This window comes from Mesocricetus auratus, unplaced genomic scaffold (genome assembly GCF_017639785.1).
Source record: "Mesocricetus auratus isolate SY011 unplaced genomic scaffold, BCM_Maur_2.0 Super-Scaffold_100054, whole genome shotgun sequence".
Taxonomy (NCBI): Eukaryota; Metazoa; Chordata; class Mammalia; order Rodentia; family Cricetidae; genus Mesocricetus; species Mesocricetus auratus.
The window spans coordinates 551501-832726 of record NW_024429231.1 but is presented as its reverse complement, the minus strand read 5'-3'; the positions used below and the strand labels follow the sequence as shown (position 1 = coordinate 832726).

General features: G+C 47.1%; 16 protein-coding genes and 3 long non-coding RNA genes across 40 annotated transcripts in view; 8 read left to right on the top strand and 11 right to left on the bottom strand.

The window, feature by feature from the left end:
* LOC101841931 (sialic acid-binding Ig-like lectin 12) overlaps positions 1 to 12132 on the top strand; it is a 14156-nt gene extending 2024 nt beyond the window's left edge. Inside the window, exons 1-7 of the mRNA XM_005084803.4 lie at positions 1 to 502; positions 684 to 953; positions 1138 to 1185; positions 2345 to 2602; positions 3514 to 3607; positions 3946 to 4027; positions 11241 to 12132. The exon at positions 1 to 502 is cut by the window's left edge and continues 2024 nt beyond it. Coding sequence (XP_005084860.3) covers positions 1 to 502; positions 684 to 953; positions 1138 to 1185; positions 2345 to 2602; positions 3514 to 3607; positions 3946 to 4027; positions 11241 to 11426 — 1440 coding nt within the window. The 3' untranslated portion in view covers positions 11427 to 12132. The remainder of the gene's footprint in view (positions 503 to 683; positions 954 to 1137; positions 1186 to 2344; positions 2603 to 3513; positions 3608 to 3945; positions 4028 to 11240) is intronic.
* Positions 12133 to 19015: 6883 nt separating this feature from the next.
* Positions 19016 to 26341, bottom strand: Ceacam18 (CEA cell adhesion molecule 18). The gene is made up of 3 exons (XM_040736229.1): positions 25310 to 26341; positions 22826 to 23101; positions 19016 to 19437 (listed from the first exon to the last, which is right to left on the bottom strand). Exons 1-3 carry the CDS (start codon positions 25755 to 25757, stop codon positions 19298 to 19300), a joined length of 864 nt encoding a protein of 287 aa, XP_040592163.1. The 5' UTR covers positions 25758 to 26341; the 3' UTR covers positions 19016 to 19297.
* A 23233-nt stretch (positions 26342 to 49574) lies between these two features.
* Positions 49575 to 61640, bottom strand: LOC101842198 (zinc finger protein 175). The gene is given in 7 exon segments (XM_040736228.1): positions 49575 to 50867; positions 50869 to 51426; positions 51428 to 52194; positions 56934 to 57005; positions 57243 to 57369; positions 58519 to 58721; positions 61467 to 61640. Coding segments are annotated over 6 exon segments (1779 nt in total). The 5' UTR covers positions 58591 to 58721; positions 61467 to 61640; the 3' UTR covers positions 49575 to 50684.
* Positions 61641 to 76971: 15331 nt separating this feature from the next.
* Positions 76972 to 99920, bottom strand: LOC101831443 (zinc finger protein 260). 3 transcript variants are annotated; one of them, XM_021235709.2, is made up of 4 exons: positions 99823 to 99920; positions 83085 to 83265; positions 80963 to 81089; positions 76972 to 79756 (listed from the first exon to the last, which is right to left on the bottom strand). In XM_021235709.2, exons 2-4 carry the CDS (start codon positions 83154 to 83156, stop codon positions 77790 to 77792), a joined length of 2166 nt encoding a protein of 721 aa, XP_021091368.1. In that variant the 5' UTR covers positions 83157 to 83265; positions 99823 to 99920; the 3' UTR covers positions 76972 to 77789. The 3 variants fall into 3 exon arrangements, with proteins under 3 accessions (XP_021091368.1, XP_021091370.1, XP_021091371.1); XM_021235711.2 differs by lacking the exon at positions 99823 to 99920 and adding an exon at positions 87756 to 87995; XM_021235712.2 differs by lacking the exon at positions 99823 to 99920 and adding an exon at positions 87348 to 87747.
* Positions 91618 to 104430, bottom strand: LOC101836342 (zinc finger protein 585A). Of its 3 annotated transcripts, none has more exons than XM_040736216.1 (5): positions 104322 to 104430; positions 101897 to 102044; positions 100183 to 100309; positions 99823 to 99924; positions 91618 to 94968 (listed from the first exon to the last, which is right to left on the bottom strand). In XM_040736216.1, exons 2-5 carry the CDS (start codon positions 101966 to 101968, stop codon positions 92594 to 92596), a joined length of 2676 nt encoding a protein of 891 aa, XP_040592150.1. In that variant the 5' UTR covers positions 101969 to 102044; positions 104322 to 104430; the 3' UTR covers positions 91618 to 92593. The 3 variants fall into 3 exon arrangements, with proteins under 3 accessions (XP_040592150.1, XP_040592149.1, XP_040592151.1); XM_040736215.1 differs by having other exon boundaries at positions 104278 to 104373; XM_040736217.1 differs by lacking the exon at positions 104322 to 104430 and having other exon boundaries at positions 91618 to 94857; positions 101897 to 104119.
* Positions 104431 to 104489: 59 nt separating this feature from the next.
* Positions 104490 to 121258, top strand: LOC101831711 (sialic acid-binding Ig-like lectin 12). 10 transcript variants are annotated; one of them, XM_040736224.1, is made up of 10 exons: positions 104490 to 104603; positions 104890 to 104947; positions 108486 to 108763; positions 108945 to 109214; positions 109433 to 109480; positions 112134 to 112391; positions 112762 to 112832; positions 113057 to 113136; positions 118062 to 118818; positions 119795 to 121258. In XM_040736224.1, the coding sequence occupies exons 1-7, from the start codon at positions 104504 to 104506 to the stop codon at positions 112776 to 112778; spliced, it is 1029 nt and encodes a 342-aa protein (XP_040592158.1). In that variant the 5' UTR covers positions 104490 to 104503; the 3' UTR covers positions 112779 to 112832; positions 113057 to 113136; positions 118062 to 118818; positions 119795 to 121258. The 10 variants fall into 10 exon arrangements, with proteins under 10 accessions (XP_040592158.1, XP_040592157.1, XP_040592152.1 ...); XM_040736223.1 differs by having other exon boundaries at positions 112933 to 113136; XM_040736218.1 differs by lacking the exon at positions 112762 to 112832 and adding an exon at positions 112668 to 112761.
* Positions 121259 to 130013: 8755 nt separating this feature from the next.
* LOC110343662 lies at positions 130014 to 135768 on the top strand. The gene is made up of 3 exons (XR_002385969.2): positions 130014 to 130226; positions 130510 to 130736; positions 135393 to 135768. It is a non-coding gene; the product is annotated as an uncharacterized LOC110343662 (long non-coding RNA).
* A 1568-nt stretch (positions 135769 to 137336) lies between these two features.
* Siglecl1 (SIGLEC family like 1) lies at positions 137337 to 150877 on the top strand. 2 transcript variants are annotated; one of them, XM_040736124.1, is made up of 5 exons: positions 137337 to 137495; positions 140216 to 140497; positions 141276 to 141381; positions 148583 to 148721; positions 150552 to 150877. In XM_040736124.1, exons 1-5 carry the CDS (start codon positions 137492 to 137494, stop codon positions 150666 to 150668), a joined length of 648 nt encoding a protein of 215 aa, XP_040592058.1. In that variant the 5' UTR covers positions 137337 to 137491; the 3' UTR covers positions 150669 to 150877. The 2 variants fall into 2 exon arrangements, with proteins under 2 accessions (XP_040592058.1, XP_040592057.1); XM_040736123.1 differs by lacking the exon at positions 137337 to 137495 and adding an exon at positions 139764 to 139842 and having other exon boundaries at positions 150552 to 150875.
* Positions 150878 to 152731: 1854 nt separating this feature from the next.
* Positions 152732 to 175519, top strand: LOC101831981 (sialic acid-binding Ig-like lectin 11). Of its 3 annotated transcripts, none has more exons than XM_040736110.1 (8): positions 152732 to 152981; positions 157434 to 157536; positions 168091 to 168417; positions 170730 to 170981; positions 171826 to 172107; positions 172225 to 172327; positions 174186 to 174334; positions 175265 to 175519. In XM_040736110.1, the coding sequence occupies exons 2-7, from the start codon at positions 157497 to 157499 to the stop codon at positions 174304 to 174306; spliced, it is 1125 nt and encodes a 374-aa protein (XP_040592044.1). In that variant the 5' UTR covers positions 152732 to 152981; positions 157434 to 157496; the 3' UTR covers positions 174307 to 174334; positions 175265 to 175519. The 3 variants fall into 3 exon arrangements, with proteins under 3 accessions (XP_040592044.1, XP_040592046.1, XP_040592043.1); XM_040736112.1 differs by having other exon boundaries at positions 152732 to 153235; positions 174201 to 174334; XM_040736109.1 differs by having other exon boundaries at positions 152732 to 153235.
* Positions 175520 to 178258: 2739 nt separating this feature from the next.
* On the top strand, positions 178259 to 194123 carry Iglon5 (IgLON family member 5). Its single transcript, XM_005084844.4, has 8 exons — positions 178259 to 178337; positions 187068 to 187146; positions 187963 to 188195; positions 188983 to 189102; positions 190201 to 190335; positions 190500 to 190620; positions 191111 to 191265; positions 192549 to 194123. The coding sequence occupies exons 1-8, from the start codon at positions 178259 to 178261 to the stop codon at positions 192635 to 192637; spliced, it is 1011 nt and encodes a 336-aa protein (XP_005084901.2). The 3' UTR covers positions 192638 to 194123.
* On the bottom strand, positions 190816 to 203908 carry Vsig10l (V-set and immunoglobulin domain containing 10 like). Its single transcript, XM_040736037.1, is given in 12 exon segments — positions 190816 to 191018; positions 196591 to 196656; positions 198214 to 198306; positions 198308 to 198369; positions 198544 to 198657; positions 199069 to 199365; positions 199563 to 199841; positions 200412 to 200666; positions 201546 to 201830; positions 201953 to 202246; positions 202773 to 203585; positions 203671 to 203908. Coding segments are annotated over 12 exon segments (2691 nt in total). The 5' UTR covers positions 203711 to 203908; the 3' UTR covers positions 190816 to 190925.
* Positions 202728 to 204755, top strand: LOC110339780. The gene is made up of 2 exons (XR_002381767.2): positions 202728 to 202867; positions 203904 to 204755. It is a non-coding gene; the product is annotated as an uncharacterized LOC110339780 (long non-coding RNA).
* A 7226-nt stretch (positions 204756 to 211981) lies between these two features.
* Positions 211982 to 224437, bottom strand: Etfb (electron transfer flavoprotein subunit beta). The gene is made up of 6 exons (XM_005084805.4): positions 224297 to 224437; positions 217391 to 217549; positions 216858 to 217016; positions 215089 to 215151; positions 213029 to 213187; positions 211982 to 212195 (listed from the first exon to the last, which is right to left on the bottom strand). Exons 1-6 carry the CDS (start codon positions 224351 to 224353, stop codon positions 212025 to 212027), a joined length of 768 nt encoding a protein of 255 aa, XP_005084862.1. The 5' UTR covers positions 224354 to 224437; the 3' UTR covers positions 211982 to 212024.
* A 578-nt stretch (positions 224438 to 225015) lies between these two features.
* Positions 225016 to 227526, bottom strand: Cldnd2 (claudin domain containing 2). 6 transcript variants are annotated; one of them, XM_040736212.1, is made up of 5 exons: positions 227475 to 227526; positions 226507 to 226688; positions 226090 to 226230; positions 225367 to 225486; positions 225016 to 225160 (listed from the first exon to the last, which is right to left on the bottom strand). In XM_040736212.1, the coding sequence occupies exons 2-5, from the start codon at positions 226673 to 226675 to the stop codon at positions 225102 to 225104; spliced, it is 489 nt and encodes a 162-aa protein (XP_040592146.1). In that variant the 5' UTR covers positions 226676 to 226688; positions 227475 to 227526; the 3' UTR covers positions 225016 to 225101. The 6 variants fall into 6 exon arrangements, with proteins under 6 accessions (XP_040592146.1, XP_012979650.1, XP_040592142.1 ...); XM_013124196.3 differs by having other exon boundaries at positions 225016 to 225128; XM_040736208.1 differs by having other exon boundaries at positions 225016 to 225486.
* Positions 227527 to 230357: 2831 nt separating this feature from the next.
* On the bottom strand, positions 230358 to 231701 carry Nkg7 (natural killer cell granule protein 7). The gene is made up of 4 exons (XM_005084807.4): positions 231330 to 231701; positions 231108 to 231254; positions 230885 to 231019; positions 230358 to 230557 (listed from the first exon to the last, which is right to left on the bottom strand). Exons 1-4 carry the CDS (start codon positions 231484 to 231486, stop codon positions 230499 to 230501), a joined length of 498 nt encoding a protein of 165 aa, XP_005084864.1. The 5' UTR covers positions 231487 to 231701; the 3' UTR covers positions 230358 to 230498.
* Positions 231702 to 232742: 1041 nt separating this feature from the next.
* On the bottom strand, positions 232743 to 239026 carry Lim2 (lens intrinsic membrane protein 2). Its single transcript, XM_013124198.3, has 5 exons — positions 238790 to 239026; positions 238245 to 238425; positions 235225 to 235374; positions 233244 to 233378; positions 232743 to 233042 (listed from the first exon to the last, which is right to left on the bottom strand). The coding sequence occupies exons 2-5, from the start codon at positions 238417 to 238419 to the stop codon at positions 232981 to 232983; spliced, it is 522 nt and encodes a 173-aa protein (XP_012979652.1). The 5' UTR covers positions 238420 to 238425; positions 238790 to 239026; the 3' UTR covers positions 232743 to 232980.
* An 83-nt stretch (positions 239027 to 239109) lies between these two features.
* On the bottom strand, positions 239110 to 249371 carry CUNH19orf84 (chromosome unknown C19orf84 homolog). Its single transcript, XM_013124180.3, has 4 exons — positions 249095 to 249371; positions 244286 to 244454; positions 241226 to 241304; positions 239110 to 240624 (listed from the first exon to the last, which is right to left on the bottom strand). Exons 1-4 carry the CDS (start codon positions 249146 to 249148, stop codon positions 240081 to 240083), a joined length of 846 nt encoding a protein of 281 aa, XP_012979634.2. The 5' UTR covers positions 249149 to 249371; the 3' UTR covers positions 239110 to 240080.
* A 2533-nt stretch (positions 249372 to 251904) lies between these two features.
* On the bottom strand, positions 251905 to 260659 carry LOC101832761 (sialic acid-binding Ig-like lectin 10). The gene is given in 12 exon segments (XM_005084846.4): positions 251905 to 252439; positions 256706 to 256817; positions 256897 to 256984; positions 257248 to 257532; positions 257606 to 257863; positions 257963 to 258010; positions 258234 to 258414; positions 258416 to 258492; positions 258843 to 258890; positions 259672 to 259950; positions 260084 to 260461; positions 260545 to 260659. Coding segments are annotated over 12 exon segments (2058 nt in total). The 5' UTR covers positions 260585 to 260659; the 3' UTR covers positions 251905 to 252175.
* Positions 255792 to 262422, top strand: LOC121136201. The gene is made up of 2 exons (XR_005873341.1): positions 255792 to 255852; positions 262199 to 262422. It is a non-coding gene; the product is annotated as an uncharacterized LOC121136201 (long non-coding RNA).
* Positions 262423 to 281226: the final 18804 nt, after the last annotated feature.

The window sequence follows — 281226 nt, the reverse complement described above, 5'->3', positions numbered from 1 at the left end:
CCAGGCCTTGCAGCTCCTAGTTCCTCAGAGAAGAGCCCAGACAGACAGACTTCTGGTGGCCCTGTGTGTCAGCTTGACATGCTGCTGCTGCTGCTGCTCTGGGGGGTGAAGGGGGTACAGGGTGGGAATGAGGCCAAGGAGGGTTTCACCCTGAGTGTGGAAAGGGAGATAGTGGTTCAAGAGGGCCTGTGTGTCTTTGTACCCTGTGAGTTCTCCTACGCCAGGGAGAAGTGGACTGACTCAGACCCGGTTCGTGGATACTGGTTCCGGGATGGAGACAAGACAGATCGTGATCCCCCAGTGGCCACAAATAACCCACATCGGTCAGTACTGAAGAGGACCAAGAACCGGTTCTTCCTGATCGGAGACCCACAGAAGAATAACTGCTCCCTGAACATCAGAGAGACCAGGAAGAAGGACGCCGGGTCATACTTCTTTCGCCTGGAGAGAGGACAAACGAAGTTTAATTATCTTTGGAACATGATAACTCTGCATGTGACAGGTCAGGCATGGCTCGCAGAGAAGCCACTAGGGAAAGTCATAGGTGTCACAGGGCAGGGTTGGCACAGGACTGGGAGTCTGAGCATCAGGGCTCAGGGGAGGGGCTGGATCAGAGCCGGGGCTTCCCCTGAAGCTGCACCTCACCCCCTCCTGATCCTCCAATTCTCCCCTCTCCCCACCAGCCCTCACTGACACCCCCTACGTGCTTATCCCGGAGACCCTGGAGGCTGGCCGTCCCAGCAACCTGACCTGCTCTGCGCCTTGGGCCTGTGGGTCCCCCACCTTCTCCTGGGCCGGTACCTCTGTGTCACTCTCCAGTACCAACACCAATGGCTCCTCAGTGCTGACTGTCACCCCCCAGCCCTGGGACCATGGCACCAACCTCACTTGTCAGGTGACCCTGCCTGGATCTGGTGTGACCACAAGAACGACCATCATTCTCAACGTGTCATGTGAGGCTGGGCTGAGTTGCTCTTTTTTATAAGAGTGGTCCCCAGGGTGGACTCAGGGTCCTGACACTGGGTCCTAAAATCCTGATAAGGGGGTTTATCAGAATGATAGCCCCTGCTGTACCCACCTAGACAGCTGCTGGGGTCAGAGGGTGGTTGATGAGTCCACTGTGTCATTCTCTCTTAGATGCTCCAAGGAATCTGACTGTGATCATCTATCAAGGAGCTGGCCCAGGTAGGAGATACCACACCTCCTCAGCTCAGGGCAGGAATTATTCTTCCTCACACTGGACTCACCTGGAGATGGAGGCTCCTTGTCCGGGAACCACTGGACCAACCCCTCTGAAGCCCCTAGGTGTTTGCAGCCCTCAGTCCCCCAGATCTGCGCAAGTCCCTGGACCACCACAGGCACAGGGTGACAGCACACAGCAGAACCGCACTCTCCAGGACCTTCTCCCCATGTACGGATCTGCCTGTGTGTCCCCAATAGTTATGCTCTGGGTTTTTGTGCAAAGAGACCTGGTTAGGCACTCGGAAGACACACAGTGCTCCGTTCTCAGAAGCTCAGTCTCCAAACTGTAAGTGACCAGTATTCTGCCCACATAGACTGGCTGAGCCTGGGCTTGTCCACCTGAGGTTCTGAGAGGAACAAGGTATCAGTAGCAGAGATTATCTTTGGTCTCCATGACTGCAGTAACCAACACAGATGGATCCAATTCTGCAGGTTTCTAATGTCAATGGTCAGCAAAGACAGGGAGTGCATTCTGCCGCCAGCAATGGGCAGAGAATAGGTATTGTATCTGTGGCCACAAGTGTAAACTAAGTGCAGGACATGTGGCTTGATTGATCGGAAAAACAAACAAACAAACAAACAAACAACCTTGTCAAGCATGCCTAAACTCCTGGCTGGGTCCCATCCCCAGCACCACATAAGCTGGGTATAGTGGTGCACACCTGCACTTGGGAAGTGGAGGCAGGAGGATCAGATGTTCAAAGTCATTCTTGCTATATCATGAGTTTGAGGCCAGCCTGAGACACTGTCTTCAATTCTCTCTTTGTCTCTCTCTCTCTGTCTCTGTCTCTCTCTCTGTCTCTGTCTCTCTCTCTGTCTCTGCCTCTCTGTCTCTCTCTCTCTGTCTCTCTGTCTCTGTCTCTCTCTCTGTCTCTGTCTCTCTCTCATCAACTGCAAATATATGCCTGGATCACATGTTCTCTCTAACTTTAAGGCCTACAGTCAAGTAGCTCACACTACTTGACTGATTGTTGCTGTGGTGTTAGTTGAAAGCCTGGGTTTTCCTATCCTTTGCTCCCTATCGGGGCGTCAGTCACCCTCTCTGGGTTCCAGTGTCCCTTCTCTTAATCTCGTCACACTGTCTCTGTCTCTTTCTCTACAGAATACATAGCCGTGGAGAACTGCTCATCTCTTCCCATCTCTGAGGGCCAGTCTCTACGCCTCTTCTGTAGTACCGACAGCAATCCCCCTGCGAACCTGAGTTGGACCTGGGATAACCTGAGTCTGTGCCCCTCGAAGCTGTCCAAACCTGGGCTCCTGGAGCTTTCCCCAGTACATCTTAAGCATGGAGGAATGTACACCTGCCAAGCTCAGCATGCTCTAGGCTCCCAACACATTTCCCTGAGCCTGTATCTGCAGCGTGAGTGACCTGTGGGCCAGAGGCAGGCGGCAGGCGGCCAACACCTGGTCCATGCTTGCTGCGTTCCCATTAGTCCCCGTAGAGTCACAAGGGAGCGTGGCTCCAGGTTGTGCTGAGCTGTGAGGCCTGTAAATACCCAGAGTCCCACCATCTAATTCCTGCCACAAGGAGGGCATGCGGGTCGGGGAGGGGGTCACCCCAAGAAGCAGCAAAGCTTGAGAGGAGGGGCTAGGATTTAGATGGGTGAGCTCAGCACACAAGGTCCTTGCCTCTGCAGGCCAGGAGGAAGGGGGATTTGCCAAGAACATAAAATCCAAGAGAAAAGTGAACCAAACAAAACAGCATAAAAACAAATGGACAACTCAGTAGTCAAGCCTGTGTGGTGGTCCATGCTCCAGCCTCTTACTGGGGGGATTCTAGGCAGGTATTCAACAGCTGACCTATATCCCCAACCCTCTTTTTAATTTTTATTTTGAGATAGGATGTCACCAAGTTGCCCAGGTAGTCACTGAACTCAGTCTATAGCCCAGACATCCCTTGAACTTGAGGTCCTTCTGTCTCAGCCTCAGAGACAGCTGAAATGACAGGCATTCTTCATTACATCTGTCTGTGGTGAATCTGGAGTTGGAACCCAGGCCCTAACACATACTCAGATACATTTAATGATCCCATTAAAAATGCAAAATTCATCCCATGCTGAATAAGACACCAAACTAAACAAAGCAAACTGCTGCCTAGCTTTGTAATGTCCCCTCTGACTCCTCGGGTCCTTCCATCTGTCCCTTCTGCTCAGGTTTCTGTTCTGGTTATCCGAGCCAGGGGTGAGAAAGGCAGAAGACCCAGCCTCCTGCAGGGCCTCGGGTAGACTGGAGAGGAGGGGAGTTTTCTTAGTGTTCTCTATCTATCTGCAGGCAGCGCAACTTTATCTGAAATGACTATGGGGGCCTTTGTGGGTGCAGGCGCCACAGTCCTCCTCTTCCTGTTTTGCTGCATCGTCGTGCTGGCGTGAGTACCAGTGTCGGTGGGGATGAGAACCCGGGATGATGAGGGACAAGCCTAGTACCTGACCCTGAGCCCAGGCCTGGAGGAGGGAGCTGGGGAGGTGGGGCGCCTGAAGTCGGAGGAGAGTCGTCCAGGTATATGGTCAGTGTGTGGGACTTTGGAGTGTTGCAACCCTCGGGCACCACTGTCCCAGATGGTGGGAGCCACCTTCAACACACGAGCCTCTGGGGCAGGACCACCAGCCTTGACCATCTTCAGAGGCTTAACTGCAAGTGTGGGGGGATGCCAGCCCTGCCTCCACCTGCCCACACTGAAATGCCCCCTGGTGTCCTTGTACCCAGGCTAAGATCCTGTAGGAGGAGACCAGCCAGGCCAGCTACGGGAACTCCGGGTTCAAATGCCCTCAAGGGCTCAGTTTCTCAGGTGAGTGACCAGTGTGAATGTGTTCAAACCCAGAGTCCCCCTGCCTGGACATCACCACTGAGACGAAGCTCAGATTGTTTTGCTTAGTGTGGTCTAAGTTGGGTATCCTACAAGCAGACCTCTCTAATCCATTCCCCGACTTGATACCTGCAGACAGTGTCCTCCATGCTACAAGCAGACCTCTCTAATCCATTCCCCGACTTGATAACTGCAGACAGTGTCCTCCATGCTACTTGCAGACCTCTCTAATCCATTCCCCGACTTGATACCTGCAGACAGTGTCCTCCATGCTACTTGCAGACCTCTCTAATCCATTCCCCGACTTGATACCTGCAGACAGTGTCCTCCATGCTACTTGCAGACCTCTCTAATCCATTCCCCGACTTGATACCTGCAGACAGTGTCCTCCATGCTACTTGCAGACCTCTCTAATCCATTCCCCGACTTGATACCTGCAGACAGTGTCCTCCATGCTACTTGCAGACCTCTCTAATCCATTCCCCGACTTGATACCTGCAGACAGTGTCCTCCATGCTACTTGCAGACCTCTCTAATCCATTCCCCGACTTGATAACTGCAGACAGTGTCCTCCATGCTACTTGCTCTCTGGCTGGGCAGGGAGTAAGACTCTGCTCATCTTTCTCCCTTTCTTCTGTTCTTCCTCAAGTTCATGGGTTCTCATCCAGTCTCCTTTGTCAAGACACCAAGCTGCAGGACACTCTCTGCCTTTTGGCTCCTGCCATCCATGACACTCTCTCTCTCTCTCTCTCTCTCTCTCTCTCTCTCTCTCTCTCTCTCTCTCACACACACACACACACACAGAGAGAGAGAGAGAGAGAGAGAGAGAGAGAGAGAGAGAGAGAGAGAATACTTGGGAGGGCATATCTGTCTGCCCATCTGTCTCTCTGCCACTCCCTCTTCCTCCCTCTCTCTCCCTCTTCTTCTTTGTTTCTTTGCCTCTATTCTACTGTCTTTGTTTTTCTCTCTCTTCCTCTCTCTCTTTCCCTTTCCTTCCCTATCCTCCATCTCCCATATCCCGTCTCTTACACTTTCCCTCTTTCTCTTTCTTTCACCTCCTTCCATCTGTTTCTTTCCTTTTCTGTGTCTCTCTCTCTCTGTGTCTCTCTCTTCCTCTTCTTCCTTATCTCCTTTCCTCCCTCTCCCACGTCATCTCTCTCCTCTCTCTCCTCCTCTTCCCTTCTCTATCGGCTAATTCTCCCTGTGTCTGTTTGTCTGTGTTTCTCTGTCTCTGTCTGTCTGTCGCTGTCTGTCTGTCTCTGTCTGTCTCTCTGTCTCTGTCTCTGTCTCTGTCTCTCTCTCTCTCTCAGTGTGTCCCCTTTCCTCTTCCTCTTCCTCCTCCCTCTTCCCTGGTCCTTGGCCTCCTTTCTCTGCCACCATGAACAAGTTATTAGCTTTACCCACTTTCTGTGCATTTGAATATCAGCTCCCTGACCCCACTGTGAAAGCAGGGGTTTAAATGAGTTCGTTCACCAGACCCAAGATAAATGATAAATAGGTGTTTATTAGGGAAGGACTTACACAGATAGGGGTAAATAACCTCCACAGTCTTCCTGCTCCAGAAGATGCAGTCTCTGCTCTCTGCAACCCAAGAGAGGCGAGCCAGCTCCTCCTCTACCTCATGTCTGCACCTGAAATTACGCCCAAAAGGTGTGGCCACCACTACAAATTCATTGGCAAGACAAGATGCCACTACAGCACTGAGTACTGTAACACCTCCCAAAGTTCTTATGAAGGATGGGCTGACTCTGTAGCTGTTCAGCTTTGCTGCTGTTAACACAAAAAACACCACAGGCCATATGTAACTGATGAGCATGGCTGTGTGCTAATAAAGCTTTATTCGTAAACATGAACAGTGGGCTGGATTTGTCTCAAGGGCTGATTTAGAACATAAAAGTCGGGCCGGGCGGTGGTGCCGCACGCCTTTAATCCCAGCACTCGGGAGGCAGAGGCAGGCGGATCTCTGTGAGTTCGAGACCAGCCTGGACTACCAAGCGAGTTCCAGGACAACCTCCAAAGCCACAGAGAAACCCTGTCTCGAAACAAACAAACAAACAAAAAAAACATAAAAGTCCAAACTCCTCAGCCCCACATGGTGAGATGGGAAGCTTGCCTCATATGCAAATTTTAAGATGCTAATTTTAAGATGGTGCTGAAGCATCAGTCATTGAGATGGGGGGGGCGTGCATGCATATGGATGCACATACACGAGGAGGCTTGAGGCTTGAGGCTGACGTTAGGAATCATCCTCACTGGCTCTTCCACCTTGTCATTGAGGCAATGTCACTCAGCCAAAGCCAGCGATCGCTGATATGGCTAGTCTGCGGGCCAGCTTGCTGTAGGGAGCCTCTGCCTCTTAAAGTCATAATTGCAGGTGGGCCACCACACCCACTTGGCATTTGTGTCCTTTCTGGGGATCCAAGCTCTGGCCCTCATGTTTACTCAGCAGCATTTTACCTCTGAGCTATTGCTCTGGGTCCCAGAAACCCATCTCTGTAGATCCTTAGAGAACTTTGGGCTCAGTCATGTTTTATTCTATACAGGTGGTTATCAAACCACTCAAACAACAAAGGCCATTATGTGAATATGATGTAAAAGATAGAGACATTTATTGCTGGGAAGATAGGCTGTGTGATTAATTTGTTTACTATCTATCATCTTTCTTTCTCTGTTTTCTATCTATCCATCTATCATCTATTTATTTATCTATCATCTATCTGTCTATCATCTGTCCGTCTATCATCTGTGCTCTAGAGTCTGGTAACACCTTGTAATATGAAATTCACCATTGTTGCCCTTTACACATCTACAGTTGTGTAACAGATGCCTAGGACTTTTTCATCTTGAAAAACTAAGACTATGTATTGAGCAACATCTCCCACTGCCTCCCTCCCCAAGATCCTGGCATCCCGCAGTGCCTCTCTCTCTCTCTCTCTCTCTCTCTCTCTCTCTCTCTCTCTCTCTCTCTCTCTCTCTGTGTGTATTTGACTTCTGCAGACACCTCCTATGTGGGACCACACTGTATTCATCTTCTGTGACTGGCTCTCTTAATTTAGCACGTCCTCAGGATCCATCATGTTGTAGACTATTACAAGTTTCCTTGCCTTTCTAGAAGGTTGGTAATGTTCCACTGTATGTGTATGTAACAGTTTCTTCTACCTGTTTACTGTTGCTATGTGCGAGTTAACAAGTGTGAGAGGTCAACTGTATTCTCCGTACAGTTGAACCACAAGTGCACAAGGGATCCCATCTCTCCATGTGCTCATCAACACTGGCTATATTCTGTTTTCTCTTGTATTGTTTTAATAGTGGATATCCTAATAAATGTGGGGTGTTATTTCTTTGTGGTTTAAATGTGTGTTTTCTAATAATAATAGTGGGTATCTCTTTTCTGTATATCTTTCTGGAGAAATAAATGCCCATTGCAGGTCTTTGTCTATTTTTCTGGTTGAGTTGCTTGTTGTTGAGGAGTTACAGGTATTGTTTATCTGCTCTGGCTCTTGGTCCCTCACCTGATGCATATTTTCTGTAAGTTGAATGTGGTTTTGGTTAGTGATGAGGGAGACTGGATTCTTCCATTCAGTTATTCCAGGTAGAGGGAGGAGCAGACACCAATTCTCAGAAACCAGAGGCAGTCAGAAAGTGGAAAAGCAGCTATGAGAGCTGTGTAAAGAGACAAGGGAAGCATGGGCCACCACAGGAAGTACGTTTGGAGAAGTTGAGTGTGTAAATCATTTCTGAGTCAACAAACAACCGCTAGGGAGTACAAGAAGGAACAATCAAGCTGCAACCTCCGTGGAGAAAGAACAATGTAACTAACTTCTAGAAGCAACAATCTAACTTCTGTGGGCACCTTTGGGTAGAACGGGCAGGAAAACATTTTGGCAAGGGAAACAGAGGCAGAGGCGTTAGGAAGGAGGCTGGAGACGATGTGGAAGATATCTGGAATGGATGCTGGGTTGCCGAAATGAAGGGAGTAAGTGTGGTCTGAGGGTGGGGTTTAAGTAACAGGAGATGGAGGATGCTGGGGGAAAGAGGTTGGAAGCTGACACAGATGTTTGCCTTGATCAGACAGGAGGAGACAGGTGCCAGTCTCTGAGGTGAAGAGACTACAGGAAACAGTCTAGGGCAAGACAGATGACTGAAAACAAAAACAAACAAGCAAGAAAACAACAACAACAACAAAAACTAGTTACAAAGCTGGGAGGTGGTGGCACATGCCTTTAATCCTAGCACTTGGGAGACCGAGGCAGTGAGTTCAAGGCTAGCCTGGCCTACAAATCAAGTTCCAGGACAGCTAGGACTGTTACACAGAGAAACCCTGTTTTGAAAAACCAAAACCAAACCAAACCAAAAATAGTTACAAAAGAACAAATATCCTTCCTCCCTCCCTCCCTCCTTCCTTCCCTCCCTTCTTCCTTTTTTATTACTATTACTATTTAATTACACGTGTGAATACACACACTTGAGTTCAGTACCCATGGAAGGCAGGAGAGGGAATCAGATCCCCTGGAGCTGGAGTTACAAAATCTGGTCCTCTGGCAGAGCAGTGTGTTCTCTTAACCTCTGAGCCATTTCTCCAATTCTGTGTGTACTGTTTTCCTGATTGACCGGGTTGAGGGTTCAGGTACAAATCTCCAGGCTCACGATGTTTCCACTTATGAAGTTTTAGATTTATGAGTTTTCTTTTTAAGAAATTTATTACATGTATTTATTCATTTGTTTACAGTGTGTGTGTGTGTGTGTGTGTGTGTGTGTGTGTCTGCAAGCCAGAGTGTGCATGTGGCAGTCAGATGACAACTGTCAGGAGTTGCTTCTCTCCCTTCTCTTCCTCCACCACGTGGGTCCCAGGGATTGAACTCAGGTCATCAGGCTTAGCAGCAAGCACCTTCATCCCCTGAGCCATCTTACCAGCCCAGCTTAGAAGTTTTTAGCTTTAACATCACATCAAGGCAAAGCTCATTCAGTGAAACCCATTCCTCAAAGTTTGCGTTTTGACTATTTACTGGGACCATACTCTCCTGTGATTGTGGGCAGTAGGCATGGCCACAGCCCCCAGGCCATGGCCCCAAGGCCATGAGGTGTGTGGCCCATGGCTTTTCTTTTCTTTTTCCTTTTTTTTTCAAGACAGGGTTTCTCTGTGTAACAGCCCTGGCTGCCCTGTAACTTGCTTTGTAGATCTCACAGAGCTCTACCTGTTTCTGCCTCCCAAGTGCTGGGATTAAAGGTGTGCACCACCATTGTTGGGCTTTTTTTTAATGTGGCTATTCAATATGCTCAAGCTATTCAACACTTTATTATAAAATTGACTTTGTGTTCAATGATTTTGCCCTACTCTAGGCAACGGTTAGTTCCCTGGGTACATTTAAAGTAGGCAAGAGAGTTGGAGAGATAGCTCACAGTTTGAAAGTGCTCTCTGCTCCTGCAGAAGACCTGAGTTCAGTTTCAGCACCCATATCAAGCAGCTTGCATCTGCCTGTATCTCTAGCTCCATGGGATCCAACACACTCTTTTGGCCTCCATGGACACCACACTTACTTGCTTGTGTGTGCGCGCGCGTGCATACACACACACACACACACACACACACACACACACACACACACACACGGAAAAATAGTTTTCCCAACAGGAAATGTGGGCAGGGTTAAACTGGGATACCCTTTGGGTTATACGTATTAAAAGCATTCAGGCTAGTGTATGTTTCAGTACACGCTCGCGTAGCTTCCATTTAGTCTGGCTTTTAGCTCAGTACCACCATGCAGCTCCTCCTAGTTACATGTTTACAGGGTCTAGGTGTTCTGGGTTGGAGCTTCTGAAGGGGCATTACTCTTCCCATCAGGTATCAAATATTTGCCTGACTGGTCTTACCCTGCTCTACTACCCTGTGCGCTTCTGGAAGGCGGGCACCATGCCTGAATCAAGACACTGCTCCTCTGTCACTGACCCTTCCCTACCTGTATCACAAGTCACAATGAGACATCTGCTGACTCATTTGTTTTCTTGTGAGATGTGTCTTGCTATTTACTCCTGTCAGAGCCAGTAACCATGGTGTAGTTCAGACTGGCCTCACAGGAGTCCCTTTGCCACAGCCTCCCAAGGGCAGGGATTACAGAAGCACCCTGCTGAGAGTTAAAATGGACCCTGCCATGCCCACCCTCAGTTAATGAAGTGCAGAAGGCTGAGGCCCAGGAGATGACTCAGTGCTTGGTAATGTGCTTGCAAGGACGAGGAGTTGAGTTTGGATCACCAGCACACACCCAGAGCCAGGCGCAGTGGCACGGACCTACAACCATAGTGCCGGGCTGGGGGTAGAGACAACTGGGCCTGGCCAAAATGGTGAGCTCCAGGTTTAGTGAGAGATTGCGTCTTGAAAATAAGGCAGAGCGCCATAAAGGAAGACACACGATACAGACTTCTTGCCTCTGTATTCACACATATACCCACACCACACACAGATGGAACACACACATATCAAGAAAAAAACATAGGCCATGGTCCTATGTCTAGCACATCCATTCCACCTTGGAGTATCAAACCACCATCTATGACTCTCACACAGGTGTTCCTAGTACAATGCTAGGTGTTGGGGTCAGAAGAACTGGATTATGGTTTTGACTGGGATTTTGGTTTGGATTTCTCTTTATGGCCTGTTATGATAGTTCAGGCCGATCTTGAACTAACTTGAGTCTCCTGCCTATGCCTCCTGAGTCTAGGATGGTGTCTGTGCACCAGCTTTTCCGGGGAGTCTGGACAAGTTGCTTGCCTATTTCCATCTCAGCTTCAGACCTATAAAATAGAGAAAAAATAGTATCTTGCTGGTAGAGCTAGGAAGACTGGGTGCTCATTAAGTATTAAAAGTTTGGAGAAAGTAGGAATGAAAGATTTCAACAAAAATATCAGCACATGGGAGGCTGGAGAGCTGGCTCAGTGATTAAGAGTGTTGCTCTTGCAGAAGGCATTAAGTTCAGTTCCCAGCACCCACACCTGGCAGCTGACAACCTCCTTTAACTCCAGCTCTAAGGAGTCACATGCCCTCTTCTGGACTCCATGGGCACTGCACCATGTGTGCATATACCCCTACACAACATACATGCAATTCAAAATTTTAAATGTATGTGTGATAGTGGAGGGGGGGTCTCAAGGGTCCCTGCTGTCCTACCCTGACCCTCTCTCTCTTCCTCTCTTTATACAGAGTCCCCTGGTTGAACACCAGGCAGGTGGCAGCTCTGAACTCCTGCCTCCCACAGCTGAGGCGGCCCCCTCATCCACAGAGGAAGAGGTACATTATGCTTCCCTCAACTTTCATGAGATGCAGCCCAGGAATCCACAGGGGACACAGGACGCCACTGAGTACTCGGAGATAAAGTTCCACAAGTGACCTGCATAGCCGTGACCATGGCTGGAGGGAGCACAGCTGTCACAAGGTGACCGTGACACCAGATCCCGGCTGACTCTGGAGAAGCACTGAGTCCGCTGGGTCAATGCCCTGCACAGGACTTCAGAGCCGTTCGTTCCTCTTATCACACGGGAGCTCTGCTAATGCTCGTGCCCTGCACCCCCGTCTACCCAATCCTCAGGCTCTGGCAACCACTATTGTGCCCAGGAAACCATAAGCTTGACTTTCTTTTAATTGTATATGTGTGGATGTTCAGCGTGCTTGTATATCTGTGTACCACTTACATGCCTGGTGCCTGCAGAGGTCATCAGATCTCATGGACTGGAGTTACAGAGGGTTGCAAGCTGTCGCATGTGCACTGGGAAATAAATCCATGTCCTCTGCAAGAGTAGCCAGTGCTCTTAACCAGTGAGCCATCTCTCCAATCCCAAGATTGGTTTTTAGATTTAACTTTTATTTAAAAATTCGCATGTATTGTTTACAGTGTGCTGTGTTTTGTGACAATATTTTCTTCCAAGAGTATCATGTACTTTGACTTGTACATCCCTGTTACTTTCTCCTGTCTGTCTTCTGTTAGTTGCTAGTCCCCTTTCTCTATCCAAACAACCCCCTTTCTAGTTTCATGCTGTATGTATTAGTCTCCTTTCTTATTTTTGTTGACAGAAACATGAAGGGTGGAGAGGCTTTATTATTATGGTTTCTGTCTTTCATGGTGAGGTGCTTGAGACAATGGGTCCATGTGGCAGAAGCTCCACATATCTTGGTGGATCAGGAAACAGGGGGCTCAGGCCAGAACCAGAAGTAGATATCCCCTCTTCCAGGTCCAGACACATGTCTACAAGTTAGGACACATGTCTTAAAGATTCTGCAGCTTTAGAAAATATTGCCAACATCTGGGTACCAAGTGTCCAAATATATAAGCCTGTGTGAACCATATACATTCAAACCCAAACTGGATGATAAATAGAAGACAGATATGATAGAAAGGGAGATGGTAGACAGATGATAGAAGACAGATGATGTATAAAAGATAAAAGATAGATATTAGATATGAGAGAGAGAGAGAGAAAGAGAGAGAGAGAGAGAGAGAGAGAGAGAGAGAGAGAGAGAGAGAGAGAGAGAGAGAGAGAGAGAGAGAGAGAGAGAGAGAGAATTTGACAGAGATGCTGCTCAACTCTGCCTTGCTATTTGGGACATACTGATGAACACAGCTCAGAGAAAGTCAGACAAGAGTACTGCGGGATACTGAGGAGCTATCCAAAGTGTCTTAACTTGGCTACCATTTCCTGATTTTGAAAACCAGTGCATGTCTTTTGTGAGGGAAAAGCACTTTAGAATACAAAGCATAAAGAAAGAAACGAACATAAGAGGGAACACTGGTGACACTTAACATTTTTTTTGTAATTTTCTCACTTTTATGTGAACATAAAGCTGCACTGAACCTGTATTTGTACTGTACATATTACACCTATCGCTGCTGATTAATCTGTACTTCTTGATTTGTTTTTGAGACAGTATGATGGTTTGAATGAAAATGGCTCCTATAGACTCAAGAAGTGGCTATAGGAGGTGGAGCCTTGTTGGAGTAGGTGTGGCCTTTTTGGAGGCAGTATGTCACAGGGTGTAGGCTTTGAGGTTTCAGAAGCTCAACCCAGGCCCAGTGTCACTCTCTCCTGATGTCTGCCAATCCAGATATCGAGCTCTCAGCTCCTCTCCAGCACCAGGTCTGCCTACTCGCCACCATGCTTCCCGCCATGGTAATAATGGACTGAACCTCTGAACAGCCCCAATTAAATGTTATCCTTTATAAGAGTTGTCATGGTCATTAGGACTCTTCACAGAAATACAACACTGACTAAGACAGACAGGGTCACATGTATCCCAGGCTTTCTAGAACTTGCTGTGTAGCTGAGGGTGACCTTGAACTCCTGAGCCTCCTACTTCCAGCTTCTGAATCCTGGGATCACAGCTATATGTCACATGCTTTCATAAATATTCATTGTGTGTGTGAGAGAGAGAGAGAGAAAGAGAGAGAGACAGAGAGGGATGGAGGGAGAGAGAGAGAGAGGGAGGGAGAGAGAGGGAGGGAGGGAGAGAGAGAGAGACAGAGAGAGAGAGTTACAGGTGACAGTGAACCGCCCAACACAGGTGGTGGGAACCCAGCTCAGGTCCTCTGAAGGAGCAATATGCATGCTTCCTCCAGCCCCTGATCTGTTCTTTCTGTCTCTGACGTCATCTCTGTGACTCTGTGGCCCTGTCAGATGTAGCTGTGCTTATTCATCTATAACTTAGAAGACACTGGCCTTCCTCGTTGGGAAGTCCCTCTGCCAGTGTGCTTCCTAAACCTGTGTGTGTGGGAACCCATGTAAGCAAATGACACCAGTTGTCTGAGCTCAAAATCGCTTAATTTCTCTGCCAGTGGCAACACTGAACCTAGCATCTTTGAGGCTTTTTCAAGATTCCCTGGTATCAGGGAAAGGACGTGGAGTTGGAACCCCAGAGGAGAGAGGTTCTGGAATTGGAGCCTGTAGCTCTCACATGACCTCGTCCCAGCCTTGCCAGCTCTGATTGGCGATGGTGCTGCTAATGGCCAGGCTGCCTGTGGTGTCACCCCTCACCCAGATCCCACATGCAGTCTTCCAATTCATCTGGAAGCCTTGGTTTCTTCAGTTTCTTCACCTCACTGAGACTGGGATGGTTCCCTCCCCCAGAATATTCCTCCAGAGACACCCTGTGCTGGTCCTGTTCAGCTGGTACCCATGCGAGACTCCCTTGTCTCTCCCTCAACTCCTTGCCTGGCTGGGCTGTCCTCAAGATCTGCCATGGACTCTTATGTTTGGTTTCTCCTGTGGGAAGGAATGAGGGGAGAAGTCACATCTTGTATCCCTAAAGTCCTGGGAAAGAAATCGATAAAGGGACCCGCGTCTTCCCCTACGCGTGCTGTGGAAGAGATGAATCTGGGGCTTAACCTCCATGCCCATACTTTTTAAATATTAATTTATAACAATGTCAGAAAAATAATTAGCCTAACCCACCCTTCAAGCTTCACTTCTGTTGCTGTGATAAAACACTCAGCCCAAAACAATGTGGGAGGAGGGGGCTCGTCTCAGGTAACGGTTGCAGTTCATCACTGAGGGGATCGGGGCTGGGACCTGAAGCAGGCCTTACTGCTCCACACAATCTGACACCCAACTCAGAAACTCACTTGCACCCAAAGGAGGACAGCAGAAGGCATGGAGGATGCTGCTTGGTGCTTCCACAGACTGGCTTACCCTCAGCCAGCTTTCTTAAGTATTGTCACCATCCCCATGTCGCCATCGTCATTAGCAGTGCCAACTTTATCACTGCAATTTCCGTCACATATTGGATCTAGAACGTTCGCTATGGGACAACATATTAGATAGGGGTTTCATCCCCACGGTATGAAGAGTTGTGAAACCCTTAAGAGGTAGCGCCTAGAGAAAGTAACACAGGCTACTGGAGGGGCGACCACTGAGGGAGGGTTGGAAGCCTGGCTCCTTCCCCTCCCTTTGCTTTCCGCTTGTCACAAGGTGAGACGCCAGAATGCATTGCTTTGGCACTGGCCCAGTACCAACTGACCATGAACTGAAAATTGTAACACTGCGATCCAAGATATATCTTCATTTTTATATGTTAACAGAAAGCTGACTGATAGCATCACCATTGCCTTCCCTATCACCATCACCACCATCCACTACCACTATAACACCATCTCTCATTATGTCATTACCACTATAACACCTCATCACCACCATAACACCATCTCTCATTATGTCATTACCACTGTAACACCTCATCACCACCATAACACCATCTCTCATTATGTCATTACCACTGTAACACCTCATCACCACCATAACACCATCTCTCATTATGTCATTACCACTGTAACACCTCATCACCACCATAACACCATCTCTCATTATGTCATTACCACTGTAACACCTCATCACCACCATAACACCATCTCTCATTATGTCATTACCACTGTAATACCTCATCACCACCATAACACCATCTCTCATTATGTCATTACCACTGTAACACCTCATCACCACCATAACACCATCTCTCATTATGTCATTACCACTGTAACACCTCATCACCACCATAACACCATCTCTCATTATGTCATTACCACTGTAACACCTCATCACCACCATAACACCATCTCTCATTATGTGTCTCCTAGCTATCCTAGAACTCACGGTTTTGACCAGGCCACCCTAGAACCCATGGAGACCCACCTGTCCTACACCTCCCAAGTGCTGAGATAAATGGTGTGTGGCCGCATGTCCAGGAGTCTCTCACTGACCCTAGAGCTTACCATTTCAGGTAGACTGGTGGTTGGTCAGCAAGACACTAGAACACACCTGTCATCACATCCTCTGATGCTGGGCTTACAGCCACACACGGCCAAGAGTGGTTTTCACATTGGTGTAGGATATGAATTTAAATCTCCATTCTTCCATAGCAAGACCACGTGCCATCTCTCCAGCCCCATCACTATTACTAATACTGAACTCCATGCCAGGGCAATTGTGTGCTCCCAACCTGACCTTTGGAGTACTTGGAGATATTTTGAGGTATCTAAACTAGAGTGGCAGTGGATGTTACTACTATCATCTTGAGGCAGGTGCCAGGGGCAGTGCTCAACACCCTACCATGCACAGGAAATCCTTACTCTCCGTGTCTCCCATGACCAAGGCTCCCTAAGTACAGGCAGCACTGAAGCTGAGATGTGGTCTCCTCTGCTGAGAGCAGGACTAACCCTCCATCTCCAGCATCTGTCTGGAGCCCTGTTAAGGGAAGCTTTTTCTTTGAGAGGAGCCTTCCCGCCCGCCTGGTTCTAGATCCGCATGAGTCCCAAATAAACACACAGGAGGCTATATTAATTATGAAGCTGTTGGCCTTGCTTGTCTCTTACTGGCTAGCTCTGCCTTAAGTAATTACCCCATAATTGTTAATCTAAGTATGTCTCTTACCGGAGAATAGTTCCAGGCTTCCTACCCCCAATGGCGTTACATGTTGACTCTCTTGTGTTTCACCTTCCCAGAATCCTCCTCGACTCCTAGTCCCTCCTATCTAGGTTTTCTATAGGCTCAACAGTACTTTATTGACAAATAACAGGACTTCCCCAACATCTCCTCTTTTCTGTTTAAACAAAAGAAAGGTCTTAATTTTAACATAGTCAAATTGTATATAACAGAACAGTTATCAAATAAGAACATAGTTACAATATTTTTGCAAGATTTAAAGAAAATATACATCCCATCTTTGTGAGTCCAAAGTCCTATATGTAGCTTATCTTTTATCATAACTAAGGAAAACTATAATTATAAGTATCTGTCTTCAACTCCATCAAAGACCACAGAAGGATAATATATAAACACTAGGATTGACAGAGACATCTTACTGCCTGGACAGTCACCCGAAGTTCCTCTGTAACGTTGGGGCATCCATCTTCAGCCCATAGGCCACAATGTGTCTGGAACACTTCTCAGCAAAGCAGGAAATTTCAAACTGTCCATCTGCATTGGCAGTCTGTCAGTCATTTTTCTTTGTCCTGCAGACAGTCTCGTAGACTCTTCATGAAGCAGGAACCCTGTAAGACTGAGTTCAGTAGTCACTTTCCTGTGGGTCCTGCATGTCCAGTTTATACAACAGCAGTCAAACAGTCTAGGCAAGAGCAGTTTCTTGCCCAAATGGCTAATCTTGCCATGTTGAAAGCAAACTCCATGACAAGTTTCTTCGATGCCCATCTTCCTCTCAGATATAATTGGTGCTGCCAGGAGCAGACATTTCTCATTGTCAAAAAAAACCCTAGACCATTTTAAATGCCATGTTCTGAAGGTCTTTCAGAGGTTTGAAGACTGTCTATCTGTCTCAAATATATTTCTGTATATCTAGAAAACCTAACTTACCTAACTATAAATTCTAACTATTATAAGTAACTATCTATTGTCTGTATTTAATTATGCATTACATTTTAAAAGAACAGTATAAGTACAATACTTAGTCAAGAGGAGAAATATACTTATCACAAAATTGACTTTGAATTTGTATCAATAAATGAAAAACAATACCCATGCCCTAATTCCCTTTTTTACCATTAAAAAAGATTGGCTGTGATCATTAGCCAATTATAAACAATCCCATTTAAATGAAAACAAAGATTTATAAACAAGATGGGAATTGGGACGTCGCTCATTCCAAACTGCTTCCTGCTGGAAGGGGGCGCTGTTTATACCATGGGGACAATGACAAAACTCAGAAACCTGTATAAGTCCGTATTTTCGGGGTCTGTAAAGCTGTATCATCTTAGCTGTCTCAGTCGTTGGAACACCTGGTCCACTGCTTCCGGGGGTCTTGGTTCGTGAAACCACAGAAGCCTGGAAGGAATTCTCAGCTTTTCATTTTCTGTAGAAACATAAATAAAATCTCCTTTTCCGAGTAACATATCCTTATACTTAAATTTTGAAGTCAAGGCATTTTCAAAAGATATAAGTTGAATTAATTTAGCAGCATTTATAATCAAGTGTACTTTAGCAGCTGTTCCTTCCTGAGCAATTATAAAACTGAAAAACACAATAGTGTACAGTATCCAGACTCTCTGTGTATTTTCCATCTTTGTGTGGCTTATTTATTTATCTATTATTATTATTACTCTATTTCTTTCACTTTTGTTTCTTTTTCTCTGAGACAGGGTTTCTCTTCGGAATCCTGCCTGCCTCTGCCTCTGGGGCAATTCCTACCGGCGTGCGCCACCACAGCCGGCTTTTGCATTTATTTACCACTTTGCCGTTTCATTTTCTCTCTCAGTCTCACGTATATTTTTAAACACACTGTAAACCTTTAGAGGTTTTGTTCATCCAAGTCTGACTTTACTGTAAATCTTTATGTTTTTCTGGCCACGTGTCTTATCTGTAAAACCGTGGCTGTTTTAAACTGCCGTTTCAAGATGGCGGGCGTAAGCGTGACTCCAGCTTACCGCCTCAGTCCATGCTGACATCCAGCAAAAGCTGCCACTTCCAGCTGTACGTACACCCCTTTCAATCGGTAGCAGAGTCTCTTAAAACAACCTTGCTGTTTTTTTTTTCTTTTTATGCTGAGTCAGGAAGACTCTGGTAAACGAGCCATGTGAATCTTGGCTTGTCGATAGCAAAACAGAGCACACCTGAGAAAAATGCTGCTACCAAAATCTGTGCTTCTCTCTGTTCTTCTGTTTTTAAAATTCCTTTAAAGCTTTTGTTATTTTGTGTGGAAATTCATGATCCCACTCCTGATCACCATTCTGTTAAGAGAAGCTTTTTCCTTGCTAGCCGCTTTGGTTTATCCCCCGCCAGTCGCCTGGGCTCTGCCGCGCCAGCCTGGTTCTAGAGCCGCATTAGTCCCAAATAAACACACAGGAGGCTATATTAATTATGAAGCTGTTGGCCTTGCTTGTCTCTTACTGGCTAGCTCTGCCTTAAGTAATTACCCCATAATTGTTAATCTAAGTATGTTTCTTACCGGGGAGGTTCCAGGCTTCCTACCCCAATGGCGGTTACATCTCGAACTCTCTTGTGTATCTCCTTCCCAGAATCCTCCTGGACTCCTAGCCCCACCTATCTAGATTCCTATTGGCCAGACAGTCTTTATTGACAAATGCACAGGACTTCCCCCAACAGAGCCCCACATCACGAGTCCTCTCTCCACTAGCTACTGGTACTGAGAGTCTATTTGTCTGCCTCCTGTGAAGCCTGGTGCCCAGTTTCTGACTTGTTTCTCCATCTGGCCATGTCTCCTGAGTCATGAAGCCCAGCCCTGACCCGGTGATGTAAAACAGTGCTTTACCTGATGGAGCAAAATATAATCAGGGTGTATACCAGGATTCCACAGATGTAGGCACTGCCCAGGGATGCGAATATGATGAGAAATACTACCAAGGACCCTGAGATGTAGAACTCTCTGTGGACAGCAGGCAGTGGCCCTGGATGGAGAGGACAACAGGACATCAGGACACCACACTCATTCAACTCATCCCTCTACCCACTGCCATAGTCAGAGTTTCTTTGGATGTGATAAGATGCCACGACAAGATGCAACTTGAAGAGGAAAGGGTTTACTTCATCTTACAGTCTATCATGAAGGGAAGTCAGGACAGGAACTCGAGCAGAAACCCAGAGACCGGAACTGAAACTCAGGCCGTGAGGATGCTGCTTACTGACTTGCTCTCCATGATTTGCTCAGCTTGCTTTCTTATAGAACCCAGGACCACCAGTTGCCCAGGGGTAGCACCACGGTGGACTGGACCCTCTCACATCAATCATTAATCAAGAAAATGCCCCACACGTTTGTCTACAGGCCAATCTTATGGAGGCGTTTTCCTCAGTTAAGATGCCCTCTTTCCAGATACGTCTAGGCTTGTGGAAGTTGACAAAACCAACAGCACACAATGATTTATCAGCACCCACTATGTACAAAGCACTACTCAGGTATCCGGGATTCATCAATAACCAAAGTCAATTCCTTGGGTCTGGTGAGATAGGCCAGCTTGTAAAGCGCTTGCTTGTCAAGCAGGCCCGATGACCTGCACTCAGTGCCTGGAACCCATGCAAAGGGCGAAGGTAAGCCGACTCCACAAAGTCGGCCTCCCACCTCCAGGTGCTCCGTAGTGAGTGGGCACCTCTACACGCACACAGCATGGACACAGCAAAAGTAGTGAGTGGGCACCTCTACACGCACACACCAGGGACACAGCAAAAGTAGTGAGTGGGCACCTCTACACGCACACACCAGGGACACAGCAAAAGTAGTGAGTGGGCACCTCTACACGCACACAGCATGGACACAGCAAAAGTAGTGAGTGGGCACCTCTACACGCACACACCAGGGACACAGCAAAAGTAGTGAGTGGGCACCTCTACACGCACACAGCATGGACACAGCAAAAGTAGTGAGTGGGCACCTCTACACGCACACACCAGGGACACAGCAAAAGTAGTGAGTGGGCACCTCTACACGCACACAGCATGGACACAGCAAAAGTAGTGAGTGGGCACCTCTACACGCACACACCAGGGACACAGCAAAAGTAGTGAGTGGGCACCTCTACACGCACACACCAGGGACACAGCAAAAGTAGTGAGTGGGCACCTCTACACGCACACACCAGGGACACAGCAAAAGTAAAGTAAACCGGGTGGGAGGACGGGATGCTTGGTGTCGCCAACTTGGCTGATGTGGAGTCACCAACACATGCGGCATGACCGGGAGGGCGCTTGAGGGGTTTGGTGGAGGAGGGAGAACCATCCCAGGGCTGAGACCCTGGCCTAGATCACAAGTTAGTCGAGTATTAACTGCAGGTGCAGTGTGCCCTCACACTCCTGACGCCCTGACACCATGCACCATCATCTCGCTGATTTTGCTAGGTATTTGTCACAGCGGTGAGAAGTGACTAATACAGATGCTGATAGTGGACCATGGGCAGAGACGGCTGGCATACTAGCTCCTGAGGATAGGGAGTTACGAGGGGAGAAGTTACGCAGGCTCACTGATTCCAAAGCACTAGCGACATGCCAGACACTGTGTTAAGGGACAAGCAATGAGCTAATGCAAGCCGGCCCTTCCTTCCTGAAGCTGAGAGGCTTGTGGAGTGGGGAACTGAGCCGCGGAGTCTCAGAAATATGCCATGCTGAATCAGCTCAGCTTCTCCGGGATGCACAGGCAGGCTGGCCACCCTTGGGGCCGTTTTCTGCAATGTTCTGATTGCCACAGCACTCTACAGTAGAGGGGCTTGTCCTGGAACTGCACGTGGGAAAACAGTCTGGAAATGGTGAAATTCTTGCTCCTGGTTCACATTAGTAGCAGGGGTAGAATTTGAATCTGAATCCTTTGAGTCTGGAACATTGCGTGTGTGTGTGTGTGTGTGTGTGTGTGTGTGTGTGTGTGTGTGTGTGTGTGTGTGTGTTTGAGACAGGATCCCACTGTATATCCCTGCCTGTCCTAAAATTCTCTATATAGACCAGGCTGGTCTCTAACCCTGCTTCTGCCTCCCACATGCCATAGTATCCCACCCTATCTCTGCTTTCAAGACCAGTTTCCCACTGGTCTGGAGCTCTTGAAGTGGGCTGGGCTGGCTGGCCTGAGGGTCCCAGGGATCCTCCTGTCTCTGCCCACCCCAGTGCTGGGATCACAAGCACACCACCACACAAGCACACCACCACACAAGCACGCCACCACACAAGCACGCCACCACACAAGCACGCCACCACACAAGCACACCACCACGGCGGACTCTTTCACCTGGGTTCTGGACTCAGGTCCTCATGCTCACACAGCAGGCACTTTACGGAGTCAAACTCTGGCAGAGTCCCACTGCTTACCGCCCCTTTCCTTGGCTCGTTCCCTAATTATGTTCATTTCTCTCTTTCTAGCAAATGGCTGAACTGTGTGGCTGCTGGAGAGAAAGAGGTGTTTTCCTTATTTTCAAAGTCGCCCCAAGTTCCTGATTTTCAAACCACAAGCAGTATCTATTTCTGCAGTGTCTGGACTTCCGCCCGTCTTCCTGCTTTCTCCCCTGGGAGGTACTGTATGGACGCTTGGAGGACAACGAGTCTGTCCACTTTCCCATCAGCAGTGGGGTCAGGTAATCAGCTCCCTGGGGCGGGCTTCCTCACTTGTGAGTCACTCACTGTGCCAGGAGACCAGGACAGGCACACAGGCCAGAGCTGTAGCTGGCACACAGAAAGTAAAAGCTGGCCAGTCTTGTTTCTGGTGGAATTTGCTCTGACTCCAGATTTGGACAGGTTCTTAGAGGATGTCACGGAAGGGCTGTAGCAAGCCTGAGCATGACAAACACGGCTCTGGTCTTGCCCTTCCCCCATTCTCTCTGCCTTGCTAAACTGTTAGGTCATATTCCCAAAGCTGTCACCAAGGTCTGTCCCCTTATTTGGCCATTTCCTCCTCCTGAAGCTGACTGCTTTGGCTACCCTACTTAACATGGCCAATTAAAACTAAACACCTCATCCTCACACAGGGTTTCCCTTTCCCCTTTATAAACTGCCATTTGCCCATGGGCCACATCTGTGGGCTCTCTATCCAGACAGTCCTTTGTCCCCCAGGACAAACATCCCTGCCCCCTTTCCCTTGTCCCTCACCCTCTATCTCCTGTCTTTGTCTCCTATTCCCTGCCCTCTGGGGCAAACAAACCTCTTTGTGCTGAGCTTGGTCTTGGTGTGTCCTGTGCTGACACAGTCCTTTCAAGTCACCAGAAGCTGTGAATGGGGTCTAGCAAGAGAAGGGCCTCCTGACACAGGCACTGCCTAAACAAAACCGTGTGGGCAGGAAAGTCTGGAGAGCATGGTGGGTGCACTCACCAGGTGACCGGATGGTGACATCCCTGTAGAAGGCCAGATGGGTCTCCAGGTTCTTCACAACGCACCGGTAGCTGCCCATTTGCTCCCAGGACAGACTGGGAAGGGCCATGCTCTCCTCTGAGACACTTAGGAGGGAGCCATTGTGGATCCAGTGGAACTTGGGCTCTGGCCTGGAGAAACAGGCACATTCCAGCTGCACACTGGAGCCAGTAACAGCAGTCAGCACACCATCGAAGACATCTGGCTGCGTCCACAGTGATACACAGTCTGGCCCATCTGTAGAGACAGGGCAGGAGACCACAGTTACACTTCCGATCCCTCTTGGGATGGCATCCTGTCCTCCAGACACAAGGTGTCCCACTATGTGCAATGAGCCTTCCCCAGGTGACAACTGAAACACAGCAATGGTAGCTTCCACTCCAAGTTCTTGTACCTACTGTGGGATAAACTTTGGTAGCCCTAAACACCATAGTAAGAGGCATATAGCAAAGCAGAAAAACTTCACACTGTGTGGAAGGAACCAAGCTATATTTCACAAGCATGTAATTCACAAAACTCATGCCAGTTGGTTCCAGAAATGGTCCATCTTACAGATGCAAATCTCAGAGGAGAGGGAGAGAGTTCAAGCTCCCTGTCCACACAATGGCAGCAAGTAGCTGGGGCTTAGCTACAGTCTAGGGAGGCCAGTCTTGGTTCCAACCTGAAACCCATAAATGGTAGCATGGAGGTCAGAGGTTGTCTGTCCATCTGTGAATTAGTTTTCTCCAGATGGTGCCACAGCCTTCACCTTCAGGAACATGAGGACCACTGAGCCGTTCCTAACTAAAATGTGAAAATCATTTGAGATGTCTGATTATGATTTTCAGTTGAGAATAAACTTTGCCTGTATATGTCTTTGTGAAGGTGTCAGATCCTTGAAACTAGAGCTACAGGCAGTTATGAACTGCCATGTGGATACTGGGAATTGAACTTGAGTCCTGTAGAAGAGGAGTCAGTGCTCTTAACCACTGAGCCATCTCTGCAGCCCCAAGACAGTTCTGAGTCGAAAGATTCTGAGTGGGTGTTTAGTTGTTCCTCATATTTGTTGTTGCTGCTGTGCTTGGGATCACATGGCTTCAAGCATTCTAGACAGGCACTCCACTACTGAGCTGTACCTAGCCCTGCCCTGGGGGCAGGGATTCTGTTCTGGGACTCTATCACTCAACTCTCCCACACCAGGATTAAATCTGTAAATCCAGCTTGTTGCTGAGGGGAGTATAATCCACACAACTGGAGCAAGAATAAAAAGTGAAGGAGACTTTCCTAAGTTCAGAAGAAAAGAATAAAGTCAGTGAACAGAGCTGAAGGTTTCAGAGAGTTAATAACTAAATATTAATCTAAACACAACTGGGGATGAGGAGATGACTCAGCTGCCAAGAGTGCTTGTTGTTCTTATAAGGGAACTGAGTTTGATTCCCAGCACACACACCAGGCAGTTCATAACTGCCTGTAATTCCATCTCCAAGAGATCTAACACCCTATTTGGCCTCTGTTCACGCACACACACACACACACACTATATATATATATATATATATATATATATATATATATATATATGTATATATACTCACACAGATATATATATATACATAAACAAAAGCAAACAAAAAATGTAAAATTGTTATTTGAAATAAAAGTAAGATTAAAGATTGGTTGTAATCTGCTCCCCCCTCTCTGTGTGTATGTGTGTGTGTGTATGTGAATTGTGTGGTATGTGGTGGATTCACACACATGTACATGAAGTTGTGGGTGCATACATGACTTGCATGTGCAGGTCAGAGGTCAACATCACATGCATTCTTCAACCACTCTAGTCATCTTTATTTTTTTAATTGAAAAACTTGTTTTCATACAATATATTCTGATGATGATTTTCTATTCTTCCAACTCCCCCCCAGATTCTCCCCACCTCCCTACACACCCAAATCCAGGTCTTTCTCTCTCTCTCTTTAAAAAACAAATAAAGAACAAAACAATCTAGATAGGATTCATGTGTTCTGGCCAGGATGGCTGCCAGTGAGCCCCAGCGTTCCACCTGTATCCACCTCCCCAGCCCCGGACTTCCAGGCATGCACCACCACACTCAGCATTTATGCCAACGGTGGGGATCCCAATGCACGTCCTCCTGCTGGTTCAAGGACAGCACTTTCCCAGCCCCACATGCCTCTCCTAAAAAACAAGCAACCAAAGAAAGCGGGTCTCGGTAAATTCATACTGGCCATTTCTAATCTCAGAATGCGGGTCTCAGTAAACTCATACTGGCCATTTCTAATCTCAGAATTCGGGTTACATCTCTCTCCTGAAGTCCAACACCCCATGTGGAGGGCAGTTGTGAACACACAGAGCTAAATGGATAGAGTGGGCTGCAGGCTGGCTCAGCCTTTCTCCTCAGTACATACTACACCTACCCCTGGTATCCCTTCCCCTCCCCTGGGCACTCACAGCCCACACTCAGAGGGATCTCCTCACTTCTCTGAAGCATTTCCGGGAAATCTTCTATGGCACACTGAAGATTTCGGTCAGAGCGACTGACCCTGTGGATGACCAGAGTCTTGCCATCTGGGGAAATCGTCATGCGGTTATTGCCTAAAGTTGGTACAGAATTCACATACCACTTGATGTTGGAGGTTGGTAAGACATTTAGCAACCACAGAATCCATGCCTTCCACCAGGACACTGGCATTGGCTGAGCTGCCCGGAATGTTTCCCAACCCTGTGTGGAGCAGGAGGAACAGGTAAGGCATAGATCCAGCTTTTTCAATTGGGGAATGCTGAAGATTCGGCGTGGTGGAGAGACGTCAGGAGCTCTAAGATAAGGCGAAAGAGAAGCCCCAGAGCTGACAAGGGGGTGGGCAATGCACTGCACAGACCCAGGCAGGGCCTGAGCCATTCTGTACCTCAGCTTCAATGACAGCAATTCTTGGTCATGAACAGGTGGCCTAATGGTTTTCTCTCTGTGTGCCTGTGTATACAGGACATGTGTTTATGGATGAGAGTAACAAAATTACAGTTGCGGGGTAGCGATGAAATAAATTTATGGTTGGGGGTCAACACAACATGAGGAACTGTATTAAAGAGTCACAGCATACAAGGCTGAGAACCACTGCTCTAAAGTGGGGATGTTACACAAAGGTGGGAAATAAAATCTTCACACTTCAAGAGTGTTGAAAGTGTTGAGTGTCCCATCTGTGCAGCAAAAGTTAGAGAGTCACTGTCAGGCACCTGAGACTGTACAATATGCCCTCCAAGGAATCTCCCTACCAGAGCCCGTAGGACTACTTCCCCTTTTTGTTGGGAAATTAGTTGCCAACTCACTTAGAATCTCCAGCCAGCCAGTCGCTCTTTGGGTCCCATTGCCATATCCACCTCAACAGTATAGTAACCTGTGTCATTTAACGCCAACCTCCTGATCCCCAGGCTACCTGCATGGGTCACATTCTCACGACCAGTGTACAATGGTCCAGGGTGTCGGGGATTTGGGGGTTTTTAGCTGAAAATCATTTTTCCTGTACTGTTGTCCATACCCTGGTACCAGCTGTACTCCAGGACATCTTCTGGGACATTTTCTAGGGTCAGAATGGTCCGGTAACTCTCCACCCCAGTGAGTGAGTCTGGGCTGATTAAGATCTGGCCAGAAGCTTGGCAAATCCCACGTGTCAGCAAACTGGCTGAGGAAACCAAAGAGTAGGGAGGGGAAGGGGAGGAGAGGGGAGAAGGAAAGGGAAAGGGAGAGGATTAGGGGGAGGGGAAGGAGGAAAGGAGGGGGAGAGAGATCCAGGTAATTATTTTTACAATTCTGTAACTCAGAATTTGAATCTGCAATGTCTCCCATAGGCAGAGTTTGAACCCTTGGTTCCCAGCTGGTGGCGCTAGCTTGGGAGGCTGTGGCGTTTTGGGGGTGAGGTCTTAGTGGTGGAAGTAGTAAGTCTTTAGAGCTCATTGGCAGCCCCTGGCTCTGCCCTGCTCTGTGCTCCTGGTGTGAGCACGGTGTGATGAGCCTCCACCACACTCTGCTGCTGCCATGAGCTGAACTGCTTCACCATGCCCCACCCCCAGTACACTGGACTAAAACAAGAGCCAATAAGCTTTCCCTTCCTTGTTCCTGTCAGGAATTGTCACAGTGACTCCAAAACAACTAATACTATAAATTGAGTTCCCAGTACAGCTGGTTTAGAATTGGCTTATCTTGTAGAGGCCCTGACTCTGGCTCCCAACACCCACAGTGGGTTGTTTACAACTACTGTAACTCCATCTCCAGGGTCTCTGATGCCCTTTTGTGGCCTCCATGGATACATATGGTGACATACATACACCTGAGCACACACATACACACATCACCTAGAAAGATAAATCTCTGAGGGTTTCCGGTTCAGGAATGACCCCATTTCCTCAGTCCTGTGGTATCCATTTTCCTTATCTTCTCCCATCCATTCTTCCCAGGACAGCCATGTGGATCTTAATGAAACCCAAGTTGTGGCCTGCTCTCCTCTGTTCAGTAACCTTCCCCGTATGCTGCTCCCCGTCCCTGACAGAGATCTTGCTCCACTCTCCCCGTTTGCAGCCTCCCTGTGGACTCTCCTTCATCCTTATATCTGATGGCTCCTGACCAGCCCGGGACACGTGACCCTTCTGGGTTTCCTGGCATCCTGAGATCCCGTACTCCAGCCTCGGCCACTGAGATTTTTAGTTTGAGGTCAGACCTGTGAGCTCCAGGCAGACAGCCCTGGGTACACAGCTTTCCAACTGATGTATGGGGCAGCTCCTAGCAAGACTATGGGGTGGGGGAGGGGTAAATTCAGGGAAGTCTCTGAGACTGTCTGACACAATTTTGACAGAAGAGAGTGTGGATGGGGTGGACTGCTACCCCCTTGGACACAAATTGGTGTCCCCTACTCTGTAATGACTGAGGTTTGGCTATGGGGAAAGTAAAGGTGCCAGAGACCCCACTCACCACTGCAGGGTGAACACTGACATATTCAAAGCCAGTATCTGTATGTGTTAGGGAGCCTAGAGGGTCCTGGGGAAGGAGGGGGGTTAGAGAGGGACCTAGGCTGGGTGGGAAGGGAATCCAGACAGATAGGGGAACCCCAGGGAACAAGGAGTAACTGCAGGGAGGAGGGGTCCAAGTTCATCAGTCACATGGCAGGTGGATTCTCTCTCTCTCTTCCTCTCTCCCTCTGTCCTTCCCCCCCCCCTCTCTCCCTCCCTCCCTCTCTCTCTCCCTCCCTCTCTCTCTCTCCCTCCCTCCCTTCCTCTCTCTCTCCCTCCCTCCCTCTCCCTTCCTCTCTCTCTCTCCCTCCTTCCCTCTCTCTCTCCCTCCCTCCCTCCCTCCCTCTCTCTCTCTCTCCCCCTCCCTCCCCTCTCCCTCCCTCCCTCCCTCTCCTCCTCCCTCTCTCTGCACATCCTTGCCATGGCTGTGTGTATGCATATGTCTGAGCCTGTGTCTCATCTGTCTGTGTCTCCTATGGGTGAGATATACCCAGTTGTGCGTGCTCTCCAAAGTCCCGGTGGGGGCCTGTCTCTGACCTTCTTCCTGCTGCTTGCATCTTCAGACTTCCGGGTTATGCCTCGGGTAGGTCTGTTTCCTACCCCTTCCCAGCTGAGTTCTTGGCTGCCCTCGCCTCAGCCTCGGGAGATTCTTCTCCCCCTTACCTATAAGGGTGAGCCACCTCCAGGGACTGCAGCTCGACCTGGAAAAGTCATGAGCTTCTTCGGTACTTGGATGGTGCCCTGGCCTCCCCACTCCAATGTGGATTCTAAGATGGACTCTGCCCAGCGGGGAGGGTGGACCTGAAGCAGCCACCTCTTACCTTTATGGTTTTATATTGTCTTTCAGCATTAACTTATCTTACATTTATACCTATTAATATTTTTTCCTAGCTATGACACCAACAATGTCAGCTTCTTGCTAGTTTTCCAAAACTGGGAAATACAGAAAAGCAGTTACAAAGGCAAGAGCATCATGTATCTGTTGGGTGTGTCATTTTTTTGTTCCAGCACTGGGGAATGAACACAGGACGTAGTGTGCTAGGCAAATGCTCTACCACCAAGCTATATTCCCAACCACAAACAGTCCTTTGTGTGTGTGCTAGGGATTGAACCCAGGACCTTCCCTATCTTTATGTTTTCTTGAACGTATTATTTATTTATTGAGAGAGAGAAAATGCCATTGTGTGTAGCTGGAGAACACACAGGAGTATGTAATCAGGCTTGGTGACAAGCACTTTTACCTTCCAAGTCCTCTTTTCAGCCCAAGGCCATTACATTTTAATGTTACGACTCCTTTCCATTTTATCTGGTATTCCTGTGATCAGCCTTTTGATGGCTTTGACTTGGGTTATGACTATGTTCTTCCTCTCCACATCATAATTCCCCATGTCACACTCCCCCATGTTCTTCGTCAGGCCATTTTTATTAAGTTATTTATTAATTTTACATCGCAACGGCAGCCTCCCCTCCCTCCTCTCCTCCCATTCCATTCCCCACCTCCTATCCACCCCAACTCACACTCCCTCCACATTCGCTCAGAAGGGCGCAGGTTTCCCGTGGGCATCAGCAAAGCATGGCATATCAAGCTGCCATAAGAGCAAGTGCCTCCCTCTATTCAGGCTGGGCAAGGCGCTCCAGCATGAGGAATAGGTTCGCAGGAGCCAGCCAAAGCACCAGGGACAGCCCTGCTCCCTGTGTTGTCAGGCCATTTTTAAAGGCCTGTACTAGCTCCGCTCAATGGAAGGTTTGTGATGTCACACACCCAGAGGACAACAAACCACGTATATGGTGGCAGCCCCTTGGTATTAAAACAGAGGAGAAAATTGCTACCACCTAGGGTAGCCACGGGAACAGTACGGGTCATGGTGCTCATGTAAACAGACAATAGCTAACGTGCTTTTTCTACTGTAGTGATAAAACACTATGACCAAAAGTACCTCGGGGAGGAAAGGGTTGTTTCAGAGCACAGCTCCACACTCCATCACTGAGAGAAGTCAGGGCAGAGACTGGAGGCAGAGACCATGCAGGATGCTGTTTACATGCCTGCCTCTCATTCCTTACTCAGTCTGCTTCCTTAGACAACCCAGGATCTCTGCCCCGAGGTGGCACCACCCACGGAGAGCTGAGACTTCCCACAACAATCACTTCAAGAAAGGCCATCCAGGGGAAGCATTTTCTCAATTGAGGTTCTTCTTCCCAAATATGTCTTGGTTTGTGCCAAACTGATTAACAAAACAAAACAGAACAAACAAACAAAAAACCCAGCCAGCACACAGACCTACTGTGCTCCAGCTAGGACCTACTTACTGCCCTTAACAACCTTCTTGCAATAGGGTGAGCCCATTGGTTACATCAGAGCTCTCATGACCTAACTACCTGGACACACCCTCTGAGACATTCTCCTAGGCATTTCCAGAACACTAAGTAGACATCATTAGGCATCACAGGGCTGGAAAGATGGCTCTGCAGTTAAAAGCACTTGCTGCTGTTGCGCAGGACCCAGATTTGGTTCCCAACACCAACATGGTAGAAGATAACTGCCTGTAATTCCAGCTCCAGGAGAATCAATACCCTTTTCTGACCCCCATGGGCTTCTGCATGCATACAGGGCACATAAACTCATAAACATACATACACACACATAAACCAACAAAACCTCAAAATGTATGTGTGTGGGGAGGTGCTGGAGAAATGGCTAAGCAGTTAAGAGAGAGTACTGCTCTTGTAGAGTTTTGGTTCCCAGAATGTACTTCAGGCAGCTGACAAATCCAGCACCAGGGACCTGATGCCCTCTTCTGGACTACATGAGTATCTACACATACATGCATATTATTCACCCCCCACCCATACCCACACAAACACAAAATTATTGAAAATAATCTTACAAATCACTCATTAAGAAAAATTAAGTGCCACTGTAGTGCCACCAGCCCCAAATAATGGCATGGAGACTTATTATTAATTATGAAAGCTCAGCCTTAGCTTCGGCTTTTCCTAACTAGTTCTTTTAACTTAAACTAGCCCTTGTTTTTTAATCCACATTCTGTTACATAGCTCCTTGCCTCATCTCTCCATATTGCCTATCCTGCTTCTTCTTCCACGTCTGGCTGGTTACTCTGCCTTGCTTCTTCCCAAAGTTCTCTCTCTGCCTAGAAGTCCCTCCCACCTATGCCTCCTGCCTAGCTATTGGCTGTTCACCTTTTTATTAGGCCAATCACAGCAATACACCTCCACACAGCATAAAACATCACACATTTCCCTCCTTTTCTCTAAATAAAAGGGGAAGATTTTAACTCTAACACAGTAAAATAATATACAATATGAACAATTATCAGGTAAGATTTACATTTAAAATGTCCAATCTATCTGTATTTGGCAAATTTAGAGAAACTATTCCATTAATTATCCTATCTTGGTGAATCAAAAGTTTTGCACCTAATTTACTTTTTTTTTTTGTTTTTTTTTTGTTTTGTTTTTGTTTTTTCGAGACAGGGTTTCTCTGTGGCTTTGGAGGCTGTCCTGGAACTCCCTTGGTAGTCCAGGCTGGCCTCAAACTTACAGAGATCCACCTGCCTCTGCCTCCTGAGTGCTGGGATTAAAGGCGTGCGCCACCAACGCCCAGCCTCTAATTTACTTTTTAACCTAACTTATATTACAAATCCAAAACTATTTTTTTAGAACTCACAACATTTTCTTAGGTAAACAATTTAAGCTTTTATGTCTCTCAACCTTATATACTTTACACCTCTTTTGTGAGCTTTTTTCCTGAATTTGGCAACAAGGAAAAATGTAACTATAACCATTGAGTCTTTAGCCCCATCAGAGACCTGAGAAGGATATAATATTACCTGAGTAAACAGGAAATGCAGAGCAAACATCTTCCAAAACTATAGAAATGACAAGAACAGCTGGCTTCCTGGACGGTCAAACCAAGTTCCTCTGCAACGTTGGGGCTATAATATCTGACAGACTCTCCTGTGAAGCAGAAATTCTGAAGGACTGTCCTGCCTTGTCTTGGTAAGGTTTGGCAGTCACTTTCTTTTGTATCCTGCTTATCCAGTTGGGACAGCAGACTGTCAGCACTCAAGGCAAGGGCAGTTTCTTGCCCAGTGGCTAACTTCGCCACACGAAAGGCAAACTCCACATGGAGGTTTCTCTAAGTCCACCATCCTCTTTTGAAGCAAACTAGTGCTGCCAGGAGCATGTGTGTCTCACTGTCATGAAAAGCTGTCTTAAATGCCATATTCTATAGGTTTCTGAAGGGTTTGAAGACCACCTATCTATCTATCTATCTATCTATCTATCTATCTATCTATCTATCTATCTATCTATCTATCTAAAATATATCTCTGCTGTCTTAGGGTTTCTATTGCTACAACCAAGCACCATGACCAAAAAGCAAGGTGGGGAGGAAAGGGTTGACTTGACTTACACTTCAGCATTGCCGGTCATTACTGAAGTGTTGAGGCATGGGTTGGGTTCAGTAGGGTCCATGGAAGAAGACTCACAGACACCTCAAGAATGAATTTAGCCTTTTGAAGCTGCAGGGGGATCCAGCCTCTAAGGACTGAAGTGCTTTCCCTTCGCCCAGGGCATTTTTATTTTTCTCCATGTTTACATTTTAGCCAGTTGATTTCCATGTGCTCAAAACCTGAAAGAAGCTTCAAAAATGACAATGTCAAGTGTGAATTCTCTATTCATGAGGTACCACAGTTTTTTGTGTTTCCCAGAAACAAGTTTTGTATCCTTGGGAAACTCTCTGTAGCATGAAAAATAAAAGACCTAGAGACTGATATTGGGGTTCAAGCTTCAAGTTGAAGATCAGAAAAACAAAGCAGTGGGCAACTAGCTCTTACCTCTACCTCATCTCAGACCAAAGGGGCAATCCCCAAACTGCTCCTGCCTTCACTGCTCCTCAGATTCACTTAGACTGCTATGCTGTCCTCAGTGTGGCTAGAGACTAATTCTCAGACTGAATGCCTCTACATTTTATACCTCTCAAATACTGGGATTAAAGGTGTGAGCTCTGATTCACTTCATGATACTCCAGGGTGCTCTTGGACTCAGATATCTGTCTACCACTTAATCCTGAGTCCTGGGGTTAAAGGTGTGTATCAGCACTGCCTGATCTCTATAGCTTGAGGCTGGCTTTGCTTTCTGAATCCTCAGGCAAGCTTCAATAAACATAAATATCATCACACTCTCAGACAAGATCCACATAGGGCAGACAAGAGAAACAAAAGGTATCTGCTAAACAAAAGATGGATTAGGGCTAGCACTCTACAGTGAGACCAAGTGTAGCCCGGCGAGCATGCTACCACACTGAAGGAGATCAGCACAGGAACTCAAACAGGGCAGGATCCTGAAGGCAGGAGCTGATGCAGAGGCCGTGGAGGGGAGGTGCTTACTGACTTGCTTCCCTTGGCTTGCTTAGCCCACCTTCTTATAGAACCCAGGACCCATTGATCACTAATAGAGAAAATGCCTTACAGCTGGATCTCATCAAGACATTTCCTCAACTGAGGCTCCTTCCTCTGATGACTCTAACTTGTGTCAAGTTGACACAAAATCAGCCAGCACATTTGCTTAACCTTGAAAATATACCTCACATGACTAAAAATGTGATTATTATAGATGACTAACTACTAACCTGTATTTCTTAATTATACATTACATTTTAAAAAGAGCTGCATAGGTAAAATACCTTAAACAAGAGTAGAAGCACACACACACATACATATTTGTGTTTAAAAAAATAAGGTTATAGCCGGGCGTTGGTGGCGCACGCCTTTAATCCCAGCACTTGGGAGGCAGAGGCAGGTGGATCTCTGTGAGTTCGAGGCCAGCCTGGTCTACAAAGCGAGTTCCAGGACAGCCTCCAAAACAATACAGAGAAACCCTGTCTCGAAAACCCCCCCCCAAAAAATAAGGTTATTTTTGTTATAATATATATCATATATATATATATATATATATATACCTTAAATTTGTATCAATATACAAAAATCCATACCAATGTAAAATATTTGAGATTAATAGTTGCTTTTTAGTTTAAAGTAGATTTAAAGCATATTTTATCCTATCCTTCCCACATCCCCCTTTTCTTTTCAAAAAGAGATCCTTGAATCTAACATCTCTTACTTAGTTTCCTCCCTGACCATGACTTATAAACTTCTATCCATACTGTATGAAAGGATGGCATGTCATAATAAGTCATGAGGACTCTATAGCTAACAAGATTTATCATGCCTCATCTAGTATCAGAGCTGTTCCCATTTGGAGGGATCAGTTTATACATCACCTGTCCTATAGTCTTTCTTTTGTTACTTTCTTTATTTATGTCTGTAGCCAAGATTTTCAAGAAGTCTCTCCCAGTCAAATCCGATCTCTATTAACTTTACCAACCATAACATTTTGTTTCCTGTGGAAACAAAAGCATAACCTTTCTCCTAATGCAAGATATTTTCTGACTTCCATTTTGAAGTTAAGTCATTCTTAAAAATATATTGGTTGAGCCGGGCGTTGGTGGCGCACACCTTTAATCCCAGCACTCGGGAGGCAGAGGCAGGTGGATCTCTGTGAGTTCGAGACCAGCCTGGACTACCAAGCGAGTTCCAGGACAGTCTCCAAAGCCACAGAGAAACCCTGTCTCGAAAAACCAAAAAAAAAAAAAAAAAAAAAAAAAAGAAATATATATATATATATATATATATATATATTGGTTTAATCTAGCAGTTTCTATGATCCAATGTATCTCAGCAACTATTGTTTTTCTATGTTAGCATTTTAAAAAATTCAAAGTCAACAAAAGCAAATTCCACATACCCTGTGTATTTTCCATCTTTACATTGCTTATTTTTTATTACTTTACTCTCTCTTTAAAGATTTTATTATTTTAAACTATTTATTCTTTCTATGACTGTCTATGCCCATTTTCTTTCCTTTCTTCAGCATCTAAGCACATTTTAAACCACACTGTACGTATTTGGAGGTTTTACGTGTCCGAGCCTGGCTTTACTAAGCACCTGTAGCATTCTCTGACTGTGTGGGGCAAATCTTGAACTGCCATGTCCGCCACTGTACAGCTCAGCTCAGCACGTGCACCAGCGGTTGGCTCTACCCTGCAGGCAGCAGCCAGTAGCCAGGCCTGCGAAGGCCACCCAGTACTGTCTGAAACAGCAGCCATTCAGTACCTTGAGCACCACTGATTATCCTATACCATGTCTCTGTGTTGTTCTGTGTCTGTCTCTGGCAACTGATTCATACAAGGATTGATAGGATAAGACCAGTGGCTACAATTACACTGACCCGGGGCAAACTCCACCTCTGCTCCATGGCTTATCAGTTTCACAGGAGATAATGGTCTTTCAGGCAGGAAAAAAAAAAACTTGAAATGGAATGACTATAGCAGCACTCAGGCTTGTAGCAGGATGAGTCACCAGCGACCTGCACTATCAGGCTGTCCTGGGACTGCTAAGGGCAGAAGTGCTATAGCAGCACTCAGGCTTGTACTATCAGGCTGTCCTGGGACTGCTAAGGGCAGAAGTGCTATAGCAGCACTCAGGCTTGTAGCAGGATGAGTCACCAGCGACCTGCACTATCAGGCTGTCCTGGGACTGCTAAGGGCAGAAGTGCTATAGCAGCACTCAGGCTTGTAGCAGGATGAGTCACCAGCGACCTGCACTATCAGGCTGTCCTGGGACTGCTAAGGGCAGAAGTGCAGGGCTTACTGCACCTGGTTGCATTCCCGACCCTGCATGTGGCCCTCTCAGTAGCCCTCATCCACATCCCAGAAACCCTGGATTCTGGCTGTGTCGATCACCTAATACACTCTGTGCCTGAGTCTTAGAGCAGGGGATGCCTGCTCTCTACCGGATGTCAGCTGTCCTCATGACTCCAAGATTACAACCAATCTCGCCTTTCAAGAAAGCTTTCTTAGAGTCAGTATAACCATGGAGAAAAGAATCCAGACAAATGTGTCCCTTTGGTTGCTGGGCCAGGGTTGGGGACCTGGGGTGCCTGTCTGAGGATGCCAGGACAGGGCTGAGTACCTGTAGCTGACAGGGGAGGGGCAGGTGTCAAAGTCCTGCTTCTCAGGTCCTGCCTTCTCTTCCTTGGTTAAGCACACAGTCCCTGCAACACGGAGGATGTGAGGCTCAGGTACCCAATGCTGGATCCCTAGTCCTAAGGGGCACAACAGAGGAGTTGAGCCCTGCTCTGCTCAAACCAGTGAGGTTTTACAGACAGGCACATAAGGACAGGTTATTCAGGAGACCACTGGTATGGAAACCACTAAGGTTTCCCAGCATTCAGTGGTAGGGGAAGAACATGCAGAGAACATACAAGTGGTGTGGGAACTAGAGCTGTGAGAATATGGTCTAGTCTTAGCACCAAACGCTGAGCTTGGCATACCCTTGTCTATACACACTGTTCTAGTACAAGTCAAGGCTGATCTAAACATTAGCCCCACTCTGCAGACCACAACAGAGACTTATAAATGCTGACTTGTTCCCTGGAGCAGAACAGCTCATGTCTAGTATTACTTGTGGGCTTGGAGGGTCTAAGGCAGACGTAGCTAGACATCTGTGCAAGGCAGCTACTCCCTTCACAAATGCAGCATGGCACTGAATGGCTTTGGACTGGCCTCTCCTTTGTGGCATCTCCAACAGAAAAGGCTGCATGTGAAGGACTGGACTGGGCTCTGTAGCACTGTGCGTAAAAGAGAGAGGGCTTCAATGGAAGGACCTTGTGTTTTAAGAATGGGACATCCAGGGCCTGTGGTCATTTCTGGGGATCAAGCATGCCGGTTGTGGGAGCATTCCTATCACCCATCCAGACTCCATCTCACTTTTCTGCACCTCTTAACACAGGATAGCTCACAGGTGAGAGAAGAGATGCCCTTGTTGGTCCAGGTCTCTTGTCCAGGAATTACAAATGAGGGAATCTACTCCAACCCCAGCCAGATCAGCTCTGTGGATGTCAGTGAGGAGGATCAGCCCAAATGTCCTGACATCTGAGGGTGAGCTGACTACAACACCTAAAATCATTTTGGGTTCAGGGAACTGGAGCAAGAATTGCTCTTGGTATGAGTTGTTTGGTGTCTACTGCAATCTGACCTGTTGTCAAAGGCAACACTCAGTACATACGGTATTGACTGATATAAAACCATGCGCAGTTGGGACACATCACTTAAGAATTTCCCAGTCATGGCAATGAAAAGAATTATCTTCCTTGTAAATTCTCTGATGTGTTTTTGCTAAGTGTTGACTTCTGATGGAAGGCCTTCCCACAATCAGTGCACACAAAGGATTTCTTAAGAGAACTCAGTGATGCATAACTGGAGAAACTTAGAGCCACTGTATTTTGAGGTTTCTCTGCTGTATGAAATCTGATGGGAAATCTCTCCAAATTGAAACTGCAGCATTTACGTGTAAGGAATTTGGCGATGCACCTTTTGTTGGGATGGATGTTAAATAGCTGGCTGCAGTCGCTGTGATGGCAACAATTCTCCTCACACTTTTGCATTGTGGAAGAGTTCCCCACACTAATGGTATTCCTAAGGCTTCTCTCCAGTGTGGCTGCTGATGGTGACAATGCTGACTTCTAGAGGAAGGGTTTTCTTCATTTGTGACAAACGGCCTCTCTCTAGTATGTCAAGTAATGGCTCTGCAAAGATGACCTGCTACTAAAAGCCTTCCAATGTTCAGAACACACATACAGTTTCTCGCCTGTGTGAACTCATTGGTGATCTTGTGTAAAGAGAAGCCTTCCCGCCAGCCTGGTTCCAGAGCCGCATCAGTCCCAAATAACACACAGGAGGCTATATTAGTTATGAAGCTGTTGGCCTTGCTTGTTTCTTACTGGCTAGCTCTGACTTAAGTATTTACCCCATAATTGTTAATCTAAATATTTCTCTTACCGGAGAACTTTCCGGGCTTCCTACCCCATGGCGGTTACATCTTGACTTCCTGTGTTTCTCCTATCCAGAGTCCTCCTGGATTCCTAGTCCCACCTATCTTGGTTCCCTATTGGCCAACAGTGCTTTATTGACAAATGCACAGGACTTCCCCCATCAATCTTGGAGTTGGCTCTGAGAAGTCAAGGCTTTCCCACGGTCACTTGTAAGGCTTCTCCCCAGGATGAATTCTCTGATGCATTCTGAGTACTGACTTCTGATTAAAGGCTTTTCCACACTCACTACATATGTGGTTTTTTCCCAGTATGGATTTACTGGTATCGACTGGGAGACAATCTCCAGCAGGTCTTCCCACACTCAGAACATGTGTAAGGTCTCTGCCGTGTGAATATGATGATGCACCTTCAGCTGGGATGTTTTACTGAATGGTTTTCCACAGTCCTGACAGTCATAAGGCTCTTCCCCAATGTGAGTTTGACGATGGGATATCAACTCTGATTTCTGGAGAAAGGACTTCCCCATTTCTGACTTACAAAAGGTTTATCTTTAGTGAGTGCCATCTTCAGTGCATGGAAACCTGACCTGGCACGGAAGGCCTCCCCACATTCTGTGTACACATAGGTTTTCTTTCCTGTGTGAATTCTTTCATGTACTTGGAGCTGGGCTTTAGCAGAGAAAGCCTTCCCACAGTCACTACCGTTATAATGTGAATTCTCTGGTGATAGACCTTGATAATAGAACCCATTTGAAGATAGACAGTAGAATTCATACTGGTGAGAGGCCTTATGTGAGTTCTGGATGTGGAAAGGCCTTCTATTATCAAATGATTTGCCACAGTCATGACATTCACAGGTTTCTCCCCAGTGTCAAGTCAATGACGGACCTGCAGGTGGGATTTGTGAGGAAGAATCTCCACAGTCTGGACACCCATGAGGCTTCTCCCCAGGGTGACTCAGATCATGCACCTGCAGGTGGGATCTAAGAGTGAAACAGCTCCCACAACCAGGACATCTGTGAGGCTCTTCCCAAACTGATTAGTTTTGTATGATTTCTCCCAATCCCACATTTAGCATTACAGGAGCCTTGTGTGAAAAATGAAGCAGACACAACCGTGTCATTAAGCTGTTTTGTCATACTGCTTTGATTCTGACCATTTGTTTTGAGGTTAGGGCTAAAACCTTTTGAAAATGGACATTTTGGAAGTCCTTGTGTAGAAACACAAATGTTCACCAAAGCAATGGTTTCTCCAGACTCTGTAAAATTCACAGAGACTGTCTCTGCTCAGTATTTTCTTATTGAGGAGGGTATCAGGACTCAAGGGTGGCATCTGATTTTGCTGATCTCTCTTTGTAGGGCTAACACTTTGTCACAACTCTTGTAAAACAGAATACCTTGGACCACTTCTTGTGACTCCACTTGCTCTGTTAGTTTGAACTGAAACTTTCTCAGAAATTTCTTGGGATGAAGTGTCAAGCCCACACCCCCCTTCTAGGAAGAGAAAGAAATTAAGGAATAGGTACAATAACAAGATGGAGAAGGAATCCCATGGCGTGAATACAGAGAAGTCTGTGCCTGACACTAATGCTGATGCTGATGTCAACAATGAGTAGAACACCCCAGTCTGTATGGTATGTCAACACGCGTCCTTACAGCACCCAAGCATCGGGCAGCTACGCTATGGACATACCAACTGTGGCAACTATACCTACTCTCACATTTTAAGGGATTAAAAAACTGAAAAAAAAAGATTAAAAAACTGAACAATAGACTATTTCAGGAAGTGACCTTTCACCTTGCTGCTCTGCAAAGAAGATTGAGTTTGGAGAAAGGTAACCATGTCAACTTTATACAGAGTACACAGATTCTTAGATGTGGTAGGGAAAGCAAGGTAGAAAAAAACAAGTCCAGGTACTCTGAGAACAGAATCAAGGATGAAGGAGTGGATCAGAGCTGAGAATTTCATAAGCTGTGGAGAGGAGCATATTAGTGTCCTTTACCCATTTCATGTGTTTTGATTTTGTCCTTTTTGTCCTATGTTGTTGGAATGATCTTACTTATGCTACAGCTACTCTACCCCTGAGCTAGGATCCAGACCCTTAAGTTTTCATTATTTTGTTTGCACTTCTAGATAAGGACTCATGTAGCATAGCTTAGTTTTAAATTAACTATGTGGCTGAGAGTAACTTTGAACTTCTGGTCCTCCTGCCTCCACCTCCAAAGTGATGCAAGTATAGCAGTAATTGCATGCCAATATACATCTTTACTTTTAAACAGGAAATTTACACACATATTGGCTTTGCTTACATTATATAGCCCAAGACATATGCTTAGAGGATCTCTAACTTTTCATGTTGTAGAGATCATATAAATGTAAAGATATTAGTTTACTACTAACTGTCGAATGTAGCCTATCAGAGCCATGCTGAAAAGCTTTCCTATAACTCTCAGATATATCTTACTCATATGGACATGGAAATACCCAATTTACTCTAAAGCTTCCTCATATCCTCTATTGACAATGACATTTGTTTGTCTGCTCCTTTATTCCAGTTCAAAACTGCTTCCTGGAGCAGCACCTATAACTGTGAGTCAAAAACTAACTTCCAGTGTCACCCGTCATCTAGGGTAAGATCACTGTGTCTAAATTTCAAAAGCAATTACTCTCCAGACTTCATGTTGGCTTGCATTTCAGGCAGCCCTGCTTAAACAGAACAACGGTGCCAGGGGTAATGCTCTTCCCATCTCATGACACCATTAGTCGGATTAGAATTTATTCCTTTGAGTTTCCATAAACAGATATAGAAAAGCTCCTTCTAAATTTGATGAAAAGAACACCTTCTGCCTATCTTTGGAAATTTAATTCTTTCTTTCTATCCATCCATCCATCCATCCATCCATCCATCCATCCATCCATCCATCATCCGTCCAAAAAACAGTATCCTCAGGCTTAACCTTGATGTGACAAAAGTTGAAGTTCAACGGGAGCGGAGCCTGTCTTAGAAAGTAAGGGAGAAGGATGGTGAGGCAGCTCAACAGGCAATGGTACTTGCTGTCAAGCCTGACAACCTGAGTTTGATCCCCAGGACCCAAGTGGTGGAAGGACAGAACCAACTTTTATAAGTTGCCCTCTGACTTCTACACATGAGCCTTTGGCATTCTTGGATCTATACACACACACACAGATACACACACACACAGATACACACACACACACACACACACACACACACACACACACACACACACACACACACACACACACAAGAACCCTAAAGAAGGAGACTGTCTTGTGGGAATGGTTCTCCAAGCAGCTAAATATGGTAGCAGATACAGTTTCAGCACCAGGACTACAGAAATGAACACAGGAGTCATCACAACACAATTGTGATGTTCAGTGTGACTGGGTCCTTTGAAGCAATTCCCGTAGGAACGCATAACCATAGGAATATTCGGGGAAATAAAATATCCAGTAGAAAAAAGAGCATCAATGAATGTAAGAAAAATGAACAAAGCAAAACTACATGACCACAAAATGATAAAATAAAACAAAAGCAAGGCACAAATAGGAAATTAAGTCAGTTGACATAAAATGAGGTGCTCTATTTGAAAAACAAAATTAGAAAAGCAAGGCCTATTTATATGTTATATGAATGATACATAAACCAATGTGCCTGCTGTCCAAGTTGACTGACAAGATGTGCAAACATAAGTCCTTCTGTGTTTGTGCATGAGGCTGTGCATGGACCATAAGGAGGATGAAGCTGAGTTAACCAACTAAGGCACCCTGATCTCCACAAAGAAGCTGGGCAGTTTCTAATGTCCACTTCTGACTGAGTCTTACAGTGGCCCCACATCTGTATTTATAATGTAATGCATCTGGCACTGATTATAGATATTGGAAATAGGAAACAACATACATGACTACTGGGCAAGAAAGTAGTCTGATAATGGCCCTAGAACACTAATTCACCTCTGCGTGGGTAATGTCCACTCACTTTGACACCTCTGGTATGTGAACTCAGTCTTCCCCATCTGTGCCTCCTTTCCTTCTTTGATCCTGAAGATGACCTTTACACTGGGAATGGTACACTCTCTGAATTGGAAGGATGGTAGATTAAAAAATGACTTCTTTACCAGTAGCTTCTTGGGTTCTAGCTCATCCAGTAAAGCTTTGTACTGTCTTGTCACAAAAGCCAACATTTCCCACTGAACCTAATATAATATTTAGGGATCCAAAAGGAATTAAACTGCAGAACTTCCAAGGCAAAAACCATTAAATACTTTTTATGTTCCACCATGTCTGGCAAAGGGAAGGAAGGAAATCCTCAATAGAGCTCATCCTGGATGCCCAGGCCAGCTGTGCTCACCCACTGCCAAGAGGTGGCTGTAGATCTCCAGCATCACGTCCTGGTACAGGCGTCTCTGGGCAGAGTCCAGTTGCTGCCACTCCTCCTGGCTGAAGGTCACAGTCACATCCTCAAATGAAACCAATCTCTGTAACATGAATGATGGGGACATCATTGAGGACTAGGACATGACATGCATGGCTAAGCTGGTAGTGACTTCACCAGGATGTATCATTAGGCTTCTTATAAACACACATTTCATGTTCCATTCTAGGGATGAAGGAAGCTTACTTTAAAAAAAAATCTTGCTATTGTATATTCAAGTAGTTTTCCTTTTCAAGGGTGCCAGACACAAGTCTCTCTAAACATTTGTTAAGCAACATTACATAGGCTATGTTTGTATCTGGTCATTGGGGTTCAATGTTAGATGAGCTTCTATTCTCATAGAAACTCAGTAACTTGCAAAAATAGGATCTGCAAGGGCTGGAGAGATGGCTCAATGAATGCATAGCTGTTGGGTAGCTGCTATTTGTAGAGAGAAGCCTTTTCCTTGCCAGTCGCTTTGGTTTTTCCCCACCAGTCGCCTGGGCTCTGCCACATTGTTGTCCCCAAATAACACACAAGATGCTGTATTAATTATGAAGCTGTTGGCTGTTTGCTTGATTTCTTACCGGCTGTCTTTGACTTAAGTATTTACCCCATAATTGTTATTCTAAGTATTTCTCTTACCGGAGAAAAGGTCTGGACTTCTTACCCCTATGTGGCTACATGGTGACTCCCTGTGTTTCTCCTACCCAGAGTCCTCATGGACTCCTAGTCCCACCTATCTTGCTTCCCTATTGGTCAACAGTGCTTTATTGACATATACACAGGACTTTCCCATCATCTCCTCTTTTCTGTCTAAATAGAAAAAAAAAAGGTCTTAACTTTAACATAGTCAAATTATATATGACAGAACAGTTATCAAGAACACAGTTAGAATATTTTGTCCATCAACATTCAGCAAGATTTAAAGAAAGTATCATCTATCCCATTCTTGAGTCCAAGTATCTTTTATCATAACTAAGGAAAACTATGATGATAACTATCTGCCTTCAACTCCATCAAAGACCACAGAAGGATAATATATAAACACTAGAATTGACAAGACATCTTGCTACCTGAACAGTCACCCGAAGTTCCTCTGTAATGTTGGGGCATCCATTTTGTTCATTGACACAAGTTAGTTGTTTTAAGTTTAAATATCCTTTTTAGACTAAAAGAGGAGTTGTGGGAGGAAACAGTGCTCCGCTATTAGCCATGTGACTTATTAGAGGCGCATACAGATGAGGTAATAAAAGGGCGGTTTACCGCACTGCTAACCACACCCACTTTAGGCATGACTAAAGACGTATATGGACGTAGTCGGTGAACTACATCACTAGCCAGGCCCACTTTTGGGCATGGCTAGGGGTATGTACGGAGGAAGGAATAAAAGACTGAACAGAGTCGGGCGGTGGTGGCGCACACCTTTAATCCCAGCACTCGGGAGACAGAGGCAGGTGGATCACTGTGAGTTCGAGGCTGGGCTGGACCGACAGCCTCGAAAACAATACAGAGAAACCCTGTCTCGTAAAAACAAAACAAAACAAAAAACAAAACAAAACAAAAAAAAAAGACTGAACAGCAGAAGTCTCGCCCTCTTTTCGGCTTCCAGTTTGGCGGCGGAAAAATACTTGGCTCATCTGAGTTACTTGTTTGTCTCTTGTGAGTAATTTCTACAATAAATACTTACTTATACTTTCAGTAAGTGTGCCGTTTGTTGTTGCAGCATCAGCTATTTCTCTCGACTGAAATATCCAGTTGGGGAGTGAGCATGAGGAAAGGGGGCTCTTCAGTCACGCAGCTACACGGGAAACTCTGGGGTCTTTTTAGCAGCCTCTTCCCCCATGCTGAGATGGGGCTTTTCAGTGAAACAGCTGCCCAGGTTACTAATGCCACTTAAGTAACCACAATAACCTCATTGGTTTACCAAGCTGCACTTGGGGAAAATTCTCTTGGTCTGTAGTTGCCTTTTTCAAGCTGGGGTGCAAAAAAAAAAAAAATGGACTCTACAGGAAGTCACTGGGCACGGACAAATCTAAATGAAGACCCTAAGAGGTAGCACAATCAGCATGTCATGAAAAGATAAGATGGGGGGACATCTGACTCCTGTACTCCACTAAACTACTTCAGAAACTGGGAGCCCAGGACCTGCTGCCTCCATGTCTGTCTACAGCCCTGCAGATCTGAACCCAGGGAAGGTCCTGCTTACCCCACATGACCTAATCCGGCTCCTGTGCTCCCAGTCTTTGGGGTTCCTGGGATTGCACATCAGCAGACATGTCTTCATTGGTTTCTACTCTTTGTAAACTCTTGCTAGGAGATCTGATTTCCACAAGAGTTAGAAGCAGGGTGTGCGACAAGAGGTTCTACGCAGAGCTGCTGGGCGGATGCAGTTGTGGCATCATCTGAGTACTGCAGTCTGGATGTGGCATGTCCGTGGATCTGCAGGGACACTGGGAAGTTCCAGGAAGCCAATGGCCGAGTGACCACTGATCCAGCATTGAACTCTCCAGGCTCCAAGTGAAGGTTGCCTTGCAGACTTGGCAGAGCAGGCTCAGGAGAGTCCTACTCTTGTCATCAGAGTCTAACTTGGTTATTACTGATGCAGGTGGTGCTCCCTAGCACAGGGCAGGGGTCTGACGAAGGATAAGGCTCAAGACCAGGCACCTGCTCGGCACATGGCAAATACACATGAAACCCAGCAAGCTGCCTACTTCATTTTTATTTAAATTCCACACACCATTTCAGTCATATACAATAACCTTTACTATTGAGGCTGGATTCCAGTCCTGAATTACCCTGTGGTCACTGGGTAGATGAGCAGGCAGGGATCAGTCTCACATGACACGCTGTTCCCACTGTCCTGACTTAGAAGCTCAGGGGGGCAATGACCATTTCTGGTTCTTATTCTGCTTCTAGACTAGTTCTGTATCCATCCATGACATGCCACACAGCCTATTCTTTTCTGACAATTCACTTAAATTCTCAGACCCAATCTCTTGTGTGGTTTGGAAAACCTGTACGCGTGTGCACCAGGGCCTCTATTCATAGACCACTTCATGTCTGTCGACAAGGAGTGGCCTCTACTGCACCAGAGTATGGCACTGACACCAATAATGTTCAGGATCGTCTGATCACCACAAAACTGTAGATTTACTCTCCAGTCACTGAGGTATCTTAGGCTTCTAGAAATGTCACAACTTTGAAAGTGAGCAGACATTTCCCAAAGAAATCTAATTTATTGGTTCCCTGAGACTCAATTCCAAACACAGCTCAAACAACATGACCCAATATGCAAGCAGTATCATTTCTGTCCATCACAGACACCATGTCCATAGGTCAGAAGACAGCACTGGCCCATATACATGTCCTAAGGATACAATTAGGGTCTAGGGTTTATTTATTTAATTTTAAATCTAATCTTTTGAGCTCCAGCACCCTACAGGAAATAGTATTCTGGGATTGGAAAGCCCTGCCCCTTGCACCAAGGCACCATGTCCAGCTCTGATTGGAGTCCAGGGGCAAATGTACACGTGCTTTTGTTCTATCCCTCTGGAATAGTTTTGCCTCTGGAATGGAAAAAAAGCAGAAACAAAAAATTGAGACTGGTGGTCTTCTCAGTTTTGGCTCAAACTGAATAAATTAGCTTTCCCATTTTTATCTTTATGCTATTTTTCTCTTCCTGTGGGCCAGTGTTTGTCCCAGAGCCAGGACTCACAGCCGGGTCTCCAATCATACTTCCAGGTTACAAAGCACTGAGGTTGCTCCATTGCAGTCCACAGCAGCCCTGCTCTCCTGTAGCTCGCTCAGAGATCAGAGAATTTGCACGCGGCATGGGGGTGGGGCACGGACAGGGACACTTCCGCCCAAGAACGCTAGGTGAAACTTGAAGGCATTGAAAAGGGAAGTTAAAGAAGATATTAGAAGATGGAAAGATCACCCATGTTCATGGGTCAGTAAGAGTAATATTGTGAAAATGGCCATCCTACCTAAAGGAATCTACAGATTCAATTTTTCACAAAAATTGAAAGAAAAATAATCTTCAACTTAATATGGTAACAGAGGGGGTAAAACAAACCAAAAAACAGGAATGCTGGAGATATCACCGCGCCATATTTCAGGTTGAACTACAGAAATACTGTAATAAAAGCAGCATGGTATTGGTTGGCATGGAAACAGACAGGTGGATCAATGGATATAGAATATACAAACAACAAAAATGAAGAAAAGAACCCATTTTAAAATTTTGGGTGATTAGGGAAACTTGACGCTCTTGCAGAGAACCCAAGTTTGGTTCCTATTATCCACATGGTGGCTCTCAACTGTAATTCCAGGTTCAGATCTGATGCCCTCTTCTGGCCTTTGTGCATACATACATACATGCAGATAAGCACTTATCCAACATAAACAAGTCATGGCACTGATCTCCAGTGAAATGCTGGGCTGTTTTGACTTCCTGAGATGTGAACAATGTCTATTTATCCTAGATAAGGCACTGACAACGGGCCAAAGTAGTGATTTCACAAAAGTCCAATCAGTGAACCAATGAGTTAATGGGCTTATTGGAGCATGAATGAGAGGTTCTTTTGAATGATCAACAGAAGTCCATCGAGCACGGGTGATGACTGCATCCCTGGAGCTCCTTGTACAACTTGCAGGCAGCTTTGCGATCAGAGACTCTCTCCTGCCCAGCAGTAATTACTACTTTATAACCTTAAGAGGCTTTTATGAATCTTAAATTTTGGTACCTTCCTGAGACTTGTAAGTTGCTTGTTTCTGGCATCTTTTACATTTTTATTACTTTGAATCGTATGCACTGGTGTGGGTATGCACATGAGTGCAGACGCCCACAGAAGCCAGATATGGGTCCTTCTCAACTTGACTTGCAGGCACCTGATACCGAGTTCTGGGAACCAAACTCAAGTTCTCTGTAACCAGTAAGCCTCCCTCCAGGACAGAATTACACAGGAGACCCAAATTCTGTGGACAACTGATTTCATTCTGTCAAAAGAAATGTGTCTTGGGCTGGGCGTTGGTGGCGCACGCCTTTAATCCCAGCACTCAGGAGGCAGAGGCAGGCGGATCTCTGTGAGTTCGAGGCCAGCCTGGTCTACAAGAGCTAGTTCCAGGACAGCCTCCAAAGCCATAGAGAAACCCTGTCTCGAAAAACCAAAAAAAAAAAAAGAAATGTGTCTTGGACCTATGTCCACAAGTGTGTCATTGACATCAACTATCCAAAATGTAGCCGGATCACATCTTTTTAAATTTTGACAGTTCTAGACAATGGTCAATTCAACAGCATTTTTACCTACCCATGTAGAACAAACTCCTTGTCTTACTTTTACAGTCCCTGCAGACTCTTTAGATCTTTGTATCATATGAAAACTATAGTTCTGTAATTTGTGGTTATATATACATACTTTCATTTGAGACAAATTTCACGTGGTAAATTCAGCAGTGACCACCACCATGTAACAATGGTCACTATGCAACTCTAGAATACTTATGCCCTAGAATGAAACCCTGCACCCACACCCATGATGCTGTCCCTCTCTGTTCTCCTGTAACAACCAACGAAACTGCCGTATCTGTGTATTTGCCTCTTTTGGGACTCTGCATGGAAATGAAGCAGGGGGCTCTTTTGGCTGTCTCTTCTCAACTACTATTGTTGTCACAATTTGGCCTCACCTGAAAATGCACCACAGAGATCCTGGTCTGTCACTTCCCTGTTACCAACCATGTCTTATTCTTAACTGCCCTTCCAGGTCTCCCTTAAGAGCTGTTGGCCAGATGCCTCATTCACCACCTAAGGATTGTTGGTTTCTCCAGTGAGTACTGGGGCTGGGACAAGGATAACGGCATTGCTGCCACATATTCTATTCTTAAGAGCCTAAAGGATGCTGGTGATGACAAAGGTGTGTGGAATTGGGAGAAGATATCTAAACATAGATACATATTTAAATATACACTCATACAAATGAAATGTGCAAACATATTTAGGCATTACAGCTACATGTGTGTCATTTTCTTTCTGGCACTTAAAAACTTTTGTGTCTTACAAGATGGTTGCTACATTTCCCACAAACTTTAAGGTTTGGTAAATATATGCTTAAACCATTAACTACAGAGAGACTTATCTCAAATCATTATTCAAGATTTCTTTCTGTGTCAAAATAGTCCTTTAACAGTCTAACACAGGGCCAGGGAGATGGCTCAGATAGTAAAGTCTATGTCTCACAAGTGTGAGGACATGAGTTTGGCTCTGGGAATAATGACGCATTTGTAATTCCAGTAATGTTAAGATGGGAGTTGAAAACAAGTGGGTCTTTGGGTCTTTAGAGCTCACTGGCCACCTAGGGTAGACAACTTGGGGAGGGACCTGACCAATAAGAACTGTCAATCAGAAGAGGGAAGGTGTCTAAGAAATGACAACTGAGGTAGCCTCTAGACATCCTCACTTGCATGGACACACATCACCTTAGCAAAACAGCCATCATCTTCATCAGAGCAACTAGGATCACTTTTTTTCCCCCAGACAGGGTTTCTCTGTATTGTTTTGAAGCCTGTCCTGTCGCTCGGTAGACCAGGCTGGCCTTGAACTCACAGAGATCTGCCTGCCTCTGCCTCTTGAGTGCTGGGATTAAAGGTGTGTGCAACCAACGCCCGGCACAGGATCACATTTAAGAGACCCTTGAGGTTGGGTGTGTTGTCTCATAAGGAGAGGTATGGAGGGGTATACCTCACCTGGTATCTCAACTACTCCCCTGTCGATTCAAGTCTGTAGCCTCATGATCTTGGGAGATGCTGAAGTATAGATTATGGTAGCTTATTTGAAGGGATGTCATCCATGCAGTTATGGGGAAGTTGTCTTATATGCAGGGGTGAGACTTTTTTTTTGGTTTTTTGAGACAGGGTTTCTCCGTATTATTTTGGAGGCTGTCCTGGAACTCACTCTGTAGACCAGGATGGCCTTGAACTCACAGAGATCCGCCTGCCTCTGCCTTCCCAGTGCTGGGATTAAAGGTGTGCGCCACCAACGCTCGGCTTGCAGGGGTGAGACTTTTAAGGAGTGTGGCTGCTTTGGGGTCACCAAGGCTCCTGAAAGTATCCCTCATGTTCTTTAAGTATGCCCAATAAACTCACTGATTCCTTAAGTTGGGCTTCAGTAGAATACATGGGAGTAGATAGATATTTGTCTTCTCAAGAAAAGACTTCTCATTATACACAAGAACATCCACAAAGAAGTGCGCCCAGAGGAATGCACACACATAAACAGCAATGTATGAACATGGATTATTTGTACTTCTCCTTACAGATTCTTTATTCTTTTCCTCAGGTATCATTGGTATATTTAAAATAAGCAATGCATAGCTATAATTAGGTCTCTTTATTTAATAACATGGATAAGACCCAAAGTTGTAGATCTCTATGACACAGGGCAACAGGATATCCAAGAATCCCTGTGAGGGGCCAGCATTGATAGTGCAGCAGAAACCAGAGGCCTCCAACCTGACCACTGGACTCCTTGCAATGAACGATTTCAAGTAAAACTACATGGACAAAAGGGTTTACTGCACAACTCACTGTGTCGCACTACAGCTTCCATGACAAGATTGGCTTTCCTTTCTTTTTATTTTATTTGGGGTAGGGGGTGGTTGCAAGGGCAGAGGGTGGATACAAAGGGATAGGAAATGAACAGGATCAAGATGCATGATGTGAGAGACACAAAACTGTTGTGGAATATTCCTTTACACTGTGACTGGTTTAATGAACAGCTGAATGGCCAGTAGCTAGACAGGATTTCCAGGCACAGGGGCGGCTGGGAAGGGCAGGCAGAGCTAGCAGGATAGACATTATGAGATGAGGTAAAAGCCACAAGGCAGAAAGCAAATTATAAAAATGGGTTGATTTAAGTTATAAGAGCCAATTATTAGAAACAAGACTAAGCTATCAGCTGAGTTTCCATATTAATGATAAGTCTGTGTCATTCTTTATGAGCTGTTGGTCTCAAAGAAAAACTGTCTACAAAAATTAAAAAGTTAACATGCCTTTAATCCCAGAACTAGGGAGGCAGAGGCAGGCAGATCTCTGTGAGTTTGAGGCCAGCCTAGTCTACAGAGTGAGTTACAGGACAGCCTCCAAAGCCACAGAGAAACCCTGTCTTGGAAACCCCACCCCCAAAAAAGGAAAGTTAAAAAAATATTGACAAGGAATTGACTGTGGTAAAGCCTTCCATATGCTCACAGTATCTGTAAGTAAGAACAGTGTGAGGTAGGAGTCCCTGCGTCTACTGAAACCTGACTTGTGTCTGAAGGACTTTCTGCATTCAAAACCCACCTCAGGTCTCTCCACACAGAACGAACCAGGCGAGCCTTCAGTTGTTGAAAACTTTCCTAGTCAAGTACCCGCAACATCTTCTTCCATTTCAACTTGGTTCACCTTCAGCTGATATGTATGAGGCAAACTGCACACACATACAGCACTAAGGGTTCTCAGCAGCGTGAGTTTGTTGGTGAGATGACAACTGTGACTTGCGCAGAAAGCCTTTCCCACATCTGTCACAGAGGAAAGGTTTCTCACTGCTGTGAGTTCTACGGTGCACCTGCAAAGAAGACCTGCCACTGAACGCTTTCCCACATTCGATACACACAAACGGTTTCTCCCCCCGTGTGGGTTCTTTGGTGCTCATTCAGTTGGGCTTTAGACGACATGGCTTTCCCACAGTCACCGCACGTGTAAGGCCTCTCCCCAGTGTGAATCCTCTGATGTGTGCTGAGAACTGAACTGTGGCTGAAGGTCTTCCCACAGTCCGAGCACATGTACGGTCTCTCACCAGTGTGTACTCGGCTGTGTATCTTAAGGTGACATTTCCTTCTGAACGACCTCCCACAGTCACAGCATTTGTAGGGTCTCTCACCAGTGTGAATTCGATGATGCACGGGCAGGTGGGATTTATTGCTGAACAACTTCCCACAGTCAGGACATTCATAGGGCTTCTCCCCTGTGTGAAACCGACTATGCTTCTTCAGGTCTGACGCATAAACAAACATTTTCCCACAGTGGCTACACGTGTAAGGCTTCTCCCCAGTGTGAGTTCTCTGATGTGTGGTGAGGACTGACTTCTGGCTGAAGGCCTTCCCACAGTCAGAACAGGCATAAGGTCTCTCCCCTGTGTGTACTCGAAGATGCACCTTCAGGTGAGATGCATAGCTGAAGGGCTTCCCCACACACATGGCACTTGTAGGGCTTCTCCTTTGTGTGGACTGTGGGATGCAGCCGCAGGCTGGATGGAGGACTTGTCAGTGATTCCACACAGTCAGGGCATTCAGCCGTCTCTCCTCCATTTGTCCCTGGATGAGAACTCAACCGAGACTTCTGAAGGAAGGATTTTCCACACATGTGACAAATAAAAGGTGTCTCTATAGCGCTGGTGATTTGCTCCTGACACAAAGCAATGTGTTTGGTATATTCAGCTGGCTGGTCCTGAGAAAGAATTTCATGCTGCAGAAGTGGTTGCTTAGGGCTGAGAATTTTTTCAAACTCTTCACCTTTAAATGCTTTCTCTTCCCTGTTAGGAACTGTGCACACAGCATTAGAAGGGTCTTGTGTGAAGAGCTGGCAGCGTTCAACAGTGCCATTAGGTTGCTTTGTGGAACTGCTCTGGTGTTCACTGTTTGCTTGCGGGTTAGAGTTGGGCTGCACAGTTTTTTCTACTGAGCAGCATTTTGGAAATCTCTTCTGGGTAGAAATGAGGAGGCGGTCTACAGGAATGGATCTCCCAGTTCCTTCACACTCACAACTATAGTCACTTCTCAGTGTTTTCGGGTTGAGGAGTGGGACCTGGTTTTGCTGATCTGCTTTTGTAGGGTCACCATCTTGCCCCGGTTCCTCTATAATGGAACAGTATGAATCACATTTAGTGATTTCTTTTGACACATCATTTGGAAACGCAGCTTTCCAAACTTGATGTGCTGCGTCACGCTGTGATTCCCCTGTTAGGAAGAGATGAAGAGACAGACACAGTGAGCATGGTGGAGGAGGAGCCAGAGTCTGAACAAAGAAATCAGTGTCAGACGTAGTGATGCTGTCAATGGTGAGAAATGCTATCATGGCTCTTATAATATGCCAACGCTTACATAATATAGCACCCATATGTGCCAGGCGACTTTCTATGCTGTTGTACGACTCTACCAGAGTTACTGTATCCAGGGTAAACATCAGAGTGAACAGTTGTTTTCTAGGAGTACTTTGACCTTGTGGAAAACAGTGATTGTTTTCCATGATTTGTAGAACTGTATTTCTGAGGGGCGTTACAGCCTTTGCATGACTTTGGTCACAAGATGCCTCCGGTACACCTGAGGCTCTTAGATTACTGGGTACTGTAAATGGTACACAGTGAAGGACTGAAGTCACCAGGGATGTGATGCTTTCCTTTAGAGGGACACATGGGTTAGAGTAGGGACCTTGGCCTGAGGAAATACTTTATCCGGAAAAAACAACAACTTTGTGTAACAATCAATCAATATGATTCTAAGGGTGGTTAGAGGTTCAGTTCAGTCTGTCAGAGGCTGGACCTTCCTGCTGCCACACAGGTCTTAAAATTTCATGTTGCAGTGACCGCTTTCTTTGACTGACTCTCGTAACATAGAACACCTAACACTATGAAGTGAATACATGAGCTCATCTAATCCTCACAACCATCCCACATGAACCTATGCCCAGGGTCCTTATTTTCCTCATGAGGAAACAGATGCATCAGTCAGTAGACAAGATGACTTAGATAATTTATTTGGAAGACCTGGTTTGGTGAAAGACAACTAACTTATGCAAGAGGCCTGTGATACAGAATGATACGTAAGTATGGGAGAAAACGGACATGGCCATTACTTACATCAGAAGAAAGGGATGTAAGCAAAGTACTTCATTAGCTCCAGAGAAAGCCTATGACCATTTTCTCACCTGGTAAAGTTTTCTTTTTGTTACATTTTTTCTTTCCCTCTGTTTGTAAGGATTAGCTACATACTTCACACATGCTTGCAAGCCCTTCCTCCTGAACTTTACATGCCCAAATTATTATTTTTGTGTCTTATGTATCTGTTTAATGTTTCACAGTTGTACATTTGTTCACTCATGCATGCGGAGGCCAAAGGTTCAGTGTCTTCTTCAGTCACTTTCAACCTTATTTCTCAAGACAAGGTTCACCAGTGAATCTGGAAATCTCCATTCAGCTGGACTGGATGCTAGGAAGCCTCAGGGGTCCTCTTGTCTCTGCCAACCCAGCCTTGGAATTAGAAGAGTAAGCCACTGTGCCCAGTTTTTATGGGACTGTTAGGAATTGAACCTGGGTCCTCATACTTGCATAGCCACCTGCCTAGACTGCCCAGTTTTTGTTCTGCTGCTGTGTGTGCAGTTTCCTATGTGACTGTATATGGGTGTGTTAGCCTGTATGCACACTTGTGGAGGCAGAAGCAGACTTTAAGTATCTTTCTTTTATGGTTCTGTAACTTACTGTGTGCGGTGTTTGTGTGCTCACTATTGTATGCACATGTGGAAGCCAGAGACCTACTTTGGATATCTTTCTCTATTGCTCTCCATTTATTTACTTAGTTATTTTTGAGACAGGGTGTCTCATTGAATTGAGAGCTCACTATCTCAGCTGGACTGTCTACCAGGCCCGATATCCTACCACCAGTGCTAGAGTTACAGGCATACAGGCTTTTCTACGGGAGCTAGAACCCAAACGCAGGTCCTTACCGCCGCACAGCAATCATGCTACTCACTGAGACATCTCACAAGCTACAACCACCTCAGTTTCTTTGAGACATGTTCACTGAACGTGCAAGATGCTGTTTTGGCTAGACTGGCTGGTAGATCTAGAAAACGACTACTGTCCTCCTGTTTTCATCCCCTAGCATGGGAGGAACAAACTCTTAAATACCACTTGACACACTACTGCCATCACTTTTCCTTTTGATGCTGCGTTGCCAATCCTTCAGCACCCATATGGGATAGTATAAACTTTGCACCACAGGGATTCTGAAAAGCTTATTCATAAATTGCCAATATTGAGCTGAAAAGATGGCTTAGTCGTTTAAGAGCACTTGCTACTCTTGCAGAAGACCCAAGTTTGGCTCCCAGCACCCACAGCATTCATATCCATCTGTAACTCCAGTTCCAGAGGAGTCAACACTCTCTTATGACTTTGCAAGAACCAGGCCACACACATGGTACACAGGCATACACGCAGGCAAAGCACTCATAAAATAAAAATAAACACATCTTTAAAATACATTTTGTTTCTCCACTATATCTCAACAACCTCAACATAAAAATGGTCAGTTACTCCTAAGCACTTAGTCATATCCTGTAACACAGTGGTTCTCACCGTGGGTCATGACCTGAATGACGCTTCCACAGGGGTCATAGATCAGATATCCTACATATCAGATATTTACATTATGATTCATTTAATAGCAAAATTACAGTTATGAGGTAGCAACATAAATAATTTTACGGTTTGGGGTCACCATAACATGAAGAACTGTATTAAAGGGTCTCAGCATTCGGAAGGTTGAAAAACACTACTCTAACTCAACTAAGTTTGCTTCATCTGGTTCTTTATTCCAATTCAAAATTACTTTATGAATAACCATTCCTCATGCCCCCAAAATCAACTCCCATGTCATGGTCTACAAGAGCTAGTTCCAGGACAGCCTCCAAAATCACAAACCCTGTCTTGAAAAACAAACAAAAAAAAGTGTATACTAGAAAACAGAGCAGGAGCTGTGAAGTAATAAACTCAAGGACAAAAGCAAGAAACTAAAATTCCTCCTATGGAAGCACTTTCTAAGTTGGATGAGGATGACCCCAGTTTCCCATGTCTCAAAAATAAGGAAGGGGACCATTCACAGGACTAGTCCTCTAAGTAGCTAGATACGGCAGGAGGTTTACCACACACAGAGAGACTGTAAAGGCTAACATAGACATCACCACAATTCAAATGTGAGGCCTGTCCTGGTTTCATTCTGTTGCTGGGATAAAACACCCCAACAAAAAGCAATTTTGGGAAAAAAAAGACATATTTTACCTTACTATTCTAGGTTATACTCCATCATTTCAAGAAACCCAAGGTGGTGGGAAACTGAAGTTGGTGGGAACATCACAGGCACGTGAATAGACGAGAAAGACTGAACACATGCACACTATTACTCCTCCCACTGCCTCACTTCAGTCTATGACCTGACTCCAGGCAACAGTGCTGCCCAGAGCTGGGTCTTCCCATGTCAGTTAAGAGAACTCCCCAGAGACATGCCCACAGGCCAACCTAGGAGACAGTTTCTCATAAGAATTTTTCCAGGTGGTTCTATGCTGTATCAGCTTGACAAAACTGGCCGCAAGAGGACCAAGAGATCAGCATAGACTGGTTCTAAAAGGCGGTTCCTATAAGAAAGTATGATGGGCCCACAAGATAGCTCGGTGGGTAAAGGTGCGTGCCAGCAAGCCTGATGATCTGAGCTTGATCTCTAGGAGAGAACTGACTCCCTGCAAGTTGTCCACAGAGCTCCACAGGGGTGAGTGACAGGTGCACACCTAAGAACATAAATATAAACATATTGTGTGCACACACACACATAGTAAGGAGTGATTGCATGGGAACACACAAAATAGGAATATGGTGTGCCATAATTAAGGGACACAAAAGATCCAGGATGAAAAAGAACATTGATGAAGGGATAAATAAATGGGATGAAAGAATTAGAAGACCAAAGAAAGATAAAACATACAAAAAAAATAAACATAGAAAATGTATTTACATAACAGATAAGACAAGATGCTCTAAATAATTATAAAAAGACATTACAAAAGGGCCTGGAGAGGGCCGGGCGTTGGTGGCTCACGCCTTTAATCCCAGCACTCGGGAGGCAGAGGCAGGTGGATCTCTGTGAGTTCGAGGCCAGCCTGGTCTACAGAGCGAGTTCCAGGACAGCCTCCAAAGCCACAGAGAAACCCTGTCTCGAAAAACCAAAAAAAAAAAAAAAAAAAAAAAAAGGACCTGGAGAGATGGCTCAGTGGTTAAGAGTGCCTGCTGCTCCTCCAGAGGTCCTGAGTTCAGTTCCCAGCACCCTCATGGGTGCCCATAACCATCTATAACTCTAACACTCTTTGGGCCTCTTCTAATACACACACACACACACACTCTCTCTAGAATACAAAAACAAGGAAACTTTTTTTTGGTCCAAGGCAGGGTTTCTCTGTGGCTTTGGAGCCTGTCCTGGAACTGCTCTATAGACCAGGCTGGCTTCGAACTCATAGAGGTCCACCTACCTCTGCCTCCCGAGTGCTGGGATTAAAGGTGTGCACCACCACCAACACCTGGCTAGGAAACATTTCTTTTACTCATTACACAAGCAATATATTAACCGCATCTATAATGTCAATTCTTGACAACTAAGATGCACAAACACAAACACAAATCCATGTGTGACTTCTTGTTTCATGATTTCCAAACATGAACTGAGAATTTGTACAGATCATTAGAAGGAAACTTAAGCAAATATCCAGTAACCATCTTTCTGTCCCTATTACAGGCTCATAATAAAATGTCGTACAGTGTTTACTAGGAAAACTGGGAGTAAGGGGCAATCTAGGTGCCCATTACAGAGAGGATGAGTCAGTCAGTAGGCTGATTATACCTCTCAACTACCTACCTCACCTGGTAATAGTCACTCACCTTGACAAAGACACCTCTGGTGTGAGAAATCAACTTTCTTCATCTTGAAGTTGGCCCTTGGCCTGGGATACCCTGTGAATTGCAAGGATACTGAATTTGTTGCATCTTCTTAGGCTTTAAAGGGTACCCAATAAACTTTGTACTGGCTAACTGCAAAAGTCAACATTAAGTAACACATAAGAGGTGCCCAATGGAGTGAAGAAGGCACAAAACAACTAAGAAATCATGACAGATTTCTGATATTCCACCAAGTTTTGCTAAGAGAAAAATATAAGACCCATCCTGGATCCCCAGGCCAGCTGTGCTCACCCACTGCCAAGAGGTGACTGTAGACCTCCAGCATCACGTCCTGGTACAGGCGTCTCTGGGCAGGGTTCAGGTACTGCCACTCTTCCTGGCTGAAGTTCATAGTCACATCCTCAAAGGATACCAATCTCTGTAACAACAGAAAAACAAAATGAGTAACCATATGTTTTTAGTGATTCCCCCCCAGTAAGTACCATTAAACTTTCCACAAAAATATTGATTTCACATTTTATGTTCAGGCATAAAATGTGAAATCAACATATATTGTGAAAGACAGTTTAAATACCCTGTCGCCGGGCGTTGGTGGCGCACGCCTTTAATCCCAGCACTCGGGAGGCAGAGGCAGGTAGATCTCTGTGAGTTCGAGACCAGCCTGGACTACCAACTGAGTTCCAGGACAGGCTCCAAAGCCACAGAGAAACCCTGTCTCGAAAAACCAAAAAAAAAAAAAAAAAAAAAAAAAAACCCTGTCATGTATTGTATACTATGTCTCACCCACCCCCATTGAGGACAGAATTTCTCCACCAAATTTAAGCAGGAAGACAGCTATTAAGCCATATTATACCTGTCTAGAATTGTGTGGGGTTCCTGGAGTTCAATGCTACAGTATGAACTTCTACTCTTAGAAAAAAACCCAGACTGGTAAAACAGCAAACGTGAAGACTCAGCATGGGCTACAAGGGAGCATTTTACAATTATACACGGAGAAAATGTTGGGGGGGACAAAGTAAGGAGTAGCTGTTATGCTCTGTAGAGCATAGCAGCTTAAACTGTAAAGGAGATGCTTCAAGTAGGATAGATCACCACTTTCCCAAGAGAGAATGAGAGTGTGGAGGTAGGAAAACGCACAGGTCCAGAAGTAATAAAAACTCATCAGCTAGACACAACTGGGCGGGGGATGATTTGGAGATACAGGTCTCACAAACCATCATCGATGCTGGAGGCCAATAACACAACTGCTCAAATTGCTCATGCCTCTGGAGGCCACTCCTCATCTGTGATCCCATAATTAAACCAAAAAAAATCTCTGTATCACCAAGCTGGACTTGGATGTTCTCTGTCCTGCCAGTCCCCTCTATCTGGGCTGAATAGAAACAGAACTCCCCAGAAAGTCACAGAGGAGCAGACAAACCCAAACCCAAGAAGTAGCACAATGAGCATGTCATGACAAGATGAGGAAATGTCCTCTTAGCCTGAGAATTGAGGTTGCCTCAGAAACAGAGCTTACAATCTGGTACTTCCAATGTCTACACTCTAGTTGTGGAGAACAGAACCTCACCGCACATGCCCCATCCTGCTCCTCTGCTTCCAGTCTCTGGGGCTTCTGGCAGAAATTCACATCAGTAGACATGTCCTCTGTGGTGTCTACTCAAGGTCTTGGACTTCCGCAGGATACGAGTGAGCATGTGGAGCCTCTGAGTAGAGCTGACTAGCAGAACTCAGCTTGGTTGTGCTATGAATGACTTGGCGCGACCCAGGAATCTACAAAGATACAGAAAGTCCTGAAAAGTCATTGACTGTGGGGCACAAGTCCAACATTTGCATATGAAGTTTTAGCCCTACCTGACAGGCATCATATAGACACTGCAGAGTAGTGGATAAGGCTAAGAAAAGTCCAACTCTTTCTCTCTCTCTCTCTCTCTCTCTCTCTCTCTCTCTCTCTCTCTCTCTCTCTCTCTCTCTCTCTCTCTCCCTCCCTCCCTCCCTCCCTCCCTCCCTCCCTCCCTCCCTCCCTACAGTCTGTGTTACCTGGCTGTCCATCTGCCTGCCTCTGCCTCCTGAGTGCTGGGATTAAAGGTGTGCGCCGCCACCGCCCAGCTGACCAACATGTTCTCAAAAGGTACCCAGGCAAAGACAGCACCCAAGTTTCGCTTACTTAAGGGCCAAAGGACACATTCCTAAAGACACCTCCTAAGAAAGTAACTCTAATGGTTCATCTTCAAAATCAAAGCACCCTGAACCAGCTTAGCTCCAAGGTGGACAGAAAACATTAGACTCCTGCTAGTGTCTGCTACCTACCCCACCTCCAGAAACAACTTTAAATATTCAGAGTAGAAAATTACTTAAGCCAAGTTCGCCTAACAGCAACCAGCACTTATGACAAGGTCACATATCTGATAGCTTTAAAATAAACAGGAAGTGAAACGCAGGGATGAAACCACAGGGGGTCCTTTTTGAGAAACAGAAGAGAAAGTGGCAGCAGGAGGGGTAAGATCTCACACAACGGTGTCTTCCTGATTTCTTAGCCAATGAGGGAAAAGAAACTTCTTTTTTAATTTTCTGGGACCTTCAATTTACATGATACACTCCTGTAACCCAGCACTCAGGAGGCAGAAGCAGGAGAATCGCTGCCAAGTTTAAGGCCAGCAGGGTCTACTTAAATATACCTTCACTCTGGCTTACTTTTGCTTGGCTGTCTCTACCCAACTCCCACCACCTGGGGAACCTGCCTGACCCCGTCTGTTGTACTGTTAAAAATAAGTTTCTGACTCTGTTTCCCCGGAACCTGACCTGCCCCAACTCATGAACTTGACTTGTTATGGGGAACACTCAGCCCCGTACCCCTCCTTGATCACATGACGGCTATTGGCCATTGCTTCTTTGAGATTTTTCTGTACTTTGTTACTGCTCCATTGTCTTAGGTGAATCTGCTTTGCAAATCGGGCTGTGGCAGTGTATGCCTTTAATCCCAGGACACCGGAAGCAGAAGAAGTCAGATCTCTGAGAGTTTGAGGCCAGCCTGGTCTACAGAGCGAGTTCTAGGATAGCCAGGGCTACACAGAAAAACCCTGTCTTGAAAAAGAAACAAACAAATAACAACCAGCCAGACAAATGAAATAAATCTGCTGTGCAACTACTCACAATTTTACCCCTTAAAGGGGCCCTAAGAAATGGACTCAGGATTGCTCTCTTCAACCTGACTTTGGAGTCAGTCATTGGTCAGCTCTTGGGAGCACCCCAATATAAATCAAGCTTGCTTCAAATTTGGCCGAAATTGTAAGAGTGGTCTTATTCTTGCCTGGCGGAATTAACACATCCCCTTCAAGGCCCAAAGACAAGCCATTGTCCTAAATTCAGTCATCGTTAATTCCAGAAACTAAAGCCTCCCGAGAACACCCAGAGGAGCACAATTAGGCTTGAGGGCGAGGCTTCATTGTACAGCAGAAATAAACACCATGGAGGAAACAGATTGGTCCCCTTGGGCCTAGGACAAGGAACAGATTAACAAGGTAAGGGACACTCTGCAGGACTGGGCTAACAAGAAGATAGGCAGAACACATACACACCATGACCCGGACTTCCTAAACATCTATGTACACGTGCAAAAACCAAGGGGAGGATGCTTACTATGCTAAGCAGCCTCCGCTTTCAGAGATCCCGCCGGGACTCCTGTAAACGGTGGGTACCACCTCGTAAGGGAGCCACCACACCCCGCCAGATAACGTTTATTATACAAACCCCTTGACCAGCAATCCCAAACCAATGACACAGGTGGGTCACTGGGTTCTCTTCTAATTTGAAGAAACACCCCTCCTCTTTCCGCTTTTCACCAAGACTAACTGGTCTTTTCTACCTGTTGGGGCTGCAGGAGGCCAAACACCTGTCTACAGCACCATGCTGCTCAACTGCGGATCACAGAAGCTTGCCAGTTCATAAGGATCCCAAAGACAGGCCAGCACGGACCCACCCACACACCTTCAAGGACCCCAATACTCAAAACTGGCCACGGGAATTAGTAAATTTTAATTTTTTTCTTTCTCAGCACCAGCTGCCTGTGGGAAATACAACGCGATTGGGGAAATGGCCCGAAGCCCCGCTTCCCCGGCACCCCAAAGCTACGAGCTCGCACAGTCCCATTCCTCCTAGCAATTCTGACACTGCTTAGGCTTGGGCAGACCGAGGATGCTGCGGCCCCGGAGTAAGTCAAAACCGTGCATAAACTCATTTTCCATTTTCATCTACTGCTTCTCCTCTGGCAGGCGGACTCAAGCCAGGCACGGGCTACGCAAACATTCCCAGTCCGGAAGGCGGCGCGGTCGCCCTCACAGACACCAGCCCAGGCTCACAACAGCAGGCTCCATCGCCTCCCTCAGCAGCCTTGCTCTCCCAGCTCGCACAGGGCCAGCCCAGCTCACCCACCGCACCTCTCTGCAGCCGCCTCAGCGGTCGCTCGGCACAAGCCAGCGCTCGGCAGCACAGCGTCCGCCCCGCGCCGCCGCCGCTCACCTCGCCCTGCACCGCAGAGAGCGCTGCGCACAGCTCGCCCGGACGCGACTTCCGCCCACGGACGCGCAGAATTCCCCAAGTTCAGAACCCAAACTCTCACGGCGTCCTGGTAACGATAACAACAGCTAACCACGTGAAGATCTAAGCGGAAATGGGTACTTCTGGCCACACCTCAGCCTTTCGCCCATTCCCGGCGGAAGTCGGTATTGCGCATGGCCACTACTGCTTGCAGTTACAGAAGTAGTAGTGCGCATGCCCATCACCACTTGGGACCTTATGCTTTGCCAATAGTTATAATGGTGTACATTCTGATTCCGTTTTCCTCCCCGAGGCATTGTCACGGCCACGTCCATGTTCCATTATGGGGAACTCACCGTCAGAATTCTCATTTCCGTACACCCATGAGTCATGTGGAATGTCACAGACTATAAGTCTGAAGCTGTCTCACGACAGGGGATTTATTTTCTATGTGGGCGTACGTGTAACTGAGAGACAGTGATATTTCATATTCCTAGAATTTCTCCATATTTGCACACGGACTTAATACCTTCTTTTTTTCTTCTGATTTTCTAAAATTTAAAAACTAAGAAAAGTTGTTGGCAAAGGGGAAGTGAAGCCATGGGAAGCATTGAGGCCTGAAATGAACCTTCTTGTACACCATCCTGGGAACAAGACATGGTTCCCTAAGGGAAACATCTACCCTCACTTAGAAGTAGAATTTAAAACAAACAAAAACTGCATAATAGAAACAACGCAGGAGAGGCTGGTGAGGAGAAAAAAGCGGAGAGACCAGTCACGACAGAATGATATGCTGGAAGTCTCTCCAGGGCTAACCCATTCTTGAAGGTCCCCACACATCAAGGGCTTTCTCCCAGACCCTGGATTAGGCACAAACCAGAAATCCTTTATTAAGCAAGGAAGAAAAGCTAAAGTGGTTTCTTTCTGACTCTGGCAGAAAAACAGCAGCACATTGTAGGGAAGAGGGGCCAGTCAAACACACCCTGAGCAGAGCCAAAGAAACACACTTTGGCCCTGCAACCAGAACTAAAGAAATGTACCCTGACCCTGAAACCAGTGCCAAAGAAACACACTTTGTCCCTGGAATCAGAGTCAGTGAAAGAAATGCACCCTGGCCCTAAAATTAGAGCCAAAAGGCTAAAAAGGACCAGAGAAAGAAACACACTTTGGCCCTGAAACCAGAGCCAAATCTGACCCTAACCCTGTGCAGAAAACTAACCAATCCTTGAGCAGAGCTCTAGCCAGTCTGAGCTCAGCATTAAAATCTGACCAATCCCCACCCTGGAAGCCCTATATAAACCCGTGACTGTTAATCTTGTGGCTGTTCCTGCTGCCCAGTTGTCCTCTCCCACTGTGGCAGAGGGCAGTCATGCTCCTGGATTCTTCCCTCCCAATAAACCCCTTCGATGAGCTTTGGGTAAAAACCTTCTCCTGCAGAGCTGATACACTGCGAAGCCTTTCCCTGAGGCAGGGCTGAAAAACGCTACGCTTACTGGGCCTGTAGTAGTCCTTGGCTCCCGAGCTCCAGGATACCTTTCCATCTGAGCTGTGTAACACTCAGTATTCTTTGACTCCCGAGTGCCAGAATACCTGTCCTACCTGATCGGCCAGAAATGCCTACACACATGACCTTGAAGGTGTAATTTTAAGGGTTGAGAGAGAAGAGAAGTCTGTGTTAGAATAGGCTAGGATTCTGTGGTAGAGGAGATAGGGGATCAGGGAGAAAGGGAAGGGAACAAAGGGAAGGGAGCAGGAGTACTTGTCTGGTGGAGGTGGGGGGAGACTGTCTTTGGATAGAGAGGAGACAGTCATGGCCCATAGGCAAATGGCAGTTTATAAAGGTGAAGGGGGAAATCCCGTGTTAGAATGAGGTGTTTAATTTTAAATGGGCATGTTAATTAGGTAAGCCAATGGGGACTTCTAATCCCTGGACTTCAATACTTTGATAGCTGGACCTTGGTAGTAAGTCTTGGGAGGAGGGGCTGGTCAACTAGGGAATAGTCTTTGGTGGCTAACTTTAGGAATGTAATCTAATGGTTTTAAGCAAGTCAGAGGGAATGAGAGAAGGACAAGGCCTGCCAGAGTCACATGTTCATGAGGCTAGTATCCCCTCAACCCCAGCACTGACTGACCTGGACTATTTAGTTGGATCTTCTGTCCCTGTGCCCCAAGTGTTGGAATTATAGGCATGTGCCACAATGCCCAACTCCACAGATGGTCTACCCTCTGAGAACAGACTACAGGAGTGTGAGCTAGGGCCAATGGGCAGCTCCTTAGTCCTTGGACCTAAGTCTGTCCAAGCCAAAGCAGTGTCAGGATTGCTAGAAGGAATGGGACCCTGAGGTATGTGTATGTAAATGTAGCTGTGGCTTCCAGGCACCCACACCCAGTCATTTGTATTCGATTTGTTCTTACTTGCATATGGATGGGAGTGGGGTGAGGGGTATTTGTCCCCTAGTGCTTATAGGGAAGGGGTTAACTGAAGAGACAACTCTATTGAATAAAGGGGACCAATCACTCATGCTGGGTGAACACTCCAAAATGACTGCTTTAGGTCCCAGTGCTCCTGTAGCCCCTTGCTCATGCTTATGCCCAATAAACTCATTGGTTCTGGTTGAACACTGGTGGAACTGTGCTTTGTTTGCTGTTGGGACCCTATAAGAATGGGGTAGACATTGTTTACACCTCCCCAGGGAAAGGATTCTGGATGTCCTATGCATGCTAGACATCCTATGTGTTATGATTCTGCATGAGAGAGACCTTGTTGGATTAGGCTCAAACCACAGAGACAGACAGCCATTTAGACAGAGCTCATGTGAAGAGTTTATGGGGGGAGGGAGAGAAGGGAGAGAGAAAGAGAACACCGAGCGGCCTCCTGGGGGAGGGGGGAGGAGGAAGAGGAAGAAGCAACAGGGGTTCTGCCCTTTTAAAGAGGGTATCGCTGTATCGGCTTAGCTGAAGACATTGCCAGGACCCTGAGCAGTTCAGAGTACTACCTGAGTACTGGAAGGCCCGTAGGGGTGAAGCAGTTTGTCAGGTATCACGGGGTGGGCCAGGTGTGCCTGGATGCTAACACCATGCATATTGGACGTCCTAACATACACCTCAGCAAAGCTGGCAGTCATGATCCCCACTTCATGGACAAGAACTCAAATCAAGTTGCTCACTAAGGAAAATGATCAGCTCATGTCTAGCATTACCAGAACGGTTGGAGATTAGGCTGAAAGGCAAGAGGCCAGACACCTGAAGACAACTACCAGTTTCACAAAGGTAGCATGGCATAGAGCTGCTTTTCACAGTGTCCTCACCTCTCCGATGTTTTCATAAGCCAGTCAGACCAGGCTGGGTGCAGGAGGAAGGAAGGGAGGAAGGAAGGAGTCCCGTGGACAAAATTGAGATGTTTGCAATGGAAAGGAGTGGTTCTGGTGTCATTTCTTGGTGTAATGCTGTTTATATATTCATTTCTCTACCAAAATATCACCACTGATTCTTGCTTTCTTTTGTGCTCCTAAAAATACAGGTAGGAGGTGAGAGAAGGACTCCCCTTGCTGGGCCAGTTCTCCAGCCCAAGAGAGCCTCACGAGGGTGTATGAACCAACCTGAGCAGCTTCAGCTGTGAGTGGCTTTGGAGCCTGTCCTGGAACTTGCTCTGCAGACCAAGTTGGCCTTGAACTCACAGAGATCTGCCTGTCTCTGCCTCCCAAGTGCTGGTATTAAAGGTGTGCGCCACCAACGCCCGGCTTGAAGGGACCATTGATGAGTTATTCCCATTATTAGGGAAAACAAAAAAAAAACTTTTCCCACAAAGGAACCTTTAATGTTGAGTTACTCCCACTCTGAGGGCTAAACATTTTTATCAAAATTAAGCAGACAAACAACAAGGCAATCAAAGGTCTGGGCCGGCTGCGCTTGCTCAGGCTGCAGCATAGAGGCCCTGCCTGTCATGCTTGGCAGTTCACATGTGTGCACTCTGCTGCAGGCCAGTCCCTGAAAGAGCTGACAGGCAGAGTGCAGCCAAAGAGATTTTTTTAACCTTTATTTTTCATTTATGGAGCCTTTTAAATTTTAGGCCTTGATTCATCATCCCCCGACTCCTTTTTTTTTTAACCAGGAAAATCCTTTTGTCTTGATAAACATTTCTCCTTTTGTCAAGAAATTTCTTTTCCTTCCCTCTTCTCTACTGAGAAAAGCCTTTTTCCTCGGCTGATTCTTTGTTCCATGAGCCATTTTGTTTGTTGCTGCTCCAATCCTGAGATAGGGAATTTAAATCCCCCATGTTCCAGCCCTATCCTGGAGCCTCCCCTACTACTATGAGTGTGCCTTACCTCCCGTCTTGGGGTGTCCAGACCCTTCTTTCCTTGTACCCATGTTTCTGATCACCAAATATCAAGGTGTTCTGTATAGTGCAGGTCAGCTGAAGACAGAAGACATGCCAAGATGAAATTCTAAGGTCTATGGGGCAGCAGGAAGGTCCAAACTTGCTGATGGACTGAACCCTGAATAGCCACACTAGGGTGTATTTATTGATCGTTACACAAAGTATTCCCTCATACAAGGGTCCCTTATCTAATTTACATGTCCACCTAAAGGAGAGAATCACTTGCCTCCATTACTTCAGTCCTTTATTATGTATTGTTTGCAATACACAATAATCCAAGAGCCTCAGGTGTGCCTGAGGTGTCTTGTGACCAAAATCATGGGATGGCTGCAATGCCCCTTCAGCAAAAGATTTCTACAAATCACTGAAAACAAGCTCTGTTCTTCCCAAGGATTCTTACTGATTATCACAATGGTTCTTCAAGGTCAAAATACTTCTAGAAGACAGGTGTTCACTCTAATGTCTACTCTGCTAAATTCCTACAACACACATTTTTGACAGACAGTTTCTCCCTAGCATGGATTCTACCGTGTCTATGGTAGAGAGACCTGCCACTGAACCTTTCCCACATTCGGTGCAGACATGTGGCTCATTACCTGTCTGAATTCACTTACACTCTTTGAGATGAGCTTTAGAAGTGTGAATTCCGTGGTGGGTACTGAGAACTGACTTATCACTGAAGGCCTCCCACACTCAGAACACACTTAAGGTTTCTCACCACTGTTTATTTGATGACGCACCTTCAGGCGGAATGTTCTCCTGAGTGACTTCCCTCAGGCACAACACTCGCAAGGTTTCTACTGGGATGGGTGTGATGATACACAGGCAGGTGGGATTTAGTACTGAACAACTTCTCACAGAAATGGCGTTTGTAAGACTTCTTTGCTGTGTGATACCAGCTGTGCTTCTCCAGTTCTGATGCTCCAATAGATGATTTTCCACAACACTTGCATCACGAAGGCTCCTCCCCAGCGTGAATTCTCTCATGTGTGCTGAGGAATGACTTAATGGCTGAAGTACTTCTCACAGTCGGAATGCACGTAAGGTCTCCCGCCTGTGTGTATTCACTGATCACCTTCAGGTGGGATGCACAGCTGAACGGCTTCCCACATTCTGGGCATCTTTAGGGCGTCTCCTTGGTGTGAATGCCATCATATACCTGATGTACAGCATCTAGCATCCAGGATATTCACAAAGCTTTTCTCCTATGTAAGTTACCGGATAGTATGGTTCAGGAGGAAGGCTTTCCCACAAGCCTTCAGGTGAGGTGCCCCCCCACGTGTCAGGTGTTTGTGTTGCAGGGGACATTCAAAGTCACCCCAGAAGGTAATTTTAGGCTCTCTGGCAGCGGGGAGGAGCACTTTCTTTGAAATGAACCTCAAATTTCTATTCAGTAGCATATTTATTGATTGTACACAAAGGTTGTGTTTGGGGTACAACAAGCTCCTCATACAAAGGCCCCTTTAATCTGTTCTATGTGTTCTCAGAAGGAAATGATCACACCACCATAACTTTTAGTCCTTATTGTGTACTGTTTGCCGTACCTGATAATACAATACCTCCATGCGTGCTTGGATGGTCTTGTGACTAAAGTCATGTAAATGGATGAAAAACCCCTTCAGAAAAACAACTCTTTAAATCATAGAAAGCAATCTCTGTTCTCTACTATGATCTCTTCAAGGTCTAGGTGTTGTGGTGTTCTGTTTGTGTTTTGTGGGTTGGTTGAAGACAGAATTCTTCCAAGATGAAATTTAAGATCTGTGTGGCAACAGGAAGGTCCAGTCCCCTATGGACTGAGCCACCAACAGCCATACAGTGGCATATTTATTGATTGTTACATAAAGTTGGTTTTTGGATAAAGCATTTTCTCAAACCAAGGTCCCTAATCTAATCTATATGTCTCTCTAAAGGAGAGCATTATGTGCCCTCAGGACTTTAGTCCTTTATTATGTGTCATTTGCAGTGCACAATAATCCAAGAGTCTCAGGTGTGCCAGAGGTGTTTTCTAACCAAAGTCATGCCAAGGCTGCAATGCCCCTTCAGAAAAACAATTCTACAAATTACGGAAACAATCACTGTTTTCCACAGAGATTCTTTTCTGGTTTCCACAATGATTCTTCAAGGCCACAGTACTTCTAGAAAACAATTATTCTCTAATATTTACCTTAGATGCTATTAAAACTACTCATTCTAATGTCTACCCCAGATATGCTAAATCCCTACATCTAGGTACCTTTAGCAAACACTAATGCATTCTACTGTGACCCTAGACATACACCGGGAAACAATTGTCACATCCTAGACACAATGATTCCATTAGGTTCCCAATACACCCAAGTGCTGGTTATCTGACACTGCCATACTGACCTACCAAGGAAGACCTTCCCATGTTTTGATATATTAAACTGGCTTGTCATGAGAGAGAATTTCATACTACATAAGTGGTTGCTTAGAGCTGAGTACGTTACCAGACTGGGTATCATTGTATGATTTCTCTCCTCTGTTAGGAATTGTGAACATCTTCCTATGTGTAAAGAACCAACGAGATCCAACAACATCATTAGTCTGTTTTGTGGCATCGCTTTGATTGTCACCACTAGCTTCAGGGTTAGAATTCAAACATTTTGCAAACAAGAAGCTCATTGGTTGTCCCTTTTGTGCAGAAATGAGGTGAGATCCCAAAGGAATAGATTCTCCAGTCTCTTCACATGTACAGCCACTGTTTGTGGTCAGTGTTTTCTGATTGAGGAAAGTCCCAGAACTCAAGGGTGGGATATTGCTTTGCCTATCTGTCTTTGTAGTATCAACATCCTGCAACAGTACTTCTAAAATGAAACACCATGAATCATATCTTATGACTTCACTCTGTAGGGTCCAAGAAAATTCTGAAGAAAGACCCCAGACTCAAATAGTATGCCAAGACAAAGAGTGTTTATTCCACTATGCAGGGTCAGTCATTTATGCAAAATGACAACCTGGGACAAAAGCTTGTAGGCCCTTTTAAGCATAGCTAGGGAAATTTCAGCTATAGTTAGGTCATCTCAAACATAATTGGTTAAGCAGGTAGACAGTTATATTAGTATATTTTTTGATAGGCCGAGGTTCTAGTGTCTTATCTTTGGGCGTATTTTGGCAAGTCCAGGCTTGTTTCAGGAGGTTACAGGAACTGTTCTTTTTTGGTCACTGTCTTGCAATACTGCAGAGTTGATTCAAGCCTTGTAATGTGCTCCCCCCCTTTCTCCCTTGCTCCCTTTGTTTAAGAAACTGAAACTTGTTTGCTCTTAAAAACTGAAACCTAGATCCAGTTGTAAAAGTGGGGAAATTTAGACTTCTCAACTCTTCACATCATTTGGAAATGAAACTGTCACAGAAATTTGTTGATACGGTGTGTCAGTCTCCAGTTCCACTGTTGAGAGGAGAAAGACATGAAGAAATAGACCTGAAGAACAGGAGGAAGGAGGAATTGCACAGAGGTATGTCTGAACACAGAGAAATCTGAGTCAGATCATATAATGGTATTTCAATTGTGAACCTGGCAGCATTTGGAGTCTCAATGAGGGACTATGTACATTAAGTTGGCCTGTGTGAGCCTCCAGAAATATTTTCATCCTGGTGTCTTCCTTCAGGCAAGTAAGAGGGTTGTGGCCAGTTCAGGGTGCTATTGCTGCTATTAGACATGGTGCATCTTACTAATATTCCAGTGTCTCTTCTGGCATACCACTTCCCTTGCCTCCTGGATTAGAAATGCTGCACACAAGCACCAGGACCTTTATTCTGTGAGCCACCCCACCCTTCCCTTCTGTTGTTGTTTTGTCCTTGAGCCATTCTGTAGCACAAGATGATCAAAACTCTCTGTGTACCACACAAAGGCCTTGAGTCCACAGTGGCTCTCCTGCGTTAGCCTATCAAGGGTAGAGATTACAGGAATGAACAACCCCAGCTGGCTATTTACATCTCAGGGTCTTTGTTCAGTCTTCCCTGAGTCTTGGGACTGCTGTGCCCGCTGCGCAGCCTGTGTCCGAGAATGTGCGGAGGGTGTCAGGGATTGACAACACAGAGACTCGTTCGATGGTGTAAAGAAAACTTTAGGCAGGCCCCAAATAGGCTCAAGAAAACTTCCCAAGAAATGCCTCCCTCCAGAAAGGCTTCTGCTCTCTCTCTACCCCTGGCTGGTTCTGCTCTGACACCAAAAACTGATTTGGGTGTGTCAGAAGAGGCGGTTAGTCTTTGGACAAGCTCCAGGTCAGGGCGGTTCCTGTGGGCCAGCCTTTCTCAGGAACTTATTGCCCCGGGCATTGTATTGTTTTTAGTAAACATGTTTTTAGTAAACATTGTCTTACAGCTGCTTACTCCCAGGCTGATGGGGAAGTGGGTCTCTGAACAAGGTCTGGTGTCCCCACATTCCTTGAGTCTTGGGACACTCTTGACTACAGGCTGCTGCAGCCATCCCCAGTCCCCCTTCTCAGTCATGGGTATAGTGTCATCCATACCCTCACATTCTCCTTGGGATGCCTTTTAGAAAACATCCATCTTCTCTACCTGGCACCAGACCTGATGTGTTCTCTCTCTCTCTCTCTCTCTCTCTCTCTCTCTCTCTCTCTCTCTCTCTCTCTCTCTCTCTCTCTCCCTCTCTCTCTCTCCATCTTGTTGCCCTTTTTGAATTTGAAAACTAGACAGGGTCATTGGGAAATGGGAAGTGAAGCCCTAAGGAACACTGAAGTGAGGTTCTGAAAGGAACCTTCTAGTATGTGCTATTTACTGAGAACACTTCAAGGTTTCCTGATAACACGATGTCAGAATTTTCTAAAGGAATTTTGAATGCATAGAAACTGCATAGAGGCGCAAGGTGTGTGTGTGTATGTGTGTTGTTGTTGTCAAAGGGTGAAGACAGCCAGCACTGCAGGAATATCAATAGACCTGTCAGAGAACGCGTAATTAAAGTGAAGGATTGGGTGAACACTCTCTAGCCGTGACTGCTTTGGAGTTTACATTTGCAGTTCCTTCCCACCTCCGCCACCTGGGATCACAAGCATGTCTCATCATTCCCTGTTTAACTGATGGTCTTGATATTCTCACTGAGAGAAGGCTACAGGAATATTGCTCTAGTGAGAAGTTTTAGGGTCCAAGGCATAGCTCCAGGGTTCCTAAAAGGCTAGGCTCAGACATTTGTCTCTGTTCATCAAAAATTATAATAAAACTACATCAAAGCTAATGTAATGCAAAACCAATTTCTGCTCGTTTGTCTGCATCTCCTCGGCTTATTGTTATCCACAACCACTTACTGCATCAAGTCACCCCTTGGTTTTCCAGAGTCAAACACTTTCCACATCCTTACCTTCCCAGCAACAGCCCTGCAGCCAGTCACCATGCCACACAGTCCATCAAGACTACAGAATGTTCTAGTTTTCTAGATGATAAGTGCCATGACCAAAAACAACTTGGGGAGCGAATGGGTTTAATTCAGCTTACAGGCTAAAGTTTATTTATTGAGAAGTCAGACCAGGAACACAATACTAAGCTAGCTTTCTTATACTTTCGAAGTCCATCTGTCTAGGGAATTGTGCTACCCACAATGGGCTGGGCCTTCTACATCAATAACAAAGCTCTCCTCTCCCTTCCTCCCCAGACAATCTGATCCAGCCAATTCCCCAGTTGAGACTCCCTTTTCAGGTGACTCTTGACTGTCAGGTTGACAATTAAAGATAACTAGATGGATCAGTTGGCCCCTTGAGTGGATAAACCACAGCCAGAAGGTAAAACAGCGTGTTTCCTTCCTCTTTGTTCTCTGTGTAATTGAGGTAAGAAGAGTTGCAGAAGCTGGCATATGAATTTGAATCAAGTTTTCATTTCCTAGTGGCCTATGTTGACCACATGTATGGGTTCACATCCCATCTTGCGAAACTGTTCACTAGTTCTCTTGACAAATCATACTTACACACACCTTCTGACCCTTTCCTCCTTAATTACAGTTTCCCTTTACTGTCCTACCAGTGTACAGTGTGAGGAGATTGTTGATGTATTTTTCTCTGGTCCTTACTTTATGATCTCTGACTTTGACTCAGCGTGGAGGCCTGGAGTGTCTTCACCTCTCCGCTCATCTCTCCTTTCTGAAGGCCTATCCTAATGCCTGCAGGAATCCTACGACTCCACTCTGGCTTAGCTTGGAGTTCACCAGGGTGAGCCTGTACCTACTGTGTGTGCCCTTCTAGAAGTTTTACTATCTCTTCCTTGTCCGAAAAAAAACAAAACAAAACTATGCTTTGCGCATGGACCTGCCTAGATGGACAGTAGCTGAATGTGGTCTTACCACAGTTCTTTTTGGAAAGTGGTAGTGTTTATTCTTCAAGAGCCTTGACACTCTTGGCAGGATGAGGGTGAGAAATGCCTTCTCCATGGTAACTGGAATTTCTGATGTCATTTCTGACTTCTAGGATTTGAGTCCAGTGAAAAAAGAGTCTGGAACCCAGGAACCTGTCACTTCAGTGATGCTGTGACTGCCCTTGCTAAGGGCAAGTGGGTGGGCAAAGGGACAAGGCCTGGAGGAGGGCAGATGAGCTGCCCATATCTACCTAGAGGGCTCCACAGTCAGGATTCCAGACCGCAGCTGGCAGTGCCACCCTCAGAGACTATACTGTGTCTCTTCACGCCATGCAGTTTACTCTGTCCTACCCTTCACTCCTTCCATGATTCGTCTGTGGCTAATGGACGCAGGATAGGTCCCAGACCACAGCACTCCTGGGGTTACAACCAACAAAGATCAATCAGTGGAAGGCCAATTCTACCTCTTTAGGGAACTGAAAACAAAACCCTGCTACCATCCAATGAAAGATGGAGAAGGTACAGAGGAGAAAGACCCTTGTATGACACATGTAAGAGGGCCAGCACTCTGTATCATGTACCACGAATAAGGTTATAAGTGGGATCCTGAGATTGCCAGGGCAGAGCTAGAGGGGGTTGTGGGGACAGGGTATTACCCACCTGGCAGGAGACAGTCGGCTTGAGACACACACTGGATTTTAGGGCACATTTGTTACATACGAGGGCTTCTGCCACCTTTGTCTCTCTTCCTTGGTTGGACACAGAATCCTGATAGCCACATCGTGGAGAAGCTAATTGCCCAGCCTAACCTCCCTGTGCTGTATCTGTGAGCCAGGGGCAACCTGACCTCCTGTCTGGCAGCTAGCTTACCTCTCTGGGCCCTAAAAAGTCATCTCATGATGATGTTTACCACATACTGGAACCATGACCTCTCGTGGAACCAGTGTAACTGCAGACAGAATTGTCAGACACTCTGGTGTGAGGTCATGACACTGAGTGCCTGAGGTTGTGAGGGAAAGGGGAAGCAGTGCTGGGAACTGAGGGTGTCCCCTGGAGGTGCAGCTGAGGGGACAGAAAAGGGTCCATGTCCTGTCCCTCTGTATTTGTGCACTGAGGGGTAGTATACCCACTTCTCATCTTTGCCTAAAGATGGGAATTCTCTATTCTCCAAGATGCTGTATAGAATCCCAAGTCCATGTCTCAAGGGGAGCAGGCCCAGGTAGCAGGGAGCCCTTCTGAGCTAAGGAGCAGGGTCTCTTCCCCTCAGCCCAGGTGGTCACATCTCACCCACCACTAGCCCTGGGGACACAGTAATAACCAGTGTCCTCATTTGTAGACGTGTGAGCTGCCAGGTCACTTGTCTCCACCTGTTTGTCACTCCCCTGGATGACTACCTCCAGAGGCACAGGGCAACACTCACACATAAGGGCTACATGTTCCAGCCCCCATCTGAGTCAGTCCTCAGTCTCAGATCTTTGTTTACCCAATAGCTTAAGGGATTCCTCTGGGGGTATTCAGAAGATGCATTCCAGTACTTTGCTCAGTTCTTTCCCAAAGCGACCTGTTTCTATACAGTTCATATTGATTCTGGGTTTGTCTGCCGGAGTGTCAAAGGTGAGACTGGATGTTAGACATACACACCAAGAAACCCCAATTTTGTAGCAATCTTGCACTAATAGACAGTTATAGCTACTTTCTGCTAAAAGAAATGTGCAGCTAATTATCTTGCATTTGTATTATATGTGTGTATCTTTTCGATCAATTCCTAAATGCAAAATGTAGCTGGATTATGTGTCATTCTGAGAATCATGGCCATGTTGTTCATGATGCCTGAACAATTTTTGATGGATATCAGAGAGGTGTATTTCCACCTATTGCATGCAGGGCAAAACACTTTGGTTTTATTATTTTGATTATTTAAAAAATTTATTTTATGTCTATGAGTGCTCTATCTGCATGTACTCTTATGCCAGAAGAGGGCATCAGATCCCTGTATAGATGGTTGTGAGTCACCATGTGGTTGCTGGGAATTGAACTCAGGACCTCTGGAAGGGCAGCCAGTGTTCTTAACCACTGGGCCACCTCTCCAGTCCTGTTGTTTTGTTTTTTTGTACTGGGGATGAACTATGAGACATAAGTGTTAAGTATAAAATGTGAGACATTCTGGGAAGTGGTGGCACACACCTTTAACCCAGCACTTGGAAGGCAGAGACAGGCGTATCTCTGTGAGTTCGAGGCCAGCCTGGCCTACAAAGTTACACAGAGAAGCACTGTCTCAAAAATTAAAAAAAAGAAAAAAGAAAAAAGTGACATTCCTATTTCTGTGTTTGTGTAGTAGTTGGACTTGAGGTTGGGTGACACTTGAGCTGGCCAGATAAAAGGTCTGGAGAAATATATATATTCAAACTCTGATGTTACGAGGAAGGATCCAGGTTACAGGTAGTTGAGCAGCCTTATCTACATTTCTAAAGGGAAACCAGACCCCTACAGACATTGTGGTGGCCATCAAGATCTGCTTCTTGAGCTCTGCCTTGTCTTCCACACTGAATGCTGTTCTAAGATGAAGAGCTGGTTTGGTTCTCACCCAGATACAAGTGAGTCTTCAGCCCTGCCCTCAGCAAGTGGTTATTCTGATGGGGAGGTTGTAGACAGAGGCATCCATGATGGATTATCGCCGGCCTGGGGGATAGCTGAGCAAAAGAACCACCATGAGCTTCTTGTTACTGGGTGGGATGGGTGGGCCTTCATATTCAGCACAAGTGTTATGGGATGCTTTCATCCCATGTTCTGGAGACATAAGAACCAGACTCAGCCGTAGTACAATGCTGAACTGGTGTCACAGCCTAGCCTATGCATGACGGGTGTTGTAGTACTACAATCCACCATGGCTGATAGCCATAATTCCCGCTTTATGCATCAGAACTCATGTTGAGTTCCTCGCTAGGGAAGGTAATTCCTGAAGGTCTGGAGAGGGCGAGGGTGGAAAACAACATGCTGGACGTACTGAGAGGCAATTCAGGGTTGCACTGCGTGCTGTGGCTGCCTCTCACTCTGGCCTCCCCTCTGTGATGTCTTTAAGGCGAGTGAGGCAGGGCTGGTGCGGGTCTCACAGGGCAGTGGACTACACTGAGCAACATGCAACAGGAAAACAGGAACTTCTGTGTCCATTTCCAGGGTGTAGCAGCACAGGTATCCTGGCGTCATTCCTGGGTGTACATGGTATTTGCCTACACATCCTTCTAACAAAAGAATCACCAACTGAGCCTTTATCTCCTTTATGTACCTAACAGAAGGCAGGCCAAGGACCAGAGAAATGCCCTTGCCGGGCAGGGATTCCTCCCTGGAATGCTTAACCCAATCTTAGCTAGACCTAACCTGTGGAGATCAGTGAGGATTTGCCCAACTGCCCCATCGCCTCACCCTAAGGCACTAAACTTGCAGGTTCCAGGAGTTTAGGGACTTGGCAAAATCCGTGAGGCATACAACGCAGAGGAGGAGGCATAGTTGAGGGAGAGCTCTGCGGCTACTAGTCAGCCTCAAACACCATGTTACTCTGTTATTATTTCACCCATTGGAACTAGGATACAATCCCATTGAACTTGGAGTTGGTGGGGACACAGACTCACCTTTTAAGAGTCAGGTTTACATTGTGTACATGATGGGTGGGAGACATTATTATGATAGTCTTTTGTAAAAATACCATCTGGCCAAAGCAGTGGCATACCCTGTAATTCCAGTACTTGGAAAGCGGAAGCAAAAGACTCAAGATTTCACGGCCATCCTCTGCTATACAGCAAATCAGAATTTAGCCTGGACTGCAAGATGCCCAGCATCAAAGAAACAAGAAGACAGCGCTGAAATAAACAGAAATACATGGTCTGTCAAACTGGAATATCCAGGTCTAGAGGGTCTCCGTGAAAGGAAAATGAGAGACATAGGTGGCTTGAGGACCACAAAGATTAGACACTGGTAGGCTAAGGCCCACAGTTCCATAGGAAGAACAGCAGTATGGGATAAGCGTTGTGAAAGGAGTTAGAAGCATGGGAGCCAGAGTGAGGCACAGGAAGTCCAGGAATAGTGGATGACAGAAGAATGACTAAAGGTACTAAAATGTAAAAGAACCAGGAAGGCAGACCTTGAGTACACATGGGTGTCGCAGAGCCCTCTATACTACATTTGTTTTCCTAGATTGCTTTACAACAGTTGGCCAAGCAATAGGAACTGATTTTCTCACCATGTTTGAGACCGGAATTTGGAAATCAAGGTACTGGTCAAGGGATGGTTAACTTTGGAAACTCCCAAGAAGAAGCTTTTCTATCTCCTGTTGCTGACATTCCGTGGCTTGGGGATGTGTCACTAAAATCCCTGCCACCCTGGTCCTGCCCATCAAAAATTTTGAGTCATCATACGGCTTTCTCTTAAGAATGCCACTCATTAGATTTAGGACCAACACTGGTCAAGTGTGTCTGCATTCTAAGTTGCTTTTACAAAGAAGTCATTTCCACAAGGCTGCACTCTGAGGTTCTGGAAGAACATACATTATGGAGGAGCATTACTCACACCAGCACCGGGGAGGCACTAACATGGGTTCATGAACATTCTGAGTTTCTGTCTCTCTCAAATGGCACCCGAGACTGGACACGGTGGTGAGGGATCCATTGAAAGACCTGGGAAGCCAAAAGGGGGTCACTTTGTCTGCCGGCGACCATGTTATGGATAAGCCCAGGGCTTTCGTAGACAGGGATGAGGAATGTTTTGTGACATTTAAAAGTATTAGCATCCATCCAGGCATAGTGGCATACACTTTTAATCCCAGTCTTGGGTGGCAGAGGTAGGCAGATCCCTGGGAGTTAAAGGCCAGCCTGATCTATATAGTGGGTTCCAGAACAACCTGAAATACATAGTGAGTCCTTGTCTCATAAAAACAAGATAGGCTCCCACATACACAGAGAAACCATTGATGTAATTTCCAACAAACTTTCCTATAAATGTCTAGACACTTTGTACCATTAATTATAGAAGGTTTACCTCAAATCATTAATCAACATTTCGTCATGCAAGGAAACAACATTTATGCTTCTTCCTACCAGTTCATTAATATTTCCCTCATATATAATTATTTATATGTTTAAACAAGCAATGCATAGCTGTACCCTTTTTAAACTATGAACTATGGCTTGTATAGTTAGGTTTATGTATCTATTGTGTGTAGATACCTGTGGCATGTACGTACATGTGTGCCTGTGATATCCCAAAGACACAGAATTTACCAACTGAGTATGATATCTCTGTAGTCCTACTTAGGTCTGTGGTAAAATATTCTTTTTTCATGAGAACCAAGAATATTTTGATGAGAGATATGGATGAGGAACTGAATCTACAATAAATTCTTTTATATGATCAGGTGGTATGAGCTCTCAAGTCTTCTGAAATGACATGATTTTGAAAGACTTTCTGCATTCACAACACAAATAATGTCTCTTCCCAGTATGGTGTGGATGGTATACCAACAGTATCCCACAGCTTCAGTAATGGCAATATGTGTGACCTTGATGATACACCTTCAGATGATACACAGCAATGACAGATTTCCCATAGACAGAGCATTACTATAGTTTCCCTGTGCTGTGAGTTTGCTCATAGGATGTCACTTGTGAATTCTGCAGGAAGCCCTTTTCACCTTTGCTATGGACAAAAGATCTCTCCTTACTGTGAATTTTACAATGTCTATAGAAAGAAGACTTATCACTGAAGGCCCGCCCACATTCAGCACACACATATGGCTTCTCGCCTGTGTGAATTCGCTGATGCTCTTTGAGATTGGCTTTAGAAGACATGGCTTTTCCACAGTCGCTGCATATGTACGGCTTCTCTCCGGTGTGAATCCTCTGGTGTGTGCTGAGGACTGACCTGTCATTGAAGGCCTTCCCACAGTCCGAGCACACAAAGGGTTTCTCCCCGGTGTGAATGCGGCGGTGCACCTTCAGGTGGGACGCTCTGCGGAAGGACTTGCCACAGTCAGGGCACCTGTGCGGCTTCTCACCAGTGTGAGTCTGCTGGTGCATCTGCAGGTGAGAGTTCCTTCTGAATGACTTCCCACAGTCGTCACACTTGTAAGGCCTCTCGCCAGTGTGAATCCGATGATGCACATGTAGGTGTGATTTCACACTGTAGGACTTCCCACAGTCATGGCACTTGTAAGGCTTCTCCCCTGTGTGAACTCGGCAATGCTTCTTCAGATCCGAAGCATACAGAAACAGCTTTCCACAGTCGCTACATGGGTAACACTTCTCCCCAGTGTGAATTCTCTGATGTGTGGCAAGGACTGACTTTTGGCTGAAGGCCATTCCACAGTCAGAGCACACAAAAGATCTACCGTCGGTGTGAATTTGATGATGTACCTTCAGTTGGGATATTTTCCTGAATGACTCCCCACACTCAAAGCATTTGTAAGGTCCCTCACTGGTGTGGATTCGATGGTGCGCGAGGAGGTTAGACTTAATACTGAAAGATTTCCCACAGTCAGGGCACTCATAGGGCTTCTCCCCTGTGTGGAACCGACAATGCTTTGTCAGGTCTGATGCACAAACAAACATTTTCCCACAGTCGCTGCACGTGTAAGGCTTCTCCCCAGTGTGAATTCTCTGATGGATGGTGAGGACTGACTTTTGGCTGAAGGCCTTCCCACAGTCAGAACACGCATAAGGCTTCTCACCAGTGTGTGTCCGAAGGTGCACCTTTAGGTGGGATGTATAGCTGAATGACTTCCCACACACATGGCATTCATAACGTTTCTCCTTTGTGTGGATTTCACGGTGCACTTGCAGGTTGGACATGCCCTTAAGTGATTTCGCACAGTCAGGACATTCATAAGGTGTCTCTTCTCTATGAGTCTCTGGATGGGAGGTCAATTTAGACTTGTGGACAAAGGTTTTCCCACATGTGTGACAGATAAAAGATGTGTCCATATTGTTAGTTATTTGTTGTTGACAGAAAGCAGACTCGCTGGTGAAGACTTTCTCACAACCAGTATATTCAGCTGCTTTGTCTTGAAAATTGATTTCATGCTCCATAAGTGGTGGATTGGGGGAAAGAATATCTCCAAACTGACCTTCGTGGTATGATTTTTCTCTTTGATGAGAAATTGTACACACACCATTAGAAGAGCTTTGTGTAAAAACCTGGTGAGATCCAATGATGTCACTAACCTGCTTTGTGGCATTGCTTTGATTGTCACTATCTGCTTCAAGGTTAGGCTTCAAACATTTTGCAGATGAGAAACATCTTGGAGGTCCATATTGTGTAGAAAGGAGGTGGCCGCCCAGAAGAAGAGATTCCCCGCTTTCTTCGTGGTCACAGCCACTGTCTGTGTGCAGTGTTTCCTGAGTTTGGAAAGCACCAGGACTTACGGGTGGCATCTGGCTTTGCTGATCTGTCTTTGTGGTAGTGTTGCCACCCTGCCACAGTTTCTCTAAGATGGAGTATGAACCATGTCCTGTGACGTCACTGGATGCATCATTTAGAAATGAAGCTTTCACAAAAATCTGTTGCTGTGGTGTGTCAAGCCGCAGGTCACCTGCAGAGGAGAGAAAGACATGAAGGAACAGACACAATGAACAGGATGGAGGAGGGACCACATGGAACTGAATCTGAACTTTGAGAAATCGGAGTCAGGAAGTAGTCACGCTCATCACGTGATGATAATGGTAAGGACACCACCATGGTCCTTATTACATACCACACATCACACATACAGCACCCACATGTGCTAGGCATCTTCCTATGCACTGGGCACATGAACTAACAATAACCCACAAATAGCCACATCTACTCTCCTTGTTTTATATGTGAGAAATTGGGAGCTATCGTTAGTGGCCAGAATCACTTAGCTGACTTGTGGGAAGATATGGTTTGGGCAAAGGCAACCAGCTCAACAAATAAGAGGCCACACAGATACAGTAAATAGGAAGGGCTCAGACAAGGCTGTTACACTGCATTGTTGGTGGACAGCTAAGATCTAAAGACTGCCAAGAAGACTGCATTGGCTCTGAAGAAATGCAGATTCATGTCCTTTGCCCTTTTTCTCATCTTTTTTTTTGTTGTTGTTAAGTTTCTTTTTCTTTATTGTGGCAGTGAGGATTAAAATTGAGGCCCACCCATGCTAAGCAAGCATTCCACCTGAGCAATAAACCTATGCTCTCAAATTGTTACTCTTTATGTTACACTGTTACACACATAGATGTATATGCAGGAGAGGTGGGCTGGAGAGATGGTTCAGTGGTTAGCAACACTTGTTGCTCTTGCTGATTCCTAGCACCTGCATGGCAACTAAATACAACTACAGTTCCAAGGAATCTGACGCCCTCTTCTGGCTTTCACAGGCACTGCACAACACACGGTGCATGGACACACAGGAAGGCAAAACACCCATACACATAAAATAAAAATAAATTCTTAATACACACCCACATTCGGCCCCCTGTCCGTCCATCCATCTGTGTGTGTGTGTGTGTGTGTGTATGTGTGTGTGTGTGTATGTATTTGTGTATTCACTTGAACGTGCTGCACATGCCATGGCATGTGTGTGGAATTCAAAGGACAACCTCGCCTTTTACCATGCACACTTCATGAATCAAACTCACAAAACAACACATGGAAATATCCAAAAAGGAACCAAGTTTAAAGAGGGAAAATTCATAAAAGACTTGATATTCCACCATGTTTGACAAAGAAAAATAAGGAAAGGAGGACCATCCTGGATGCCCAGGCCAGCTGTGCTCACCCACTGCCAAGAGGTGGCTGTAGATCTCCAGCATCACGTCCTGGTACAGGCATCTCTGGGCAGAGTCCAGTTGCTGCCACTCCTCCTGGCTGAAGGTCACAGTCACATCCTCAAAGGACACCAATCTCTGTAACAATATATGCCCTGTGAATTAGTGCTGACAAACAGGACATGTGTTTTCAGTGACTCCTTCCCCCCAGGTAAAGCTTTCCACAGAATACCTATTTCCCACTGAATTTTGGAGCATAAAGAAAAAAACCAAAAACGGCCACATATTAAATAGTGTTATCCCCTCCCCAGGAGGCCAGAAATGGATTCTTTTAATTCTCTATCAAAGATTACACAGCATACCAATTGCTAAGCCACATTGTACCTGTCTTTAGCTGTGTTGGGTCCCTGGGATTCAACACTATATGAGTTTGTATTCTCAGAGAGACTCAGACTTGCAAAATAGCAACTATAAAGACACAAGTATGGAATTATAAGGGAACACTTTTAGAAATTTACAAAAGCAAATTGTTGGGAAGGGCAAATTAGGCACATAGCTGGAAATGGCTATCATGCTAATCAGAGTACAGCAACTTAAACTGGAAGAGAGAAGTTTGAATTGGAATGTGGAAAATGCCATATTCTAGAAGAGAACTAGAACAAAGGTGGAATGGTAGGAAAAGCCAGCTTCAGGGAGTGGCAGAGAGCCCTGTGGAGGAGGAGACAGTAACATCCATAATGACTGAAAAGTGGTAGTTATCCAAGTCACAAAGAGGTACGCTGGGGTGGGTCTGAGGTGGGTGAAAAGGGTATGGACGTTTCAATTCTGAGTCATGGATTGCCACTTAACTAATTAACTGCAGGACAATGAGGATCTTCACATTTAAAGGCTGCTCTTTCTTATGCATCCGATTTGCACCATTCTAAGGTGAGACAGTGGAAGCATCTGCCTCCAGCAGCCCTGAAGACACAGGTGCAGCCAGAGGGCAGTCACGACTGCAGCACTTTTCCTCCTTGACAATGCTGCCAACCCACACAAGAGAAGCACTGGCGGACAGAGTTACACGAGGTAGGATTTGGGGGTGATTTTAGCATGATGTGAACCTGGCAGGATATAATAGTGCAGGCATGCTACCACTGTGAAGTGTTCTTACAAGAATAAAATAAAATAGGAGTCTGATCGTTTCCCAAAGCAGAAATCTCCAATGCAGATACAATGGTAGCCATGAGTCATCTCAAAATTTCCAGCAGCCATATTAATTATAAACAGATGGAATCAATTTAATAGTATACTTAATTTAGCCGAATATATCCAAATTATTGTTTTAAAATACTTAGCTTCAGGCTAAAGAGAGGGCCCAGCAGTTAAGAGTGCTGGCTTCCAGAGATCTGGGTTCAATTCCCAACACCCACATGGTAGCTCAGAACTGGCCATAACCCCAGCTCTAGGATCCGATGCTCTCTTCTGGCCGTTGTGGGTACTTACTGTATGCATATGGTACACAGATAGACAAACATCCATATACACAAAATAATATAATTAAAAAAAAATTAGGTACTGAGCTTTGAGGAGCCAGTGTGTAGCTATGAACCAGGAGGGGACCTGTACACTTGTGGGGTAAAAACTGTGCTAGGTGGGTGTTGCTTTGGCCTTGAAACATTTCCTCCTAGAAGAAGGGAGAGATTCAAGAGAGCACTCCTTCATGACATATAAATGTGCAAGCTGGATACACTGCGGGGGAAGGAGGAGCAGGTGTTGATGGTGCAGTTGCCTGAGGTGCCCCGTGCCCCTGAAGGCTGCACTTCATACACGCTGCCACAATTAGTAAGCACACACGAAACTCTCTGGTTTACCAAGCTAAGGTAGACTTGGATGGACTCTTGGATGTCTCTGTCCTGCCTATCCTCTGGGTTGAATAGAAATAGGACTCCCCAGGAAGTCATAGATGGGTAGGGTAGGTAAACCTAAACCCAAGAAGCAGCGCAATGAACATGCCATGACAAGATGAGGAAATGGAGAGGTTTCAGCCCTCTGAGTGTCACTCTTGGCTGGAGAATCAAGGTTGTCCAATCTGCTGCTTCCAACTTCTGCAATCCAGCTGTGAAAGACAGAACCCGGGGCATCTCTCCTCACCTCCCATGATCCGCTCTGCTCTTCTGCTCCTACTCTCTGGGGCATCTGGCAGAGATTCATGTCAGTGGGCATGTCCTTTGTGGTTTCTACTCTTGGTTTGTTTCTGATTTGCTCAAGACCCTGAGGATACTTGAGCACGTGGAGGATCCTGGCAGAGTTGTGGTGCAGAGGTCAGTCTCACCTAGAGGTTTGCAAAGACATCAGAAAACCCAGGAAAGTCAATGACCATATTATCACTCACCCAACATTTGCCCACGAAGAGTTGACAGCCCTACCCGAAGGTCATCATGTAGACACCGCAGAGCAAACAAAGCCCAGAAATGTCCACCTCTTCCTCCCACCTCTTGACCGTGACAACAGAGAGCTATTAAGAAAGGTAATGGCCGGGCGTTGGTGGCGCACCCTTTAATCCCAGCACTCGGGAGGCAGAGGCAGGTGGATCTCTGTGAGTTCGAGACCAGCCTGGTCTACAAGAGCTAGTTCCAGGACAACCTCCAAAGCCACAGAGAAACCCTGTCTCAAAACCTTCCCACTCCCCCCAAGAAAGAAAGGTAATGTAAAGCAAGGACGAGGTGTTGGTCACTGGTACTGGCAGTTGGATGTAGGTGAGGCTCATCAACCTGACAGGTCATGAGTCTGACTGAAAATCAACTAGTTATCGGCTCATTTTCCACACGGTCTTTTGGCTGTATGCCAGAGGCATTACTCTACTGGTGTTTTAAGAGGAGGCAAATGAGGCTGAGTTATATTCCTTAATATGACTCAAGGTCACCAAATAGAAGAGAAGGGGACCAGTATATATGTGACTTATACAAAATGACACAATGCCCCAGTGTATTCATTTCTTATTTCTACACTAGTCAAACTTACTGATGTACCCCACAGCCTATTCTCTTCTGACTCCTGTAGCTTACTGTCACAATTCTTCCTATATCCAAAAAGCATGCAGCCACATACAAGGACCAGGACCTCTATTTTGAAAGCCTACCCTTCCTTCTTTTATTTTATTGGGCCAGTGTTACTGTGTAGCACAGGCTGATGGAGAGCTCATAATCTCCAGGATGGCCTTGAGGTCAGTGATGCTGCTCCCTCAGCCCACCACACTCAGGTGTCACAGGGATCAACACCCTCCAGATGATTATGCAGTCACTCAGACCAATGCCTTTCAGTGACCCCTAAGGATTGGACTTAGGACGGCTTCCCAGTCACTGACATGCCCCAGGACACTGAAAATATGGCTACCTTGATAGCCAATAATTTTTCCCCTGAGTGTTATCTCTTTGTTTCCACATAACCCCAAATGACTCACAATACAGGGGTCCAAATAACAGACCCCAGCATGGAAGCAACCCTGATGTTGCTTTCTCCTTTTTCTGTGGTAGGGTCTACATGACGCCTGGCTGACCTTGAACTCGTTATATAACAGAGGTTGGTTTTGACATCCTGCCTCATCCTCCAGTGCAGGGAATGCATGTGTGCTCCATCAAGTCTGGGTTATAAGCAGCACTGAAATAAGCTTCTAGAAGCTACTTTTGTCAGTCACCCCTGGTGGCTGATTACACAAAAACACAGCTCTCACTTTGAAGGGTATAGAAACAGTTTATTCTAGAGCCAAATAAGTGTTACCAAATACCATGTTCCATAAAATTTTTGTAGTAAGAGAACAAGATGAAGCCATATATAGAAACCCTTAAAGTACTGGTGTGAGGCAAAAGATGCCTTAGGGCAATGATTCTCAATATGTGGGTCACGACCCCTCTGGGGTTGCATATCAGACGTTTACATTACGATTCATAACAGTAACAAAATTAGAGTTATGAAGTAGCAATGAAATAATTATATGGTTGGGGTCACCATACATGAGGAACTGTATTAAAGGGTTGCAGCATTAGGAAGGTTGAGAACCACTGCCTTAGAGGGTAAAGGTGCTTGTCAACAAGCCTGACAACAGGAGTTTGATACCTGGGACACACACACACACACACACACACACACACACACACACACAGAGAGAGAGAGAGAGAGAGAGAGAGAGAGAGAGAGAGAGAGAGAGAGAGAGAGTCTGTATCAAAAAGTAAGGTAGAGAGGACTTGAGGAAAAGACTGGATATTATCTTCTAGCTTCAATGTTCAATTGTACACATACATGTAACCACAGCCAAATAAGCACGAACACAACATACACACCAAAACAATAACAACAAAAAGCCAACACTAGTGGAACCATCGGGGGGCAGGTTACATTGTGGGGGGATCTCTATTACAGGCCTCACACGCTCTCCAATGGCATTCGTAGCCTTTCAGTTGTTGAAAGCTAGAGGGTTGTTCAGGTAAAATACATAGGTGGATACTGACTAGGCATTGAGGGGACAGAAGACAGCTGCACTATACGAACGCTCCATCACCACTTTTCAGTTCATCAGTCTTGAAGAGTCTTTGACATAGGTGCAGCTTTTAAACCAAGCTTCAGCCGCAGACCAACCACCTCAGCACTCCAGAGGCAGGGACATCACAGCCACATGTGAGGTGAGACTAATCTACAAGCCGAGTTGCAGGCTAGCCAGCGGTACATAGGAATACCCCATCGGTAGGAAGGATGAGAAACAGGGACTAGAGAGATAGATGGTTCAACGGTTAGAGCGATCACTGCTCTTGCAGATCTCTCCAGTTCAGCAACCACATGTGACTCACAAGCTCCTGTAAGTCTAATTCCAGAGGAATCCTGACTCCTCTGGGTGCCAGGAACAGACTTGGCATATCTATATACAAGCAGTCACACACACACACACACACACACACACACACACACACACACACACACACACAGCTGCTTTTACTCAGAAGGCACGGTTTGTGTCTTCTTCACTTTGACTCTCTGTCCCAGTTCCTAACCTATTTCATTCCCAGCCTGGTTTTCAACTTGCAGTGATCCTGCAGCCTCTGCCTCCAAAGTGCTAAGATTACAGAACAGTAGTGTGCCACCACAACCTGCGTGGCTGCTTTAATAGGCAACTTTTGATTTTTAAACCTAGACTTCAAATCAGTACACCAGGGATTGACATGGGGTCAGTAGATCATTTTAACTATTCTCCTGCCTAATGTAATTCATTTATGGAATCTCATCCTCTGCTTTTTTGTTTTTTCCTTAAAATTTTTTTTCAAGAGGTGAGAAGTCTTAGTTAGGGTTTTTATTGCCGTGAAGAGACACCATGATAATGGCAACTCTTATAAAGGGAAACATTTAATGGAAGTGGCAGCTTACAGTTTCAGAGGTTTAGTTGTTATCATAATGCAGGGAGCATGGCCGTGTGCAGGCAGACATGGTGCTGGCTGCATCTTGATCAGAAGGCAACAGGAAGTGGTCGTGGTGTCACACTGAGGGAAGCTTGAGCAAAAAAAGACCTCAGAGCCTGACCCCACAGTGATGTCCTTCCTCCAACAACACCATACCTACTCCAACAAAGCCACACCTCCTAATAGTGTCACTCCCTTTCCGGTCATTTTCTTTTAAAGCACCGCACGGGGCTTAGATGGAAAAAGTAGTTCACTGGTTAGAGGGGAAAAAAATAAAGATTTACTTTTAACATTCAAAAAAATTTGAAATGTTATGTGTGTGCTGCCTGTCTGTGTCTCTGTGCACCAAGCAATGCCCCAAGGCCAGAAGGGTGCAACAGAGCCCCTGGAACTGTTCCAAGCAGTTCAAAGCCACCATGTGAGTGTGGGTGCCGGGAATGCACCACCGCGGAGCCGTCTCTCCAGCCCACCCGCCCTCTGCTTTTCGTCCTCACCGGTCTCTTCAATAGGCATACTCGATGAGGCTGGTCCTGGCCTGTCTGGCCCAAACCTCTTTGAAGCACCAATCTGCTTAACTGCCAATCACCTGTCTACCATATCCATAGGTCTCAGGGAGAGGCCAAACCTCCCATCAGGCCTCACATCTGCAAAAGATCCCAACAGTTACCTAAATTGGCAATAGGAATTGAATTAGGATTAGTTTTTTAAAAAAATCCTTTTTCTGTTTTCCGCTCCACCTCCAAACAGGGAATATGAGCAACGGAAATGACCGGAACACCTGGTCTCTGGGGCCAGCACCAAGGCTTATGTCTCAGCTCAGGTGACTGAGCCCACATTAAATATACCTATCTGTATCTCCTGGCTTCCAAGCAGTTCCTTCTATTGGTAATACTGCTTACGCTGACACAGATGGAGAACACTGTCCCCAGTTTGGGCCAAAACGTAAATTCATTTTCCCGTTTTCACTTACTCTCTGGAGTTTTCCCCTCTCGCAGGCCAGTGTTAGACCAGGATCCAGGGATCCAGTTACTCAAACACTACCGGATCATCGCTGCCGCCAGGCAATCGCGGCAATCAAGGCAATCCTAGGGCAATCGCGGCATCAAGGTCCTCGTCCTGCAGCTCCCGGCTCCCACCCGGGACGGGCTCCCGCAGCGCCCGCTCTCTGAGTCCTGCCCCGAACGTCCTGACTGGACAACCTTCACAGAGGAGCACGCTGGGAAGTGACAACACACAAAAGACGCGGAAACCCCGCAAGAACGGAAAGCCAAGGGCTCGAGCGACCCCCGCCTTATCCACGGCATCCCCCTGCAGTCGCTCGCTCGGCGCAAACCAGCGCTCGGCAGCACAGCGTCCGCCCGGCGCCGCCGCCACTCACCTCGCCCTGCACCTCAGAGAGCGCTGCGCACGGCTCGCCCGGACGCGACTTCCGCCCGCAGACACCCACAGTGCCAAAAGTTCGGACTCCAAACACCCCACGCTGTCCTGGCAACGATAGCCGAAGCCAGCTACCTAAAAATCTGAGCCGATGTGACCACTCTAGGCCACTTCCGATTTGAATAATGGTTCCTTCAGCCCATTACCACATCCCCCCTCGTGGATGACGCGCATGCGCACCACTGGCGGAGGCAATTCTGCCAACACTTACTATGGTTCGTGTGGTGGTTTCTGTTCTTTCAGAAAGTGTCATGGCCGCACCCACACTCCGATGTCAGGGAAGCCACCATCAAAGTGCAGCAGTTCCATACAGCCAGGCAAGATCCGTGTGTGGATTGTGATACAGTGAAAACCCAAGACTGTCTTACATTGTCAGAGGATTTATTTACTACTTGTTCATGTATCTCTTTCAAGAGACTGTGACACTACGTGTTACTAAAAGTACCCTTTCTCTGCATTTGATTTATGCATTTTTGCCTGCACGTTGAGTTCTCAACACCCAGGATATCTGCAAGAGCAACAAGTTCCCTTTGAGCACTGAGCCGCCTCTCCTTCACCTTTCATTTCACCAGAACTCAAAAGAGTTCTTATGTTTGAGATGGTCTCATTATGTTGACCTGACTGGCTTCGAATGGACCATGTAGATCATTCTGGCCTTGAGCGCGCAGACATTCCGTACCTCTGTTTCCTGAGTGCTAGGATTAAAGGTGTGTACCACCACACTAGTGCTTCCTGAATTTCAGTGATTGAAAACTATGTGGGGTTGTTAGGAACAGGAAGTGAAGTCATATGGAGCATTAAAGGTGAGAATCGAGATGAACCATCATGTATTACGTACTGGGGAGTATTTCATACTGGGAGTATCTCATGGTTCCCAGAGGATAGAAACCTGTTCTTACTTAGAAGTAAACTTTTCAAAGTTGCAAAATAGAAACAATGTACAAGTAGGTGGCCAGTGGAAATAATGGTAAATGGAGAGAGACCAGCCAAATGGAGAAAACACCAGCACTGTAATGAATAAATCATAGACCTAATGTAGAGTCATGAGAATAAAGTCAAAGATTGTGTGAATTATCTCCAGGGTTAACATTCTAGTCCTGGATGGTCTAGAACAGTGGTTCTCAACCTGTGGGCACAACCCCTTTGGCAAATCTGTATTTCCAAAAAAATTTACAACTCATAACAGTAGCAAAACTACAGTTATGAAGTAGCAACAAAAATAATTTTATTGTTGGGGGTCACCAAAACATGAGGAATTAATTGTATTTCATGAGGAACTGTATTAAAGGGTCACAGCATTAGGACAGTTGAGAGCCACTGGTCTAGAACTATGTGGACCAGGCTGGCCTTGAACTTACTCTGATCTTGTCTATGCCATTCAAGTGCTAGGATTGCAACAACATGCTATCATACCCAGCTCACAGATGATCTAGATTTTTCCACTGAAAAGAGATTACAGGAGTGATGATTTAGAAAACACAGTTTCATCCTCAAAGATACAGCTCCAGGAGTACCCAAAGAATAGGCTCAGCCACCCATCACCACAGGGCAAAATTATAGTAAACTACATGAACGTTAGTGTTGTGCAAATGTCAGTTTCTGCTCTTCACTTATTGCTACTTCTAAACTCATCATTATTGTTAGCTATATCCATTCATTTCATCTCAGGCACAATCTTGTCCTTCCAGAAGTTTTCCTTTCAGAAGTGACTTTTTTAGTCAATAAACCTGGCACTATGCCCATCCATCTTGCAGCCCAAACCACATTTAGTTCACCAAGATGAAGCACTTGCCTCATGGAGGTGAGGAGCCATTAGAGACTCTCAGAAGCTGAAGCTGCAATACGTAAAATCAGAAGTTAGTATCTGCATATAAGAGAGAACATGTCATTGTCTTCCTGAATTACCTTACCTATATTTTCCAATTCATTGTCCTGTAAATTTCATTTTCATGATCCACAAGATTCCATTGTATTTATACTACAGTTTCATTGTACATCCATCTAGATTGATGGAAATATAGACTGATTCCATTTCTTTGCTGTTGTGAAAAGATTTGCTATTGTGTAAACATGAGTGTGTCAGTATCTCTGTGGTATGGTACAAATTCCCAGGGTGTTTATCCAGAAGTGGTTAGCTGGGTCATGGGGTAGTTCCAGTTTTAGTAATTTTGGAATTCACCACTGAGGTTGCATAGTGAGATCCTGTCTCAAAATCAAATAAAATCAAACACAACAACAAAACCCCAGACTGATTTCATTAGGGTTACAACAATCTACATTCCCTCCAACAGTCAAAAAAGGCTCTCTTTTCTCCACATTCTCAGATTTGTTAACTGACAATAGCTGTTCCAGCCAGGGTAAAATGTTAGCTAAGAAGGTTAAACACTTTAAAAGAGTTGATTGTATGTCTTCTTCAGAGAATTCTGTTCAGTTCCTTATCCCATGTTTTCTTGTTTACTCTTCGTGTACAGTCTATGTCTTTTCTTTTTAACACTAAACCATGATTCATAGGGAACGGGCTACAGCAGCTTAGGCTCTTTTCTGTTAGTGTTCACAAAGTGTATTTCTTTGGGTGGAACAGGCTGCTGCTTCAGGTGAACCCAGTTATCCTCCTCTTTGACTCCCCCTTTTCTGATTACTTCCACTCACCCTGATTTTCAGGAAGTTATTTGAACTTTTTTTGTTGTTGTTGAGACAGGGTCTTCCATTATTGCCCTGGCTGTTCTGGGACTCATTGTGTAGACTACACTGGCTGCCTCTGCCTCCTGAGTGCTGGGATTAAAGACACGAGCCGCCACACCCGGCTCTGGATTGTGGTACTCCAACTTCATAGAATGCTGCTGCCAATGAAGGTACATATTTTAGAGCAGAAAAACAATATACATACAGATGTGGTTTGGTTTCTATAAAACAAAGAAAAGGAAGTTTATACAGAGATATGATTATTTGGATAGTGATGTATGTGTTACGCATTGGCAAATATATTCTGTGAAGAGCCAGAGAGTAAACATTTGTAGTTTAGAGACTACATGGTTTCTCCTACAACTACCCAATTGTACTAGTGGAAAAACAAAGCATCCCCAGAATGTGTACAAATGAATGTGGCTATGCTGCATAAAACTTTATTTAAAAATGAAAGCAAGCATGGTGGTGCATGTCTTTGTCCCAGCATTTGGAGACAGTGGCAGGTGGGTCTCTGTGAGTTCAAGACCAGCCTGGTGAGCTCCAGGCCTGCCAAGGCTAAATAGTGAGACTCTGTCTCAAAAAAAAAATCATAGGTGAGTATAAGTTATCCCAGTGGTTAATGGCACATATTGCTATACCTGATGACCTACCCAAGTTCAATTCCTAGGATCTGCATGTTGTTAGTAAAGAACTCCCACAAAATTGTTTTCTGACTTTCACACATGTGCCTTGGTGCATGCATTCATACAGACACACACACACACTCACACACACACACACACTCACACACCATTTACTGTCTCCTGTGTGCATTAGCAGCCTGCATGACACTATGAAGACGTCTTTAATGAGTCTATAATGAATAGTTAATTCTGTCTATGTAGCTCACTACAGATGGGTCACATGGAAAAGAGGTAAGCTGAGCTAATCATGAAAGAGAAAAGTTACAATACAAGGTAGTTTCAGCTTTAGAATTATGGATTTATCTCAAAAGGTACTTTCATATGATGAAAAGATTAATAATTATTGATAGTGAAGCCTCAAGATGGTACGAATAAGGGATAGACTGTCAATACACATTAAATTCTTGAAAAAAGAAACTCCTGTTAGGCAATGAATTTTGTGTCAGACCCCCACTAGTCTGAGGCAATATATTTGTAAACATTGATGTCATATAAACAAATAAATTCCAATCATACATATACACTTAGACATACTTTTGACAGACAACATCATCTTGTTATTTCCTTTCTTGCATTATAGAAATATTATTATCCCACAATAAACAGGAATATTGTTGATATAAAATCCCCAAAACTTTTCTAAGGTCTGGTAACAATATGTCTTTTGCAATTTTCTATAGAGAAACTTTTCTCAGCCCATTGCTTTAGGGTTTCCTCCTAAGATGAAATCCATAATCATATTACAAATGTCTCTCATGAATAATGTGTATAAACAAGCAGTGTATATCTAGATCTTTTAACATACAGAAGCTATAATGTACAATAAGTTCTTTTAAAACATTTTCTTCAAGCAATTTAAGGATTATACCTCACCTGGAAATATGTTTATGGACTATGAACTGATTTCTCTGAAAGGTATTTCACACAAAAACTGAGTCTGTAAGAACTGCGTCTGGTATGAGTTGCTTGGTATTTACTGTGACCTGACATGCTGTTGAAGGCCTTTCCACACTCAGAGCACAGCGGGGTCTTTCCCCAGTGTGAATGCGGTTGGGATGCACTGCTGGATGACTCCCCGCCCTCTCTGCATTTCTATGTGAGTGTGATGCTGGGCCTTCAGTGAGTATGATGCTGGGCCTTCAGTGGGTGTGATGCTGGGCCTTCAGTGAGTGTGATGCTGGGCCTTCAGTGAGTGTGATGCTGGGCCTTCAATGAGTGTGATGCTGGGCCTTCAGTGTGATGCTGGGCTGGGCCTTCAGTGAGTGTGATGCTGGGCCTTCAGTGAGTGTGGGCCTTCAGTGTGATGCTGGGCCTTCAGTGTGATGCTGGGCCTTCTGTGGGATGCTGGGCCTTCTGTGGGATGCTGGGCCTTCTGTGGGATGTATTACGAAACATATTTCCCACGGCATTCTTACGGTTTCTTGCAAGCGTGAGTCCGCTGATGGCATTTCAACACAGACTTCTGGAGGAATGCCTTCCCACATTTTTGACAGATAAAAGATCTCCCCCTAGTGTGAGTCATCTGATGCCTAGGCAAAGATGACTTATTGTAGAAGCCCTTCCCACATTCAGGGCACACATAGGGTTTCTCGCCTGTATGAATTTGCTGATGTGATGTCAATGCTGACTTCTGGACGAAGGTTTTCCCACATTTTTGACAGATAAAAGGTCTCTCCTTAGTGTGAGTTATCTGATGTCTATGCAAAGATGACCTGCCAAAGAAACCCTTCCCACATTCAGTGCAAACATAGGGTTTCTCGCCTGTGTGAATTCTCTGGTGATCTCGGAGTTGGCCCTTGGAAGCCAAGGCTTTCCCACAGTCACTGCATTCGTAAGGCTTCTCCCCAGTGTGTATTCGCTGATGTGTTCGAAGTACTGACTTCTGACTAAAGGCTTTCCCACACTCGCTACAAACATGGTGTTTTTCTCCAGTGTGAATTTTTGTGTGAAGATTGAGGGATGATCTTCGGCTGAAGGCCTTCCCACATTCAGAACATGCGTAAGGTGTCTCCCCAGTATGAATTCGGAGATGCTCTTTCAGTTGGGAGGAATTACTGAATGACTTTCCACAGTAGTTGCATTTGTAAGGTCTCTCCCCTGTGTGGATTCGATGATGTACTGTCAGTTGGGATGTATGACTGAATGATTTCCCACAGTAACGGCATTGATAAGGCTTCTCTCCGGTGTGAGTTTGCTGGTGAGATGTCAACTGTGACCGCTGAAAGAAGGCCTTCCCACATTTGTGACAGACAAAAGGTTTATCCCTAGTGTGAGTTATCTGGTGTCTCAGGAACCCTGACCTACCATGGAAGCCCTTGCCACATTCAGTGCACACATACGGCTTCTCTCCTGTGTGAATTCGCGCATGCTCTTCAAGTTGATACTTAGAAGCCAAGGCTTTCCCACAGACACTGCACTTGTGAGGCTTGTCCACTTTGTGAATTCGACGATGCACATTCAGCGTGAATGAGTAAGTAAATGATTTCCCACAGTCCCGGCACTTGTAAGGCTTCTCCCCCGTGTGAACTCGATGGTGCATCTTCAGTTGGGATGCATAAGTAAATGACTTCCCACAGTCGCTGCATCTGTGAGTACTCTTTCCCAGGTGAAGTCTCTGGTGCATGCTGAGTTCTGACTTCTGATTGAAAGCCTTCCCGCACTCGCCGCATACGTGGTGTATTTGTCTACTATGTATTTTCTGGTGAACCGTGAGACTTGACTTTCGCTTGAAGGCTTTTCCACAGTCAGCACACTCATACGGCTTCTCCTTCATGTGAGTCTGATAGTGCACTTTCAGTCGGGATGCACAACTAAATAGTTTCCCACAAGCAGTGCATTTGTAAGGCTTCTCCCCAGTATGAATCGTCTCGTGAGTGCTGAGGATTGACTTCTGCTTGAAGGCTTTTCCACACACAGGACACACATATGGTCTCTCCCCTGTATGAGTTCGATAATGTACCTTCAGTTGGGATGTGTTATTGAAGGATTTCCCACAGTCACGGCATTCGTAAGGTTTCTCTCCAGTGTGAATTCGATGATGGACCTGCAGGTTGGATGTACGACTAAATGATTTCCCACAGTCGGGACACTCATAAGGTTTCCCTGTGTGAGCTTCTTGATGGGCGGTCAACTCTGACTTCTGGAGGAAGGCCTTCCCACACTTGTGACAGACAAAAGGTCTTTCTCCAGGGTGAGTTGCCTGATGTTCACGGAAAGCAGACATGTCATAGAAGACCTTCCCACATTCACTGCATTCGTCTGCTTTCTCCTGAGAATGAACTTCCTGCTGTCGACGCGTTTGTTTATGGATGAGCATTTTTCTGCACCAGTTACCTCTGCATGAATTCTGTCCTTCATGAGGAATTGTACGGTTAACATTAGAAGAGTCTTGCCTGAGGCCCTGACCATACGTAACTTCATTAAGCTGTTTTGTGATATTGCTTTGATCTTCACCATTTGCTTCAAGGTTATGCTCCAAACCTTTTGTCAGTAACTTTGGAGCTCCCTTTTGTGTAGAAATAAGGTTGGACACCAAAGGAATGGTTTCTCCGGGCTCTTCACACTCATAATCTCTGCCTGTGCTCTGCCTTTTCTTGAGGAAAGCCCTGGGGCTCCAGGGTGGGGTCTGGTTTTGCTGTTCTCTTTTTGTGGTCTCAGGATCTTGCCACCGGTTTTCTAAAATAGAGCACCACAAACCATGTCTTGTGATTTCACGTGCCTTACTAGTTTGACATGCTGCGTTTTCAGAAACTTTCTGTCGAGCTGTGTAAAACTCTGATTCTGCTTCTGGGAGGAGAGATGAAAGAACATGCACAGTGAGCAGAGCTAACAGATGATGAGCACAGAGTATCTGTGAAGTATGGCAAACGAGTAGGACATTCCTACATCCCTTATGACATGCCAAACAGTAGGTGTAGGACACTTATCATACAGGGTGTATTCCTTATGATGGAAACACTCATTTTTACCCCCCAAACCATCCTATAAAGAATTATAACTACTCTTTCTGGGTTTTTTTTTTTTTCGAGACAGGGTTTCTCTGTGGCTTTGGAGGCTGTCCTGGAACTAGCTCTTGTAGACCAGGCTGGCCTCGAACTCACAGAGATCCGCCTGCCTCTGCCTCCCAAGTGCTGGGATTAAAGGCGTGCGCCACCAACGCCCGGCTACTCTTTCTGTTTTACAGATGAAGAAATACTAATATGAATACTTAGGTCAGTGGTAAAGATGGCTTCAATAATTTGTGGGGAAGACTGAACAAAAACAACACATTTGATTTATATAGGAGACCTAGACCCCCAAACCTTATAGGGTAAGATGTAGGGGAGGAAACTGATAAGGCTGTTTTAAGGTAGTCTCAGTGGACAGCAAAATGTTGAAAGAGAAAAGAGAACACTAGATCAGAGGACTTCATCAGTTCTAGAGAAAATTATACTTGTTCCTTTTGCCCATATTTATTCAGTTATGTGTTCATACACTCATGTGCCCAGCTCTCTATTGCTAGGAATGGAAGTCTAACTACATCTAGGAAGTCACTCTATACTTGAGCTACAACCTAAGATGAGCAAACTTTTCTTTTTTAAACATCAATTTACATATATTGTAGCCTTTCCTTACTTTTCCAATCTCTTACTGTAATATAAGAGTGGTTAAAAGCACTTGCTGCTTTTTCAAAGGACTAGAGTTTAGTTCCTAGTTGCTACATCAGTCAGCTTATAAACTGTTAACTCCAGCTCCAGGGGATCCAAATCCTCTTCTGCGCTCTGTGGAAACCCCCACAGATTCCGCATATACTTACACAGATACACACACATGCACACAAAAATAAATCTAAGTAAGAAAATCCTACAACCCTGATCAAATACATCTAAGGGGTATCTACAGAATATTCCATTCAACAGAAATGGAATACATTCTTCTCAGCAGCCTATGGAAGTTTCTCAAAAAACAGACCTTATGCTAGGTTACAAAGCAAATCTGAACAATACAAAAAAACTGAAATAACTCCTGGTATCTTAAAAGACCATAACGGAATAAAACTAGAAACCAACAGTAAGAGAAACCACAGATTGCTAAATGAGGTTGGGGCTCAAAAGGTGGCTCAGTTGTAAGAGTGCTGACTTCTTTTCCAGAGAACCCAGGTTCAGTTCCTAGCACCCACATGGCAACTCACAACTCTCTGTAACATAGTCCTATGAGATTAGATGCCCTCTTCTGGTCTCTGTGGGCATTGCATACAGATAGTGCAAGTACATATGTATGGGCAAGACACATAAAAAAAAATGAGATTGAAAACTAGCTAGCTGGGCTGGAGAGATGGCTCAGAGGTTAAGAGCACTGGCTGCTCTTCCAGAGGTCCTGAGTTCAATTCCCAGCAACCACATGGTGGCTCACAGCCATCTGTAATGAGATCTGGTGCCCTCTTCTGGCCTGGAGGCATATATGCAGACAGAACACTGTATACATAATAAATAAATAAAATAAATCTTTAAAAAAAAAGAAAACCAGCTAGCTAAACTGACAGAAAGAAGGCTCAAATTAATAAAATTAGAAATGAACAAGAAGCTATTACAACTAATTCCAAAGAAATACAGCAGATTACTGGAGAGTAAGTACTTGAAAATCTTGCATTAAAAAACTGGAAAATTTAGAATAAGTGGTTAAAATTGTAGTCACATATGACCTATGAAAATTAAAATCATGCTGGATGTAGTGACACATGCCTTTAATCCTAGCATTTGGGAGGCAGAGGCAGGTGGATCTCTAGTTCAAGACAAGCCTGGTCTACATAGTGAGTTCCAGGCCAGTCAGAGCTGTATATAGTGAGATCCTGTCTTGGAAAAAACAAACAAACAAACAAAAAACCAAGAAAATGAAATCAAGAAGATATAAATAAAACATTCATAAAAAGCAGTGATAAAAGCCCAAGACAGATTCATCCTGCCAAACCTTTAAAGAACCAAACATCAATACTCCTTAAAAGGAAGACAACTGTATGAAGCCAGTATTACCCTAATACCAAGACTGGGTAAGAACACAACAGAAAAAAAAGCGGGGGACACACAAAACATCTTAAGAAAAAATTTTCAAAATACAAACACATATTCAAGCACATACTAAGAAATGTCTTTGACAAACTGTGCAGGGACAACTGGATATTCAACGGAAAAAAATGAAACTATATCCTCGTCTTTCCTCCCTTCCTCCCTCTCTTCCTTCCTTCTCTTCTTGTTTGTCTTCTTCTCGTTTTCTTTTCTTTTCTTGTTTTTTTTTTTTTTTGAGACAGGGTTTCTCTGTGTACCCCTGGTTGTCCTGGAACTCATTCTATAGACCAGGCTGGTCTTGAACTCACAGAGATCCGCCTGCCTCTGTCTCAGGAGTGCTGGGATTAAAGGTGTGCGCCACCACTGCCTGGCATTCTTTTTTCCCCCCTCTTTCTTTCTTTCCTCCCTCCTTCCTTTCTTTCTGCCCTTTCTTTCCCTCCTTCCTCCTCCCTCCCTTCCTTCCTTTCCTTCCCTCCCTCCCTCCCTTTCTTCCTTTCCCTTTTTTGAAAGGTATCCTGACAGTCAGGAGTCATGGAAATACCACAAAGTCATACCACACAACAAACCTCACACAACAGATTTATTGGGAGAGATGCAAAAGGGTGACTGCCTCCATTTGGGAGCAAAGTAGCCTCTTTCCTTTTCTTAAAAAAATTTTATTTTATGTGTATGTTGTTTCACCTATAGCGCCTAAGGGGACCAAAACAGGAAGTGAAATACCCTAGAACTGGAATTATAGTTAGTTGTGAGGTGCCATATGGTACTGGGAACTGAACTCAGGTCCTCTGGAAGAGCAGCAAGTGCTCTTAACCCCTGATGAACAACATTAAACAGACTGAAGATTTTAGTGTAATGTATGAAATTTTGGAACTATTTTAAAGACAGATGCAGAACTCATAAAGATATAGGCATGGTTTAGGACTTCTAGGAAAAGACTGTAATAGCACAGGAAAAAAAAATCCCATGAATTGATAGGTGTGATTATACAAAATTAAAAACCTGCACAGCAGAAGAAACAAATCACCAAAATAGACAGTCTGTGTAATGGAAAAAAAACTATAGATTAATATGTAGACTATATGAAGAACTATAAAAGAATTAACACCCAAACATTAAATTCTCCAAGTAAGAAATAGCTAGTATATTTAATGAATACTTCTCAAAAGGCATACAAATGGCCAATAAGTATTTGAAAAAGTATTTAATAGTCACAGTGACCAGGGAAATGCAAATTAAAACTTCTTTCATATTCTAGCTCACTAGTCAGAATGACTATTACCAAAGGAACAAACAACAAATACACTTAACAAAGCCACTAAAGATGCCGGCGAAAGGTCCTCAAAGAACTACAAACAACTAGTATGACCCAGCCAGACCAACCTGCCTACATGCCTGAACACCAGCAATCATGCTTGCACAGCCATTATTTATTGCTGCACTAAGAAATGGAACCAGATGTCTCTCAACAGATGAATGTATTAAGAAAATGTAGAACATACACACAATGGGATTTTAGTTAGCCATAAAGAAAAAATGAAATCATGAAAACTGTAGCAAAATGGATGGAACTTGAGATCATTATGTTAGATGAATTAAGTAAGACTCAGACAAATACCACATTTTTCTTGCATGTAGACTCCAGATTTTAATTTCTGTATGTGTATATAAAGGTATGTCTGCATGTGTCGTGTGTAAATACTAAAGTAGAAAAAGGACTGGGAAAGGAGAAGGGGTCTTAAGGAAGAGGGAAAAAACGAGCAGCTGAACACATGTACCGTGCAGGCAGAAAGGAGACAGTCTGTGGCAAGGAAAGAGACCAGAAAGAGGGGACTGGAGACGGTCAGTGGGGAAAAGACCAGGAGATGAAAAAAACATAATGACAGACATTATAAGAACATGACAATGAAACTAATTTTAAAAATAGCCAATGTAAACAATCATCAACTGTGCAAAAAGCTGTGTACCTCACTAATGTATCTTATCAGTGTTGACACATCTGTCTGTCTGCTATCTATACTTATATCACACTGGGGAATGAATCACTCTACTACTGATATATCATATATATATACATATATCACATACATACACACATCCCCAGCTCTAACCATGATTAACATAAAAAAGGCCAGTTTCCTCCCTAATCAACACATTTATCCACCAACACATTTATCCACCATGCATTTATGTATTTCATCAACCACCACTAAGTTTCCCTCATATGCTTTTTGTTGTTGTTTGTAGACAAGGTGTACAAATACGAATCTATGTGTAGACTTTCCGGAGAATAAGGCTGAGTTAGTCAAGTTAGGTAACCTCCATGATGACGCAGTCTATACCCACGGTTCACCTCCGAGAGCCTTATCCGTACTCCTAGTTCATATTTACAAAGCTATAACATTAGTTGTAGGGAGCTGGGGTAGGAGGCAAGCTTGGTACCTACTGCTGTGGTCCATATTCGCAATGTACTGCAATGTAAGTTGTGGAGAATGACAGCAGGAAGCAAACTAGGTGCCCACCACTAGGGAATGGATACATGAAGATGAATGACCATGGCCCTCTAATGGCATCGACCTCCATCCAGGTCATAATCACTAACCTTGACACCAACATGGCGGATATGGGAACGTAGCCTCTCCCATCCATGTCTCCTTTCTTTTCTTTATCCTGAAGATGGTCCCAGAGCTGGGAATGGGGTACCCTGTAAATTGGAAGGATATTTGCTCAATGTGTAGTTTTTAGGTGTCAGAAGTCACCCAATGGGCTTTGCCACTGACTGATTGGAAAAATCAACATTTTGTAGTGGGCACAGAATAATTAATTTAGCATGCCAAAAAGTAATGAATTATCAGGACAACCCATGGAGAAAAGTCACATTTTTAAAAAATATCCCATCATGTTGTACAAAAAGAAGGGCGAAATATTTTCAATCCTGGATCCCCAGGCCAGCTGTGCTCACCCACTGCCAAGAGGTGGCTGTAGATCTCCAGCATCACGTCCTGGTACAGGCGTCTCTGGGCAGAGTCCAGGCGCCTCCACTCCTCCTGGCTGAAGTTCACAGTCACATCCTCAAAGGACACCAATCTCTGTAACAACGAAGCCAAGTCCATTGTGAGTTAGTCATCACATTACACACAGAAGTCTGGTTCAGTGATCCCTTTCTGTGACATATCTTTAGGCTTTCCAGAATATCTATTTCATATCATATGAATAATATATAAATATTTCAGAAGACAAGAAAGTTTATAAAAGTATCCTTCCATCTCTTGTACACTCAGATTTCTCTTCCCCACAGCAGCCAGAAATGGGTTGTCATACATGCTTCAAAAGGAATAAGCAGCGTGACACTTAGAGCCAACAGTAGTCCAGGCTTCAGGGAAGGCAGCTCATGGAGTGACGGACTGTCATGAAAGGTTGAGAACCACACAAAGGAGCACTCAGAGACTGAAGACTTTGCAAAACTGAGATGTTCTGCCCAAACTTTAAAACAGAGAATCGGATTGGAGGAGACAGCTCAGCAGGTAAAATGCTTGCTGCCCTGCCTGGCGATGACTTCAGTGCCCGGGATACATATGGGGAAAGGAGAGAGGGAAGAGTTGTCCTCTGCCTTCCAAACAATGCCCGGGCATGCACAAACCACTCCCATGGTAAATAAAAACAAAACCTAAAAAAAATTAATACTGAAAAAGTACAATGGAGGATCCGACCTGAATGACAAGATTTCCAGGAGGGGGAGCACACAGAAACTAAGCTTCTGATGTGAGTGATGTCCAGGAAGATAAGAAAGTGAATCCCAACGTACAAACTGAATCCAGCCAAAGATAAATGTAGCTAAAGATATGGCATTTCAAAGGCATTTCTCAAATGTGTGCATATACTTTGATGAATTATTTCATGCATAAATAATGAAATATGTACTATATTGTCAGAATATGGTCCAACAGGGGAGTCACGTGAAGCTAACTCTCAGTCCTTATGGGGAAACCCCAAGAAAACAAGACAAGAGCCTTGCGACCTCAATTTCTTCAAAAAACATGAAATTATGCTTGGAAAGTGTTTTCATGCTGCTCCTAGTGTAGCGGATAGGAGTGTGTCTGCTTCAGATTACTCATCCCAGCTCCCTACTGGGATTTGTTTATGTGTCTCTATGGAAAAGCATGGTTTTGCTGTGTGCAGCTTTGCTTGCCACGGGAGGCTTGCCCTTGTGACTGTCCTCTTTACTCATGTGACTCCACTTAACCCTCAGTATGAATCGTCTGATGCTCTGAATAAAGTTCAGTCTGTCTTGTTTATCAGCCACATTCTCCCAGGTCCCACCACCTGTAGAATGATAAACAGTTACATTTTGATTTTTGGCAAGGCATCATCAGACGTTCATAGTCTCCAAGATTTACCTGTCATGCATCCACATTAAACGAGCTCCTTCAAGATACTCACAAAATGACAGTGGCTATGAAATGGGACTAGAAAATACAGGATTGAGGGCTACGTGTAAACCTAAGCACCAAGAGGCAGGACAATGAGGGACATGAAAGACTAGGAGGTACAGGGACACTGGCCCTGTCTCAGCTGGAGGAGCAAGTCTGCCTCTAGACGGGGGAGCCCAGGACCTGCTACTTCCTGTGTGTGCCCTGCAGCTTTGCAGAACTGGACCTCAGAGAGTGACTGCTTACCTCACAGGACCCATCCTGCACCTGTGGGCTCAGTGTCGGGGACTCCTGGGACAAAGCCACGTCAGCAGGCATGTTCCCTCCCTTGGCCTCTTTGCTGGCAGATCCAATTTTCTCCGGAACTGGATGCTGGGTGAGTGTCTAGAGGTCCCTAGGAGAGCAGAGAGTCCAGCTGTGGTGAGGCAGAAGAATCCCACAGGCAGGATGACGTGGCCTGACTCAGGGGTACAGAGATAGTAGAAAGCCCCAGAGAGGGAATGACGCTGTGTCCTCAGTGAACATTTGCCACACATGAGATTCTGAGGGCGCAAGACAGTCAGTGTAGACACGATAGAACAGACACAACTCAGAAAAGCCTTCCTCTGGCATTGACCAGGGCATGAGAAAGAAAACCCAAACACCATAGTCTGGGGAGATGGTGCAGTGGGTAAGAAAGCTTGAGGACCTGAGTTCAAATCCCCAGCAACCTGAAAAGGGCAGGCTTGGCCTCAAACGCCATTAACTCCAGCTGTGTGTGGGACCAAGAAAGGAGTATCTTTGTGCTCACTGGCTATCAGCCTCGCTCCAGCTTCAGTGAATAAGGGACTAAGGGCTGGCAGTGATGGAGCAGGATGCCAATAGCTTACTCTGGCCTCAGTGCATGCGCACTGACAGACACATGTACTTATACCCACACCACGTAAAAACACCGCACACATCACACACATACCAGAAACCTACACAACTCCATCCTCTGAAATAAACACTAAACACCACAGTTAGGACTAAAGTTAAGCGAGGATTCACTGCAGCTCCAAAGTTCCAACGGTGAGTGGAGGCGGTATTAACCTAGTTGTTTCCAAAGTGAGGGTGCAGATGCACACTGTGAGCACTGGGTACCTGGAGTGATAGGAAGCTTGGCACACACTCGACACGTGCCTATACACACACAAAAACGAGCAAGCTGCCGCGTTGTTCCTTTGTCTGAGATTAGTCAGGTTGTCCACAAACATGCCACCCCAACCCCCAGTGTTTTGAGACACTCCTCTTGCAGGTCTGGAGCTTTCTATGCAGACCAGGCTGGCCTTAGACTCACAGAGTTCCACCTACCTCTGCCCCCTGAGCACTAGGACTAAAGGTGTGTGCCACCATGCCCAGGCCTCATGGAACTCTTTTAAGCGTGTCCTATGTATTAGTATAACCGTTTCCCCCAGGCACGACAAATAAGGCTATGTGCTGTTCCATAATGCGCCCTAAAAGGGAGAGTGGGGGTCAGTCTCATCTCTTCCCTACTCTAAGCCACACACGGCCCCCACTATCTCACGCAGTTCCTTGTGTGTTCAGCACCCAGAAACCTTTCTGGTTCTTCTTGCCTTCTCTATGTGGTACAGTGTGGTATGGTAATGGCCACTCCTGGTTCTTTCTGAATTTCTAGACATTTTGGTGTCCATGTACAGATATACCAACATGCTGGTTTTTTCTTAAATTCAGTGGTCCAATCCCTTCCCTGACTTGGAAACCCTCCACACAGTCACCAGGCCACAGAAACGCTCGTGGAGGCACACACAGCATTTCTTCCCTGTTCAGTGTCTTCATGGTAGACAGGATGTACTCACTGACATCCTGGCCTCTCAGTGACCTCCAATAAATATGTGGACCACAGGACCACCAAATTAAACATGGGCATGCCCAGTTCCGTAGAACATTACTACTTTGACAGCCAAGAAGTAGCCAGAGAAGCTATTTACAGGTTTCTAGAGAACCTTCAGTAAACTCAACAGGGAGGCCCAAAGAACACCCCTAACAGCAACATTCTGCTCAAATGTCAATCACCTTGCTGTGGCAGCATGGTCCCCAGCAGAGGCCAGCACTGACCCACCTCATCTTCGAAGAACTGCAGCCCTCGAATAACATGGACTCAGGGATTAGGATTTACTTTGCATCTCAAGCTCCTACAGGAGGTGGCATGCCGGGAATGATACAGTCCTGTCCTGGAAGTCCTGCTGTCTGCACAAAGGCTCCTCATCTCCCAGCTCTGGTGACTGAGCTCACGGCTAAGTGTGCCTAAGCGTACCACCTGGCTTTTGTTCCATGTATTCTTAGTATTAGCTAGACCTGCGGAGAAGCCACAGGCTGACTGGGAATGGTTGGTCCTCCCGAATCGAGCCCAAACCACGAACAAACTCATTTTCCATTTTAATTCTACTTTTCCCCGCCCCTTCTCGCAGGCCACTGCTCGGCGCGAAAGCAGCGCGATCGCCCTCACAGACACCAGCGCTAGACTCGTGGTGGGCTCCACCGCCTCGCTCAGCAACCCTGCTTTCCCGACTCCCACGGGACGCCCTCCCCAGCTCCACTGCGGCATCCCCCTGCGGCCGGCCGCGTCAGCGTCACTCAGCACAAACCAGCGCTCGGCAGCACAGCGTCCGCCCTGCGTCGCTGCCTTCACCTCGCCCCGCACCGCAGAGAGCGCTGCGCACGGCTCGCCGGTGCCCCGCGACTTCCGCCCGCTGAAGCTCAGTGTCGAGAATCCAAACTCCGGTGTTGTCCGGGCAACAGTAACAGAGCCGAGAAGCGTCAAGATTTAAGCGGATATGACCGCTCCAGACCACTTCCGTCTACTGTGAATCTATGGTGCTAGACCCCCCAACCCCCTCAGGAGGATGGCGCAGCGCATGCGCACCACCGCTTGTGAGGGTACATCCTGCTAACACTCATCTTGGATCATCAGGTAGTTTCTTTTCCGTCAGTAGTTGTCATGGCCACTTCCATAGTACAGTGAGACTGCCATCAGTTCCACACAGCCAGGCAGGGTTTGTGGAATGTGATACAGTGAACGTCCAAGGCTGTCTCACATGGTCAGGGACTTTATTTCCTACCTGTTCGTGTGTGTGTCATCTATTTCTAAGACACTGTGACATTACATATTACTAAAATGTACTAAATATTACTAAAAATACCATCTCTCTGTATTTTCTGAAGGACTTAACATTTTCTTTTTTTCCCCTGAATTAAAGAGAAAACTGGGCAGGGTTGTTGGGAGATGGAAATGGCAGCCACATGGACTCTTAAAAGGTAAGGGTGTGAAATGAATGTGATACCAGGGCATTCAGTGGTCACCACAGGTGGGGAGATCTGTTGTCAAGAGGTAGCTTTCATTGTCTATTGTCTACTTATTGTGTGCTTTGCATCTATAGAAAAGTGTAGTGTTAGTGTTACGATAACTCTTCCTGCCAGCCTTGTCCCAGTGCTGTGCCAGCCCCAAGTAACACACAGAGACTCTAATAGTTATAATGCTGTTGGCCAATAGCTCTGTCTTAACTACTAATATACGTATTTTTATAAGGCCTTATCTTACTGAGAATGCCAGAGTCATGTGTCCTCTTTTCCCTGGCGACTTCTTTAACACATAGAGTGACTAGATGTTGTAAATAGGACTCCTTTGTCCTTTACATATACTATGTACACAGCAAAACAAAACAGGACAGTGGTTTCTTTTCCACCCATGGAGCACAATGACTTAGAGCTCTATATTTTCTTCTCCTGGAAGCCAGGGGACAAACACAATGTGGTCAGCTCAGGAGGGCTTTGTGGAGAGAAAAAGCTAATGCTCTTACACTTCAAGGCTTAAAGAAAGGTTATAAAGCTCCCCAAGGTAAGATTCTTGGTTGAGGGTCTTGATGCTGATACAGAGACTCAAGCTACATATGACAAACACATCTTGTCTCTATGACATACAACAGTTTTGAATGCTTGGGAGAGAGAATTGAACCATATACCAAGGTGTAACAGAATTGGAGGGAAAGTTATGCTACATTTTTACAAAGATTGTCTAGAGCAGTACAAATAGGGTTAGCAGATCCAGAAGCTAGGCAAAGACTCATAGAATCTTAAGCTTATGAGAATGCGAGGATCCACAATGCAAAAAGGTGATTTGGCCCTTAAAGATCAGATCAATACCATTGGACGAATGAATCCTACACACAACCAACATTGAGTATAATGATTATGACACTGAAGCATGGGTAGAAGAAATAATCTCCAAAGGTTTGAAAAGACACCAAAATACCAGATGTCTTAATTGGGTCACAGAGGACAGTCTGGGTGGATCCTTAGAGCTGGAACCTACAGTGGTCACCTGCCTCTTTTGTAAGTATATTCTCCCTGAATAAACTTCACTTAACCTGTACTAAGTCTAGTGAATCTTGATTCCCACACAATAGTGTAGAGCTGGTTGGAAGGGGGGAATTATGGTGAATGGGGAGAGACCAGTTGATAGTGAAAGTGTCCAGTACAGCAGAGTGACTGAATCAATGGGCCAAAGTAGAATATTGGGATAAAATGAAAGATCATTGCAGCATCTTCAGGTTAACATCTTTTAGCTCTGTGTAGACCAGGCTGGCCTTGAACTTGCTGTGGTCCTCCTGCCTCTGCCTCCCAAGGGTTGGGAGGGATGCCTGCCTTCCCAGATGACTGTAGAAGTGGTGCTCTTGTCACCAGATCTTATGCCCAAAGAATAGGCTCAGCCACCTATCACCACATGTCAAAAGTATAATAAAGCATATAAAAGGTAATATCATCAAATATCAATTTCTGCTCATTTGTCTGCTACATTTCAGCATATCATTGATAGCCACAACTACTTATTGCAGTCCAGGCACTACCTTACTCCCCCCTTTCTTTTTGCTTTTAAATTTAATTTAGAAACAAGCTTGTTTTACATGTCAGTCCCAATTCTCTCCCTTCCCTCCTCCTCTGCCCCTCACCGACATGGCTTTGAATCTGTGCATACTGCTTCAGTCCCTACAAATTCATATGGGTGCCAGTCCTGCTTTGTTTGGAAGGCCTTCCTTAGTGTCATCTATCCCCTCTGGCTCTTCCAATCCTTCTCATTTTTGCATAGATCCCTGAGGGGAGGGGCTTTGATGATGGCATCTGATTTAGTACTGAGTTTTCCAGGGTCTCAAAGTGAGGAAAATTTTTGAAGGGTAAAAAACAGCTTTATGAACCTAAGAGAAATTGCTGAAATGGAGGAATTCAAGGAAACCAATACGTATTCCATTGTAATACCAAAATGAAAGACATAATATAATCAAGACACGAATTATCCAAAAATTGATTTATTAATTCCCAGAAATTGTAGACAAAATTTCAGTGAAAATTTCAGATGGCTAGTGGTGCACGCCTTTAATCCCAGCACTTGGGAGGCAGAGGCAGGTGGATCTCCGTGAGTTCAAGACCAGTTCAAGGTCAGCATGGTCTACAAAGCAAATTCCAGGACAGCCAGGGTTGTAATACAAAGATACCCTGTCTCAAAAAACCAAGAAAGGAAGGAAGGAAGAGAGAAAGAAAGAAGAAAGAAAAATTTCAGACACACAGATACAGAGACAGCTACAAATTGAGAAACTAAATGTAATGTTTATGGAGTATAAGCAGGAAAAAAGTCTAGAGAATTTTGAACATCGTGGAGAATTTGCAATGAAGCCACTGAAGTAGAGGCCTAGGGCTGCTAACCCATTCTCAGTGGCCCACAGTCATTGTCTACACAGTTGGGAAGTGTTTCCCCCAATAGCAGCAGGAGACAGCTCTGGTGTCTGCCAGCATTGACGTTCCCAGCTGGGGAGTCTCCACTCCAGGTCGTCTGAGAACAAAGCACCAGAGGTATCTGTTTCTGTTCCTATCTTGTCCAGCATGGCGTCTTCAGAGTCTTGGACTTCCTCCTCTGAGCACTCAGAAAGCTCCAGGCACTCCTCCCCACTGTTTGTCTCCTTCCCACCCCCTCCAATATCACTGCCTCAAGAAAGGCTCTTGGGTGTGGTCAAAGGGGACCCATTTTTCACTATGCAGAAAATAGCACCCGGTGGGAAGGATGATGACAGGGGTGAGGGAAGAAGGGTAGTAGAGTTATTTATGGTGCATGCTGTAAAGAGAAGCCTTCCCGCCAGCCTGGTTCCAGAGCCACATCAGTCCCAAATAACACACTATATTAATTATCAAGCTGTTGGTCTTGCTTGTTTCTTACTGGCTAACTCTGACTTGATTATCTATCCCATAATTGTTAACCTAAGTATTTCTCTTACCGGAGAAGTTTCCAGGCTTCTTATCCCTATGGCAGTTACATCTTGACTTCCTGTGTTTCTCCTACCCAGAGTCCTCCTGGACTCCTAGTCCCACTTATCTTGGTTCCCAATTGGTCAACAGTGCTTTATTGACATATACACAGGACTTCCCCATCAGCATGCTGTTCTTCAGGTTCCAGAAGTGGACCTCAGTGGTGGGTGGCTGGTCTTCAAGAAGCAAGGGTCCTGGCAGTGGCTGGGACTGAAGCTCCTCCTCCCAAGGCAGCCACTGTCCTGGCCTCACCCCTGCTTCGGGTGGGGCTTCCTCCAGGCCTTGCAGCTCTTAGTTCCTCAGAGAAGAGCCCAGACAGACAGACTTCTGGTGGCCCTGTGCGTCAGCTTGACATGCTGCTGCTGCTGCTGCTGCTCTGGGGGGTGAAGGGGGTACAGGGTGGGAATGAGGCCAAGGAGGGTTTCACCCTGAGTGTGGAAAGGGAGATAGTGGTTCAAGAGGGCCTGTGTGTCTTTGTACCCTGTGAGTTCTCCTACGCCAGGGAGAAGTGGACTGACTCAGACCCGGTTCGTGGATACTGGTTCCGGGATGGAGACAAGACAGATCGTGATCCCCCAGTGGCCACAAATAACCCACATCGGTCAGTACTGAAGAGGACCAAGAACCGGTTCTTCCTGATCGGAGACCCACAGAAGAATAACTGCTCCCTGAACATCAGAGAGACCAGGAAGAAGGACGCCGGGTCATACTTCTTTCACCTGGAGAGAGGACAAACGAAGTTTAATTATCTTTGGAACATGATAACTCTGCATGTGACAGGTCAGGCATGGCTCGCAGAGAAGCCACTAGGGAAAGTCATAGGTGTCACAGGGCAGGGTTGGCACAGGACTGGGAGTCTGAGCATCAGGGCTCAAGGGAGGGGCTGGATCAGAGCCGGGGCTTCCCCTGAAGCTGCACCTCACCCCCTCCTGATCCTCCAATTCTCCCCTCTCCCCACCAGCCCTCACTGACACCCCCTACGTGCTTTTCCCGGAGACCCTGGAAGCTGGCTATCCCAGCAACCTGATCTGCTTTGCGCCTTGGGCCTGTGGGTCCCCCACCTTCTCCTGGGCCGGTACCTCTGTGTCACTCTCCAGTACCAACACCAATGGTTCCTCAGTGCTGACTGTCACCCCCCAGCCCTGGGACCATGGCACCAACCTCACTTGTCAGGTGACCCTGCCTGGATCTGGTGTGACCACAAGAACGACCATCATTCTCAATGTGTCATGTGAGTCTGGGGTTGGGACACTGTGTCTTTGATGGATAGAAGTCCAACGGGACAATGGGGATGAAATTAAGGTCTTACACTGAGTCATTGAATATGAATATGGGCAGATCAGAACCTGATGGAACCACACCATCCTCACCTAGGAAGTTACTGGGGCCAGAGGAAGGGTGTCCACCTTGACTTTTCACTAATGAGTCTATTGTGTCATCCTTTCTCAGATGCCCCAAAGAATCTAACCTTGACTATCTACAAAGGGGTTGATCCAGGTAAGAGAAGAAATGCTGGATGGCAGATGCAAGACCTATTCATCAAAGGGTAAATCCTGTCCTTCCCTATACTAGATTTACTCTGGATACAGCAACCCCTTACAGGGAGATGGTGTCTTCTCCCCAACTGAAACTTTATTGGCCATTTGAGCATATGTCCCCAAATCCCCCTCACTACCTAGGAGAGCTGGACATTCACCTTGGCCACAACAGCACAGGGCAACACTAGCATAGCCAAACAGTCAGAATGTCCTTCTCAGCCATCTTCTGAACCAGCCTCCATCTTCAGCTCTTTCTTCCTCTGTATCTTTTATTTGAGTGTCTGGGGAAAGAGACAATTCCTCATGGATATATTCAGAACATACGGTGGGTGGTCTGTACCCCGAATTTCACTCCCCTCTCAAGGTGTGATCAGTGTCTACACAGGCTCAGTTGAGCCTATATTTGTCCATCTGAAGGTATGAGAAGGAATTCGATGTTAAGAGCTCAGATGGTTTTTGTTCTCCAAGACTTTGGTCAATCATATATAAATGAACTCTGACTCTAAGGGATTCCTGTATTAATAGGCAGCCATGGTACTAATTTCATTATCTCAACAGAAACCCACAGTAAATCTATGCTCACAAACGTGTGCTGATCTGTGGAATAAATTCCAATTTTGAGAGAATTAGTAGGATATTTCCCATCAAGATTATTATTTGAGCACTGTGGGATGAAACATGTGTTTTTTACAGCCTCACCTCCCATTGGTGCTGTGTGACCTCCCATTGGTAACTTTATCAATAGAGAATGACAATGGAAATGCCTATGTGGTTTTTAAAAATATATTTGGTCTTTCACAATTTTATACACACATACACATATATACTTTGCTATTATCCATCCTCTCTTATCTCTTTCTCCCTCCCAAATGAAACCATTCTTATCAAGTCCCCTCCTGCTTTCATGTCTTTTGTTTGTGGCCCACTGCATTTCATTAGGGTTACTAAAATGATCAAGGGGTGGGGTTATTTATGTGAGCAAGGGCAATTTACCAGTGGCTATAATTCTGAGGACTATGACTTTCCCCCCTACTCTTCCGCCACTCCCTGTCAGCAACAGTAACTTCTCAGAGATGGGTAGAACTTCTGAACCACCTCCCCCATCCATTGGAAGGTTGACAGGCTCTGTCTAGTGTAGGTCTTGTTCATATAACCACAGTTCATGAGTGAAACAACCATGTTATATCCAGGAGACTGATTCACAGCATTCCTCTCTATCTGCCTGCTCTTACATCTCTCCTTCCCTTCTCCCATGATGTTCCCATGGCCTCCATATTATTTGATAGACATTTCTCCTGTGTGAATGTCATACTTAATGGTATAGTCCAAATAAAACTTTTTTCTTGAGACGAGGAGGTATAGGTATGTAGCTCAGCCTGACATTGAGCTGTGATTCTCTGAGAGGTGGGATTCCAGGTCTGTTTGCACCACCATACTCATCTCAGTCACTGTTCTTTTATTCCTGGAATTACTATGAATACTCATTATGTAGATTTTAAGGGTTATTCACTGTTTTCTATTTAATCCTGAACAATCTTTCCAAGGTATAGAAATGACCACTTCCTTTTGAAATGAATTATAAATATACTTCACACTTTCCTAATTCCCTTTTCCTTGAAGTTCAGTAGATTATAGAAAGCAGAAGGAATTTTCTATAGCACATTGACCTAGTCATACATGTTACAATTTCCACATGTGTCAGTGACTATCTATATTTGCCCTGTGTTGATGAGCCATTTGTCAGCGCCAGTCTATGTTAGCCCCACATTGAGGGGTCATATATCACAGACTGATGTCTTTGGGGCTGTGATCAGAACCAGCCAAATGGCCCCAGGTACGTTCCTGAGTGGGGGAGTGTGGATGAGGGAAGGCAGGCTATCCCGCATTAAAAGAAAAGACAAGACATCTGATACCAGGAGGGCGGTCAGTTAACCCTGAAAGCCCCAGTTTATTGATGCGTCATTTTACGTAACCATCCGAAGGTGGGGGCGATGGCGAAGACATCTGTCATCATGTAGAAAGAGCTGATAGCAAAAAATGATTTCACTAGCCTTCGGGGAAGGTGTAGAACTCACCCTGGCCCAAATCTATTGTTATTTAGATAGGAGCCATTCTCCCCTGAGTCCAGGACATATTGCAGCTATTAGCTGACATACTTATGACAAAGAAATCGAGGCTCTCCTGAACTTGTGGTAGGGTAGAATAGATTTCCAAATATATGGACCCTGACACACATGTGAGTTTATACACACACACACACACACACACACACACACACACACACACACGGCATGCACACACACACACACACACACACACGGGGGGGTAGGGGAACCACTGGGACCCATCAGAGGGCTGCCTGCACACACACACACATGGCAGGCACACACACACACACACACACACACACACACACACACACACACACACACACACACACGGGGGGGGGTAGGGGAACCACTGGGACCCATCAGAGGGGTTGCCTGCATCTGTACCTATGCGGCTGCATCCACACAGGAATCCACACCGAGTCTCTGCTCATCAACTTCTGTGATCTTCTTACTTCTCTTGACTTCTTTGTCACTAATGACTCCATATTTCTTCCTCTCCAGCAACCACAGCTCTGAGAAATGGCTCAACATTGACTTTACTGGAAGAAGAGTCCCTTCGTATGCTCTGTACTGTTGACAGTAACCCTCCTGCTAGACTGAGCTGGGCCTATGGGAACCTCATTCTGAGTCCCATGCAGTCCCCAACTCCTGGGTTGTTAGAACTACCTCAAATGCACCGGAGATATGAAGGAAAATTCACCTGCTCTGCACAGAATGTCCTTGGATCTCAGCACATGTCTCTGAACCTGCTCTTAAAACGTGAGTGTCAAGGGACTGCTAATGGAACCTCCACCCTTCAGAAGGATCCAGGGTTCCTGGTCACTGAACAGCAAGGGAAGAGCGTGGGCCCCCCTCTGCCTTGCATTAGTTCGCTTCTGTGTGCTTGAGGTTCAGGATGTAGGGTGGAGTACTCCTGGGATCACATGGTCTTAAGTTCAGGGATGAGGGGGCATTATAGGACCTGATCCTACTGAGGGAGGAACGTCTTTGGGCAGTGGTTAGCCCATGATGCTAGCACTGACCACATTTTTACAGGGACATCGGGGCTGATGGCAGAGGTGGTTCTGGTGGCTGTGGTAGAGGCAGCTGTTAAAGTCCTGCTTCTTGGGCTGTGCCTCATTTTCCTCAGGTGAGAGCCACCTCTGAGAGAGGGAGAATGTATGGGGAAGAAGTCTCCTGATGCTAAATACCAGAGTCACGGTACTGGGGTGCTAGAAATGGTCTGGGGTGTGGGGAGCGGTAAGAGGATTGCAGGCAGTGAGAACTCCACAGATGCTGACCCCAGCTGTCACTCACCTAGGAAGAAGTTGGTCTCAATAAGGATATCTTGGGATAGTGCATGTCTCTCCTTCAGCCTTTGATTAGGACACAGGGGAGGCGGCTGCCTGAGTGTCCTCTGAGAAGTCCCTGGTCTGTTCACTCAGAGTGAGATCTCCTAGGAGAAGACAACAAGGGCGGCAGTGCACAGGGACTATGCAGACATGACCATCAGTTAGTTTCTCAGGTGAGTGAAGTAGATCCCTGCGCCTGTCTCACTTCCTTTTGCACCTTCCTTGTAATGACCATAGACTGACGTGCCAGGCTCAGCATGGCCACAGCCCGCTGCTCAACCCCATCCTGAACCCTTGTCCCTGCCAAGCACCATGATGCTCCTGGTCTCATCAGATCCAGGGGTGGCTCTCTACTCTACCACCCTTCTCCCTCTCTCTGTCTCTCTGTCTCTCTGTCTCTCTGTCTCTCTCTGTCTCTCTCTCTCTCTCTCTCTCTCTCTCTCTCTCTCTCTCTCTCTCTCTCTCTCTCCTCTCTGTCTCTCTCTCTCTCTCTCTCTCTCTCTCTCTCTCTCTCTCTCTCCTCCCTCTGGACCAGCCTTACCTCTTTATCTACCCGAGTTCTGATCATCTCTGCATCTTTGGTCCTCTAATGTTCCTAGTCACAGAATTCCCTTCATCCACTATCTCTATGTTCTTGACCTGGCCCTCAAGAATGAGCTTCCTAATGCAACCATTGCCCACTTCCTCCACTACTACCTGAGCAGCCCTGAACCCTTACCGTAGATGGAGACAGACAGACATCACAGCCTACTGTGAGGCCTTGCATGGTCTAGGTGCTGCTGGACTCTTTCCCCCATGTTTTCTGTTCACTGCATCATGAGTTTCACACTTAGCCTTTCCCGCCCCCTATACTGAAAACTGTATGAGTCTCCACGCCTCAAAGCCCCTCCCCAACCTCTCCCTCCGCCTCAGCCTCTAGCCGCATATTACTCTGGGTAGGCATGTGCTTGTCATACATGAGCCATTTTCCTGGGTGCCTGGCATACCTCAGGACACAGACCTGCTCCATTCTGTTACAAAGATCGACTGATGTAAAGATGAGAACAGGAATAAAGACAGGCAATGAATTAGGACACGTCAGCTGGAGATGTGAGTGGGCAGACAGCTGATGCGGGAGAGGCTGGTGATGCGAGCGATGCTTGAAAAGCTCTCAGGGTGAGAGCAGACAGCCTCTTTGAGTCTGTTGGAGGAAGATGCCTCAAGGAGATGGGCTGCGGAACAGTGTTCCCAATGGCTTGGAGGCAGAAGCTGGCCTGCAGTGTGGTACTCACAGAAAGAGACTGAGATTTAGAGCAAACGGAGGCAGAGGGAGGGCAGTGGAAGATGCTAGCCCATCGGGCACAAGAAGAAACAGGCACCTTTGAGAGAAGCAGAGCTGTGGTTGCATTTTCATGTCAATGAATCCCAAGACTGGTCTGCTCAGAACATGCCACAGTAGGTCCTGTACAGCTGAAAGGAGAGTGTGTCTGTCACTGTCATCAAATGCCCGAGGAAAACAATTCACAAGGAAGAAAGGTTTGGCTCTTGATTTCATAGGTTTCATGGTCATGCACCCTTGCCACGAGGCTGTGGTGACATATCACACCGTGGAAGGGACATGTGTTGGAGAGGCAAAAGAGACAGAGAGGAGTCAGCTAGGGTCCCAAGATCCATTTCAGGTGCACATGCCCAGTGACCTCGATGCTCCACTAAGCCCCTCTCCCTACACTTTCCATCATCTGTATCACTGGTGACTGGGTACCAGTCTTTAACATACAAACCTTCGGGAGCAGTGGACCAAGGCTATACTGAAGGGGCAGGGCTCCTGGAGGAGGTGCAGTGACAGGCATCTGGCAGGCCACATGGGGATGTGCCCTGCCACAGGCAGAAGCTCAGGCCAACAGAGATCTAATGGCTGTTGACAGTGAGGGGCAGAAAAGAGCTGGGGCTGGGTCAGATGCCTCCTGGACACCAGGAATGGGGGTCCTGATCCCACCAGTGTGAAGGGAAGGTGTCAGTTCTGAGTGGTGTCCTCCATGCACATGGTGATGTCAGCAGGGCTGTGTCAAGCTTGTGGAGGGGGGACAGGGTCAGATTCAGTGTGCCAATGCCATGCTGGGAAAAGTGATGCCCACAGGGGCGGGAACAGTGAGCACAGCCAGCCAATGAGAAACACAACTGTTCCCAAGGACCTTAGCAACAGCAAGTGTTTGCTTATTAATTGCGATAATTATTTGAATTGCCCTTGGGTATTTTCACAAAGTATTGTCAGCTTATTAAAGAAAACGTAAAAGCTAAAAATTAGAGGTTAAAAAGAGATGGATCAAAGTTGAAAATCACTTACTGCTCTTTCGGAGCACTCCAGGTTTGGTTCCCAACACCCACGGGTTGGGTCACAACCTTCTGTAGCAAGCAGTTCCTGGATTTCCTTTTCCGGACTCCTCAGGCAGCAGACGCACTTGTGGTGCACAGACATATAGGCAGGCAAAACACAAATAATTTTATTCATGCATAAGCAAAATTTTAAGACTGAAAGTTAGTGTCCTGGTGCAGAATGTTGCTGGTGGCCATGTCCGAGAGCAACAGGTGGTAACTGAGCTTCAGGAGCTCAGCACACCAGAACCCAAGGCTCTGGTAGTGAATCTTGGATAGGCAAGGCACTATGTCTCTTGCTACCGCTGTGCCATTACATGTTTGCCACTGCCATTTTTCTCTGGAAATGGCATGGGATGAATGGGTGTGGGGGGATCCCCCACTGCCTTTGATGCCGTGTGATTATCTCATGGAAAAATCCCCGTCTGCTGGGCATTTTACCCGTGGGTTAGTATGAAGATGATTTCCTCTTAAGCTGTACTGTTTAACTGAAGTAAGGATTTTATACAATAATAATGTTCAATAGAATTTTGATGATTAAGCGTTTTTTTTTTTTTGGTTTTTGAGACAGGGTTTCTCTGTATTGTTTTGGAGGCTATCGGTCCAGCCTGGCCTCGAACTCACAGAGATCCTCCTGCCTCTGCCTCCCGAGTGCTGGGATTAAAGGCGTGCACCACCACCGCCCGGCCCGATTAAGGGGTTTTAACAAATGTATTAAAGGATTATGACAGAGGTTGGTTTAGTGGAAAATTTAATATATATAGGTAAAAGTACGATACAGTGTTGTCCCCACCTGTGATAAAGCAGGAGCTGCAGAGGATAGAAAATAGGAAAGTGTCACACAGCTAGGACTTACAAGTTTTTCTTGCAGGTACTGTGGCTTATGTTAATGACTAAGGAAAACAAATGAGTCCCAGGAGCCAGGCTAGCTCAAGATCTTTTATTCTTAACATTGGGAAATGTAATCATGGGTTTCAGTGTGCACCATAGCCAAAACAGATCTTTAAATAATGGCTTTATGTAACTAAAAAACAAAGAATTGGATGGCTAGTTAAGATAACTGGATGGGACTCTAAAATATAAAACACGAAACTGGTAACCTGTTTTTCTGGCGATTATAAAAACTACTGCCTGTGTAAACAGTTGTTTCTGGAGGGCCCTGATCTGAGAAGTCTACAGGAAGAAAGTGTGACTGAGTGTGGGTTGGCCCAGGGATGTGCTTAAGAAGGTAATGGGCTGGACCTGCTCCAGAAAAACATGTTTGTGTGGTGATTATGTAGTAATTGTGTTACTTCTGGCTTGGGAAAAATTCCTCTTTGTAGTAAACTTGGGGAATATAGAAGGGGTTTCTGAAAAATAGAGATGAGAGAGAGACCCTCAAGGTGTGTGTCTGTGCGTTCCCCTTGGAGCCACTCCCAGAGAATTAAGCTTTACTCCGTCATTTAGAAAGGTCAATTGGGGGATTAGACCTCTGACTCTGCGACTCTCCTTCAATTCCTGAAACGGTGAAGGCTGGTCCTCCCAGCAGCAGAATGTGATTTTTGTGGACATTCACCACTTCCTTTTATCACCATTTTTAGTTATGCTCTTGACAGCTAGGAGTTGTGCTTATTTATAGTGAACAGTGTGGTCTCTGAAGTAGGTGTTTGCTGTACGTGAGTCTGTGTAACAAGGCTCGCCTCACACCCTCATTCACAAACACTTTGACACTTGTAACAAAGTGTCCTCTTGCAGAGATTGGCTCCTTGCTCTTCCTGTTTGTTGCTCCTTGCCTTGTCATCAGAACATCTGAAATGTAAACTGAACAGTTTTGAAATACGCAGCTCAAGTGTGATCATCTGCGGAGTGGCTGGTTCCCAGAACCTTCCCCTGCTCTCAAAGGGGAAGCCAAACTGCAACTCTTGCCCTCGGTCTCTGGCACCAGCCACCCAGTATCTGCTGTAGTCCTTCCTGCAAACTGGAACCTTTTTGATTGCACATAAACTGTCAACAATGCGGTGACTGTCTTTCTATGCCTGTCTTGCATAACGTCCCCAAGTTCATCTGCTTTTGCAAATGGTGGGATTGTCTGTTTTTTAAGTCTTCTTATAATAACAACAATTACTATTACTATTATAAAATAAATTATAATAACTATTATTCCTAAGCAGCCAGTGTTCTTAACCACTGAGCTACCCATTTAACTCCACTCATGTCATTTTTTTAAACAGCTGAGTAATACTCCATTGTGTAAATGTACCACATTTTGTTTATCCTTTCTTCTGTTGAGTGGCACCTAGGTTGTTTCCAATTTCTGGCTATTATGAATAAATCCACAATGAACATGGTTGAACAAGTGAAAAAAAACTATTATTCCTTCTCCTTCTCCTTCCCTTTCCCTTCTTCTTCTCTTCTCTCCTCCTTTTTTTCCTTGTCCCCTTTCTCTCCCCCCTTTCTCCATCCAATCCCCCATATTTTCCACCCCCTCACTCAATAGACATCTGGTTTAATTCCCTTTTGTGGCTGTAATGGACAGAGGCGTCCCATTGAGGCATCGATTCCATCCCTTTAGCTGTCAGTACTTCCAAGCACAGTTGTGCATCGAAGACATTCTGGTTTTTAAGTCTTCACACTGATTAGCACAATGTCTGTACTAATTTATGTCCCCACAGCAGTGTAAAAATGTTTCCTTTGTCCCACATTCTTGGAACACTCAACTTTTCTTTTTAAATTGATTTGTTTTTATTCCATGAACATTTTTGCCCAGGTCCAGGCAGTGTCCATGGAAGTTAGAAGACAGCATCCGATCCCATGGAACTGGAGTTGAAATGGTTGCTGAGAGCTGCCAAATAGCTTCTGGGAATTGAACTCAGGTCCTCTGGAATAGCAGTTAGTGCTCTTAACTGCTCATCTTTTCTTTTTGGTAAAAGGTGTCATAACAGTGACACAGTAAGTAGTGTTGATGAGAATAGTAAGATTTTTTTTTTTAAAAAACCTTCCTTGGTCCATGTATATCTACTTTTAAGTACTATTGCTATATATGCCTTTTAATAATGCTCTTTCCTTTCAGCTTAGGTCATTTTTATGTTCCTTATATAATGTATGCATCCTTTCCTATTGGTGGTTACCTGCTCATCTTTCCTATTGTAAAGAAGTTCATACAACTTCATTTAATGTGTATTGGACGTATATATTTATCTGGACTCATACTTGTTTCTTCTAAGATTTTATTTTAGTGTATGTGTGTGTGTGTGTGTGTGTGTGAGAGAGAGAGAGAGAGAGAGAGAGAGAGAGAGAGAGAGAGAGAGAGAGAGAGAGAGAGAGAGAGATGAGTGCTGGCACTGACAGGCCAGAAAAAGGCTTCTGATCTCCTGGAGCGGGAGTTACAGGTGGCTGTAAGCTGAGTGACATGGACTCTGGAAACCGGACCCGGGTCTCTGCCAGAGCTCCAAGTGCTCTCACCCACTGAACAACCTCTCCAGCCTCCAGGATGTGACGTGAATGCAGGACTTCAAACATGCTAGGTCAGCACCTTTGACACCCTCAGGTCCCTAACTTTTCTTTTGAAAAGAGAGTCTCACTGCCAAATTGACCTTGAGGTTACTCTGCAGTCCAGGCTGGTCTGGAATGTGTGATTCTCCTGCCCCAGCTGGTGAAGTTGATGGGATTAAGAACCTTTGTCACCAAGGCTACAGAAGTTTAGTTTTTAAAATGCAGCCTTGTTTATCTATTTATTCTTTATTTCCTATGGTTTTTTATAACACCCTCCAAAGTATTATTTTATAGACCAGTGTCACATGAGCCAGTGATATTCCCATTAGCACTTTTTAGGGGCCTGCGTTTAGGTTTCCATCCCCTTTGAGCGGCCTTAGTGTGTGGTGTTTTGAAAGCGAGGAGGGGGCTGTAAAGAGGAAATTTAGGAGATGGATGAGGCTGTGCAAGAGAACTGAAAAGTCTGATTGTAACACAGAGGAGAAACGGCTGTGGGGGAGGGGAGGCTCTACTTCCTTATTCTCCTGTGGTTTCTGAGAACTACTTGACATTTCTGTCCTCAAGAGCCTCTGATGGCACCTGACACAGTCACATATAGCAGCCATCAGAAACACAGACATGTCTCTGTCATGGCTCTGTCATGGCTCCCATGGCATGGGAGTCAGAAGTCAGGTTCCCTGGGTGCTTATCCACAGAGTGGACCGGCCTCTTTTCTTCCCAGCTGGTGAAGGCTTCTGACACTCTAGCTCACCCCCCACTCCCGTCTCTGCCTCTGTGTCCCGAGGCCTTACCTGGGTGTGCACCTGTCTCCATGGACGTCTCCATGGAGGGCACTGGGGTTAGACCAACTGGGCAGTGCCGATGCCCCAGTGCACAAGGCTCTTCACTGCCTCTGCTAAGACTTTCTTTAATGCGGGAAAAGTCATGTTTCAGCCTCCAGGAAGTGGGGCTTGGGTTCTCACGGGCTCCATGCAGCCTGCTGAGCTGCGCTATGCCCATCTCCCCCAGGTCGTCCCTGCCTCCTCAGCCTCTTTCACCATCTTCGCTCTGCTCTTCCTCTCTGACACACTGGCGGGCTCTTCATGTGATGTACACGTTGGGACCAGCAGCCTGTTGTCCTCGAAAGGATCTCAAAATGGTGAAAAGGACTCACAGGAGAAATTGTCTGTGTCTGTAGTCACATTATATGGATGACTCTTAAACAGCACAGACATCATTCCAGTTTTATTAAAAAACAGCTATTCTGAATCTAGGAAACAACTACAAAAGATAATATGTGAAAATTAAATGTAAGAAAACATGAAATCCAAAATGAAGCAATCAGAATGAGTTATCGCTGTCCAGAGGATGTGTTTGTGCTTGGTTCCTGGGTTTCTACAGTGATATTCTTTAACACACCTGCTATGTGGTATGGTGTTGAAGACATTACCATAAAAAAAAGTCAAAGACCAACTTAGAGGAGACGATTCTCTCTTCCCAGCGTGTGGGATTTGAGGATCAAACTCATGTTGTCAGGCTTAGGGTCAGGCTTAGGGGAAAGCGCCTTTACTTGATGAGCCATCTTGCCAGCCGTCTTTAGCAATTCATTACATGTTTGTAATATATTGTGATCATAGGATCTCATGGTATCCACCTCCCTTATCCACCCACCTCCCCTCCCTTTCCTCCCTGCTCCCTCTGAATCTTTTCTTCTCATGACCTGTGTTCTAAGTAACTGTTCTCTGAGCTGGCAAACTGCCCTCTAGTGGAATTCAGCTGTGCCCGCTTGTGAGAGATCATCCTAGTTGTTTACTCCCTGCACAGTAAGGTAGGGTAGGCACCTACCACCTGGCACCTCTGCATGTAGCCTGGGGGAGGGCCTAGGTTATATCATCTGGGGAAGACTAGAGTGGGGCTCCATCTGCACAGCCATGGGGAAACCCTCGTTGGTGTTAGTTCAGTAAGGCAACTTGAAGAGCAAGCCAACAGAGAAATGACTGCTTATGTTTTATAATCCAAGACATCTAGCTGTTTGTCTCTAGCTAAGTATCATAGACATCAAATATGACTGCATATCTATCTACAGAAACTAGTGATGGCCGCAGAGGTAAGAAATCACAGCCCTGTGGCCACTCCAAGAGACTCACATAGCTGAATGAATTGCCAGAGACCGACAGGGCTAGTCTTGTAGGTGAAGTAAACATTTAGAAGGATACTTGCTCCACTGTTGCACCCCTCCCCCATGGGGGGTCTGCCGACCAGCTTGTGACTAGGAGTTTCTAGCAAAACACCTCCTCCCAGTAAGGCTTGCATGCGAGTTCCTGTTTTCTGTCCATCCTTACTGTCTAAATGCTAATTCCTGTTATCCGCCCATCCTTTGCTAGAGGGCCCTGGCAAGGTAGGCTTCTGACATTGGTGGTTTTCCACTGTGCCTGCTATTGGTATACAATGCTCCTTGCTCTCTTGTTAAAATAAACACCATTCTCCTTGTAAGAATGAGCTTTGTCTTTGTCTTCATTTACATCCTTAGCCCTTCGCTGGAATCTTTGTGAAGTGTTGTAGCCCCGGAACCAAACAACTGCGATACACTCCTGCTCCTACAAAGAGGAGGAATGTCTGAGAGATCCAAGAAGAGCTGAACGGTGGATGCTCAGATCTAGAGATAGGGGAAGTGTTAAAATAGAGCACAGTTTGAGGACCCTAGACATTAAGACCTGATGTGGATAAAAAACACAAAGAAGAGACAAGTCCACAGACATCACCCTGGCCCCTCAGCACTCAGAGTCAGGAAGATGAGGTGGGTGAAGGCTGGGCAGAGAAGTCACTGAACAGAGTCACCCGTGAGGAGAGTGCAGAGCTGGGTCCTGCGGTCACAGGTGGTGAGGGATCAAGGAAGGGCCTGGACGTCTCTCTCAGATGCTGGCAAGTTAGGGAAGCCAGGCATGAGAGTGAACCTGGGACTCAACTGAGTGGATCAAATGGGAAGAAATCTCTGATGTGTGACGAAAGTTGAAGGGAGAGGCAGGGGGCTGGATGCGGGGAAGGGAACATTGTGAGTGCTAAGAATGCTTGGGGGAAACTTGCAGTCAATCAGAGTCAGAAAACAGGAGATCCACAAGGAGAAGGAATGGGAGAAAATGTCATTCTGTCTCTTTCCAGCTCACTTGAATGTCCCTCTTTATTTAGCAATCTGTTTCCATCATTCTGGCACCCAGAGCACAGGGTCCATCTCTGTGTTGCTGCTATCCTATGGATCCAGTGAAAGATTCAGGCATTACGCTGGTGCCCTGTTACCTGGCAGGATGCACTCAGGCAGCACTCTGGACAGCCCAGAGTTCACCACGCAGTTGCAAAGGACCCCTTTAAAGGACTGACCCCTGCCCGCTTATGCTCTCTTTCACGCTTCTCTTACTCTCATCATCTCATCCTCTCTTACTCTCCTCTCTCTCTCTCTTACTTTCATCTTTTTCTCTATCTCATCCTCTCTCATCCTCTCTCTCTGTCATGTCTGTCTTCCCCCTTTTGGTCTCGCTATAATAAACTATGGTTAATATGGTCTCCATGGCTTGTGCTCCATCCATCATGCCAGTCCTTATTCCATATTTAACAACATCCAGTGCCCTGCATCCATGGTCTTTCAAAGAGATCTGCTAGAGGTCATGAGGGACAGATGGATGGCCTTGTGAAGGACCCCACCCCACAAGGCTTAATTTCCCTGTGTGTAGAATGGACAACTAGCATTTTCCATCTAGTTCTTGTGTCTGTTTAGCAGGTCTTCCAAGGAACAAGCAAACGCTATCCATATTGAACAATGGACTAAGTGATGTTGTATTGGCTAGTTTTATGTCAGTTTTACACAAGCTGAAGCCGTCAGACAGGAGGAAGCTGCAAATGAGAAGATGCCTCCATTAAATTAGAGCTTCAGGCAAGCCTATAGGAAGGATATTTAGTGATCAATTGAATCAATGTGAGTGATGCCACTCCTGGCTTGGTGGTCCTGGGTTCCATAAGAAAGCAGGCTGAGCAATCCATAAGGAGCGAGTCGATAAGCAGCCCTCTGTGGCCTCAGCATCAGCTCCTGCCTCCAGGTTCCTGCCTCGTTTGAGTTCCTGTCATGGCGTCCTCCAGTGAGGGGTGACAGGTGAACAGGGGACTGAGGGGTGACAGGGTGAACAGGGGACTGGGGGGTGACAGGTGAACAGGGGACTGAGGGGTGACAGGTGAACAGGGGACTGAGGGGTGACAGGGTGAACAGGGGACTGAGGGGTGACAAGGTGAACAGGGGACTGGGGGGTGACAAAATAAACAAATCCCAATCTGATGACCACGCAGGGCATCTTATGGTGACGTGCGACACTGTTTTCTTGTACCTTGCTCCTCATGTATCCTTACAGGGTACATCACACCCCAGCACACCCTGGCTCCACATGTTGGACATGTACCGTCCTGGAAAGAGGACAGCATATGTGACATGGCAATATAAGCTTTCCACAAGTCTAGATCATGTCATGGTGCACAGGGACCAGGTGCCATCCTGGCTTGCCCTTATCTGAGCCCTATCAAGAGCTTTATAGTACTGAATTGTTTTCAGTAAACATTATCTCACAGCTGCCTGCTCCCAGGCAGAAGGGGAAGTGGGTTTCTGCTCAAGGTCTGGTGTCCCCATAAGGCCATAGAAGGAAACTGCCCTGTGTACCCCTTGATCCAGGACCTTTCTCTATTTCTGCATATATTTCTTAACTTTTTACTCCGTGACTTGCTGTGTAGCTATGTGGCTGGGTGGCTGGCCCCTGAAGTCCTCCTCATTCCTCTCTAGTTCCTTGATCTTCCCTTCCTAGATTTCTTCTATTTATTCTCTGCCTTCCAGCCCCAACTATACTTTTTCCTGCCTTGCTATTGGCCATTCAGCTCTTTATTAGACCAATCAGGTGTTTTAGACAGGCAAAGAACCACAGTTTCGCAGAGTTAAATGTAACATAATGATCTTTGCATCATTAAAACAAATGTTTTTACAGCATAAACAAATGTAACACATCTTCAACTAGTATTCTACAATACTTGACTGCCATTGCAACCTGATCTGCTCTGTGTCCTGGACCTGTGACTGGAGACAACGCCCATCTTTGCCTGGATGTCAACTACCTTCGCCTCCCTGGGCTCCAGGATCACTCCATCCTCAGTGTTGTCCCTTGCACCCAGGCCCCAAGGCCATGATACCAACCTCACCTGTCAGGTGACCTCCCAGGAGCTGCTGTGACTGTAGAGAGGGCCATCCAGCTCAATGCCACCTGTGAGTACAGGTCACCTTGTCCTCAAGGCTGTGAGCAGACAGGGAGGAGTCCTGGAGGATCATCATGGCAGAGTCCTGGCAACCTGACTGAGTAGGAGACTCAGAAGGCCACAGGCTTTCTTCTTCTGTGAGGCTGACATATGGGATGTGTCAGAGAATGCCTTACCTAACCTTCACCCCAAGTGAAAAGGGAGATGCTGAGAACCCCCAATCTGTCCCCTAGGCAGCTGGCCCAGCTGAAGCATCTCCCTCCCTGGAGCTGTTGCTGGAGACTCATCTGCACCAGACCTGACTTTTCTGATTCAAACATGGGCGGTTCACAAGGAGAAGCCAGTCAGGCCTCCCCTCACCAAGTGCCCTCTGACACTTTGTGAAGATATTCATGAAAGGCCAGCAGCTTTCTCCCTTTTCGTCTGTACCAATATGTTTTCCCTCCAGTCACTGAACATTTGGGGACATTTTAAAGTACTGTTTAGTGTTTAGCAAAGGTCAAATTTTGTAGGAAATGTGAGTAACAAACATGGATACTGCCTACCCAACTGCTGTTGTCACAAGTCCACAGCCACTTGTGTTGGAACTATCATCCATCAGGTAGTCCATTGTCACGAAGAATGAACTCTCGTAGACATGTAACTGCCATTTGAAGGAAATCACCCTTGGCATTGCATACATGTTACATGCTCCTGGCAGTGTCGTGTGGAACACAGCCCTGAAAATCTCTTTGTGACATTTCTTTTTACTGACAACCTCTCATCCCTTAGCTCTCATATCTTGCCCCAAAGAACAGTTCTTACACCCACCCTGCTTCCTACACCTGCTCTGACATCTGGTCCCTACTACAGAGTGCCCTTGGCAGGATAGCTAGGTGCTGATGTATGTCCCTGAATCTGTTGACTGGCATCCCAGGATGGAGAGCAAAATGGAACTAGGAGGGAAGTCTGGGTGTGACTCAGGGGTCTGATAATCCATCCTGGATTCCTGTTTCCAGCTCCTTCCACAATATAAATGATTATGCTGATGTTGAGTGCACATCTGGTAGAGTTCAGGAGAGGAAACTCAGCTATCCTTTCTATGCTGTTTCACATCGTCACGGTCCGCATGACCCTCCCCAGAAGAACGCCCTTGGTTGCCATGTGTCATAGTCCTGCTGTGCTCCATTCTTGGTCTGCCAAAGACACCCTGTATGGAGAGGAATATGAGTCTTTAGAGAGAGAGACTTTTGTGGAAAAGAGTATAGCATGGACAAAAGCATCTAGGTGAACTGTTTCTTTTATCTGAGATTCTGGACAAAGAGGAGGACCTGTGACGGGGAGGGCGGTGATTTAGCGGTTGAATTCCAGCACAGAAGTGAGGCCCATAAGCGTCCTAGAGGAGGAACATGACCCAAAATTTTAAAGCCGAAAGCATGCATGTCCCCTTCTTCAGCAGGGAGTTCAGAGACAAAGGAGGCCATTGATGGTGCTGGTGTCGCAGTTACACTTGCTGTCTCCCTATGCCCCATTTTCTTCATGTGAGCCTCCGCTTGGGGGTTGGGGTGTGCAAGGGGTTCAGAACAAGGGATTAGAGCAGGAGGAGTTGTAAGAATCTGTGAGAATCCAGATTGAAGACAAGTGTGGGTCTATCTTTGATGCCCAGAATTGAAGAGGTCATTGTCACACATATTGTCATTCATCCAGGCCACTGGGTGATTGCTTCATGGATTTGCCCTGGTCACATATTCAAAAATTATGCAATGAATTTTAATCTGAAAAATCCAATATCAGGAAATAATTTTCTGAACAGAACAGTGATAATGAAGGCACTAAGATCAACAATAAATGTGGGCTCACGAAACTGAAAAGCTTCTGTAAGGCAAAGGACACCATTAATCGGACAAAGCACCAGTCTACAGAATGGGAAAATATTTTTACCAATTCCACATCAGTTATAGAAGAAATATCCAAAATATATAAGGAACCCAATGAACTAGATATTTAAAAAACAGATAATCCAGTTAAAATTGGGTACAGACCTAAACAGAGAATTCTCAACAGAGGAAACTCAATGATTGAGAAACACTTAAAGAAATGTTCAGCATCCTTAGACACCAGAGAAGTGTGAATCAAAACTGCTTTGAGATTCCATCTTGCACATGTCAAAATGGCTAAGATCAGTAACAGCTCATGCCAGGAAGGATGTGGAACAAGAAAAACACTCCTCCATTGCTGGTGGGAGTGTAAGCTTGTACAACCACTGTGGAAATCGATGTGGCGGTTCCTCAGAAAGTTGGGAACTGATTTACCTCAAGATCCAACTATACCACTCTTGGGAATATATGCAAAGCACACTCCATCCTATCACAAGGACACTTGATCAACCATGTTCATTGTGGATTTATTCATAATAGCCAGAAACTGGAAACCCCAAATGAAGAATGGAAAAAGAAAATGTGGATTTACACAATGAAGACATCATAAAATTTACAGACAAATGGTTGTAACTAGAAAAAAAAATCACCCTGACTGAGGTTATCCAGACCCAGAAAGATAAATATGCATTCACTTATAAGTGGATATTAACCATTAAGTAAATGATAACCAAGCTACAATCCATAGACCCAGAGAAGTTAAGTAAAGAAGAGGGACCTGGGGGATGCATGGATCTCCCTGGGAGGGGGGAAATAGAATAGATTTTATGGACAGACTGGGAGTGGGTTGGGGTGGGAGTGGGGGGGGATCAGGTAAGAGGGACATGAGGTGGAGGGAGGGAGTATGAGCAAAGGCTGCTGGAATTGGGGGCCCTGGAGATGGTGTGGAAACTTAGTACAGGGGAAAGTGCCTGGTATCTCTGGAGGTGGTCCTGATGAGGACTCCCAGTAATGGGGAATACAGAGACTCAACTGGCCATCTCTTGTTGAGAGACGAGGTTCCCAGTGGTTGGACTAGAATTGCATTTAATTGAGTTGTTGGCCAAGGGGGTCCCATGGAAATTCCCACAAAGAACGTAGGCTGTTGCTAAGACAAAGGGTTGCTTTCCACACACTGGCAACAGGGCCCTAATGCCACGGCCAACACCCACTCAACTCATTGAACATGGGGAAGTGGAGCCAGTGCCCACATGGAGACTTCATCCTTGTGTTCTGGCGTCTTTGGTACAGGAAGGTACTCTGCAGGCTACTAAAAGAGAAGCACGGACAACAACCCGTCTACAACACCTTCGGCCTACAATTTGTCCTGCCTAAAAATGGTGGCACAGAACTTTTGGGAATAGCCAATCAATGTTTGATTTAATCTGAGGCCCATTCCATGAGAAGGAACTCATACCTGACACTTCTAGGGTAACCAAGAATTGTAGATTAGGTAGCTCAGAAACCTAGGGTGAAACCAACACTTGTGGCAAAAAGTGTCAATAAAATGACTCCTAATAATACTCTTATGCACTCACAGAGCAGTGCCTTATCCAGTCGTCGTCACAGAGGCTTCCTCCAGCAGTGGATGGGAATTGATATATAGACGCACAACCAGACATTTTGTGGTGAGAGGGTCCTTGGAGCACAGCTATAAATGGTATGTCTCCATCAAATCACTCCCCTCAGCTCAGGGAATCCTGGGAGACTGAAAGAGATGGGGTGGGGGTGGATACAAGGAGAACAAGGCTCCGTGAATCAACTAAGCAAGACACATATGACCTCACAGAGACTGAAGCAGCAAGTACAGGACCCACAGAGCTCTCTCTCTCTCTCTCTCTCTCTCTCTCTCTCTCTCTCTCTCTCCTCTCTCTCTCTCTCTCTCTCTCTCTCTCCTCTCTCTCTCTCTCTGTGTGTGTGTGTGTGTGTGTGTGTGTGTGTGTGTGTGTATTGCAGCTTTTAGCGTAGTATTTTGATGGAGCTCTTGGCTGTGAGAACAATTGGGTCTCTGAATCTTGTGGCTGCTCTTGGAACTCTTTTCCTCTTGTTAGGTTGCCATGTCCAACTTTGATATGGTAGTTTTGCTTCATCTTATTACATTTTATTATGATTGTATCATATTTAGTTCTTATCTCTTAGAAGCCTGTTCTAATGAGGGACAAAAAGGGAATAGATCCGGAGGGGAGGGAAAGTGGGGGAGGAACTGAGAACAGTATAGGAGGGGGGAAACTATTATCAGGATATATTGTATGAGAAAAGAACCCATTTTCTATAAAAGGGGAAAAAGAAAAAGAAAGAAAGAAAAAATGAGCCCATCTCCCACCAGAGTAAAGGCTCACAGAAAGAGGAAAGCAACGGTAATGAACTACAACATCCACCCTGCCACAAAGCCAGCATCCTAGGTGAGTGACATGGCATTCTGGGATCTTCCTAGGGTCCCCCTAAACTGTAGAGTCTACACCATGGCTCATGCTGGTGCCCCATTCATCAGTGTAGGTCTCTGTGTGTCACCTGCTTCTTTGGCTTTCTTCAAGTGTGGCAAAGTCTACCAATCACGAGAGAGTAATGATGAGAAAACACTGTGCAACTATTTTCCAGAAGAAATGTACAAGCTAGGTCACATGAGGTCTTATAGTGTGACACCAGGCATTGTCAAAAGTCCACACACAGAATGGACTAGAGCATTGAGTGTAGGAGGAATGGGCAAGACACAGGGTGAGAAGGCTCTGCAGTTTAGAACAGTCACCCTGAATGATTGAAGCTGGCTCTGGGATTCAGGCTGTATCTACTCACTTGCTAACTGAAACTGAGACTGTGAGGTAGCAGTATAGAGGTTCCTGCATGTCAGAGCCTGAAGGACATCATTTGGTTGGATGTCAACTTGATTGATAGTGTAGGAAAGGTACACATATAGGTGGATCCTTCTCTGTCCCCCAAATGTCCTCTTTCGGAAAGAAGCAACGTTCTCAAGGTCATCAAGAGCTTGGATCACACACAGTATCATTAACATAGAGAGCATGTAGCCCAACGTGCTCACTCTGTCGTTGGGACTCCACGTTGATGATGGAACTCTTCCCCACCGATCTGCCAGGACTCAGTCTGTTTGCACGCCTCCTTCATCCTCTCCTCTTCTGTAGCATATCCCCAAGGAATATCTGTGTTGCTCTGAGTACAGCGTATCCTCTCAATGCTCACACGGCCAAGGCAAGACGACTAGACACTAACAACCGCCATACAATGAGGAGCTCCATGGAACGCCAGAACCTTTGCATGTCCCCAGACAGAAATTCTGCACCCACCCTGTCCTTCTCTGGCAAACACCCACCTGATATGGTCCCTGAGCATTTGCCTTCTTTGCACTTAGCATTGAAACAGAAACCCTTTTGAAATGAGTCCATCTGACTGCTCTTCCCCAGCAACCTGTGCTCAAGCTTAATCTTGGCAGCAAACAACAGTATTGCATCCTTCTGTAACCTAAACCACACCCCATGTTGCATATGCCATACTTGCCCAGCTGCCTATTAGTAGATGGGCTCTGGGGTCGTTTCTGCTCTGGACCAATAGGAACCATGCTGGGGGAACACATGTTTCTGTTAGAGTGTGTGTCCATCTGTCTTGGCACACATCATGAGGAAGATTACCACTGGGGAGGTGTAATTCTACTCTTTGTTCTGAGTGTCCAAAGACCTCCACAGTGATTACTCCCCATCTCCTTTGGCAGTACACAGGAGTCCACATCATCCTACACTGCCACCAATGCGGTCACTTCACTTCTTAGGAAAACATAGCCTGCCATTGTGTGCGGAGATGACCCACTGCAGTTTTTACTGCACTAAAGAGACAATGAAGAAATAGAGAGTGTTGTCGTGTGTGTGTGTGTGTGTGTGTGTGTGTGTGTGTGTGTGTTGCTCATTTGCATGTCTTTTGAGAAGTTCTATCTTAAGATTTTTCTGCTATTTATGGATTGGTTTGTTTTGGTTTCTTGTGATGTGTGGGCTGAGAGTTCATTCTGTGTGCTGGGGTGTTGACTCATCGCAGTTAAGACATCAAGTATGTTTCCCCATTCAGTGGATTGTGTTTTTAAGCTCTCGATACTATTGTCAGTCAAGAAACCAAATATCCAAGTCCTACTGAGAAAGGACTTGGGCTGTGTTTTCCAGGTGGGTCCCACCCAGGGCATGTGTTTCTGCAGGGAAATCGGGTCAGATGGCAGAGGTGGTCCTGGTGGCTGTGGTGGAGGCATCTGTCAAGGTCCTGCTTCTTGAGCTCTGTTTCGCATTTCCGAGGTGAGTGCTGCCCCTGAGATAAAGAGGAGGTCTGGGGAGGACAGGAATGGGGGAGGTGATGGGATGTATACAAGTGAAGCAGGGGCTTGTGGGAAGGGGACCGCACACGGGCTAGATGTCTGTGCTCAACCCTGGTGTACATGGTAACACCCATTTCAACAGTGAGGTGGTGGCGGCTGGGCATGTCTCTTTATCTCTGCAGTCTCTGGCCAGAGCACATTGGAGGGGGTTGTTCACACTTCCCCTCAGGTGCCCACACTGAAAGCCTCGGTTTCCTCACTAGGTGGTGTTCTGCAGAAAGAAGACAGCAAGCTGTCAGTGCACATGGACTATGAAAGTCCCGTCAAGTTAGTCACACGGGGTCATTGCATGGCACATCTCCTTCATGTCCTCCGTGTGATAGCTACAGTGTGGCTTGGCTCAGCCGCCCACATCCACCCTGAGCCTGCCTTCCTGCTGGGTCCCACGGTGCTTCTGGAGCAGAGATCCCACCTCTCTCCAGAGTACAGTGTAAGTCTCTCCTGCTCCTTCCACTCCTTACTCCACGAAACATCGCCCAGTCCCTCTCCTCTGTGCTTCCGCTCACCCTGGCCCATTTCTCCACACGGACCTGACCCTCCGTCTTCCTTCCTTGCTTTCTGTAGAGTGTGATTTACCTTTCATGGTAAACATCATCAGGATTAGAAATGTTGTAGTAAGCCAAAGGCAGGAAATGATCACACTCTATAATCACTTCCAATCTCCAACAGCATCTGATACTGTGTCTCCAAGATGCTCCAAGACCTGTCTGTGACAGGCACCTCAAGTCTGTGACAGGTACCTCAAGCATTGCCACAGGGAGACCCACGAGTAGACGGTGGGCTTTGTGGAAACCGCTGTTCTTTAGTCTTTCTCTGTTTCTCTACATGACAGCACGTTAGCTATCACGTTTTGTTCTTCCAATCTGTCTTCGTCTCTCTGACTTCTGAGCCAGTGTTTCTTTCTGCATTGCTGCCTTCCTGTGGACCCAGGACTCCCAGTGACTCAGAAACGTCTAGCGTGAGTAGAGAGCCCTAGATGGTGGTCCTGTGAAGGACCTCACCCGTACCAATGAATGACTTCAGAACCCTCGCAGAAGGAGAATGAACAAGTGTCTACTGATAGTGGATTTCTACACAGCTTCTTTCTGTCTCAGTGAGTCCCCTCCATGTGTCCCACTGTGGTGCTTTTCTCTCCTCTCCACACAGACTCATCAGCAGGACTCCACGGTGCACAGTCACCCTGAGAATCCAAGGCCCTCACAGGGGGTCTTGCCTTAGGAACATAGCAGTATTTGAACCATGGCTCCCTCAGGTTTCATGGAGGTGAGGCCTCAGGAGCACCCAGAGATCCAAACCTACTATGGAACTATCAGGAGCATTGCTCTCGTGTGAAGCAGCTGTGTCCTCTATGGCTCCCCAAGGATAATTCCTGGATCCCTCCCATTCCAACAGACTGGGTTAAACAGCTGTGTGCGAGTCTCACACATCGTTGAAACTGTCTGATTTTGCTGTAAGAGACCTGTGGCCAAGTCTGTGCCCCTTTGTTTTCTTCAGTATGATATCACCAGTGGTTATCTCCTCCATTTTTGGTTTTCCTATTCAGAATAATGATCTGACCTCTTTCTCTTCCTGCCTCACCACTCTTTCTATTTCTCCCTCCCCACATCTCACATGAGTGCATGTATGAAGGTCATAGGCCAAATTTCAGTGTCTTCCTCTACTGATCCTCACAATATGATTATATTATTATTATTGTTGTTGTTGTTGTTGTTATCACCACCACCACCACCATCATCACCACCATTATTTGACACTGGGTGTGGTGGCTTAAAGGGAAATGGCCCCCATACACCCAGAGGGAGTGGCAGTAATCAGGAGGTGGTGAGTCCTTGTGGAAGGAGGTGTGGCCTTGTTAGAGGAAGTGTGTCACTGGGTGGGTTTTGGAATTTCAAATGCTCAAGACAGGTCCAGTGTCACTCTTTCTTCCTGGTGCCTGCCAATCTAGATGTAGAACTCTCGGCTGCCTCTGTAGTGCCATGTCTGCCTGTGGGCCACCATGCTTCCCGCCATGATGATAATGGACTAAACTGAACTACTGTAAGCCAGCCCCAGTTAAATGCTATCCTTTATAAGAGTTGCTGTGATCATGATGTCTCTTCACAGCAATAGGAACCATGACTAAGACAGAAATCGGTACCAGGGACTAGGTGATAGGCCTGACCATGGTTTTGTTTGGTAACACTTCAGACTAAAAAAGTGATTGGACATTTTAAGTGAGGCTTAATGGGCAATCATAATAGAAGCATGGAAAACAGTGGTGCTGAGGATGATTTGACTCGGGGGACTGGCTTGAGATATTCCAGATGAGAATAGTATTGGCATGTGGCATAGAGGCCACTCTTGTGATATTCTGGCAAAGAACGTGACTGTTTTCTGTCCTTGTCAAAAAAAAATGCCAAGGTTAAATTGAAGAGTTATGGATTACTGGCATTAGCAGAGGAGATTTCCAGACAGCCAGCATTGACCCTATTGTTTGGCTATTACTGGCCAGTCTTATGCAGATCTATAATGCAAAGGAGCAAGCTGAGCAAGGAAAATACAAAATGCACAGTTTGAGGAGAAAAGGGGCACCAGGAGTCCTGTGCTCAAGGAGATAAACACATTCCAGTCCCAGAAAGAAGCAGAACTTGGCAGCTTCAACCATGTGGCTCTGGGTTTAGAGTTAAGGGTACAAGAATGGGGTTATGGACTCTCCCTCCACGACTCAGGAAAGCTGCTGAGGCTAGGCATGTGTCCTGGGTGTCGCTTCACTGAGAACTGTACAAGGCATTTTGTGAAGCTATGGAGATGAAGCCTGGATTGGCTTGGAGGCCCCAAGATATTGGAGATGTCAGAGTTTTGGGATACCTGCCAAGAGAAGCTGCTAACAGGGAGTGGAATTAGCCCAAGAGAAAGAAGTGTGTTGCAGTCAACAAAGCTGAAAGGAGTTGGAGATCTGAAGGCTCTTTGACATCGAACACAGAGATGCAGAGTTGGAGTTTGCCCAGATGGTTTTTAGTTTGTTTCAGTATTTCCTCACTACACTCCCTTTCCTCCTCTTTGGAAGAGTAATGAATATCCTGTGCCATTGTTTGTTGGAAGTATGTGATGTGCTTTTTATTTTGATTTTATAGGGGGTTATAGTTTGCATGAGTTTCAAAAGAGACTTTGAACTTTGGACTTTTAAACAGTGCTGATACTATGATATACTATGTTTTGAAGTTGGACTAAATGCATTTTGAATTATGATATGGCTGCAAGTCTATGGGGTCAGGGAGTGGGATGTGGTGGTTTGAATGAAGATGGCTCCCATAGGTCCAGAGCATGACACTGTTAGGAGGTGTGGCCTTGTTGGAGGAAGTACATCACTACGGGTGGGCTTTGGGGTTTTAAATGCTCAAACCAGGGCCAGAATCCTACCTGAGGATCCTGATGTAGAACCCTAAGCTCCTTTGCCTGCTTGCCACTATGCTTCCCGCTGTGGTAATGGACTAAATCTCTGAACTATAAGCCAGTCCCAGTTGAATGGCTTCCTTTATAAGAGTTGCTATGCTAAGATTTCTGTCCCTGGAGCCTGATGTTTTGACTAGACTTACTGGCCAAGGAGTCCCTGGGGTCACCTCTTTATGACCTTCAATATTTTGATGAGAGATTCTGTTGCATGTAACTTAATGTAGGTGCTTGGAATCCAAACTCAGGTCCTCAGTTTACTCACCAAGTGTCCTCTACAGCCTTCTGTACAATGGCTTTCTAGAAAATCAGTAGCCTTAGTATATACCAATGACGGATAAAAGAAATCAAGGGAGCAATGCCATTCACAATAGCCTAAAAAGTACTTGAAATAAACCTAACCAAGGAAGTAAAAGATGTATATAGGAAAACTTTAAAACCCTAAAGATATAGAGGAAGACACCAAAAAGCAGAAAGACCTCCCATGTCCATATTTTATAATCATTAGCCTTGGGAGGATGAACATCATACCAAAAGCAATCTACAGACTCAATGCAGCTCAGTCAAAATGGAAAGTCCATTCTTCACATTTTTTTTATTTAAAAATTTCATATAGATACACAGAATTCCCCACATGGTCAATCCTGAGGAATAAGAATCCACAGGAGACGTGATGGTGTCTTCTTTCACATCAACACTACAGAATCTTACTATTAAAGCCAACATGGTATTGACACAAACAAGTACCAGACCGAGAGAATGGAATAAAGGGTCCAGATAGAAACCCACACAACTACAGCTACCAATTTTTTACTTAAAATTTAAAATTTTTTATTTTATGTGTATTTGTCTTTTTGGCTGCATGTGTGTTTGTGCACACACAATCAGCCTGCTTGCGTAGACTGGAAGGCAGCTTGAAATCCCATGGCACTGGAGTTACAGATGATTGCAGGTCACCATGTGGGTGCTTAGACTTGAATCTTAGTCCTCTGCAAGAGCAGCCAGTGCTTCTAACTGCTGAGCCATCTCTCCAACACCCAGCCATTGATTTTTGACAGTGAGGTTTAAAAAAAAACACATTGGAGAAAAGTTATCCTCTTCAACAGAACACTTGTACCTACTCACAGAAGAATGAAACTAGACCTCTCCTCACCCCTGCAACGTCAATTCTAAGTGGATCACACCACCACGTCCTCTGACAAGCTGCTCCAAGTCTAGCTGTGCACTTCCCTACAGGCTGGACTGGGGAAGGGTTCATTGACCTCAATGCTTGTTGTATTTAGTCATCTGAAACTGGATGGCTCCCGTGCGCGCGTGCGCGCGCGTGTGTGTGTGTGTATGTGTGTGTGTGTCCTATGGGATGTTAAGCGGAGACCCAACTTCTACTCATAGATGCCAATGTTTTCTCTTACCTGGTTTTATGGTTTTTTTGTTTCTTGTTTTATAATTTTTGGTTTTTGTTGCTATCTCACTCTGGAGGCCAGGCCAATCTGGAACTCATGACAATCCTTCCTCCTCAGTTACCCACATGGAGGCATTACAAGCCTGAATCAACATGCCCAGCTCCCTTGCCTGGTTTTCTTCATCGAGCTGTTATTCATTTATTTTCTATTCATGTTTGTAGAGATTTATTCATTTTATTTTTTATGTGTTTTAGGGCCTCCATCTATGTGTGTGGATGACATGCGTGCAGTGTTCACAGCGGTCAGAAGAGGGCGTTGGAGCCTCGGGACTGGAGTGACAGACAGTTGTGAGCTGCCATGTGGGTGCTGGGAACCAAGTCTGGATCCTCCAGGAGAGCAGCCAGTGCTCTTAGGCACTGAGCCATCTCTCCATCCCGTCCATACATGCTTTTAGCTGTTTTGTCTAATTTTAAGTGTCATTAATTTTGTTTAAAAAGAAAATTCAAACTTGGGAATGCTGCTTACATAGGAATAGGAAAAACAGGAGGGTTTGAAATTGCGGTTTTACATTCTTTTCTTACATCTTACTGCTACTTAATAATGCCTAATTCCAGAATCACTTAAAAGTTATTTGCTTGTTTACATTAAATTTCAAGTGCAGGAGGTCTCTGCTTAACATCCCATGTGGCTCACTGGTTAAGAACACCTATGGCTTTTGTAGAGGATCCAAGTCAGTTTCCTATTCCCACATCAATTGGCTGAAAACGCCTTGCCACCCAGCTCCAGAGGTTCCGATGCCCTCTTGTGGCGTCTACAGGCACTTGCACTCTGTGTGTGTGTGTGTGTGTGTGTGTGTGTGTGTGTGCTCAAGTGCAACATGAGAAATAGACCTTTAAATGTAAAATGTGTAGTAAACTTTCACTTTTATGTATGCTGCTATTAGTAACACAATATTACCAAATCATTGATTTACCAAATTGGGCACTGAAGCACTTGCTACTTTGGTCTGTTATAGACCCCCTTTTCTGGGGTGAACAGAAGTTTGTGTGTGTGTCCTCAGGAAAAGTCTATCACACAATAGGTCTTGGCACTCCTCACAGGCAGTTCACAACCGGCTCTAACTCTGCTTTCAAGGGATCAAGTCCTCTTCCGGACTCCATGGGCGCCTGCACATGGGGGACATTTACTCATGGGCACACACACAGATAAAATAATGATAATGATAAATTGCTTAAAACAGAATATAAGATAATATTATTTTGATCCTCATGTTGATGCAAATTCAAATCTCAGTGAACCAATGACACACACCATGTGCTCGTGCACACACACACACACACACACACACACACACACACACTCTAGAATGGCTAAATTTAAAAAAACAAATGACTGTTCTCACGTGTGACTGATATGCAGCAGATTGTAAAGTGTTTGTCCACTTGGCAGCATCTTAGGAAGTTAAGCAAAGACCTGGCACCCAAACCCTGCTGTCCTGCTCCTTTAGGCTGCCCATGGTTAAACTGTCCTCATCGAAGAGTACAAAGCACAGTCAGTATTTCAACCAGAGACAGCTGTGAAAACAACAAAAGGACACAAGACCCGAAAGGTGTGTAGTCTTAGTGGGATAGTCAGCCAGTGCGAATTTAGTATAGCTGAGCAATATGACTGAGTATCTAAAAAGCATTTGTGAAATGTAAACTAATGGGTCAGAAAGTTTGTAATGAGTAAAGTAGAAGAAAATCAAGCAGGACTAACAGGAAAGGGAGTGAGCAGGGTCGGAGGCTCAAGTGTGATGTGATAGCGTACTCAAGAAAGGCCTCGGGGAGGAAACTGGGGCCAAATTCCCATCATTTCGCAGCAGCTCCTGATTGGCTCAAAGCCACCACAAAGATGGGTGGGACGCGCGTGTTCGGCTCCTGATGGTGATGACTTTGCATCAACTTCCAGAGACAAGCGCACAATACAAAACTTCATAACCTCACTTATTGGTTGTAGCACAGGCGCGCAGTCACTCGTTGGTTGCTGGGTAAGACGCTCATACTTCACCGGGTCGTAGACAGACAGACAGACACGCACAAGCACAGGATGCGTATGCGCTGCAAAGACTGCCACGCAGCCCTGCTGTGGCACTCTATGAGAGGGTCCATGGGATTCTTGCGCATCGAGATTCTCCACGCTGGTCTTCTAGGGATGGAGTTCCTCCCTTAGTCAAGCAGTCCTTAGCGTATCCTTGGACCACTCACGAGACAGCCACAGGGCGGTTAAGCCGTTCTGCAACCTCATCGCCGAGGTATCGCGAGCTCCTTGGTTCGTCCAAGGCCCATTCTGGATCAGCAGACGGCGACTGTACATGGGTCAGTTTGCCAGGTGCCAGTGCCGGTTTAGTCCATTTATTCTGTGCTAGCCAGCCTGTCACATCGCGAGTCAGTCATCTGGTCAGATTTTCACCTCTCAGCCAGCAGTCCATCTTGCCCACGCCCCACCCGTCAGTCACCTGGTCAAGTCACTTGTTTGTCCTTTCACCCGTCAGTCACTTGGTCAGCCTGTCTCCCCTCAGTCACCTTCAGTGTGTCACCAACTTAGCCTGAAAACTTAGCCATTCTACTCATAGAACAAACAAAAAGCATGGGAGTTAATTATCAGGTTAGTGCCCGTGTGAGTTAGTCATTGGCTCCCTTGCAACCAGTTAATCCCATAGTCCATCTCTGTCATAACCTGACAGGTTCATCCATTACTTAGGCTCGCACTAGTCTCTTGGTAAATTAGTTCCCATTACACGTGTATAATCCTAGTTCTTGGGAGGTGGAGGCAGGAGAATCAGAATTTCAAGCTCACCCTCAGTTACATAGAAAGGCCAGCCTTGGCTACCTAAGATTCTGTATAAAACAGAACGAAACAAAATCCAACAGTTGGAGAGCCGTTGTCTGGCAAGAGGGAGATAGGGAGACAGATAAATGGAAGTGTGATGAGGAAAACTAATTCCGTGGGGCTCAGGAGCAGGACACCAAGTAAACTGAAGAGAAGCGATGATCAGAGGACAGCCATGATCAGTAGCTCCCCCACCCACACTCCTTAAAGCCTGGCAGAGAAGAGCAAGAAGAAATCAGAATTATAAAGCCAGTCTGATCACTACATCTCCAGCAAAAAATCTCACCCATGTGATGTGAATATGAAAATTAAATCGGAGAAGGGATGATATTTGATCAGAGTTATTTGGTGATTTATTGGCAAAGCTTGAGCCAGGACCCATATTTGGCTCATTCCAACATCCAGAATGAGGCTTTTTGTTTTTGTGAGGAGTACGAGCAGTCATTCTTTGGTTGATTTCCCTGTAATCCAGCACTCAGGAGCCAGGGTCTGCCTGTCCTACACAGGCAGTTACAGCAGTCTTCCTATGTCAGCCTTCCAAGTGATGGTTACAGGTGTGAGCCACCACATCTCACTATGACTTTACTGATTGATTAGTTCAGACTCATTTCTGGACAATGAACGGAACACCCAAAGTCTAAATCTACTCCTCTGAGTGCTGTCCTGCATCCTTCACATTTCAACTCCAGTAATCATCCTTTCTCAATAACAACAGAGGTCTCTGCCCTGATCACCTGGCCTGCAGTCATTAACAACCTGACATTTCTTAAATGGCTCCAAATGGAAGAATCCCAAACACACACACCTCTTGATCCATCCCTCCATGATGCCATGATGGCAGTTCTTATAAAAGAAACACATTTAATTGGGTTAGCTTGCATTTTCAGAGGTTTAGTCCATTGTCATCAATGTACAGCATGTTGGCAGCAGGCAGACATGGTGCTGGAGAAGTAGCTGAGAGTCCTACATCTTTACCTGCAGGCAACAGGAAGTGGCCTGAGACACTTGACATAGGTTGAGCACAGGAGACCACAAAAGTGACACACTTCCTCCAACAAGGCCACACCTCCTAATAATGCCACTCCCTATGGACTTATGGGGGCTGATTATACTCAAAATACCACACCATCCTTCCATGCATTCCAACTAGCTCTTGAGAACTCAAATACTGGCCATTAAGCTCCTTTTACTAAAGAGACACAGCATCGGGTTGGAAACATTACTCAGGTGCTGGAGTGCTGCACTAAGGATGGCCACATCTGTCCCTAGATGCCCCTGAGCATCTCATCCCAGGTAATTCTTGCTTCTCTGGTGTTTGGGATAACCAGAGGGTTACAGGCACCAGTGTCTCAGTTAGGATTTCAAGTGTTATAAAGAGACACCATGACCACAGCAACTCCTACAAAAGAAAACATTTAATTGGGGTGGCTTACATTTTTAGAGGTTTAGTCCATCATCATCATGGTGTGAAATGATGGTATTCAGGCAGATACAGTGCTGGAGAAGTAACTGATTGTCCTACATCTTGACTTGTAGGCAACAGGAAGTGTTCTGAGACACTGAGGGTAGCTTGAGCACATATGAGACCTTAAATCCCACTTCCAAAGTTACATACTTCCTCCAAAAAAGACAATGCCTACTCCCACAAGGCCACACTTCTGAAGTGCCACGCCCTTTAGAGGCCATTTGCCTTCAAACACCACAACCTGCTTTGTGAAGATGTCTCTGCTCACCCACCTCCACATCCCCTTTCAGCTGCCACACCTCATTCTTCACTGTGAGGAGTATCGTATGTCTTGCTGTTGCATAGGGGGATGCCACAGCTTCTGCTGGGTAAGTGGGACAGAAAGCGCCTCTAGAGCTGTCTGAGGAAGCTGCAGATAGAGCTGTGAGGAAAGAGGACACATAATCATTGTGGATTAGACATCATCTCTGTGTCTAGGCTCCCCCAATGAAGGCTGAGGTTATGACTCAGTTGTGGAGACCCTGCTAGAATCCCCCAAGTAAGGGGGGCATCATTCAGCAGTAGAGCACCTACCCAGAATCCCGCAGTGAGGGCCTGGGATGGGGCTCAGGGGTAAAGCGTTATCCAGCACGTGTGAGGTCCATCCCCAGTGTGGCAAAAAAAGAAAAGGCTGGGTCCTTAAGGAAGAAGAAACGGGAAAGTCAAGCCACCTTGCTGACCCATGACCCTCGCTCTCCACAGGACCTACCAGACTGCTCAGCTCTTCCTGTGCTGTGGAGAAGACGTTGCAGTGCAGCTGCTCCTTTCATGGGATCCCCACACCCTCCGTGCAGTGGTGGCTGGACGGTGCTCCAGTGGACGCGAACAGTGGGCATGGCAACCTCCAGGTGACCTCTACCACACTTGGCCCCTGGGACAACAGCACCCTTAGCCTACTCAAGAACCCAGAAATGGGCACAGTCCTTCTCTGTGAGGGAAAGAACCAACATGGAACCCATGGTTTGAGCATCCTACTGATGTCAAGTGAGTTCGAGAACGTGGAGACTGGCAGTGAACTGAGGGACTGGCACTGAGATCAGAAAGGGGGCAGCAGCCTGAGATCTGAACCTTAAGGAAGGCTTCCTGAGGGTGTCCATGATGGCTCAACAGGGAAAGGTGCTTGCTGCCAAGCCTAACAACCTGAGTTCAATCCTCAGGTGCCACATGGTAGGAGGAGAAAACAGACTACTTCAACTTGTCCTCTGACCTCCACATGCACACTGTGGCATATGCAAACCCCTCCACACACACACACACTCACACAGACACACACACTCTCACACAGACACACACACTCACACACACATACTCTCACAGACAGACACACACTCTCACACACTCACACACAGACACACACTCTCACACACTCTCTCACACAGACACACACAGACACACACAGACACACACACTCACACACACTCTCACTCACACACACTCACACACACTCTCTCCCACACTCTCTCTCACACATGCACACAGACACACACTCACACACAACTCACACACACTCACACAGACACACACACTCACACAGACACACACTCACACACAACTCACACACACTCACACAGACACACACACTCACACAGACACACACTCACACACATAGACACACACTCACACACACATAGACACACACTCACACACACAACTCACACACAGACACACACACTCTCACACACACATACAAATAAATAAATGTAATCTTAACACATTTTTGTTTATAAAAACAAAGCCTTATTGAAATGTCTTCTACTTCCAGGAAGGGGCCCTTTGGCTCCCCAGATCTTCCTGAAAGCACTGCTCCAGGGTGTTGTCTATGCAGCCATGGCAACCACACTGCTTTTCCTCTGCCTCCTCCCCTTCATGTGAGTATGTCTTAGCCCATTTTATGCTATGTAACAAAGCATCTTGGATGAACGGATTTATGAAACACAAAGGTTTACGGAGCTCAGGGTTCTGGAGGCTGAGGAAGTGCAAGAGCATGGTGCTGGCATCTAGATCCAGCAAGGGCCTTCATGCTCTATCACACGGTGAGACCCAGGGCAAATACCTCTTCTCATAAAGCCACTGATGCTGCCATAAGGGCCTCGCCTCCTGACCCCCCTAACCCTATCTGGAAATGAGAAAGATGGGGAAGAGGAGGAAGAGAAGTGGAGTGGTACAGCAGGGAGAGGAGTGTGATTCAAAACACAGGCTGGGAGTATTACTCAGTGCTTGCCTAGCATGCAGAGAGTCCTGGGTTCGATTCCCAGCACTGCATAAACCAAGTGTGGCAGTGCGCGCCTATAATCCCAGCACTCAGGAGGTAGAGACAGGAAGATCAGATGTTCAAGGTCATCATTCTTAATGTGGTAAGTTCAAAGCTGGCCTGGGCTACATGAAACTCTGTCTCAGTAAGCAAGCAAGCAAATAAATAAATACATAAATAAATAGATTAATTAATTAATGACAAGGAATTGCAGAGATGATTTAATAGTTCAGAGTACCAACTGCTCTTGCAGAAGACCTAGCTTTAGTTCCTAACACCCACATGTTGGCTCACAACCATCTGTAACTCCAGTTCCCGAGGATCTGCCACTTTCTTTTGACTTCTTCTTTTTTCTTCCTTTTTAAATTCAAGTTAGAAACAAGCTTGCTTCATAAGTCAGTTCCAGCTCCCTCTCCCTTCCCTCCTCCCATGCTATCCCCACCAAGTCCCACAGCCCCTTCCCACCCAACCTCCACCCGAATCACCAGGGAGGGTGAGGCCCTCCATGGGGGATCTCCATAGTCTGTCATTTCATCCAGGGCAGGGCCTAGACCGTCCCTCAAGAGTCCAGGCTGAGAGAGCATCCCTCATTGTGGGATGGGCAGCCAAAGGCCATTTGTGTACCAGGGATAAATAATGATCTACTACCAAAGGCCCAATAGATTGCCTAGGCCTCCTCACTGACACATACATTCAGGGGGTCTTGATCAGTCCCATGCTGGATTCCCAGTCATCAGTCTGGAATTCAAGAGCTCTTGTCAGGTCAGTTGTTTCTGTGGGTTAAACCAGCCCAGTCTTAATCCCTCTGCTCATCAGTCCTCCCTCTCTGTCACTGGATTCCAGGAGTTCAATTCAGTGTTTAGCTGTGGGAGTCTGCCTCTGCTTCCATCAGTCACTGGATGAAGGTTCAGTTTCCCAGACTCTCTGGCAGTGGGATTGTATGATGGTACTCCCCTGATTCATGTCTAAAATACATATATGAGTGCACATATACCATGTTTCTCTTTTTGTGACTGGGTTACGTCACTCAGGATGGTTTCTTCTAGTGCCATCCATTTGCCTGCAAATTTCAAGATTCTATTGTTTTTTTTTCTGCTGAATAGTACTCCATTGTGTAAATGTACCACATTTTCTCTATCCACTCCTCGGTTGAGGGGCATCTAGGTTGCTTCCAGGTTCTGGCTGTTACAAACAATGCAACTATGAACATAGTGGACCAGACATCCTTGTTGTATGAATTTGCATCTTTTGGGTATATGCCTAAAGTGGAATTGCTGTACAAGTTGGCACTCCCACCAGCAGTGAACGAGTGTTTCCCTTTTTTCACATCCTCTCCAGCATAAACTGCCATTGGTGTTTTTGATTTTAGCCATTCTGACAGGAGTAAGATGATATCTCAGAGTTGTTTTGATTTCTAGGGATGTTGAGCAGTTTCTTAAGCATCTCTCAGCCATTTTAGACTCCTCTACTGAGAATTCTCTATTTAGTTCTGTACTCCACTTTTTAATTGGATTTGGTGTTTTGGAGACTTGCTTCTTGAGTTCTTTGTAAATTTTGGAGATCAGCCCTCTGTCAGATGTGGGGTTGGTGAATATCTTTTCCCATTCTGTGGGCTGCCTTTTGTATTGTTGACTGTGTCCTTTGCCTTACAGAAGCTTCTCAGTTTCAGGAGGTCCCACTTATTAATTAAGATCTTAGTGTCTGTGTTACTGGAGTTATGTTCAGGAAGCCGTCTCCTGTATCAATTCGTTTAAAGGTACCTCCCACTGTCTCTTCTAATGGGTTCAGTGTGGCTGGATTGATGTTGAGATCTTTGATCCATTTGGACTTAAGTTTTGTGCATGGTGATAGACATGGATCTATCTGCAGTCTTCTACATGTCAGCCTCCAGTTATGCCAGCAGCATTTGTTGAAGATGTTCTCTTCTTTCCATTGTATAATTTTAGCTTCTTTGTCAAAGATTAGGTGTTCATAGTGTATGGGTTAATGTTGGGGTGTTCAATTCAATTCCATTGGTCTATCTGTCTGTTTTTATGCCAATACCAAGCTGTTTTCAGGACTATAGCTCTATAATAAAGCTTGAAGTCAGGGATGGTGATGCCTCCTTTCCTTTATTGTACAGGGTTGTTTTGGCTATCCTGGGTCTTTTGTTTTTCCATATAAAGTTGAGAATTGTTCTTTCAAAGTCTGTGAAGAATTGTGCTGGGATTTTAATGGGGATTGCATTAAATCTGTAGATTGCTTTCAGTAAGATTGCTATTTTTCCTATGTTGATCCTTCCTATCCAAGAATATGGGGGATCTTTCCATTTTCTTGTGTCTTTAATTTCTTTCTTTAAAGACTCAAAGTTCTTGCAATACAGTTCTTTCACTTATTTGGTTAGCGTTACCCCAAGGTATTTTATGTTGTTTGTGGCTATTGTAAAGGGCGATGTTTCTCTGATTTCTTTCTTGGCCCTTTTGTCCTCAGTATATAGTAGGCCTACTGATTTGCTTGAGTTGATCTTGTATCCTGCCACTTTGCTGAAGGTATTTATCAGCTGTAGGACTTCCATGGTAGAATTTTTGGGTCACTTATGTAAACTATCATATCATCTTCAAATAGTGAAAGTTTGACCTCTTCCTTTCTAATTTGTATCCCCTTGATCTCCTTTTGTTGTCTTATTGCCCTAGATAGAACTTCAAGGACAATATTGAAAAGATATGGAAAGAGTGGACAGTTTTGTCTTGTTTCTGATTTTAGAGGAATCAAGTTGAATTTCTGTCCATTTAGTTTGATGTTGGCTGTTGGTTTGCTGTATATAGCTTTTATTATGTTTAGATAAGTTCCTGTTATTCTGAATCTCTCCAAGACCTTTATCATGAAAACGTGTTGGGTTTTATCAAAGGCTTTTTCAGCATCTAGTGAGATGATCATGTGATTTTTGTTTCTCAGCTTGTTTATATGGTGGATTACATTGATGGATTTTCATTTGTTGAACCAACCCTGCATGCCTGGGTTGAAGCCTACTTGATCATGGTGGATGATTTTTCTGATGTGTTCTTGGATTCGATTTGCCAGTATTTTATTGAGTATTTTTGCATCAAAGCTCATGAGGGATTTTGGTCTGAAGTTCTCTTTCTTAGTTGTATCTTTGTGTGGCTTGGGTATCAAGGTTATTGAAGCCTTGTAAAAAGACACTTCTGCTTCTATTGCATGGAAAACTTTGAGGAGAATTGGTGTAAGCTGTTCTTTGAATTTCTTGTAGAATTCTGCATTGAGGTTCTTTGGATCTGGACTTTTTTTGCTTGGCAGACTTTTGATGACTACTTCTATTTCCTTAGGGGTTACAGGTCTATTTATATTGTTTATCTGTTCCTGATTTAATTTTGGCAAGTGATATCTATCCAGAAAATTGTCCATTTCCCTCAAATTTTCAAATTTTGTAAAGGTTTTCAAAGTATGACCTGATGATTCTCTGGATTTCCTTACTGTCCGTTGTTATGTTCCCCTTTTCATTTCTGATTTTGTTAATTTACATGTTCATACCCTGTCATTTGATAAGTTTGGATAAAGGTTTGTCTATCTTGCTGATTTTCTCAAAGAACCAACTCTTTGATACATTGATTCTTTGTATTCTTTTCCTAGTTTCTACTTCATTGATTTCAGTCCTCAATTTGATTATTTCCTGGCATCTACTTCTCCTGGGTGAGTTTTCTTCTTTGTGTTCTAGGGCTTTCTGTTTTGCTGTTAGTTGTCTAGTGTGACTAGTCTCCAGTTTCTTCATGTGGGCACTTAGTACTATAAACTTTCCTCTTAGCCCTGCTTTCAAAGTGCCCCATAAGTTCGGGTATGTTGTATCTTCATTATCATTGAATACTAGCAAGTCTTTAATTTCTTTTTTTATTTCTTCTTTGACCCAGTAATGGTGCAATTATGCATTATTCAATTTCCATGAGTTTATAGGGTTTTTGCAATTTGTGTTGTTGTAGAATTCTAATTTTAAAGCATGGTGGTCTGATAAGGTACGTGAAGGTATTCCAATTTTTTTGTACCTGTTGAGGTTTGATATGTTGCCGAGTATGTGGTCGACTTTTTAGAAGGTTCCATGTGGCGCTGAGAAGAAGGCATATTCTTTTGCGTTTGGTTGGAATGTTCTATAAATGTCTGTTTAACCCAATTGGGTCATAACTTCTACTAGTTCCTTTGCTTCTTTTTAAGTTTCTGTCTGGTGGTCCTGTCTAGCGGTGAGAGTGGAGTGACGAAGTCTCCCACTGTAAGTGTTTGAGGTTTTATGAATGATTTGAGTTTTAGTAATGTTTCTTTTACAAACATGAATGCCTTTGTATTTGGGGAATAGATGTTCAGAACTGATACCTCATCTTGGTGGTTTTCTTCTGCGATGAATATGAAATGACCTCCTTCATCTCTTTTGATTGGTTTTAGTTTAAAGTCTAATTTGTTAAATATTAGTATTGCTATTCCCAATAGTTTCTTGGGTCCATTTGATTGGAAAATCTTTTCCCAACCCTTAACTTTGAGGTAATGTCTGTCTTTGAATTTGAGGTGTGTTTCTTGTATGCAGCAGAAGGATGGATTCTGTGTTTGAATCCATTCTGTTAGCCTGTGTCTTTTTCTGGGTGAATTAAGACCATTAATATTGAGGGATATTAATGACCATTGATTGCTTATTTTTGTTTTTTGTTTTTTTTTTTTGGATTTGTTGTTAGTGGTGGAATTGTGTGTAGATTTTTCATACCTTTTTTCTTTTGGTTGTTGGTAAAATGGGATTATCAATTGCCTATATTTTTCTGGTTGTAATTAACTTCCTTGGGTTTAGGATTTTCCTTCCAGAACTTTCTGTAGGGCTGGATTAGTGGATATGTATTGTTTAAGTCTGTTTTTTTCATGGAATATCTTGTTTTCCCCATCTATAGTGATTGAAAGCTTTGCTGGGTATAGCAGTCTGGGCTGGCATCCATGGTCTCTTAGTGTTGGTAGAATATCCATTCAGGACCTTCTGGCTTTCAGAGTTTCCTTGAAGAAGTCAGGTGTAATTCTGATAGGTTTGCCTTTGTATGTTATTTGACCTTTTTCCTTAGCTGCTCTTAATATTCTTTCTTTCTTTCTTTCTTTCTTTCTTTTTTTTTACGAGACAGGGTTTCTCTGTATTGTTTCGGAGGCTATCAGTCCAACCTGTCCTCTAACTCACAGAGATCCGCCTGCCTCTGCCTCCCGAGGGCTGGGATTAAAGGCGTGCACCACCTTTATTCTATATGTTTGGGGTCTTGATTATTATGTGGCGAGGGGACATATATATATATATATTTTTTTTTTGTGGTTCACTCTATTTGGTGTTCTGTAAGCTTCTTGTACCTTCATTGGCATGTCTTTCTTTAGGTTGGGAAAGTTTTCTTCTGTGATTTTGTTGAATATGTTTTCTGCCCCTTTGAGGTGGTTTTCTTCACCTTCTTCTATACCTATTGTTCTTAGGTTTGTTTTTTTCACGGTGTCCCATATTTCCTGGATGTTTTGTGTTAGAGATTTGTTGGACTTAAGATTTTCTTTAGTCGATGAATCCATTTCTCCTAGTGTATCTTCAACACCTGAGATTCTCTCTTCCATCTCTTGTATTCTGTTGGTAATGCTTTCATCTGTAGTACCTGACCGTTTGCCCAGCTTTTCTATTTCCAGCATTCCTTCAGACTGTGTTTCTTTATTGTCCCTATTTCAGCTTTCAGCCCCTGCACTATTTGAATTGCTTCTTGTAATTTTTGCCTTGCCTTTGCCTCTCTTTCTTGCATTTGTTGGATTTTTTCTTCCATTTCTTACATTTTTTGCATTTTTTGTTTGTTTTTTCTTCCATTTCTTTAAGGGATTTTTCTCATATCCTCTTTGAGGGCCTCTATCATTTTCATAAAGATGCTTTTAAGGTCTTTCTCATCTGCTTCATCTGCACTGGACTGTTCAGGTCTTGCAGATGTAGAGTCTCTAAACTCTGGCAGTGTCATATTGGTTTTTCTGTTGCTGGGTGTGTTTTTATATTGTCTCCTTCCCATAATTTCTTCCAATGGGTTCTGAAGGAATCTCTTCCTCTCCTTGTGAGAATGTGACCACAGTTCCCTTCTGGTGGGTGGGAGCAGGTTCAATACTCTGGTGGCTTTCCTCTTGTGTGGATAGAGGCGGTCCTAGTATCAGGGCCTTGGCCATCTTTGGGTAGGCTGGACCCTGTCAGGATGGGATACCCAGTGGGCAGTCTCCAGGTCTCCAGTGGTTCTACTGAGGGCACCAGAAGTTGGGCTCACCTGTCCTTTTGGCTTGAGAATGGGACTTGGACACTGGCAGTCTCAGGTGGACTGGCTCCTGCTGGGGTGGGAACTGCAGTGCGCAGGATCCTGACCTCATTGTGTGCAGATCACAAGAAGCTTCTTTTGACTTCCAAGGGCACGCACATGTGATGCACAGACATACATCGAGACAAAATACCCATATACATGAAATAAAAATTTAAAAGCTTAAAAGCTTTTAAAACCTTAATTAAAAAACTCCAACTCCCCCCATGCAATAAATAAATAAATTAACTTAAATAAATAACAATCTCCACAGGATGCAAGGACCCTTCACAGCTGACCCATCTGAAGCCCATGGCCTGTTAAGCAGGGAATCCTGATTACACAGGGTGTGAAGTCAAGTTGCAGAGAAGTTGAGAGGCATTCCTTAGATAACACAGGAAGCAGGCAGTGCTTTTGAGACTCCAGACTTGAATGCTGAACAAAGCCAGGCCCATGTGGGCATGCAGAAGCAGGAAATCGGAACTGACCAGAAACACATTTCCTTAGAGTGAAACTCCTCAGGACGCAGCAGGCAAAGAAGTGTGCGCAGATGGCTTCTAAGGCTGACACAGACCCAGAATCCAGTGTGAAGCCCATGGAGCCTATGGAATCCAGAACTGAGTCACCTGCTGGGACGCAGCTCTCAGTGAGTGCCCCTTGTGCCGTAATGGAATCCGTCTAGTTACATGACGCTTTGGAGAGAGAGTGTCCAGCCTGGAATGTGTCAGCTTGAGGGTTGTTTCATAAGAACTGAAATTGAGGTCAGCACGCACACACGCACACACACACACACACACACACACACACACACACACACACACTGAATCTCTGCTGGGAAGTGGGTTGATGCTCCCTCTCCCCAGCAGTAGTGTAGCATCAGAGTGGAAACGACAGGCTTGGCCTCCGGTGTGCAGCAGGCAGCAGCCACTGACAGCCTAAGTCCTATCAGTGCCAACGCTTGGAGATTAGGCAGCACTTAAGTCTTAGCTCTGTGACCAAATAACTGACAGAAGCAACTTAAAGGACTTGTTTAGGCTCATGGTTCAAGGGATGCAGTCTCTGATGGTCAGTGTCAGGGATGAGCCTCTGGACATGCCTGTGGGGCCTGTCTTGATTGCACTGATTGAGGTGGGAAGACCCGCCCCCTGTGGGTGGCACCTGTAAGGGGAGATTGAGCTGAGCACTAGGTGGCATGCATAAACTCATCGCTGGGCTTTCTGACTGTGGGTGTGATGTGAGTGGCTGCTCCAAGCTTCTGCTGCCTGGAGCTCTCCATCTTGATGGACCGCCCCTCGAACTATTAGCCAAAATAAACCCTTTCTGGGTGGAGAGACTGCTTAGTGGTTAGGAGCACTTCCTGCTCTTTCCAGAGGCCCTGAGTTCTGTTCCAAGCACCCACATCAGACAGCCCACAACCAACTATAACTCCAGTTCTACAGGATCCCATGCCCTCTTCTGGCCTCTGTGGACATCTGCACACATGCACACATACTCACACAGACGCATAGATAAAAACACATATCTTAAAATCAACACAAAAGAAAGAAAGAAAACTGCTGCTCTTAGTTACTTTTCTGTTGCTGTGACTAAACACCAGGACCGAGGAAAGGTTTATTTGAGCTTATGGTTCCAGAGGGTGAAGAGTCCATTGTGGTGGTGGTGGTGGCAGGTATGGCATCAGGAGCAGGAAGCTGACAGCTCACATCTTCAAATGCAAGTTCGAGTCCGAGTGCAGACAGTAGTAATCGGGGTGGGACTATAAACACTTAAAGTCAGCCCCCAGGGACATACTTCCTCCTGTAAGACTGGACTCCACAAACAGTGCCACCAACTGGGGACCAAGAGATTAGTACCACCTCACCAGCTCCCTCCTAACACCCGGTGCACAGAGCTAGTGTCCCTTTGTGGAGAAGTCATGTGTTGTACTTTGAATGTGAGCCTCTCCCTGGCCCCTGTAAGCTCATGCAATTTGAACACTAGTTTCTCAGCTGGTGGTGGTGCTGCGGAAGATTTGGAACTTTTAGGATGTAGAGCCTGGTTGAAGAATGTGGCATGTGGGGTGTGGTGGTGGTGGTGCTTAAGTTTCTATATACTGTGCCCTGTTTATGTCCTTTCTGCTTCCTAGTCTGCATTGGGCAGCCCGGGTCCCAGAAATGGATCAGACCGAGCCCTTGCCCTCAGAGACTAACCAAGCTGGTAGGGAAAGGTGTCCTCACAGAAAGAGGACTGAGCCAGGGGGTTAGAGTAACACAGAATGTGGGGAAACACTTGCCTGAGGCCATAATACACAATGTCTCAGGAAATCCTAGTTGCACAAGGGAGGGGCCAGAAGAAGAGGTTTGTAGGCCCCAGCCATGGTATTGTCAGGAAATCCAACGTTTGATTCATGTTTCCTTAGTGTTCCTCTTCAGGTATGGTTACTTCACCTGTAGATCTGTTCCATCATCTCTCTTTGCCCCGCCTTCTCGCCTTCCAGGAAAAGGAAGATAGCCCGGAGCCAGCGAAGCCTGTGGAAACTGCATCATGTTCAAAGTTCCCATTATCCCCAGAACTGCAAAAACCCATGGAGACCTCAGAAACCCCAGTTCCATAATAAACTTGAGGTCCTGTGAATTTGAGTTCACAAAGCCCTCTCAGCCTTCACACAGCCCTTCACATACTCCAAGGCGTGGAGACTACCACTGAGCCTGGGCTCAGGACTCTTAAAGGTCACCTGCATGATTTGTTGTTTGGATGAGCCAAAAGATACATGTCTCGCTTGGAGGTGGAGTCACAGGAGAGAAAAATGAAGTGGACATGGCACTGTGAAACAAGGGATGTTGACCCCTTTCTTCATGACCAGTTCCACAGACAGACAGGCAGGCAGGCAGATGGGCGGGTGGGTGGGCGGGCAGACCGACAGACGGATGGGGACACACACACACACACACACACACACACACACACACACACACACACACACCATTATATTTTAATCTGACCACAACTTAAGTGCTTAGTAGATGAAACCTTTGGACAATACCGTCCATCCTTATCTCTCTGCCTCAAACTTCAGTAGGCTCACATAATGTGTACTCGAGTGGAGACTGGGTTGTCAAAAGTGGTACCCAGAGACATAGGTGGAGAAAACATGTCATGGTGAATTTGAACTGGAAGATAAAACACTAGAAGGTTATATCATGGAACCAAGTGCTGACCCTTAGAATGTCAATTATTTTTTCTTTGTTGCATCTCCTTTATCTTGTCTGTGTACATACATGTGGTGGTCAGTGAATAGCTTGTGAGAGTGGTTCCCTTATTCCACTATGTGGGTCCAGGGGATCATACTAGGCCATCTGGCTTGACAGCCAGCGCCTTTACCTGCTTAGCTATCTCTCCGGTCCCAATGGAGACTTATCCATGTGAATCTGTGTATAAATAGGTGTTAGTTTCTTCTCCCAAGGAGACCTGAACATGAAACATCTATTCACCCCAAAGAGGGCACCAACAGCATACCAAAGATACACTCAAGTCTAGCTTGGTTTGTGAATGAGGTTTTACAGAAGTATGGGTGAGGAGTTATCAACCGGAATATGGATGACTCAAGGACAGTTGCACCACTACAAAGTCCACCCCAGGATGAGTGATGACTGGTGAAAGTTGTAGCCCTGGAGCTCACTGCACAGCTTTTAGGCAATTGTAGCAGTAGAAGAGTCTCCATAGCAGCCACTGTGGCATGTATGTATGTACACACACACACACACACACACACACACACACACACACACACACACACACACGAACTCGGGGGAGAGCTTCGCAAATCTTGTAAGTTTCAGGAGCTCCTCATGGGACTTATGCTTTACTTTCTGTGCTTTAATAGAACCATTTGAATTTAGAGGAAGCAACTATATGACCATCGGTGAAGGTAGAACCTCCTACAATGGCTTGCTTCTTCCAAAGAAACAAATCCCTTAGAGAAGGTGAGAGGGAGCAAGTGTCATTGGTAGATTTGGCAAAAGAGAGGAGAATGAGACCAAAGGAGGGACGGAAAAGCCAAGTGCATTGGCTCAGCATGCCCATAATCCCAGCTCTACAGGTTTAAAACCATCCTGTAGATGGTTTTAAAACCATAGCGAGTTCCAGAAGCAGGTCCGCCTTGGCTGATGATTAAAATCCTGTCTCAAAACAGAAGGAACAAAGGGAAAATGATTGGCAACGTTGGAAATAGTTCAGGGAGGGCTTAGATATGGGAGGCAGAGTCTGGACTTCCTCCTAATTCTTGTTTGGTTGGTTATGGATGGCTAGGTCACAGGGTAGAAAATAAAGGTGCACACATGATGTCTTCTGATTGGCTATGGGAGTCAAGTTTGGACAGGCATTTGTTCCTAGATCACTATCTTCCACCCACCCACCACCTACTTGCACGGAGGTATTGAGGTGGGAATGTCCAGCTTTTCAAGAGCCTAGAAACACCTGCTCAATAAATAAAAAAATAAAAATAAAAAGTTTTTAACTCTAGTGCTGATTGGTGAAGGACCAGCTCAGAAGAGGGAAATCCGCTATTTTTCAGTGGCCCCACCCTCCATAGACTGGCACTTGGTACCTTCAGACTCTGGTTTGTTCTGAACAGGCATGCGCCAGCTCGTTGGTACTTGTGTGGGCGGAGCTTCTCAAGAATATCTGAGCTAGTCAGTTACGGTTCCTCAACATTAGTCCCTCCCAATCTGCACAGCGTTGTTCCTCCTGTGGGTTCATCAGGGTGGGCACTGCGTCCTTAAATCAGCCCAATCGCTTTGTCCCTCTGGAACTTAACTTCCCGAGCCCGTGTCGGCCCCTCACTGGATACTGTCTGCCAAATTTCCCTGGGATACCCAAGAGAAGGCATGCTGAGGAGCCCGGAGCCCTAGGAAACCAGAACCAGGAGGTAGAATCAGAGGAGGAATGGAGAGGAGGGACACGGAGTTGCTGTTGGGACTGGAGAGACAGCAGCTAAGAGTGCTTCCTGGCTCTTGCTGAGGACTGGAATTGAGTTCCCCAGTCAGGTGGCTCGCAACTGGCAACTGCTTGTAACTCTAGCTCCAGAGGAGCCAATGCTCTCTCCTGGTCTCCACCGGCATTCAAAGACGAACGTGGGTAACGGGAGGTCAAGGCCAGCCAGGACTACAGAGGGGATTCTAGGTCAGTCTCAGCCACACATTGACCACAAATTGAGACTCAACAAACCAAATAGAGAAAACAGCTCTCAGCTTACAGGCGAGGGAAATAAGGAGATCTGAGCAAGACTTGCCAGCATAGAACATTTCCACCCTTTGATTTGAATTTTGCAAGCCAAGCATGTAATCTAAGCATTAGGGAAATGGGCCCGTGAAGATCAGTGGTTAAGTTCAGGCCCAGTTACATAGCTTGACAGTAGCCTGCATTACATGAGACCCTGTCTCAAAAGTCAAAATAAGGGCTAGGGAGATGGCTCAGTGGTTATGGGTAAGTATTGCTTTTGCGGATCATCAGAGATGAATTTCCAGTACCCATGTATGAGGGCTCACCCCCACCTGTAACTCTGGCTCCAGGGATCTGTCACCACACACACACACACACACACACACACACACACACACTACAATTCAGCTCATAACCCAAAGGAGATTAGAAAGTATTTACCTCCCCCGCACCTGTGTTCTTTTTTAATGAGGGTATGTGTGTGGAGGGTGTCCACGTGTGTAGATGATCTTGGGTGCTGCTTTAGTTGCTGCTCTACTGCTGTGAAGAGACACCACCACCAAGCTTTGTGGGAAACAGACAAGAACAGCAATGAGACAGTAGCTAAGAGCTTTATATCCTGTTCCACAGGCAGAAAGCAGGAGTGGGGGAAACGGGGGAGGGGGAGGGAGGGAGACAGACACTGGGTCTGGTGTGGGCTTTTGAAACCTCAAAGGTTTCCCCCCCTCCCCATGACATACCTCCTCCAACAAGGTCACACACCCTAGTCCTTCCAAACCTTTTCACTAACTGAGAAACAGGCATTCAAATATATGAGCCTGTGGGAGCCATTCCTATTCAAGCCGTCACAGGTGCCATCCCCAGCAATGTTGTCACTGCCTTTGAGACTGGGTCTCTCTCTGGTCTCATCAGTCAGGCTGGGCTGGCTGGGAATTTTGTATAATGAGGCAAATCTTCTGGATTTATTGCTTCAGGGAAAGACGCATCCCCTTCAGCATCCTTCCTGAGATTATTTCTTTATCATGAAAACCAGGTTTAAAAAATACTTCTGAATCTGACAATGGTCCCTCATGTCTGTAACCATAGTACTCAGGAGACTAAAACAGGGGGATTGCTGTGAGTTTGAAGCCAATCTGAGCTACATAGCAAGTTCCAGGCTAGCCTGCTCTTCAATGTGAGGCTGTTTCAGAACAGATAGACCCTGGAATCTTATGAACTGAAATGATATAAAAAAAAAAAGTCAGCTTTTGAAGCTCACTTGTGAAGGGAAGGGGAGGGGTCAGTAGATGTTTTTGTTTCCTGATAATTTTAGAATTTCTTGTGTGTGTGTGTGTGTGTTAATCAGTGTATGCTTTTGTTTGTGTTTGTAGGTTGGAAGAGGGAGTTGGATTCCCTGGAACTGGAGTTATAGGTGGTTGTGGGTCACCGGACACGGGCACTTGAATTGAACTTGGGTTCTCTTAATTACTGAACCATCTACTCAGTCCTGCTGATAAAACCTTTATAGCACACGTTTTCTGCTTGACTATGTGTTGTACAGTCACCTCTAGATGCCAGGGAACTAGACATATTTTTAGGAGAACTTTTAGAGATTTTCTTTTGAAGCTTGGGAAGTGATTGGCTAAACAAATCTGAAATAATGAGGAGGAAGTCAGGGGTAGCTATCATTGATGTAATGCTCAGGGTCTGCCTGAGAGTGCCTGGAAGTGATGTCAGAGAGGAGGGCTGATGTGAGCCTGGGGTTCAGGCTGTACAGACTCCAGGAGGAAGTCCCATTGAACTGAACTGGGACTTAGGTAGCATGCTTGTCTTCTCAGCCCTTGGGAGGTTAAGACAGGAGGATAGTAAGGCCAGGGTAGCCTGGGATACATAGTAAGGACCTGTTGTAAAAATGAAAACTGGACTTGGTGGCATATGTGTCTAATTCCAGCCCTCCAGAGGCAGGGGCAGGCAGAGCTCTGTGAGTTCCAGATTATCTAGGGTTTCATGGTGATACCCTGTCTCTAAAGAAGGAAAACAGAAGGCTGGAGAGATGGACTACTGGTTAAGGACACTTGATGCTCTTGCGATGATTCTGTCCCCAGCATCTATATGGTGGCTCATATCCAACTCTAGTTCAGGGATCCAGTGCCTTCTTCTGGCCTCTACAGGCACCAGAAGAAACACATTGACATACATGCAGGCAAAGCACTAGTACACATAAAATAAATTTAAATATTTATTTAAAACAACAAAAAGAAAAATAGAGCTGGAGATGTAGCAAGCTCATAGAGTGTTAGCCTAGCAGTTACAAAACCCTGAGTTCGATCCCCAACAATGCATAAACTGGACATGGTGGTGAACATCTACAATCCTAGCACTCTGGAGGTGGAGATAGAACCATCAAGAGTTCAAACCCAGAGGCTGAAGTTGTAGCTCCATGATAGAGTGATTGCCTGGTGCATACAATGTCCTGATTGGGAAGAAAGGTCCTCACGCCTGTAATCACAGCGTTCGGGAGGTTTGGGGCTATATAGTGAGTTTTCTGAGTTACATGTTAAAACGTTATTTCAAAAGAAGGGGAGAAAAGGGAAAATGGGAAGAAGAAAGGTTGTTCAAGGCCAAAAAAAGCAACAAAACCAACAGTAACAAGAACGTTGTAGGATTTGAAGGTGGCAGAGAGAAGGGCTGAGATGGCAGTAGCAGAGGAAGCATACAGAAATAGGAATCTGCAGGGTGAGGAAATAGTGTGTTCTCTGCTTTGCCTTGGAAAGAACAGGAGAGGTTGATGGAGACAGTACAACAATGGTGCAAAGTCACAGAGAGCCTTGAATGCAGAAGAGCAGAGTTTAATTCCTGTTTCTTATGCATATCTCTTGTTTTTAACTCACTCACGTGCATGTGTGAGCCAGAGGTAGGTGGTGGGTGTCTTCTTTGATTGCTGTTCTAGTTTTATGACTTTTGCTGTGATAAACTGCCCCAACCAAAAACAATGTAGAGGGGGAAAGGTTTATTTGGTTTGTAATTTCGATTTTCAGTCCATCATTTCAGGGAAGTCAAGACAGGAGCTGAAGTGGCCAGACACATCACATCCACTGTCAAGAGCAGAGAGAATCAAGTGCTCTCTCTCATGTCACCTGCTTGCCTAGGTTGTTCATGTTTGGTTAGCTTTCTTGTATAGTCAGGAATGGTGCCACTCACAGTAGGTTGACTCTTACCACATCAACCAACAGTGCAGACAACCTTCTACAGACATTTCCACAGGCCAACTCAATCTAGATGGTCCCTCAGGTGAGACTCTCCCATTAAGTGCTTTTAGGTAGTGACAAGTTGACAGTTATTACTAACCAGCACAATTGATTTCCACCATTTATTTTTTGAGATAGGATCTCACTGTGTAGCATAGCTGACCTTGAACTCACAGAGGTCTGCCTGTCTCCTCTGCCTAGGATCAAAGGTGTGCACCACTATGCCTGACTCTATTTTTTGAACCTGCAGCTCTCTGTTTTCTCTGGGCTACCTGTCTAGCAAGCTCCAGGGATTCATTTGTCTCTTCTCTCTGAACACTGATATCTATCTATCTATCTATCTATCTATCTATCTATCTATCTATCTATCTATCTGTCTATCTATCTCTAGTTCTTTGCTTTACCTAGCCTTTCCTCTAGGTGCTGGGTGTTCAAATGCAGGTCTACATGCTTTCACAGCAATCAATTTGCTAATTGAGGTAAGTCCTCAGCTCCACATATCTCCCTTAAATCTGTGGTCATTTCTCGCTATCTTCTACTCCAGTTCAAACTCCATTATCTTCTCCTTCAGTGTAGACATAAAGTGACTTTCATAACAACCATACCTAGTTCCCCAACAGTCCCCAACCATTCCATGCATTTTGAGACCACCTTGTGTACTAGAGAGAATCCAATCTTCCATATCTTGAAGGAGGAAGAAAGCAGTAGAGATGATTAGAAAAAAGAAAGCAGATGTGTTAAGCTTACAGAGTCATGGCGAAGATGCCTGTCCTTGAATCTCCAAGCAAGAGGAACCCAGTTCACAAGATAAAGAGCTCTTAAATGTAATTGAGGAGGCAAAAGGCTCTAATAAGTAGTGATGCTCTTTCTGCCGCCACTACCTGCCACTTTGGATGACCTTGTTCTCACCCATCTCAAATTATGCCCTGCAGGCCATTCAATCATTCTGAGGCCAGTGTCAGCAGGAACCATCCTGGCACTCCCTTGTCCCTGAGATGCTGTGGGAGATCTCAGTCCTACCTCTGTTGTATTTGGGTAAGTAACACACACTGTGATACCGTTAACCTGGGGCAATGGAAAGGAAGGTAAAGGAATAGTTGTTTGCTATGAGCCTCAGCTGAGTTATAGTCCATGTTGCTATTACAGAGGACCACATGAGTCTGCAGCTATATAACTCCCCCCAGGAGACTATTTCTATTCACTGCAGATAGAGAGGGGAAGCATATCAGAGAAATGATTCATTAGAGTCCAGCTTGGGGACCCAATGGATTTATTGGGGTTGCTTATAGGAGACGGGTGACATGGAGGCAAGCTGCATCACTAAAAAGCATGTCTGTCTCCAGCCTCCTTGGGTGGATACTCATAACACAATTGGGTGGATCTCCTTGGGTGGATCTCTTTGTACAATTTGTAGGCAGCTCTACTGAAGAGTCTTCACTCTCCCAGAAATCCCTTATTGTCTATTTAACCTCATGGCAGGATCTTGTAAATTCTGAAAATGCAACGACCCTCCTGAGCCCTCCTCCTTCCTCCAGAAGGGAATTTTTTCATCTGGAGGAAGCAGCTACACAGAAGTAGGTTTTCTTTAATTCCCACATCACTGCCCCTTTGGTACTATTGAACTTATTTTTTCCCAATTGTTTAGGAATGATGCAGGATGGTGACATAGTAAATATAGTCCATCATAACAAGGGCAATTACAAAACCAGAAGCTGGATTGGGTGGCACTGACTGAAAGAATTCTATTGCACTGGGCAGTGGTTACTGGAGAGACTTACAGCTAGACAAAGTTTAGAGAATAGGAGACTGTGAACACCGGGCAGTGGTAGCATACGCCTTCAATCCCAACACTTGGGAGGCAAAGGCAGGCAGATCTCTGTGAATTAGAGGTCAGCTGGTCTACATAGAGAGTTCCAGGATAGTCAGGGCAACACAGAGATTTAGGGAGAGAGAAAGAGGGAGGGAAGGAGGGAGGAGAAGGAAGGAGGAAGGGGGAGGGAAGGGGAGGGAGAGAGGGAGGAACTGTGAACTGTGGTCTTGGAGCTGGGGGGATGGTTTAGCAGTTAAGTGCATGCTCTTGTAGGGAACATGGGTTCAGTTCCCAGCACCACGTCTGGTGGCTCTCCACCACCCATGACTCCAGGACACTGGACACTTCTAGTAGCTGTGGGTACCCAAACACATGTCATATACCCACACAGTGACACATACATACACACAATTAAAAATAATAAATCTTGAAAAAGTAACTTTTTATTAAAAGAGAGAGACTAAGTGTTCTGCTGGAGAGGGGCCTTCCATATCAACCTTCCATCCCCGGTCCCAAGGTTCAGTGAATATTGTGGAAGAAGGGGCAGAAAGAATGTAAGAGATGGAGAATGGAGAAGAATGCTAAGAAAGGCTGTCTTCTAGACAAGAATTGGCTGTTACATTCGTGAACTCACAGTAGGTGTAGTTACCAGTACAAGGTGCAACCAGTTAAAAACTTGAGCATGATGGCTCCTCAGCCAGTGAGGTCACATCTCTGAGGAGCTACTGACAGCTGATGGCTGCTGGAAGAGTCACTTTTCATTAGGAGGTGGCTACTGGTTGGCTGCCCACTGGATGACCTCACCCATTGCAAGCATAGGGGTCAAGAACTGGACTCTGTGTTCATAAATAAATACATAGGCAGACTTGAAGCTGGGTGGAGGTGTTGGGAATGTACCAATGGGGAACTGGAGCAGGGGCTGGGAGTGGATATGATCAAGCTACATTATATACATGTATGAAATTTTTACAGAATAAATAAAATGGTATAAAAAACAACTTAATGGAATTGTGGTTCAGCTGCTAAAGTGTTTGCCTAGCATGTTCAAAGCCCCAGGTTTGGTTCCCTGAATCATGTAAAGCTGCCATAATCTCAGTACCTGGGAACTGACTGTGTAGTCAGTTTGAGATTAATCTAGGCTAGAGATTTTTGTCTTGAAAAAAGACTTCAGTGTTCAAAGTATCACTACTTGTAGATGATATGATAGTTTACAAAGTGACTCCAAAAATTCTACCAGGGAACCTCTACAGCTGATAAACAGCTTCAGCAAAATTGTTGGGTACAAGATTAATTTAAAAAAATCAGCAGCCTGTCGCGTCTGCCGCGCAGCCTGTGTCTGAGAACGGGCGGAGGGTGTCGGGGATTGACAACACAGAGACTTGTTCAACGATGTAAAGAAAACTTTAAGCAGGCCCCAAAAAGGTTCAAGAAAACTTCCTAAGAAAGACTCCCTCCAGAAAAGCTTCTGCTCTCTCCTCCACCCTGGCTGGTTCTGCTCTGACACCAAAAACTGATCTGGGCGTGGCAGAAGAGGCGGTTAGTCTTTGGACAAGGTCGAGGTCAGGGCGGTTTCTGTGGGCAGGCCTTTTCCAGGAACTTATTGCCCCAGGCATTGTATTGTTTTTAGTAAACATTTTTTTAGTAAACATTGTCGTACAGCTGCCTACTCCCAGGGAGAAGGGGAAGTGGGTCTCTGCTCAAGGTCTGGTGTTCCCACAGCAGCCCTCCTATATACAAATGCAAACAGGCAGAGAAAGAAACTGGGGAAACAATACTCTTCACAATAGCTACAAATAATATAAAATATCTAGGTGTAACTCTATCCAAGCAAGTGAAAGACCTGTATGACAAGAACTTCAAGTCTTTGAAGAAAGAAATTGGGAGAAGATATCAGAAGATGGAAAGATCTCCCCTGCTCATGATTTGGTAGGATTAACATAGTTTAAAAAAATGATCATCTTACCAAAAGCAATCTACAGATTCAATGCAATTCCTTATCAAAATCCCAGCACAGTTCTTCACAGACCTGAAAAGAACAACACTCTACTTCACCTGAAAAAAAAACCCACAAAGAACCCAGGATAGCTAAAACAATCCTTACCAGTAGTAAAAAAAAGTGCGTGGTCTTGGCATAAAAACAGACAAGGTAGGTCAACAGAATAGAATTGAAGACCCAGAAGTAAATCCACACAACTATGAACCCTTCATTTTTGAGAAAACAGATAAAATTATACAATAGAAAGAATAAAGCATCTTCAACAAATGGTGCTGGCTTAGCTGAATGTCTGCATGTAGAAGAATGCAAATAGATCCATATCTATCATCTGCACAAAACTCAAGTCCAAGTGGATCAAAGACCTCATAAATCCAAATACACTGAAACTGCTAGTAGAAAAAATGGAAAATAGACTTGAACACATTGGCACAGGAGACAACTTCCTGTGCTGAACACAAATAGCATTGACACTAAGATAAAAAATTAATAAATGGAACCTCATGAAAATGAAAAACTTTCATTAAAAGGAAAAATAGCAGTCTAAAGAATGGGAAAAGGTCTTCATTAATCTCATGTCTGACAGAGGGTTGATATCATATATTTATATATACATATATGTGTGTGTATACATACATATATATATGATATATAACCCAAGAAACTAGACATCAACAAACCAAATAATCCAATTAAAAATGGGGTACATATCTAAATAGAGAATTCTCAGCAGAAGAATCTCAAATGACCAAGAAGTACTTAAAGAAATGTTCAATATCCTTAGCCATCAGGGAAATTCAAATCAAAACTACTTTGAAATTCCATCTTTTTTTCCTGTTCCTTTTTAAAATTTAAGTTAGAAACAACTTATTTCACATATCAATCCCAGCTCCCTCTCCCTCCCCTTCTCCCCTACCCTCCCCACCAGGCCCCCAGGCCCCCACCCAATCTCCACTCCGATCCCCAGGGAGGGTGAGGCTCTCCAAGAGGGATCTCCAGAGTCTGTCATTTTATTCAGGGCAGGGCCTAGGCCCTCCCACAAGAGTCCAGGCTGAGAGAGCCTCCCTCATTGTGGAATGGGCATTCAGTCTATTTGTATGCCAGGGATAAATCCTACCCAAGGCCGAATAGATTGCCTACGCCTCCTCACTGACACCCACATTCAGGGAGTCTGGGTCAGTCCCATGCTTTCCACACAGCCATCAATCTGGGGTCCAAGAGCTCCCCCTTGTTCAGGTCAACTGTTTCTGTGGGTTAAACCAGCCCAGTCTTAACTCCTTTGCCCATCAGTTCTCTTTTTCTGTGACTGGATGCCAGGAGTTTATTTCAGTGTTTATCTGTGGGTGTCTGAGCTTAAAAACACAAGTGACAGCTCATGCTGGCAAGGATGTGGAGCAAGGGGAACACTCCTCCATTACTGGTGGGAGTGCAGACTTGTAAATCACTATGAAAATCAATATGGCAGTATAGGGGTGAGCCCACAAAACTCTTCATGCCCATAAGGGCGGAGAAGGGAGATTTAGCAGGTGAGGATAAAAGGAAGTGAAAGAAAAATGGAGGCTCTCTCTTTTCTCTGGAAGCCTGCCACACTTTCTGTCCCCCCAGCTTGTATGTAAATAAATATATTATATTCCATATTCCGTCTTAATGGCAATTCCTCAGAAAATTGGGAATTGATATACCTCAAGACTCATCTATATCACTCCTGGGCATGTAACCAAAGGATGCTCCACCATTACACAAGGACACTTGGTCAACTATGTTCATAATAGTTTTATTTATAATAGCCAGAAACTGTCCTTATGCTGCATAGAAGAAACACATCTCAACATCAAAGACAGATGTTACCTCAGAGAAAGGGTTGGGAAAAGATTTTCCAATCAAACGGACCCAAGAAACAAGCTGGTGTAGCAATCCTAATATCTAACAAATTAGATTTCTAATTAAAATCAATCAAAAACAATTAAGAAGGGTAGTTCATATTCATCAAAGGAAAAGTTCATTAAGATGAAGTCTCAATTCTGAACATCTATGCCCCAAATTTGAAGGCACTCACATTCATAAAAGAAATATCACTAAAGCTCAAATCACACATAAACCCTCACACACTGGTAGTAGGAGACTTCAACACTCCACTCTCACCACTAGACAGGACCTGCAGACAGAAACTTAACAAAGAAACAAAAGAACTAATAGAACTTATGACCCATCTATAGAACATTCCATCCAAACACAAAAGAATATGTCTTCTTCTCAGCTCCACATGGAACCTTCTTTAAAATTGACCACATATTTGGCAACATAGCAAGCCTCCACAGATGCAAAAAATTGTAATAACCCCTTGTATCTTATCAGACAACCATGCTTTAAAGTTAGAATTCAACAACAACACAAATTGCAGAAACCCTACAAATTCATGGAAATTGAACAATGTGCAATTGTACCATCCCTGGGTCAAGGAAAAAAATAAAAGAAGAAATTAAAGACTTTCTGGAATTCAATGAGAATGAAGACACAACATACCCAACCTTATGGGACACTTTGAAAGCAGTGCTAAGAGGAAAGTTCATAGCACTAAGTGCCCACATGAAGAAACTGGAGAATAGTCACACTAGAGAATTAGCAGCATTACTGAAAGCTCTACAACAAAAAGAAGCAAACTCACCCTGGAGGAGTAGACTCCAGGAAATAATCAAAGTGAGGGATGAAATCAATAAAGTAGAAATCAGGAAAACATTACAAAGAATCAATGAAACAAAGAGTTGGTTCTTTGAGAAAATCAGCAAGATAGACAAACCTTTATCCAAACTAACCAAAAGGTAGAGAGAGAGCATGCTAATTAACAAAATCAGAAATGAAAAGAGGGACATAACAACAGACACTGAGGAAATTCAGAGAATCATCAGGTCATACTTTGAAAACCTGTACTCTACAAAATTTGAAAATTTAAAGGAAATGGGCAATTTTCTGGATAGATATCACTTGCCAAAATTAAATCAAGAACAGATAAACAATTTAAATAGACCTATAACCCCTAAAGAAATAGAAGCAGCCATAAAAAGTCTTCCAACCAAAAAAAATCTAGACCAGATAGTATCAGTGCAGAATTCTACCAGAAATGCAAAGAAGAGCTAATACCAATACTCTTCAAATTGTTCCACACAATAGAAGCAGAAGGATCACTGCCAAAGTCTTTTAACGAGGCTACAATTTCCTTAGTACCCAAACCACACAAAGACACAATTAAGATAGGGAACTACAGCCAGGCGTTGGTGGCGCACGCCTTTAATCCCAGCACTCGGGAGGCAGAGGCAGGCAGATCTCTGTGAGTTCGAGACCAGCCTGGTCTACAAGAGCTAGTTCCAGGACAGCCTCCAAAGCCACAGAGAAACCCTGTCTCAAAAAACCAAACAGCCAACCAAACAAAAAAGATAGGGAACTACAGACCAATCTCCCTCATGAACAGTGATGCAAAAATACTCAATAAAATACTGGCAAATTGGTTCCAAGAACACATCAGAAAAATCATCCACCATGATCAAGTAGGCTTCATTCCAGGGATGCAGGGATGGTTCAACATACGAAAATCCATCAATGTAATCCACCATATAAACAAGCTGAGAAACAAAAATCACATGATCATCTTACTAGATGCTGAAAAAGCCTTTGACAAAATCCAACACCCTTTCATGATAAAGGTCTTGAAAAGATCCGGAAAAACAGGAACCTACCTAAACATAATAAAAGCTATATACAGCAACCCAACAGTCAACATCATACTAAATGGACAGAAACTCAATGCTATTCCTCTAAAATCAGGAATAAAAGAAGTCTGTCCACTCTCTCCATAACTTTTCAATACTGTCCTTGAAGTTCTATCTAGAGCAATAAGACAACAAAAGGAGATCAAGGGGATACAAATTGGAAAGGAAGAAGTCAAACTTTCACTATTTGCAGATGATATGATAGTTTACATAAGTGACCCGAAGAATTCTACCAGGGAACTCCTACAGCTGATGAACACCTTCAGCAAAGTGGTAGGATACAAAATTAACTAAAAAAAGTAGTAGCTCTACTATATATTGACAATAAAGGGGCCAAGAAAGAAATCAGAGAAACATCACCCTTTACAATAGCCACAAACAACATAAAATATTTTGGGGTAACTCTAACCAAACTTTGAGTCTTTAAAGAAAGAAACTATAGAAGATATCAGAAAATGGAAAGATCTCCCATGCTCTTGGATAGGTAAGATCAACATAGTAAAAATGGCAATCTTACCAAAAGCAATCTACAGATTCAATGCAATCCCTATCAAAATCCCAGCACAATTCTTCACAGACCTTGAAACGACAATTCTCAACTTTATATGAAAAACAAAAGACCCAGGATAGCCAAAACAACCCTGTACAATAAAGGAACTTCAGGAGGCATCACCATCCCTGACTTCAAGCTCACTATAGAGCTATAGTCCTGAAAACAGCTTGGTATTGGCACAAAAATAAACAGGTAGACCAATGGAACCGAATTGAAGACCCTGGTATTAACCCACACACCTTTGAACATCTGATCTTTGGCAAAGAAGCTAAAACTATACAATGGAAAAAGGAAAGCATCTTCAACAAATGATGTTTGAATAACTGGATGCTGGCATGTAGAAAACTGCAGATAGATCCATATCTATCACCATGCATAAATCTGAAGTCCAAATGGATCAAAGACCTCCACATCAATCCAGCCACACTGAACCTCTTGGGAGAGAAAGTAGGAAGTACCCTTGAATGAACTGGTATAGGATACCGCTTCCTAAACATAACACCAGTAGCACAGACACTGAGATAGACAATTAATAAATGTGACCTCCTGAAACTGAGAAATGTCTGCAAGGCAAAGCATCAAGTCAACACGACAAAACGACAGTCCACAGAATGGGAAAAGATATGAGGGCTGATCTCCAAAATTTACAAAGAACTCAAGAAGCTAGTTTCCAAAACACCAAATAATCCAATTGAAAAATGGGGTACAAAACTACATAGAGAATTCTCAATAGAGGAGTCTAAAATGGCTGGTAGATACTTGAGAAAGTGCTCAACATCCTTGGCCATCAGTGAAATGCAAATCAAAACAACTCTGAGATACCATCTCACTCCCATCAGAATGGATAAAATCAGTTTATGCTGGAGAGGATGTGGAGAAAGGGGAACACTCCTCCACTGCTGGTGGGAGTGCCAACTGTGGAGATTAGTATGGAGATTCCTCAGGAAAAAGGAAATCAGTCTATCACAAGATCCAGCAATTCCACTCTTGGGCATATACCCAAAAGATGTACATTCATACAATAAGGACATCTGTTCAACTATGTTCATAGCAGCATTATTTTAATAGTCAGAACCTGGAAGCAACCTAGATGCCCCTCAACTGAAGAGGGGATAGAGAAAATATGGTACATCTTCACAATGGAGTACTACTCAGCAGAAAAGAACCAATGGAATCTTGAAATTTGCAGGCAAATGGATGACACTGGAAGAAACCATCCTGAGTAACCCAGCCACAAAAAGACAAACATGGTATGTACTCACTCATATATGGATTTTAGACATGGAACAGGGGATTCCCAGCCTACAATCCTACTGCCAGAGAGTCTGGAAAAGAGGAAGGACCCTAAGAGAGATACGCATGGTAACCTGGAGAAGGGGAAATAGAAGGGATCTCCTGAGCAGATTGGGAGCAAGGTAGGAGGGGAGGGAAGAAGGAGATGGAAGACAGGGAGGGGGAGAAGAGGAGAGGAGGACAAGGGGGAGCAGGAAGGTTGATTTGGGGGAAGAATAGAGGAGAGCAAAATGAGAGATACCATAATAGAGGGAGCCATTATAGGTTTGAGGAGAGATCTGACACTAGTGAGATTTTCAGAGAGCTACAAGAATGACACCAACTGGCATTGAGGCTACCGTAAATGTCCTCCCCTGATAATGAGATTGATGTCTACCTTGAAGCCATCCTAGAACCCTCATTTGGTGGCTGAGAGAAGCAGAGGCAGACATCCACAGCTAAACACTGAACTGAACTCCTGGAACTCAGTTGTTAAGAGGAGTGATGAGCAAAGGAGTCAAGACCCAGCTGTCGAAACCCACAGAGGCAGCTGGTCTGAACAAGGGAGAACTCATGGACCCCAGACTGGTGACTAGAGGCCAGCATGGGACTGATCCAGACCCCCGAACCTGGGTCTCAGTGAGGAGGCCTTGACAATCTATGGAATCTATGGGACCTCGGATAATAGATCAGTATTCATCTCTGGCATGCAAATGGAGTTTGGGAGCCCATTCTACATGGAGGGATGCTCTCTCAGCCTGGACTCATGGGGGTGGGCCTAAGCTCTGCCTGTGACAATATGACAGACTTTGAAAATCCCCTAAGGAAGGCCATATCCTCCCTGGGGTGTAGAGTGGGGATGGTGTGGAGTGGGGGGTTGGGGGCAGGGGAGGAGGGGAGGGAGAGGGAGCTGGGAGTAACATGTGAAAAAATGTATAAATTTATTTTTATTTCAAAAAATAAAAAAGAATAAAAAATGATAACCAGAAACTGGAAGCAACCTAGATATCACTCAATCAAAAAAATGGATAAAGAAAATGTGGTTGGTACATTTACACAATGGAGTAGTACTAAGCTGTTAAAAACAAGGACACCAGGAAATTTGCAGGCAAATGGATGGAACTAGAACAACAAACATGGTACGTACCCACTTATAAGTGGACAGACATCACATAACACGATGGACTCTTAAATAGAAATACTTTAAAGTAAGATGGAGGGACTTTCTGCTCCTGCAGACTCGGGGCAGGACTTGTAAGTTCCACCACAAGTCACAAGACAGGAAGGCAGCAAGTAAAAGTGAAGTTATAATTCAGACCAGGGCAGGGCCCCGAGACTCATGATATGGTTTCCCTATCTGGAACCCACATGGTGGAAAGAGAGCACTGTCGTCTTCTGCTAGCAGGCCTCTGGCCTTCACAAAATGCAAGGAAACAGTAACGTTTTAATTCGAAGTTGACCTGGGAATCAGAGAGGGCTGGGCTCCCAGCTTCAGAGGGCCTGAGACCACAGCTGGTGGTATATAGTCTGCTTTCTGTTGCTGTGATAAAACACTGACCAGAAACAACTTGGGGAGGAAAGAGTTTGTTGAAGTGTACAATGGATAGTCTAATGTTAAGGGGAGCGAAAGAAGAAACCTGGAGTCAGGAACTGAAGCAGAGACTGTGGAGGATTGCTGCTCACTGGCTTGGTCCCCATGACTTACTCAGTTTCTTATACAATCCAGGCCGACCTTCCTAGGGATGCCACCATGTCCACAGTGTGCTAGACCATCCCATGTGAATCAGAAATCAAGAAGAGACCCCCTACAGGCCAATTTGATGGAGGCCATTCCTCAACTGAGATTCCCTCTTTCCAGATATGTCGTTATGTCGAGTTATCAAAAAACCATAACACATATCTGCTGTCTGTCCAGAGGGAATTTCAGGCAATTGCGATCCGATTTGGAGGAGACTGGCAGCTAGAGAGACTGTAAGTGAATGATACTACGTATCCCAAAGACTCCACCGTAAGTCACATGACTCTTAGAGTATCTGACGCGACCCAGTGCTTCATATTAATAAAGACTTCCCAAGAAGGACTTCCCAGAGATGAGCAAACACCAAGCCTGTCCTGCATAACCTGACCCTTTAATCGACAAGTAGAACCCTGAAAACTTGAGGTGGGACTGGTTTTCATTTTAGATCTCTCCCCACAGGGTTACTTCCTCCAGTTTTGGCTGATATGAAGACAGCAGCAGTGGAAGACAATCTATGCAGGACAGTCCCTTGTGTGTTTGAATTTCCCAAGGCATACCCCAGAAATCCCATGGCTGTGGGCTACAGGCTTAATGGGAACATCAGCGTCCGTGCAGATACCAGCCATCCCAGAGCCCCCACGGGTGATCTCTCCACAGAGGAGGAAGACTGTATCCTCCTGACCGGAGATGTGCTCGGAAAAGGAAACACGACCTACTTGCTCTATGTGGGTCTAGGAGATCAGAAAGGCACCATCCTGAGAGAGAGCACCAGACTCTCCATGCCAGGTGATGCCCAGGCTTGAGCACTAACTGGTTTAGGAAGTAGGAAGTCCAGAGGGAGGGAGTGCTGGTGGTCGGGTGGTCGGGTGGCTGTTACTTCATCAGGTGCCGGACTTTATACAACCTGAGGTATTCTTTCTCTCTCTCTCTTTCTCTTTCTCTCTCTTCTCTCTCTCTCTCTCTCTCTCTCTCTCTCTCTCTCTCTCTCTCTCTCTCTCTCTCTCTCTCTCTCTCTCACACACACACACACACACACGAGCACAGCAAAAAGAAGTAAATGCAAAAGAAAGTTGGGGACTAGTGAGGCAGGGCAATGGATAAAGGCACTTGCCACCAAACTTGAAGACCTGAGTTCTATCCCTGGGGCCCACATGGTAGAAATGACTCCCGCAGAATGTCTTCTGACCTCCACATGCATGTCTGGCCACACGTAAATTAACTAATGTAAAAGTTACAAAACTGGGCTGGAGAGATGGCTCAGAGGTTAAGAGATGGCTGCTCTTCCAGAGGTCCTGAGATCAGTTCCCAGCAACTATGTGGTGGCTCACAATCATCTATAATGAGATATAGTGCCCTCTTCTGGCATACAGGCAGACGTGCAAGAAGAATACTATATACATACTAAATAAATAAACAAGTAAAAATCTTTAAAAAACATAAAAATTTAGGAAACAATAGGTGTTTGTTTTTCAAAGTAATATAATGCTTTACATACAGTTGGCATATCTGTAAATAGAAATTTCAAAGACAGGGCAGGCATAGTGGCTTGTGTGTGTGTGATCTCAGCACTTGGGAGCTGAGGTAAAAGAAATTAAAGGAGCTTAAGGTCAGCCTGACCTACAAAGCAAGTCTCAGGCTTACCCACATAAAGCCATTCATGGTAACACATGTTTGTCATCTCATCATTCCATGGTAGGATGGAAAGCAGAGGTATCAGGATCCTGGGAAGCTGAAGGTCAGCTAGCCTGGCATTCACAGCAGAGAACCGTCTAGAGCAAGGTGGAAGGCAAGGACCAACACCTAAGTTTTCCCTATACGCTCCTCGCATGTACCTTGGCACACTTTGTCTGTATTCACTTGTATGAACATGCACATACACATGTACAAGTGTATTTTCAAAAGAGAATGGAAATGACCACAGATCAGTTTGGGAAGGGACAGAACCCAAGGTGAGGGGTGAGTGGCAGGGAGACTAAGCAGGACCTCACAGTGGGAGGCCTGGTCTGAGGACATGAGGAGCAACAGGCACTGTAGATCAAGAAACTCATTCACCATCAGTGTTTATCCAGACTTCAGGGTGTGAGATGGCTCAGAGGTTAAAGATGCTTCCCACCAAGGCTGACAACCCGAGTTCAACCCCTGGAACCCAAATGCTGGAAGGGGAACCAACTCCTACAAGTTGTCCTTGGACCTCCATGTTCACTCCATAGTGAGCATGCACACACACATACACACTAAAGAAATGAATAGCTATTTTTTAAGTTTTATTGCATTCATTTATGTGTGTGTTTGTATGGTTTTGGGTTTTCTTGTCAATTTGACACAAGCTAGAGTAATCTGGGAAGAAGTAACTTCAGTTGAGAAAATGCCTCCATCAGATGGACCTATAGGCAAGTCTATAAGGCATTCTCTTGATTAATAATTGGTATGGGATGGCAGAACCCACTGTGGGTGGTGTCACCCCAAGACAAGTGGTCCTAGGTTGTATAAAATGCAGACTGAGCAAGACAATAAGCAGAGTCCCTCTATGGTTTCTGCTTTAGTTCCTTCCTCCAGGTTCCTGCCGTGAGTTCCTGTCATGACTTCGCTCAATGGTAGAATGTGACATGGATGCGTAAGATGAAATAAACCCTTTCCTTTCCAAGATGCTTTTGGTCCTGTGTTTATTACTGCAACAGAAAAAACCAATATGGTGTGTGTGCATATGTGCATGCCACTGTGTATATGGAAGTCACAACTTGTGAGAGTCTGTTCTTTCTTCCATAGTATAAGTCCTAGGGATGAACTCAGGCTGTTGGAGCTGGTGAAAAGTGCCTTTGTCTGCTTAGCTGCATTTGCCAGCCCCAAATAATGTAATTTTAATCCTTTTAAAAATCCAGACTTCAAAATCAAGGGTTTCCACCTTACTAACTCTTTCATTTTGTTCATCTGGTGGGGTAGGGTGGGCTTCCTGACAGAGAGCAGAAATTGACAAAACAAACAAAAAGACATGATCACGGTAATCCTGGGTTCTGTGAGGCTGTTGGGAGAAGTTTGAGGGTTCCAATTAGAAATGTTGCACGGTATGAAACTAGAGCATCTTTTTTTATCTTCTCTAGACCTGACCCAAAAGCCAGAGCTTCACACCCCAGAAAGTGGTGTGGCTGGAGAGCCTGCAACTTTGACCTGTAGCGTCCAAGGCACCTGCCAAGTACCCAGAGTCCCTTTTCTCTCCTGGAATGGGCCTGACATGGCTCCCAACACATCTGTCTCCATCACCTCCTCTTCAGAGCTGTCCACCCTCAGATGCCACTTAAGTCTATCCCTAGAAAACCTGACCAGCCGTAAAGTGGTCAAGCTACAACTGGTCTGTGAGTGCTGCCGGGCACTGCCAGGGTCTGCAGTCTGGGGGAAATGGTGGGCCCCAGAGAAAGACCTGGGTCCTCAGTCATATCCTCCTGGGGCTGAGGGACCACAGGTAAGAGTGAAGTCCATGTTTGGTGCATATGATGAGAAAAGATGAAAGAGAACCTCTCTGAGTCTCAGTTATTCACTCCCAGGCTTTTAGAAAGTCTCTGAAGCTCTTTGGGAATTACAAATAAGAAGTTTGGGGGCTGTAGAGATGGCTTAACAGGCTGAGATAGAGCATTACTTACGTCAGGTACTTTTCTGTTGTTGTGATAAAACACCATGAACAAGGAAACTTGTACCAGAGTTTGTTAATAAACTCTTTCCAAAGGGATAGAGTCATCATGGCAGGGGCACATGGTGCAGGCGTGGTGGCTGACACATGATGCTGAGAGCTCACATCCTTTACCATATGCAGCAAGCAGAGTGCCAACAGGAAATTATCCAAGGTCAACTCTCAAAGACCGCTTCCTGTGACATACTTCCTCTAACAAGGCCACACCTCCCAAACCTCCTCAGACAGCACCACCAACAGGAGACCAAGAGTTCAAACACATGAGCCTCTGGGAGACATTCTCATTCAAACATCACACTTCTCTTGCAGAGGAACTGAGTTCAGCTCCCTCTAGAACCCATGTTGGGCAGCTCAAATCATCTGTAACTGTAGCACCCTCTTCTGGCCTCTGTGGGCACTGTACACACATGCACATGCACAGACATCCATATGTACATAATTACAAATAAGTTTGTGCTTTGGAGGAAGTGAAGGACAGTGTGTATGTCTCTCTGACCCTTTCTTCTCCACAGCACCTCCTAGGCTGCTCAACTACTCCTGTTTGCTGAAGAAGACCCTAGCTTGTAGTTGTTCCTTCCATGGGACCCCCATACCCTCTGTGCAGTGGTGGGTTGGAGGAACGCCTGTGAGTGCGAATAGCATAGATACCATCCTGCGCACGACCACCACCACACTGGAACCCTGGACCAACAGCACCATCCACCTCATGTGGGAACCAGAAATCATAGGGAGACTTCGCTGTGAGGGGAGGAACCAATATGGAGTCCATGCTTCCAGAATCTTCCTGATACCAGGTGAGTGGACAGAAGTCTGGTTACTAGAAGGCCAGCACTTGAGGGCCAGGATGAGAAGGAAGAGAGTCATAGTTTGAAAGCCTCAGGACAACCACACTCTCTTCCCTTTCATTGCAGAGAAAAGCTCCATTTCCAGTGTCTTCCTGAGAGGGCTAATCCAGGGCTTCGTGTATGGGACCATAGCATCTTCTTTACTCCTCCTCTTCCTCGTTGTTCTGGCGTGAGTATCAAATCAACAGCAGGGCCCTCCCGAAGCCACCACACAGCCTTAGTTTTTATTTTTAAAATTACATTCATTCTTTCATTTGTGTGTGTGTGTGTGTGTGTGCATGTAAATGCGTGTGCCATGCATGGTGTGCAAGCGGAGGACGACTTCTGGGCGTCGTTCATTCATCTCACCAGGCAGGTCAGTCTTGGGTGTAGGCTCCTTTATCCATGGGGCCATTTCAGGGGCCCCTCGCTGGCTTACGTTCATTCCCTTCGTCACATTTCCTCCTAGTTTAGTTCCTTTGGAAATGGACTCATCATTAAGTTCCAGCCTTCTTATTTGCATTTAGGGCTACACATTTCCCTTTAAGCATAAATTTAACTGCATCTCACAGATGTGGATGTGAACTATGTTATTATCCACTTGATTGAAACATTTCCAATTTCCATTATGATTTTTGACCTATTAGAAATGTCGGTGCTTTTTAGTAAATTCCCCCCACACGCTTCCAGTTCTGAGAGGATTGAATGTAAGTCTTTGAACATGACAGATAATTGTTCAACTTTGAGTCATGGCCTCTCTGGGTGATTCTGGGTAGGTGCTCTACCACTGAGCTACATCCCCAGCCCTCTTCATACTTTTATTCTAAGACAGAGCCTCAATACAGTGGTCTTGGACTTTCTCACCTTCACAGTAGCTGGTCTTCACCACCAGGACCAACGGATCCTCTTTCTAGCTTAAATTAAATAAGATCATAAAGTATACTACACATGATACCAATTTATTTTCCTGGCAGCAAATTTTTGTTTATTTTTAATAAATGTTCTACATGGGCTTAATGACATGTGCATTTCACACCTGTGAATACAGTCATGGTACACACTTCCTTAAAGTGGAATTCACTCATGTGGGGCTGGAAAGTGGCTTAGTGAACACAAGTGCTTGTCCCCCACCCTGACGATCTGATGATCCCCAGGCTTTAATGTCGGAAGGAGAGAATCAAGTCCTGCAAGCTGTCCTCTAACCACCACACCCATGTTTACACACCCCCCCCCAGTAAATAGAGAAAATATAATTTTATATAATTTGGTGTGTTGCCAAGGTCTGCTCCAACTCAACCATCTGAAGCCAGCCCTAGCCAGTGCATCTAAGCCTCAGCTTCTGCCCAGTCTCTGGCAGTATTTTCACAGCCATTTTCGGTCATTTTTGTAGAAGGATGATTTTCAGACAGGGAACGAAAAGTTGGATCTTACTCTCTCAATTCACACAGAAGCCAAAAAGACAGCTCTTCATCTGGAAAGAGATAGAGACAATGGACATGTGTAGAAATCTGGCTGCCGCTGCTGGAGTGAGGGGTGGTGTAGGATAGGCTGCCGCTGCTGGAGTGAGGGTGGTGTAGGATAGGCTGCCGCTGCTGGAGTGAGGGTGGTGTAGGATAGGCTGCCGCTGCTGGAGTGAGGGTGGTGTAGGATAGGCTGCCGCTGCTGGAGTGAGGGGTGGTGTAAGATAGGCTGCCGCTGCTGGAGTGAGGGTGGTGTAGGATAGGACCGAGTCCACAGGTAGCTAGGAAGTGATACAACAGCAAGAGAATCAGGTGACTATTTATGTAGTCTGTGGTAGGTCCACTGAACCGAATCTATAGAGCCAACAAAAGGCTGAGTTCCTTGAGTTCTGATGTACAGATATGTGCCAAAAATGTTAAGAGAAGGAAGACATAAGCAAAACAAGCTTATGAGTGGGCTGGTCACAGAACAAGCATGGTATCTGGGCAGTAGCCCAGGGCTGGAGTCACGGGAACAATGTCATGCTAAGGAGCTGGGATGTCCAGCACTCAAGTATCCGTAGAGACTAAATACCGCACTCACCACAGGGCTCATTGTCTTAGAATGAAGATACTTAATTGGTGGGAGGAAAACCAAACTTGCAAGAACAAAGAGGCCCCGACCCTCAAGAAACCGGTTTTAGGAGGAGCCAAAATGGCTGAAGTCTGAAGTCGTGCATGGACAGCCTGGGCTGGTGGTAAGTTCCAGTCAGCCTAAGCTGTGTGCTTGGCAGGCAGAAGGGATGCAGGCCAGACCCTCCCACCCCTCCTAAGCACAGCCATGGCGGCGGGCACACACTTTTGGGGAACAGCCATTGCAGCCCTACCCTGGCACTCCAGCTCTGTGTCACGTGAACAGCGTGGAAAGCCAGGGTCTTAACTGGATGTGGGTCTGGATTTACGCCTTCTTCACAACGAGGTCACGTGGAACAGCAGACCCTGTGTAGCTTGAGGCCAGCGCTGCTCCACCTTTCAGACACCAGCAGACGGTTCCGGTTGAGGACAGTAAATTACAATGTGAATGCTTAGGAAATCAGCTGGGACTACCATGAAAAGTGCCACCTGATTGTGCCTTCAAACCACAGGTTTATTCCTTAATTCTGGAGGCTAAAGACCAAGATGCAGGTGTCTTGATGGCTGGCCTCTCCTGGGGCGCTCTCCTTCACATGGAGATGGCAATCTCTGTTCTGTGTCCTCACAGGGTCTTCTCTGGGTGCATTTGCATCATTTCCCTCTTGCTCTTCTTCTGCCTCTGACATTTTGGTCTGTTTGTTTTCTGTAGCTCCAGGTTTGGAATGTAGAGTCTTGCTCATTCTGATAGCAGGCAAGAGCTACATTTAGAACCATGCCCCAGCCCGTCACTGGGAAGATTCTAGAAAAGCACTCTACCACATTCATATCTACCTTGTCTTCTTTTGCTTTTTACTTTTTTTTTTTTTTTTGAAGACAGGGCCACCCAGGATGAAGCCTCATAGTAGACAGGATGGCAGTTGTCCCCTGCCGTTTCCACCTAATCTTTTGTCATAGTCCATATGAGGGTCTAATCCACCCAGGTGAAGTCATCTTAATTGATTATCTTACTTGATTACCCTTGTAAAATCTTGTCTAAAACTGTGACTGTCTTCTAGGTGGTAAAGGCCTGGAGTTTGCCATAGAAGTTAGGGTGTCGGGACTGAGGCTGTGGCTCTTGCCTGGCATGCATGAAACTCTGGGTTTGGTTCCCAGAGCCACACGACTGAGGTGTGGTTCACACCGTATTCATTCCAGCACTCGGAAGACAGAGGAGAAAGGATCAGGAGTTCCAGCTACATAGTGAGTTGGAGGCCAGCTTGGGCTACATGAGATCCTGTCTCAATCAATCAATTAATAAATGACAAAAAGTAAGACTCTTTTAAGATTCCAAAGAAATGATTCTTTTTTAAAATTTAGTTAATTTATTTTCCATCTCAACCATAGTTTCCCTTCTCTCCTCTCCTCCTATTCCTATCCACCTCCCTTCTGCTTCCCCCAAATTCATTCCTCTTCTGTTTCTGTTCAGAAAGGGTCAGCCCTCTCATGGGTGTTAACAAAGCATGGCATATCAAGTTGTGGTAAGACTACACACTACCTCTTGGGTTGAGGCTGAAAAGACAACCCAGTAAGAGGAATAGGTTCCCAAGAGCCAGACAAAGCATTAGGAGCAGCCCCTATTCCATTATTAGGGGTCCCACAAATAGACCAAGCTACACAACTGTCAAAGTTCAGTCAGCAGTTGGCGGTTGGTCCTGAGAGGAGATGACAGAATGTCCAAGGAGGAGAGAGGGCAGACAGACAGCCGTGCGCCATTGTCCATTCTTACAGAGGAAGGGAGCAGCTGAGATACGGTCTGAGACCTCCTCAACCCAGCAACCCTCAGGACTTGGTGGGGTCAGCATACCCATTTGCAGAACAGGAAACTGAGGCATGCGTGGTTAAGGAGTCTCTAGTAGGTGGGGCAGGGAAGACACACTCTGTTTCTCCTTGCAGAGTCCCTCCAGGGTCCTTCTGCTGCCCACAGCAAAGCAGAGCTATTTAAACACTGTGGCTCTGTGTTTGCATTGCAGGCAGTAAAGGGTGATATCTTAGCCACTTTTCAATTGCTGTTAAAAGCATTAAGGCAACTTACGAAAGGAGTTTCTTGGAGGGCTCACAGGTCCAGAGGGTTAGTCCGTGACTATCACGGTGGGGCACATGGCAGCTGGCAGGCGGCAGGCAGGCAGACATGGCATTGGAGCAGTAGGGAGCTCACATTTTATCCACAAGCACAAAGCAAAGAGAGTGTGTGCACACTAACTGTGACTGTCCCAGGCCTTTGAAGCCTCACAGTCCACCCCCAGTGACACACCTTCTCCTACATGGCCATCCCTACTAATCCTTCCTAAGAGTTCAAATAGTATATGAGCCAGTGGGGGAGCAGGGTGGACGTTCTCATTCAAACCACCCAAAGGTGACTTCACAGAGTCAACAGGCAAAACCCAAGTACTTTGACAGGGTGAACCTCCATAATCCAAAAACACGAAATCCAGAATGCATCAGAACCTGAAACATTTTATTTTGAGAAAGGATCTTATGTGGCCCTGGCTAGCCTTGAACTTGATATGTAGCCAAGGAGGACCTTGACCCCATGAACCCCCCTTCACTTCTCCAGTGCTGGGATTACAGGTGGGCAACATAACATCACACCAAAATGAGTAAAATGTTATTAAAAACTAAAAGCTTCAGAATTTGCAATGATTTCAGTTCTTCAGATTAGGATGGTGAACCAAAATTAAACCCTTGCTTCCTAAGTTGCCCACACCAGGCATTTTGTTACAGCAATGAGAAAAGTATTTAATAAACAGCATGCCTGAAATACTTCAAGAAAGAGCAAATGGCCCCCTGTAGTGCCTGCTGGGGGGGGAGTGGGTGGATAACTGACCAGTGTACCTTTCCTGTCCCATGCCACCCTGTCACACAGGAGTGGTTGCTGCCCTTTGCTGGTTTTCCAACTCATTCACATGCCTGCATTAAGAATCCGTTAAGGCTGGGGCTGCAGGTCAACAGTAGACTGTCTGCCTAGAATCCCAAGTGAGGAGCTGGGGGAGTGAGAGCCCCTGCCTAGAATTCCCCAGTGAGGGACTTGGGTGTGACTCAGAATCGGAAGTGTGTGTGTGGGTGCTCAGTGAGTGGTAAAGCATCTTCGGGAACCCTCCATTGAGGGGTAATTCTGCTGCCTGGCAAGCTCAAGGCCTTGGATTCAGTTTAGGACTCAGTGAATTCTCCTACAATTTATGCCAGCTGTCCTGAGCCCAAGGAGTGTTTCTCCCCCATCATAAAAATGGGAAGAGAAGAGCTATTTCCCCACTGTCTAGCTTATCTGACTTCAGCTCAGAGCTGTGGCTCTTACAATACATAAATATATATTTACTTCTTTTGTAAGGGGGTGTGGATTCCCGGGTCTGAGGGAGGAAGCTGAGGTTGGACCTTGTCTAAGGGACGAGGGCTGGAGTCTGGACATCTGCATGTGAGGAAAGAGGCTGGGCATTGGACTCCCAGGGTCTGATGGAGAAGGTTGGGCTCTGTGCATCTGCGCCTGAGGAAGGAGGCTGTGGCTTTTGCACCTGGGTCTGAGGAAGGAAGACTGGGTCTAGACTCCTCTGACTAAGGGAGGAGGATCTGGGGGTCTGTCTGAGGAAGGAGGGTCAGGACCCGGCTCTGGAGAGGAGGGTTTTGGCTTCTGCAGCAGGAGGCAGTTGGATGGAGTGCATCTCAAGCCCGGATTCTGGGGACCAGGAGGACGCCAGTGGCACGGGAGGGGGGGGGAGCGAGGGAGGGGCCGGGCCACAGTAACAAAGGCCTCTCCCTCCAACGAGCAACCCCCCCGGTCCCGCCTCCACGGCCCCCCGCCTGCCCTGATTGGCCGGTCTCCCTGCCCGTCAGCGCCACCCCCCTCCCCGGGTCTGCAGCAGCTCCGGCCGCCTCGTCGCGCCCCCCCAGCCCCCTCCCCCCGCCCCCGCCGCCCCCCGGGCCGGTGCAGCCGCAGGCGGGGTCCCCCTTCCCCTCCCCCTCTCCCCCAGGCTCGCGCGCCCCGACCGCCCCCTCCCCTCCCCCTCCGCGCCGCCGCGATGCCCCCCCCTGCGCCCGGGGCCCGGCTCCGGCTCCTCGCCGCCGCCGCCCTGGCCGGCCTGGCCGTCATCAGCCGAGGTACCGCAGCGCCGGGGGCGGGAGGGGGCTCGGCGGGGACGCCCGGGTCCCGGGAGGGGGTTCAGGGCCAGGGCGGAGGTGGGCAGGGAGGTACCCCCTCGGGGGTGGGGGTATGCGGATGTCTGGAGCCGGGGACCCGGCAGCAGTCCTTGAATGGGCAGGGGGTCCTTGGGTGCATGGATGCGCCGGGGTTCAGGGGTGCACGTCCCCATCTGGTCAGCTGCCCCATCACTAGCAAGAGGGTCGCCGACACCTGCTGCCAGCCTGAGGCGGCAGGAATGTACAGCTCTAGATCAGGGAGGGGCTCAGATGTTGGGGTAACAGTCCCCACCTGAGCAGAGTCTCCAAACTGAGTTGGGGTACCAGACTGAAATGATGCTCTGTGTGTGGAGGGGTCTTGTCTGCACAGTCCTTGCCTGGGGACAGGGCTCTGCGTCTTTAGGCGAGGTGGAAGAGGGAATGTCTTCCCAGGGTCAGCAAGCAAAGCGACAGTGTCAACAGACTGAAATCAGGGAGGGGGCTGAAACTCTTCCCAGCTGAAAGTGTTGGCATTTGGGGTGTTAACTGGGAGATGGTCTTGAGAAGTCAGGAAATTGGGGTGCTGGGCTAGGGATTCTGATGACTGTTTGGATGGAGAAATGGGCAGGTGAGGTGTGAGGGTGGGCTGGGGAAGGTAGGGTGGGAAGAGCTACTGAGGGTCACAAGGGTCTCAAGCCACCCAGTGGGCCTGGAGACCCTCTGTAACAGCAGGTGTGGGTCCTGCCTTGGTGTCCGGGCTGCCTTCCCTGCAGGGCCTGTCAAGGAGAGTATGATCAAGGAAAGGGCTCAGGGCACAGGAGGGAGAGGGATGGGGCAGAAGACTGAGCTGTGGGTACCCAGGAAGCCAAGAAAGTGTTAATTTGGCATTTCCACATGGCTTCCTCCAGGCCCCATCCAATCGAGCACCACAGAATCAGGGACATGCTAAGCCATTAGGGACACAGCATTGTGACCCCAGCAGCCCCAAGGGAAGCAGCTACTCTGGGCCTCCAATCAAGTCACCCACAGTCACAGAAACAACCCCGCATGCCAGCCAAACCGCACCTGCAGACTACAGTCACATAAACAACCCTGTCCACACAGGACACCCACACGCAGATCCATTGGGGGAGGGCACGGAATCTGCCAGGAATGGAATGGGCCAGAAAGTCTACTTCTTAGCACAGTACAAGGCTGAGCGCTGTCTTGCTTGCTGACCATGCCTGGGTGCCTTTCTCTCCCGTCACCTTAGGTTTCGGTGTCTGGCTTATTTATGCCCCCTCGCCAGCCTCCGTTACTCGCTGCTGACACTGCCAGTCTCCCTGCTGGCTTCAGCACAGTGGCATGTCTGTGCTGACCTCCGTTGGCCCCGGAGTTTGAGCCCTCCCTCTTACCGTACCCTTGTTCACTTCCTTCACTGTAGCTCCTTGGCTCCTGACGTTCCCCCAACCCTCTTCTGAAGGGCCTGTCCCATTGGCCAGTTTGCTTCTCAGAAGTCACTACTATGAAACTCTCCTGGGGTCCTCCCCTGGGGGTGACGGGGCGGGGGTATCTGTGGCAAAGCCAAATGACCTTGATCAATGAAAACCCGAGAGAGAGAAGGTCGGACCCAGTGGGTTGAGCCAAGATAAATCTATCTGTTGGACAGGTGCCCCGTTCATATCCCACTGCTGCCTTGGGGCGGGGGGTACCTTATTTTATAAAGTATGCAAAATGGTGCTTTCTTTTTTAATCCATGTTTTCATGAAGAGTGTGTAAGAATCAAGTCCTTGACCCCATCTTCCTCACACATGGTCACGTATTCGTTTAGTCAGAATCTCACTGTGTAATCCAAGACGGCCTTGAATTCAAGGTGATCATTCTGTCTCAGCCTTTCAAGTGCTTCAATTACAGGCATGGGCTCCTCCCTTCTCCCACAGATTATTTATTTATTTATTTTGGCAGGATCTTAATATGTAGCCGTGGTTGGCCTGGAATGTGTAGATCAGGCTGGCCTTGAACTGAAGGCAAGCCTCCTGCAAGAGGAAGAAGAGCTTCCTAGATCCTGGGTCTGTGGCTGCCTAGGTCTCACACACACCTGAGGGAAATGCAGCAGAGAGCATACCCCCCTGGCTTTCTCTTCCTTTCACAAATTCGTCCCACACAACTTTCAATGCAAAGCAAAGGAGGCCCGTTGGCTCTTGCTAGTGTTTTCTTCCTAAAACAGAGATAAAGCCAGCCCATTTCCCTGTTGTTGGTTTATTTACACTTAGCAAAACCTCCCTGGCTATGTAACTGTGAACCTACAATTAATCCCCTCCCCCAAATCCTTTCCACCAACTCCGTTCACACATTCACCTATTCATTCACAAAATAAGGCTATGCTAGCTGGGGATGTGGCTCAGTTGGTGGAGTCTTGGTTAGCATTCAGGAGGCCCTGGGTTCGATCCCCAGAGCAGCATGAGCTGGGACATGGTGGTGTCCACCTGTATTCCCTGCATTTGGGTGGCAGAGGCAGGAAGATCAGAGGTTCAAGGTCAACCTTTGCTACTGAGCTGTCTGAAACCCTGTCTCAAAACTAACTGCATAAAAAATTCAACAGAGTGAGTGAGCTTATGGGGAAAGGGGCACCTTTTGCTCCTGGGGCAGCTGGAGGGGAGAGGGTGTGCACACAGCAGCCAGGAACGAAGCCAGTGCCACTCCTGACCATTTCAATGGCCCTTGCACCCTGTGCCAGACTCTGACTCGATCTTTTTTCTTTTTTTATATTACAATTTTTATATGACATTTACTTATTTGTGTAGTGGGGGTCAAAGGACAACTTGTGGGAGTCAGTTCTCTACTTCCACCATGGGGGTCTAGGGAATTGAACTCAAGTTATCAGAGTTGGCTGCCCAAGCTGGTCTGGGGCTCAGAGGGTAGCCACATATGAATAGCCCCGGATGGTCCCAAACTTGCAGCAGCTGTCACGCTGTTGTGTCCTCAGCACCAGGGTTACAATTGTGTCCCGCCACACCTGCTTCATTGACTTAGCAAATACTGTGTGCTCTGCCGTTTGAGGTACCTGAGAAATGTGTGTGTGGTGAGGCCTGGGAATAGGGAGCAAGCCACACCAATCACTCCCTCACAGAGCTTATAGTGGAGAGAAGAGAGATCAAGAATTCAGCTGGGAAAAAATTCTAACAAACAAGTAGATAGGTCATCTCAGAGAGTGTTACATAATGGGAACAGGCTTGAAATGCTCTGGAGGATGAGTTGTCCGTTTAGAGGAGGGTTGTCCAGGAAGCCACCTCTAGGAAGGTGAGACAGGGGTTAAGGCCTGAAGGAAGAGAGAAGCCAGCCTTGGCTTTCCAGGTCCCAGGGAAAGCAGTCGGTGTGAAGGCTCTGAGGCGTCACCTGCAGGAAAGGGTGGCTGATATGCAGTGCCCAGGCATCACAGGAGCGGAGGCCCCAGGCTGCCGAGTGGCGCAGAGGCTTTTGGGTGCCCATCACGTCAGACATCATCCCTCTGCAGCCCTTTCCTGGGCAGCCTACAGGAGGCCAGACCACAGGTCCCTCACTGCCAATGGCAGTAGGACTGCGGGATCATAGCATTCCAGCTCCAGTCCGCACACAAGGGTCCCAGCTTTGCCTGAGGTTCATCCAGGATCCCTAAAGATTCTTACTTCTAATCTCTGTACACAGAGCTTGTCAGAAATCTCTTCCTCCCTTGACCGTGACCTCTGTTTATTGATTTATTCTGTTAGTCTAGACTGGAAATCCCACAAGAGCAGGAACGTGGGAGAAACCTGTCCTCACAGAATACCTCCCTTCTAAATCCTCAAGCTCTCTCTTTCCCAGCTTATTTAACACACACACACACACACACACACACACACGCACGCACGCACGCACGCACGCACACAGTTACATACAACCCACAGTTTCACAATGTATTTCAAATTGGCCTGGAACTCACTCTGTAGCCCAGGCTTGCTTGGAGCTCTGTAATCAAGCTGGCCTCAAGTGTGGGGCAGTCCTCCTGCTTCACTTTCCAAGTGCTAGGATTACAGACATGAGCCACCAAGCCAAACTTTCACAGAATCTCATCTACCCTATCTCTAGTAAAAGAGGGAGGCCAGTCATCATTTTCATTTGCCAGTGGGGAAACTGAGTCCCAGAGAGATGAACAGGATTTTTGTACCTGAGGGAGAGAGGTGAACCTTGATCATGGAACTCTAGACCCTTATACTTCCTCGACCCCTCCCTGATGTAAACCAGGCGTAGTCCTGGGTCACACAGGTAAAAATCACAACACAGGACTGAAGAGATGGCTCTGTGGGTAAGAGCGTTGGCTGCTCTTGCAGACGACCTGGCTTTGGCTCCCAGCACCCATATGGCAGCTCACGGCCACCTCTAACTCCAGCTCCAGGGAACCCAACACCCTCCTCTGGTTGTGGATGCTTCTGCATGCACATGGTACATGTAAACTCACACAGGCACTTATGTATACACATGAAGTGCAAATAAATGAGTCTTTTTTAATCACACCATCTAGAAACTCCAGGTCAGGTGGGGGAGGTGCTACAGGCATCTAAACTGGCTACCTAGAACAGGGCATGGGGGCTCTTCCCTGAGCAGTTGCAGAGCTCTTCCTGAATGGGGTATTTATGTTGGAGTTGAGGAATGAAAAGGAGTTCAAGAGTCACAGGCATCCATCCCTATTTTTTCAGCCAACAACTATTTACAAGAGGACTCCGGTGGAGCTGGAAGACACTAGGGACATAGATCTGAGTCACAATGAGGCTCTGCCCCCAGAACATGTCCAGTCTTCCGGGGAGATGGCATCATATGTGAATTTAGTTATAATGAAGAGTGCCCAGGCTCTGTGCGAAGACCAGGCTTGACGGAGTCTGGGGATGTTCTTAGCAGGTCCCACACAGATACATTAAACATCTTTTGGGGCTTGCTGGGGGCCAGGCTCTGCAATGGATCATGCTGCAGCCCTGGAGGAGTCCCATACATGGTCACAATCAGAAGCTCAGGCAATACGGAGAGGATTCAGGTCCAGTGGTGTTTGAAGATTGTCTTTGGGCCAGGTGTGGTGGCCCATGCCTTTAATCCCAGCACCCCGGAGGCAGAGGCAGATGGATCTACTACATAAGTTCAAGACTGTCCTGGTCTACATAGTGAACTCCAGAAAAGCCAGGACTATGCAGAGTGACCCTGTCTCAAAAACAAAAACAAAACAAACACACACACATACGCACACAAATGAAAATAAAGCTTAAAAAATATTGTCTTTGGGTAAATGAATGCTGGCCTGACTTGATCTCAACACTCTTTGAATGAAGCCCAGGTTGCACAGCACCTGATCCCAGGGTCTGGGTATTTTTTAAAATACATATATGAAGGTCTGTGGTGTCCGTTATTCACAGGCAAGGAGCTAAAGGCCCATTAAAGAACTGGGTCATGTGTCACATGTCTCCTAGTACAAGGCCACCTTGCTTCAAGGTCATGCGACCTGAGCACAGAGGCTGGAGTTCACCTGAGCCACTGGAGAAGAAAGCATTTGGGAGTTTAGTGGATGGAGGAGCAGAGAGAGGCACATCTGGGCCACACACAGGGGCCTGGAGGAGGAAGGGTGTCACTGGGACTTGACAGGTGAGCCTCGGTCACAGGGGCCATCAGGGGCTTCAGAAGTGTCAGTGCCAGTATTGGGAAGAGTCCTGTGATAAGCGATGCCTCTGTGCTGGTCCCTCTGTCTGGAGAACTGTGACTGAGGGCTTGCCTGTGGCCTGGGCCTCCACTCTATCTCAGGGCTCCCATTTGCACACTGGGCCTGTGTGAGTGGGCTGGACATGCCAGCTCCAAAGGCTCACCTTGGACACCTCCCTGGTTCCTACCTGTCTTCCTCTTTTCAGAGCACTGGGAGAGTGGAGCATGATCTACCCACAGGGGACTTCCAAGAATATCTGTGGGTGTCCTGTGTTGTCACTGCTGTAGGGTGGGAGATCTAGGTACCCTACAATGCCCAGGAAACCCTAGCCCTCAATGGGCCAACGTCGAGGGACCTGTCTAGGACACTAAGAGCTTGCTGCAGGGTGTATCTTGTTGGGCAGCTTAGGAAGGTTCTCGGTACCACACATGACTGTGTACCTGGCCTGATGGTCACATTCCCTTGCTTTTGTCTGGTTGCATATTTTGACCTGTGACTTTCAGACTTGGTGTGGGGGGGCTGTGTGTGTGTGTGTGTGTGTGTGTGTGTGTGTGTGTGTGTGTGTGTGTGTGTGAGCGAGTGAGAGCACATGTGCTTATGCTCAGCCATGAATGTCCTGGTCAGAGGTGACAGCATGACTGACTGTAAGAATTGAAGATTCTTAGACAGGGAAGCCCCTGTGTGTTGGAGGGGATGTGACAGTGTGGGGGTCTGTCCCCTTGGGCAAGTGGGACCCAGAGCCTTCCAAAGTGGGTGTGGGGATGCCTGCTCAATCTGGCAGTGCTCTGCCCACGTGCCTGTAACCCTGGCTGAATGCACTTTGCAGCTGTGTATGGGGTGCGAAGCTGTTGTCAGTGGAACCATGTGGAGACAGCTGGTGACTGTTTGGCCTTTGGTGTCATAGTGTGACTGCTCCTAGGAGACACCTGATTTCTACAAGTGACCTTCTACCAGGCATGTGTCTGGGACTGTTGGTGTCCCTCTGACCTGGGCTGCAGCCATGTGTGCGACAGGGTTTAGCCTTGGCTTTGTGTTTTTCCTAGGCCCTGGAGAAGTGTGTATAAGTGTACACGTCCCATTGTTATCTGAACATATGTGACAAAGCCCCCTGCGTGGGCTTTTCCATAACCCCAGGTGAGAGGCTTTGGGCTCAGACCCAGACCCCAGGCCTCGCCCGCCTGCTCTATTGGTTCTTTCCTAGCCCTGTCCTGAGGGGCTGTTGATTGAGAGGCCCCCAGGGAGTCATTGGGATACCACGGACAATTAATTCATTAGATTAATTAGCTCCTTTTCCCAGGCTGGGGGCGGGGCAGTCTTCTCAGGGCCCTGCTGCTCTAATCATCCAAGGTCATCCATCCAGACTTCCTCTCAGTGCAGTCTCCTTCGCCCCCACTGACCCAGCCCTACCCCCCGCCCTGGTCCAGCCTGCAGGTCTCGTCCACAGAGACATGAATGGTGTATGACCAGGCCACACTGGTGCATGCAGGCAGGCCCGTGTGCACACTATGAGCACTGACATGCTGTGTGTGTGTGTGTGTGTGCGCGCGCGCGTGCGTGCGTGTGTTAGCGTGCGCGCGCTTTGTGTTCAACCACAGGATGTATAAAGGTGTGCATACAAACCCATGTTTAGTATCTGTGAGCGCTCCCTCTGTGTGTGTTTGCACATGTATGCCTGAGTTAATGTGTGCTTATGTGCATCTGTGTGCATGTATGTACACCTGCTCATATGTGCATGTGTATATTTGTTGCAAATATATTTCTTGTATGCATGAGTGCCTGTGTATGCATGTATACTGTATGTTCAACCGTCTGTATATATGAATTGCACAATGTGTCTTTGTGTGTATACATGTGAATCTGAGCACTTGTATGTATAAACATGGTACCTGTGTCTGTATGTGAGCACACCTGCATACTGAGGAGACTTGAATAAATGTCAGTCCGTGGGGCTGGAGAGACGACTTAATAATGAAGGTAGTTGCTGCTCCTGCGGAGGACCCGAGTTCAGTGCCCAGCACCCACATCAGACAGCTTACAGTTGCCTGTAACCCCAACTCCAGGGGATCTAATGCCCTTTCCAAGAGCACCCCTATGTATATGTACACACCTCACATACATATAGATAACTGAAGCAACAACAGAAGGAAACATCTACTCACCCCAGACAGGGCCCAAACAATATATGAGAGAAAGTTCTGAAATGCAAATGCAGCTTAGTGGACCATGAGTTCTAATGGGGTTACTCACAGGAGTGTGGTTGAGAGTGACATGCAGGCACGTGGGCAGCGTGCAGGCAACTACCCCAGCAAAGAGGAGTCGCCCCACACACCCAGCAAGGTTAATGAGGCTCCCCCTGTGGACGGTTGTGTGTACCACCTCTTGAGCTGGCGTGACCAATTCTCGTGCTGCCTCCAGTGCTTAGAGAGCGCCATTTCCACAAGGGAATGTTACTTAGTCCAGTCCTGCAAACACCTCTTGTGGTGCTCTGCTATCAAGACAGCAATCTTGTCGCGCCCAGCGGACAGTGTTCCATTTTATGTAACTGGGATTCTGTGCATACTAATGCGACTCTAAATGCTTTGCTTTGCGTGCGTGTGTGGTCTGTAGCTGAGTGCTTACATACGTCTGCATGTCTGTGTCACTATGTTTGATATGTGTGTACATGTGTCTGGAGCACAGGTGTCTGTGTGGATGTATCTGTGTACACACGCACCAATGCGCCTGTATCTCTCTGCATGCACATTTGTCTGTGTGTGTGGGCTGTGGTTGGGGGTCATCTCTGTAAGCGCACTGTTCCACAAAAGTTCCACTCAGTTTATGGGCCAGAGCAGACCCAGTGAAGGAGCATGCATATTGGCCTAATCTGAGTATGTCCACTGTGTGTGAATTTTGAAAACAATAAATTCTTGTAGCAGTGGATGCAGATGCCTGTGTCACCAAAGCTGTGTGCATGTGTTTGTGTCCATGAACAGAGCATTTGTCACAGCTGGCCCCTCCCCAGCTGCCAAGGCTGAGCAATCCCCTCCGTTCTGCAGGGTTGCTATCCCAGAGCGTGGAATTCAGCTCACCTGCAGACAACTACACAGTGTGTGAAGGTGACAACGCCACCCTCAGGTACATCCCATTGTAGGGGCTCAGGCAGTCTGGGGCTTCACAAGGCTACACCTCTCCACCCACACTGCATGCTCAAGCCTTGAGTGACATCTCCTGCATCTGGAGCGGGCTGTGAGGGGTGCGGACACTAAGCCCAGCTCCACCTATAGATGTTTCTGTCCTCGTAAAAGTGAGGAGATGAGAATTACTATGATTCAAGACCCCGTAGACCACGAGTGCCAGGGAGGCTGGCTAAGTGAGGGTATTGGTCTCTCGGGTCCTGTCTTCTCACTAGGGTCTCTTCCACACCTGGGTCACCCACTGTCTCCCCCTCCCCATGTGTGTGTCTCTCTCTCAAATGTCCCTACTTAATGTCTCCCCTCCCTGTCTCTTCCTCCCCCTTTTACTATCTTTCCAAGTCTCCCTCTCTCCTCTCCTCTTCTCTGCTCTCCTCTCCTCCTTCCTTCTTCTCTCCCTCTTCCCTCCCTCCCTTCCTCCCTCCCTCCCTCTCTCCCTCCACCTCTGTCTCCTTTTTCAGGGTCTCTGTCCATCTTTCTTGTTTTCTGTCTCTCTGTTCTCTCTCTCTCAGGGTCTCTGTCCCCTTCCTCCTTTTTCCCACCTCTGAGTCAGTCTTTCCCTCCCTCCGTCCCTCCCTCCCTCTTTAATACACAGCACTTCCTCAGAAGTCTGGCTTCCAGCCCCTTCCATCTCTGAGGCTTGGTTTGCCTTCCTGTACAGTGGGCACTGCCAGGCTCTGCCTCCCAGGGCCCTGCAGCTGTAGTAACAGTGGATGGGGAAACTCTTGCCTTCTTGTCTCATTCTCCTCTTTCTCCCCAGCTGCTTCATCGATGAGCATGTGACCCGAGTGGCCTGGCTGAACCGCTCCAACATCCTGTATGCAGGAAACGACCGATGGACCAGTGACCCCCGGGTGCGGCTGCTCATCAACACACCTGAGGAGTTCTCCATCCTTATCACCCAGGTGGGGCTGGGTGATGAAGGCCTCTACACCTGCTCCTTCCAGACCCGCCACCAGCCCTACACCACTCAGGTCTACCTCATCGTCCATGGTGAGCCCCGTGTGGAGATGAACGTGGGGAGGGGAGGGGCCGGGCCTGTAGCACGGTCAGGGCTGGGAGGCACCAATGGGCAGCCTGCGCGTGTGCACTGGGCCCACTGCTGCTCACTAGCTTAGGATACAAGTGAGTGGAGCATGAGCCGCCCCGCCCTTGTGGATGGCAGCCAGGCTCTAGTGGGAGTGGCACCACAGCGGTTCTCTAACAAGGCAGTGGGAGGGGCACTCAGCTACAGCCCTGCGCATCTGGGGAGCTGAGAGACTGAGACCGCCCTTGAGTGGGGACTCTTCTGGGTGCTGAGGAAACACAGCAGCCTGACTTCTCTCCCTGTTTGTACTTATTTCCCAAGGAGAGGCTCAGGGGGAGGGTTAGGGTGTGCACCCATGGATGTGAGGGAGGAGCTTAAGGGAGGCCTGGATCAGATTGTGGTCTGGACTCCTGGGGGTTGGAAGGGGGAGGGCTGGAGTCTGCACCCCAGGGTCTGAGGAAATAGGATTGAGTCTGAGTGTGACCCCTGGGTATGAAGGAATGCTGACATGGCCCCCTGGGTCTAATGGAGGAGGGCTGAAGGCTGGCCTCCTCAGTCTGGGGGTGGAGGGCTGTGGGCCTGAGTGAGGAGGGTCTGAGCCCACACCCCTGGGTCTAATAGAGGTAAGCTGGCGTCTGCAGTCCTGGGTCTGAGGCAGGAGGGCCAGGCCTTGATCTTGGGTCTGAAGCAGTGGAACTTAGGTCTGGGTGGCTGGGAATGCACACTCACCCCAACTCTCCTGTCTGTTTCCAGTCCCTGCCCGCATCGTGAACATCTCCTCACCCGTGGCAGTGAATGAAGGGGGCAATGTGAACCTTCTCTGCCTGGCTGTGGGAAGGCCAGAGCCCACTGTCACCTGGAGACAGCTCCGAGGTGAGGATCCTCCCCATGGCTGTAATCTGGGCCACTCTGTTTTTGCATACCCCTAGCTAAAGTCCCAGACTCCCTCACCGGGAAGCCCTTCAGGAGACTCGATTCCTGCCCACCCTGGTCCCCATTTCTTAGCAGACTCTCATTCCCTTATCTGGTGGACTCCCACCTGATGTCCAGCCTGGGCTTGTGTCCCCAAGTCCCCTGACACTCCCACCCCAGCTTCCTTCCACCTGACAGACTCAGGCCCCAAACTAGGCTGCATTTGGTGTCCTGCTATTCTGTCAGCCGGCTGTCCTCTTCTCTCCTCTGCTGGACATTGCAATCCAGTGGTTTGAATGGTCCCCAAACCTCAGCATCAGCAGCTCCTGGGAATTTTCCAGAAATGCACATTCTCAGGCCCCTGCCATAGATCCAGAGGCAATCAGGAGCTCCTCCTCTCTACTCACAACTTGTTTCCCAGAAGGTGCTGCCAAGCTGCCTGACATGTCAGGCCAGGACACCACTTCCTCTCCACCCCCAGACAGCCAGTCTTGCAGACTTACAGTGGCCATCACTGGGTCCCATTCTTTGAATGCCTTGAGAGCAAGAAACCCAATCTAGTCTCCTGTCCCTTCATCCTGACCCTTGGTGTCTCCTGAACCCTAGATCCTACTTGTCCTAAATTCTAAATGGTCATTTGTGACCTCAGGTCACAGGTATCTGGATTACCAATCTCAGTCAGCAGGTCCCAATTCCTTGAATCCCCAGAGAACTCTGGACCCTCCCTCACTGCCTGCCTTTCCTGGATCCTTGAAAACCAAAAGCCAAGATCCTGGCTTCACTCCCTTCTCCCAAGTGGATCCCTTGAGCATGACATAAGGGTTTCCAGATCCCTAGATCTGTTGCACCCGAAATCCTAGGCCCCTTCCCACTGGGTTCTGAGCTCTCCAGCCCTGCCCTCAGCCCCATCCTGCCCCCACAGGACCTTCCCAGCTCCTACTAATCTGGGCACTCCAGGCCCTGCTGTGCCCCGCTGATGTTTGTCCGTGTTGTGCCCGTGTTGTCCCGTGTTAAGTGTTTGTGTCCGGCCCCGCACCCCCTTCCCCGCCTTCCCCACAGACGGCTTCACTTCAGAGGGCGAGATTCTGGAAATTTCCGACATCCAGCGGGGCCAGGCCGGGGAATACGAATGCATTACTCACAACGGGGTGAACTCGGCACCGGACAGCCGCCGTGTGCTGGTCACAGTGAATTGTGAGCATCAAGGGGGCGCACGGACCAACCCTGGATGCCTGGGGAGGAGGGGTCTGCCTCATGAAGCTGGAAGCTGGGTGGGAATTCGGATCTAAAGGAGGAGGGTGCTGAAATCGGGCCTTGAAGTCCCCATGCAGCAAGAATGTGCCTCTATCCCTCTAAAGATCCCCCGACCATCACGGATGTGACCAGCGCGCGCACCGCACTGGGCCGGGCTGCCCTCCTGCGCTGCGAAGCCATGGCGGTGCCGCCTGCAGATTTCCAGTGGTACAAGGATGACAGGCTGTGAGGACTGAACTGGGCAAGGCTGAGGGAAGAGGGGAGGGAAGGGAGGTCCTAGGTCTGGGATCATAGAACCAGGGTGGAGAGCCTGGCATTGCAAAGGTGCGGAGTCCTGGGTCCTGAGAGTCTAGGGTTCGCTTTCTAGATTATAGGGTCTGTGGACTCCTGGAAGAGAGACCAGTGTAATGAATGCTGGGACTGCCGTACCCCCCACCCCTCACCCCGCGCAAGAAGGTCGAGGGTCGATGCTAAGTGTGTGGAAGACAAGTTTAAAGAGACCACCAGGGCTGAGTTTAAGAGACTGGGGATTAGGGAATATACCGAAGTGGCCCTGGTGCGTGGAGAAGGGATCCGCAGGGGAGCCTTGGGTCCTTGGGGTACATAGTAGAGTTCTGGGTCTCCTGGGGGAAGAGAAGAGCCTGGGTTTTTGTGGCGGAGCTAGGCATTGAACTCCAAGGGAGGCCAACAGCAGCCCTGATCTGGATCCCCACAGGTTAAGCAGCGGCTCAGCGGAGGGTCTCAAAGTGCAGACCGAGCGCACCAGATCCATGCTTCTCTTCGCCAACGTGAGCACTAGGCACTATGGCAACTACACCTGTCGAGCAGCCAACCGACTTGGAGCATCCAGTGCCTCCATGCGGCTCCTGCGTGCGTCTGCGCTGGGCGGCTGGGGGGAACAGGGCTGTGGGGGAAGAGCACTGCTGGGGCCCAGACATCAGTGGGTGGGGCAAGAAGGTGGAGATACAGGGATAACTCCTGGCCCAGAATTTAGGAAACCCCAACAGTGCCACGGAATAAAGCAACTGATTCTCAGGTGGTAGGATGCTTGCCTGGCATTCACGAAGAAGTTCACGATAAGAACCCCATCACTATTTAAAGCCAGCATGTGATGCACACCTGTAATCCCAGCATTCAGGAAGAGAAGGCAGGAAGTTACTTAGTGAGTTCAAGGTCTGGGGACTCTCAGGGTCTAGTCTTAAAAAAAAAATAGACAAATGGGCTTATAGATGCATATCAAAGAAACAGGTGCATGTACAAAAACAGACAGGATTGGGGTGGTAGGTTTGAGATAAGATCGCTGGACAAAGGGGAGCCCTATGCAAGTCAGCTGCAAGAGGGAGCAGCTCTTGAAAAGACACGGGGAGAGTAGACCGACAAGGAGCAGCCTTAAACTGCTCTTAGAGAGAGCTGAGCTTCCCAGCAATGATAGAGGTGCTGGACTCACTGTACTGCACATCATGGCCACTGAAGGTTGTTAAACAGTGAGTGACTTGTGGCTGACAGGCACTTTTACTGCTTCAGGAATCCAGGCTCAGGCTGTTGGGGGCAGAGCCTGAGGCTGTTATTAGTAAAGAGAGAAGCTAGGCTGAAAGCGGCTGCACCAGGGACTTGTATTGCAGGGGCTATCAAAGGTACCCGGGAGGCTAAGAAAAGTTCAGGTCCAGCCTGGCCAACGCAGTGAGACCCTGTTGTGAAAGTAAAGAGAGGTCTGGAATATAACTTATTATTTGCCTAGAATTCTCCAGTGAGGGCCTGGGGGTGGCTTTGAGGTAGAGCATGTTCCCAGTATGTGCGAATCAGTATGCTCCATCCCCTACAAAATGAAGTGGTAAAAAAAAAAGTCACCAACCAACAAACAAAGGCATTGCTGAAGTTCCTAAGAAGGTGACTGGTAGGAATGTTGACAGAATTTTTAACAGACAAAAAACAAACCCCAAGGATCCAGACTAAGCAATAAGAAGGAAATGGGAAAATCTGGGAGTATATTGAGACCCAGGGCAGTTACAGAAGAGGCAGGCATAGGGAGCCCAGACCCACGAGAGTTCTGATCACAGCTAGCCTTGGAGGCTGGAGGCAGAGGAGGCACCTAGGAGAGAACTGCAGGGCCTCCCCATCTCAGCCTCCCTCTGTGACCATTTCTCTCTCACCAGGCCCAGGATCCCTGGAGAACTCGGCTCCGAGGCCCCCAGGGCCCCTGACCCTCCTCTCTGCCCTGGGCTGGCTGTGGTCGAGGATGTAGATGTCACCCAGGGCAGCGCACCTCCCCCTGCAGGGGCCTCGGGCCAGAGCAAGAGAAAGGGGGTGAGCTCGCGCCCTGGGTCTCAAGGGAACAGAAGCTCTCAGCCACAGAGGAAGAACGAAGAGGAGGAGGAGGAAGGTCTTTTAGAGAACCCATCACTGTGAGGGATAACGCAAAATTATGCATCTTTCTACAGCCATTCTCGCCACCCGTTCACGTTTCCAATTGTGACCCACCACCCCCAGCCACCCCACACCCCTCTCTTAGCTCAGGCTGTCAACTGGCTCGTGTGTGAATGTGGGTGGGTGTGCGCGTGTGTGTGCACTCGCGTGTATATGAGTGTGAGTCTGCGTGTTGTATCTGTGTGCATGTGTGTGAAGGTGTGCTGGGGGAGGGAACCAGAAGGCCGCCCTCTCTGGAACCTACTCTCCCATGGCCCCTGCCCATTACTGCTGCCTCTCTTCCTCTGGCTGGAGGTAGGTGTGGGGGCTTCGTGGTGGAAGCTTTGACAAGAACATTGCCGGCTCTCCACCTTCCCATATATGCACGGACACTACCCCCTCCCCATTGAAGGGGCGGGGCGGGTGGGTGTCGGGTGTCACTCAGCCTTTGTGACTAGGTGGGGACCTTCATATGGCTTGTTTCTCCCTGCTCTGTCACCAGTTGCCTGCAGCCAGAGGCCCTACCACTGGCTCAGTGGCTTGAAACCTCCCTTGCCCTGCCCTTTCCCCACCCTGAACTCTCTGGCCCCGTCCAGGGCCAATCGGTGCTTCCATTCAACTGACAGGCTAGTGGCACTGGTCACCTGTCTGTCTCAGTGCTTTGCCCCCCAGACCCCCCTCCCCTTGGCCACAGTGGCACCCTCCAGCTGCCCTGCAGCTGACCCACAAGCATGGGCTCCCCGGCCACTTGCTCCCTCACCTCTCAACCCATAGTACCTCCAAAGGCTGCTGTGACCACACACGGACACACACACACACACACACACACACACACACACACACACACCAGCGATTGACCAGCAATAGCTCCTGGCTTCTGCTGCCCCAGAGTCTGTGACTAGCTTTAATTCCCTCAGAGTAGGCCACTATTATCCACAAAGGAAGTTGCCAGGCTCTGTGTGTGGGAACACCCCAGCCTGATACACCTGGTGTCACACAGTTGGGGAGAGGAGACACACAGTCATCCTGAACCCAGGCAGAGGCACTATGCCATCAGTCCTAACTTCAGTAACCACACACCCAAAACCATAGCACTCAGAGCCTGGCGAAGATGAGGGCAGAGAGGGGCAGGGAGTCAAGGGGCAGTGACTGTACCTCAGACGGGGGCGTGGGCCCCATCCCACATTGTCTTCCATTCCCAGGGTCCGGGATGGGGTGGGGAGGGGGAGGGGTATGATGGGAGGTGGGAGGCGGCCCTGGGAGCCGTGTGTTCCAATTCATGGGGAGTGTTGAGACCACCACACCAATAAACGCCTTTTTCCAAAGTCCCTGCCTGTGGAAGTCAATGTCTTTGAGGATTTGGGCAAGTGGATGGCAAAGGAGGTGTGGTCATTTGACGAGAATCTCCAGTGACATTCCTGCTTCTGCCTGTTAGGGAGGTGAACTCCACTCAGCTTAAGCTGCCTGACAGCTCATTTGTGTTTGACTCATAGACGGGTACGTGGCCCAGTGATGCTAACCGGAAGGCGCATTGTCTCCAGGAAGGGAAGGTCTTCTGCTGGTCAGCGGGGCTCAGCCTTACAGCCTGAGCATGCAGTATTATGTAGAGGGGGAGGGTTGTGGGGGGTAGCAGTAAGGAGGAGGTATAGCAGCTGGATCAAAACCTACCTGGAGCCCACTCTCCCACACACAAGCAATAAAGCCTGCGTCTGTATAAGCTAACTTGTATGAGACCTTCTGTTGGCAGTGATAAAAAGATACAAAATCTTGATTTTTCCCCCCTTTTGTATATATAGCACTAGGGTTTGAACCCAGTATCCAGTCCTCACTGGGGGATTCTAGACAACAGCTCTACCACTGAGCCACATTCTTAACCCTCACTGGGGGATTCCAGGCAGGGACTCTACCACTGAGTCACATTCCCACCCCTCACTGGGTTATTCTAGGTAGGGGCTCTGCCACTGAGTCACATTCCCACCCCTCACTGGGAGATTCTAGGTGGGGGCTCTACTATTGAGCTGCATTCCCACCCCTCACTGGGAGATTCTAGGCAAGAGTTCCACCACTGAGCCACATTCCTGCCCCTCTCTGGGGGATTCTAAACAGGGACTCTACCACTGAGTCACATTCCCACCCCTCACTGGGAGATTCTGGGTAGGGGCTCTACTATTGAGCTGCATTCCCACCCCTCACTGGGGGATTCTAGGCAAGAGTTCCACCACTGAGCCACATTCCTGCCCCTCTCTGGGGGATTCTAAACAGGGACTCTACTACTGAGTCACATCCCCACCCCTCACTGGGGGATTCCAGTCAGCTGCTCTACTATGGGGCCTCATGCCTAGTTCTTGGTGTTTTGAGACAAGGTCTCCCTATGAAATTCTGGCCTTGAGCATGTAATCTTCCTATCTCAGGTTCCTAAGTGTTTATATTACCCTGGCATGGGATAGCTGACTATATGTGTTGCTGGTTGCTGTGACTCTGAATTTCCCATGAGAATTCTTGTTGAAAAAGGAAGACATATCTTGTCAAGGATAGTAGCAGCAGCAGCTCTTAACAGGCACAAGGATGTTTCATCAGTCCACAAGTATTTATTGAGTGCCTGCTATGTGCTGGCTCCATTTTTGATGGGATAATAGTGTGATGTATGTCCCACGGAGCTCTCAGTTCAGAGGGAAACTTATTGGCATCTGCCATTTCACAGTTACAGAACCAGAGGGAAGCTAGGGATTGTGGGACTTCACTCACATGTAAAGAAGGGGGAGGGGTCCTTCTGAGGTGGTAATGACTACTCCAAACCTTGATAAATCAATGACATGGGAAAGAGAAGTGTCCAGGCAGAGCGAACTCTACTGACAAAGAGCTGGGTGTGTGTGTGTGTGTGTGTGTGTGTGTGTGTGTGTGTGTGTGTGTGTGTGTGTGTGTGTGTGTGGTTGACAGAAGGCCTATGGAGGAGCAGTCTTGGGAAGAGAAGTCACAGGGGTTGACAAGAGGCCAAACCACAGGCCTCAAAGGTTTGAATGCAGAGACTGAATGATGTTAAACATTAGTACAGCCATAGGAAAATTTAGAGATGGAGGATACAGAGAAGTCATGGTAGTGTATGACTGTCATCTCAGCACCCAGGAAACTGGAGCAGGGAAACTGGGCAGTGTGAGGCCAACCAGGTCTGTGTTATGAGATCCTTTATTTAAAAAAACAAAAATAAGAAAGAAAGGTGTGTGAGGTGGCCCGTGCCTGCAATCCCAGCACTTGGGGGACTGGGGCAGAAGAGTCATGAGTTCAGGTCCAGTCTGGGCTATCTCACAAATCTGAAGCTAGCCTGGGCTAAATGAGATTCTGAGTCAAACAATGCAAAGCAAAAAGGAAATCAAGAGATGGGGAGGAAGCGGGGGAGGGGATGCAGGCAAGACCTATGTGTTGGATGATGGAAGCCTCTGCAAGCTGAAGGGATGTGGCCTGGAGGAGAAGGTGGTGACCGTTGCAGAAGCTGGGCCAATGCCAGGCTCCCCTTCCAGCTTGGAGCTAAACAGCAAGGCCTACATGCCAGAGGTTTTGGGCTTGTGCCAACCACATCCACCCATCTGTAGTTGGCTCTCCTATCCCCAGAGTCACATTGATGTCATTAGATGTACAACTACAGGTTGAGTCTTCAGAGACAAGAGAGAGACAGGATGTCCCACCCTTAGGGTCCAATCCTCAGTCATAGTAGGCCCCATGCCACTGAACCAAAGCACGAAGTTTCACCCTGTTCAAAACACTTCATGGAGAGTGCGCCACCAGTTTTTGTCATACCTGGGTGACTACCCGAACATTCCATGGGCTGCCACCTGGACGGAGAGCTGGACTGGGGCTGATGACCTGGAAGAGAAGCGGGTAGGAGGTGACTTCAGGGGATACCATGAGTACAAAATGGTATGCCCAACTAACCTTTCAGAAGCTAGCTGGGGGCCTGGAGAGATGGCTCAGTGGTTAGGGGCACTTGTTGCTTTTGCAGAGGACCTGGGTTTAATTCCCATCATCTGTGTGGCAGCTCACAACTGTCTGTAATTCTAGTTGAGGGATATGACGCCTCTTCTGGCCTCTGAGAGCACTGCATGCTTGTGGTGCACAGACATACAAGCCACACACAAAATAAAACTAAATAAATCTTAAAGGAAACTAGTTGAGTTTCTTTTTCTTCTCCTCCTCATCCCCCTTCCTTTTTTCTTTCTCTCTTATTTTTTGTTTGTTTGTTTTGTGGGTGTTTTTGTTTTTCCTTTCTGTCTGTTTGAGACAGGGTCCTGCTATATCACCAGGATGGCCTTGACTTTGCAGTGACCCTCCTGCTCAGCCTCCCGATCACTATGTCTACAGATGTGGACCCCTTGTGTGCCAATGAAAAACTGAAAACAAGGAAATTCCATCTCCCTCAGAGTTTAAAGATGAAAGTCTGGCCTAATTTCTAGGGGAAACAGAAGTTGCATCTCACTCTCCTTTGGAAGGCAAATTGGAATTTATATTCTTTTAGTATACATAAGAAACGGGCAAGAGGTTCAATTACCAGTATTCAAAACAAAACTCGAGGGGCTGGGGCTATAGCTAGTGTTTGCCTAGAATATATAGGTCCCAGGCCCCATCCTCAGATCCACGTAAGTTGGATGTGATGATTACTGAACATAAGAGGTAGAGGTAGGAGGATTCCCAGTCATACAGCCTGTAACACACAGTAAGGCCCTGTTGTCAAACAAACAATACATAAATGGAATAAATCTTATCAACCTTTGTGTGCTGGCTAGTCAATGTGACACAGGCTAGAGCCATCTGAGAGATGGGAACCTCAAATGTGAAAATGCCTCCATCAGCTAGGGCTGCATGCAAGTCTGTAGGGCAGATTCTTAATTAGTGATTAATGTGGGAAGGCCCAGTCCACTGTGGGTGGGGCTGCCCCTGGGCTGGTGGTCCTGGGTTCCATATGAAAGCAGACTGAGCAAGCCAGTAAGCAGCACCCACCCATGGCCTCAGCGTCTGCCTCCAGGTTCCTGCTGTTTGAGTTCCTGTCCTGACCTCCTTTGATGAAGAACTGTGGTGTAAAAGTGCACAGCAAATAAACCCTTCCCTCTCCGTGGTGTTTGGTTATGGTGTTTCATCACAGCAATAGTAACTAGGACATTTTGTAAGACATGAAGAAAAAGGAGGAGAAAGACATTAAAAAATAGAATTAGAGCCGGGCGGTGGTGGCGCACGCCTTTAATCCCAGCACTCGGGAGGCAGAGGCAGGCGGATCTTTGTGCGTTCGGGGCCAGGCTGGACCGATAGCCTCCGAAACAATACAGAGAAACCCTGTCTCGTAAAAACCAAAAAAAAAAAAAAATAGAATTAGAATATTCTCTTCTTACAAGCTACTTGACCCCCGTGGCAGGAGGAAACAACACTCACTTGTTGGACTTTGGCAGTGTGAGGGCTCCGCAGCTGGCTTTTGACAGGCAGTAGCCGTGGGGTCTGCACTGGGGTCAAACTCTGCATCTTTTTTTTCTGGCGGGGTAAGCACAGGAGCCAAGGTCAGGGGGAGCTGCCTTTTCATAGAAGTCCTTCCTATGAGAGGATGACAGGAAACACATGATTGATTGCTCCAACAGGCCACCCTGGTCAGTAGGAAGGGAAGCTAGTCCTAGATGGTGGCATTTTAATGCACTGGTTGCCATGCCAGTTTTTGTCTAGGGAAGCTCCCGGTTGGCCCCAGTTGCCTCTTCCCAGGTCCCTCATCACCTGGGAAATGCCTCAGGCAGCAGATACACAGGAGGAGAAGGCCAGCCAGCAGGGCCAAGCCCAGCAGAGAGCCAAGGACGATGCCAGCGATTGCCCCTGGACTCAGGGCAGAACCTGGAAGACACACAGCAAAGGAAACAAGGAAACAGGACCCAGGGATACACAGGGATACACTTAGTTTGTCTAAGACCCTAACTCATCCTTCCTGGGAAGACCCAAGAAATCTGAGTTCAAACTCTGGGTCTCATGGCAAAAGGACAGAACCAACTCCCTCAAGTTTTTCTCCCAACTTCACATGCACACATCACGACACATGTACAACCACACATAAAAAATAAACCAATAATCAAATAAACCTAAAAAGAGTCATGAGAGAATAGATGCTTGTTGTTTCAAGCCAACCAGGTAGTAGGACACTGTCACAGGAGCCCCCACTAACAGAAGAGGAGGGTCTGATGTAAAAGCCTAAGTATGGCTGGTCAGGTGCTAAGAGGAAGGTAGAAAAAGGTACCTGGCCCAACTTACCTGTTTGGTAGACCCGGCTTTGGGATGGGGTCCCTGGCAGAGACCCCAAGATGGGCAAGATGCGAAATGCCCAGGTCCCAGGGTTCCGAGAAGGGAGTGGCACTATGGCTGACCGTTCCTGAGGGCCCAGAATGAGCAGGGAGACCCAGTCCCTACTCATGGTGACTCTATCCAGGTCCGAGGCCTCTGTCCATGCCTGGACATGGAAGCCAGTGAGGAGGGTGCCTCGCTCCACATCCCAGGTGAGCACTGCAGCTTCTCGGGCTCTCTGCAACCTCCATGAGGAAATGGAGGGCCCTAGGAAGGGAAGATACTAGATGCCGAGGACCTGGTGGGCGACAGTGAGGATGGATCTACAGGAGAAGGGCTATGATTGGGACCCCTGGATCTGAGGGAGAGGGCTGGGTCCTGGACCCCTGAATCTGGGAAAGGATGGTTGGAGCCTGGACACCTGGGTCTGAGGTGTCTGAGCATCTTGGTTTGGCTAAGCTCACCAGCTAGGGTGATCTGGTTGCCTCCAGCGCCCAGTGCACCGCTGCACAGCACAGAGTAGTTCCCCAGGTCCCAATCCAGGCTGAAGTTTCTGATGAGGAGCTTCCGGCCTTCCTGGCTAAGCTGCAGTCGACCCCCACCTCCTAGAGCCAAGGGCCGTCCCTCCCGGGCCCAGGATGCTCTTGAGGGTGGGGGACAGCCAGTGACCTCCAGTGCCACCACCACATCCCCGGGCTGTGTCTCCTGTACTACTGGCTGGAGCAGCACTTCCTGGGGGGCTTCTGTTGGTGGAAGAAGCCCCGTTAAGGGAAATGAGACCTTATAGGATGTGAAGAACCAAGTTCTGTGTCCTTTGTTAAAGCAAAAAGTGACAAATGCCCCTCCTGCTGTGACCAGATGAGGTCACAGTCTGCCCATTCATGTGTTCATTCATTCATTTTGTGACAGTTTCCCTTTCATATTTATTTATAGTATGTGTGTGTCCACCAATGAAAATATGCAGAGATCAGACGCAACTGCTGGAGCTGGTTCTAGCCATTCACTACCACGGTTCTGGAGACCAACCAGGTCATCAGGCTTGGTGGCAAGTCCTGAAGTTCAGGACAAAAGTGAAGTTTGAGGACTCAAAAGATGACTTAGCAGATAAAGGCGATTGCCACCAGGCCTGACTACCTGAGTTCTATCCCTGAGACTCACATAGTGGAAGGAGAGACCCAACTCCCGAAGAAAGTGAAGTTTGGGTTTCATAAAATACTTAGAAGTTCTCGTTGGTCCTTCCCTTAAACCCAAAGGACCAAAGAAAAAGTCACCCACTTCCTTTAAAGATAGCAAGGAGGCCCAGTCTCTCTCACCCGGGATGATCGTGCAGGTGCGCGTCGCCACCAGGTGGCGGGCCAGACAGGTGACTGCGACGCCGCTGAGCTCCGGGCGGGCGGGGACAGCCACCATGAGCGCAGAAGGCACTGGCCCAGCACGGACGCCTTCGGGGAGACCCTGGAACTGCAGAGAGGCGGCAGGGACTCCACCGGGCCAGGAGCAGCGAAAGCGGAGGCTGCGGTCCGCGGGACCCCCTTCCACTGAGCATTGTGGGGTCCCCGGGGGCAGATCTACCACGGAGGAGACCATTCAGCCTCAGTCCTTCCATTTTCTCCAGTCCCTCCTCTATGCGCGATGCCCCACTCCTTCTCCAGGTTTCTCTCCGCCTCTTTCCCTAGACAGCTCCACCCTCCCGCGTGCACTGAGCCCTTTGTGACCCCCTCCCTCCGCCTTTGCAGGTAACTTCAACACTCGCTGATCCTGCTCACTAGTCTAGGTGGCTAGTGCCTTCTCTTTCAAATCCAACTCTGCCATTTAACTTCGCTGCTCATTCGATTGAGAATCCTTTTTTCCCAAGACCACCCACTCTCTCCTCCCGCTGACTCTTCCCAATCTCCTTGGCATCCTCATCCCTTCAACCGGCACTGGACCCGGTCCTAAGCATAGGTGTCCATATGCTCTTGTTTGTCCTGCCCATTAGCAATTGGTGGGTGTTCTACTCTCAGTACTAGTATCGCCACGCCCATTGTCCCTCCTCCTCCCAGATGGACACGCCCCTCTCCCTCCTCACCAGTACGTTTCCGCTCCCGCTGATGATGCCACTCCTCTCCAGGTAATCCCACCTCACTCACAAATGTCCCTGGACCTTCCTGGCTCTTTAACTAGTGGCCATTATTACTTGAGGTTTTTCTCAGAAACTGCTTGCTAGCGCCTCACCTTCCTAAAAGCCACGCCCATCAGCAGCTATTTCGCATTCCTCCCTGCTAACTCGGCTTCTTTTCCAGTGGCCACGCCCACCAGTAACTGTCCCAGCTCCTCCTGGTTGGACCCTCCCTCCCCGAAGGGCACGCCCCCTGTGCTGCCCTTCTCATCGCCGTCTCCTCCCTCCCCTGACACCCACACCTCCAGGTGCTTCCGCTCTCCCCGCTGGGTGAACCCACAGCTCTTACCCGCCACAGTGAGGTTGAACACCGAACGCCTGCGGTGGCCAGTGCGGGGGTTCGCAGCGATGCAGGCGTAAGCGCCGGCGTGGCCGGGCCCCACCGACGGCAGCAGGAGGCGAGGCCCCGCAGGCACTGCGGCCTCGGTGGGGTCCGCCAGACTCCATGCAATGTCTGCAGACGGCCGCGAGGGGGCCGAGCAGTGCAAGGTGACGTTGCTGCCCGCGGTAACGTAGAGCGCAGGATCAGCGTTGCGGTCAGAGGAGACCCTGATTACCGGAGCATCCGGGCCGTCTTAGGAGGGGAGGAGGGGCGAGACAAGGGGTGGGTGGACTGAAAGGAGTCACAGACACTGGGTCCACTTCTCCCCGGGGACTCACGATGGAATCCTCCCTGGAGACATCCCCCCCACTCACAGAAGACACTGACGTCAGCTGCAGCCTCCGTGTGGCCAAAGGGGCTGCGGACATGGCAGGTGTACCGGGCGTGGTCGTTGCGTACCGGACGTGAGATGAGCAGCTGGTCCCGTTCTGCGCGGATGCGAGGTGGCTCTGCGCCTTGAGGGTCTGGGGTGTCCAGGGCACGTCCGTTTCTGCTCCAACTTAGTTTCCCACTACCTGGATTCCACCCCACGCAGCGCAGGCTCAGTTCGGCCGCCCCCTCCTCTGTCTCTGGAGCCGTGGGCTGTACCGACAACTGGGGTAAGGGCTCTGGGGACCCAGGACAGGTTCTGATGAGTCGGAAACTCCACACACCAGAACTCCCTCCCTGTGCCCCAAGTCTCTGCCTCCTCAGCCCTTCCTCGCTCTTTTCACTACACCAGGAATCTGAGCTCCCAGTCCTCCTCCCTCAGATCCAGGGATACAGACCCCAGGCCTCCTCCCTCAGAGCTCGAGACCTCAGACTTAGATGTCCAAGCCCCGATCCTATTCTGTCAGTCCCAGGAGTCCAGACTCTAGCCCTCCTTCAGACCCAGAGGTCCAGACCCCAATCTTATTCCCTCAGACCCCAGACCTGCTCCCTTAGACCCAAGGGATCAGGCCTCAGATCTCCTCTCTCAGACCCAGGAGTCCATACCCAGACTTCCTTCCCCAGGCAAGGTGCAGTCTGGCTCCTATCTGCACTCCTAGGCTCTTTTCTGGGCAGGAAGCATATTCACCCAGCACAGATTTGCCCAGATGTCTGTGAGGAGAGCCGGCTCCACAGCTTGTGCTCTGCACCACAAGGCCCACTTACCATACACACCCACCGTGAACTCCCGAATCTGTTGGGAGACTCCTCCCCTGATGACTTCAACTGTGTACACCCCGGCATCATCCAGTCGTGCAGAGGTGAGTTCCAGACCCCCTCGAATCTGGTCAAATCTCAGGCGGGCCTGATGCATGGGGTCCAAACTGATGAGTGGAGCCTGTGACCCCAGGCCCCCAGCTGCCAATACCTTGGAGCCCCGGCGCCAGACCACCAGAGGAGCAGGGGGCCTTGGGCTGGGGACTGGAATCAGGGGGAGCTTGATGGTAGATCCCACTAGCACAGCCAGGGGTCCCCCCACCTGCTGGGGGAAGCTTGCAGCCTGGTAACTCTCCGAGGAAATTTTGGATTCAGGGTTCTGGACAGGAAGCTCAAGGTTGTGGTGAACCTGGGGTAGGTTTGAACCTGGGGCATTGCTCGGTCCTTTGGTGTCTGGGACTTGAACAGAGAAGGAAGGCCTGGGGTCTTTAGCAGGATCTTGAGAATGGGAACCATCAAAACCCACTTGGGAATCAGCGATTTTAGAGAAGGTGATATCAGGGCTCAGATATTGCTCCCCAGAAGACACATTGGTCCAGAATGACCCAGGAACATGGCTTGAATTTGGCCCTTGAGGAAACCAGTTGGAATCAGGGATTCCAGCAGAAGCTTCTGAACCTGGAGGCCGATCTGGAAAGTTCGGGGGCTGGCTGGAGACTTTTGAAACAAAGCCCTGAGAAGAGCCCACTGAGTCCAAGGAGGAGGTGGAGGGTTGCCCAGGGCTAGAAGCTGGATGGAGGGCGAGGAACCCTGCTCTGAAGGCTGCAGAGGAGAGGAGGGAGGGGACAGTGTTGAGAGGCTGCCCGGGAACAGGCTGCTGGGGAGGAGGGTGGCAGAGGGAACTTACCGAGGAGTAGGAAGAGCAGCAGAGCTGATGAGAGGCCCATGGTGACGGCCGCACTTGGGAAGGGACACTACACTGAGATCCACACTTGCATTGTCCCAGGTCTGACAAGTCCAGCAGGAATGGTGGCTTAGCTTCCTGGGTGGGGAAGGAGGGCAGACCTGTGGGAGGTGCCAGGGTCCCCTGGCATGATATAGTGTCTAAGTGATCCACCCCACCCTTCTTGTCTTCATCAGAGGATGTATGGAGAGGCCTGGCTGACCCTCCACTCCTCACCCCTAGGGGAAGGTGGACTCCCAGCTGGAACCGTGAGGACTGTGCAGGAAGACTTCCTCCAGGAGTGTCTGAGACATCAGAGCCCTTCCTGTGAACTCCTTGCCTGGCTCAGGTTTCTTGCTTCCAGCCCTAGGCTCCACTCTGTCTTACCTTAACTCTGTCTGACCCTGGCCCCTTCTCCAGATCTTTCTGTGACTTCCTGATGCCCTCAGAACCAAGTTTCCAGTTGATGTCTCTATTGAGGCCATCTCCCCTGAGACCTAGAACTCAAGTCCCAGTGCCCCACACCTGCTAAGCTCAGCATCTCCCTTCTGACCGATACTTTCAGGATGGTTCCATTGTCTATGCAAAGGCTGGGGAGCCTTCCCACTGTCTTCCTCCTTGGCACTGCCACCTCTGATGCTACCTAGATCTCTCTCCCTGTTTTCTCCTCTTGGTGTCTACTCCTCAGACCTTATCTTCTATACCTGCACCCCCACCTACTTTCTGCAATCTCCTTCCCTGGTTGAGACCCCTCCCTGGCCAGCTGGCCCTTCCCTCCATGTCCCAGCCCTGCCTGGCTCCACAGCATCGTCTGCAGACCCCCTTCTCCTCGCTCCATCCCTTACCCCACTGAACATGGTGTTCTTCTGATGACATCCCACCTCCCAGCCTTTGTGAGCATCCTTTCCTCTACCCGGAATGCTCTTTCCCTCTCCAGTCTGCCCGCCTCATAACTGGTCCGTCAGGTCTCACCTCAGTAATAGCCACAATAATAATGACAACTTAAGTTCAGCCGGGAACTATGCTAAATAAATTCTATCTGTGCATTATTGTCAGGCTGATTTCTTCTAAACGTCCTCTGAGCAGGATATTTGGTTCTCACTTCACAGACCAACAGATGATGATGCAGAGGCCAAATTTCCTGTGGGAGGTTGCACAGCCAGGAGAGGCTGGACTTGGATCAAGGCTAGTCAGATTGCTTAGTCCTTCAGAAAGTTTAGGCCTCTGCTCAGCTCTGAACCTCGGAGACCAAGTATAGTGCTCACAGGGCTGGAGGGAGGCATGAGCACGCTCTGTGTATCACACACAGCTCTTAAGTGCTATGTCAGAAAACCATTTGAAAAAAATAATGCTTTGTTGGACATGGTGGTACATGCCTTTAATCCTGGCACTTGAGAGACAGAGACAGGTGGATCTTAGTAAGTTCAAGAGTTCAAAGCCATCCTGGTCTACATAGGGAGCTTCAGGGCAGCTAGGGTAATAGAGAGACCCTGTTTTAAAAAATCCAAATAAATTAATGATAATAATGTCTTAATTTATTCTCTAATAATATATTTTGATCATATTTTTTCCTGTCCTCTAACTCCTTCCAGATTTTTCTCAACCTCCCTATCCACTCATTTCCATATTCTTTCTCTCTCATAAAATAAAGGAAAATAAGATAAGCATAGAGTTCATTTTGTTTACGCTGACTATGCTTGACCATGAGGCTTGTCCTGAGATAAGGTTGCTATACCCAGTGCTGCACCATTGAAGAAAACTGATTTCCCTCTCCAAGTAGTTATCAGTTTCAAATAGCTTATTGGCTGGGGGTGAGACTTTGTGTCTGTTTCCTAGTGTCCACGCTGGGGTTTTGTCTGCCTGGAACTTGGGCGGGTCTTTGTTCATGCTGTTCAGTCTCTTGGGAGTCCATGTGTGCATCCGTCTTGTTGTGTCTGGAAATGCTGTTCCCTGTGAGCCACCCAGCACTTCTGGTTCTTACGGTCTCTGCACCCCCTCTTCTCAATAGATCCCTGAGCATTAAGAGGAGGGGTGTGATATACATATTCCATCTGGATAAACAGATAATGAAAATACCTTTACACATTAGAAGACAATCCAGCTGCTTAGAACCATGAAATCTGTAGGTAAATGGATAGAGCTAGAAACAGTCATCCTGAATGACATAGCCCAGAAAGACAAACATTGCATGCTTTTCATCATGTGTGGATGCTAGCTTTTAAGCTTTAGCTGTGTGCTTTTCACTTGACCTTTGAAAACTCCATGGGGAGCTGTCACTCCGTCCAGCACTTGAGAGTCTGAGACAAGATGACATCCTGTTTGAAGTTCAAAATTCACAGTGAGTTCAAGGACATGATGGGCATTTTGGTGAAACACTCAAAGAGAGGGCTGGGGTATGGCGGGGTGGCACAGTGCTGGTCTAGCATGCACTGCTTGAAAGGCTGTGAGTATAGCTCAGTGGTAGAGCTTCTAGAATCCTCCAGAGAACCCCAAGAGTATGGCTCAGAGGTCGAACCCCTGTCTAGAATCCCCTATTGAGGAGCTGGGGGTGTGGCTCAGTGGTAGAGCCACTGCCTAGAATCTCCCAGTGAGGGGCTCAGGTGTGGCTATTCCTAGCAAGTATGAGTCTCTGAGTTCAATCCCCAGAACTAAATCCAAATAGATAAACACATGGAGCTGGCCTATAAACACACACCTGAAATTCCAGCATTTAGAAGGCAGAGGACAGGCCTGGGCTACACAGCAAGTTTCAGGTAAGCCTGGGAAAATACCAAGGCCCTATCTCACCACAACAATAATGTAAATATAAATAAAGGAGGTAAGAGAAGAGGGAATGCAGGGTCTCTACTCCATCAGCTCTAATAAGTGCTGCAATAGCTTTACCAAGAGGACTGACTTCCCAGACTACTTTCTGTCCTCAGACGTGTTGCAGTGCACTTTGCTGTGTGGTTAAAAACAAACAAGCTTTGGAACACAGCTGCTATAGCTGTGTGTGTCCTAGAGCAGCCCCTTGGGGAGGAAACACAGCTCTTGGCCCACAGCCTTGGGCTGAGGCCCTAGGCAACTGTTTGCTTTCACTGCATGCCTCTACCCTTAGCATGAGACTGAGGCAGGAGGAGCTTGGGTCTGAAGCAAGCCTGGCTTATATAGGAAGACCCTGACTCCACAAAGGGGGTTGCCTGAGAACGGAGAGATGGATCAGAGGTTAAGAGCACTGGCTGCCTTTCCAGAGGACCAGGGCTCAATTCCCAGTACCCCCATGGTTGCTCACAACCATCTGTAACTCCAGCTACAGGGACTCCAATGTTCTCTTCTAGGCTGCATGCATGTAAGTGGCATACAGACATTCACACAAACATACACATAAAATTTAAAAAAAGGAAGCAAAGTGTTTTTTGTTTTTTGTCTTTTATGAGACAGGGTATCTCTGTAGCCCTGGCTATACTGGAGCTCGCTCTGTAGACCAGGCTGGCCTCAAACTCACAGAGATCCACCTGCCTCTGCCTCCTGAGTGCTGGGGTTAAAGGCGTGCGCCACTATGCCCATTGATAGCTGAGTTTTAAAAAGAGGGCTTCACATAGGTTAGTGGTGCTCTCACTTGGCTAGAGAAGCCTTTTTGCAGTGAGCACAAAGACTCGTAACTAGTCAAAGTTTTGAGACTAAGTGACTTTTTCCAACATAATATTTTTATTTTTGTCATTTGGGAATTTCACACAATGTACCCTGATCACCACTCACTTCCCCATCTTCCCAGGTTTACCCTCAACTTGTGCACCCGCCTCTCAAAAAAAAAAAAAAAAAGAAGAAGACAAAGAAAAGAGCAAAAAAAAAAATACACCAAGTCCAATTTGTGTTACAATATACTCACCGGAGCATGGCCAAACTCCCAGTGGCCAGTCCCTTAAAGGCCTCCCCACCCTCCCCACCCTCCCCACCCTCCCCACCCTCCCCATCCCATCAGAATCCATCAGCTGTGAAGAGCTACACTTCAGCATCCCTATCAAGTTTTAATGGCTCTCTCCAATGGCTTCCTGTCTAAACTCTCTCTCTCTCTCTCTCTCTCTCTCTCTCTCTCTCTCTCTCTCTCTCTCTCTCTCTCTCTCTCTCTCTCTCTCTCTCTCTCTCTCTCTCTCTCTCTCTCTCTCTCTCTCTCTCTCTCTCTCTCTCTCTCTCTCTCTCTCTCTCTCTCTCTCTCTCTCTCTCTCTCTCTCTCTCTCTCTCTCTCTCTCTCTCTCTCTCTCTCTCTCTCTCTCTCTCTCTCTCTCTCTCTCTCTCTCTCTCTCTCTCTCTCTCTCTCTCTCTCTCTCTCTCTCTCTCTCTCTCTCTCTCTCTCTCTCTCTCTCTCTCTCTCTCTCTCTCTCTCTCTCTCTCTCTCTCTCTCTCTCTCTCTCTCTCTCTCTCTCTCTCTCTCTCTCTCTCTCTCTCTCTCTCTCTCTCTCTCTTTGGAGGTGGCTGTTGTCCCAGAGGCCTTTAGTCTCTCATTCCCAACTGTGAATCTGCAATCATTACACTGCAAAAGAAGCTTTTGCCCTTTATAGTCAGCAGTAGCATGGACTGCGGACGTCCGCATGGTTTCTGGTGACAGCACGAACTATAGACATCAACATCGTCTTTGGCAACAGCACAGGCCTGTCGTGGACTGTAAAGAGAAGCTTTTTCCTTGAGAGAAGCCTTCCCGCCAGCCTGGTTCCAGAGCTGCATCAGTCCCAAATAAACACACAGGAGGCTGTATTAATTATGAAGCTGTTGGCCTTGCTTGTTTCTTACTGGCTAGCTCTGACTTAAGTAATTACCCCATAATTGTTAATCTAAGTATGTCTCTTACCGGAGAATAGTTCCGGGCTCCTACCCCATGGCGTTACATCTTGAATCTCTTTGTGTTTCTCCTATCCAGAGTCCTTCTGGACTCCTAGTCCCTCCTATCTAGATTCCCTATTGGCCAGACAGTGCTTTATTGACAAATGCACAGGACTTCCCCAACAGTGGACTATTTAACTGGCAAAATATGTGTTATATTTGTTTATGATAAATTTGTTTAATTATGAAAAGATGTGTTGTTGTTTCACCTTGCCTGCCTAAAGCACGTGATTGGTTCAACAAAAAGCTGACTGGCCAGTAGCTAGGCAGGAGAGGGATAGGCAGGGCTGGCAGACTGAGAGACTAAGTAGGAGGAGGAGTCTAGGCTCCAGAGAGAAGAGAAAGAGAGGCACATCCTGGGCCAGAAGCCAGGCAGTCACCAGCCAGCCAGACATAGAGGCAGCAGGGAAGTAAGACATCCAGAAAGAAGGTAAAAAGTCCCTAGGCAAAATGTAGATGAAGAGAAATAGGTTAATTTAAGTGAAAGAAAAAAGCTAGCTAGAAATTAGCATAAGCTAGGGCCAAGCATTCACAACTAATAAGTTTCTGTGTCTTGAGTTGGGAGCTGGTTGGTAGCCCAAAAGAAAGTCTAGTGCACAGGCCTTGTCCATCAACATGTCCCTTGGTGGTCACACAGATCATGGACATCCACTGGGCCTCCAGCAGCAACGGGGAACACAGACCTCCTCTGTCTAAACACAGTTCCTCCTCTTTGCTGCACACACGCCTATCCAGCCGGCCATCTTCCCACCTCTCCACCACAATTCGTTCATTAAAGTGGCATTGCAAACTATGTATGTATATATTCGTATGTATGTATGTATGTATGTATGTATGTATGTAGTATATGTGTATGTATGTATATGTAATTTGTCCAAACAGCTTTACATGCAAATACTTATTGCAGTGGGTCACTGGTCTGGTTCAAGTTTTCTGCTTTCTGAAGGACCATAAATACTGGATTATCACTGAGAATTGTCTCAGATATCCTGTTGTTGCCCAAGTCAGGGTGATCTGGATGCTCCACAGGACATATGGGGACAGGATCCTTAAGAGCTCCAGGCCGCCACACACCTCCCTGCCTTTGGTGCCAGCTGCCCTGGGTGGGGGTGGGGGAGGTGCTGCATCCCTGCTCCCTGCTATCTCCTTTCCCCAGCACGGTGAACAGCATGGACCGCAGCAGCATTGGCGCTGTGCTTGGGAACAACCATATTCAGTAAGGACATGTTTCCGTACCAGCTCCAAGCTGCTGCAGTGGTTCTACACTGCAGGTCAGTCCACTGGCCAAGGACTGGCCCTGTTCAGTAATACCGCGTTCTTACCCACTGCAGCCATGCTCCCATGCCAGTGCCCACCCTTCACTGCCGTGTCCCCAGTCTGGCCATTCTCCACCAAATGCACAGCTGTGCTCCTCCAGCTTCCCTTCCAATTTTGTGAGACCACTTTTTAAAAGCATCTTCCCATAAGATCAGCCTGGTCTTAGTTGTTCGGAGACACTGTGGGTTCTGTAAGGCTACGCTTCTCCCCGCAGAGCCTCATAGGTCTCTCGGTGGCAGCCACCATCTTGGTGAAATTAGTGACTTTTGAGTGCTCATCCCTAAATGGGACATTGGTACCATTTCCTCTGCCACCTGAACACCACAGAAGAAGAGGCAAAAAGACTCTAACAGCTGGAAGAGGGAGGAAATGCTGTGAAATTGGTAACTATGGTTAGCTGAACAAAAGTTAGCCAACAAGATCAGTCCACATTACAGCACACAGGGCTGACTGGAATTAATGGGTTACTGAAGATAGGATGGGGACATACTGGAGGGACAGGGTCTCACTATGTAGCTCTGGCTGTCCTGGAACTCACTCTCTGTAGACCAGGCTGGCCTTGACTTCACAGAGATTTGCCTGCCTCTGCTTCTGCCTCCACGTCCCCAAGGCTGGGATCAAATGCCTGCATCAGCATGCTTAACAAGATACATCATAGACATCTATGAAACCTTCAAAAACAAATCGAAGGTGTCCTAGGGTGGGGAGAAGGTGCAGGCTTAGTGGTTACTTCCTGCTCTTGCTGAGGACCTGTCAGGTGGTTCACAGCTACCTGTCACTCTAACTCCAGTGGCTCCACTGCCTCTGACTTCCAGAGGCACCTTAACCATACACACATACCCTCCTGCCATGCGCACACATATAAAATAATAAATGAGACACCCTTAACCATACACACATACCCTCCTGCCATGCACACACATATACACATATAAAATAAAATAATGAGGCACCCTTAACCATACACACATACCCTCCTGCCATGCACACACACATATACACATAAATAAAATAATAAATGTCCTCTTTAAAAAAAAAAGCTTTGGGGAAGGCTCGGGCAGCTTGGTGATTACAGTGGAGAGAGGGTTGGTTGCAGCACATGGAAAACTAGATGTATGAGCAATCCAAGCCTAAGCTGTTTTAAGCCATGAAGCATTGGGGTGACTGGTCACGCCACAAAAAGCAACGTGTATTCATAGCTATTGTTACTTTAATCCCACCTGATGAGCTGGAACCTTGACTCCAAGATCATTTGCCTCAAGATCCTGGAGCTAGAAACCAGCCAGAGGTGGGGTATAAACTCCAGGCCTAGACACAGAACCAATTCTCTTAATTATGACACCATGCTGTCCCGTGTGCTCGTCTGCCAGGGACAGCTTGGTAAGGGTGTGAGTCTCTATATCTGACTGTAGGGTCTTGACTGCTTCATCTCACCTGGGAATTTTGTTGTTTTGGTTTTTGTACTATGAGGCCCACATTGGCCTCAAACTCGGCATTCCTCTTGCCTCAGCCTCCCGAGTGCTGGGCCTATAGTCAATGGCTACCATGTTTGACTTAGTTTGATTCTTCTGTCACTGGAGTGGAACACAGGGTCCCTTGCATGCTAGATAAGTGCTCAGCCATTGAAATACATCCCCAGCCCACAAGCTTTTGAGGTCTTCCTGGCCTACGTGTCCCGTAGCAGACAACAAACTACCCTCATTCCTTTTTGGGTGCCAAGTCTCAGTAGGGATCTGTCTGATCAGACATCAGACTGCCCAAACCTGTTGCAGTTATGAGACTTTGTCTCCCTGATATCCTTCCAGCACTCATCTGGACTCCATCTTCAAGAAGGTTCTTTGACCCCATCTACCAGGCTAGGCATCCCACACAAGACCCCAAAGGTGAGTGTGCCTCCCTGCCCCGCCCTCATCAACCTGAACTACAGTGGCTCCTGCCAGCCTCCATTCCTTCACAGTGAAGTCAATGGCAGGGATGGGACTCTTGAAGACTTGCTCCTCAGCCTCACCCTACGCAGGGCCTGTCACATGGGAGCTTTATGTAGATGTCTGGTGAGTGAATCAAACAATGATATCCACAGAACGAGGAAGCAGAGGCAGCGTCTTGGAAAGGCACAGTTTTATTGCAGTGTATAAGGGAGGGTCTCAGATCCGCCCCACCTCCTTAAGCTTAGCCACCAGGTCCTCTGTGGTCTCCACCTTGACTCCTGCTAAGCGCTGAGGGGGCTCCTCCACACTGATCACAGAGACCTTGGAGGTCAGGTCCACACCAAGGTCTCCAGGCTTGATCACTTCAATCTTCTTCTTCTTGGCTTTCTGCACACAGGAATCAGTGGCTCATGGGGCTGCCCTACCTCCTCCTGGTGAGTGGTGCATGCACAGAGCCTTATCTGTTTCCAGACCCCTCAGGACCTCCCTGCTGGCCAGGGCTGTGCTTCCTACAGCTTCATCAGATGTAGTCTATTCCTACAGGCTGGGATGCTCAACTACAGCAGATCTCCCTTAGTGACTCATCCTAAGGCTGCTCACAGAGCACAGAGAGAACAGATGTAGACTGTAGCCAAGCTGACCTACTGAAGCCTCCACCTTGGCTGACTTGACCCACTGAACCTGTCTACAAGCCAGGATAACACACTCGGCCTTCCACATTGGTCAAGGTGACTCAACAAACAAACCATTTTGGTCAAGCTGACTGAAAGAACTTAACTTGCTTGCTATGAGAATTTGGGATCCACTTTCTTTTGACCAAGAGACCTTAGCTCCCATCAAGATAGCCTATACAATGAGTTCCAACCGGCAGAGATGACCATGAGCCTTCCCTCATGAGTCAAGGTACTGGATGAAGACTTGTAATTTGTCCAGGATTGTCTAGTGAACTCCTACTGGCTAGGACAACAGGAAGAAACCTCTCTGGGGTCTGCAGAGACTTTCTACCAGCTGTTACCCTGACAGGCTCTCCTGTTGCTATATTCCCCATTGACTTTACCACTGGCAGAGATGAGCCTGGGAACTGCTAGCCAAGATGGCCAGGTGACCCTCTCTTTTGGAGGTGACATCCCTTGTGACATCCCATCACTGAGGCCCCAGTGGCTTGCCACCAACCACTCACCATGATGTTGGGCAGTGTGGCATTGCCACCAACCACTCACCATGATGTTGGGCAGTGTGGCGTAGCGGGGTTCATTGAGCCTCAGGTCAGCAGTCACCACGGATGGCAGCTTCAGGCGCAGGGTCTCCAGACCCCCATCGATTTCCCGTTCCACTTTTATCTTGTCCCCCTCCAGTGTCACCTGGGAGGCGAATGTGCCCTGGAGGGGACAGCATGGGAGGAAAGTAAATTCAAAGCAGGCACGGAGCACATGCGCAGAGAAGTGAAACGAGAAGTGAGAGAGAAAACAAGAGTCCCTGTGAGACGTCGGCAGCCGTGACAAGCTGCAAACTCAGGGTGGGGTTCACCTTCACTTTTTCATTCAGATGTGACAATGGGACCAGAGAGGTGGCTCGGTGGGTAAAAGCACTTGCTGCTTTTGCTTCCTAGTATCCATGTCTGGTGGCTTACAACTGCCTGTAACCACAGCTCCAAGGAGTTGATGCCCTCTTCTGGCCTCTATAGGTACCTGCACACATGTGCACACTCCTCCCCCTCCCCCCTGCCATCACACACACACACACACACACACACACACACACACACACACACACACACACACACACACACCAGTGCAGTGCCCACAGTGGCCAGAAGAGGGTACTGAATCCCCCTGGAACTGGATTCACAGGCAGTAACCTGTCTGAAAGGGACGCTGGGAACCATGCTCTTAACTGACCCATCTCTCCAGTCCTCCATGCGAGTTACAGAACCTGAATCAGATTTTCGGTTTTGCTGTTGAATCAGGAACTTGGAGGCTGGGGATATATTATAGTCCTCCTTGTTATCAGATTCAGAAAAGAACTTCACTAAAGAAATGTAAAGTGTATAAGGTTGAGAGACATAAAAAGATAGTTTTGGTAATGCAAGTTAGGATAGAAAGAGAATTAGGTACAACATTTTGGACTCACCAAGATAGGATAGATATGGAGTATTTTCTCTGAATTTGTCAATTGTTAATGGGCTAAACATTGTTGATGTATTTACTGCCTGTACATATTGCATGTAGTTATTGTACTTATTGTATATAGTTTTTCTTATATTAGTTTTAACCTCTTCTTTACTTTTACACAAAAAAGGGGGAAATGTGGTGATCTTGCTTATACTCTAACAAATAAACCTTGCCTAAAGATCAGAGGGCAGAGACAGCCACTAGCTAACCACAGAGGTCTGGAGGTCTGTACAGACAGACAGGAAGTGAGACTGTAGCTCAGCTGGTAACAGTGCTTGCCTAGCACGCACAACGCCCTGTGTTCTGTCCCCAGCACCACATAAATTAGGTGCATGCCTGCCTGTCATCACGGAACTCAAGAGGAGGAGGAGGGAGAGGAGGAGGAACTCACAGTGGGATCGAACTCAGGTGGTCAGACGTGATAGCAAGTGCCTTTACCTGCTGAGCCGTCTCAGCTTAAATTTAAACCCTGACATTTGAGGTGCATTGTCACGACTCTGCAATGGGTCAACCCTGTGTCAGGCTGTGAATTGTGAATGTTTTGCACAGGTGTGGGCGTACAAATGCATGTGGAGTCCAGAGGACATTTGGAATCTTCTTCAGTCATGCTCCATCTTATTGATCTTAAATTTCAAATTTATTTATTTATTTGGTGTGTGTGTGTGTGTGTGTGTGTGTGTGTACAACTTGAGAGAGTTGGTTTTGACCCACCATGCGGGCCTAGGGGAGCAAACTCAGGTAGGTCAGCAGGCTTGGTAGCAAGCACCTTTATCCATTGCGCCATCCTGCCAGCCCTTACCTTTTGAGACAAGGTCTCTCATCACAAGTCACACACTTAAGGTGTGCACAGCTTACTGTAGGTCCAGCTTCCCAGTAAAGCGGTTACAAAAACCCTGACAGTCTAGTAACTGGCAAACATGTCTCTTCAGAACAGTGTGTCACCCAGTATGGGCAAGAGAGGTCTCTCTGAGCAGAGACCTGAAGCAGAGCTTGGGGAGCCAGGGTTAAGTGGGGGAAAGAGCACCACAGGCGGTGAAGACAGCAGGTGCAAAGTCCCAGGAGGGCTGAGCTTGGAGGATGAGGTCAGGTGTTCCTTACCCCAGCCTCACCTGTGGCCAGTCCAGAAGCCCAGCTGTCATCTGACCCGTCTGGTTACAGTCATCATCGATGGCCTGGGAGGGAGAGACAGGGAGGACTTTGTGATGATGACTGGGCTTGTGCCAGCCCATTAGACTTCTTGTCACCGACAGTGCTCAGCAAGCAAGACTCGGACTACTTAGGCTTTGCAAACAGGTCACATAGTACCCGAGCTACAGGAGATGTGCAAATGAACATATACGGGTATACCAATAAAACTTCATTGGCAAAGCAGATGTTGCCTGGAGTCATAGATTGCTAATTCCTGTTCTAGAATGACTTCCTCCCTGGGACCAAGGCACTCAGCAGTCACTTGTGCAGGGATGTGGAGTCACCTGGCATCCCTTTTGACCTCTGTGCAGTCGACCATTCACCTAACTTCCAAGGCAGCCAGGATCCGTGCCAACCACAGCAGGAACAGAAGGAACAAGAGCAAAGCCGTAAGAGTATCCTATCTAACCTCCCCTCCTTATCCCATTGATGGTTCAGGGATGGGCACAGGACTCAAGCTGAAACATGGAGCCTTGGTGTTCCTGGAGGAGGAAGAGGTACGGAGGAGACCTGACCCCAACCCCACCAGGCCCTGTCTCTTTGGTTTGTTCTCTGATTCAGCACTTGGTCTCAGTTTATGGAATTTTACTGTGACTCCCTGGCTTTTGGTAATGTCTTCCATTATCTGACTTTCACAGTGCTGGCAGGATTCCCATAACCTGCACTCAAACCCTCTCCCCTAGGCTGGCCCTGGAGACCTTTCCCCCTGGTCCCCAGCTATCTCCTCAGCTTCCTGTATCCTCTGCCTCTGTGCCTCATTGATTTCCTACCTTCTCATTACCCATCCATAATTCCTTTATCTCTCTCCTCCCCTCTGCCTATGGCTCTTCCCACATCTCCCTTCTGCCCTCCTCCTGGGATGCCACGAAGCTTATCTTTTTGTTTTTTAAGATTTGTTTATTTTACGTATCAGTGCTATGTGTATGACTTTATGCCAGAAGAGGGCACTGGATTCCACTAAAGAAGGTTGTGAGCCATCATATGGCTGCTGGGAACTGAACTCAATGCTCTCAACTGCTGAGCCACATCTCCAGCCTGGAAGCTTCTCTTTGTTAGAAGGGTGGAGGCAGCTCCCACCGGAAGGGCAGTGTCCCTGTGACTCCAAAGGGAATAAGATTGCCTCAGTGAGCTCCAGTGCAGCCCAGTCATCACCCTGGCCCACCTTCTCCAAATTCCAGGCCATTCATCCTGGCCCCAGAGGAGATTCTGTTCCTTTCCTGCTCACAGACCAGCTATGGCCCCCTAGTGCCCTATAACAGACACTCTCAAGTCTGTTTTAAGGTCAGGCAAGTCTCCCAAATTCCTACCCACGTCTCCCTGACGTCTCAGCCCTCCACATACAAGTGTCTGACTCTTCCATGCCGCGTGTTCTTTGGTTGTTCCCATTCCTGTCCCAAACACAGACTCAGTATGTTAGTATGTTCTTAACCTGTTACTGCCCTACGCTGCCCCTCACTCACCCACGTGAGCCAGACCACAGCTTGAGGAAATGCAAACCTGGCCAGAAGCATCTTCCTGACACTCACAATGGCCTGTGTTGCTGGCTCATGAGCTGTCAGTGGAGATGGCAGGGTCCTGTGCTGCTTGAACTGGGTTGTGTCAACTGCCAGACCTGAGCCTGCTCTAGTGTGGTCTCACACCCACCCTCTGCAGCGTGCGGAGTGGGCAAGGGGAGGATTGGCACACCAACCTGCTTGCCCAGGAACACAAGATCCACCTTCTCCTTCTCAGCCAGCTTGGCGAGGACCCGGGCCACCTGCAAGGGGCCTAGGCTTTCTGCCTGGCTCCCCGGCACCTCCACATGGATGCCCCTGTCTGCGCCCATGGCCAGAGCAGTGCGGATGGTCTCCTGAAGAGGAAGAGCAGTTACCTAGATATCTTTCATCAGGCTCATGACCAAATACCCCAGCTCCAGCCTCCTCCCTCAGACCCAGGGTCTAGGCCTTAGCCCTCCTCCTTCAGACACAGGGTCCAGGTCCCAGCCTCCTCCCTCAGACCCAGGGTCCAGGTCCCAGCCTCCTCCTCAGACACAGGGTCCAAGCCCAGCCCTCCTCCCTCAGACCCAGGGCTCCAGGCCCAGCCTCCTCCCTCAGACCCAGGGTCCAGGTCCCAGCCTCCTCCTTCAGAGTCAGGGGTTCAGACCCATGTGCCCACACAGCCTCTTCCCTCAAACCTAGGTGCTGAGGCCCCAGCTTCCTCACTCCTACCCAGGTCTCTAAGCACCTGGCACTGTGAGGGGCCACAGCTGACAGCGATGACCTCCTTCACCAGCTTCTTCTCTTTCAGACGCACGGCCTCCTCCACAGCAATCTCACAGAATGGGTTCATAGAGTGCTTCACGCCATCGGTGACCACTCCAGACTTGTCAGGCTTTACCCGGATCTGTGTGGCAGACAGGGAAGGACTTAATGCCAGGGCCTTAGTGCTGACCCTTGCACAGCTAGATGGGGACAGCAGAGGTCCACAAAGGGCCAAGACCTTCTTGTCTAGAGTCACTGGTTCTAGGTCGTTTAGAACTCACAGGTGGTACCAGGCCACCCTCTCATTTCTCATTTAGATTTTAGTAAGCAGCAGGGCCATTTGACATGGTTGTCTGGACTCTGTCTCTACTCTTGGCAGACACACGTGCATGTTGTGTGTGTGCACACGCATGTGTATTTATGGGAGAAAGTGTTGTATGCTTAAGCCCCAGTGAACACCTACCAGGAAATCCCAGCACTGGGGTGGCTGAGGCAAGAGGTTCAGGACTTGAGGGCAGGCTGACTAGTGAGATCAAAGAGCCCCAGTTATTTCACAGACCTGAACTCAGGATGCGGGCCGAGTACCCCCTTTAGAGGCAGGCCCAGGGGAGAACGGGTGTATTAAATTTGTGTAATGTTAAAGTCTTGCTGCTCTTCCAGAGGACTGGAGCCGCCTGTGACTCCAACTCGAGGGGTCTGACGCCCTCTTCCGTCCCCTGTACGTACTCACATGCGCACACACAAACACACACACATAAAATTAAAAATGCAAGTGTTACTGTTGTGTGTTTGTGTGTGCCTTCACGTGTGTCATGGGATGCGCAAGGAGATCACAGGACAGCTTCCTCCGCCTCTGGTGCCAGGGTTATAGGTGTGTGCTATCAGCTGCACCCAGTGCTGCCCACCACCACTGAAAAGTCACTTTCTCTGAGTCACTCTCCTTATCCTCATGCAATAATCTAGCCTTGGAGACCAGCCCTCATCACGCCCGTGCACACAGCAGGAAGCAGGCTTTGAGCTGCAACGCCTGGCTGAAGCTGTCACCCTCTGGCAGCCCCAGGTGCCACCTGTTAGGAAGAGCTCAGTGGGACAGCAGTCCTTAGGCTAAGATCTAAGGAGGACTGACCAGGTGAAGGGTGAGCAGCAGTGTGCCAGGGGAGTTTGCAGTAGACGTTAAGACTGTGATGTAGAAAGAAGCTGGAAGAGTAGGTAGGCTCGCTCCAAGGAAGCCCTTGTGGCCAGGGTAGAGCAGGGTGGCTTCATGGTAGAGGCCAGCAGCACTGACTTTTGTGATAGGCAGCAAAGGCCTTCAAAGGCATGCAAGGCAGGGGTCTCCACCTCTCAGCCACGCTCCCAGTCCCTCACTGGGGAATTCTCGGCAGGATTCTCCCACTGAGCCACACACCCACCCCTCACTGGGGGATTTTAGTGGGGCCTCTATCACTGAGCTATACCCCCGGCCTCTCACTGGACGATTCTAGGCAGAGGTGCCATCACTGAGCCACACCTCCAGATCCTCACTGGGGATTCTAGCAGAAGTTCTGTTTCTGAGGCATGACCCCAGCTCCTCATTGGTAGATTTTAGATAGGCATTCTACTAGTTAGGTACACTGCAGTATCTCTTGGTATGTTGAGATAGGCCCTGAACTTGCTCTGTGGCCCAGGCTAGCCCCAGAGTTGTGATCCTAATGAGTGCTGTAATGGCCCTGGATTTGAATAGTCCTATACATCACTATAGGAGCAAATACTGGTCAACCAACCAGGAACCACTGCCCCTCAAGGTCACAGCTAAGGCCCCAGAGCACCTCCCCATGCACTTAGACACAGCAGCAAGAAAAAAAAAAAAAAAAACCTCTGCCTTAAAAAATGAGATAGGGCTGGGGATGTAACCTAATTTGCAGAGTGTTTGCTTGGCATGCAAGAGGCCCTGGGCTCCGCCTCCAGCACCAGGTAAATCAAGCACGGTGATATGGGTCTATAAGCCCAGAATCTGGGAGGTAAGAAACAGAAGAACCTAAGACTCTGAAGTGCAAGGTCATCTTTGACTACATAAAATTTGAGACCAATTTGGGCTACATGAGATCCTATCTTAAAAAAAAAAAAGCCATCTATGAGTTTCTTCTTTAAATACAGGGAGGAAACTCCCTCCCCAGGAATAGCTTGTGCTGGTCAAATCAGGGAAAGCCCAGGGATGACCTCACTGTGGCTACCCTAAGACAAAGAGGCCAGCTCACCTGCCAGCTCACCTGCTCAGTGCACCACCTTTTAAGGCGCCTGACACATTTCCAGTCACTTGGAGGGACTAAGCCAGAGAACAGTGGTTGGCCTGACACATCTACAGCAGTGTTTATTTTTCTTTTTTGGCAGAACTGAGGGTTCAGCCCAACGCGCCAGCAAGCACCCACACTGAGTGGCATCTCCAGCCCTCTGATGCTTGTATTTTAGCTAAGGACTCTCCGCTTCGCCCCTTGCAGGCAGCCCTGCCCTCATTCACTTCAGCAGCCTGGATTCTTGTAGTTTGTCCTAACAGCCAGGGACACCATCACTGTCATTGCCATGCTGGAGCAACTGAGGTACAAGGAACCAAGTGCTGACCCAAGACCACCCTGGGAGGAGGTGGGAACAGAGGGAGGGGTCTAACCTCAGACTATCTTGGAAGCAGGAGGCCCGAGAGTGGGTTTTGTGTTTTGAAGAAAACTGCTGAAAACAGCCTGTGCCTGCAGATTTTGACTGATCAGGACATCAGGTCTGTGGAGAGACTGGAATGTTGCAGGTCCAGAGGCTAACAACCTTATCTGGAGCTACTTCTAGCCCTAGTCTTTGGACTAATAGATTAAAAACCTTTAGAATCTATTATCTTACAGACCACTAGCTTCCACAAATCCAAAGGCTAAGAATGCCATCCTGTAGCTAGTAGCTCAGGCCTATAGAAAAGCTTCCCCCATCTCAATGAACCTGCCTCTTTGGTATAGCCACCACAGTATGTTAAACTTGCCTTGAGCTATGACTTTCTTTGTTCTGAAAAACTACGAAAATTTCACGAAACTGCTTCCACACTGGAAGATGCAATAGGGTAAAATTAATCTATGTTCTGGGCTATGGTCACTCAAAACAGCTCAAGAATAAACTATCTCTTACGCCCTATAAAAGACATAACCCAGAGCTTGCTGTGTTCCAGGTAAAATTGGACCATTGAATGCACTCCACAGGGTCTTATCACATTGCTCAGAATGCCTTGGATTCCCTGTAGCTCAGGCTGGCCCTGAACATTTAGTGTTCACGAAGAGGCTTCCTGGGTAGATAGAATTACAGAGCCAGGGGGTTTCTATGAGCAGAGTGTAGGGGTGCACACCTATAATCCCAGTATTTGGGAGGTAGAGGCAGGAGAGTTAGGAGTTCAAGGCCAGTTTAGGACACATGAAAACAAAAACAACAAAAGACAAACAAACATAAAAGAAACAGAGGCCCAGCGAGAGGCTTCATTGGGTGAAGGTGCCTGTGCCAAGCTTGACTTTGAACCCCAGGATCTACATGTTGAAAGGAGAGAAATGGCTCCCTCCAACTGTCCTCTGATTGGGGTCCAGGGGATTACCCATGTACATTTGCTTGTGCATGTACACACACACACACACACAATTACTTTTTTAAAGATGCTTTAAAATGCAGTTTCTGGGAGCCTTTCCTGGGCACAGACTTCCCTTTGGATCCATGCCACACCTTAACGGAGCTTGATGGGAAAGCGAAGAGCAGCAAAGCCTGATGGGAGATCACACACTGGTGGTACCAGTGACAGACTGGCTAGCTGGGCCCGAGGCTGGGAGGCCAAAGTGTGGGTAGTGGAGGAAGGGGCAGGGAACCAGCATTTCCTCAAGGGGTGGGGCTGCCACTCCACAGGTAGAAACAAGCTTCCTGGGTCACGAGGTTCTAGTCTGAGCCTCAAATCATCCAGCCTCCCCTGGATAACTCAAAGAGGGTTAGCCTTCATGGAAAATATGCCCGTGGCCATAACCAAACACCACAGAGTTGCCAAATTAATACGGTCTTTCTCCATCTCTGAAAGCAGTGGCCATATTTTAAGGAAATTGCTAAAGAGACTTCCATCACTCACAGTTCCAACAGTTAACAGCACTCAGTGCATACCAGGCACTGTTCCGAGAACTTTTTAACCTAACTCCAACAGTCCATAGGGACCAGCACTTGCCAGCAGAATATGCTGAACAGGCATAGGTAGGAGCCTGACAACCTGAATTTGATCTCTGAGACCAACACAGTCGAGGAAGAGAACCTACTCCCCCAAGTCGGCTTCAGGACTCCACAGTAGTGCTGTGGCATGTCCACGATGCCCCGCAACAAACAAATGCAATAAAAAATAATTAAGCCCCATAAAGTAGGTACTGCAGTAAGCGCCACTGTCAGGAGGAGGAGAATGAGGCTTTGAGTGGCTAATTTAACTTCCTCAAAGTCACAGTGCCAAGGGTGGGCCCAGACAGCTGGTCTTGCAGTCCAGGCAAGAACCATTCTCTGAGGACTGGAGAGGGGGCTCAGTGGTTAAGAACACTGGCTGCACTCGCTCACAACCATCTGTAACTTCACTTCTAGGGAATCAGATGCCCTCTTCTGGCATCCAAGAGTAGTGCATGCAAATACTGCGCATACCATATTTAAAGGCCAACATTCTTACATATAAAACTATTTTTTTGTTATTGTTGTTTTTTTGAGGCAGGGTTTCTCTGTGGCTTTGAAGCCTGTTCTGGAACCAGCTCTTGTAGACCAGGCTGGCCTCGAACTCACAGAGATCCACCTGCCTTTGCCTCCTGAGTGCTGGAATTAAAAGCGTGCGCCACCACCGCCCGGCCAAAAAATAATGTATCAGTGTGCTAAACCATTCGGATGGCATGCCTGCAGCCTGGGAACACACTGTGAACACACCTGGCACTCTGTCCCCCAGGAGATTTCAAATTCCAGAATGTCAATAAGAAAGCGGCACCGTTACATGGTAATAGTATGAAGGGATAGGCCCTGCACACTGTGATCTTCAGCAAGTATCACAGAGGCGAGGCAGACCTGGTCCAGCTGGCTAGGAGCTGCCAATCTGGAAATGGGGGTGCAGGCGGCACAGTGGGTGACCAGAGGACCGCCATATACTGTGGAAAGGGATTATAGAACAAGACCAGAGGCCCTGTGGAGAGAGGGGGCTGCTCATCGCTGATGCAATCCATTGGCCACCACTGTCAAGACAGGAGGGTGACACGGGAAGCAGAGCGGACAGGACACCAAGGCAAAGGAATCAGTTAACACGGGGTACAGGCTGCAGGGATGGGAGCAGAAACGCAAGGGAGGGCCCCAGGAGGGGCATACATGACTGCACCAAATAACAAGGGGTCCCCAAAGCCAGCCCAGGGAAGCGGGGCTTTGTATTGGGAGTGCTGGGGAGCCACAGAACACTGAGGAGGGCAAGACAAGGCCAGTCCTGCATGTAGGACGTCCCCAAGGCTGGATGAGAAAGGGCTGATGGGGAGAACCCAAGATAATAAAATGATAATAATAGTTTTAAAAATAAAACAGAAAAAGGACTGGAGCTATAGCTCTGTGGTAAGCATTCGCCTGGCCTAGCATTTGGAAGGTCCTGGATTTGATTCCCCATACACACACACACACACACACACACACACACACACACACACACACCAAACAAATAAATGGTGGTTGAACTGGGTCCCAGGAACCCATGTATGTCTCAGTAAGTCTGGAAACCACCTCTGCCATGCGCTGTTAGAAGTATCCTCAAGCCATCCTGTGCTCTCCCTAGCATACAGGCTGAGAGCCAGACTCGCCTGGACCTCTGCCTCTTGCAGCTTATCCAGCTGGGGGAATCTGGCAGGTAGCAAGGCCTCCACAGGCCTCGGTTTGCTCATCCGCTCTCTGGGGCTGAGTACAGAAGATGTGCGCTGGATTACAGTCTCTGTGCAGGACTTGTTTCTGCTGGTGCTTTGTACCCACTTTGATGTCTGCTGTTCGGGTCACGGCCATTTCACATGTGTGGCCTGGAACCTCCCGTTATCACCCACAGTGGGGTGTGGGGATGGCAGTATTAATGCCAGTGTTGTAGCCAGTTTTCACCTACTTCGGAGGTCTCTTGGGTACGTGGTCCCCATGCTAGGAGTGTAGGAGATTTGAAGGACACGGAGGGAGACTTCCCAGGGTGATGGGGACAGACTTGCACTGCCACTGTCCTTTTCAGTTCCGCTGGACCAATCACTGAGAGGGCCTGGCTTGGGGTCCAGTCTGATTCAGTGCTGCCTATAAACCAGTCTTTCTGGGGAGACGCCGGGAGGGGCCTCAGGGGTCCAGCCCTCAAACTCTCATGCACAAGCAAACACCAGACTCTCTCCACTGTCTCAGTCAAGCTAGCTTCTCCAGCAAACACAAGTCTCCTTCCCTTTCTAGCAAAAGAGTTTGCTCAAGCAGCCTGTGGTTATGTGTGTGAGGCAGTTCCTGAGTCCCACGGAACCAGATGGCTCTCCATGTGGGGTACTTGCAGTCTGGAAAGGGACAAACGACTGAATCAGGCCCTACATAGAAGCCTCTATTCTGCTTCTCCCTTGTTAAGTGACTTTGTGCCTCAGTTTCCCCGTGTGTTCAACAGGGACTATGACCCTCCAGCCCACAGTTACCAAGGGACTGAGGAAGAGGGCAGCAGGGTCGTGACCCCAGAGGGATCTGACTGTCAGAAACTCACAGCCCTTGATCTTTGCTCCAGGTATGACTGACTGGGTCAAAGGGCAATAGAATCTGAGAAGGATCTCCCATGCAGGGTACGCTCCTGATCCTGGAAGCTCATAGCTGCGGTCTCAAGGTGCTGGGACAGAGCCGGGGTGGGGAAAGTCACCTTCACAGCGAAGTCGATGACCCTCTTGACAGCCACGAGCGCGCGCAGCTCCGCCATCTTCCTGTAGCAGTCACTGGCCGGGTCGGGTTGCGACTAATCTGGACCTCAGGTCACTCCGCCCTGTATCTGTCTCTGCGCCTGCGCGCCGCACCACCAACCAATCAACCGCCGCACAGCTCAGAGGAAGCCAATGGGGAACGGAACTCAGGGAGTGAGGCGGGATCCAGGGCGGACCGATGGGTGGAGGGGGCGTGGCGCGGAAGTAGGGGAAAGGGCATTCCTAGGAGTGAAATTTTCCGGGAGACTGTTCATCCTACCCCCGCCCCCGTACTTCTGTTGTCCTCAGCTCTGCAGTTTACATACAGGCTCCCTCTGTCTCCTGTCTGTGCCCACGCGCACCCTGTGCCTTTCCCCCCCACGCCCGAGGGCCTCTTGCTTGTCTCCACGTTCTTGCTGCAGGTTCCCTCCATATCTATGCATCTACACTTTCCTTCCCTGCGACTCCCCGGTCCGCTCGCCCCCAGACCTCACGTCCCCTACGACTCCCCGGTGTCGGCTAATCCCCATATCCTCTCCCTGCGTCCGCGTCTCCTGCGACCCCCACCCCGGGTCCACTTCTTGTCCCAGTGCCGATCTCCCCTCCCACCGGCCCACAAGCCTCCGTATCCGTGTCCCCGCCTTTCTACGACCCGCAGAAAAGCACGCAGAAAAACCGGCGCTAAAAGCCATTCCTTTATTCTGCCCCAGTCAGGCCGCATTCACAGGCACACTGGGAACCCGCTGATGGCTTCGGTGCTCTGCATGATCATGTCCGCCAGCAGAAAGCAGAAGCCTGGCAGGAGGGGGGTGCAGAGCCGGTGGGCCCTGGGGCGGATGACAAGGCCTGCCTGAGGACTAGGGATGGGGTCTCCAAGGGTGTCTCAACCGGGTGTGTTGGAGTCTGCAGTGCAGGTGTTGGGGAGTCCCTGGAAGTCATGTGGGCTTTTCTGGGAGAACAGGTGACTGGGAAGTTTCTGGGGCGGGCAGTCCTCTAGAGGGGTAATCTCCACCCTTTTCCCTGTTCTGGTTACCCGCAAGAAATGAGAAGGGTAAAGCCAGCCATCCGAAAAAGTAGGACCAGGAGAAGAAGACTTCTTTCTTCCAGGCATTCTTTGCAGTGTATCCGGCCAAAGCAATCATCAGCAGCAGCCCTAAGTCACACCCACCGGTCAGGTAGGCGTGGCAACACCCAAGCCCACCCTATTGCCTAGACCACGCCCTTCAGAAAAGCCTCTGGCCGGTCCAAAGGTAACCCAGCTACCCTTTGGCTCCGCTTTTGTGAACTTCCCCACCCCACCCCTGTTTTCTTTTTTCTATTTTTTTAAAATATTCTTCCCTTGTACAATACATCCCGACCAGTTTTCTCTCCCTCCACTTCTCCCAGCTTCTCTATGTCTCCCCCTCCCCAAGATCCACTTCCTCCCCTCTGTTTCATCTTCAGAAATGAGCAGACCTCCCAGAGATCACAGCCAAATGGACAAAACAGGAAACAAAAGAACAAGGCAAAAGCCTTCATATCCAGGCTGGACAAGACAACCCCGTGGGAAGACAAGAGTCCTAAGAGCAGGCAGGAGAGCCAGAGATACACCCACTCCCACTGTTAGGAGTCTGTCATTCCTGTACTGGACTTCACTTCTGCCTTCAGCCACGCCCCTTCATTTCTAACCACGTCAGTCAACCTCTCTTGGCCCACTGCCTTCAGGACCGCCATCACCACCACCCACTCTGCCCCATGGAGGTGGCTGTCTTCTCACCACTGAGAAAAAGTAAGACAATGGTATTCTGGCTACGCAGTGACTCGCCCTCTTGGTACCAAATCCTCATCCCCATCCCCAAAGATATGATACTGAAGGTCGCTGCCAACACCATGCATGCTGAGGTCATCGCCAGGGTGTCTGGAGAGACAGGGTAGCGTCAGTCGGCACCCTGCCACCATGAGAGAGCAATCTTGATCTCTCCTGGTCACCCTCGCCCCACCACACACACACCGTGAGCATCTAGAGGGGACTGAAGAGGACATGTTGGAGGAGGGCAGCAGACAGGCCTGGGGAGAAAGAGCTTTGGTGGTAGAGGACAGCTGATCTGAGCCTGGGGTGGCAGGGCACAGCTGGAGCTGGGGTTAGGGTGGGCTCTGGAATGTGGTCTGATATGGGGGCAGGTAAGGGTCTCACTCTGGCAGGGAATGTTGGAGCAGACGCCGTGGGCACACTCCTGCCACAGGCCACTGTGGCCCCCAGGATGTCGGATCCAGTAGTTGGTAGCCGTGGACAGTACTGTGAGGACGCTGGTCAAGAGATTAAGCAAACTGCCTCCAGTCTGAAGGCTCCTCTTCACCCCCATGCCAGGGAAGCAGCTGCCAAGGACATCGACGTAGGACTGGCTCGCACCCCTGACTGAGGGAAGGCTCTTCCACTTCAGAAGGCCTCCCCTCCAGGCCCCCTGCGTGATGACCTCAAGATCCCCAACACTAGTCACATGGTAGCTCAAACCTGTAATCCTAGCGCCAAGGAGGCTGAGGCAAGAGATTGAAAGTCCAAGATAGTCCTGGACCATATAATGAGTTCTGGGCTAGGTGGACTACAGTATGAGACCCTGTCTCAATTAAAACCACAAAGCAAACAGGAGCTAGAAATGTAGTTCTGTGGTACAGTGCTTGCTTGGCATACACAAGACCCTAGCTTCCATTCCCTAGTAAGGTATAAGCCAAGCATAGCACACCTGTCATCCCAGCACTTAGGGGATAGGGGCAGGAGGATCAGTCAGAAGTGCAAGGTAATTTTTCACTATTTCGTGGATTTAAAGCCAGCCTGGGCTATGTGAGACTATCTCAAACAAAACAAAAAGATTCCTTCCCAGTCTCCCATCGCCCCATGCTCTTGGCCCCTTCCTCAACCACCTTCCCTAAGAACTTATGACTTCCTCTAAGAAACTCAGTTTTCTACCGCCTAGTGGACTCTAAGACATCTTCACTGGAAGACACCCTCTCCCCACCCACCGCCATCTTTACTTCAGGCCTCATGGCTCAGTGACTATCTTCCAGAGACTTCCTACATCAGTTCAATACCCTATACATCCCCCATTGACTCAGTGCCCTCCCCATCCCTACCCCTACACATATACACCCCAGAAAATGACTCACAGCCTGGTCCCCTGGGACAGACAGTGATAGGGTGGGAGGGGCAGAGGATGGGTCTCTGTGAGGCAGCAGAGATTCCAGAATCCTCTCCTAGTAGCCATTTAAAGGGATACCCTCCCCCAGAAGCATATTCATTTTCTGTATCTGTCCTTCTGGAATATTTGTTTGTTTGTTTGTTTGTTTGTTTCTGAGACAGGGTCTTACCATGCAGTTCTGACTGTCTTGGAACTCACGATGGTGATCATTCTGACCTCAAACTCAGAGAACAGCCTGCCTCTGCCTCCCAAGTGCTCGAATCAAAGGCGTGCACCACTGTATCCAGCAGGATTGTTGTTTGAGACAGCGTCTCTTAACTCTATAGCCCATGGTGTTTTAAACCATCTGAGCAGCCCAGATGTGACCTTGAACTTCTGATTCTTCTGTCTCTACCTCCCTGGTGCTGGGGTTACAGGCTTGAACTGCCATTCCTCCTGTTCTGCTCTGCTCTGCTCTGCTCTGCTCTGCTCTGTTCTGATCTGTCCTGTCCTGTCCTGTCCTGTCCTGTCCTGTCCTGTCCTGTCCTGTCCTGTCCTGTCCTGTCCTGTTTTGAGGCAGAGTCTAACTATGCACTTCTTAGCTGTCCTAGAACTCACCATATATGCCAGGCTTACCTCAAACTTGGAGCAGTCCTCCAACCTCAGGCTCCAAGTGCATGGAGGGTACCACCAAACCCAACTTCCAGCAGTTTCTCTTTTAAAAAATATTTTTTTTGGTTTTTACAGACAAGATTTCTCTGTATTGTTTTGGAGGCTGCCCTGGAACCTGCTCTGTAGACCAGGCTGGCCTCGAACTCACAGAGATCCACCTGCCTCTGCCTCCCGAGTGCTGGGATTAAAGGTGTGTGCCACCACTGCCCGGCTAAAAAATGATTTTTAAGAAGTAAATTGCTGTTTTTGATCATGTGTATGCATGTTTCTATGTGTGGGTTATGAGCATGTGAGTGCAGAGGCACTGGCTCCCTTAGAGGTTCCTTTGGCTCTGAGCCACCCTGATTTGGGTCCAGGGAACTGAACTCAGCTTCTGAGCCTAGCTCCAGGGACTCTCTTAACAGAATGACAGCTCAGAAAGCAAGCCTGGGAGCCAGGTGTGGTTGCTCCTGTCTGCAGTCCTAGCACTTAGGAGGATGAAGCAGGAAGACTACCTTCAGTTCTGAGGCTAGCTTGGTCTACATGTGAGTTTCAGGCCAGCTAATCTCCTGCCTCAAAAAGAAAAGGAAGGAGGCTGGAGGAAGGGCAGGTGATCCAGGAAAGAAGAAAGGGAGAGAGAATGAAAGGAGGGAAAATGAGAAGGAAGGAGCTTCAAAGCTACAACTATTGCATGGCTGATGTTGTTCTAAAAGCTTCTCTTCTTTCAATTGTCATGGTACCCCATAAGCTCTCCTGGGCCCCATGCAGGCAAGGCTCCACCCTCTTCTCTTCTCCCCTAGTAAATGCTGATCTCCGGGTGCCATCATGAGTAGTTCTCCAGGAGAGCCTTCCTCTCCCCAAGGATAGCAACCCTGATGATCTGAGAGAGCAGCCAAAACGCCACTTCTGCCCCTGCCCCTCCTCTATGGCTACTCAGCCGCATTGCCACCAAGATCATGGGCACAGAATCACACTTGACAGGGAACCAAACTTGTTACAGCTCTGCTGTCTCACCCACTTTGTCAGACCGGAGCCTTAGGTGCTTTCCTTGCTTGTGGTGTGCCTTTGACCCCAACCTCTGTCCCATCCTACCTGCTTTCCAACCTTCCAGTGTCACCCCCAGGTCACTGGAGGGAGACCTATCTCTCTCTATCACACACCCACACATTTGGAACAGCTTCTCCCCTGTTCACAGTTATTGCCAAATTTGTCACCATTCTAAGGAAAAAGCTAGCTGTGGCAATAGAGGCCCTGGTTCCCATCTGCTTCTCTGTCATAATTTCCCACTGCCACCACCATAGTCTACACTCTAAACACAAGTCACCACCTTTCACACCCCTCCCATGTCTCCATCTTTGGTCACCTCTGCCTGGATAGCATAATTCCTGTGCTAATGAATATTTGTAATCCTAATACTTCAGAGGCTGAAGCAGGAGGATGGCTGTGAATTCAAGGACTGCCTGGGTAGTTAGTGAGACCTGGTCTCAAGAGGTTTGAGAGAGCTGGGGATGTAGCTTGATGGTTGAAGACTTGGCTTAGCTTGAAGGAGGCCCTGTGTTCCATCCTCTATGTTAAACCAAAAGAACAGTTGCTAAATGTCATCTCTGGTTAAACACAGAAAAGAAAAGAAGACAAGCTTGGTTTTAGTTTTCTTCCCACATCCTCAGACTGCGGCTGTCATCTAGCCCATGTCAAGTGCTAGTGGTTAGGGCTTGTTTGTGACGCATGTCAGTGGTCCCAGAGTGGTCTCACAGACAGAGAAAGAAATATCCAGTAAAATGGGGGCCCCCGGGGAAGAAGAGAGAAAGATAGAAACTGGGACAAAGAAAAGCACTTAAATAGGGGAGAGAGGCACAGGGAAGCTATGTCCACACAGGGAAGAATCCACTTCAGGTGTGCAGGTCTGCATGGCTCTCGGACTCCCTGAGGCCTCCTCTGTTACCTACCGTAAGGCTCATGTGTGGTTGGCCTAGGAGCTAGGGATGGAACTTGGATCTCGTTCGTGCTCAGAAAGTCTCTATGACTGAGTCACCATCCCTGCCCTTGTTTTATTTTTTTTGCCTTGAGACAGGGTCTCACTAAGTCAGCTAGGGCATCCTTGAGCTCACTGTGTAGCCCAGAGAGGCTTTGAAGTTGTGATATTCCTTGCTCTAGCCTCCTGGGTAACTGGGGTGATGGGCCTGGCTTAGTTTGTGTCTTGACTGAATTGATCCTGGGACAGTTAGATCTCAGTATGTTTTTATTGAATGTGTGAAGGGTAAGGCAAGGTGGGAGGGACAGAGACAGAATCCTGCATTTTGTCTGCAGCTCCTGAGAGATCAAGGCTCCAAACATCCTGCTGACCCCACTGTCTTGCTTCTGTTCACAAGGTTTCATACCCAGCCTGGTGGGTTCTACAGTGAGCACCCAGGCTCAGGCAGCCTAATGTGGAGACAGAGGGGGAGGGGAGAGTACGTACTTGAGTGCCCTGCCCCACACCCCAGCAGGGTCCCCCTGCCCCACACCCCAGCAGGGTCCCCCTGCCCCACACCCCAGCAGGGTCCCCCTGCCCCACACCCCAGCAGGGTCCCCCTGCCCCACACCCCAGCAGGGTCCTCCTGCCCCACACCCCAGCAGGGTCCTCCTTCCCACACCCCAGCAGGGTCCTCCTCCCCACACCCCAGCAGGGTCCTCCTCCCCACACCCCAGCAGGGTCCTCCTGCCCCACACACCAGCAGGTTCTCCCCGGGGAGGTGGGCTAGTAGGTACCTGCACAGAGGAAGAGGACAAAGGAGACCCAGCCCAGGTAAAAGGACCAGGAGAAGAATGTCTGGACCTGGGGAGATGGAGTCTGGTACCATCTATTACTGGTGTACACTGCCATGGCCACTATTATGGAGAGAGCTGAGGACAAGAACAAGAGAGAGTAGGATTGGCCACTGCTGGACTCACCAGCTCTGGGGTCCCAGGGCAGCCCAGATCCCATTCATACCTGCAGCAAAAGCCATGACCGTTGAGACCAGAGGGCCACGGCCTGGGCTGGACAGGGCTGGACTGTAAGACAGCATCAGGAAGACCACGGACATCAGGATCCACAGGGCGGCCAGGATACAGAAGCTCTGTGTCACATGGATATAACCTAATGCAAGATGAGACTTCTGGGTGTCTGTTCCCCAATGGACGTTCCCACCCCAGAGAGACCATTGCACTTTACCTGCTACTTGGATCTCATGTGTCATTGGCCAGAGGCCGCTGTGGGAAGAGAACTTGGGGCCTGTGGCCACTATCCAGAAGTCGGTGCTCAGAGCAATCAGAGAAGAAGCCAGGCCCAGGGAGCCGGTAAGCAGGGCCAGGGACCGGCAGGGCTCCATGGACACAGCTCTGAGTTTCCACTTCTTAGGGATAAAGACACAGATAATACGGATGATTGGATCTTAGAAAAAGCAAAAGTCCATGCACCCAGACTCCCAGGACCTCTGAGCGAGGAAAGCAGCCAGCGGGCAGCTGCTTTGACTGGGAGTCTTATGGAGCTTCAGGCCTGGCGCCTGACTCTTCTCACACCCTCCCTTCCTGCGTGGCTTCCCTCCCCGCTTTGATTGGCTCTTCTCCTCCTGGGTGGCAGAGGGCCTGCAGATGTCTTTACTAGCTGGCTGTTCTGAGGGTGTCCACCTTCCGTGGTCTAGGTAGTGGTTTACACTGGTGTCACAGGTTCTGCACCTCTGCAGTTGGAGACAGCAGAGAGGGTTTCCTGGAAGACCTTAGGGAGCGGCTTGGGGGGCCCAGAGGTGGGAGGTGGACTAGTCATACTGGGGTGTGAATTAACTGAAAGGGGAGATGTGGCTGAAGGGACAGTTGTGTCACACTTTCCTGTGGTTTTTACACTTCGCTCCTAGACTCTAGCACTAGCGTTGCCAACAGTGGAGGGATGGTGAGGTCAGAATAGCAGTTTCATGGGAGGACGGACTTGGTGGGAAGAGAGACTCCATGTTCCTAGTTAAAGCTTCTGTCCGGGACAGACAGAATTCCATAAAGCTTAGGGACGGGAAGGCCTTCCTACTCCTCATCTCACACGTGTGGTGAGAAGTCAGCCACCCCGGTGGGCCTTCCAGCATGGGCGTCTTATCACCAAGATGAGGGCGTCGGTTCAGGTTCTTCTGCCTCTGTCCTCCAGTGATACTCAATTCTTCTACATGGAGTCACAAAGTGTGTCTGTCACCTCTTACTGTGGTGACTGTCTTCCCAGCACTCAAGAGCTGAGGCAGGAGGATCGTGAGTTTAAGACCAGCCTGTCCATCCAAAAACATAAAATAAAATGGAAGCAGGAACAGAGCTGTGCTCTCCCTGGTGAAGGGGCCATCCAGGGAGGGGAAGGGAATTAGGAATTCCTGGAGCTTAGGTAGGTAGGGAGCAGGAAAGCTGTGTTTTTAGAGATCAATTTGTTCATCTGTTATCCCACACATCCATTTCCATGGACATTAAACCATGGCTATCTCTGAGGTAGGGACCCATTTATCTTGTTCCATCCCAACATATCAGAATACGCCTATTCCCCGACCACACTAGCCCGTTTCTCTCCAAACCAGCCCTGTGGGGACTCACACTTTAATAGTTTCACATCATTTTTATTAGATCCCAAAATGTCTCTCTAAAAGATTTTCAATTTTTCTATCACCCCTTGTGGCAGATGGGGGCTCATGTCTTCTCAACTCCCTCCCACCTGACCCACACAGGATAGAGGGATCAGGGGCTCCCATGTTTAGAATCCAGGACTGAGCCCCCTCATTCCCTCAGGAGACAGGACTTGTGGCCCCTAGGTCCTCCCCTTCCTCTTCAGTGCCCTCATTGAGACTTCCAGCTGCAAGGTCTCAGCGTGGGGTGGAGAGGCGCCGACACTCATGCATCCGGTAGGCACACATGTAGAAAATTCCTGTGTAGACAGAGTCCATTGACATCCCAAACTATTTGAACCTACATTCCATCCAAGACATACCCCATATCCTCCTTCCCTTAGGGTCACCAGTCCCCAGACGCCTTAAGACCTAGAGTCAGCCCTCAGATCTGTGTAGGATACTCTGAGGTCGCTTGCCTTGCCCTAGATTTCAACCTTGCCACCCCTCTGCCATAGTACCTGCAAAGAAGGTCATGAGCAGGGCCACCCAACCCAGGATGTAAGACCATGAAAAGCGCCAGTCCCCGAAGCGGCGGCCCAGGAAGCTGACGGTGACTCCCGTGTAAATGGCCAAGGCCAACAGGACAAAAAGAGCTGGGGAGAGAGCATGAGGCAGGATGACGTGGGATAAGAGAATTGGAGAGAAGGCAGAGGGGGTTGGTGGGGGTGGGGACAGTGGTGATGGTGAAGGTGATGTGGGGCATGGGATCGGGTGAGGACACGGCAGAGAAGCACAGTAAAGCATTTGACAGTTACCGTTGCACTGTTCTGAGTTGCAGAGTGTCTTAATTACTCTAAAGAACTCCTTGGGTCACACTAGAGTTTGTATGAACTAACAGGTGGCTCAGGGTGCTCGTCAGAAATCCCCACCAGGGGATTAGAGGCTGAGGTTTGAATAAGAATGGTCCCCATTGGCTCATATTTTTGGATGCTTAGTCATCAGGAAGTGACACTATCTGAAAGGATTAGAAGGATTGGGAGGTGTGGCCTTGTTGGAGGAAATGTGTCACTGGGGGTGGGCTTTGAAGTTTCAAAAGTCCGTGGCAAGCCCAAACTGTCTCTCTGTTGGCCAGTGGATCAGTATGTAGCTCTCAGATACTTCTCCAGCATTGTGAATGCCAACATTCTCCTTTCTATAAAGATAATGAACTAAGATCTCTGAAACTGTAAGTCAGCCTCAATTAAATGTTTTCCTTTATAAGAGTTGATGTGGTCATGGTGTCTCTTTGCAGCAATGACTAAGACAGAAGGTTGTTAAGAGCGTGAGCCTGGGAGTGCTGCCTCTGGGACAGGGGAGGCTGGAGGTTAGACAACATCATGGGCAGTGAGTCCCTCTGTGATGGTTGGTCTTCAGTGTCAGCTCTACTGGATTTGGAACTGCCTAGGAGATGTGTGTGTGTGTGTGTGTGTGTGTGTGCTTCCAGTGAAGGAGTTATCATTTACTATTTGATTTGTGTGTGTGTGTGTGTGTGCTTCCAGTGAAGGAGTTATCATTTACTATTTGATTTATGTGTGTGTGTGTGTGTGCTTCCAGTGAAGGAGTTATCATTTACTATTTGATTTATGTGTGTGTACCACAGCACTGTGAGGAGGTCTTTTCTCTCCAGCTTGAAAGCAAGTGTCTTTAGCCACTGAGCCATCTCACCAGCCCCTCCAGAGCGTTTTAATTAAGGTAGAATCACACCCTGCATGTGGACAACAGTAGTACCTTATGGGCTGGGGGCCTGGCTAGCATAAAAATATAAGAAAGTGGGCTAAATACCAGCTGTCACCTCTCTGTTTCCTGACTGTGGATGCAACTGTCTCATATTTGTGTCATCATGAATTCTCCGCCTTGATGGTCTGTGGCCTCCAACTAGGAGACAAATATACCTTCCTACCTTCCTTAGGTTGTTTCTTGTTAAGTATTTGGTCACATCAGTGAGAACTTCCACTAATGCCCTATTCATCACCTGTGTAATAAAATTCTGACAGGACTCACCTTACGTGTCTTCATTAGTTAGTCCTGAGCTTAAAGACTGTCACTGTAAGTATTAATATTTTTGAAGTTCTATGGGGTGATAGTATTGGAATCCCTGTCTAGAATCCCCTAGTAAGGGGCTAAGAATGTGATTCAGTAGCAGAGCTCCTGCCTGTTGTGCTTCAGTGAGGGGCTGGGGTGTTTTCATTGGTAGATCCTCTGCCTAGAATTCCCCAGTGAGAGGCTAAGAGTGAATGTTTTTCTAGTGTATGTAAGTTCCCGAGATCTTATTCTATCAGAAGGACAAAAGAGAGAAAGGAAAGAAGGGAGGGAGGAAGTGATTGCCTTCAATTAAAAAGTAGAGTTAAAAGCTAAGAAGAAGGAAAGTCAGTGGAGCTGGGCCTAGGGATGAGAGGGAATGGGGTGCAGAGTCACAAGAATGGGTGTTGGGGCGGGGGAAGGAAGGGTAGGCTCACTCACTGGAGGCAAAAAACATGATGCCGGCGGAGAAGGGTCTGGAGAGGCGGGTGAAGGTGGACTGCTGTGCGAAGGCTAGGACACCCATGACGATGCCTGAGGTGGCACACAGGGCAGACAGGATCATGAAAGCCCGGGTGGCATTCCAATATGCTGTGGGGACACATGGTAGTCACTCCCGGGTCACGACCTCTGCCTTGTTTTCCTCCGTGTATCGGACTCAGCTCTTCCCTCTTTCGACCTAGCACACTCAGTCATCCCCAAAGCCGCAGCCCTCACGGCCTCTTTTGGCAAGTGTTGCTCTGATCAGGGCCACTATCCTCACGTCTGCTTTGGGTCCTAACTGTCTCTTTTGTTTCACCTCCTCCAGCTTGGCTTCTCCCTGAAGGTAGGGATTGGCTTGGTTCTTGCTGTGAACACCCCCAGCACAGATGTGGCTGGCACACAGGCCTTGTGAAATGTTGACTGAGTGAAAGTTTCCCCATGTGCTCTTGGCAATGATCTGTCTTACTCATCCTTTCCTTTCCATTATACTTTCACGCACCCACAAAGTCCTGTTCTTTTGTCTCCACTCTATTGTAGTGTCTGAAAAGACCAGAGCTGGCTGCTTCACTCTCTGTTGCATCCCCAGCCCCTGACACCTGTCTGGAACATGATAGATGTTTAGTAACACGTTTTGAGACTGGGTCCTTAGAGCCCAGTCTTTTGTCCTTGAAGTCACGATGTAGCTAACATTGACCTTGAGTTCCTGATTCTCTTGTCTCTCCCTTCCTGAGATATCATGCTTTCCTTTGATTTTGAGACAGGCTCTTGCCACATAGTCCAGGCTGTGGATCGTTCTGGTTCTCCTGAGTTCTGGAATGGCAGGTGTGCACCACCATGTTTGTCTTGTCCAACCCTTACAGACAACTGAACTGCCTCCTAGCATTCCTGGGAGATGGAAGGAGGCTGACCTGCGAAAAGTGCTTGGGTTAGGTAAGAACTTAGTAGGTTTAGCTTATTTTTTTGTTTTGGGAAATAAAATTCAATAATTATTAAAATATACACTGTAGAAAATCTTGTGCAGTATAACATGTTGTATTATGATATATTAACAGTATTGTATGATAAATTAAACAAAACATATTAAATATTGCTAATTTCCCATGCTATAAAGAATATGTTATGTAGACTAGAGCATATTATTCATTAATATTATATATTCATTCCTAATATACATACTATGTAATATATTTCTCAAATCACCCTTCTTCCATCGTGTGTGTGTGTATGTGTGTGTGTGTGAATACATGCCCACACCTGTGACTATTTATGTGGATACATGTGAGTATGTGCATATTGAGACCCAAGGTTGACCTTGGGTGTTGTTCCCCAGGAGCTGTCCACTTTTGCTTTTTGAAATAAGGTAGCTCACTGCTTGGAGTTCACCAAGTAGGCTAAGCTGGCTGGCCAGTGAACCTCAGGGCTCTACATCTCTCTCTGTTATCTCAGGATTAGAACTCATGCATCCTTTGTTTTGATGACAGGCAATCCTCTTGCCTCAGCTTTCTGGTTCTGGAATTATAGATATAAGCCACCGTGCCTGGACAGCTAGCCCGTCAGTCTGCTTGCCTGTCTGTCTACCTACCTCTGGTGATTTGAATGAGAATAGACCTCATAGGCTCATATATCTGAATGTTTGGTTTGCAGCTAGTGATACTATTTGGGAAGAATTAGGAGGTGTCGCCTTGTTGGGAGGAGGTGTGTCACTTAGGGTGGACTTTGAGGTTTCTAAAGTCTATGCCAGGTCTAACAGTCTGTCTGTCTGTCTGTCTGTCTCTGTCTGTCTCTGTCTCTCTCTCTCTGTCTCTCTCTCTGTCGCTTTCTCTTGTTGATTAAGAGGTGATTGCTCAGCTACTGCTACAGCACCACACCTACCTGCCTACCTGTTGCCATGTTCCCAATCATGATGGTTATGGACTCTAACACATTGAAACTATAAGCCCTAATTAAACTCTTTCTTCCATAAGTTTCCTTGGTCATGGTGTTTTTTCATGGCAACAGAAGAGTAACTAAGATACTTCCTGCTTATCTATTCATCCATCCATCAATCCATCCATCCATCCATCCATCCATCCATCCATCCATCCATCCATCCATCCAATCTATTATCTAGCTTGACCTATCTGTCTATCCATCTATCTATTCTATCCATCATTTTCTACATTATTTATATGTTTATTCATCTGCTCATCATATAGCCTATCCTATCTATCTACCCATCCATCCACTCTATCATCTTTCCTATCTATCTATCTATCTATCTATCTATCTATCTATCTATCTATCCATCCATTCTTCATCCATTCACCTATCCATCCATCCATCATCTTTCTACCACACACAATATACATATATGTGTATATGCATATATATACACGTCAGTCAATCAATCAATATTAATTAGTCAAGTGCCTATTCATATACCCATGTATCCATCCATCTGTAAGTAGATGGCCTGGTACACGGTAGGTAGATAGTAAGAAGTCTTTTCATCTGGCATGCAGCCCATCAACAGCCTCTGTGGTCCCTGTCCCTAACACTGTTTATTGGCTCATAGCACTTGTTAGTTAGTTTGTTGCATTTTGATACAGGGTCAAGCTATGTAGCCTAAAACTCACAATCCTCCTGTCACCACATCCCAGATGCTGAGATTATGGGCATATGCTTACTGCACCCAGATCATAGCAGATGTTTATAAAATACTGCTCTGGCAACCCTAGCCTCATTGCTGCATTTGACACAATTTTGTGTGGGGAAATGCCACCCCATTAACCTAACCACAAAACCTTACACCCTGCCACTGCAGCTAGAAAACAATCCATAGATCCAAGTCTGTTCCACCCCCTGTTGAGTATCCTAGAGCCTCTGCCTCTCTGAACCACCATGCTTTCCCTTAGAATGCCAGGGGTGTGGACCATAGGGCTGTGCTCTGGGGGAGGGCTAGACCTCAGCACCACACAAATCCTGGCCTCAAGGCTCACCAATGCTCTCCGTCTGCAGGAAGCACTTGCTACCAAGACAGTAACGCCACAGGCCCTGGTGTGCGAAAGACCCCGACAGCCGGTACTGCATCCAATGGTCCGTTGCTGTGGCTACCACCAACAGGATGGTCCCCACCCAGGCACAGAAGAGGCCGCCACCCATGAAGCTGTACATGGTGATCTGTGGAGAGGGGAGAGCTGAGGTTGTGAGTGGGTACCCTGGGCCTGAGGGAGGAGGCTTGGGGTCTGGACCCCTGGGTTTGAGAAGAAGGCTGGGGATTAAACATATGGGCCTAAAGGAGGAGAGAAGGGGTGGAGACTGGACTCCTGGGTCTGAGGGAGGAAGGCAGGTACCCGGACCCCTGGGTCTGAGGGAAAAGGGCAGGTGCTTGGACCCCTGGGTCTGAGGGAGGAGGGCTGGAAATCTGGATTCTCCATTCCTGACAGAAAGATGTCCATGAATCTCAATTCAAGGCTCTTAGAGATGAAGGCCTGGAAACCTAGACTTTTCAGGTAGGGGCTGTGGGTCTCATGCTGTTGCCTACCTGAGTGGCCGAGTCTGTCCTGAGCCCTCCTTCTGCCGAAGCCCCTCTGCGGAGACTGAGTCGAGCCAGGGTGCTGGTGTCTCTGCCTCGTGGTTCCCCCAAATCCCTTAAGCCTCCCCACACAATGACTGCATGGCCCAGCAGCTTCCAGCAGGCAGAAACACAGTGGCAGCAGAGGCCTCAATGGAATTTGCTGAAACAGGGGACAAGGGGGCCCCATCAGCCTCTGTCTGTGGCCCTCCCCATCTCCCAGGCTTTACTCCCAGTCCCCACTCTGGGTAGCCTGAGCCTCACAGAGAGCATGGCCTACACAAAAGAGATGGAACAGACATTCTTTTATTGTTCAACCTGGGCTTTCCAGTCTGAGGGACAGGGAACAGCAATGGCAGGGGCAGATACAGGTGTCTGGACATGCAGGCAAGGGGCTCCGTGGGGGGTAGGATCAAGGGCTTGTCAGAGCCGAGCTGGCACATGGCAGATGCCGGGGCTGCGGCTGGGGCATTGAGGAAGGTGCTTGGTGTAACATGATGTGAGTGTGAAGGCGGTGAGAGGTGAGGTTAATATGAACCAGGAAGAGGAGAATGAGCCAGTGCAGTGGTTCACAGCAGTGTTAGCACTCGGGTGACTGAGCGGAAGAGCGGTGAGACAGGTTTAAAACAAAGCAAACAAACTGGAGATGATGTGAGACCTTGTGGCCAAGACCTTTAATCCCAGATACTTGGAAGGTTGAGACAGGAGGGTCGCAAGTTCAAGGCCAGCTTGGACACTTGACGAGATCCTTTCTCAAGATAAAAACAAGAGACGGTTGCAATTTAGTTCAGTGTTCCACTGGCATTCGGGAGACTAGTACTGAAAAAAACAGCAAACCAACAAATTAGGAATAAACATGGGTTAGAGCTGAAGGCCAAGAGGGGTGTGGGGGAGGGTGGTGAAACGGGTTGACTACAGAATGGAGAGAGGAAGGGTGGAATGGAGAGAGGAAGGGCGTTGGGTGATGATTTGGTCTGGAAATGAGGTTGGAGCAGCCCTGGGAGCCTTGAGAATAAGACAGGATATTAGCTAGGGTTAGCATGCTGTGAGTCTGGGCACGGGAGGGAGTTTTCTTATTGGGGATGCTAAGTCAGGTTTAGGCTTTACAAGGTGACCTGGAGGAGGCCTTAGGAGGCTGTCGTTTGGGGCTGGGAAGGCTGTAGAGATGATATTTGTTTCTTAGGGGTACCTCTGAAGGATTAAGAACACTGTGAGCTCTGGGAAGCCCTGGTTGGCCGAATACTGGATGCTCTTCCGGGTCCTAGTATTCTGTCTCCCAGTCTTCAGACAGAGGTGCTGGGGGCAGGGGCGGCTCCAGTCCTCCAGCTTCCTTTTGCCCATCCTGGGATGGTGGTGTCACTGGCTGGGTCTTGGGGCCGGCCCCTGGACCTCCTGCCCTGCTTCTCTCTAGCTCATCGACTCCCAGGGGACCCCATTGTGACTGGCCCCGGCCCCGGCCCCGGCCCCTGCCCCTACCCCGAGAAGGCCTGTGCCGAACCTCCCAGCCCCCACGGGCCTGGTCCCATCTCCTTGGAGGCCTCCTGACTGTGTCTGAGTAGGTGTGGCATGGCTGGGCAGAGCAGGAGCAAGGGGGTAAGGACTGATGGAAGTTGTAGGTCCCCAGTAGGGCACTGTGTAGGAGGTAGGATAGAGTGTCCAGGCGGATGGGGACGGTGACAGAAGCCAGTTGCTCAGGGAGCCCCAGGTGGGCTGGGTCCAGGGTACTCAGAAGCGAGGGTAGTTGGGCTGGAGCGGCTGAAGCAGGCCATGCATCAGTCCCAGAAAACGGCAGAGAAAGGTTGTCCCTAGAAAGAAAATAAGACCGGTAAGTACATCAGCTGCCTGGTGCCTTTGCACCGCCACCAGGGGCCACAGCACCTGCGAATTCCCTCCTGCTTATTCCCTTTTCTTATTAATTCCAAGACCCAGATCCCCAGCTCCAATTCCCAGCTGCTAGGTGTCTAAGGCTTAACTTTGTAATTAATTATTTTACTTATTTATTTTGAAGCAAGGTCTCATGTAGCCAGGCTAGTCTCACACTCTGCTCTGTGGCTGAGGATGACCTCGAACTTCTGTTCCTTTTGCCTCCATATTTGGAAGTCAGCCACCAAAGTCCTACAGAGAGTTCCTAGGTCTTTTTTTTTTTTTTTTTTTTTTTTTTTTGGTTTTACGAGACAGGGTTTCTCTGTATTGTTTTGGAGGCTGTCGGTCCAGCCCGGCCTTGAACTCACAGAGATCCGCCTGCCTCTGCCTCCCGAGTGCTGGGATTAAAGGCGTGCGCCACCACCGCCCAGCCTGTCTACTTGGTTTTTAAGCTGTACTTTTAGTTCAAGCCACTCCTGGCTCTAACACGCTCCGCCCCCTCTTGCTCACAGACTCTTTCCTGGAAGGCTTTACCTCACTCACCCACTACACGAAGTCTCATCTTTTAGTTCTTCCATCTTCTCAATCCTGCCTGAAGTCTTTTCTAGATCCTTCTGGGGCTCTAACAGGAAAGGGAGGGGCAAAAGAAGAAACAGGAGTTGGCCCATAAAAGCAAGCAGCTCTGGGGCGGGGCTAGCGGGCTGCAAGGAGCTGCCATTGGGCAGCCCAGAATATCCTCCCACGTAGATAGAAGCCTCTGTAACTCTTTTAGATTCAGGGACCAGGCCTGGCCCCAGCTCTCCAATCCCCAACTTGAGCCTATGCTGGACCCTGTGGTTGTAGACCACAGACCTCCTCTCTCAGATTCAGGGGTCCAGGCCCCGCCTTCAGCCTCAGAGGTCCAGGCTTCAGCCCTCTTCCCACAGATCTCCATCCTCCTCACTTAGATCCCCGAGTTCAGAGCCAACCTACTCCCACAGACCCAGGGATTTAGGCCTAGGCGCATGTGTCTCCCTCTATATTTCTGCAGTTGCTCTCAGGCTGTCCTTAACGAATTGTTGTGACTTTTAGACTGAAGACCCTAATGTTGTGGTAACTTAGGCATCCTGGGGGCAGATTCTATTACATGTGACCTCTAACTTGCTTCGTGACCTTACGTTTGCTTGGTCTCTGCTTCAGTTTCCACATTTCAGAATGGGACTAATGTTACTGGTTCTGGTGAGGCAAATCTGTAAACACTATCCGAGCTGCTAAGATGGGTCTCTGGTCATTCAGAGTCACCAGTCAACCATTGATACATTGTAAACAAAGAGACTGGAGGCTTTTATTCAGGTAATGGTGCCAGGTCTACAGCCAGGACTCTGGATTCAGCCCAGCCACATCAGTCAGGGCTTTATAAAGTCAAGGAACTTAAAGTGACGTTCTGTCTGCAGGCAAACAGAAGGCTGTCTGGAGCAAAACAAGCTTTTGTCTACAGAAGCAAAAGCGGCAGTTACCCTTATGATCTAGTTTCATGCATAAACTACTGTTTTGTTAAAATTATACAAGACCAGGCAATTTTAAAACAACCCTCAGAGCCCTTACTGTATTTGGAGGCCCATTTGTGCTTTACAGTTTTGTTAGCACAGTAATTTTTAAACTTTTAAACATAAAATGAGCCATCAACATAACATTAGCCATTATGCTGCCATTAGAAACTTATTCTTATTTTTAATTATGTGTGTGTGTGTGTGTGAGTCCAGTACACGCGGAGGTCAGGAGGTGGAGCTGGAGTTGCTGGTTGTTGTAGGGGATCAGGAGTTCAAGGTCATCTCCAGCTCCATAGGGAATTCCTGGACAGCCTGCACTGCATAAGGCCCTGTTTCAAAAACAACAAAAGATCAACCAACCAGAGTCTCTGGAGATATTAAATCACGGCAATAGGGCAATGAGGGTATTTGGAATAGATGCTTAGGGAAGGGTATCATAGGAAGGTTCCAGAAGACTTGGAGGTTAACTAGTCTAGTAGACAAAATGGAGTTGGACTCTGGTTACAGCAAGCACAGGGATGAGGAAGAAAAAGGCTGGACTTTTTTTCCTTTTTCAAATTAATAAAATAATTTGATTTTTTTAAACAAGGCTTCATATAGCTAAGGGTGATCCTACACTTGCTGTGTAGCTGAAGATGACCTTGGATTTCTGCTCCTCCTGCTTCTGCCTCTCAAGTGTTGGAATTGGAATTACAGACCTGTGCACATCATCTGCTCTATGTTTTGCTGGGGTTGAACCCAAGGCCTTGTGCACTCATTGACAGCAGTATGCCAGCTAGTTAGCTGCATTGCATCCCCAGATTAAGATTTTGAACCTTTCATTTCCTTTTTTTTTTTTTTTTGCAAATTTGTTTTTGTAATGCTGGAAACAAAATCTAAGGCGTTTTTTTTTTTAATTATTTTTTTGAGTATATATGTCTGCATCACATGCATACAGTGCCTGAGAAAGTCAGAAGATGGCGCCAGATCCCCCTGGAACTGGAGTTCCAGATGGTTGTGAGATACCATGTGGGCACTAGGACTTGAACCCTGGTCCTCTGTAAAAACAGCAAGTGCTCTTAATTGCTGAGCCATTTCTCTAGTTCCAAACCTCACATGCTCAGCAAGTGCCCTTCCAATATTCTTCCACTAGTCACACCCAACTCCTCCTTTTCCCCATTCCCTCTCCTATCCTCTCTCCTCCCTTCCCCTCTCTCTTCCAGAGTCTCATATAGCTTAGGCTGTCTTCAGATTTGCTATGTTGCTGATAAAGACCTTGAACTCCTGATCCTTCTGTCTCTAGATTCCCAGAACTGGCATTACATTAAATAGTCCTTCCCTCCCTCCCTCTCTCCCTCCCTCCCTCCCTCCCTCCCTCCCTCCCTCCCTCCCTCCCTCCCTCCCTCCCTCCCTCCCTCCCTCCTTCCTTTCTTCTTTAAAGCACTATTGGGGTGGAATTCAGGGCCTCTGGCATGCCAGGCAAGCCCTCTACCACTGAGTTGTATCCCTCAGCCCTATTTCATTGTAAGGGAATGGGGTGGGGGTGGGGCTTGAGCTGTTGGGAGGCAGGCAGAGACAGGAGTGTTGGGATCAACCCAGGCAAGTTCCAGGCCTGTATGTGCTGCAGAAGTAGACCCTGTCCTAATAATAAGTAAACCCTTTGATCCATGTTAAGCTCATGTGACTGATGCTTTTGAGAGTGGGTTTTAATGTGTATCGAACTTGGAAGCTGAAGGCCAGACTGAGAAGAAAGTGTTTGAGAAGCAGGACAGCCTGTTGCAGTGCTGGAGCGGGTGCCCCTCAAGTCAAAGATGATTTTTGTTGGTTTGTTTGTCTTCCCAGTGTTAGGGGCTGAATACAGGACAGGTTAGACAGTTGCTCTCTCCCAGTGACCGAATCTCCAGATCCTCTTTTGTTTCTTGTTCTGCTATCTAACTAGTGCATGACCTTGAGCAAGCTACGTCGTCTTTCAGAGTCCCAGTGTGTGCCCATTTCCAGAGTGGCAGGATTTCTCCTACCTTATTCTTTTATTGCCACCCTCCAGCTTTAGCTCCACTTGGAACGGGGGAACTCTCCATCTTGGCTGCCTATATACCTGGTCTTTTAAGGGCAGCTTCCTTCCCTTGGCTCTGGCTCTGTGCCTGGGTAGGTGATACCTCCTTGTATCCAGGAAGTGTATTGTACCCCGTTCCTAATGTGGGTAAGTAGGTCATTCGGTAAGTTCTGGGTTTTGTTGCAAACTCCAATGACTTTTTATTATGTCCCTGCAAGAAGAAGCAATGCAATTGGTTAGGAGACTGGTTTAGAAAAAATCATGTAAAAGTCATTGTGAGGGTCACAGCAGTTTAGAAATCAGCAGAGGCGGCCCTCTGGGGGATTTGCTGGTCATGGGTGTGGCCTCCAGCCTGTGTGCTGAAGTGAAGTCTCACCTCTCACTGCTCTGCAGAGCTGTGGCCCTTTAGCCAAGCTTCTGGCTTTTAAGTTCTTACCTCGTTAGGAAGCGGCAGTGCAGAGAGGGCTCAGCGTGCTGCTTGTCCTGGACATGGGTGTCTCCATTTTTTATCTTTGGGCATTTATGTCATAACTCAGGCATGGGGGTAAAAGAACAGCCTTGGGGCCATCCTTCAAGCACCATACACTTTTTTGAGTCAAGTTTTTCTCTAGTCAAGTGGGCATGCTGACATTAACCCTTAGGAATCCGCCTGTCTCAGTCTCCCCGGCACTGTGATTACAAGTGATACCATCATGCCAGGCTTTTAAACTCTTTTAAATTTTTATTTACTTATTTACTGACTTATCCACGTGTGTGTGAAGGCATGGGCATTTGTAAGGGAGAAAGAACATCAAAGGCCAACTTGTGGTAGTTGGTTTTTCTCTGTCTACCATGTGGGTCCTGGGGATTAAACTCAGGTCACCAGGCTTGGCAGGATGTGCCTTTACCCACTAACCATCTTGAAGGCCTTTTATTTGTTTGTCCCTGGAGATCAAACTCAGGATATCAACAGTGCTGTCTCCCCAGTGTGGTATCTGTGTTTTGAAGCACACACACACACATGCACACACACACACACTCACACACTCACACATGCACTTTGGAGCAACTTTGATGACAGAATGATCAGTAGTAGCTGGGATGGTGGAGGAAGCGGCTAGCACCATCTGATATTCAGGATGGAGAATGTCCGGGAATGCTTGATATAAGAAATGGTAAAGACAAGTCAAAGTCACCGCTAAGATTTTGTGTCAGGGCATCTTGGGGAGGTGGGATGGTAAGCTAGTTTCCGGTGAGTGACAGCAGGAGGAAGTGTCTTCTAGAGTGTTGCCCTTAGGAGAGAGTGTGGGAGGATGCTGCCTTTTGGTGTATTGAGGCACAGCTACATATGCTGTGCTGCCCTCTAGGGGTGGAGGCCACTGGTGCAGTTGTGGGAGCCTTCACTGGGGCCATTTCAACTTCGTTCCCCAAGACCTCACTTTTCTCTTCAGTTCTCTTCAGAGTGGGACAGGAATGGGACCATTGTCACCATCTCCTGCTTCAGAAACTGTTTGCATGGACATAAGAGTGTCACAAACTGTGTAACTTATAAATGATAAAAAGCTATTTCTCCTTGTTCTGCAAAGTGCTGGAAGGTTCAACACTTAGTACAGGGTGAACCTGTGTTAGATGGGAAGGAAAGGGGGCAGGGTTTGGACTGAATTTGAAGTCAGGGTGTAAGACTTGGGTGTATTTATTTATGCATTCATTTTGTGAATTGAAATTTTTGTTTTGTTTTGAGACAGGTTCTCATGGCGGTAACTCTGATAGGGCTGGAACTCGCTATGTAAAACAGTCTGGGTTCAGGCTCACAGAAAGGTGCCTCCCAAGTGCTTGGATTAAAGGCGTGTGCCACCATGTCCTGTGCTACATGTAACAGAGTCTCACGCAGTTCAGGGTGGCCTCAGCCTTGCTATGGGACAGAGATGACCATAGACTCCTGATCTTCCTTGCTGGAGTCACCATCGTGCCCAGTTTGTGTGACGCTAGTGATTAGACCAAGGGCTCCATGCACGCCAGGCAAACACTCCCCTAACTAAGTTCTGCCTCCCCCATCAACAAGCTATGTGTTATCCTACAGTTGTAGGACTGGACAAGTTGTTGTAGTTGCTGCTATTTTGAGGTAGGGTCCCTAGAACTCACTCTGTAGACCAGGGTGGCCTCAAACTCACAGAGATCAACCTGCCTGTGCCTCCCCAGTGCTGGATTAAAGATGTGTACCACCATGCCTAGCAAGAGGACCTTATTCTCTTGTCAAGAGATAAAAGAATTGGCAACTCCCTCTTAGAGAATCCCACACCCATACTATTAGGTATTATACCTTTCCTTCTGGGTCTCTTAACCCTAGTGCTTAAGTCTAAATTGAAATATCCCTATTGATGGTTGGAGAGATGGTGGCTCAGTGGTTAAAATTCCTATTGAGGACTGGAAAGATGATGGTTTCAGGGATCCAGTGGTGTATTCTGATTACCCAGGGACCAGACATGTACAGAGTACACTTATAGATATGCAGACAAAATACTCAGATCCATAAAATAAGTTAATAGTCTTATTATGCCCCCAAGACAGAAAACTTAAAGAATTTTCCTGTGGTCAAGCACGTCCTCCTACTTTTGCTCCAAGGAGAGCCCATTTTGGGATACTTACCCTGCAGTGAGCCAAAAAAGAAGCTTCAGTCAAGAGAGGCCGCAGTTGTGGCCATTTTAGTCAAGAATCACTTGTCCCATTCACAGCCGTTGTGGCCCCAAGACTTTGCAGAAAGGCTATGAAGTGGGGGTGGAATGAACAAAAGGTCCTTTCTGAGCCTCCTGGTCTACTGGTGGGAGCTGTGCAGCCTAGACTGGCACCCATGCATGAGTGCTTGTCCAACAGGTCTTCAGATGAGGCAAACGCCCACCCACCACGACAGTCTGAACTGGCAGGACCAGTGGACATCAGGACAGCACAGAGTACTGCTGGGACCCTGTGACCTGCATGCTCTCCTCTCTTGTAATATTGATGGTTGTCTTGGTGTTAGTGTCATTTTGTCAATCATTCCTGGGACAGAGGTGATCATCTCTGGAAAACCCATTTTGTTTTCAAATATTTTCCCCTAAAATTCCTTGGGAGCTGATGCTTCTCGGGGTTCTTGTCTGGGGATGCCAGTTATCATCCCAGACCCTGGGAGCTGCTCTGATTTAGTGCTGACAGGATTGGAGGAAGCTCACCTAATTTCTGTAAATATGTTTTGAACAACATTGTTCTTGAAAATCTGTGCCTGTGTCAATCACTGTTTAGTTTTGTAAAGACAGGATGTACCTGGCTTAATATTTAGCCAAGCTAGCAAAATGAAGTGGGTTTGTTTGTTTGTTTGTTTGGTTGGTTGGTTGGTTTAAAGATGTTTTAAAGTAAAAGTTGCGAGAAAAGATATTTGACATATTTGCTTTTGCCGGAGGTTAATGTTGGAGGATGGAAAAAAAAAACTTGTTTGCTATTATGGAAAAACATGCTTGTTTTTGATGTAGCTATTTGGGGCCAGTCACTTGTATGAAACCCATCTGGTAGGACAGACACTTCATTTCTTCCCACCGATGCCCCTTCTCCATCTCAGGACCTGAACCCAGCTGCGGCAGAACCACAGCAGTCTATGCCTTCTAGGGTCAGCTGTCAGGGTGAACCAGTGCTGGATGGGAGAGGGAAACTGGGATTTGAGTTGGGTTCCAGGTTTTGATTTAGAAGCCAGCTAAACTTCACTGTTTATTCTATTCACTATCTCAGTTAGTCCTCTGCTTTTGTCATCTGGGTTCTGGGTATAGAACTCGGTTAATCAGCTTGGCAGGAGGTTTCTTTACCTGCTAAACCCTCACCAGCCCCTGGCTGAACCTTAAAAAAATAACTGACTGACTGGGTTTGGGATGTGGCTCAGCCAGTAGAGTTTAGTATTCACAAGGTTACATTTCCAAAACTTCACAAATCAGATGTGGTGGCACATGCCTTTGACATGCATTGGGAGCTGGGGACAGGATCAGAGGCTCTAGGCTATCCTTGGCTACATATGTAGCTTGAGGCCAAATTGTATAAAAACAAACAAACAAACAAACAAACAAACAAAAACAAAACAAAAGAAACATCCAGGAATGGTGGCACAGGCTTTTAATTCCAGCATTGGGGAGGCATAAGCAGGAAGATCTCCAGTAGTTCAAGGCTAGCCTGGTCTACCTAGTGACTTGCAGGCTAGCGAGTGCTACATAGAGAATGAGGTCCTATCTAAAAAAGCAAGCAAACAAACAAGTTGTTGGTGAGTAAGAGACCGGATAAAAAGTGAGGAGAAAAGTCTTTTTAAAAATCACATTTGTAATGTGCATTCTCTCTGACAGCCTGGTCCCAGAGCCAAATGAACATGCAGGACGCTATATTAATTATGAAGCTGTTGGCTGTTTTCTATGGTTTCTTAATGGCTAGCTCTGACTTAATTATTAACCCATAATTACTAATATATATTTTTATAAGGACTTATTTTTCTGAGGACGCCATCCTGATGCGTCCTTTCTTCCCAGAATCACATGGCGACTCTCCACTCTTGACTACTCTTCCCAGAATCCTCCTTGACTCCTAGTCCAACCTATCTTGCTTCACTATTGTCCATCAGTGCTTTATGTATCAAACAATCAGACAAACATATACACAAAAGGACTTCCCCCATCACATTGTGTGTCTGAAGGTCAGAGGACAGTTTGGGGGGGTCAGCTCTTGTGGGCCCTGAGGATTGAATCCAGGCTCTGGGACTGGTAGCAAGTGTCCTAACCTGCTAAGACATCTAGCAGGCCCAGAAAAGAGTTTTAACAGAATAGGCCTAGATCAGCTGTTAACAAAATAAAGCCTTCTTTTGCTTACAGATCTTGAAGGTAGTGGTCCCCAATGGGCTGGTTCAAGAGAGACTCTGGCCATCCCTCACGTTCAAGCTGGGCTCCTGTCAGGGGCCTCCTCCATAATTCAGTCATAGCATCATCGAATCTTCATAGAGAAGCCGTGACTCCAGGCCACACTGCAGAAATACCGCCTCTTAAAATAGGAAGCAAGTTCCGAGAAAACAGACTTGTGGCTTATCTGCCTAGTGTAAATCACCAAGTCACTAGGGCGTAGGCTTGAACAACAGAGGGTAGAATGTGAAAGACAGGTTACCAGAGGACACAGGATGACCCGCCCCTCCCACTAACCTCTTCCCTGCCAGCTTCCTAGCAGCTGCAGCACACCCCCATTCCTTCCCCTCCTCCCTTCCCCTATGTAAATCCCTTTGGGATGAAATAAAGGTTGTCATGTTGATCAGACTCCTGTCTTGGTGTCCTTTCTCATATCTCTGGTCCCCTGTTTTTCTCCTAGGCATCCCCCAGTCCCCCACGTTGAATGTCCCATGGGTCGGGGCGTTTCTCATCCTGTGTTGTTCCCCAGCCACACCACTAACACAACACTGCTGGTGCCTGAGAGTTCTGGGTAACAGTGCCTCTCCTCAAGTCCTACGCCGTTGTTGCAGAAGTTGTGACCTTAGCACATGTGTTTTGAAATAACTGACCTCTGTCCAAGTCTGTTGCTTTAACAGCACAGGCTTATTAACTCCAAGGTCAAAGAGACAGTCAAGGGTGGCTTTGGAGTTGAAGCACACTGTAATAGGCTCTCCTGTCCTTTGTGTAGTTTACAGACACCCAACCTGCTTTTTCTGGGGCGCTCTCCAGTGGCCACCCTACAGCCTACCACACTTCAGGGTCTGTCTGAATGCCCCCTCCCCCATTTTATGTGTATGTTTGTATGTGTGTGGGTGCACGCGTGTGAGTACAGGTGCTTGTGTGTGTTCACATGGAATATGATGTGAGGAATCATCTCCATCACTTTTCTGCCTTGCTCAGTGAGTCAGAGTGTGGTGGCTTAAATGAGAATTTTCCCGTTTGAGTCATATGTTTGAATACTTGGTCCCAAGTTGGTGAATCTATTTGGGAAGCATTAGGTGGGATGGTCTTGTTGCAGGATGTGTGACATTTTAGGATGAGGTATATCACTGGAGGCAGGCTTTGAAGTCTCAAAAGCTCATGCCATTCTCATTTAGCTCTCTGCCTCATACTTCATAGCAATAGAAGAGTAATTAAGAAATAGGGTGTCTCAGTCAAACCCAGAACTCATTGAGGCTAGAATGTGGTCTTGTTGGAGGAAGTATATCACTGAAGGCGTGCGGGCTGAAGTTTCAAAAGCCCTTCCCAGTTATCTCTTTCTCTGCCTTGTGCTTGTGGATCAGGATGTAGCTCTCAACTACTTCTCCTACACAATGCCTGCCTGCCTGCCTGCCAGCCAGCCATTATCCCTGCTACTATGATCATGGACTCCAACTCTCTGGCACTATGAGCCTTCAAATGAAAGCTTTCTTTGGCAAATTGCCTTGGTCATGGTGTTTTGTTACAGCAATAGAAAAGTAAGTGTGCTTGGTAGTCTCATATCAACTTGACACAAACTAGGGTTGTCTGAGTGAACAGAATCTTCATTGAGAAAATGCTGCCATAAGAGTCAACTATAAGACATTTTTTAAATTAGTGGTTGATGTGGGAAGGCCCAGTCCATTGTGGTGGTTTCATCCCTGGGTAAGTGGCACTGGGTTCTATAAGAAAGCAGGCTGAATAAGTCATAGGAAGCAAGCTAGTAAGCAGCACCTCTCCACGACCTTTCCATTGGCTCCTGCCTCCAGGTTCCTGCCTGTTACAGAATGTTGGTTTGCACTCTGAAGATGTGTCACTGTGATTGGTTTAATAAGTAGCTGAATGACCAATAACAAGGCAGGAGAGAATGGGTGGGACTTTTGGGTGAAGAGAGGAACTCAGGATGAATCCAGACACTCGAGAGACTCCACTGAAGAAGTTGGACACATGGAATAGAGGTGATGTAACCAAGCTACATGACAGAATGCAGATTAATAAAAACAGGCTAATTTAAGTTACAAAAGCTAGTTGGGGAAAAGCCCAAGCTGAGGACAAGCTTTCATAATTACTAATAAGTCTCCATGTCATTATTTGTGAGCTGGTAGCCCAAAGGAAAGTCTGACTACACATGTCCTGTTTGAACTCCTACCTTGACTTTCTTCAAAGATGAACAGCAATATGAACGTGTAAACCAAATAAACCCTTACCTCCCCAACTTTCTTTTGGGTCCTGGTGTTTTGTGGCAGTAATAGAAACCCTAACTAAGATACTAAGATAAGGAAAACGAGGCTCTAAGTAGGTAAGTGTACTTTTTGCTTCAACATTTCAGATGGCCAACTTCCTGCTTCATCTTCCTTAGAAAGACATATAAAATGGACTTTTTTCTCACTGAAGGAAGCTGTCAGGTGGGACTTTCAAATCTTCCATAAGGCTTTGATGAAGGTCTTATGCCTCCACTACAATATGACAGATGGCATCTTGGTGGGAGTGCATGAGAAATGGGTAAGTCATTGGAAGATAAGACTTGAGAGAGCCAAGGCAGTCAGACTTGTAAGCCCCTCTCTTGAGAACTGGTCCATTCTGTGAATAGCAGCATCGACACCTTCCAAGGGTTGCGCAGCGCCCCATGGCCTACCACCTTCTACTGTGTCCCACCCATGAAAGGTCACGTCACCTTGCCATTTCCTCCAAGCCTTTGAGAGACACACTCAGAGCATACCCGAGCAGGAGCTGCCATCTTTAAAGTAAGTTGTTCTATACATTTATTTATTTATTTATTTAACTTACATATGTGTGCATGCGCAGACGTGAGCCGCAGTGCACCCTGGGAGGCACGCGGGCCATCAAAGGACAGCCTGTGGGAGGTTCCTTCCACCACGTGGATGCAGGCTTGGTAGCAAGCACATTACCCGCTGAGGATTATTTTAAGAGGAGAATCTGCATTCCTCTGAGGGTCCTCTTTATTGCTCTCCTATTTTCCTTGTAGGAAATCTTAGTCCTCAAATCTGGGACACCCTCAGTGGAACCTGACTTCGGCATAATCAGGGTAGCTGTCTTGGGGGTTCTGGGTCTCCCACATTCTGAGGCGGGAGAAGTTGAGGGCAGCATAATGGAGTTCTTCAGGGTTATTCTCAGAGGCAGGGTCCTGGGAGGATGGCTTGGGATTTGGGCAACCAGAAGAAGTGAAGTGTGGCTCCTTCGGTTTCTTTGCTTCAGGAGAGTGAGTGTTCAGGGGCGGGATCCTGGAAGGGGTGTTGGGTTTCGCCTTCCAATTCTGAGCCTGAGGGAACAGCAAACATCCTTCACTCATTCTCTCAGCAAGTAGTTGTGCACCTACCGTGTGCCTGGTACTGACTTAAGAACTGGGGCTCTAGCTTTGGAGTAACACAGAGCAAGGAGCAAACAGCACACAAACAAAAATATAATAATGGCAGTGGGTGAGTGCTGTGGAGAAGAGAAAGCAGGGCTTGGGGATGGAGAGGCAGCTCAGCAGCTAAGAGTGCATGCTGTGAGGAGGCCTAGGCAATCTATTGGGCCTGGGGCAGTAGATCAGTACCCATCCCGAGTATACAAATGGTCTTTGGACTCCCATCCAACAATGTGACATGCACTCTCACCCTGAACTCTTGGGGGAGGGTCCAGGCCCTGGCCTGGATGAAATGACAGACTATGGACACCCCAATGGAGGGCCTCACTCTCCCTGGGGAAATGAGGGGATATTGGGGGGGGGTTGGTGAGAGGGCATGGGAAGAGGGGAGGGAAAGGGAGAGGGACCTGGAATTGACTTGTGAAGCAACCTTGTTTCTAATTTAAATTTAAATTTAAAAATAAAAGAGTACATGCTATGCTTCCAGAGGACCCAAATTTACTTATCAGCACTATATTCTGGCAGATCCTAACCACCTGTAACTTCAGGGAATCTGAGCCCTCTTCTGGGCCCAACAAGAACAGTGTGTGCATATGTGTACATGCATGCGTGTACACACACACACATACACACATCACACATATACTACACACATGCACACAATTAGAAGAAAAAATAAAACATAAACCTGAGTGTGGTAGCACATGCATTTAATACCAGCACTCAAGTGGCAGGGGCAGGCAGAGGACAGCCTGGTCTACACAGTGAGTTCTAGACCAGCTAGAGCTATATGGTGAGACCCTGTCTCAAAAAAAAAAATAAACCTTAAATAAACAAAATTAAAAGAAGAGTCACAGCTATAGATAAAATCATCTCACTACAAAGAAATAATTCTGAGATAGAGAACATCTGTTAATTGCCCCAATTTGATCCCTGTACTGTGTGAGTATAGTGGCACATTGTACCTATAAATAGACACAGCTGTTATTATAAGTGCCAAATAATAAGTGAACATCTTTGGTGGGGTGATAAAGCATAGTGTATTAAATGGAGCCAGAAGCCAAGGAGTTTTGGAAACAACAAATTCAGGTATTCTAACAGAGTCTGGGGTGCACTTAAGAAAGAACAAGACGGGGTTTGAAAGGATGGCTTGATGAGCAAATGTGCTTGTAGTACAAGCTTGAAGGTTCAGGTTCCATCCCTGAGACCTAAAATTGAAAGACAGAACTGACTCCTGAAAGTCAGCCTCTGACCTCCACATCTGCACTATGGCATGCGTGCTTACTCCCCGGTGATAATGCTCATGAATAATTTTAAAAAATTAAAAGAGCAAGATGGTCTCTGTCACTATGCAGTCAGTCTTATAAGACAAGGGGAAGCTGTCTACCTCGAAGTCCCTGGAGGTGACTTTGAAAATCCAAATAAGTGATCAATGGGGGATTTAATAGGGAACTGGGGTGTTTTTGATTTGTGATTTTCTTCATCTTTACATTTTAGAATGATTATAGAGCCATGAAAGTGTGAAAAGTAGGGCCAGTGATGTGTCTCAGAGCAGAGTGTGTGCCCAGTGATGTATCTCAGATCAGAATGTGTGCCCAGTGATGTATCTCAGATCAGAGTGTGGGCCCAGTGATGTATCTCAGATCAGAATGTGTGCCCAGTGATGTATCTCAGATCAGAGTGTGGGCCCAGTGATGTATCTCATGGTAGAGCGTGTCGTTAGCATGCACAGAGCCCTGGATTCCATCCCCAGCACCGCATAAATGAAGTATGGCGGTGCATGACTATTATGTCAGCACTCTGAGAGTGGAGGCAGGAGGATCAGAAGTTCAAGGTTGTCCTTGACTATTCAGGGAAATCCTTGATTATTGAAGGGAATCTGAGGCCAACCTGTGTAGGAGTGAACCCCACAAAGCTATCTGCCCATGAGGGTGGGGACATGTAAACTGACACAGTTAGATATAAAAGGAAGTGAAAGGAAAAGGAACCTCCCTTTTCTCCTGGAAGCCAGCCACGCTTCTAACTCCTGGTTTGTGTGACTCTCTCTCTCTGGTAAATAAATATATTGTTTTCCTATAGCATTGACTATCATTAATAAACCTGGGCTATAAGAGAGCCTTTCTGAGAAGGAAAACGTAGTAGTACAGAGAGTTCCCTGTGCCCTTACTCTAGTTTTCCAGTGAATCTATTCAGAGAAGGATGCTGGTGTCTATACAATGTACCTTGTTACCTGCCTTCTAGAGGAGGCTCCTATATTAACTCACCTTCAACGTGTTTCTGTCTATTTTTAGAGGCCAGTCTGAGCATGCCCAGAGGCATTTCTGCCATGCATGTTTCTTTCTTGAACTATGAGGTTAAGCAGGGTTGTGCTTCTTAACTGAGCATGCTCAAGAGTGTTGCTTCAGCTGAGCATGCTCAGGGGTGTGCTCCTAAGCTGGGCGTGTGCAGGAGTCTGCCTGGCTTCAAGGCTGTTTGTTCCCTATGTGAATAAGTGCATGCCCAGACTGGGGATCTTTGTTACTGTTCCCGTCATACTAGTGCAGGGAGACACATGTGACCACTACAGTCAAGATCCAGGACCCTGGATCATCATGGAGTAACCCCCTTACAGTCCTCAGAGTCTCACTCATCACTCCGCTTTCCTGAATCACAATCATTTTACTCACCTACTGTCTGTCTCATGCAGTCCAGGTTGGCTCTGAATTTTACACAGCCAAAGATGACCTGGCACTTTCAATCCCCCTGCCTCCACTTCCCTAGTGCTTGCCACACACCACCATGCTCACTTTCGTGCTGGGCTGGGGATGCGTGCATGCTAGGAAAGCACTCTACCAACTGAGCTACATTTCCAGCCTTTCATCTCTGTAATTTTGTTACTTTGTCAGTGTGATATAAATGGAATCATGTATCATGTAACATCCAGAGACTTTTCATTACGCACGAAGAGTTTGTACATGTAGGGAGATTTTCAGGGGAAAGGTATGCCTGTGTGGTTTCTACAGGATGTCCCATGCAGAAAAAAAATGGAGTGGAAAGGACAAGAACAGAATCAGAGGAGGTCATGAAGAAAGCAGATGTGGCGTCCAGTTGAGAAATGACACATGGACTTCGGGGTTGAGGGAAGACTAGGGTGAAGCGGGTTGGGTGCATTTTGAAGAGGATCTGGTGATAGGTCAGTTGTGGGAAACAGGAGAAAAATAGGGAACAAAATATTATGCAAAGTCTTAGTTTACTTGGGGAAAGCTGTTAATATTTGCTGAAAGAGGAACGGGGAAGAGGGACATAAAGGACAAGGCTGTACAGAAGTTGATTTTGTAAAGGCTCAGGTAAGAAATGCCCACTGATGTCTGAGTGTAGATGGTACCTGACTGGTTGGATAAGGGTCTTGTGTGCAGGGAAGAAGCTGAGAGACATGGGTGTTTGTTTGTTTGAGTAATCACTAGGTAGATGTGACCTCATAATTGTACCTAATGTTTACTGAGAACTCAGTAAGGGCCCACGCCTCTGAATATTTTACAGATTTCGTACACACACACACACACACACACACACACACACACACACACACACACACTTCCAGGAGGTAGGCACCACTATTATCCCAATATTCTAGTTGAGGCACAGAGAAATTCAGTGACTGCTCAAGATGATGATTAATAGAAAACAAGAAGGGGCAGGGAATAGGAGCCTAGGCAGCCTACTTGGGTCCTGTATTTTAACCAGCAGGATGTACCACATCACAGGATATTAACAACTATTAGGCAGGACTGAGGGTGTGGTTCAGTGGTACAGCACTTGTCTAGCATCCACCAAAGAGGTTCTGCAAGTGTTTCTCAGTGATAGAGTATCTCCCCAGAGTCCCCCCAGTGAGGGGAGAGTGTGCCAGGCATGCACATGTCTCTGGGTTCCATTCCCAGCACAGCAACTACAAATTAGGTGGTTACACATAGTCAGTTATCCCTTGGTGGCAACAATAATGGAAGAAATGTAAGCCACCAATGGAGAGTGTTCATGTTCTGTTCCTCAGACTTGGAAGCAGGGGGAGATACGAAGTCTCAGAGGGAGCCAGGGTTTGGGTTGAATCTTGGATGCTCCATGTCTCTAAGGCAAAGGGAAGGGAAGAGATGTGTGCAGAAGTAGTCAGGAATGCTGATTTAGAAAGCACAGCTGGCAACTCACCAGGGACCTGGTCCTGGGGACCACATTGATGTAATCCAGGATTGTGCTGCCCCGTGAGAGCTTGGGTCTTGAGGTTTCCTTTGGCGTTCTTTTCTTCTGTAGGATCTTCACACTGAGGAAGTGTGTACTGTCCCCATTTGCCCTCTCTCAGATCCCAGTCCCAGTCCCCACAACAGCTCCTTCTAACTCACGTGATCATGATGAGGCAGAGGGCAAGGACGGCTGTAATGCCAAAGCCCAAAGCTGCTCCCTTGGAGAAAGCTGTGGAACTGACCTTATCTGCAAAAGAATGAGCACATCCCATGTGCGTGTGTGTGGCGATCTGCACACAGCACCGGGCATGCTGGACTCCATGCTTCTTCCCTTTTTCCTTTTAGAATTCATGACTGCATCCTGGGCTGGGTGTCAGGCCTTCCCTTCTGTTCCTCCACACACGCCTAGGTCATGTTTCCACATCCTCCCAGACTGCTCCAACCACAGAGCCCTGCTGCATATCCCACTCAGCCCCTCCATAGAGAAGCCTAGTCCCGAAGGGCCTTTACCAGGCAGTAGCAGAACAGAGGCCCTCTGGGCCCCATGGGTGTTCCAGGCCTCACAGCTGAGCCAGAGGCTGGGCCAGAGCTCTCCACGGAGGTTCAGGGAGCTGTTGACCCAGGGTCCTGTGGAGCTGGAGGTGACCGTGAAGGAGACATTGCTGCTGTTCCCCTCCAGCAGCCCCTCCCCCAGCCGCCAGTGCAGGGAGGGGGCGGGCCAGGCTCTGGAGGAGCAGCTGCAGTGCAGACCCTCAGCCTCCCAGGAGCAGGAGGATCTGGGCATCTGTGGGGGGTCTGTGGGGAAGGAGGAGAAGGCTCAGCAGGTGTCCCCTCATCACAGGTCCCAGGTGTCCCTTTCCCTACTCACAGTGTACAGAGAGGCCCAGAGAGATGCTCTGAGAACCCAGCGGGCTCTGTGCAGCACAGGTGAATTCTCCCTCATGTTCCCTCTGGACCAGAGGCAACGCCAGCACCCCGGACTCTGAAGACTGGCTCGGGAGCAAAGTCTGTGCCACCCCAGTCCAGCTCAGATTAGCTGCGGGGTTGCTGTGGGTGACACAGACTAGACAGAGGCTTTGGCCCTCCAGGACCGGGAGGGAGGTGCCATTCCTGAGGATTTCCAACACTGGAGAGGACAGGAAGCAGAGTCCCCGTGAGGTCAATCAATTGGGACACCTCCCATCCCCCAACCAGATGTCCAGCTTCCTGTGTCCATCCTTTCCACCTGTTCTGTTTGCTTGGGAAACAGTCACTCTCAGGTTCTCTGGGGGATCTGCAAGGAAGACAGAGAACTGGTTCCAGTCAGGCCAGGGCCATCTCCCTGGGTAGAGCACTCCTCCAGAGATGGAAGCTGTGGGTGCTGAGTCACTCACTGGCCCCCACCACGAGCTGCCCACCTGTTGGTCTGACTGTTGTAAGCCTCATGCCTCCCCTCCCCCCGCCCCATCACTTCCTTTTCTCCTCAGCACTGGGAATATTTGGTGGATCACACTCACACAGCACAGACAGGTCCAGGCTATGTTGCTGGAAGCCCAGCCTGTTCTCTGCTTGGCAGCTGTACCGTCCAGAGTCCCCAGCTTTCACCCGGGGCAGCTCCAGTGCCAGGGGTCTGGAGTCCACAGGGCTGGACCGAGAGAGGATTCGGTGCTCCAGGCTCCAGCTCAGCGAGGCAGGGGGGCTGGCTGTCGGCAGCACAGAGGAGGCGCAGAGACTGGCCTTGCTGGACTTCCAGATGTGAGGTGTTCCTATGCAGTTCTGAGACCAAAGAGATACACAGGGAGAGGAGGAGATAGAAACACTGATAGAGAGATAGAGAAGGATGAAGAGAGAAACAGACAGAAATAGAGAGATGCAGAGATGCAGACAGAAGAGGGATGGACACTGGTAGGTAGAGATGGGTACAGACATAGGAAGAGATACAGACACAAAGACAGAGACTGACAGAAACAGAGAGGCAGAGATAGACACAGAGATAAAGAGAGACAGAAAGATAGAGGATAAGGAAAGGGTGAGGAGCAGGACAGAGGGTGGAGGTAGACAGCAGAAAGAGTTCAGGCCTGCCCCTCCCCCTCCCCAGACTTACACCACCCAGGAGACCCTCGTACCTGACACATTATCACGGAAAATGCTGATAGCAAGATCTCTGGGGGCATCTGAGAGAAGATTGTGAGCCAACTTCAGAGGGAGAATGCTTTATTCATCATGAGAAGTCCCTCAGGAAAGGAAAAGCACCACTGTCCCAGCAAAGGCGAGTGACCAGCCAGAAATGAAGCAAGGCACAGGGGCCCCCAGGCTGGCGTGCCCTCCTCCACTTTTTTTTGAATGTATGAATATGTGATGAACATGCATGTGCGCATAGGAGCACATACATGTATTTGGAAGCTAGGTGTTGATGTAGGGTGCCTTTCTGAATCACCACTGTTCACATTGTTTACCGAGGCAATGTCTTTCATTGAACTCAAGCTGCCAACTGGATAGCCAATCTAGCTAGCCAGTTAGACTTGGCGCTCACTCTGCCTCAAAGCAATGAGGTAACCAGTGGGCCACCATACTTCACCACCTTTTGTGTGGGTTCTGAGGTTCAAAATCTATTCCATGCACTTGTGTGTCAAACTTTTTATTAGCTGTGTCTTCTCCCCTGCAGCCCTCCTTCTCCTTTGAAACAAGATCTCTAGTATGAATATGTTCTGTGTAGCCAAGGGTGATAACCTGGGACTCCTGACCCTCTAGTGCTGCTATGCCGACGTGCACCACCATCTCTCATTTATGTGGTGCTGGAGATGGGACGCAGGGCCTTGTATATGTTAGCAAGCACTGTGCCAACTGAGTTACATCCCCAGTACTTACATGAACTCTCCTGAACATGGAGTTGGGGGATTGCCTACCTCCCACCACCAAGACTCTGAACATCCCAAAGCACCATATCATACTCACAGGCCATGATTAGTCGGACTGTCCTCTGCATGCTCTTGCTGGAGAAGGCCACCTGACATGTGAGCTCAGTTTCATGGTGCTGAAGTTCTGGAGTAAAGCTGAGCACTGAGTAATGGGAGGTGTGTGGTCTGGCTTCTTGGGAGGAGATGGCGGCCCCCATCCAGGAGAAAGAAGGAGCTGGGCATTGCTCGAAGGTCCAGTAAAACAAGCAGACAATGGTCACTGGCTTCCCAGGTTCCAGGATCTCAGGAATGAAGACATCTGGCTTCTGAGTCAGGGCTAAGGGAGAGGGTGCCAATCCTGTGGCTCCGGCTGTCCCCCCTAGAAGTTGTCTTCTTTGCATCCTGGTTCACCTGCCACCGTCCCTCCTGCAGTGAGGGACAGGGGTCCCTGCTGTGTCCACAACTCTTACCTTCCACTTGCAGAAAGAATCCTTCTGGAAAAGTGAACTTCTCATATCCTCTCTCCACCCGAAAGAAGTAGCTTGCTGAGTCTCTCTCCTGAACATCTTTGATCATCAAGGAACAGTTCCTTTTTGGGACATCCCCCAAGAGCTGGAATCTCCCCTGGCTTCCTGATTCTATTATTTTATCTTTGTCATTTGTGGCCACTACAAATGTAAGCGGTAGTCTTTTGGGGCCTTTGAACCAGTAGCCATAAGCTGGGATAGTGTCAACCCAGTAGCTCTTGGGGGAGGAGAAAGAGCAGGGTACAACAACACACAGACCCTCCTGTGCCTTCACAATTCTCGTCACCTGGAGGAAGTATCTTCTGTCCTGACCTTGAGACCCTGAGGGAGACAGAGACTTGACCTGTAGCCCCACCCCAAGACCCAGCCCCAACTTGGGTCACTCTGGCCTGGAGCCCACTCACCTTCCACGAGCAAGGACAACAGAAACAATAGCAGTGACATTGTGGTCTTAGGAGGATCTTAGACTTGCACAAGTTGGCTTCCTTCCCCAGCTGTGACAGATGGGGTAAGAGCAAAGGGGAAATGTAGGCGGAAGCAGAGAGCTGGGAACTGGTGCGAGACGGGGAGCTGCTGGTGGCAAGTTCTGAGGTCATGGGTCTCTCCTTTTCCCACCATCCTCCCCATATCCCTTGCCCACTCGTGTTTTGTAGGGCATTTGGAGCTTGGACATTTGGAACTGGTCCTTCCCAGTCATCTCTGGTGGCTGGAAAGGAAAGGACAGGGCTGTGTCTCGTCTGGGACCTGGCTATGGATGGATGTAGGCTGGGGACTTTCCCTTTAGGTACCAGGTCAGTGAGAAAGCGGAAGTAAAAATTTTGGTGGGTGCTTCTTGAAGGGGCCCCTGGTGGGTGCAGCAGAGTGAGACCTTCTGGAAGAAGCTGGTCTCACCACATGCAACTCAGAATGCCTGGATAAACTGATGTACATTTTAAAAAAGGATAATCATTCTATTTCTTGGTATGAAAATGTCTCAAACACCTGATGGGACCTACTTACGTTTTTTCAAAAAAGGGTTTTGGTTTGTCTGATGTTCAAATGTAACTGGATATTCCTCAGCACACTTGTTATTCATTGCCTCCCCCTTAATTAGGGAAATATAGACTGATCTTAATCCTCCCCCTTCATCCTCCCTGCTGAACCACTGACCCTTTGAACTCCAGAAGCACCCACACTTTTCCTTCCTCTTCAGTCAGAGGGCAGAAGATCCCACATGCAATTCAAGCACTGATGAGATTTTTCCATATCTGGGGCTGACACTGGCACTAGAAATCAAGCCTCATCTGTTCTCAATGACCCTTTCATGCCTTTTCAGTGCAACCTCAGTGACTCTTACACGTGACCAAGTTCAGCTGCCAACAGGGGTTACCAACATGGATGGCCCTTCTGGTACACAGTTTCTGTGTGCTGACCCCAAGGAAATACTTCCCAGAAGGTTTCGTGTGTGTGTGTGTGTGTGTGTGTGTGTGTGTGTGTGTGTGTGTGTATGCATGTAATAAACTTTTGTAGTTTGAGTGTGAAGTGTTTCCCACAGGCCACTGTGGAAGCTTGACCCAGATGGTGATGCTGCTTTGAAAGTTCATAGAGCCTTTGGAGTGGGAAGGTTGACCGAGGTGGGTCACTTGGGAGTGAACCTCTAAGGGATAAAGCTATGCCCTGACTCCCTTGAGATTTGACCAACCACCTTATGCTCTCACCACATACAGGAGACAGGCTTTCCTTGCCACAATGGACTGTTCTTTTGTATCTATGAGTCAAAATAAGTGCTTCCTCCCTTTAGTTTCTTCTGTTAGACATCTGATCACAACAATAAATAAATAGACAGATAAATAAATCTCAGTGTCAGACAGCTGGGACCCATGATCTGAGCTGCAGAGGGCTTGGATGTGGTACCTCTCTGACTCTACAATGCACACAGCTTGTCTCCTAGATTCAGGTCAGCTCCACATGGCTGCTGCTGTCCTCAGTGGTCATCCCATCTGGCATCTCCAAAATGCTCTGGTCTGCACTGAAACTTGGCTGTACCTTCACCAGTAGCCTCTCTTGGTCTCACTTCAGGAACTGTGATCCTGTTATGTGTTGCCAAGATTCAACTCCTTGCCATGACCTCTCCAGCCCTGGGGTTTCTACTGCAACTGAGGTGGCATCTCACCAGGGGCCACTCTGGGCTTCTCTCCATGGATTCAAGACCTGCCACACAGTGCCAAGCCTCATCTAGTCTCATGACCCCTTCATGCCTTTTCTCTTTTTCCCTCAATATATGTTTTTATTTAAATTAGAAACTTGAATGCTTCACATGTCAATCTCAGCTCCCTCCCCCACCCTCCCTTGTCCCTCCACCAGCCTTCCCAGCCCCACACCCAATCCCCACATCATTCCCCAGGGAGGGTGAGACTCTCCTTGGGGGATCTCCAAAGTCTGCCATTTCATCCAGGGCAGGACCTTAGGCCCTTCCCCATGTGTCTAGGCTGAGAGAGCATCCCTCTATTTGGAATGGGCTCCCAAAGATCGTTCATACACCATGGTAAATACTGATCTACCCAAGGCCCCAGTGATTTCTGTGTCCTCCTCCATGGCACTACATTCATGGAGTCTGGATCAGTCCCCTGTTGAACTCTCAGTCATCAGTCTGGGACTAAAGAGCTCCCCCTTATCTGGTCAGCTGTCTTTGTGGGTTTCACCATCATGGTCTTGATCCCTTTGCTCATCACTCCTCCATCTCTGTCACTGGGTTCCAGGGGTTCAGTTCAGTGTTTAGCTGTGGGTATCTAAAAACAGCTTGGTATTGGCACAAAAAATAGACAGGTAGACCAATGGAATCAAATTTAAAACCCTGAGATTAATTTACAAACCTATGAACACCTGATTTTTGACAAAGAAGCTAAAATTATACAATGGAAAGAAGATAGCATCTTCAGCCGGGCGGTGGTGGCACACGCCTTTAATCCCAGCACTCGGGAGGCAGAGGCAGGCGGATCTCTGTGAGTTCGAGGCTGGGCTGGACCGATAGCCTCCAAAACAATACAGAGAAACCCTGTCTCGAAAAACCAAAAAAAAAAAAAAAAAAAAAAGAAGATAGCATCTTCAAAAAATGGTGCTGGCATAACTGGATGCTGGCATGCAGATAGATCCATGTCTATCACCATGCACAAAACCTAAGTCCAAATGGATCAAAGACCTCAACATAAATCCAGCCACATTGAACCTCTTAGAAGAGAAAGTGGGAGGTACCCTTCATGCCTTTTCAGTGCGACCTCAGTGACTCTTACACATGACCAAGTTCAGCTGCCAACAGGGGTTACCAACTTGGCCCTTCTGGTACACAGTTTCTGTGTGCTGATCCCAAGGAAATACTTCCCAGAAGATTTCATGTCATTGATGCTGCTCACCACGACGATGAGGAGGAAAGGGTTTATTTTATTTCAGACAACAGTCCATCTTCCAGGGAAATCAGAGCAGGTACTCAAGGCAAAAACCTGGAGGTGGGAACTGATGCAGAGGATTTGGAGAAGTGCTCCTTACTGGCTCAATCAGCTTAACTTTTTTATAGCACCCGGGCCACCACTTGCTCATGTGTTGCATGACACACAATGGGCTGGGTGCACCCACGTCAATCACTAATTTACAAAAAGACACTACCACCTTGCCTACAGGCAAATCTTATAGAGTCTATCTTATCAAATAACTCTAACTTGTGTCTAGTTGACAATAAACTAGTTAGGATAGTGTCAGTTGACAACAAACCAGTCAGGATAGTGTGGTTTGGTTTGTGCTTCTGATCTCCTGGATCTAGAGTTACAGGTGCTTGTGAGGTACGTGATACGGGTGTTGGAAACTGCACTCAGGTCCTCTGCAAGAGCACTGTATGTTCTTAACCTCTGAGCTACCTCTCCAGCCCCTCTTCCATGGTTTCTGTTTCAACTTGTTGCTTGAGTTCTTGTCCTGACTTTCCTCAGTAATAGGCTGCAGGCCTGGAAATGTAAACCAAATGAGACATTTCTTTCACAAATCGCCTTCGGCCAGAGTGTTTTATCACAGCAACAGCAGAGAAACGACTCAGGGTCTTGTAATATTAAGAATAAATAATCTGAAGTAGTACAAGAGAAATCAGCCCCCAGTGGAATGGTTTATATCAACGATTGGCAATGCTTTTTAAAAAATCACCAGCTGCAGTTCCCATGAAAATTAGGGACTAGAAGACAATAGAGGAAGGGAAGGCATTCTTATAGACTTGGGAATGAGAGTGGCAGTGTTCAATGACAAGTTCATTCACTGGTCTTGAGAGAAAAAAATCACAAGGGAATTAAGAGAGACTTCATTTCAGCAGAAACCTCAGAATTGTATGATAGCCTCTGAGCATCAGTCATAGAGGACACAGTCTTCCAGCTAAGAACGATGTTCCTGATGGTTCCTCAATGGGCCCATGTCTCTGCATACTAGGGAGAGATTTCCTTCTGAGACCTTGACCTGTGAAAGCTGAGAGACACAGTGTACTTCTCGCTCCATCTCCAAGATAGGGTCCTCAGCGGGGTTGTGAACCTTAAAGTCCTGCTGTTGATACTGTGGAGAAGAAGAAAGTCAAAGTTGGGCTTGGGGGCACCCTGTAAAGGCAGAGAATGTTATGGAAATGAATTCATGTCAATAGGACATTTATTTATTCTGGTGAAATGTTTCTGAAGTGTCAGTTGCTTACTTGTATTACACTGATTTATTTGTTCTTTCCACTTATTTATATTTGTTGCTTCCCTTATCCACCAGTCACACATGCCACTTTCTACGTTCATGATGATTTTACCCATTTTACAGTCAGGAAAACCAAGCCTTAAGGAGGCTGGGTCTTTTACAAGGTCACCAATCTACTGAACATGGGCTCACCCCAGATCTCCCTCAGATGTTTCATGTGCTGAAGATGGATCCACAGAGAAAGACGAGATGGGCCATGTGACTCAGGTGTTGGAAGGATGAAGACATATGCCATATCTTCACGACGGCTGCTATTGTGGTTATGTATGTTAACTGGACAGAGTTCAAAGGACAGCTGTTTCCCTAGCTTCTCTTTCTGGGCCTCCATGTGGTGGGAACACTATAGGAGTCCTGCTACCATAGGTATGAGATGTCTGTCTCAGACAAGTGTGTGGCTTGTCCTGGAGACATGTCACTGGACACTGACAGAAATGGCTGATGAAGCCGGGCGGTGGTGGTGCACGCCTTTAATCACAGCACTCGGGAGGCAGAGGAAGGAGGATGTCAGCCAGGTCTACAGAGCGAGTTCCAGGACAGCCTCCAAAACAATACAGAGAAACCCTGTCTCAAAAGAAGAAGAAGAAGAAGAAGAAGAAGAAGAAGAAGAAGAAGAAGAAGAAGAAGAAGAAGAAGAAGAAGAAGAAGAAGAAGAAGAAATGGCTGATGGTTTCAGAGCACAGTCACTTCCTGCTGCTGGCCCATTCTCCAGCTCTGAATATCTACAATTTTTTCTTGAAAACTTTCTTAGCTAACATAGTGCCCACCTCCTCACCTCCCTTTCTCTCTCCAGTTCCTGCTGGTAAGAGGTATTTATTCCTACTCAGCTCCTAGACCTTTGAGTACCAGGATCGGCTTGATTCACTTAGTTAAATATCAATGCCGTTCTCACCCCTGGCCTCCTGCACCGATCAGTATCCGAGGCTGACACTCAGTCCCTTCCTTGACACCTCATCATCACCTGTGACCACCAGACACATCTCTGCACTCTCCTCTTAGGTGGTTCTGCTCAGTGGCTTCTCCTCTCAGCCTTCTTGCTTCTCCGACCTCACCCCTCTGACTCTGAGTGATTGGAGGGTTTAGTGCATTTTCTGTGGGCTTTCCTAGTATTTGTGATTTCAATCACATTAGACCTTCATGTGGAGAATTCCCAGACTCCATCCCCTGACTCCAGGCTCTGGTTTCTACTGCTTATCTTCACCTCGATATCTCAGAGTCTCCTCCTCCTTGTAGGAACCAGAGTGATAGTATTTTTCATGATTCCTGTCATCTGCAGGGCTGGCTGTGTGAACTGTTAGCAGCTCAGTTCTTTAAATTACTCATGACAACTTCAGAATTGTGATGTGTGACCTCTATGGACATTGGTGACACCTAGAGCTGTCTATGATTCATCCATGACACATGAGATGGAGACAGAAAACTGTTTGACAAATGACATAGGCATTCATTTACCTGCTGAGTCTTCCTTTGAGGTGTCTGCAGAGTCTCACTGACACCCAGATCCATCACTTGGACCTGGACTGTGTCACCACCTCTATTTTCTGTTGTATTTTCTTCTTAGAAACAGAATCTCATTATGTATCTCAGTCTGGCCTGGAACTTTTTGTCCCCTGACCTCACTCTCCACAGACTGGCACTACTCGATATATTCAGAACCATCACAGACATTCTTCATGACACATGGCAGAGAAAGAACTGGTAGGAGATGGGATGCACAGGGGCTGGGTCCTGATTGGGTAGAGGGACACACAGGGGCTGGGTCCTGATTGGGTAGAGGGATGCACAGGGGCTGGGTCCTGATTGGGTAGAGGGATGCACAGGGGCTGGGTTTTGATTGGGTAGAGGGACACACAGGGGCTGGGTCTTGATTGGGTAGAGGGACACACAGGGGCTGGGTCCTGATTGGGTAGAGGGACACACAGGGGCTGGGTCCTGATTGGGTAGAGGGACACAAGTGCCACCACAGAGATGGAGACACATGGATAGAAGCATGCTCAGGGATTGTTGACTGGGTTTGTGATGTTCCGGTGTGGGCTCTTTACCCTGGAGTACTTCTCTCCTTGGGAAGAGAGTTTCTGGGGACAATGAAAGACCTGGCTGTATGTGCCATGCATACCATACTCCTACATCCAACCCAACCACATCCCTTAGGGAGCTCTGACTCAATGGGCCTCTGTCCTTCTCCCCCACAAGCCCAGGTTCAGTTACCAGGTGAACAGAAATAACCCTGATATTCAGAGTGACCAATCTAACCTGCCAAGCCTGTTCACCTGTTTCACTAATTCTTTCCCGTGAACTCCACAGACAGGGCTCCTGTCTGTGTTGTCTCCTCACCGTCACTGATGATGAACAGACCTGATATTGCCTCGTGTAGCTTTACATGGCCCAGCAAGCCCATCCTTCCTAGAAAGTGATTTCTATACTCTTTTTCAATGGCAAAGGTCTAATGATTGGCAGGCCTCAGTATGCTTAGACTACACATACATTTTCCAGCAAGGGGGGAAGTGACAAGCTCAGATCTGTACATGCTTCATGGGATGCCACCATGTTCTCCCTCCAAAAGGAAGTGTCGCCAGGACTGGTGGGGTCCAGGGTCCCCGCGGCACTTAGCTGGGAAAATGACCCAACAGCAGCATGACCCCAGTGTTTGCCGTCCATGGCCATTGCAGTCCCCGCTGCTTTCTTTCTGTGTGCCTTCACTCTGGTGGGAGACAACAGACTCACTCAACCTGGTTTTCTCAAACAAGAGGTTAGCCATGATTTAGACTATCTAACCACGACAGGTCTCAGGAGCACTTGTCAAGTGTCCCTTGTGATGTGATTGTGACAAGATCTTCCCAGACATCTAGATAGGGGACAGAACTGAGCTTGCCTGTGGCTGTGACTGGGGCTCTCAATGCCCCGCAGCCTGTGCTCTGGCCACAGTTCTCACAGCCCTCCAAGTCCTTCCACATCACTTCTCCATTTGCCCATCCCTGACCAGAGCTGAGGCTCCCATGAAGAAGATGAGGCAGGCCGGGCGGTGGTGGCACACGCCTTTAATCCTAGCACTTGGGAGGCAGAGGCAGGTGGATCTCTGTGAGTACAAGGTTAGCCTGGTCTATAGAATGAGTCACAGGACAGGCTCTGAAGTTACACAGAGAAATCTTGTCTCAAAAAACAGAACAACAAAAACAAAGCAAAACAAAAAAGGGGGGGTGATGAGGTCAATGGAGACAGAGAGCAGAGCTGTGGCACCAGCACCCCTATGGCTCCCAGAACCACCCCTGAAGCTGATTTTGCTCCTGGGTTCCCTGCTGAAGGAGGAGACTGGGGTGAACTCAGTCTTCATGAGCACACCTGCACCACTCCGGGGGCCTCATCTCTGAGATGAGGTCCAGACACAAGGTTTGTTTCCTACCACAGGATCTCAGCTTTTTCTAGAATCTCAGATAAAGCATGCAGTCCACCTGAGTCCTCTTGTCTAGGTCATATCCCTGTCCCCTAGAATTCGTCTTTCCCAGGACCCATATTCCTCTCCACCCGGAATTTCTGCAACAGACACACAGACAAATAATGAAGAGGACAGTTCTCTCCAGAGTGCTGGGCAAATGTTGGAATCTGTGAAAGTCTCTGTCAGGGTTAGTGTTTCATGATTTATTCTTGTTGTAAGGCTACCTTCTGAAGCTTACTTTCTTGTAAGTAAGCAAAGATGTTGGAAGATGGGGCAGTCTGACTCCCCAGTTAGTAGATGTTGGACTGTCCCTTGCTGCTCTGGCTCCCTTGAGCAAAAGGACTCTTAGTGAAGCAACCAGTTAGCTGTTTATGCAAACAACAGGCAACTGAAGTACTTCCCAGGCTCACAGCTGCTTGTCTTGGTTTCTCAAGGGCCAACCCCAGTCAGACAGGTTTGGGATAGTTTGTAGGAGACTTCTTTTGGTTTTGTTTTTACAATTTTCAAAGAACTCCAAATGACTCTGAAACTATTTTTACTGGAGCCACAGTGGCCAAGGAAAAGGACCTGCAAAGAGGTGAAACTGTGACTGGTCCCAACACTCTGTTAGGCTACAGACTCAGGCTGCCCTGGATTCTTTCAGAGTAGGCTGGAAGCAGGTGTCTCAGTGTCACACACAGCATTAGGTCCAGTGAAAAGTTTCTCTTGAAGAGTAGGTTTTCTTGTTTTCTTGTTTATTGTTTTTTCTTCTGCAGCGCAGGCTGAGCTGGCACCAAGAAGACGGAAGCAGAAGAGAAAGCGTGGTAGGGGTGTAGCCAGCTGAGAGAAAAAGGAACGACTACTGAGAAGTCAGCAGGCAGTGAGGAGGGACAAGGCAGCCAGCCCCTGATAGCAACTGGACACTTTCAGAATCTCCAGAGGACCAACGAGAAGCCATCAGAAGGAGAGGGTGGAGAGCTGAGAGTAAGATGATAAGAAAGTTAAGGATTTGTGAGGAGTTAGAGGACAATACAGCCTGGGAACCCAGATGGTCTCCAGGGAGCTTTCAAGACATCCTAAGCCTAGGCAAGAACTGTAACTCTTGTAGGGCTGATGGTCCTAACACTGGTGACTTGTGGAATTGAAACACTAGGGGGTGCCACCTGCCTCTGCTTGCTACTGGCAAACACCCAGGTATTATGAACAGCAGAATCAAGCAGTGAGAGCCCAGCTGGCAAAATCATGGGGCGAACCCACTGGGATCATTCTGATGGAGGAGGCCCACACACAGGATGGTGGGAGTATTTGCTTTATGAATAGTCACTGTCCCTAATGTAAATTCCCTGTGAGGCCACAGTGCTCTCTTTCTATGGTGGGATTCATCCCCAAAACTGTAGCAGTGTATTATTGATCATTTACTGGACACATTTCCCCCTATGCATTGTTACATTGGGTGACTCCCCCCAGCTATGCGTGATTCTGGCAAGAAAGTAATCACAGTCAATACCCTTACTCTCTCAACCAGGTCTTTGTATTAACTTAGAAGTCTGCCCCTCTGCAATTATCTTCCTCGGCAGACAGTTGGTCAATGTTAGCGTCCAGAAGAGACCTCAACTGAGGTATTCATAGATGCTCAAGGTCAAGAATTACGGCATGTCTGAAGTTGTTGAGCCGTAGCTCTCAGAGAGATAGAAAAAAAAATGTCCCAGATTCTCTCTGCCAGCAGATAGGAAAGTGCTGTCCCAAGCTAACCTCACATTAACCTTAAAGCATGCCTAGTCTTCACCTGTCAGTCTACCAACAGTAGATCTGTGTATTAAAGCTGTCATTGAACATCGTGCACTCCCTGTCTGGTCATGGTTTTGCTCCCATGGCCTCAGACCCTTGTGTTGCCATGGTAAACGGCCCAGCTCCTTATTGCTTGCTCTAGGAATGAAAGAAACTTCTTTATCACTACTTCAAGGCCCCTGAAGGAGAAGAGTTTTTAGAGAAGAAAAAGAAGGTAGAAGTAGAAAAACAGAGAAGCCAGGATTATCAGAGTAGAGACGGAACAATACAGAGTACAGGAAATAAAGAGCATGACCCTCAGACTGTGAGAAGTCACTATAGAAATCTCTTACCCCTCCTTCGCTCCTGAGAAGCGTTTCACCTTTGGAACCCTGGGTAGGGGATGGAGCAGATCTCTTAGCCATTATACCCAGGGAACAGGGATCAGAAAGTGATAAAAACCATTGCCAGCTTCTTGACCACCTATGGTTTCTACCCCAACAGAGCAAAAAGATCACCCCCAACTATGTGCTGGTAACAGCAGGACCAGAATCTTGCTCTCCGAAGCATTCAGCTATAGACAGTGACAGAGAGTACATGGGTCCACACTTTCTCTTCTTCCCAAGGATGCTGTCTGTATTCAGATATAGACGGTGACAGAGAGTAAGTACATGGGTCCACACTTTCTCTTCTTCCCAAGGATGCTGTCTGTATTCAGATATAGACGGTGACAGAGAGTACATGGGTCCACACTTTCTTCTTCCCAAGGATACTGCGAGTCCCTCTCCAGGTCTCTCTTGTCCATCTCAGAATCAACGTGGCCATCTGTGCCTATGGAAGAGGTTAGATCAGAATGGTTATGAGGGTGATTGTTGGAGCCTTGAATGAGACCTAAAGAGCCCACATGGTTCTGCCTGGTGGTGCTTCCTGGGATCCCACCACCCAGAATCAGGTATCCATTTCAGTATCTCTTGTTTACACTGCTGAGGGAACCTTCCCTGCTCTTATAGGCTCTTTGTCCAGTAAAGATCTCATGCCGTTAACAGCATGAGCAGGGTAGGGTAGGGAGTGCTGATGGTTGGGAGGGGTCAGCGTTAAGAGCTTGAAGATTGGCAGCAAACAACAACAGTAACAACAATAATGATAACAAAACATCCTCAATATTCTGTTTGACATCATTATGGTGGAACCCATCATACACGTGTGAAATAATGCACCGCGATATGACCCGTGGTCTCTAGATCATGGTGACATGTCTATGAAGGCTCATCCTTTATGACAATGGAGCATCTTATGGTACCACAGAAGACTGTACACTGTGAGGGCAGCAGGTATGCGGGAAATTCTTGTATTTCCTACTCAATTCTACTTAAGCCAATCTGAAAACGAAAGATCATTTTATAAAAATTCCCCCAGGAGGGTCACTGACAGAGGGGCAGGGGAGAAGTCACTCGTCCCTCATGAAAACCCCTGCAAGTGTGAGAAGTCGTTGGGGAGGGGGCTTTATGGGTGGTTCATGCTGAATCTTCCACATCAAGTCTGAGAGGGGCTGGTTCAGCTGAGCCTCCAGCAACTGTCGGCCTCACACTGGGAGGCGTGGACTGAGGGTTCTCTGCGGCATATGCATAGAGAATGGGGTTCTCTCCTCGCTTGGCATGAACGTGAGGTAAGGCAGCAGTCCCTGACACCACCCCAGAAATCAGCCTAGTAGAGGGATAGGCTCCATGAGCTTCTGTGCCCCTCGTTCCCCGGGTTTTCAGGGTTCACCCCATGGTTCTCCAGTCTCACTTTCCTGCCTCTACATCCTCATGGACAGGGTGCTCTGCCTTTACTCACAGGTGACATTGAACTGGATTGTCCTCTCTTCAGTCACACTAGCTCCAGGGAAGGTCACCTGACAGGTGAGGTTGGTACCATGGTCCAGGTGAGGTTGGTGCCATGGTCCTGAGGCCTGGGTATGAGGGCCAGCACTAAGGAGAGAGGGCTCATTGGCCCAGGGAGGGGAGGGCAGCTGACATCAGAAGAAGATGGGAGGTGTCCCCCTCTCAGAGGCCCAGGACACAGAGTAGGTCAAGTTTCTGGGACAGCCAGGCTCCAGGGTCCCCAGTGGGAGAATGTGTGAGGCCTGGTGAGGAGAGGGAACCATGTAGGATCAGGTAGTGGTGGGGTGCAGCTGTGAACAAAGTCCTGGCTCTGAGTTAGCTCCTGTGAGAGTCCTGATGCTCCAGCCCCAGCTGCTTTCAGAATGGGGTCCCATCCCTGGTCTGTCCTGCGGCCCCATGGCATTGCCGAATGTCGAGAGCCCACAACTCACCTGTCACATGCACAGACACACGCTTCCCTCCGTGACTCCATCGTGAGCCTCCTTTCTCTCCCATGAAGAACCACTGTCACCTCTTTGTGCATCTCTGATATCCAGGGAGCAGTTGTTGCTCTGCCTGTCCCCTGTGAGGTGGAATCGGCCCTGGGTCTCCTTCAGCACTTGCCATTCTGGCTTGTTTGTGGCCACTGAGGAGTCTTAACTTGTATCAGCCTTTGTGGAACCAGCAGCCATAAACTCACAGAACGGGTGGAGGGACAGGGGAAGGTTCAGGGCACGAGGACACAGAGAGCCTCCATCTCCAACACTTCCGTCTTAGTTTTATTGTCATCCTTGAACTCTGTGGCAGTAGGAGGCTTGGCTCTGAGTGTCCTCTTACCTACCCACACCAGAGCAGCAGCAGGAGCAGCTGCACTGAGAAGGGTTCCTGGGCTTCCGTGAGTGAGTAGAGATGGGGGTCACGTGCAAGGAAAGTGTAGAATCCACCGAAGCTGGGCAGAAGCCAGAGACTTCAGTTCTCAGAGGAGGAACTACAGAGCAGATGGAAACCCTGAGGCCAAGGCCCAAAAGATGCTAGGGAGCCACCGGAAGAGAAAGTAGGGTAGGGAGAGAGCAGGAGGAAGAGAGAAGGGGGAAGGGAAGGAGAGCCGGGATCCGACCACCAGATACAGGGCACATGTCAGGTCCTCCCACTCTGCGTGACCATTTTTCATTTCTTGCAGGTCTGTGGACCCAGCCCAGGGTCTTTTGTAAACACTCTACCACTGAACTCACTAGCCCTTGGGCATTTTCATACTTGACATCCTTATGTAGATCGGGCTGGTCTTGAGCTAGCCTCTCTGTTGCATGGATTACAGGCACCTACCACACCCAGGTTCTTTTTCTTACTGATGAAATTTGTTCTTTGGCATGCATGGATATAATGCACCGTTGTCTCTCTCACTCCCACCCTCACATCTCCTTAGTGTCCTTGTCACCCCTCTCCATTCAGGTCCTTTTCCCACATTAGTGTGTTTTTGTTTGTTTTGTGACCCATGGATTTTAGCCAGGACTGTCATGTGTTTACAGGTTTGGAGCTATTCACTGGGGCCTGGGGGGCACACCCTTGTGTACTCAATTGAAGACAATTGTCCTCCTCCAAAATCAATCAGCAACTTGGGGAGGAAGAGTTTCTTTTATCTTACAATTTTTAGGTTATACTCTGTCACTGAGGGAAGTCAGGGTAAGAACTCAAGAACCTGGAGACAGGAACTAAAACAGAGCCCATGCATAACTGTTGCTTATTGGCTTTCAGCTTCTTCCTTGCTCAGCCTGCTTTCTTATAGGACCCAGGACTACCTGCCCAGGGATGGCATCTCCCTCTGTGGGTGGGACTCTCCCCCATCAATTAGCAATGAAAAAAAAAAAAGCCCCATACATTAGTCTGTTGGAAGCAATTGCTCAGTTGAGGTTACCTTTCTCAGATGACTCTTGTTTGTGTCAAGTCGACAAAAACTAACCAACATAGAGGGGTAGGTCCCCATATATCAATTCCTGGTCTGTGACTGACTGGACAGGCCCTATCTCATACATGCCCAGTGCATACAACCATGGATGCTGTGATTGTTTATTTGCAATGGCTATGTTGTGCCCTGAAGTCAGCATTCCACTGTACCACATTCAGCTTCTGAGCGACTTTGTGCACAACTGTTTATAGCACGGGCTGGGGCCCTCACACCCGGCCTCACAGTGCCACAGCCAACTCTGCACTCATCGGGTGGTTGCTACTAAAGGATGCAGGGTGCTGTAGGGTTGCAGTGACTGTCTGAGCAGGAGGATGGCCTGGGATAACTGAAGCCTGCATGTATTCACTCATCCATTAATCAAACACACAGTGAGCTCTGAACATTGGTTAGCTGGACACAGGAAGGGACTGCCACGTTCTGGTCCCTGTCCACAGATCATGGGCTTTATCTTAAGGCCCCGATCTCCGCTCTAGTGTGCAGTTGCTGGTTCAGACGCTCCTTGTGTCTGTGGCTACTGGAATTTCCAGCATCAAGCTCCCTGCAACAGCTGCGCCAAGTCACATTCTCAGCAGTGGTACCTGGCGTTTCAGTTCCTCTGTCCCCTTCAGAACTCGGCACTCTTTATTTTTAGCAATTGTTCTTGAAGTGGGTGTGAAGTGATGTCTCGTTGTGGCTTTAAATTGGTATTGGCATAAGTCATGCATAGTTAGATTTGATCTCATTCACCCCTTAATTGCCCTCTCTTCTTCCTCCCCCCAACATCTCTAATGAACTTTCTTCTACTTTCACATTGGTTTGCTTTTTCTAGATTCTGCACATAGCAGAAAAAATGTTTACACTTGAAGTTCTCAGTCTGGTTATTTCACCTAAGAGGATGATGCTCCCTTACCCCCCTACAGCATGTTTTTATTGCGTTACAATGCAAATAACACTTTTACTATGCTTTTGCTTTTAAAATTTATTTATTTTTATTTTATGTGCATTGGTGTTTTGCCATGGGAATCAGGTCCCCTGGACTACAGTTACAGACAATTGTGAGTTGCCATGTGGAGTGCTGGGAATAGACCCCAGGTCCTTTGGAAGAGCAGTCAGTGATCTTCACTGCTGAACCATCTCTTCAGACTCCATGACTTGCTTTTGCAATTCCTCAAAAAGTTTTACCTTATTATAATTGTGTGTGCACTCGTGCATCCCATGAAGCATGTTGAAGTCGGGATGACTTGTAGGAAATGGTTCTCGACTTCCACCATAAGTTTGAGGAATTAAGCTTAAGTTTAAGCTCACATCTTCAAAGTTGCATGGGAAAGACCCCATGAGCCAACTCACAGACTACTTTTTGCTTGTTTTTCAGTCAGGGTTTCACATACCCCAGGCTGGCCTTGAACTCTTTATAGCCAAAGATAACCCCAAATTCGTGATTCACCTGTCTTCATTTCCCAAGTACTGAAATTACAAGTGTGTGTCGCCACACATGTTTTATATGATTCTGAGGACAGAACTCAGGGCTCTGTACATCCTGGACAAGCACTCTGCTAACTGAGTCACATTCTCAGCCTTCATTTGATGGTTCTGACTTGCATATCTTTTTAAACTATTCATTTATTTGTGTGTGTGTGTGTGTGTGTGTGTGTGTGTGTGTGTGTGCCGTATATGTTCCAGTACTTGCACTGGATCTGAAGTTGTAGGAGGTTGTGAGCAGGCAGATCTAGGTGTTGGGAATGGAACTCGGGTCTGATGAAGAGACATATGTACTCTTTTTTTTTTATAGCTATATATCCAGTGCAGTATCACTCTTCCTCCATGTAGAGACTTTAATGTTTTGTAGTGTTGGACAAAACTTTGCCATTAGAATGTCCTTTTCTTTTTTTTTATTATTTATTTTTAAGTTTAAATTTAGATAAGAAGCAAGGTTGCTTCACAAGTCAGTTCCAGGTCCCTCTCCCATTCCCTCCCCTCCTCCCGTGCCCTCCTCCAGCCCCCCCCAATATCTCTTTATTTCCCCAGGGAGGATGAGGCCCTCCATGGGGGTGTCCACAGTCTGTCATTTCATCCAGGGCAGGGCCTAGACCCTGCCCCAAGAGTTCAGGGTGAGAGTTCATCTCACATTGTTGGATGGGAGCCCAAAGTCAGTGTGTATACTCGGGATAAATACTGATCTATTGCTCAAGGCTCAATAGATTACCTAGGCCTCCTCACTGACACTCCCATTCAGGGGGTCTTGATCAGTCCCATGCTGGATTCCCAGGCTGATGCCTGGGATTCAAGAGTTAACCCTTGTCAGGTCAGCTGTTTCTGGGGGTTAAACCAGCCCAGTCTTAATCCCTTTGGTCATCAGTCCTCCCTCTCTGTTACTGGCTTTCTTGAGTTCAGCTCAGTGCTTAGACATGGGAGTCTGCCTCTTCTTCCATCAGCCACTGAATGAAGGCTCTGTTTCCCAGACTCTCTGGCCATGGGAATGTAGGCTGGCACTCCCCAGATCTATGTCTAAAATCCACAGATGAGAGAGTACATGCCACGTTTCTCTTTTTGTGACTGTGTTACCTCACTCAGGATGGTTTCTTCTAGTGTCATCCATTTGCCTGCAAATCTCAAGATTCCATTGTTTTTTGGATCCAATTAAAAAGTGGGCTGCACAATGCAATCCCCATTAAAATCCCAGCACAATTCTTCACAGACCTTGAAAGAACAATAATCAATTTTGTATGGAAAAACAAAAGACCCAGGATAGCCAAAACAACCCTGTTCAACAAGGCAATGTCCGGAGGCATCACCATCCCTGACCTCAAGCTCTATTATAGAGCTATAGTCCTGAAAACAGCTTGGTATTGGCACAAAAATAGACAGGTAGACCAATGGAATCGAATTGAAAACCCGGGTATTAACCCACACACGTACGAACATCTGATCTTTGACAAAGAAGCTAAAAATATACAATGGAATAAAGAAAGCATCTTCAACAAATGGTGCTGGCATAATTGGAGACTGGCATGTAGAAGAATGCAGATCGATCCATGTTTATCGCCATGCACAAAACTTAAGTCCAAATGGATCAAAGACCTCAACATAAATCCAGCCACACTGAACCTCTTAGAAGAGAAAGTGGGTGGTACCCTTGAATGAATTGGTACAGGAGACAGCTTCTTGAACATAACACCAGTAGCACAGACAGTGAGATCAACAATTAATAAATGGGACCTCCTGAAACTGAGAAGCTTCTGTAAGGCAAAGGACACAGTCAGCAAGACAAAAAGGCAGCCCACAGAATGGGAAAAAATATTCAATAATCCCACATCTGACAGAGGGTTGATCTCCAAAATTTACAAAGAACTCAAGAAGCAAGTCTCCAAAACACCAAAGGACCCTATTAAGAAGTGGGCTGCAGAACTAAATAGAGAGTTTTCAATAGAGGAGTCTAAAATGGCTGAGAGGCACTTGAGAAAGTGCTCAACATCCTTAGCCATCCGGGAAATGCAAATCAAAACAACTCTGAGATAACATCTCACTCCTGTCAGAATGTCTAAAATCAAAAACACCAATGACAATTTATGCTGGAGAGGATGTGGTGAAAGGGGGACACTCCTCCATTGCTGGTGGGAGTGCCAACTGGTTCAGCCACTTTGGAAATCAGTATGGAGATTCCTCAGAAAAATGGGAATAAACCTACCACAAGACCCAGCAACTCCACTCTTAGGCATATATCCAAAAGATGCCCATTCATACAACAAGGATGTCTGTTCCACTATGTTCATAGCAGCTTTATTTGTAATAGCCAGAACTTGGAAGCAACCTAGATGTCCCTCACCCAAAGAGTGGATAGAGAAAATGTGGTACATCTACACAATGGAGTATTCAGCAGAAAAAAATAATGGAATCATGAGATTCGCAGGCAAATGGATGACACTAGAAGACACCATCCTGAGTGAGGTAACCCAGTCACAAAAAGAGAAACATGGCATGTACTCTCTCATATATGGATTTTAGACATAGATCTGGGGAGTGCCAGCCTACAACCCTATGGCCAGAGAGTCTGGGAAACAGAAACTTCATTTAGTGGCTGATCGAAGAAGAGGCAGACTCCCTTGGTTAAGTACTGAGCTGAACTCAAGAAAGCCAGTAACAGAGAGGGAGGACTGATGACCAAAGGGATTAAGACTGGGCTGGTTTAACCCCCAGAAACAGCTGACCAGACAAAGGTTAACTCTTGAATCCCAGGCATCAGCCTGGGAATCCAGCATGGGACTGATCAAGACCCCCGCAATCTGGGTGTCAGTGAGGAGGCCTAGGGAATCTATTGAGCCTTGGGCAGCAGATCAGTACCCATCCCAAGTATACACATGGACTTTGGACTCCCATAGAACAATGTGAGGTGCACTCTCACCCTGAACTCTTGGGGAAGGGTCTAGGCCCTGCCCTATATGAAATGACAGACTATGGACACCCCCATGGAGGGCCTCACCCTCCCTGGGGGAATGAGGGGATAACGGGGGGGGGGGGTGGGGTGGGGTGGGCGGGGAGGGAGATGGGTGGAGGGCACGGGAGGAGGGGAGGGAATGGGAGAGGGACCTGGAACTGACTTGTGAAGCAACCTTGTTTCTTATCTAAATTTAAACTGGAAAAAAAAAAAAGAAATAATCTGGCCGGGCGGTGGTGGCGCACGCCTTTAATCCCAGCACTCAGGAGGCAGAGGCAGGCGGATCTCTGTGAGTTCGAGGCTGGGCTGGACCGATAGCCTCCAAAACAATACAGAGAAACCCTGTCTCGAAAAACCAAAAAAAAAAAAAAAAAAAAAAAAAAAAGAAAGAAAGAATCTGTGGATGCCAACTGTGGTTTTGAGACTTAGAAAAAAATCTTTGGGGTTACTGTGGCCAGAAGGGATAAAAAAGAAAAAAAAAGTGGGCTGCAGAACTAAATAGAGAATTTTCAATAGAGGAGTCTAAAATGGTTGAGAGGCACTTGAGAAAGTGCTCAACATTCTTAGCCATCTAGGAAATGCAAATCAAAACAACTCTGAGATAACATCTCACTCCTCTCAGAATGGCTAAAATCAAAAACAGCAAGGACAATTTATGCTAGAGAAGATGTGGTAAAAGGGGAACGCTCCTCCATTGCTGGTGGGAGTGCTAACTTGTTCAGCCACTTTGGAAATCAGTATGGAGATTCCTCAGAAAAATGGGAATAAACCTACCACAAGACCCAGCAACTCCACTCTTAGGCATATATCCAAAAGATGCCCATTCATACAACAAAGATGTCTGCTCCACTATGTTCATAGCAGCTTTATTTGTAATAGCCAGAATTTGGAAGCAACCTAGATGCCCCTCAACCGAAGAGTGGATAGAGAAAATGTGGTACATTCACACAATGGAGTACTATTCAGCAGAAAAGACATATGTACTTTTAATTGTTGAGCCATCTCTCTGGCACTCTGGCTTGCATTTCTAATGACCAGTGAGCTTGAGCCTTTTATCATTTGTATATTGCCCTTGTGTCTGTCTTTAGACAGATGTCTATTTATATCCCTGAACTGTTTTTAAATGGTGTTGTTCCTGTACTGATGAGTGGCTGATTTTGAAAAAAAAAACCACTGAAGTTATTTTTTTGTTTGTTTACAACTTTTCTAAATAAAAGATCCCATTTCCCATTTTGGTCTTGAAATTCCTATGTATCTAAGGATGACACAAAAAGGACCCACTCCTGCAAAGAGAGAATTACAGACCAATTTTCCTTATGAACATAGATGCAAAAATGCTCAACAAAATACTTGCAAACTGAATCCAAGAACACATCAAAAAATCATCCACCATGCTCAATCAGGCTTCATTCCAAAGATGAAGGAGTGGACCAACATATGAAAATCAATAAATGTAATCCACTACATAAAAAAAACCAAAAGAAAAAACACATGATCATTTCATTAAATGTAGAAAAGTCCTTTGACAAAACCCAACAGCACTTCATGATAAAAATCCTGGAAAGATTAGGGATACAAAGGGCATACTTAAACATAATAAAAGTGGTTTCTATAGCCAACATCAAATTAAATGGAGAGAAATTCAAAGCAATTCCACCCAAATCAGGAACAAGATAAGGCTGTCCACTCTCTCCATACCTACTAAATATAATACTTGATGTTCTAGTTAGAGCAATAAGACAACTGAAGGAGATCATGGGGATACAGATTAGAAAGAAAGAAGTCAGAGTATTGTTATTTGCACATGACATGATAGCATGCATAATTGATCCACAAAATTCTACCAGGGAACTCCTACAGCTAATAAACACCTTCAGTGAACTGGCTTTATACAAGATTAACTAAAAAAAGTCAATCAGTAGCCCTCCTATATAAAATGCCAAATAGGCCGAGAAAGAAATCAGGGAACAACATACTTCACAATGGGCACAAATATTTTGGGATAACCCTAATCAAGCAAAAGACTTGTATGACAAAAGCTTCCAGTCTTTGAAGAAAGAAATTGAAGAAGATATCAGAAGATGGAAATACTTCCCATGCTTATGGATCTGTAGAATTAGCATAGTAAAAATGGCCACTCAACTAAAAGCAATCTACAGATTCAATACAATCCCCATCAAAATCCCAGCACAAGGCTTTACAAACACTGAAGGACAATACTCAATTTCACATGGAAAAACAAAAAAGCACAGATAGCTAAAACAATCCTGATCAATAAAAGAACTTCTGGAGGTATCACAATCCCTGATTTCAGCTTCTACTACAGAGCCATAGTAATAAAACTGCATGGTATTAGCATAAAAAGGTTAATCAATGGAACTGAGAATCCACACAAATACGGACATCTGATTTTTGGCAAAGAAACCAGAAATACACAATAGAAAAAAGAAAGCATCTCCAACAAATGGTGCTGGTCTAACTGGATGTCTGCATATAGTGTATAGCCTTGAAAACATTGGCACAGATGGCAATCTCCTAAGCAGAACACCAATGGCACTAAGATTGACCATTAAAAAATGGGACTTCATGAAACTGAAAAGCTTCTATAAGGCAAAGGACACTGTCAGTAGGATAAATGGCAGCCTACAGAATGAAGCAGGATTTTCACCAACTCTGCATCCAATAAAGGGCTAATGTCAAAGTATATAAAGAAACTAGACATAAACAAAACAATCCAATTAAAAATGGGTTACAGATCTAAAGACAGAATTCTCAATATGGAATCTGAAGTGGCTGAGAAACACTAAAAATAAGGAGTCATCAAGGAAATGCAAATCAAAGCTGCTTTGTTTGTTTGTTTGTTTTTTGTTTTTTACGAGACAGGGTTTCTCTGTATTGTTTTGGAGGCTATCGGTCCAGCCCGACCTTGAA

Bases quoted from the DNA above. Each gene is read 5' to 3' on its own strand.
- Ceacam18 (XM_040736229.1), bottom strand. From the start codon at position 25,757: ATGGCTCAGGCCCTGCCTGGGTCTGTGCAGTGCATTGCCCACCCCCTT. The intron at 23,102-25,309 runs GTGAGTGCCCAG...CTGTCTCTACAG, and splicing joins GATCCCTCTGAGTGTGGGCT to ATGGGCCAGACTGTGTATCA. The intron at 19,438-22,825 runs GTGAGTGCACCC...CTCTCCATCCAG, and splicing joins TGTCACCATCCGGTCACCTG to GGCCACTGCCTGCTGTCCAC.
- LOC101831443 (XM_021235709.2), bottom strand. From the start codon at position 83,156: ATGCCCACTGACATGAATCTCTGCCAGATGCCCCAGAGAGTAGGAGCA. The intron at 81,090-83,084 runs GTGAGGAGAGAT...ATATTGTTACAG, and splicing joins AGCAGAGCGGATCATGGGAG to AGATTGGTGTCCTTTGAGGA. The intron at 79,757-80,962 runs GTGAGCACAGCT...TCTCCTCTGCAG, and splicing joins CAGCCACCTCTTGGCAGTGG to GTGACCTGCGGCTTGACACA.
- LOC101836342 (XM_040736216.1), bottom strand. From the start codon at position 101,968: ATGCCTGCTGACGTGGCTTTGTCCCAGGAGTCCCCGACACTGAGCCCA. The intron at 100,310-101,896 runs GTAAGCAGTCAC...TCGTTGTTACAG, and splicing joins TGCAGGATGGGTCCTGTGAG to AGATTGGTGTCCTTTGAGGA. The intron at 99,925-100,182 runs GTGAGCACAGCT...TCCAATTTACAG, and splicing joins CAGCCACCTCTTGGCAGTGG to GGTACCCCATTCCCAGCTCT.
- LOC101831711 (XM_040736218.1), top strand. From the start codon at position 104,504: ATGGTGCTAGACCCCCCAACCCCCTCAGGAGGATGGCGCAGCGCATGC. The intron at 109,215-109,432 runs GTGAGTCTGGGG...ATCCTTTCTCAG, and splicing joins CATCATTCTCAATGTGTCAT to ATGCCCCAAAGAATCTAACC. The intron at 112,762-113,056 runs GTGAGAGCCACC...CTGTTCACTCAG, and splicing joins CTGTGCCTCATTTTCCTCAG to AGTGAGATCTCCTAGGAGAA.
- Siglecl1 (XM_040736123.1), top strand. The intron at 141,382-148,582 runs GTGAGTATGTCT...ACATTTCCTTAG, and splicing joins CTCTGCCTCCTCCCCTTCAT to AGTGAAACTCCTCAGGACGC. The intron at 148,722-150,551 runs GTGAGTGCCCCT...CTCGCCTTCCAG, and splicing joins CTGCTGGGACGCAGCTCTCA to GAAAAGGAAGATAGCCCGGA.
- LOC101831981 (XM_040736110.1), top strand. From the start codon at position 157,497: ATGCTGTGGGAGATCTCAGTCCTACCTCTGTTGTATTTGG. The intron at 170,982-171,825 runs GTGAGTGCTGCC...TCTTCTCCACAG, and splicing joins GGTCAAGCTACAACTGGTCT to CACCTCCTAGGCTGCTCAAC. The intron at 172,328-174,185 runs GTGAGTATCAAA...CACTCACCACAG, and splicing joins CTCTTCCTCGTTGTTCTGGC to GGCTCATTGTCTTAGAATGA.
- Iglon5 (XM_005084844.4), top strand. From the start codon at position 178,259: ATGCCCCCCCCTGCGCCCGGGGCCCGGCTCCGGCTCCTCGCCGCCGCC. The intron at 189,103-190,200 runs GTGAGGATCCTC...CCTTCCCCACAG, and splicing joins CACCTGGAGACAGCTCCGAG to ACGGCTTCACTTCAGAGGGC. The intron at 190,621-191,110 runs GTGAGGACTGAA...GGATCCCCACAG, and splicing joins TGGTACAAGGATGACAGGCT to GTTAAGCAGCGGCTCAGCGG.
- Etfb (XM_005084805.4), bottom strand. From the start codon at position 224,353: ATGGCGGAGCTGCGCGCGCTCGTGGCTGTCAAGAGGGTCATCGACTTC. The intron at 215,152-216,857 runs GTTGGTGTGCCA...TCTCCCTCCCAG, and splicing joins TTGTGTTCCTGGGCAAGCAG to GCCATCGATGATGACTGTAA. The intron at 213,188-215,088 runs GTGAGGCTGGGG...TGTCCCCTCCAG, and splicing joins GGCTTCTGGACTGGCCACAG to GGCACATTCGCCTCCCAGGT.
- Cldnd2 (XM_040736208.1), bottom strand. From the start codon at position 226,675: ATGGGGGTGAAGAGGAGCCTTCAGACTGGAGGCAGTTTGCTTAATCTC. The intron at 226,231-226,506 runs GTGAGACCCTTA...CTGTCTCTCCAG, and splicing joins CTCCAACATTCCCTGCCAGA to ACACCCTGGCGATGACCTCA. The intron at 225,487-226,089 runs GTGAGAAGACAG...GGTGTGACTTAG, and splicing joins TGTCTTACTTTTTCTCAGTG to GGCTGCTGCTGATGATTGCT.
- Nkg7 (XM_005084807.4), bottom strand. From the start codon at position 231,486: ATGGAGCCCTGCCGGTCCCTGGCCCTGCTTACCGGCTCCCTGGGCCTG. The intron at 231,255-231,329 runs GTAAAGTGCAAT...ATCTTGCATTAG, and splicing joins ACATGAGATCCAAGTAGCAG to GTTATATCCATGTGACACAG. The intron at 230,558-230,884 runs GTACCTACTAGC...TCTCCACATTAG, and splicing joins TGTCCTCTTCCTCTGTGCAG to GCTGCCTGAGCCTGGGTGCT.
- Lim2 (XM_013124198.3), bottom strand. From the start codon at position 238,419: ATGTACAGCTTCATGGGTGGCGGCCTCTTCTGTGCCTGGGTGGGGACC. The intron at 233,379-235,224 runs GTGAGTGAGCCT...CTCTCTCCCCAG, and splicing joins CATCATGTTTTTTGCCTCCA to CTCTTTTTGTCCTGTTGGCC. The intron at 233,043-233,243 runs GTACTATGGCAG...CTGTCTACACAG, and splicing joins GCTCATGACCTTCTTTGCAG to GAATTTTCTACATGTGTGCC.
- CUNH19orf84 (XM_013124180.3), bottom strand. From the start codon at position 249,148: ATGGCCAGAGTCTCTCTTGAACCAGCCCATTGGGGACCACTACCTTCA. The intron at 244,455-249,094 runs GTAAGCAAAAGA...TTCTTCTTGCAG, and splicing joins GACCACTACCTTCAAGATCT to GGACATAATAAAAAGTCATT. The intron at 241,305-244,285 runs GTATATAGGCAG...CTTTCCTGTTAG, and splicing joins AGCTGCCCTTAAAAGACCAG to AGCCCCAGAAGGATCTAGAA.